The 288,358-nt window shown below is 35.1% G+C and overlaps 1 protein-coding gene, 1 non-coding gene and 3 pseudogenes across 2 annotated transcripts; 4 read left to right on the plus strand and 1 right to left on the minus strand.

Moving 5' to 3' along the window:
- Positions 1-16,021: 16,021 nt before the first annotated feature.
- CBLB (Cbl proto-oncogene B) lies at positions 16,022-221,254 on the minus strand. Its single transcript, XM_049785680.1, has 19 exons — positions 221,216-221,254; positions 219,520-219,701; positions 207,562-207,812; positions 124,879-125,025; positions 103,246-103,402; positions 99,582-99,703; positions 96,652-96,789; positions 93,590-93,677; positions 88,891-89,022; positions 72,437-72,640; positions 54,456-54,641; positions 52,421-52,786; positions 47,858-47,952; positions 37,554-37,700; positions 32,596-32,693; positions 32,359-32,490; positions 29,787-29,927; positions 22,815-22,934; positions 16,022-16,577 (listed from the first exon to the last, which is right to left on the minus strand). The coding sequence occupies exons 2-19, from the start codon at positions 219,685-219,687 to the stop codon at positions 16,318-16,320; spliced, it is 2,952 nt and encodes a 983-aa protein (XP_049641637.1). The 5' UTR covers positions 219,688-219,701; positions 221,216-221,254; the 3' UTR covers positions 16,022-16,317.
- LOC126025975 (nucleophosmin-like) lies at positions 57,717-58,722 on the plus strand (annotated as a pseudogene).
- LOC126026803 (uncharacterized) lies at positions 114,549-114,647 on the plus strand (annotated as a pseudogene).
- LOC126026556 (uncharacterized) lies at positions 165,283-165,366 on the plus strand (annotated as a pseudogene).
- A 66,907-nt stretch (positions 221,255-288,161) lies between the features above and the next one.
- LOC126026707 (U6 spliceosomal RNA) lies at positions 288,162-288,268 on the plus strand. The gene has a single exon (XR_007501929.1). It is a non-coding gene; the product is annotated as a U6 spliceosomal RNA (small nuclear RNA).
- The last annotated feature ends 90 nt before the right edge of the window (positions 288,269-288,358 follow it).

The raw sequence follows: 288,358 nt of genomic DNA on the forward strand, positions 1-288,358 counted from the left end.
AGAGACCATGAGCCATGCTGGGGTTTTGAACCAGGCTGGACATTAACAAGGCAAGTACTTTCCCTCCTGTGCAGTTTCTCTGATCCCTATCATCCAATATTTGAAATAGTTTGATGTTCTGTTACAAAAATTTATAATTTAGTTTCCTATCCAGACTTGAGGCATTTTATGCTAATAGAACTTTAATTTTTTTTGTTTTTTGCTACCTTGTCTTTCTTTTCCTTTTGGGTACTACTCATTATTCTTTGTTTGTTTGTTTGTTTTGTTTTGTTTTTTAATATAATATTTATTTTATCATGGTGGTTTACATATCATTGACGGTAGTATTTTAGGTACATATTAACATAAAAACAGGGGAGTTCCCATCACCGAATTGTCCTCCTCCACCTCTGCTCCCATCCTACCTCCCATATCCTCCTTTCTCACCCCTGGGGTTGCTAGAATAAATGGTCCCCTCTGTGCCTAGCTTACTACATAGAGGTCCTACACCTGTTTGGTCTTGGTACCTCCTTTATTTCCCCCTCTAATTGGGAGGCGGGACTAGATAGTTCAAGTTACGTGGTTTTATTTGAAGAAGAGAAAGGTACTAAACTGGGGGAAAAATTAAATATGCCAAAAATGGGTGGAGTCCTTCTGGAGACTCTTATCCTAGGTTTGAGAAGAAGGGGAAAAGGAGGGTGAAACACCACAACAGTACAAAAAGAAGTCTCAAGTGAAATATCCAGTGAGCACTCGAACAATAAAGATAAGCAACACAAAAAGGCCATGGTTTTGAGATTAAAAAAATGGCAGAGCACATAAAGGAAGAAAAGAAAAGAAAAAAAAATATAAATGGAGATAGCAACTTCAATAACCACACCAAAACAAAGAAATCGACAAAAACTAGATAAATCACTAAAAAAGAAACTTGTTTTGTACTTTTTTGCCTTTTTTTTCTTTTTTCTTCCCTCCTGCAAAAGGCACAATAATGGGGTCATTCGAAAAGGAATTCCCTCAGCCTAAGAGATACAGGGTTTCTCCGTCCTTGAAGTATATTGTCATGGGATTAACTATAGACTCCTTTCAGGTTCATTTACTCTCCCCTTGGTGCTTTTGTGGTGTATGGAAGACTTCTGCCCCATCCTGGGTGATAAAATCAGACCTCTATATCTAGAGATCTCGGTGTCTGCACAGGTCAGGTATTGGAACTTATCATGAAGTCTTTCTTTGTGGTTCTAGAAGTTCTCTTCCCTCCCTGTCATTTTAATCCTTCTGTGGTTGGTGGCCTTGGTCTTTGCTCTGATCCTAGGGTGGGGCCTGGAATAGCGTCCTTTGTTATGTTTCCAGAATACCCATTCCGTTGCAAATTGTCTCAGACAGACCTCTGGAACTAGAGGTCATGGTTGTTGTGCAGGTCATAGCTCAATTCCTAGATTAGGTCTGTTTTATTGGTCCCAGGATACATACAGTCAGGTCATGGTTCTATCAGCCAGTCATCTGTAAATCGCCATCTTGGCATTTGGACAGATCAAAGGGTGACAAGTTTTCTGAGTTTGTCTTGTCGTTAGCTGGTGAGGTAGGATAACCTGCTCTTAGGTCAAGTTGTTCCCAGTTTCCTCGTTGTCAGGATATCATATTAGAGCTGGCACTTGTTGGTGTCCAAGCAGTATTAAGGATGTCCTGAATGGAATTTGTTTCTTGTTGATGTTGTGAAGAACTGTGTCATTTCTATATCTGTGATCCAGAATTCAAGGCTGGACGGTTGGTGTCTAAGCACCTGGGGTCTAAGTTGGGTCCATGTGACATATTTTCAAGGTGGGAGATGCCCCTGTATTGTAAACAAGTATGAGTTTTTATCCGTTGTAGATAAGAGCTCGTTTTTATACTTAAGATTTCCCCCTTTTTTAGTGTGACTTTGCAGGGAGAAATGGTGCTACATTATATTGCCAGTGCATTTTAGGGTGGAAAGAGAAGAAAACAAAACTAGGCCACACACCCCCAAAAAGATAAAAGTAGATATAAAAATATATGTGCTCACGTATACATATAAAAAGAAAAAAGATTTTAAAAAATGAGGTAAGAAAGTAATTAAAGGAGCAAAGTGATGCAAGAGACTACTTTACATTAGGGGAAAAGCAGGTAAAGAGGTAGTGTAATACAGGTCTATCCTTATGATGAAAGTATAGGTTTCCCCATTGTCTTTTTCTTTTTTTTTTTTTTTTTTTTTTTTTGGTTTTTGGGCCACACCCGGTTGACGCTCAGGGGTTACTCCTGGCTATGTGCTCAGAAATCGCCCCTGGCTTGGGGGGGACTATATGGGACGCCGGGGGATCGAACCACGGTCCTTCCTTGGCTAGCGCTTGCAAGGCAGACACCTTACCTCCAGCGCCACCTACCCGGCCCCCCCATTGTCTTTTTCTTGTGGTGTGTGGGTTCCTGGGCGCCTTTTCATCACACAGCCTGACCCTCTTGAGAATGGCAAAAGCTTTGCAGCAGGGAGGTCTTGGAAGGAATTCTTGCATTGGGGATACTTTTAGCTCTAAGTCTGGTTTCAAGTAATAGTCCAAGTTAGGAAGGGTTGGTAAGGAGGACCATGCAGCATGAGTCAGCAAGGGAGTTGGTTGCCTTTTCTTACAGGGGACGAGGTGTGGGTTTGATTGGTTGTCTTTTCACTTGAGTGCTGGGTATTGGTTTGTTGGGGTAGGAGGTCAGTCTTGATGCCTAATGGATTAAGAATTGAGGATGAAGAGTTTTAATGAGGTGGGAAATCTGGGTGGGATTGAGGGGTGAAGGGATAGTCAGATTTCCAAAGGGGGGAAAGGGAAAAGTATATGGAAGGGGCAAGAGAGAAGAAAAGAGAAAATAAATTAAAAAGAAAAGAGAGGAAAAAAAGAAAGTAGTGAAAAGAGAGGAGAAAAGAGCAAGGAAATACTAGTTTGCTTGAATGTGTTTGATGAGTATGGCCTGTAGTATAAATCTGTAGATCACAGTTGCTGCTTCGGTGGTCTGGCTGGTCACATGTTTCAGGTCCTAAAAGAAGGTATAACCTATAGATAAAGAGTATGTTAAAGAGTTTTCTCGGGGCATTCTCATAGTGCAGGCTGGGTATGGTATCTCGTGTGTTTGAGCCCCGAGATGCCATCTTAATTTGGCCACCCTTTGTATCCAAGAATGCCTGTGGACAGAAAAGCTGAGAGGTTATTTTAAATATAGTAAGATTAAGGCATTAAAACACATTGTTATGAAATGCTTCCTTTGAATTCAGTAATTTCCCATGGTATTCTTTACCTGTGGTCCTGTATAAGATCCCTAAGGGATTATTGTGGACCTTTGTAGTAGAAGGCTGATTACATACCTGTTCTCTCTATGCTGCTGTTTCTGCTGTTGCTGGTTTCTTTGTGGTATAATGTATAGTCAAGAGTTTGTTTTGTTCCTCTTCCATGTGTTTTGGGCACTGCTCCCCAGCATATGTTGACTGTTACAGTGTTTGGAGTTTCTACCCTGTTAAACCCTGTTAGTTGATTGTTGAGTATTAGTTGTATATAAGGTGTATGTTCTAGGTGCTTTAGAATAGTGTTATCATTCTATGTTTATCTTTCATCTTCTGACTTACTTCGTTTAACATAATATGTTCTAGGTCCATCCAGGTTGCTGCAAAGTCCATGATTGTATCATTTCTGACTGCCATGTAGTATTCCATTGTGTATAGATACCACATCTTAATGATCCATTCATCTGTTGTTGGACATCGAGGTTGGTTCCAAGACCTGGCTAATTATACTGAGTGCTGAGATAAATAGTGGGGTGCACACATACTTTGGGATGAATGTCCTTCCAACTTGGGGGTAGATAAGTAAGAGAGCAATTGCTGGGTCAAAAGGCAACTCAATTCTGAGTTCTTTGAGCACTCTCCAGACTGTTATCCATAGGTGTTGGACTAGGGGGCATTTCCACTAGCAGTGGATGAGAGTGCCTTTCATACCACATCCCCGCCAACAGAGATTGTTCCCATTATTTTTGATGTGAACCATCCTCACTGGTGTAAGGTGGTACCTCATTGTTGTCTTGATTTGGATTTCCCTAATGATGAGTGAAGCTGAGCATGTTTTCAAGTATTTGTTGGCCATCTTTCATTCTTCATCAGAGAAGTGTCTATTCATTTCATCTCCCAATTTTTCTATGGCTTTATTTGGTTTTGGGAGGTTCAACTTTCTGAGTGCTTTGTATATTATGGATATCAGCTCTTTATCTGACATGTTGAGTGCAAAGGTTTTTTTCCCGTTCAGTTAATTGTCTTCTTGAGTTAAGTAGTGTTTCTTTTGCTGTGCAGAAGTTTTTTTAGTTGGTGTAGTCACATTTGTTTATGTTTGATGCAAATTTTTTGCCATTGGCATTTTATCATCAAAGACTTTTGATATATAGTCTTTAAATGTTCTGCCTATTTTTTCCTCAATAAGCTTTATAGATTCGGGTCTGATTTCAAGGTCTTTAATCTATTTTGAGTTGACTTGTTTATATGGGGTGAGGTATGGGTCAATTATCAATTTCTTACAAATGGTTTTCCAGTTGTACCAACACCATTTGTTGAAAAGACTTTCTTTGTCCCATTTCAAATTCTTGTCTCTTTTGTCAAATATTAGTTGACTGTATATCTGAGGGCTTATGTCTGGAAATTCTGTTCTAACCCACTGGTCTGAGGCTCTGTCCTTGTACCAGTACCATGCTGTTTTGATCACTATGGCTTTATAGTAGAGCTTCTGGTTAGATAAAGAGATGCCCCCAACTTCCTGTTTTTTAGTATGTGTTTGGCTATCCTGGGTCTTTTGTGGTTCCAGATAAATTTTATGATTGATTGTCTAAGTCTTTAAAGAATGATGTCTGAATTTGGATGGGGATTGCATTAAATCTATATAGAAGTTTGGGTAGGATAGTCATTTTGACTATGTTGATTCTACCTACCCATGAGATGGGATGTTCTTCCATTTCCCTAGATCCTCTTCAATTTCTTTCTGAAGTGTTTTAAAGTTTTCCTGGTATAAGTCCTTCACTTCCCTTGTAAGGTTGATTCCTAGGTACTTGATGTTTTTTGATATTATTTTAAATGGAGTTGTATTCCTTTTTTTTGGGGGGGGCACACCCGGCGATGCTCAGGGGTTACTACTGGCTGTCTGCTCAGAAATAGCCCCTGGCAGGCACGGGGACCATATGGGACAACGGGATTCGAACCAACCACCTTTGGTCCTGGATCGGCTGCTTGCAAGGCAAACACCGCTGTGCTATCTCTCCGAGCCCCAGAGTTGTATTCTTAATCTCTCTCCTCTACTTTATTGTTTAAATAGAGAATTGCTACTGTGTTTTGTGTATTGACTTTGTAACCAGACACTTTGCTGTATTGGTTTATTGTTTCTCGGAGTTTTACTGTGGACTCTTTAGGGTTTTCCATGTCTATCATCATGTCATCTGCAAAAAGAGATAGTTTGAATTTCTCTTTCTCTATTAAATTTATTTGATTCCCTTCTCTTGCCTTATTCCTATTGCTAGGACTTCTAAGGCTATGTTGAATAAGAGTGGAGAAAGTGGACATCCTTGCCTTGTTCCTGACTTTACTGGAAATGCTTTCAGTTTTTCACTATTAAGAATAATGTTGGCTGTGGGCTTTTCATAGATAGCTTTTACTATCTTGAAAAAGGTTCCTTCCAGACCTATTTTGCTTAGTGCTTTCAACATGAATGGGTGTTGAATTTTTTTAAAAGCCTTCTCTGCATCGATTGATATGATCATGTGGTTTTTGTCTTTTTTATTATTGATGTGGTGTATGATATTGATTAATTTGCATCTGTTGAACCATCCTTACACCACTGGGATGAAACCCACTTGATCATGGTGCATAATCTTTTTGATGTAGTGCTGGATTCGGTTCGCTAAGATTTTGTTGAGTATTTTTGCGGTGTTCATTAGTGAAATTGGTTTGGAGTTTTCCTTCTTGGTGGTATCTTTGCCCTCTTTGGAAATCAGAGTGATATTAGCTTTATAAAAAAAATTGGGGAGGATTCCTGACTTTTCAATGGTTTGGAAGAGCCTGTGGATCATGGAAGTAACTCTTCTTGGAATGTTTGATAGAATTCACCTGTAAAACCATCTGGGCCTGGCGATTTGTTCTTGGGGAGTTTCTTAATCACTGTTTCAATTTCCTCCATGGTGTTGGCCTGTTTAGGCTTTCTAACTCCTCCTTTTCTAGTCTTGGAAGCTGGTATTTTTCCAAGAATCTGTCACTTTGTTCTGGGTTCTCTAGCCTAACTGAGTATAGTTGTTCATAATATGTCCTCATGATGTGTTGGATTTCTTGGGGTTCTGTTGTAATCTCTCCCCTTTCATTTGTGATCCCGCTTATTTGGGTGTTTCCCCTCTTTTTTTTTTTTTTGTGAGTCTGGTCAGTGATTTGTCTATCTTATTTATTCTTTCAAAAAAAAAAAAACAACTCCTGGTTTCATTGATTTTTCTCTATTGTTTTCTTAGTTTCTATGTTGTTTATTTCTGCTCTGGTTTTTATTATTTCTTGTTTTCTGGTTGTGTTTGGGTTTCTTTGTTGCTGTTGTTCCAGCTCCTTAAGATGGTCCTTTAAGCTGCTAAGTTTGTCGTTTTCCTCTTTCCTGACATAGGATTGTATTGCTATGTGTTTCCCCCTGATTACTGCTTTTGCTGTGTCCCACAAGTTTTGACAAGTTGTTTCTTCATTGTCGTTTATCTCAAGAAATCTTTTTATTTTTTCCTTGAGTACCTCTTTGATCCAGCTGTTTTTGAGCAGCATGTTGTTTAATCTCCAGGTGTTGGATTTTTCTCCATTGTTTCTTTTTACTGTCAATTTTGACCTCTGTTGCATAGTGATCTGACAGGGTGCTTGTAATGATCCTTACTTTCGTGATTTTATGCAGGTTAGATTTGTATCTTAAGGCATGGTCTATTCTGGAGAAGGTTCCATGTGGACTTTAGAAAAATGTGTACTCTGCTTTCTGGGGGTGTAGGGCCCTCCCTATATAGGTCTATTAGCCCTAGTTCTTTTAATTTTTCATTTAGGGTTCTTATTTCTTTGTTATTTTTCTGTCTGGTGGATCTGTCCAGTGGTGATAGTGGACTATTAAGATCTCCTACTACTATCACATTTTCTTTCATGTGTTTCTGTTTTTGCAAGTAGTTGCCATACGTATTTTGTATTTTGCTGGCTCTGCACTAGCTGCATAGATATTAACCAAGTGTTAGCACTTCTTGGTCTACTGTTCCCCTGATCAGTAAGTAGTGACCCTCTTTGTCTCTGATCACTTTCTTGAGGTTGAATGCAATTTGGTCTGATATAAGAATGCCCTCCCCTCTTTTTTTTTGATTTCCATTGACCTGGATAATTGATTTCCATCCTTTTATTCTAAGCCTGTGCCTATCTTGTACTTGTAGGTGTGTTTCTTGTAGGCAGCAAAAATCTGGTTTATGTTTTGTAATCCAGTTCTCTATTATGTGTATTTTGATGGGAGAGTTTAGTTCGTTAACATTTAAGGAGATTATTGACATAGAGGGCTGTTGTGCGATTGTGTTGTTTAGCGTGGTTGTTGTTACAATCGGGGATTTGGATTGTGTAAGTCGTCTCTGAGTAGGTCATTTTTATTTGAAAATGATTTTAGTGTTCCCTCCCATATGAATGAGTTTTGCTGGATAGTGGACTCTAGGTCGAAATTTCTTTCGTTCAGCCATTTAAATATGTCATTCCACTGTCTTCTTGCTTGAAGTATTTTTTATGGGAGATCTGGTTTGATTCTAATGTTCCTTCCTTTGTATGTGAGGATTTTTTTCTCCCTTATTGCTTTAAGTATGTTGCCCTTCTCTTTGTTTCTTGCCTTTTGAATTACTATGTGTCTTGGATTTGGTTTGTTGGGGTCTACTTTGTTGGGGACTCTTTTCACCTCCTGGATTTGCTCAGATGAGTCTTTCCAGAGGGTGGAAAAATTTTCTGCTCTTATCTCCCTGACTAATTGTTCTTCCCCTTTCCCTGTTTCCTCCCCTTCTGGTATACCTACAATTCTTAGATTGTTTCTTTTGTCTTTGTTCATTAAATACTGGACTTTTACTTCCAGTGCTTTTCCTTCTATTTCTTTGTTGGCCTCTTTGTTGTCTTTTGTTTGAAGTTTATCTTTGAGTTGTTCTATGTGATTCTCGAGCTGTGCTCTTCTGCTCTTCTGGCTTTCTACAGTTTTATGTATTTCTTTTAACTCTGTATGGAGTCTTTCATATTTTGTAGCAATTCTTGTTTAATTTGGTTCATTTGCTCATCTATTGATTTCATGTAATCTCTGGCCAGTGTGTCTTTCATTTCTTCAAGCATGGCTTGGAATTCTACTCTCATGGCTGCTTTTAGGTCTTCCTCTCTTGTGTCTGTGCGTTTTTGGTGGACTTGGAAACTTGTTCTGATTTCTTCCCATCTCCTCTGTTGTTAATGTTTTCCTTGGTTTACCCATCATTCTTTGCATTTATTGGCTTGTCTTGGAGTGCAGTGCCTTCAGGTTTCAGCCCGCTTTTGCCTCCTGTGGTGTGGGGCTGAGTCCCTTCTCCGGATGTGGCTCTATGTGAGTATGTTGGGTGATGTGCTGAGTTTTGATCCTTCCCTCATCCTCCAGAAAAGCCTGGTCAATCGCCACCCACTTCCTGCCAGATAGTGCAGGTTCAGTCAGCTCTTTTGAATGGGCGCCTTCCACATGCTCTGTCAGCGACCACCACTCACTCCCTCTGGCCTGTCCCGGGAACTCACAACTCACACTCCCTCTGGCCTGCTCCAGGAACTCACAACTCTCTTGAATGGGCGCCCTGCCCACGCTTTGGCTGGCGACCTCTATAGACTCCCTCTGGTCTGTCCCGGGAACTCAGGTTCCCTTGAATGGGTGCCCTCCACGAGCTCTGGTCCTCGACCTCTACACACTCCCTCTGGCTTGTCCCGGGAACTCAGGTTCCCTTGAATGGGCGCCCTCTGGTGGGTGACTACACACTCCCTCTCACTACTCATTATTCTGTTAGATTTCCTAATGGAGTGATATAGAACTAATTTTCTCTATATTATTTTTTCAAAAAATAAATTTTATCTGATGTCTTCAAGTTCACTGATTTGATCTTCCATTTAGCCTAATATGCTTCCTTAAAATTCATTGCACACTAACATATTAAACTCTATCACTGAAACTGTTACTTTTAGATTTAAGCTTCAACCTCTACTTTATTTCAGAGATCACTATTTTTCTGAATTTTCTTAGGTTATCTTGCCTAATTTATTTTATATCTATTTAATCTGACATTTCTTCTACCTAAAAATAATCAATTCCTCTTAAATGTGAACACAGATTCACAAGGATAAACCCTTCAATATGATTGAGTTTTAGTTGGAGTCAGGAAAGTTGTTCTCTACTTATGACATCATATTCCTTTTGGTTTTCAAGTTGTCATGTTACATTTTTTGGTATGGCAGTTTTGCTACTTCAAATTTTCATTTTATTCTGAGTCCAGAGTTTTACCTTTACTTCCCCAAAAGGTGGTGCAATCTTAGTAGTTTAGGATAAAATGTTTCAATGGTTTACCTTTTTATTAGCAGCTATGAGTACTTAGTATTATTGTTTGCATTTGTTTTGATAGCAAATCGGGGGCAGAACATGGATGAATCCAGCCTCTATGAAAACAACGTGCTGGGTGTGGTATTCGGTGACTTGTTGCACCAATGGTGAAGAACATAACATGCTAGGTGGTGTATATGGTAGATTGTTACACCAGTGCTTTACTTCCTTTGTATAATATCAGATCTGTGATCTCAGCCTATCTGATGACAATGCATCTCACTAAGCCTGCGCTGTAGTTAAGTGTGAATCTCCTTGGGCTTCTCTTGATTTCAAACTGTGTTGGTCTCATGTACAAGGGGTACTTCTCTCATTTTAGCCTAAGGGATTCTTCTATATATTGTCAAAGTTAATTCCTTTAGGTTCTTTAAAGCACAAAGAAATCTTGTCTTGTTTAAGGTGATTCATCTTACAGTCAGGAATTATAGAATAGATGTCATTTTTTTTTAAGAATTAAGCACTCTCCTATACTCTTGACTTACTTATAGGTATAAGCTTACCAAAATAAGCTTTCAAATCTTTTTCTTTTGTGAATCTTTTTTAAAAATGGAATACATTTTGTTCCTAGTGAATGATGGTATTGAGTATATTCACATTAGTAAATAAGCTTACTATGGTTCCTAAGGAAAAAAAAATAGCAAAGAAGAAAGGTCATTCCACAAAGTGGAGGAATCAATACTAGAACTCAGGACCTTTAACTATTGCTACATAAGATGTTACTTTTATTTAAAATACTTTATTATGTACTATGTGTTGCACTTTATCTGGACTTGGGATACAAAATGGAGATGCTTTCTCTACTAAAGAAGTTCAGTTTAGTTGGGGTCACTCTCAAGAATAAAGTAATTGTAAAATAATGTGGCACATATTGCCAGACTATATGAAAAATGAAAGATGACATGCTCAACTCAATACGTAGGATGATAGATTATGCTTCATACTTAAGCTGGGCTTCAAACAGAAGATTTTCCCAATTTTTAATGAAGGAATAGAATATTCATGCGACCATCATGCTCCAAAGAAAAGGGAAACATTTAGGCAAGAGCAAATTCAGCAGAAGAGGTGCTCTAGTGGAATAAATACAAAGAGGAATGGAAGCAATGAAATCAGAGAGATTTAAAGTGAGCAGCAACAGATTTGAATTTTTGAATCTTCATCAAGTCTTGCACCACAAATTCCCAAATGAGGAAATTAAAATTTCTACAGGAGTCATAAATATTTCAGATAAAGAGTGCAGTATCAAGAGATAAGAAAAGAACAAAAGTAGATTTTAAAGAATACTGCTCAAATTTCCCATAATCAGAGGAGCGTAAAGAGGGCTAAAAGAGTAACTTCCTCTTAGCCTATTGCTTGATGATCATTTGATGTGTCAATTTCTTCTAAGAAAGCTCAAATTCTCTGGATATTTTCATGATTTTTATCTCTGAACAACAACAACTGAATTCTAATATAATGAAACCCAGGAACTTAGAATGGCATGATCTTTACTATTATAAAGAAACTACTGGGGCCAGCGAGGTGGCGCTAGAGTTAAGGTATCTGCCTTGCGGGGCCGGAGAGATAGCATGGAGGTAAGGCATTTGCCTTTCGTGCAGGAGGTCATCGGTTCGAATCCCGGCGTCCCATATGGTCCCCCGTGCCTGCCAGGAACAATTTCTGAGCCTGGATCCAGGAATAATCCCTGAGCACTGCCGGGTGTGACCCAAAAACCAAAAAAAAAAAAAAAAAAAAAAAAAAAAAAAAAAAAAAAAAAAAAAAAAGGTATCTGCCTTGCAAGCGCTAGACAAGGAAGAACCGAGGTTCAATCCCCCGGCGTCCCATATGGTCCCCTCAAGCCAGGGGCAATTTCTGAGCGCTTAGCCAGGAGTGACCCCTGAGCATCAAACGGGTGTGGCCCGAAAAAACAAAAAACAAACAAACAAACTACTTCCTTAAGTTTCTACTGTGTTCTTCAGGCTTGTGTCTCATCTTTATCTGCAAAAGCGTTTTTATTATGTGTACTGTTCCTCTAAAGATTTTACATTTTTTGTTTTGTTTTTTTGGTGACCCCAATATGATTTGAATGCTAAAGTCCTTTCTTGTTGAAAAATCATCCAGTTTTGTTAGACTGACAGAAATGTGACTGTTTTATCACATACATTACTAACATATTATATTTTTCTACCATTCTAAAAGACCCATGGTTATTTAAAGTATTAAAATCTTTAACAGTTTCTTGTATATATTCTAAAAATGTTAGTTACTGTAAATATTATACTGAAGTGGGATTATATATTTTGCACTGTTATTATTGCTTTTATATGCATATACCTCCTTTAACTGTATGAGCTTTGAAGTTATAATCATTACTATGTTTGGAATTTTGCCCATACCAATATTAGAACATTAATATGTTTTTAATAAAAACCAGTTTCCTTAATGTTTTTTATCTCCAGTTTTTTCATCATATATATACCTCTCTGTGTATATATAAAAATTAGTGAAAATGATTAAAAAATAAAAACATTAGGGGACAGATATTACTGTTAGCAACCAACAGTATGACATCCAGATATTAAAATTTCTCACAAAATAATTCTTATGTGTAAATTAATATAATTTTGGTATCCAATTCTAAGATATGAAAGTGCCTAAAATGATATGGTTTAAAATTATTTCATTTGAAATATGTACATTGTGCTACTTCATCTAGTTATTACATAAATATATTTTACTTGAACATGAAGAAAAATTACAACATAGATTTGCTCTGAAAGAAATGTTGTGTTGCTTTGGGAAAATAAAATACCAACCCTGCGTTTTGTTAACATTCATTTTATGAAATACCTCGAAAGTACTTAAGTTTACATAATAACCAGAATTGAAAAAGAATGAATATAAATTAATTGAATACATATTTTGCCACATTAGATAACTTTAAAAAAAGGCATTCAAAAATTAAAATATATTGAGAAGAAAACATTGGTAGTTGAATGTTGTCTTTCTAGACACTTTTCCTAGAAACATTAAAATTCCAGGTCAATAGTCAGTACCGGTATTGTTGAAAACACACTGTACTTTGCTCCCAAATCTTTCATCTTACAAATAAATTTTAACTCTATTATTCAGTGCAAATTTAAAGCTTCAAGTTGAACATCTGAGGAAAAAAATTAGTCTGAACTGTAGGAAATGCTTCTGAGGATAGAAAGAATGTCTGAATTGTAGAAAATGTTTCTGGAATTGAAAAAACTAAAATTCACATAATGAAGGTATCTTTGCAAGTGTCTTACTTGTAAAATATATGAACAAGTGGGCCCAGGAAGTTAAAATTAGGGCTTTATTATTAAGTCTTTGCAGTATGGGCTAGGGTTGAACAAGACAGGAAAGTTTAGGGTTATCTTTGTAGATGGAAGTTCAAATTAACCATAAGCTTTGCTCTGATTAAACTGTACAAATTCTGGCCAGAGTGGGAAATGTGAAGATTAAATTTACTGTCTTTAAGAAGTACTTTTGCCCTCAGGAAATGTAGGATGGGGAAATGTACTTGAATGCTAGCCATGATTTCAGTCACATGAATTATAATGTGGATTAGAGTAAAATAATAGTACTATGAACTTTTGCATAATGGGAAGAATGTTACTTTCAGATTAGAGTGAGATCAAGACTTGATCTTTTACATCCATAAATGAAAAATTATTTTTATAATAAAATTTTTGGTTTATTAACTAAAATTTTGACAAATCACAGGTAGTAATGCATTTTTCATGAGTGTTTGATTGAATGTCTTCCTCCGCTCTTATTCCATTCTGTACAAATTGTGAATTCTTTCTTTTTCCTTTTTATTTTTGTGGATCTCCAAGAAATACTAGGAAGGCCTGGGGCCCCAAGGGCAAGTCATGTCCAACTGGGTAAATAGTTCAATACAAGGGTTAGGATGCTTTCAGATCTGTGATGCTGGGAATTCTGGGTTACCTTGGTGGTGTTCATGGGTCTCTAATCCCTGCCCAAAGCCCATAGGGTAGAGAATATAGAACCTGTGTCAGGTGCATCCTAGGCAGACACACTAAACATTGCAGCAACTCTTGGCTCTAAATCCATCTCCTCTTTGTGATGACAAAGATGATGGTTGCTATTGAGCAAAAGGTACAGAAAGATCTTGACAGAGGCAAGTATTAAGTATGCTCTGAAAAATTGGAACAAAATTCTGACTTTTGATTCTCAACATTTCTTTCCTAATACAAAATTTTTATAATAATATTGACTGAGACTAAAACATACTTTCTCATGTTTATAGTTCAAATATTCCCTAATTTATTAAGAACATTAAAACATTGTTATCCAAATAAAGGGATAATTTAGGTTTTACTCTGCACTTATGTAATCATGTCATTAAAAAATTATATAGTCCTATTTCATCATAATCCCCACATTGATATAAACAAGTGAGAAATCATATTATAATATGGAGTTCAAAGAGTGATGGATATTAGCTGATGCAACATTACGAGTACTAAAAAATTGCATTCATATATGCCTACTCACAGGAAGAACATCTAAAGTCAAATTAAAACAAACATAAAGTGAACCTGCTTAGATTTACCTAAAAAAATGAAATCAGAAGTTGAAACTGAGACTTGTGATTTTACTAGTGCTCAAATAAAATGACATATTTTAAATAATGAAAGCCAAGCTGGCAGGAAAGCCAAAAATTCCATTTTGCAGAAGAATGAAAGCTTTATTCTCTTTCCCTGGTCAATGTGGTGACTCATAATTCTTAACAATTATCACTGGATTTGGTATGTCCTGTGGTATGTCCCTTCAATTCCTGAAGAGAGAGAGGCCCAGCGTTATATACAGGTTATACCATCACATTAAATTTGAAGTAAAGAAGTGGCAAGAATTTGTGCAAATCTATTAGCTAGTCCATATTAGGAAAACCTGTGTTTGAACCTTTTATGCAGACCTGTTTTTTTGCCTCATTTCTCCACTGACTTGCTACCAGTAAAGAAAAGGTAAATTTGAAAATTCTGAAGCTCTGGTAGAAATATTTCAGAATTTTTCATTCAGAAAGACTTTTATAATCAAATATGCAAGTAATAAAAATATATTGGAAATAACCTTCATCAATTTGTGCTTTAAAAACTCAGTGCATACAAGCATTGAATACATCGTTGACAATCAGAATATATTTCGCGGTTTAGGGACCGGAGCAACAGTACAGTGGTAGAGCATTTGCCTTGCATGTGGCCGATCCAGAATGATCCTTGGGTCGATCTCTGAAGTCCCATATTGTTCCCCAAGCCAGAAGCAATTTCTGAGCTCATAGCTAATAGTAGTAACCCCTGAGCATCACAAGATGTGGCCCAAAAAGAAAAATAAAACTTCTTGGTTTATTAAAGTAATGTTTCCTAAAAAAAAATAAAAAAGAAAACCAACCTTTTATTAAAAAAAAAAAGATAAAGATATAAATTTCTTTGACCTGATGGGTCGGATTAAGGTGGAACAATTAATGAGTGAACCTGCAAATTAAATATAAACTCCAATTTGATTGCAGAGAAAAAATTTATTAAGAACTTTGCAAAAAAGCATTGCCACAGTAGCATCAGCACTTAACAGTGCATCAAAGATTTGATGTCTCTGTTCTATGAATGGGTTTCTAACCCCCTAAGGTACCAGAGTGTAATTAATCATTCAGTTAAGAAATGAACTGTCTTCCACTTTTGGAAAGGCCTGACCATAAATTTATCTGGAAATTATTAATATATTTCAGGGAAATGGCCCTCTTGTTCAGCATGCCTAAAAGTAATGCAGGCATAAATATCAGGGGGCTCGTTATATAACTTCAATATGGCATTGTCATGTGCAAGTGTATTTCTCCCACGTTTGTAGTAGTTGCTTTCTAATATTTTGGGATTTTTACAGTCTCAACACCCCTGGGATGATAAAATGAGAAGACGGAAAATTAAAGATCACAAAACCTCCGCTAAAGAGGAAGTTATATTCTATGAAAATCCCTATAAAAGGCAGTTCAGTGATCCAAAAAATGCTTTATACATTCGGATTTTCCCAATCTCTCAACAGTGATGATTTCCAAAAAAGAGTCAGTAGTGAAGGCCACGAATTTTTTTTTTTTTGCATTAGTTTGAAACATTGAAAAATCAGAACCTTTAAAGCATCTTAGGAATGAGAGATGAGAGAAATGTAATTGGACCAGGGTAGTGGTGGTGGGGAACCAAGGGAGACAAAGATCCAAATAAAAATGTGACTCAGTTACTGATGTGGATAGTCACAGAGTTGATAAGAAATATTACAGCAGACCTGACAATCTAGAAGGGTCATCAGGAACACAGTACAGGGGTCAAAAACAAATGAACCCAAAACAAAGCCCTCAAAAACAAAAATGGCCTACTAAACAACAACAACAACAAAAACTGCAACGTTGCAACTTGTAAACAAGGAAAAAAGCATTTCACAGATTCAAAGTTCAATGAAGTAAACGTCTTTAAATTATTTTTGTCAGTTCAACCCTGATTCAAAAGTATGGCTAGATAAAAAAGAAAGCCTAGCCGCTGACATCCTGAGCCTTCTTCAGGAAAGCAGCATAGTCAAGACCTTCTTGGCTCCAGACACCACGCAAGGAGGAGAAACTGTCAGTCTTGAATCCCATCTCAGTCTCTCCTTTCTGCACTCCTGGAATATTCCACAATTGCTTGAGTTGCTATAGATTGAGACGTGGGGAGACTGGAGGGGGAAAGGCAAATTCTCGGAGGATGCTCCGGGCCACTTCCACGTTATTCTGGGCGATCTCTAAGGCTCTCTTGACTTCTTCAAAAGCATATCCTTCTCCCATGAGTTTTGCAATTTTGGCATCCACGTTTTCTAATGCCGCCTCAGGCCCATGGGGTTTTCGATGGTGGATTTCGGGTGCAGTCCTTCGGGGCCGTGGTTTAGGAGGTCTGGCTGGTGCTTGAGAAACGTCTGTGTGAGTTTTTAAAAATATGAGATTAAAACAATGGAATGAAAGAGCACAACATTCTTCTAATAGCTCATTATTACATATTTAAACATTATTTTTCATGAACGAGCTTTCTAAATTCTTTTCGCTATGTTTGTTGTTGCATTAATTTGCCTTGTTTCTATTTTAACATTAGAAAAGTTTGGTAAAGATGTTCTTGGAAATTCAACTGAGAAATTAACACAGATTTAGCTCCAATTTCACATGTAGTTATTGAAAAAAATGGGCTTTAGGGAGGCTTATAATATAGCAATACAACTGCTTTCACTTTTATTTTTTGTTAACAGGAGGCTTCCGATATAAGAAACTAGCAAACATGAAGATATTCCTAGAAGGACATTCTTAGGAAAATGAAGATGGGAGGCATCACTTTCCCCAATTTTAAATTGTATTACAAAGCAATAGTCATTAAGATAGCATGGCATTGGAATAAAGACAGATCCTCAGATCAATGGTAAAGACTTGACTATTCAGAGAATGTTCCCCAGACTTAGAATCAATTAATCTTTGATTAAGGGACAAGAAAAATAAAATAGAGCAGAGCTCTTCAACAAGTGGTGTTGAGACAACTGGTCAGCCACATGCAAAAAAGCGAACTTGGACCTCCATCTAACACCACGCACAAAGATCAAATCCAAGTATATTAAAGACCTTGATATCAGATCTGGAACCATAAGGTATATAGAAAAGCACATAGGTAAAACACTCCATGACATTGTGACTAAAGGCATCTTAAGGAGGACTCACCACTGTCAAACAAGTAGAATCAGAGATAAACAAATGGAACTACATTAAACTGAGAAGCTTCTCACTTCAGAGGAAACAGTGACTAGAATATGAAGGCTACCCATTGGAGAAAGTATATACTCAATACCCATCAGATAATGGACTAACATTTAAGATACATAAGGTACTGACAGAACTTAACAAGAGAAAAAATTTAACCCCATCAAAAAATAGGGAGAAAAAATGAACACACTTCATCAATGTAGAAGTATAGATGGCCAAAAGGCACATGAAAAAAAAATGCTCCACATCACTAATTATCAGGGAGATGCAAATCAAAGCAATAACAAGGTACCATCTCATGCCACAGAGACTGGCACACATCACAAAGAACAAGAACAATCAGTGCTGCTTGTATGTGAGGAGAAAGGAATTCTCATTCACTGCTGGTGGGAATGCCCTCTTGCCTAGTCTTTTGGGAAAACAATACGGAGATTCCTCAAAAAACGGGAAACTGAGCTCCCATTTGATCCAGCTATATCACTCCTAGGGATATACCCTAGGAACAAAAAAGCACAATACAACAATGTCTTCTGCATGCCCATGTTTATTGTAGCACTATTTACAATAATCAGAATCTGAAAACAACCCAGATGCCTAACAACAGATTGGTGGTAGAGAAATTGTGGTACATACACACAAGAAAATACTAAGAAGCTGACAGAAAAAAATGAAGTCATGAAATTTTCCAATACATGGATGGACATGGAACTGTTATGCTGAGTGAAATGAGTCAAGGGGATAGAGATAAGCACTGAATAGTTTCACTCATCTGTGGGATATAAGGAAAATAAAAGTATGATAATAATATCCAAAGGCAATAGAGATGAGAGCTGGAAAGACCATTCCATGATATAAAGCTTACTACAAAGTTTTTTGAGTGCAGTTAGAGAATTAACTACACCAAAAACTATCATGAAATCTGTAGTACGTGAGAGAAATAGAATGCCTGTCTCAAATACAGGGAGGGATTGGGGACGATGGAGATGGGGAGCACTGGTGATGGGAAGGTTGCACTGGTGAAGGGGTTGTATTTGTTTATGACTGAAACCCAACTGCAAACATGTTTGTAACCATGGTGCTTAAAGATATTAATAATAAACAAAAAGTAAACAAAAACATTTTTGTTTTCTATAGAGTAATATCTTTTGGAAATACAGCTACACAAATTGCTATAAAATATCTATACCGGGGCCGGGTGGTGGCGCTAAAGGTAAGGTGCCTGCCTTGCCTGCGCTAGCCTTGGATGGACTGCGGTTCGATCCCCAGGTGTCCCATATGGTCCCCCAAGCCAGGAGCAACTTCTGAGCACATAGCCAGGAGTAACCCCTGAGCGTTACCGGGTGTGGCCCAAAAACCAAAAAAAAAAAAAAAATCTATACCTAGCTATTAATTATATTTATTTACAAGAAAATGTTCATTTTAATTTTTGATAAAAGAATCTAATGTTTCTTGCTCTATGATATAATTTAAGGTCGTTATTTTTCGATTATTTCCATTATGTCATATAGACTATAAATTTTATAGTTTGATTTTAATCATTTCCTAACACTATCAATAATTCTAGCCAGCTACCTTTAATCAGTTGCCACTCAGTTTATGTATTGAAAGCCTTTCTCCTCTGATTTTTTTTTTTTTAGGTATGAAAAGTCTTTTAGAGTATTTAATACAAAAATAATAATTTCCTTGTATTCTACTGATAAATTTCTAATATTGTTAATGCTGAGAATTATTAACATAATTTATCATTCACAGTGTCAACTGTCTTTGAAAAGAACAGTTTTGAATGTCGGTAAAGTTAGAGAGCTACTAGGGCAGCTATGGACAATTCTAAACACTACAATGGACATTTAAGTCTTCTCTTTCATTGGGAAGCAAAAGAAATGAGCATTTAAATGCAAAGGCAGACTGCTGAATGAGATTTTCAGTCATATAACAAAGGATTACTATTTAAAATATAAAAACTCAGTAAGTCAACAAAAACAAAAAAATAGAAAAAAATAGAACTCAATTATGAAAGGTAGTAGAGGAGCTAAATTTGCACTTTTGCCAAAGGATTATAATGGTCTCTAGACACATAAAATGTGTTTTTCATCTCTTACAACAAAAAATGCAAATCAAAACCACAATGAAATTTTATTTAATATTTTTTTAGAATAGCTATATTCAGAAAGTCCAGAAACAATACATTTTGTTGAGAATTTGAAGACAAATACATATGCACTGTTGATGGAAATGTAAAATGGTATGGAGGTACTTGAAGAAAATTCTAAATATAGTAGTACTGAACAATTCCCTCTTTGGTATCCAACCAAAGAATCTGAAAATATAGATTGAAAAAGTACTTATATCCCTATTGGAAATTAATAATAAATATAGAAACAACTCAAAACCATAGAGAGCAAGTGGAAAAAAATTGGGAATAGGTCTTAAGGTTTTCAAAGACTTCACTAGTAAACCCATCAGGGCATAGACTTTTGTTTGGGGGGAGTCTTTTGATTATGACTTTGATTTCCTTAATAGTAATTGGCCTGCTCCAGTTCTCTGTATTCTTTTTGTTCAACTATGGAAAGCGATAGGAGAGATTAATCCGCTGCTTCTAGGTTCTCCAGTTTGTGACACAAAGCACAGGACTAGATGGGCTTACAAGTTAATAGTTCCAAATCTTTAAAGATTTGCTCCTAATTCTTCTCAGCTACTTTCAGAAAAATCAAAGAAAGACATTTCTCAGGAGTCAAACATCATCCTGATGTAAAAAGCTTATTGGAATATTATAAAAAAGATATAGACCTAAATCATTGATGAACATAGATCCAAATATCCTAAACAAAATAGTCATCAGCCAAATCCACAGTTATATAAAAAGCTCATTACATACCCTATCAGTATAAGGAAAAGTAAAAATTATATGCTTATATCAAAGGATGTAGAAAAAACATTTGATAAGATCTAACACCTATTCATGGTAAAAAATATTCAATAAAATGAGAGTTGAAGAAAATTTCAATACAGTTGAAGCCAATTACCACAAGCTTAAGCGCACATCATACTTAAAAGTGGAAAACTGAAAGACTTCCCTCTTGAATTCAGTTACAGGAAGGTTGTCCACTTTTACCACTACTATATAACACAGTACTGAAAATCCTTGCTATAACAATTATGCAAGGAAGAAATATCAAGGGCACCCTGCTCAGGAAAAAAAAAGATAAATTCTTACTTTTTGTTGGTGGGAATAATAGGAATACTGGAAAAATGATGGAAGGAAGCATAAAATCATATAAATAGTAGTTCTGTAAACCACAGTGTTTAAAATTTTATTTTAGATTAAAAGCAAGGAACAAAGATAATATAAAGAATTTATAAAACTGAACAAGAAAACAATGATCAGCCCAATCAAGAAAGGGGAAAAAAGAAGTAACAAATACATAAAATACATATGGTAAAAAGGATATGAAACGGGGGAATTACTTAATTTTAATTCTCCAAGAAAGTCAGATATATAGCTTCCTTCCCCGTTTCCTAGATATATAGCTATATATTTATACTACACCTCTTGAAGTAGATGTAGTATTCAATGGCAAACTAAATATTTCACATGAGGTTCTTGCTATTTCCTTGATTTTCTCATCTTTGCAGGAATTAAAAAAAAATATTTCACTGACCATCCAGTGATGCTCAGTGCTTTCTCCCATCTATGTGCTTAGAGATTACTCCTGGTAGGCTCAGGGGACTATAATTGGTGTCAGGGATTAAACTCAGGTTAGTACTTGCTTTGTAAGTTTGCTATCCACAGTGTTTTCATTTTCATCCTGTATTTTGAAAAAACATGTTGAGTAAAAAAAAGTAATTTTTTGTTGTTGTTGTTTGTTTTTATTGGCCATACCCAGCAGATCTCAGGGGTTACTTTTGGCTCTGAGCTAAGAAATCATTCCTAATAGTCTCAGGGCACCTGCGGATTCCATGGCTCGAACCTGGGTTGGCCACATGCAAGGCAAATGCCCTATATGCTGTGGTATCACTCCAGCCCTAGCAAACAGTATGTTTTATGAGAAGAATTATAATTTTACAGTACATTTTTCTTATAAGATAGCTTTATTGATACCAAATACATTATTTTACATTAGTCTAGGTACTTATCTGAAAAGTTTTTTTTAACATTATTTCCTTCAAGAATTTGATTATTTTTACTTAAAGAGATGCTGCAAGAAATGGTCTATTCTTACTTTCTGATTTTTCAAATGGATCTTTTCAACTGAAAATAGTGTTTCAAAGTGTTTCAAAGATTATAAATAAAAATATCTAAATCTTCGAATGACTGGGAGTAAATTGGGAAGAGTAAAAAAAAATCAAAGTAAAGTTCCTTGTGATTGAGCTGTAAAGTGTTATAAGTTAAAGTACTTAAACATTGTTTTACAGATAGGTCTCAAGAAAGCTCACTGTTGATTCAGAAATTATGGAATACAACAAATCTATGAAGTAGAGTTTTAGCTTAACTAAAAACAAGAAAGAGGACAAAAACTTGCAAAGAAAAAAAGTTACCATATTTACAACTCTGAATAACTATGCCTCACATATTACTCAAAAATGTATGTTCAATAAAACATAGGCATGAATTAATCTTTCCTTCTACTCATACAAGAATAAGTGCCAGACACTGCAAGGCCACTGGTTCAGTTTTCAAAAATCGTCTTCAAACAGTTGAGAAACATTCTTCTAGATACCTGGAGATACAACCGCCAGCCAAATACCGTTCCTGTCTTCAAAGTGTTTGTAAAATCTACTATTGTATTAATAGCTAGAAAATAAATGCATTTAAAGCACTGGCAGGAGGCAAAAAAATACAGCGAAAGTGTCAAAAGTAACCAAAAAGGAGCTGTTTTTAGACACTAGTCTGGAAAAAACCTCCCAAAGCAGCAGCAGCTTCATATTAATCCTTATTGAGAATATTACTTGTAATTCACAATTCACACACCCAACACTTAACTGGCTGATTTAGTGAGACATTCAACAGTAGCCCTACAAAAGCTCAGAAATTTAATAGTTAGGTGCTACTAATAATTCTAAAGAGATATCCTCCTTCAATGAATAATCTCCTTTTTCAATAGCCTTTTCAGAGATTTCTCCTTTTTAATCAGGCACACAAAAGGTAGAGAATAAAACAGATCTGGAGGAGAAAATTTGCTTTACCGAGTGATCAAAGATAATACCAAGGTCTGCTTTCTACTCTTTTATGAGGCAATTTTGTATGCACTCTTCAAATACTCACTTTATAAGCAAAATACATAGATGATAAAAATACTTTCTTAGGCTGGCAGTGTTCATGCAATGAAATGGTGAACAAAAAAGTGCTCAGAAAAGCCAAAAAGGACTATTCAAATCTAAGATATTATTATTACTATCATTAGCCAAGTCACCTGTAGATGAAGGAAGTTGATCATAGTCCTGTGACATTCTGTGGGATTTGACATTTTCAGAAGGTAATCTCCTGGCAGGAGGCAAAGGAACTTGGCTATTTGCTGCATCAAAAAAAGGATCTAAAAAATAAAGACGATTTTTAAATTAAAACAATGAACTCTTGTCATTTGTGTCAAGAAAATCATTCTAAAAATTCTTTCAATTCCAGACCTTTTGAAACAGGGAAATAATGGGCAATTTTAAAATTTTAACCATATTTTAATCTTGTATACTTTAATCACTTGCTTAAATATGCTTTCTCTTTTATTTCTAGAAAACACACTACCAACTTTATATTTTGAAGATGACTTATGTGGTTATAAAATTGCTACTGATGATACAGTCTCTGATTTTTATCTTCTATTCCAATCTTTTATAATAAAGATAAATTGACTCTTTATTATGCATGCAAAATTACTAACACACTCATCACCATAATACCTAAAATTTATAATTAGGTAAATTCCTGAATGTAAAATCTCCTCTCCAAGAGGAAACATGTCTGACATAGAGGACAGTGGGAAGGAAAGCAGAGGGGAGGGTAGAGGGAAACTGGGGACATTGGTGGTGGGGGAACGAATGTGCACTGGTGAAGAGATGGGTGTTGGACATTATATAACTGAAACTAAATCATGAACAACTTTGTAACTGTATCCTATGGTACTTCCAATAAGATAATATACCAGGAATTTGAAAACAAATCTCCTCTACATATAGATTATTGCTATTAACATTAAGATTTAAATATACATGAGAATATTTTAACTATTTTTGAAAGGAGTCATAATCTAAAAAAGTAAACATATAAAATGGGAATAAATTAAAATTCATTTTACAACTTCTGATAATATCTATTAAATGGAAATAAAGATCGTAAAATATTTTATCTACAGTACTATATTAAGTTGCCTGGACCATAACCTACGTTATTTAGAATTAGTAGCATGTAGTTTTTAATTTCATTGATATGGTAGCTTTCTGAATAGTTGAACATTACTTCTGCATTTTTTTTACTAACAAATTATTTTTTACTAACAAATCATTTCATTTCAGCTTCAGACTTCTATTCTCCTGGTGCATATTATTTTTATGTCTGTCAGTTTTGCTCTCTCTTTCTCTTGATCAGGGACTTTAGCACTGTTCATATTTTTCATTGTTGTTTAGGGACCAGGGAGATATTCCTGGGGATATCCATTCAGCTGAACCCAGCTTCAGTTCTAGGGCCAGGAGGTGTGAAATGCAGGAGACCATGTGGTACCAGGTTTGAACTTGTGAGGTACATATAACTCCTGTACAATTTCCCTGGCCTTACTCATTATATTTGAATTATATCTTCTAACACAAACACCATAATCAGCACAATTACATTGAATATTCAAATTTTTCATAAAATTTACAATATACAAAATCTGAACTGTTTGCAAAATAAAAGTTCAAACTGGAAATATTAAATAAAACATGATTTTATTGTTTTAACTTCCAATTGAGGACCAGAAATGACATAAAGATAGTGGTGGAGGGTCAGAGTAAGTGATTTATCAGAAATACTTTTTTTTTTTTTGGTTTTTGGTTTTTGGGCCACAGCTATGATGTTCAGGGGCTTATTTTTCGGCTATGCGCTCAGAAATCGCTCCTGGCTTGGGGGACCATATGGGATGCTGGGGATTGAACCCAAGTCCGTCCTGGGTTAACCGCATGTAAGCCAAATGCCCAACTGCTGCTATTGCTTCGGCCTAGAAATCCTTGCTATTTCTAATTAGGTAAAGCTATTTCTGAGCAATACTATTTCTAAGGCTGGAAACGAGATTTTTTGGGGGGAGGGGTCACAACCAGTGGTGCTCACGGGTCACTCCTGGCTCTGTGCTCAGAAATCACTCCTGCCAGGCTCCAGGGTCCTTCCTGTATTGGCTGTGTACAAGGCAAATGACCTACCACTGTGATATGGCTCTATTAAGCAGTCATAGAAGAATACAAAAGGCACAATTGTATGATTTTGCTCCACTAATGTTCACTTAAACTGTGTGTAAATATCGTTATAACAGTAAACAAACTCTGATTTATATTTCAGTTTTGAACCTTCGCACTTTGAATCTAGCACTTCATGCTAGTATACCACTGATCAAATATAGAGAACACTGGGCTTTTGAACAACCTATAAAATGGCAATGGGAAAAAGTTAACACTGGTAAAGGGTGGTGTACATTCAATGGCTGAAACAGACATCTTTAAAACCATGGTTCTTAAGTAATCCATTATTAAGAAAAGAAGTCTTAATGTTTCCATGGGAAAATGCATATAGCAAAACTATAGTAATGAGTATGATACATGTAAATAATTTTTCAAATAAAGTATGTATATATAAAATAAAATATGTAAAAATAAAATAAAATTTTATACTAGTATTTACATTTACATAAGGTAAATATAAAATAAGGTATATACACATATAAAAATAAAGCATAATCTAATCATAAGTATGTTTGTGATTGTATAATTAAAAAAGTACAATTAAAATTGTAAAACTGCATTTGTTCAACTTTAAAAAGGTATGATTAAAATAAACACTACAAATTCTTTAAAAATTGTCTTTATTCTGCTAACACCCTTTGTTTTTTTTTAATGCTTATGGTCTTGACCTAATTCCATTAACCACCCTGGCTTCTAGCCCCTAGAAATATTTTTAGCCTATTATTTAGCAATCTTGAAAAGCACTGGAATAACAGTGTATATGGAAATAAATGGCTGGGTTATGTTCTTAGAAAATCTGATTTCGGAAATGATGGGTTAGCACAAACAATTTTCCTTTTTAACAAGATGCCTGGAGCTGCTGCTGGCCTAAGGATTGTGCATTGAGAACCACTATTCTGAAATGCTCAATCCTTCATCACAGTTCTCTCCATATTAATTAGAAATCTGTAGGTAAAACCTGCAAAAGGTTTGCGTTCCGTTGGCAGTTGTGCCATGCTAATGTTTTGTCAAGGTTGTAATCAACAAAGACTAAAGTCCATGACTACCATGGATGAGCCTTTGGGTTCAGAAAGGTTGAAATGAAAAAACTTCCTCATTCCTTTTCATCAACTGTTACTTATGACCCAGGTTGTCTTTGTAGTTCACTCATGCTACTATATTTCTGGATCCAAATGGAAAAATTCATTTATCTAATTTAAAATGTCCCTTTTGGAGTTCATTGTGAGTTTAAAATTGGATAAGGATTTCCAAAGAGATTCCAAGTTAGACAAATAGCGAAAGGTACGGCGAGGGCTGCCAACTATGCTGTGTATTTGTGCACTGCACAAAGACACGGTCTCATGGGAATGAGGGGATTTAAATACTGCCTTGGCTTGATTCCCTGAGCACTGGCCTTGGCAGAAAGTGGACGAAGGGCTGCCTACTTCAAAAAGCCAGCACGAAAGAAGAGCCTCCTTGTCATTCAGAGCAAAGCATATATATGCGAGCACAGTTAGCCATAGATTTGGAGGCAGAAAGAGTGTAAAATCTGGGATTTAAGATATGTGAGCCTTGCCAGAATAGATGGCTCATGTCTAACAGTGAATATCACTCTTTTTGCCTGAAGAAATCTTATATGAAGGTTTAAAATATAAAACAATGAATAGAGCATCAGAGCTGTGCTCCTGCTTTGCTTCCATTCCCCCTTCATTCTAAGAAATCCCAAGGCTCTTCTGCAGACACAGAACTTTCTCATGTAAAATAGCTGAGACATAGGCCAGAGCAGTCAAAGTTTAGAAAGATAGAGTAGATTCAAATTTGCAGAGTAGCAGAGGTGGGTTTTATTAAGCATTTGATACAACCTCACGAAAAAAATCCAATCTTTTTTGATGACATCAATCTCTTGCTTTGGAGAATTATCATTTTCTCAAAAAAAAAAAAACAATCTCAATAATGTCAAAAAAATTATCATTATACTAGGCTCTAAGTTTATAAACTGAGAGCAGCAGTGAAAACAAAAGCAGTAAAATTCTTAGCTGGCATAAGGTTTAGAAATCACTTTTGCTAACTTTTATGGTTCTAAAAATGTTGAGTTAATCTTTTTTAAGTGAATAAAATAGTTTTTATTAAAAGAAATTTACTTAGACAACTGTGAGAGGAGAGAAAGAAGAGGAATACATTCATGCTCAAAAGAGAAGATGGGACTCTCTAGAATGAAAAAGATTAAGTCCACGTCCAACCTTTTTTTTGAGGGGGGGGGGGCAGACCCATTGGTGCTCAGGGATCACTCCGGGCTCTGCGCTCAGATATTGCTACTGTGGCAGGCTTGGGGGGGGGGGGGAGCATTAGGATGCCAGAGATCAAATGCCTGTCTGCCCTGGATTGGCTACGTGTAAGGCAAATATCACCCTGGCCCCAAGTCCAACTTTTAATTAGCATTTCTGGAGTGTTCTTTAAAGGAGTTCAATTTTAGCAAATAACATTTTACCTCTTTAAAAAAATCAATGTATAAAATATTTTTCAAAAACATCCAAACATATATTTATGCATTGACAGGAACCCTCCTGTTCTATGCTATTTATAGGATGTATAGGACTTAAAAATATTTCTTTGAAAAGAAAAAGCTAAAAAGTTAAAAGAAAGCTAATATATGTGGTTTAATATGGAATAAAATTACTTGTCTCAATGGGCTTCATAGAGGAGCTGGCAGCAGATGAAGTATTTGTCATGTTAATAATGTAAAAGACTAGAAAAAAATTTTTTCTTGAAAGTATTATCAAGGGACAAGAATGGGATTAGAATACTTCCATGTATAAAAGGAGGCAATAGGCTTAAATGTCATTGTGGTAGCCCATGGCAGCCATACCCTACAGTGCTGTTGAGATCCCTGGAAGCTGAGTAAAATCAAAACATGCAAAACTATCAATGAAATAAAGGCCTTTACAACTTTCATTTTATCTAATGTAGGAAGCAGTTTTCATTTGGAAATGTATTTTAAGCAAGTAATATAAAAAGGAATTCCAAAAAAATTGGTGTAAACATTCTGCAAGCATACTGCAAAGATTTCAGAGACTGGAGAGATAGTTTAGAGGTGAAGGCACTTGCCTTGCAGGCAGCCAGTTCCAGTTTGATCCACCACACTTTATATGCACCTCAAAATAATTGCCCATATATGCTACATGGGTGTGATTCTTGAGCCAAGTTAGGAGTAAGCCTTGAGCACAGCTGGGTGTTGCCCAACCTTCCCTCCACCCAAAACAAACAGACAAAATGTATGAAAATGACAACTTAGTATTATAAACTATGACACCTCAATAGAAAATATGAAAATAAAAAGAATAATTTCTATGAAGAGTTTTACATAGCACATGAACATGAAGTATGATAATGGGATACAATTATATTTTCAGCAAATTCTTTTGAGATTAACAGGTAAAGGATTTACTTGTGTAAAATGTTTCATCAGCTCTTCAGAAGTTCGACTTAGTTTTTTCTTTATTTTTTTGTTTATTTATTCTGGTGTTGCTGAGGGGTTATTCCTGGCTCTGCGCTCAAAAATCACTCCGGGCTTGGGGGACTATATGGGATGCTGCGGATTGAACTCAGGTCCATCCTGGGTTCAGCCACATGCAAGGCAAATGCCCTACAGCCACACCACCACTCTGGCCCCTAGTTTATATTTTTTTAAAGGCACTATACTAGTAAATATTCTGCCAAGTAAATTGGGTGTTATTATTGGAAAGGGACACTGGAATGATCCAGTGCATTGTAGTAGCTTTGTGTATAATCGAGGGGTTCTTCTATTTTCTGTTTAAGGAAGGTAGAGTTCCTGGGGCCACCGAATGAGCTGAATGTTTTTCCCAAGATCAACTGAGTAGATACACTGAATAGTTAAAAACAAAGCAACAAAGTGTAGAATATTTTAGAAAAAAAAGTGGCTATTGAAGTTATATAATAAAATCATGACCCTAACACATAGCTACTAAAAATCTTAAACTTCATTTGCAAAATAAGGCACTCAAATCCAGGAGACAGAGTCCCTGTTTTGTTCTGATCTCTACTAGCTTAATCACATAACTCTCTTGGTTTTCAGAGATGTCTTTTTTACCCCCTCCCTTTTTTTTTGAGTCACAGTCAGAGGTGCTCAGGGTTACTCCTGGATCTGTGCTCAAGAATTGCTCCTGGCAGGCACAGGGGACTGTATGAGATGCTGGAGATGATGGAACCTGGGTTCGACCCAGGTATGCTGCATACAAGGCAAACGCCCTCCCGCTATGCTCTCTCTCTGGCCCCTCAAAGGTATCTTTTGCAACATAAGGGTTTTAGGAAACAAATACAGCAGCTTAGATGATATTTTCCCTATCCCAGGAGATATATTTTATTTTTGCTAGCAAATGATGAACACTGAAGCTTAGTTAACAATATGATCTCAAAGTAATTTTGCCTTTTTAAAATTTTTATTTTATTTTATAAAGAAATTCTTAATTGAATCACTATGAGATATGTAATTACAAAACTGATCATGACTGTCCAAAACCCATCTCTTCTCCAGAACATAATTCCCACTATAGATGCCCTCAGTTTCCCTCTTTACCCTCTCTCCTGCCTCCCTCTCTGGCAGTTTTCTTCTCTGCCCCCTCCCCCATTTTTTTTTCTTGTAGTCACTGGTTTGCAATATTATTACTGAAGGGGCATTATGCAAGAACTGAGTGCTGAAGGAAGGTAAAGTGATATGCATGATACCCTTCAGTAATTTTGCTTGTTTGTTTGTTCTTGGTTTTTGGGCCACACCTGGTGACTCTCAGGGGTTACTACTAACTATGTGCTCAGAAATGGATCCTGGCTTGGGGAACGATATGGGAGATCAAACTGCGGTCTGTGCTAGGTCAGCCGCGTGCAAGGCAAATGCCCTACTGCTGCGCCACACTCTGGTCCCAAGTAATTTTGCTTTAAGAGAAAAATTTCCTGTGACATTTCCCTCCTACCTGAAGGAAGAAGGAAAAGGTCCTGTCCTGAGGATGGTCGGCTACTGGAGCCTGGAGGTTTTGAATGTTCCACTAGACTGTGCCTTGCAGGAGGTGGGGGAGGTGGCAGAGATGGAGGGAGGGCATCAAAAGCATCTTCACCTGCATTTAAAAGAAGGTCAATATCAACGACAGAACTTCATTAATCAAAACACACTATCAGTGCAAAGTAATGATTGATTTTCGTTTGCTGCTCATAAGATCCTTGCCTGTAGGGTTTTTATCCAGCAGTTCAGTGAATTTGATAATGTGAGCTAATTATTTTATGAGTATTCCTTAGGGAGAGTCACAACTACACACATGTATGTGGAAATTTTTACTACCATCCCAGCCTTCCCTTTAAAAGCAGTATTGCAAGTTATGAGCCAATTTATTATTTACTTGTAACTTTCATTATACTAAGATCTGAGACATTTAAGCTAAAAATGACAGATCACAACATCAAAGTGGGACTTGTCATGTAACAATGAGGTCTGTTTCTAATCTGGACATAATATTAAAGCCACAGAATAATTTTGATTATCTTACAAAGTGCAATCTACTGAATTTTACTTTATTTAAATAAATGATTTGTCAAAATATACAGAGGGTAACTAGAATATAAAAATATTGTATTCATTTTATTTCTAGCTCTAAAGAGAAAGGAAACTTTAGTGGTTCCCAATCTGGGAACTTACATTTGCTTATTTCCCAGCCTTCTTAACTACAGAGCACTGTAATGTGCTTTTGGGTCTCATTTTTCCCCTCTACAATAGGTTATTATTTTGTTCACCTATTCCTAGTTTTTTTCTTACCTTGACTTTTCAAAAAGTCTAAATCTACATATTTTTGCCATCTATTTCAAATACTATGAATGAAAAGGTTAAATTCAATCAATGCTTACATATTTCAGTACTCAAAATTCACATGCATTTGAAAGTATTGATTTAAACAAAAACGATTTTATCATTCATCCAGATTGCCTTGCAAAAATATTATCTCTAAAAATCTCAAGTACTTGTCTAGCTTATAATATCTGAAACCATAGGAAAGAGGGTTCTGCTATCATTCCAGCCTTAAGCTTTCTACTATATTAGTCAATCAAATATTTTTTTTCCCAGTTCCTAAATGTCAGACATCACTTGAGGCACTTCACGATATGAATTTCAAAATTAGAAGTTCTGACCTAGGGAACCCAGGTTCCACAAGGAGATCTAAGGAAAGTTCAAAAATAAGTATGATTCAAGTATGAGACCTCTGAAAGGTCTCAAGCAGAAACATGCACTGGGAGAAAAATCAGGTAGTTGCATTTAGCAATATATGGCCAAAAACCAGGAAGGTAAAGGAGGTCAGGGAATTAAACACAATCAAACACATTCATCAAGTGCAAAGATGAAATTTTCTAGGCAGAGTCAGTATTACAAATTATTAAATGTACATAAAAAAAGCTCAAGGTTGATATACATAAATATGCTGAAACATTTACTCACTGCCCAATAATGGAATCAACATTCACAGAAAGCTCTGAAATTTAAAACTCAATCTCAGATTATATATGACCACATGTGAATATGTTCTTTTATCTCACCACAGGGAGTTTTATTGAACTATGCTACCTAAGTCATGAAGACTTGGGTAATCAGTCTAAAAGCTAAATGCGGGCTAAAGAAGGGAAAAAAAGACCATAGGTAACAGAAAAGTTAAGGGGTTCCTTTTACTCATAGAGCTAAGAATAAATCCTGAACTCTAAAAGAATTCGAGCAAAAAAAATTGTCATTATGTATCTGGAAACAGCCATCAACAGTATGGGAAAAAGAGAATGGTTTATTTGATATTTTCTGGCAGCCTAATATAAAGGGCAATTATAACATCACATGTTATGATGACTATTGCTACAAAACTTGACGTGTGGAGATTCTAATGGTCTTCCTCTAAAAAACAGGGTGAGAAACTTTCTATTGAGAATTATTTAAATAAGCTTAAGACCATCACCATTTAAACACAGGCTCACTTATGCGTACTTCAAATGAGCTTATATAAACTCATTGAAGAGCTTCATATTAAACCATCAAATTGAAATACTTTGCATGTGCTACAGATGCAATGATTATGATTAAGACAATTTATGCTCAACTACCTATAATAAAATATGTAATTTTTTTTTATAATTCACTAAGTAGAACTGGGTCCTTTTAGATTTAACAAAAGAAATACATGTTCATTATGAATTGTACTTAAAAGAAAGTCTCAGGTGAGCTCTTCAAATCTACTAGAAAGTGAGAGCCTGGGGGAATGGCCTCTGCTTTCACATCTTCTCAAATGCATTTAGTACATGATGAGATAATTGACAAAACCCTAACAAATGGCCAGCTATTCTCATGATTGCCTGAGCAATCTAAATGAAATAATGAGAGCCACCAGCATCTAATTATCCTTTTTAAGTAAGACAAGTTCATAACCCAATGAGTCTGTGTTATACTGAACTCTGAATTCTCATAATCTGGATATGAAGTCAGGGTGGCTGTGTTTTGAATGCTTATTTTAAGATTTCAACCTAATGGAGGGATGAGAAGATCATAATCAGAGGGCGTCCTGTTGACTGAAGCGCCATGCTTGGCATTGTCCCGAGTTGGAGGCCTGGCAGGTGGTAATGGCACTGGATCAGAGGCTGACTCAAAAACATGTCCTAGAGGATAACACAAAATCTTAATGTACAACATTAATATGGAATTTTCCCTTTAAAATCTTGACCAGTAAGATTTCGAACACAAAGACAACGTGTTACACATACCCTTTACATATATGCCCAACTCAGGGATATTTGACTTCTTTATCTCCGAAGATGGACCATGTGTTCCATTTAATATACAGTGGCCATTATCACAAGACCTGAAAGTAGAAACCAAAAGACAAAAATCATGAGAATAATTATGTTTAGATAATGGAGAGGCACAGAAAGATGACAGGAAGTACCAATTCTGCTCGTCTAATTATATATGAAAAAACATTTTATTTTCATTCATTAAAAAAGGACATGTAATAACCATCTACTTTTACATAAATGGCCTTAAACTTCAAAAATAATTCAGAAGCTGATATGTGTAATTAACACTGATGTGCTCTACTATAATGATCTGCTTTCATTTTCAATAATACATACATTTGGAGTATGGCTTCATACATTTATATGTATATAAATATATTCACCATCAAATATCTGATATTATTCCATTATTATACTGATCCCTCTTTTTATTTTTTTGAGTCACATACATAGGTAGTGCTCAGGGCTTAATCCTGGCTCTGAACTCAGGGATCATTCTGAGCAGACTCAGGGGATCATATAGGGTATTGGGAATCAAATCTCAATTGGCCATATGTAAGACATGTGCCCTAGTTACTGTACTATAGCTCTGGCCCTAATCTGATACCTCTTAATGTTATGGCAATTTGTTTTTCCTTATCTTTTAACTATCATATTTTTTAAAGTATTTTTGTTTTGTTTTGTTTGTTTTGGCTCACACCTGGTGGTGACCACAGGGTTATTCCTGGCTTTGAATTCAGTAATATTTCTTGGCATACTCATGGGACCATAAGGAACAAAGGGAATTGAATCCAGGTTGGCCACATGCAAGGCAAACACCTTAACCACTGTAGTTATCTTTTTGGCCCCATTTTTCAAGATATTCTTTAAAAACAAACTAAAATCCCAAACCAGGATATTGCATGAAAGAAAACTAGGCCCTCTTTCTTCAATTGACACCAAGAAATATGAGTCAAAGAATTTTTGGTGTCTCAAACAAATTTATGCAATTAACATCATTTTATTTTATTTATTGTGTGTGTGTGTTTTGTCCACACTTGGTGATGGTCAGTAGTTACTCCTAGTTATGTGTTTAGAAATCATCCCTGGCTTTGGGGGACCACATGGGATGCCGGGGGTCCAACCAAAGTCTATCCTAGATCAGCCATGTGCAAGGCAAATGCCATACCACTGTGGCATAGTTCTTGCCCCTCAATTAACATCACTTTAGAAAAGTTCAGCATTAATGTATCAGGTCCCTCAAGGTAGCATTAAAGGTCTGGGATACACATCTGACTTTCCAAGGTTCTGAGTTTGAGTTTGATCTTGCCCTCATTTTCTGTCAACAACACTCCTGGGATGTTTACCTGTTCCATTGGGTCTAAACATCATTTTATTACTAAACCATCAAAATCCGGCTGCTGAGGTGTGTATTACCAGGAATGGACCCGAGACTCTCTGAATATTTGTTCAGAGGTAACTAAAAAAATACCTTGCCTAATAATTAGGAAAAATGTATTTAAAACAAAAACATAAAGTTATCTCATTGTCTTTAACAAATATTGGGCCTTGACATATCTCTTAAACTTTGTTTTTTCCTAAAAGGCAGAAAACTTAGTTTATTAATTATCCATTTTAATTCCATTAAAATTCTGACAAGCATGTCAAAGATTCAGTGTCTATTGTACAATTCTATCCTTGCCATGAATAAAACTCAGGCACTGTTGAAAATGATAGAAAAATGACTTTAGCAAAGGCTTGGTTTTCTGGCACATTTAAATATGTTGTCTGTAAAACACTTTTGTTGCTAATAATACTACGGAACATCATGAGCACAGTGGATAGAAGTAAGGCATGAAAAGTGCAGCAGGGGTAGAGAGAGAACACATTTTTGTATTTAGCATACAGCTGCATAACAATGAACTATGCTCACCAAGTTAACTCTGCTTACAGAGTCTCAGAAACAGACTTATATTATACTTTTCTCTACTTACTTTAAAAATGGGCACAGTATAAATATGTACATAATGAAGTTGATAGTGGATATCTGAGTAGTTATTTCAAGAGTGCTTTATCTGAAACTCATTTCTGCTTTCTCTGGTGGCCACTTCTCTTAAGGGGCCAAAGATGGTTCATTTAAAAATAGTTATCATGTATTGAATTTTCGTAATGATGGAATTTTGCTAAAACTGAACTGAATTCTTCATCTACTGCTAAGCTTTCCTACATACTGACAAGCTATTTCTCCCAATGTCCCAGATGAAGGAAGAAGAGGGGAGGGAAGTGTTTTATTTTCAAGTGTGCTTTCTAGAACTCATCAGAAGATACTTTACCCCTTAGCTTTTGAGAGAAAATTAGATCAAGAAAAATTACCTTAAATAAGTTTAGGTATTATCAACATTCATCATAGTAGGGATATGTTAATGGTCACTATGATTCAGATTTATTTTCAGAATTTGAGGTGTGCTACAAAAATATCCCCAAATATTGCTATAATCATGTACCTTCTCAGCAATTATAAAAAGCAGACTTCGAGGGAACCAAAAAGGTTCATAGTATTTCAGTTTTTAAAAATCACTAAATACCCAACTACAATCATATTTGTAATTGTGGTGTTTAAATAAAAAAAGGAAAAAAATTACTAAAGGTTTGTAAGATTAAAAAAAAACCAAAGTTATAGCAATTTTATTTTGTGTAAAAGAGTAACCTTTTCCTCTACTATAGTAGTAGGTCATTGGTAATTCTACTATGAAAATTGTCTTTTGATTATTTCTTTTTCTTTTCTTCTCAATGATACTAATCTATTAAGTGACTGGATTCTGGTTTATGGCAAGGAAAACCAATGCCAGCAATTAGAAATAAATGCTCTGTTACTTATTCTTGAAACATCAAATTTAAAATTTCAGAGTTTACTAATCTGGGTAATAACAATTTTGTGGAGTGTTCATATTTATATCCTGAAATTCTTAAGACAGATGTGTAGTTAACATTGGTGTTTTCTTCTCTTTTCTAAGACTTAAGAGTTTTTGTGTTATTTTATTTTCAGGTCACAACTGGTGATGCTCTAAGTTACTCCTGGCTCCTTGCTTAAGAAACTCACCTGAAGGTGTTCAGGGGACTATATTTGGTGCCAGGGATTGAACCCTGGCATGCTGCATGGAAGAGAAGTGCCTTATGTACGTTTATTACTATGATCCCAAGTAGCACATTCTATATTAGGACAATGATCAAAAGGAAGGCAAATTTCAGTCATTTTTATTTTAAAGTTTTCACTGAAAAAGATCCGAACATTCCATTTATGAACTGTCTCTCTATGTGCGACTTGATTTTAAAATAAAACAGCACTGTCAATAAGAGTGATGTAATAAAGTGTCCAAGGACTGTCTGACAATGGTGGTTCTACAGAGGACTAGGATAAAATAAGACCTCAAATCAAGGCTTATTTTGCTGAGTAACTATGATCAATCAGAATTATTTAAAAAATGAGATTATAATTCACCAATTATATAAATGCAGAAATTTCCTAAGAGAAATGAATTCGGGAAATTCCAGCTAAGAATTTAGTAGGTGAGTAATTTAGTAGTAAGTTTAGTAGGTGTTCGACAACTCTCCTGCCACTTAAAATATCAAGGATCTCTCCATTATGGAGAGAATAAATAATTAACGGATAGAAAACATGTCCACATATTCTAATTGGGATCCTAGAAAAAGTAATATAGTATAATTAAGAAAATAAAAGTTAAGGAAAAGACTTTAGGATTTATGTTTGTTAGATGTGCTAGAGGTGGGGACAGAGCGACGGTGACACAATAGGGCATTTGCCTTGCATGCAGCTGACTCAGGATAGACCTGGGTTTGACCCCCGGAATCACATCAGATATGGTTCCCCAAGCCAGAAGCGATTTTTAAGCACATAGCCAAGAGTAAGCCCTGGGCATCATTGGGTGTGGCCCCAAAATAAAAAGATGTGCTGGAGGTAGTCAGTGCCTCAAGACGGCCATGATGTCAACATTGTCCCTTAATATACAGAAACATTTGAACAGATACAAAATATTTGAACAGTCACAAATCTATGTTACTTATAAAATGTTTCACAATTAAGAAAACAAAAAGAGATAGCATGGAGATAGGACGTTTGCCTTGCATGCAGAAGGATGGTGGTTTGTACCCCGACATCCCATATGGTCTCCCATGCCTGCCAGGGGGCGATTTCTGAGCACAGAGCCAGGAGTAACCCCTGACCACTGGTGGGTGTGACCGCCCCCCAAAAAATAGATAAAAGGAAATAAAACAAAAGCTACTAAAATTAATGCTAGTGAATAAGTTGTACTAATCTTAAATCATGATTACAAATTTTAAGTTGGCATAATAAAATTTCTAGTCTAATTTTTTTCATGAGGTATATGTGCTTAGGACTGATAATAAACTTTATGAATTCGTAACTTGGGACCAAGGGACAGCAGAGCAGGTAGGGCTCTTGCCTTGCAAGCAGCTGACCTGGGTTTGATCCCCAGAAATTAATAAGGTTCTCTGAGCTCACAAGGAATGATGGTGAGCACAGAGCCAGGATAACTTCTGAGCACCACCCAGTTGTGGCCAAAATAAAAAAAAAAAAGAAGACAATCAGTAATTGAAAATAAACTTATCATAACACTATTATGTATAGCAAAGCTTTATTAGAGTATGATTTTCTTTGGCTGGAGGAACAAAAGAATATCCCATTAGATCTAGTTCTCAAATAAGATGGTTCTCTTGATTAATGAAAATATCTAACACTACTCTTTTTGAAGTAATGCAGAACCACATAAAAGAATAGAAGACTTTGAGCATGTAAGAATTTAGTAACTCAGAGCTTGAAAACAAATACAGAAAATTATTAACATGCTTATATATTTTATATATATGTATATATACATGATGTGGTAAAAGAACTGCCATATTCTTACCTAAGAGGAGGTTTAACATTATGACAATGAGATGACTGTGAATTTAGGGAAACTGGATGTGATGAAGGAATCTTGTATTCATCGTCCTCTTCCTCTCCGACGTCCCTTGCTTTGTCTGAATGGGAATTTGCTAATGGGCCAGTACACCTACCAGAGTGGGAAAAAAAAGTTCAGTTCTGTTAGAGTAATAATGTGCAACAGGTAAGTCTGATGTGACATATTCAAGTCAAAGAAGCTACTTTGGTACTTGTGATTATTTTTCAATTATAGTAACATTATAAGAGTTATTCTTATATAAACTCAAATCAAAGGTATTTTAAATCTTGTGTTAAAGCTATTGACGACGAGGGGCTGGTGAGGTGGCGCTAGAGGTAAGGTGTCTGCCTTGCAAGCGCTAGCCAAGGATCAGGACAGTGGTTTGATCCCCTGGCGTCCCATATGGTCCCCCCAAGCCAGGGGTAATTTCTGAGTGCTTGGCCAGGAGTAACCCTTGAGCATCAAACAAGTGTGGCCGAAAACAAAACAAAACAAAACAAAAAAGCTATTGACAAAATATTTATGATTTAATTATCATAAAAATTAAATGGCATAACTACAAACAGTAATCTGTCAAATAAAATAAAAATATTTAGAACAATTGTATGAATTATACAAAAGCAAAGATATTTAAATATTAGCACTCTGTTCTGATTTAAATAAATGGTTAAATTAAGTAAGTTCTTATGTAATAGTTTTGTTATTAATGAAGACTGTAGAGAGGTCAAACTTTTGTTTTTGGTGGTTATTACATAGTTTTCTAGAGAAATTAAAAAACAATTTAAATTTTAAAAATTCTAACAGCCAAGGGCTGTAAGTTACTGATGTAACTGGAAGCAGATAATAAAACATTAAATCTTTAAAATGTTTTATGTATTGTTTTGAGTTAAATTTACTGACCAAATAAAAATATAATAACATGATCATCTAATATTTGAGAAAAATTTCATGTGTTATACTCAGAAATGAGAGTAAAGACTCAAAGTCAAAATAGCACACACAAAAACCTAATGTATTTCACAGCTGTTACTAGAACCTTGAGCAATTTCTGATAGCAGTGAAAAATGCCAGTGAAGAAATATACAAACCCACATTATTAAATTTATGATAATCAACAAAAAGTGAAGACAGGAGATTTATATGAATGCAATTTTTTGTTGTTGTTAATCATCCTTATGAAATCTGTGTCCTTGGAAAAATAAATGAAAACATCAGTGACTGCAATTTTGAAGCACCTTCTGTAGAGGGAGCAAGAGATCTTTGGTATCTGAGCCATTAAGCCTGAAGTAACTTTTTTTTTTCTGTTTTCATGCATTGAATCAGGTGGGGTCGGTGGATAGGTGGAACAACAACAATAACAATAACAACAACAACAACAACAGCACTCTCATCGCCCATATTCAAGACAATCTAAAACAAAAAAATAAACCCTAAAGATTTCAAGTTTCAACTACAAAAGTGAAAATTGTACAGATAAAAAAAGAAAATCTTTACTGAAATTTTTCAAATATTTTTCTCCATCCTTAAAGACATTTTCAATACCGACTTTTGAATCCCTATTTGAGTTTTATATGAATTAAAATGATACTATTTGAGATAAACGACTAGTGATATATGACAAATACAAACTAATGGCCTCATAAATAATACTATGTATAAGAGTCATATTTTCTAGTTAAACATGGAAGATATATATCCCAAATAAAAGTAAGTAAACAGAGGGTAAAATGTGATATTATGGGTACATTACATCTCAACAAATTCTTATAAACATGGACATCAAACTAGCTAGAGACCAGAATAAGTTCTATTGGCAAGTGAAATAGAAAGAACAAACATTGTGTGCCCTAATAGTCTTTCTTTCACAGAAAATTTTATTTCTATTTATTCAAGCATATACTTGAATATGTAATATACAAATATGTATATAATACATAACAGAAAAAGAAAAATGCTGCTAATCAAATATTCAACAAGCACAGCAGTATCAGAAATGACCTAATGTATCTGCGATACTTCCAAAGAAGCCGTGCATTATGAACTCAGAAAGGCTGACCTTGAAATACCATCTGCTATGACTTATTCAGTATTTTCTCTTCAGTGATAAAGAATTTAATTTGGGAAATTTCCCCCACCCCCATATAACTGTGCTTTTTTGCAGATCAACAGAAGGAGTTCTTCTGAAGAAAATCAAAGCTAAAGATCATCTATTATTTTAGAAAATGAAAAAGGGTCGCTGCTAAAACTTCTCATAGACTATTAGCTTAAATGGATTGTAGTGAAATAAATCTAGTAATGGAGAATCTTCAAGTGATATTTGTATATAAATCTGAAAAATCTTATGAGTTTAATAAAGCGTAAGATTTTTCTTTGTATAATTCCAAAGAAGACTTTATAAATATAGCATTCTCCTATCAAAATAAACCAGTTCCTAAAGTATTTCATCGCATTTAATTCAATATTATGCAATTTTTTACAAGGATTGCTCTTATTTACTTTTCACATTTTTGGGCCATAACAGGATATCCCCATGGCTTTGTTCTAGGGCAGGGTCTCAAACTCGTGGCCCTCCCTACAAACATTTTGTGGCCCGTGGCCGGCCTTCAAATACCTCAGTATTAGCGATTATTCACTTACCGAATAATCGCCATAAAAATCGCATTAGGAAGAAAAAAATTGCATTAAACATTCGCATACTCCGAGCAGTTCCGTTCGGGGTATGCAAATGTTTAATGCAATTTTTTTTCTTACCAATGCGATTTTTTATTGCGAATATTCGGTAAGCGAAATCCCTTATGCGGCCCTGCCTCACCCTGACTTTGCCTCCTGCGGCCCCCAGGTAAATTGAGTTTGAGACCCCTGTTTTAGGTTATCATTCCTGGCAGTGCTCTGGAGACCATATGTGGTACTGGGAAATTGAAGTGGTGTTGGCCACATGCAAGGTTTACCTATCTCTTTAGCCCTTTTACTCTTTTTTTCAAGAGAAAAGTATAGTACTTCTTCATTAAAACATATAAATTATAGATTGGGAGGATTATGAGGCAGTGTTGTTTCATCAGATCTAACAAATGTTGAACTATAGGAGTTTAGAAAGATAATGGGGAACAGCAGAAGAGTGCAGGAAGTAGGTCTTTATCTCTATATCCCAAGTTTGCTGAGAATTTAAAATGCCATATATATTATGTATGCACATATATGGCATATACTTTAATAAATGTATACACACATATAATGTAAATTTTAGGAGCCTTGCGCCACATCTGGTATTGCTTTAGAGTGGGGTGATGCCTAGCTAAACCCTAGGGACTATGTGGCTTTGAGGGTAGACACAGAAACTACTATGTGCAATGCATGCCTTTAATCTGTTATGTTCTCTCTCTAGTCACTAAAAAATTCTTAATTAGAAAAATGAAGATGCAAATAAAATTTTATGTAAGAACCAAAACAAAACTCTCAATTCATGCAAACTAAACTATTGCAAAGCAACGTGGAACTTTTCTTCCCCTTTCACAAGAACCAAAAAGAAGATCAGTTTTATTTGTGACTAAATTAGTGATAAAATAATAAGTTTAAGATCACTGACTAATAATGGAGTAATGGAGTATGCTTTCTTTTGGTGGTGAAAGAAACAATCTAATAACTTAAGGAGTATGGGACGTTATTAGGATACCAGAGGAAATCAAGTAGAAAATTGGTAAGTCTCCAAGTTAAAACTGACAAGTAAGCCATTTTATTTATACCCATTACTTCTTTTCCTTTACAGAATGTATTATCTAAGATTCACAAATATTCAACAGTTGTCATTCCTGATAAGGCATATCCTGTTGGAGATGCACTGATTACTACTTCTCCCTCAGCCCTGCCTGTTCCTCTTGGTAAATTCATTGTATACTAGTTATTTGAACCTTCTGTGAGAAATCCAGCCATTTTCTGCATGTTATGAATTTTTTGAAACAAACCATGACACAGGTGAAGCTTCAAATCATAGATACAGATGTTTTCTAAATCTGTTCTTAGTTGTGATTTTTACCTTTTAAAGCTGAAGATTATTAATTACTCTACAGGATTATATATTTCTTGTGTGGAAGGCACATATAATCAAAGGTTTAACCTGTATATACCATTAGATTTAATTATAACAATTATTCCTCAAACATCACTCTTATGCTTTCCCTTCCTTCACTTAAGCAGTGTTTTACTGCTTCAAGTAGTCCAGTAATCAAATGAGACAAACACCTTTACTGTTTATGTATATGAACCTCCTATGACATGTTCCACAAAACCATTTTCTCTGAAAACAAATATGTTCTACTCTTACGAATTTAGTAAACATTCATTCACAGACATTTTGCCTCCTATATATTTATCTATGTCTCACTTCTATTTTGTCTTAAACTGCAAAATACTTAAAAGAGAGACCTTGAGTAACATAATCCTTGTCTTCTACTTCTATATGCAGTAACAGAGAAGCTCTTATAAGCTTTGAACATAAATAGTGAATAGATTCTTAGAGACACATATAACCAACCCACTGATGGGAAAAGTACAATTATTTTTAAGACCCTTTCACAATTAAGAAAATTATTTTAAGTATGACACATTAATTTTGTTTTTGTTTTTGGGCCACACTTGGCAGAGCTTAGGGATTATTCCTGGCTCTGCACTCAGAAGTTACTCCTGGCAGGCTTGGGGGACCATATGAGATGGCAGAGATTGAATCCGGGCCAACCAGGAGCAAGGCAAATGCCCTACTCGCTATGTTGTGGCCCAGTATGATTCGTTATTCTGCTATTTTACAATATGGAAAGTTCTTCTTGCAATAATATATATTAAATATACACTTTAAACTAAATTTTAGAGCCCGCATATATATTAGTACACATTTCGTATACAAACCAGGCCTGTATTAATAGAGAAAAAAAAACTTAACCTGAAAAAACATAGCTCAAACAAGGCCAAATGTAGTTATATTTTTAAAAATGATTATATGTGCTTTATGCAAGTCATATCCCAGTGTCTCTTGATTTTTATTTGATATGCTGATATTGAAGTACCTTTCAGGACATCAAGACAGTGTGCTTTATTATGAAACATTAATATAAGCTTCACCATATAAATTTATCTATAAATTTAAAACAACAATGAATTATAATCTTTTAGATGAAATGCATTATGAGTCTGTGCATCTGTCTTGTTGAGGAGCTTTGTTAATCTCTTTTTATATTTTTCCAGTTTTGGTAAACTAGAAGAAGTAGATTTATATTTTAAAAAATCTTTAAGAAATTAAAAAAAAAAAAGTTTTGGGGCCGGCGAGGTGGCGCTAGAGGTAAGGTGTGTGCCTTGCAAACGCTAGCCAAGGAAGGACCTCGGTTCGAATCCCCCAGCCTCCCGTATGGTCTCCGAAGCCAGGGGCAATTTCTGAGCGCTTAGCCAGGAGTAACCACTGAGCATCAAACGGGTGTGGCCCAAAAAACCAAAAAAATTAAAAAAATAAAAAGGTTCTGAAGATGTGTGAAATCACTCCACCCCACATGTCTTATTTACAACCCAGGATGAACGGGTCTGAAGCAGGGTAGCTGTGAAGAATTAATAAACCAAGCTAGTCAGGAGCCATGGAGTCAGTGGCTTCATGCCTTGTGGTCTCTGTGAGCCAAGCCAAACTGAAACCCCTTCATTTCTCAATTAGGAGGGAGAGTGTCCAGTGAGTGACAAAGGTACCTTTATCAACCTACTCCATTCTAGGTGGACATTAACATATTAAAGGGATAGGTGAAAAGGACAAAAGAAGTTGTGAAAATGCTTTGGGTAAATGCAGAGAGTGAACTAACAATTAACTGCATTTAGAGTTCAAAGATATTTTACATTAATAAGTTTTATTGTGGGTGGGTTAGTGTTGGGCCACATCCAGTGATGCTCAGTGATTACTTCTGGCGCTGCTTTCAGGAATTACTCTTGGTAGTGCTTGGAGGACCCTTATGGGGGTGCTGGGAATTGGATCCAGACCATCTGTGTGCAAGGCAAGCACCTATTCACAGTACTTTCTATCTAGCTCAGTAATTCTATCTTAAAGATAACTTATTCAGGTCCAATATTTATTTGTGACACACATCTGTACATGTCCCTCCAAAACGGAGGATTTATATTCATTATAATGAAGCCCAAGTAAGTAATAAAAATACAAATGAGAACAGAAATCTAATTCATAATGGCATGAGCAACTTACCAACTAACAAACCAATAAATGCTAATGTTGACAAAACTTTGGGACTTAATTAAAAATGTTATATCTTTTTAAGTTGCAGAAAAATTAAAAAAATAAAGCTCACATTGATTCTGGAAATTATATGTAAGCTAAAGCACTTTTTAATTTTTCAAGTGGACATAGTAAGTCTCAGAAAAATATCTTGTTTAAAAACAGACAAATAGGGACCTGGAGCAATAGCATAGTGGCAGGGAATTTGCCTTGTATGTGGCCAACCCAGGACGAACCTGAGTTCTATACCTGACATCCTATATGGTCCCCGAGCCTGCCAGGAGCTATTTCTGAGTGCAGAGGCTAAATTAATCCCTGAGCATTGCCGGGAGTCGCCCACAAACAAGCAAATAAAAAAAGACAAATATTTATTGCAGACATACTTAGAAACAAATATCATTGTACTTAAATGTCACTTAAGAATTCCAGGTTGATTTTATAAACAAATGCAATATGTTGTTAAAATGCTAAATATGAAAGGGTAAAGGAGGGCATGACATTACCTTTATGATATACCTTTATGATAATTTATAACATGAAAAACTTAAAAAATTGTTAAAATTCTGGGTATTAACACTAGTTGTGTACCTATGTATACATACATGTTAGTTTTTCCCCCTATTTTATATACTTTGATGATTTTATATAGTGAATGACTATGTAAAAAAGTAAAAATCAAAATAAACTGGAAAGATAAATGTACCACTGAACAAATGTCAACACATATATTGCTAGTGTTGGTTAATCTTCAGCCTAAAAATAAAACTAATTTACTATTAATAAAGCTAAGCTGCAGTTTAGCAGTGGAAAAATATTTCTATGATTATTAAAGTAATAGCATTGCTTCTGAGGAAAATATTGAGAATAAGTAGAAAGTATAGCTATAAACCAAAGTATCAAATACAACTAATAAAATTCATTCAATTATTAATTTGTTATTTTTCAACTTCATTTATAACATTTGAATACTTAAATACAAATGAAGCAGATTGCAACTTCTCTTATCCCTTAGCTCTTATTCTCTTGCAAATATGAATTTAATAAACAGAATGTGAAATTTTAATTTCTAATTAGAAAGATTTCATTTACTTCATTTCTAACATACTCTAAAGTATCAGAGTTAATTGAGCTCAGATGTTCTATTGCATACATCTAGAGAGAAGTTCATTTGGGGCTAAAAATCATATGTTTCTACTGATTTAGAACCTATAATACAGAATATGTGTATTTGCTTCCATCTTCTGTCTGCTGCATATATATCAGTTCCAAGAAAGCTCTTACAGGAAAATTGTCTTATTAGCTAAGGTTTCCACTGAATTTCAAATTGTACATCTAAATTTGCTCATGTAATTTCTTTCTAAGAAGCAGTACATTTCCAGGAGCTGGTGCAATAGTACAGTAGGTAAGGTGTTTGACTAACACATGGCCCACAGGGGATCAGCCCCTGGTACTCCAAATGGTCTCTTGCACAATGCTAGAAGTAATTATTGTGTACAGAACCAGGACTAACACCTGAGAACAGCAGGATGTGGACCCCAAACCAAAAAAACAAACTAAAAACAAACAACAGTACATTTCCAACCTCTCTATGAAACATCTTAACATTTTTTCCACATTATTACTGGGGGGATTGGTTGCTGATCAAAATCAAACAGTACTCAAGAATAAGCCAATATGAAGGAATAAAAAATAATGGGTGGACTATGGAGCCGTTCAGGAAGAATGCATAATACTGGGAATCAAACTGGAATCATTTGCAAGCCAGACAAAAGTTTTATAGAACATTCTTTGTTTTCCCCCTTGGTTTTTTGGATCACACCCGGCAGTGCTCAGGGGTTACTCTTGGCTCTGTGCTCAGAAATTGCTCCTGGCAGGCAAGGGGGACCATATGGGATGGAGGTATTCAAACCACTGTCCATCCTGGATCAGCTGCGTGCAAGGCAAATGCTGTAACACTGTGCTATCTCTCTGGCCCCTTGTAGAATATCTTTGACTTTGATAGTCTCTCCTCCAAATTGACAGAAAACTATAATTTAGAATTGCATTCTTGAATGCATAAAATTTTCTAGTGGATTTATGTATTTTAATTCCATTAAAATTCATAAAATTTCACAGGGACTGAATTACTCTTGAATTCATAAATATAGTGTTAATTTACCCAAGTCAATGACAGTAGACTCAAGAGACCTAAGAGATCCAAACTATAACAAGCTAAATATAAAATGGACCTGTTACACTAGGGGGCTAGGAGTGGAGGTATGGGATGCCTGTGGGGAACTATGGTGAAGGGAGGTCAACACTGATGGTGGGAATGGCCCTAATTCACTGGCACTAAAAGTCTGAGATAAAATTGTAAAAGACTTGGAATTCACAATGGGCTCAATAAAGTAAGTGAAAAAAAAAATATACTGTTACTTCAGTAGAGAAAGGAGCCAAGAAAGTAGATGTTGTTATTAGAAGAATATTCTAGCACTGAAATTAAATTCACTTAACCAGACAGATATTCTCATTACTAAATCAGTAAGGTAGTTCTGGGAGAATCAAAGAAAACGAGAAAAAGCTTTTGCTTTCAAAACTTCTAAATATTTTAGGCTTAGGGAGAATAGAGAGGGAGAGGTATATTATTTTGCATGTACCTGACTGGGTTCAATTCCTGTTGCCACATATGACTCTCAAAGCCTTCCCAAAAGTGATCTTCCCTTGGAACAAACAAAAAAAACACTACTTGTTCTAATGGTAAAATGTACTTTAAATGAGTAAACTGTAAAACAATACATAATTTTTTTGGGGGGGGCACACCTGGCTGCGCTCAAGGGTTACTCCCGCCTCTGCACTCAGACTGGCTCAGGGGATCGTATGGGATGCCGGGAATTGAACTCACATCCATTCTGGGTCAGCAACATGCAAGGCAAATGCTTTACTACTGTGCTACCACTCTAGCCACACATAATTACATGTATAGAATAAATAAGAAAGTATTGCTACTACCATAATGACTAAAGAAGGCACTGTTTTCATAAAAAAAAAAATAAAGCTTAAAACTTGGGACTTAGATTCTGAAATCAAGGAGCTTTCAAGAAAAATTCATGAAAAACTTACCTAGCCACAGTAAAAGAAAAATAAAAGAGAAAAAAGGTAAGACAAGTTTAGAGAGAAAGTATTAGAGATTACTTAAATAATACTTTCAAATGGGTAAGCTCCCTTCTAGCTGAGAACACAATTAATTTAGAAGGAGAGAGCACAATCTGGATTTGGAGTATGAATAAATATGGAGAAAGTAGAATTTAAAACAATTCAATTGAGTTATGTGAATGTCTGATGATTATAAAGCCCTTTTAATTGTCTATATATGAGGACAATGGAAGAGATTAGTGGAATATAAATAATTCCAAAAGAACTTTCAAAGTTGTATAGTGCCAAATAAGTTTGCGAAATGAAGAAACTGGTGATATCAAATATAATGTTAGGGTGTAAGACCAGGAGGTAGGATGAACTTCATAGCCCTAAGAGAGAGAGAAGCAATTGGGAGGGAGAGCTATATTGTACACTATTCTTTTATGCATAAAGGAGATTTGAGTTTTTCAGTTTATTTTGTAGATCAGGGAGTGGGGACACACAGGATTTTTTTCTCTCTCTACAAATTCAGGGATCACTTCTGGAGAGAACTGGTAGGTCATATGGCATACTATGGATTGTATCTGGATAAGCCACATGCCAGTAAACACCCTATACTCTTTATTATCACTTGAGCCGCAGAGGATTGTGCTTTCTTTGCCAGTTATTTTCTGCAGTCTTCAGGTTTAGCTAAATGATATAAATGTCATGTTTTACAGCAGGGAATCAGAAAGAGCCTGATTATTTTTCCCTTCTTTTCTGTTTTCAATTTATAAATATGAATGGATATTGTACACTGATGCATTTCTATTACCTTGAACTTTCTGCACAGAATACCTCAAAACCACTCTTCAACAGATCTTCATACATACAAATGAACTCCAAAGTAAAGAAAACTCACTTGATGTTAGGGAGAAGAGTTGTGGCTGGAGGAGGGGGAGAGAGCCGGGGAGGAACATCATATTCTTCATTTCCTAGATGACCATTGGCAAAGACCTGAAAGAAAAGCGTACTTTAGAAGACAATTTCTGGGAGAACTTACAGCATCAGCCACTCTTAGAAACCTACAATTCTGTTTTTGGTTTGTTTTTAGAGAGTTGCACTAGGTATGGAGTTGAAGGTCTCATAAGAGTAAGACATGTACTCTATCACTGAGTTGAATTCTTAGACCCTAGAAATCTTGTAATTTTTATTTTTTATAAAACTTGTAATTTTGAAGATGGAAATGTTATTTTGATTTAAACAAGTAAAACATTTTACACTTTATATCAACGTTATATTTGATGGTACTCAAAGTAGTAGCAACTTACAAGTGGAAAAATAATTTTGAGTATAAAAAAACTTTGAGTACAAAAAAACCTTGAGTACTACTCAAAGTAGTAGCAATTTATAAATGGAAAAATAGAATATAACTTAATTTTCAAAGATACCAATAAGAAATACTAGAATTTCACTAAATCTGATATATTTAGAGTAGAGTCAAGTTTTTCATATACATTCCATTTTTACTGAAAATTTAGCATACTTTTTTTGGGGGGGCGTGTTTGGGCCACACACCGGTTACACCTGGCTGTCTGCTCAGAAATAGCTCCTGGCAGGCACGAGGGACCATATGGGACACCAGAATTCGAACCAACCACCTTTGGTCCTGGATCGGCTGCTTGCAAGGCAAACACAGCTATGCTACCTCTCTGGGCCCCAAAACTTAGCATATTCTTAAGAATTACATATAGAAAAAAAAACAGCATCAGTTAATTTCCTAATTAAATTACTTCCAGGGCTAGGGTAAGGCACTTGGCTTGCACATAGCCAACTCCACTTCTATTCATGGTACCACATATGATCCATCAAGCAACTCCAGAGCTAAAAGTTATCCCTGCACAAAGGTGTGTAATGCTCAAAAGGAAACAAACAAAAACAATCAGAATAAATACTACATTTTGTTGCTATACTTCCAATTTCTTTCATGTCTCTCCATATAAGAGTCAATGTAATATAATTTATAATATAAGAAAGTACACCTTCAAGTAAAATGATATTTTTCATACAATTCTGACTATGAACAGGACAAGTAAGTTTTGAATTTGGCTAGAGAAAAAAATTTCTAAGCATATATTTATCACTGCAAAGTTCAATGAAATGCTGCAACATAAAAAGAAAAAGTCTTTTAACCAACAAATAAGCATTCCAAACCACAAATGTTCACTGTGATAAGAACGCTTTAAGTCGTCGTTAATGGGAGTCTTGTGTGTGTTGCTGGAATGGATTCAAAAATAAGATTTTTGCAATCAAATTTCCTTGATGCATGAAAAACCACAGTACTGAATGAAAGATGGTATTTGAACATTATGTGTGAAAAATTATTGTAATTCCAATATGCAAAGAGCCCATAAAACTCAGTAACTAAAACACTCTGATTTGTCATCCTTCAAATGGGCAGATAATATGAACAACCATCCAGGGAAGACATACAGATGGTTACTAGATAAAAATCTATACATCATTTAAGGCAATGCATATCAATAGAGCAGTAAGCTACCACCACATACTTGTAAGAATAACTAGGATCAAAAACAAACACCAAAGAAACCACAATTGTTGGGGCTGGTGTGAAAAGAAAGAAATCCTTGTATGCTTTAGGTAAAGATATAAATTGTTCCTGTCTTTATAAAAGTAATAGGAGGATTTCTCAAATAATTGAAAATAAATTCCATATAATCTTTATCTTATCTTTTGGGTATTTACCTTCTCAAACAATAACAAAAATTAATTCAGAAAGATAAACACATATAGTCATTAAGTGTAGCATTGTTTAGAAAGACAAAGAGAGCTGAACATAGCCTAAGTGTCCTCTGAATAAAGAAAGATGACATGGTATATGTATCGCCAGATAGGAATATTAAATTATAAAGAAAACTACAACATTAGTAATGTCATTGATAAACCAAAATATATTTTTATATGGAGGAAAACATATCATTTCACTCACAGGTTTTATATGGTGGAAACAGATGGAATAAATAAAATAAAAATCACTTTTTTAGAGGTTATTAAGACCAATTAGTGATAAGCAAAAGGGCAAGGAGAAGGGTAGTTTAACTGAGTAAAGTAAGTTAAGACTAAGGTAAAAGATGTATTTGGACTTTGAACAGTAAATTTTATACAGTATATATAAATATACCTATTAATTTTTAATAATATTCAATAATAACCTTTAAAATGCTATGATACAATTTACTTTAAATGAAAGGATAGATTCTAAAATGTTGACAGTGGTCATGTCTGAATAATAGGATTATAGGTCTCTTTTTTAATTTAGATTTTCTAACTTCTCTATCACATATACTAGATAGGTAATAAATGGCAATGCATACAAGCATCAAAGAAAATCTTGGGTTTTTTTTTATCACAATCACATTAAAGTTTATTCTGAAAAATGTAAAGTGGATTATAAAGCAATATTTTAGGATTTTTGAGGAAGTATCTAAATACTGTCTTTTCCTTTTCCTTTTTCTTTTTTTCGAAATCGCTCCTGGCAAGCTCAGGGGTCCATATGGGATACTGGGAATTGAATTGGGGTCTGTCTGGGTTGGCCAGATGCAAGGCAAATGCCCTACTGTTGTGCTATCACTCTGACCCATATACTGTCTTTATATACGTGAAATTTCTAATTTTGGGGGGGGAGGGGGATGCTCATCTATCTGTGCTACAGGCTTGCACCTGACTCTGTGCTCAGGGATTAGTCTCAGAGAAATCTATATGGGGAACAATATAGAGTGCTAGAGATCAAACCAGGTGAATTGTGTGTGAAGCAAGCACCCTACATAATATAGTATTGCTCTTGCCCAGAATTTCCAACTTTTAAATAAAAGAAAATTGGAGGAAAAAAAATCAGTGTTTTATATTTTCTTAATATAAATATAGGCAACTAATTATATAATAGAATATTCTAGACATGTGAAAAAGAATATCAATATATTTTAACATTCGCTTATATTTAAACAGTCTACATCCTTCACGTGCAGTGTATGAGTATAAATATGTTTGTAACCACATTCGATAGAGCATTTTTCTTAACATTAAGAGTTAAAATTTCTAGATAGTTGGCTACAATGTTATTTCCAGATATATGCAGGAAAAATATGTTTTCATCATACTTTAAATGCTTTTGCTAAACTTGGGAATATATTAATACAATTAAAGTATACACTAATACATAAGAATTTAGCTAAAAATACACTTAACTATAGTTTTTGGATAGAATCTGAGAACTTCAAGAAAGGAATTGGAATTCTAGGAACGAAATATCTTATAATAAAGAAAAATACACCTGATTACTTTTACCTTACAGATTCATGTTAAAATTAATGTATCACTTTAGCCAATTAAGAGTTTGCTAAATGGTAGGAGGGAGAAAAAAAATGAAGTAAAGAAGTAAATGAAAGTCACAAAAAATTTACATTTTATTTTAACTATTAATAATTAAGAAGATTTTTCTCCCCTTGGAGTTCCTATAATTAGCAAATAGAGTAATTAGAAGATAATGTATTCTCACTTCCCTCACTGTTTATTAGTGAAGATGCAAATAATAAATGTCAAAGAGTTCTAATGGACTTGAAAACAGATAGCAAAGAAAAGATAAATGGAGTAAAGTTTTACTCCACTTTCAGGATGTTAGATTTAAAAAAATCTCCCTATGGTGTTCCAAATATTCATTCAATTTTAATTTAAAATTTTAGCAGTTACCTAAGTTTTCTTACTTTACAATGGAAAATACTATTTATTTTCATTTTTCTTAGTTTCTTAAATGAGAACATTTCATTAGTTGCAATTCTACATCAATGTGAGCAGAAGTTTAAATAAGAGTTGCTCCTATTTGACATACAAAGTATAGTGTGTTTATATTTTGAAAAGATGGATCCATGATATGACAATAAATTATCAGTCTACAAAAGCACTTCCCAAAGTAGAAAAACTGTTTCATTCTGCTGTGAGGAATAGTATGTTATTTTCATTGATGTCTAAAGGATTTGAATGGTAACACTTGCAGATAATTAATAATAATATTAATGATTATATAATCATATATATATGTCACATGTAATATTTTATTATATATTGTATAAAATAACATATAATTCATTATATTACTAAATATGATCATTATATCTTATTAAATTACTTAGTCATTAGATAATTACATTATTAATGATATTAAATTATTGAGTGATTTATTATCATATATAATATATAACATATTATATTTTATTATATATTATATAAAATGACATTCTATCATGATTTTTAATATAATAAAATAATTATTATAACATAATTATAATATAATTAAATTAAAAATAACCCATAGGGAAATGCCACATTAAGAAAAAACAGCAACCAAATTTTGTCCAACTTTTGTACCAGCACTTACAGAAAGGCTTAAGGAGAGTGTTTCTCTTATTACCTTGGCTCCTTCTGAAGGCAAATCATGGCGCCTGTGTTTCCGCAAAAGCACTGGGTCCGACCCCATTCTACTGTGCCTTCCGTTTACATTCGAACTTGCTGTCATTCCAGGCTTTGGGGATCCTTCCCCTAGGAGTCGATTTCCCAGAGACTGATTAGTCCCAAATACATCACGAGGGCACCAGGCTTCAAGAGGCATGGGCTGGTCTCTAGAAGGCACACTTTCCACATGATGGAAGTGACGACTCAGTCTATTGTCAGGTGGGATTGGAGGGGGTCTCTCGGGTGGTGGTGGAGGAGGGTCTCGAAGAGGAGGAGGGGGTGCTGGAAGGGGCTTGTCTTGTTTCCTCACCATGCAAGGAGAAGACTAAAGAGATATAGGAAGGAAAAGAAAAGTTAGGAGTTGTACCTGTGTTGAGGTGACTTCCAGACTAATGTTCCTTTTTCTTAAAATGTCAAGGGAGTTTTATTATATATTTCAATGAAGCTTTTAATGCTTTGTTTTATCACAAATGAAAAGTTAAAATCTATGAAAAACAAAAATATATTTCACTTAAAAGTTTTTGTAAAAATGCTTATGTAAACACAAATATTGGAACTTTACAAACTATACAGAAAAAATAGATCAAAATTATGATTTTGGCTTACCAAAAATTACACATTATAAATTATTTAAAATTATAGCAAAGTCAATATCCTAAAAAAATCAATTCGTGTACAAATTTCTCTGATTTATGGGGGAGGTAAAGTAATCAAAGTTATAACTGTTTTTACTTTTTTAAGTAAAAAAACTTGGGGACTGGAGCAATAGCACAGTGGGTAGGGTGTTTGCCTTGCACATGGCTAGCCCATTTCATTAATGAACAACTTAAAACGGATATTTCCTATGGTTCTTTCCCTTACCATTTATTACCAGGGTAGTAAAACAGATAAGTTATAAATAATACAGTTGCTTTGTTTACAAATAGTTTTAGAATGTTATCAATTTTTAAAAATATAAGACTGATTTATATGTGAGCATGGAAAATGCTCTAAATTAAATATGAATCTGAAAATATATAATAAAATAATCAATATTAATATTTATTTTAAGTATCAGCTGATGAACAGTTTTTGCTTTCACTATTAAAAATCATAAAAAATTTCTTGCACTTTTCATAATTATGACTACATAAATTAAAAAATAATTAAAGTCTATGATCTTAAAGCCAAGTTATTTTTGCTATAACAAAAGTACTAAAATATTTTGCATCCAACTTATTTCAAACAACAGAACACAAATATTCCTTTTAAAAATTATACAGCAGTGAAGTTTGAAGTGCACAGTGACATAGAACTAAAATAAATTATTGGATTAGACTTAAAGTACTACTTTAAGTATTTAACAATATTTTGTGACTATTGAAATTCTTTGTCATTCACTCATTCAGGTATAAAATAATTTCCTCAAGAGAAACCTTGAAATATGGGTGGTAACATCATAACTAAGTTCTTTGAAAAAGCTCTTATCACATTATCTTTGTCACAGCACTATGGGATATGTATAAAATATTTTAAAGAGCATGTGATTTATTTTAGTATATACCACCACCCACTAAGCCAATTTTATGAAAAAACTATACATATATTTTTTAGCATTTGGTATTCACGTGTGCTCTCTGAAGGAGTATATAGCTTTTGTAATAATAGATACAGAATAATAGACTTGAATTGAACAGCTCATCATAACGTTGATTATAAGCAATTAAGAACACTAGAGGAGCGTAATGGGATATATAAACAACTTGACCAATAATTGCCACATTCTTTTTTGGGTGGGTGGTTTTGGGCCACACCCGGTGACACTCAGGGTTCACTCCTCGCCATGCGCTCAGAAATCACTCCTGGCTTCAGGGACCATATGGGATACCAGGGGATCAAACCGAGGTCCATTCTAGGTTAGCTAGTGCAAGGCAAATGCTCTACCACTGTGCCGCCTCTCTGGCCCCAATAATTGCCACATTCTTAATGATCTGTTTCCAATAAAACTGATTAACCTTTGGTGAGCCAGTTGGACTGCCACAGGGAGAGCGAACTATTCCTTTTTGAATGAGATCCAGGCGTGGAGGCACAGGTGGCAGGCTGAGGTGTGGAATCTGGAGTGGGTCAGAATGGGGCTTCCTTCTTTGTGCCAAGGGAGAGGATCCTGGTGATGTAACTGGTGAATTCTGCCGTTCTGTGCACTAGAACAGAAAAAAGAAAAAAGGTGGTGGGAATGTTGCCCTGGTGAATGGGGGGTGTTATTTTCTTGTTTGTTTTTGGTTTGGGGGCATACCCAGTGATGTTCAGGGGTTATTCCTGGCTATGTGCTAAGAAATCACTCCTGGCTAGCTGGACCTTATGGGACGCAGATTATTGAACTGTGGTCCGTCCTGGGTCAGCTGCGTGAAAGGCATACGCCCTACCACTGCGCCATCTCTCTGGCCCCAACCTCGTTTCATTTTTATACGATAGATAAAAGAACATCAACGGGCCATATCTAAAGCACAGTGGGTAGGGAATTTGCCTTGCATACTGCTGACGTGGATTCAATTATCATACCATACTAAAGTCACTCAAGTTTGGGCAGGACCACTATATATGGCCCAAAAAACAAAAAACAAAATAAAAAGAAAAAAAGAAAAGAAAAGAAAGAACATAAAGAAGTTGCTAACATGACAAACATGTACTTTGATTTTTCACACATAATTTTTAGATGATATAATCTGACTGCTCTTAAGTGTTACATATACAGAGTTAAATTTGCATTATAATAAACAATGATTTGTCCTAACTGTTGGTAGTCACTTATCTTTGCCAGTCAAGGGTTAGCTAACTCTTTGGATATATAGGTTTACTTTTTATGGCCTATTATGTTAGTGGGTCATCCTTCAGAAGTGAATTGTTTTGTAATGATAATATAGAGTTTTAAATAGATTAAGTCATTTTTTCTTTAGCAGTGTATTCTTTTTTATAAGTGTAGTCAATATCACCAATAGAGAATTTAAATCAAGCTCAGCAACAGAGATCAAGATTTAACCATTTTGTCATTATCTGTGATGGAATAATAGATCTGTATTATCTACATCCATATTTAATTACATTGTGTAAGGCTTTTCTAATTGCTAACACAAAGGTCTGACTGAGAATTCTATAACAGAACTAGATTGGGAGTATAGATTTTTCGAAGGACCAACAAGGAAGTAAGGAAATATTTTAATGATATATGAGGGGCCAATATTGTGACTATGATATGTCACTGTTGGATTACTGTGTTGTAGTATTTGTTTCCAAGGATTCATCATTACAAAATTATTTTTTTCATCTTTCTATACTGTACTCTTTGCAAAGAAGTCACTATGCTCAGGAGATACAGTATTTGCCAATTGTAAAGGCTGTATTAAAAATATATTAATAAACATGCTGTAATCTGGGTGCTTGAATAAAGATATAATAAGGGAAAAACTCAATAAAAAAGTAATTAAAGGGACCATAGTGATAGCACAGTGGGTAGGAAATTTGCTTTGCAAGTGGTCAACATAGCTTTGATTCCCAGCATCCCAATGGTCTTCAAGCCACCCAGGCATAATACCTGAGCACAGAGCCAGGAGTAATCCCTGAGCACTGTCTGGTGTTAAACAACAACAACAACAACAACAAAATAAAATAAAGTGACCAAATACCAGCTAGTAGATTATAACACAGGTACTCATAAATAGTGCCGTAATATTGTTAAAATGTTGTTTATCACCAACATCAAATGACTCAAAAAGCCAAAAGTTAAAAAATAATTTACTCTATTTTAATAAATACTTTTATTAATTTAATGATTTTTGAATATGCTTTACCTTGTGGTAAGTGAAACATTCAATTATTACAATAAAAGAGAAAAAAGAAAAGACAGCCTACATGCATAAACTGAACTTAATGCAGCCAGAGATTCTTAGGAAATATATATATTTTTTCAAAAGTTAGGAGCATCACATGGTAATAAGAACTAGAGAGGTATAGTGTGTAAGGCTCTTGTCTTGCAAACAGCTGACCCAGGTTTGATCACTGGCACTCAATATGGTCACCTGAGCACACCAGGAGAAATCCTGGAATACAGAGACAAAAATAAATATGACCACAACCACATGTCGTCCCAAACAACAAAAATAATGCCAAAAATGTTTAATTTAAACCTTATGGAGTAAAACCATTAGAAAATCTATCATGGACATAACACAAAGATTTCTGATTCAATGCTAGGTGCACAACAGAACAAGGAGATATTACATAGATTAAGGATATATATTTCTTCACAGTTACTTAGGGTAAATTACATTCCCTGAAAATGTTAAAATCATTACTGGGTAAAAATCTAATTTGATGATTAAATTGTTGTCTTAATTATACTTAAAAGACTCAATCAAGCTATCCACACAGTTCCAATCCTAACCTACGTACAGATATATGTAAAAATAATATGCAGTTATAAACATATATATATATATATATATATTCACTAAGAATAGCATTTCAATTTAATTATGTAAAGAAAAAGTTTTCATTGCTAGGTTCATACATGGCAAAGATCGCTAAACAAGACCTAATTTCTTTCAAATTCTTTCTTTGACAATTGTCTTACTTCCCTCCTTACTGAAAAGAGAGAATTCCAATAGAGTCAAGATTTATATTAGAAATTGACTTTTGTCAAAGAGACAGCATAAAAACGTCAGGTGCTTTCTTTGAATGTGACCGTCATGGTTCAATCCTTGACACCTCCAAGGGTCAATCCTGAGTGCAGAGCCAGAAAATAGTCCTTAAGTATTTCCTCTTCTCCCCACACAAAACAGCACACAACAAAAATCAAAAATTAAAAAAAAAATAAACCTAACAAAACTAGCTACTGCTTTTAGACTGAATTATTTACTAATATTAGAGCATTTATTAATGTAGTATTCCTAAATAACTATAAATTTTTAACAAAGTTGATCATCTAATTATTTAAAAATATATATTGAAGTTCTCAGGACAGACATCCGAGTCAACATATGTAGTACAGAAATGAGCCGAAACTTCTAAATACTTTCAGGCAAGAACAAAACCTTCAGCTAGAGGAATATATTTGGAAGTAGAACTTGCTTACAATTCATTTTTATTCTAAGACTACTGTGTATTCTCCTCTTGTAAGAAGTAACTTTCTCATGCTGTGATTCTGACATATGTGACATATCTTTGCCATAGCAGTTGCCTGTCTGCCTGCCCTTACCCACTTAAGTGCATGCTACCATATCATGTAAGAATTGATGAACATGTACATAAGGCCTTTGAGGCCCAGAATTATCTTTTCAGTTGTGAACTGAAGGCAGACAGAGACTATCATTTTAGAGTGGATACTGATGGAAATGAGCACCAACTAACTATTTTTGAAAAAGGTCAGTTTGAGCACTGGTGCAAAAGATAAGTTGCATATTGTTGTAGCAGAAGCTATGAATTATGAAAGTAATCCAATTAAAGTTACACAGACAACTTTGAAAATGTCTGTACAGCCAAGAGTTTCACTTGGGGTCTTTGAGATCACACCACCAGTGATTCTGCAGTTGAAATACTGGGCCAGGGCATATATATGCAAATATATGCAAATATATTTGGGTACATATATATTTTTGTATATATATATTTTAGTATGTATATATGTATGAATCTATCTATCTATCTATCTATCTATCTATCTATCTATCTATCTATCTATGTAAAGAGTGGCTGTAGAAGGAGATGTAGAGTCATAGATAAAAATGAGGTTGATATAAAACTCTTGAGCCTATCTAGAAAGTCAGCTGCCCCTGAAGTGGCAGTAAGGTTCCTCAGGAAAAGTAAAACTTGATGCTGATGAAGATGAAGATGAAGATGGTGAAGATGAAGATGAAGATTTTGATGACAAGGAAACTGAAGAAAAAGCTCCATATACCCCAGCCAAAACACACACACACACACACACACACACACACACACAAAAACCAAACCAGAATGGAAAAGACTCAAAACTGTCAACATCAAGATCAAAAGGTCAATAATCCTTAAGAAAATGGAAAAAAACCTCTTAAAATGCCAAAACAAACAAACAAACAAAAAACAACAATTTTTTTAGACGACATCAAGGCTAACTACAAGCAAGTATAGAAAATGGTGGTTCTCTTCTCAAAGTGGAAGCCAAATTTATCAATTGCGTAAAAAATTGCTTCTCAGATGACTGACCAGGAGGACATTTAAGATCTCAGGCAGTGGAGGAAGTCACTATAAGAAAACAGTTTAAACAGTTAACAAATAGTTCATATTATTTCATTTCTGTAACAGTTTATATCTGGCTGTCCTTTTTATAATGCAAAGTGAGAAGAACTTGCCCCTGATGTGTCTGATAAATGTTGTCCAAGCTCCACTGCCAAGAATGTGGTGTCCAAAATGCCTGTTTAGTTTTCAAAGATGGAACTCCACCCTTTTACTTGGTTTTAAGTATATATGGATTGTTATGATAGGATATAATAGTAGGGGTGGTCAGACATATGGAAAAGGTGGGGAGACAAAAATAAACATGTGAAGTAAACTCAGTATTTTAATAAAGTTAAAAAAATAATTAAGTCACTTTGAAGTAATATATATGCTGGGTTAGTCAGTATCTTAAGAAAACTATATCAGTATGTAGAAGAATAAAAAAAGGTTTATCTTTGTGATGATGTGAACTAACTCCACCAAAGTTTTAATTTTCCTGAGATCTTAAACACTGTAGTAAGATTACTATTTACTCATTTAATAGACATGTTGCTAACAGTAAATAATTCTATTTACTATACATAAGAACAATTTTCTAAGCAAAACATTAAAATCTTGAATTAACTTTTATTGATAAAATTCAAATGTTAAAATTAAAATTTTGTGGGGCCAGAGCGGTGGCCATAAGCAGTTAAGGCGTCTATTTTTTGCTTTCATATTTATAAACATACAATAAAAAACTAACATACTGTTTATACTTTGGCTCTTTAATTCTTTTGTGTATGGTTTTTTTTGTTTGTTTTTGTTTTGTTTTTAGTTTTTAGTGTTGTTGTTTTATTCTCATCACAACCAGTGGTGCTCAGGTGTTAACTCCTGGCTCTTCATTCTGGAATTACTCCTGGCAGTGCTTGAGGATCTAATGGGATGTCCAGGATTGAAAACCAGTTGGGTGTGTGCAAGGCAAAAGCCTTAAGCACTATCTATATCTCTAATCCAGTGCTTCTCGATTATTTTCTGTTATGTATCCTAGGAAGAAGAAAACATTTTTCGCGCCCCCACCCCACGCGACTGTAAGTTGTATCTTTAATAAAAAAAAACTTTAACCTGCAAAACAAAAATATATAAAATAATTTGAGCTGAGTTTTTAATCAGAGGTGATGCCTGGATTAATGGCTACAATGAGCACATTTTGTAATGCATGGCTTTTCGAAGTGGGGTTTGAAGCAGGACACAGCAACTCTCAGCTCCAGAGACATACAGAGAGATAAACACGGGGTTTAGCTTGTTATGACAAGTGTTTGCTGAGGTCAAATGCGCCCCCCCCCTTTACAGAGTCTTGCACCTCCCAGGGGGCACGCCCCACTATTTGAGAAGCACTGCTCTAATCCCTTAAATACATTCTTAAAAGACATTAAAAGTTTATAACAAAAAAAAACTCATCTGTTCAACTAAAAGCTCAGATCCATTTTTCCTAAAAGCAAAAGAATGCATTTGCTATACATCTCCATTATTTCTCATTTGTCTTTATGTAACATTTTAATTTTAATTCCTTTTAAAAATTAAATTCTTAAATGAGAATTTTCTCTGAACAGTAGATGAAAGATATTTGGGGAATCATCTTAGTCTATTGATGATTCCAGATATTTGCTATAGTCTGTTTCTTCGGTCTTTCATTATTCTCATCATAGGTCACTTAATTTATTTTTCTCTCCTGCTAAGTGATTAAAAAAACTAATGGGGAAAAGAAACCCCAATATGTACCCAAGTTTAAGTCACATTTGACTGATCTAATTCTGAAAATCACTTCCATCTCCATTTTTCAAATGAAGTTATTACTTACAGAATTAATACATATACAGAAAACAACTCAAATAGAATAATAGGAATTATGAATCTGTTCTGGAGAGGTAACATATGTAAGGCCAACCGACCAAGGTTTATGCAGTCTAACATGCAAATAGCAGCCTCGGATCAGTCCCCAGTACCAAATATGATATGCTGAGCACCATCAGTAGTGATCCCTGAGCAGAGACGGGAGTACTCTCTGAGCACCAGTGGGTGTGGCTTCCAAACAAACGAACAAACAAATCGAAATGATCGGAAAGTACTTTCTTGATAGCGATATACCTGACGAATATGTGAACTTCAAATGAGATTGACTATCAATAATAAAACTTTCATGCAAATCCAGTAAGTACAAATAACAAGAATTTTTCATTCAATAAGCATATAATTAAACATACAATGACTTCAAATATTTCTTTTGTATGGATACTTGTGGTTAGCTCTTTAAAATGCTAGTCTTGAACTAATCACTTGCTCTATGCAGATTATGAATTAAAGTTAATCCATTTCATTCTAAACGTTAATAAAATGAAATGAAGTAGAATAAATAGAAGCTGTCACACAATACTTAAATTGACTTTTATTTGGAGGATAGGCATATTGACTATTTTGATACATCAGTGAAAAATGCAATTTACTTTAGCTCTAATTGTTCCAGACAAAGTTAGCTCATATTCACTACCAAAACTAAAACTGTGTTAGAGATATCTTTAAATAAAATGATTCCACTTTTAATTTCCTAATTTTCTCTAGTTATTTCCTTCCATTATTCAGTCTAAATAAAGGAATAACAAAATCAAATACCCAATTATGCTAAAACTCTTAAAGTGGTTTCAAACAGAAATGCCTTTAACGACTGGAGTCTAAGTAAAGTGAATAGAGCATTTTCTTCCATACAGACAATCCAGGTTCTACCCCCAGCATCCTAGATGACCCCTCATGCTACACCAGGAGCGATTTCTGAGCTCAAAGATAGGAACAGTGAACACTGTTGAATGTGGCTGACACAAAGAAAAGCAAACAAAAAAAAACAATAACAACAAAAAGACATGCCTTTCTATTAGTTGCTCTCTGGCAATTATTAGCACAATGTAGGTATAATATAGATATAACACAAACTTAATTTTAATCTTTATCTAGAGAGTAGTTGGATTTAGAAAAAAAAAAAGGAAGACAAGTAGGTCAAAACACAGCAGAAAAATCCCCTATGCTTTGGGTTTTCTCTGGTTGAAGAAAAATAAAATCAAAACCACTTTCAATAGGTCAGGAAAGGAAAGACCTATTTAATAATAAGTATATATAGACAGTCTTGTAGTTAATTATCAAACAAACCAGAGAAATTTTATACTTGCTATAGAACCTAAAAAATATAGCAAAGGAGAGAGAGCTTTTCCACATAATTGTGGATTAAAGTTAGGTACTATACTTTTCTGTAAGACTCAAGGGAAGAAATTTTCAGGTAAAACTGTCTACATAAACTTTCATTGGAGTGATACACAATTTAGGTCATAAGAGAGTAGGGGAAGTAGCAGTGATTATTTCTTTGATTAGGAAAAGGTCAAAGAACTGAAATAGGGCAAGAACTTGCAGCTTCTAGGGCCTTCATTATCTTTAGCTTAAAATACTTAGCAACCATGAACAATGTTAACTTTTCTTCCAGGACTCCTAGAGACTCCTTGCTGAAGTTTAGTACCTGGTACCACATAGTGTCTCAGCACTTCAGAGTGATCTTTCCACCCCTCAATTTGAAAACTAGGTTAAGCCCCCAACACTTGGGTGTGACTGTTCAACACTATAAAAATGTAATAACCATAGAGAAGCATAAAAATATTTTCAAAACATCTACAGAAAGCCATTAGCAAGAGCCTAATCAGTTTTAACCGATTATATATAGGTTTATAAAATAGTTGAGGTCAGCTGCCATAATCATTTTTCATGAATCCAATTTTTAAAATGGTAAATTATACAAATCTGTTGATATTTACATAACTTTTCTTGCTAAGGAGTACTCTGTTATTCTCAATATTTGTTATAAAACAGCAGAAAAATATTTGACCATAACTTAAAAATAGTATTAATAGGCATTTTCCTACTGGTTCTTGAGTCTCAGAGGTCATTCCAAATGATATTCAGCCATATAGGCTCAATCATTCAATGCATGACCTGGTGTGTGGTCCACACAGGGCCACCCAATAAGTTTTCTTGCCAGTAAGACATGTAATACAAGAGGCCACATTGGTACATGAAATATATTCCATCACTCTGATAAATGTCCTTGCTCCACGTTTTAAGTTTTGAGAAGAATCATTAAATGTTCCTGTGTATAAGGTAATAGACTCAACTAAGACAAAATGTATTAGTATTCATAATCTCTTTTGCTCTCCAGATTATAAAATCAATTTCTTCATTCAACAGTCCTGTGTGACAATCACTACTAGATATAGTGTATATATATATTTATATATAACTCAAAAGTATAGAATATTTTAAAATTTCATTATTTGATTCACTTAATGGCATTTCAGTTGTCTAACATGATGTCCAAATTTGCACTACCTTACTAATTAGAATAAAAATTTAAAAAATTTCCCCCAGATGTATGACTTAATAGGGTTAATATTTTTTATGCCCTATGTCCTACTATCCACTATGTTCTCTTACTTTCATTTAATTGATTCAAGTGTGTTCTCTTTAGAAGTATAGCATCTCTATTTATTTTGATTGTTATAAATACTTTTCAAGTTCTATGATATTTTTAATGGTGGGATTTATCTCAACTTCTTTGCTTTTGATCTCCAGATAAACAATTAAAATCTAATTAGCATGCTAAAAAGCACATTAACAAGAGGATTCTTTAAAAAAACACATTTCTTTTGTCACTGCTTAAACTGAATTTCTTTGTAGCTCACTTTTATTTATCCACTCTGTTAAGGTAGAAAAAAAAATGGAAAGCTATGAAAAATTAACTGGAAAAGGATAGGAAGCCAAGCATTGCTCCTTTCAAAAACAAAAGGCTTCTTGATTTCTGTCTTATCATACCATTCAATTTGTTTAATCATTTTTCTTATATTCTTTAATACTGATAGTTCTTTAATATGGGTACATCTTTAGCAAAGTGTGCTCCAGAAATGTAAAGACATTTGCTCAAGACTTTCAGTCCTTTTCATCATAAAGTGAAGTACTACAAATTATTTCCCTGAGAAAATAACAAAGTTCTTTAGCAATTAGAATAGGATGCTAATGCCTACCATAAGGAACAGGGAAAAATGAATCTACATATGCTATTTTAACAGTATCTTGAGAAAAAAGGCCCGAGAAGTGACTGCTTAATTTCTGATAAAAGCCAGTCTCAGCAAGCTATGCAATTATCAATAATAATTGGAGACTTGTTCTCTTTTAGTCACATTCATTTTATCCACATCTTTAAAAGAGTGATTTTATAAAAGCTTAATAAGATCCATTATTATGTAAATGGAAAAAAATGGTAAGAAACTTCAGACCCAGCCAGGTTATTAAGTAAAACCTGGACAAGAGAAAGACTTTCCAATCACTAATTTGATGAGTTCTGACAATCTGGGAGATAATCAAAGTTAATTCTGTAATGTTTCCAACAAGAGCTTTACTTGCTTAATTTTTGTATTGGAATATGATAGATATATTCATTATAAGAATGATATGAAGTACTACTGTGGGTTAAATTATTCTTTTTCTATTTTTTTGGTTAATTTTGGGGGGTCACATCCAGCAGCGCTCAGGAGTTCCAGGCTTTGCGCTCTGAATTGCTCCTGGCAGAATTGGGGGACCATACGGTATACCTGGAGTTAAACTGAGGTCCGTCCAGAGTTGGCTATGTGCAAGGAAAACATCTTACTGCTGTGCTATCTCTCTGGCCCATGGGTTAAGTATTCTAGAATGCATGAAAATTAAAGGACACTGATAAATGTTTATCACATAAAATATAATATGCTAAGTATACTTAGCATAATTATAATATATATGTAATAAGGCTATCTGTGCTTTCCTTGTTACTAATTATTCTCTTTGATCTCCTTTTCTCACATTAATTTTAAATAATCAAAGCCAAAACTATTTGAAATATTAGCCCATATAGAATATCATTCAAAAAGTATCATAAAAACATTCATGTATGCACCTATATATTAACATATAATTTATATCAGTGGTCCTATTGTTTTCTACTTTGAAATAGCATATTGTGATTCTCTTTTTGATAATGAAGCAAAAGTTTTATGATGAATGTGGTGTTAGAGCAAGACAAATATTTTCTGCCTGTACAATGTTATGCTTATACAAGCTACAACCTATAGGAACTTAGAAAGTCATGATAAAAAATAATTTTTTCCAAGACTTGATTCAAAGAAATTTAATTTAAAAAACTCAGCAATTTTTTTGACAAGTTGGTACTAAAATGTATAGAGATAGGAGTCAAATTATCAAGACAGTAAGTAGTAAAAGAGATTGACAAAGTTTGAGCCTTAAGACTACCTGATTTCAAGACTGTATATAGCTGTAGGGAGGGAGGGAGGGAGGGAGGGAGAGAGGGAGGGAGGGAGGGAGGAAAGAGGAATGGAGAGTGGGAGGGAGGGAGGGAGGGAGGGAGGGAGGGAGGGAGGAAGGGGAGGGAGAAAGGGAGAGAAGGAGGAAGTAAGGGTGGGAAGCAAGAAAAGAGGATGGAAGGAAAGAAGAAAGGAAGAGAAGGAAAGAAGGAACAAAGGAAGGAAGAAAAAAGAAAGGAAGAAAAAAGGAAAGGAAGAAAAAATGGAAGGAAGCAAGCAGGGAAGGAAGGAGGTAGGGAGGAAGGAAGGAGAAAGGAAGGAAGGAAGAAGGGAAGGAAGGTGGGAGGGAGAAAGGGCAGAAAGAAAGGAAGGATGGATGGATGAAAAAAGGGATGGATGAAGGAAAAAATAAAAAGGAAGAAGGAAGTGAAGAAAAAGGGAGGAAGGAAGGAAGGAAAGGATGAAGCAGATGGAGAAATGGAGGGAGGGAGAGAGGGTAGGAGGAAGGAAATGAAGGATGAAAGATATAGAGACATAAAATGAGTCTCTTGGACAAAGGAGTAAAAGTAAAACAATAAGCAATGAATGTCTTTTCAATAAACTATTCAGAAATAACTGGATATCCACAGGTAGATAAATCTACTTACATCTTTAAAAATCAACTCAAACTAGATCAAAAGTCTAAATGCAAAATATGAAATTATAAAACTAGATTGTATAGAGGAATCTACATGGACTTGGTGATCACTTATTTGGCTGGGTGGAGGTGGGAAGGAGGTTGTATACTCAGGGGTTATTCATAGTAATTCTTGCTGTCAGGGATGGAACCCAGGCCTACTGAATAGAAATATGCATTCTCTATGGTCCCAAGTGACCTCTATAATAGTTAAAAACAATCCTAAAGTGAGGATCATATGGAGTGCGATTGTGCCATCTTAGCTACATGGAAAGCAAATGCCCTATCACACTATACTATTATCCAGGTTTGGCCTCCTTAAAAATAACAGAATTGAACATATTCTTACTGAAATAAGACAGTAACTTTCCAAGATATTTATGCAAAGGAGTTGGAAACTTAAGTTCTTACAAAATTTACACTGGTGTTTAAAACTTCTTTCCCCCATAACTATCAAAACTTAGATGTAACCAATATATCCTTCAGAGGGTGAGTGAATAAATCAAGTGTGGTAGATCTATAAAATGGAACATAATTCTGCAATAAAAAGAAATGAGTCATGTCAACATATGAAAAGATGCAAGCCATAAAAAAAATCTTAACTGCATATATTAAGTTCAAGAAGCCAATGTGAAAGCTTGCAAAATCTGTGATTCCCACTGCATGATATTCTGAAGATGATACACCAAGGCTTCAGTGCAAAGATCAGTGAGAACAAAGAATGGGGCATGTGGGTACAAAAATGATAATTTTCAATGGAGGTGAGGGCAATAAAAAAAACTCTTTATACTATAATGGATGCATGTCACTTTATAACAGTCCAAAATCAAAAGTCTACAACAGTATAATTTAATGTGTATGTAACGATGACTTTGGCTACTGGTGAACTGTCAATTAAGTATTATCAATTATTAGGATATCACTCTGCTAGGGAGTGTGACTAAGAAAGGAGGTTTTCTGTGTATGTGGAAAGAAGATATAGGGCTACCATGAATTTTCTTTCATTGTTGCTGTGAATCTAAATTTGTTCTAAATCTTTTTTTTTTTTTTTTTTTTTTTTTTTGTTTTTGGGCCACACCTGGCGGTGCTCAGGGGTTACTCCTGGCTGTCTGCTCAGAAATAGCTCCTGGCAGGCACGGGGGACCATATGGGATACCGGGATTCAAATCAACCACCTTTGGTCCTGGATCGGTTGCTTGCAAGGCAAACACCGCTGTGCTATCTCTCAGGGCCCTAAATTTGTTCTAAATCTTAACACATGAATAAAGCAAACAAAATATAAACATTCTATATAAGGATACATGCCAGATTTCTCCCTGTAAAGAGAGATGGTAGGTATCCTACTAAGACTATGTTTGATTTGCATAAAAAGTTCAATGCTTTTAAGCATTTTATTTATATTTAAAAAAAAACTTATAGAACTTTTTAGATAAAACAAATTACTAACAATAAAGAACCAAGGTCTGTCCTTGGTCAGCCACATGCAGGTCACTGCATTATTGCTCTGGCCACTTTATGATGGTTGGGTTTTTTTTTTTTTTTTTTTGGTCTCCTTTTTTAACCACACCTGGCGATGCTCAGGGGCTACTCCTAGCTTTGCTCAGGACATCTTCCTTCATGCTCAAGGGGTTATATGGAATGCTGGTGACCCAACTCAGGTCGAGCTCGTGCAAGGCAAGCGCCTACCTGCTGTTCTATTGCTTCGGCCCCCATTTATGGTTTGTTTTTTTATTTTATTGGCATATGGGTCACACTGGTGGTGTCACACATTTGGGTGCTACTCTTGGTTCTGTTTTTAGGGATCTCTCCTGGTAGTGTTCGAGGGAACCTTGGGCCTCACCTATTCCATGCATGCACTTAGCTTATTGTTCTATATTTCCAATTATTTAATATAATTTGAAATATTATTTAAAATGTTTAAGAACCAAGGTATTAACCTCATTTCATAATTAGGTCATCTGTCACCACTGATATTTTGTATGTATATCTTTATTTTCTTCATAACTTTATATATCTGGAGAATGTTGTGTCAATACAACTGCTAAGGAACATGTTAAGACTCATCATGCTACACCCTCTGGCAAAATGAAACAAAAATCTGACTGGCAACAAGCATCTTTTCTTAGCTTTGATCTGAGTGAAGTCAGAAAGAAAGATATATCTTACCGATCATATCTTGCACTTCCTCTGAGGGTTCACGTCACATACAATCATCCTCAAAATTCTGAGAGCTCAAGAACATGTTCAATAACAATTTCAAGCAAAATCTAAACAACTAGTTAAAACACAAAATAGCTTATATCTCTAGAAAGATGGCTGATCTTTCTATATTCATAGGGTTTGAGTCTGTAAAGATTTTTTTTTTTTTTTTTTTTTGGTTTTTGGGCCACACCCTGTGCCGCTCAGGGGTTACTCCTGGCTATGCGCTCAGAAGTTTCTCCTGGCTTCTTGGGGGACCATATGGGACACCGGGGGATCGAACCGCGGTCCGTCCTAGGCTAGCGAAGGCAAGGCAGGCACCTTACCTCCAGCGCCACCGCCCGGCCCCGAGTCTGTAAAGATTTAACCTTATTATTATACTTGTAAAATATGTTATATGAAAGTAGCACGGTATTCTCTATAAATTACTGGCACAAAATACCACCATGGTAATAAAGAATATTTTAAAAGCTCAGCCCTCTAAGCTATGATGAGTTTAATGTTTAAATTGTTAATTTAAAGTATGTTATAAACTAAGATAGGCAGAACAATTTCAAAAAATAATCATGGACTTGAAATGGCAGATCAAAGAAAATTCAATCATTCTGTCCAACAATGAATAACAGTGACACTTGATGTTGAGAAAATGAGTAAATGAGGGGCCGGAGAGATAGCACAGTGGAAGTGCATTTGCCTTGCATGCAGAACTGTGGTTCAATCCCAGCATTCCATATGGTTTCCCGGGCCTGCCAGGGGTGATTTCTGAGCACATAGCCAGGAGTAACCCCTAAGTGCTGCCGGGTGTGACCCAAAGACCCCCCACAAAAAAAGGAGTAAATGGGGTCAGAGATATACTACAGCACATAAGGCTCCTGCCTTGCATGCAGTGTAGTTGGGTTTGATTCAATCCCCCTTACAATTCCTCAAGTACTATAAGAGGTCAACTGTAAATAGAACTAGAAGTAATTTTATTTCTAAGCACAAATATTACTAATAATTAAAAATAAGGTAAATAAATAAATGTATTTGAACATAAGTGCTAACTTGAACTGAAGGATTTGCCAAACAGAAGAAGACAATTTAGAGAGAACAAATATGTCAAATTATCAGGTGATATTTGTAAATTTAGGACTAGATAAAACTCATAAGAAGTAAGGACAAAATGTTGCAAAGTATTAAGCAACCTATCTTTAAAGTATTTGCTAAATTAAAACAAAAAAAATCACAATTTGTATGACTGGGAAGCAAAACACACAAAGATATTTAAATTGGAATTATAGTTCAAAGACAATTATACTTTACAGACAGATGATTATAAATTATTTTCTCCACAATCTGTAATAGGAAAGTCTAGAAAAAATAACAATGATTAGTAAAAACTTTTATTGAAAGAAACTGTTAAGCACCAAATAAATCACTGAAATGGGACTTTGGGGAAAAAACTGAGAAACACCATTCTTTTTTTTTTATTCCAGGAAACCAAAGACAAGATGGATACAAAAACTCCCCAGCTCCCTTGACAGAAAACTTACTTGTCTGCCAGAGAGAACCAAATATGCGTGGTCTTGAGACAGAGGAAAAAGATTTTTGAAAACCATGGGAGTCACCTTTGAACATCGAGCTGTTCTTTCTAAATTACTAGTGATTCCTCCAAATTGTCAGGGCTATAGCTGAGACAAGCTTCCACTTAATTCAATGGGAAACAAACCATGACACTTTCCCCCAAACCTGGAAAGGGTAAATTCACCCACTCCACTCCCTGCCTATTATCAACACTGCCCAAATTAATAAATACAAAGTTTTAAAAAGAATTATGAAAGCTCAACTCATTTTACATTGACACGGATCACTGAAAGAAGAAACATTATTAAGAAAAGCAAATGAAAATGCATTTTTTCTAACTGGAAAACATTACCAGTTATGTTACTTACATAACTTGAGCTATGTTTATTTCTCTAATACTTTTTTTCTTCATTTCCCTATTATCCCTACATTCAGTTTATTCTATAATTACTTACTGTGTTTTAGACTTGGGATCTACGACCACCTTCTTTAAAGGGTCAAACTGTAAATATTTCAGGGTTTTCCAAAATCAAAGATATTTATAAAATCATGTAAAAATAAAACCCTTAAAATGCAAAGTATTTCTGTTCTCACTGGAGAGTCATAGATTGCTGATTCAGTATCGATTATACTAAAATACACAAGGTAAACTAAAGCCACGGGTTCTTAATTTATTTTTATACATAAATTCTTTAATTTAAACACAGTAACAAAGTTGTTTATGACTGATCAGTCACATAATGTACAACACCCATTACTATTGCACATTTCCAGCCACTAATGTCCTCCTGACTTCCCTCCTGACTTTCTACCATGCCATCTCTGCTGCCTGCTTCTGTGGCAGACATCTTTCGCTCTTCTTTCCTCTCCCTTTTCCTCTCTCTTTCTGTCTCTCTCCATTCTTCACCACCCCTTTAAGATACTGTGGTTTGCAATATTATTACTGAAGGGGTATCATGCATATCACGTTAAGTCCTTTCGACACCCAGTTCTTGTCCAGAGTGAACATTACTAATTAATGGCATAATGGTCCCTTCTCTGCCTTACCTGTACTCCGAAGGTCTATCTTACCATGGAATGGTTTTCCTGGACCTCATTTACATTGTATTTGGATACTATTAACTTATTATAATTTTATATCTCACAAATGAGTATGATCATGTCTATCCCTTTCCTTCTGACTCATTTTTTTTCAGCATAATACTCTCCATATCCATCTATGTCTTGGGTTATAGCTTATTTTTACCTTTGTATAAGTCAACTTCATAACTTCATTTTTCCCAACAGATGCAATGTTTTCCATTGTGTAGATTTACCAGTTTATTTGCTCACTTATTTGTTCCCGGGCACCTGGGTTGTTTCTAGATTGGAACTAATGTGTATTGACCTGCTTCATGAACATAGGATTGCAGAGGGCTTTTCTGCATTCTGTTTTGGGGTCCTAGGTTATATTCCTAGGCATGGTATTGCTGAGTCTTATGGAAGTAGAACCACCAGCTTTTAAATGAAATATCTTTTGTTTTAAGAGCTTCAATTTTTTCAATAAGAATATGCAGAATTGGGGGCACGAGAGATAGCATGTGGGTTAAGATGTATTGCTCTATGTGAAGCTGACTCTGGTTTATTTTCCTGAAAATGCATATAGTCCTAGAAGAAATGCCAAAGTTCATTTCTTAGTATAGAGAAAGGAGCTTTCCGGAATATTTCCTGGTGTGGATTCCAAATCAAAATAAATAAATAAATAAATAAATAAAAATAAAAAAAATAAAAACAAAATCTTCAAGGTCTTTAGGACTGAACTAATAAAAATTTGATCAGTACTGGCAAAAAGGTATGTTTACTGTATCTTTCTATAACAGACATCTGAATACTTATGGTGCAGAGGTGGTAAACCCTTTTTCTGTTAAGGGTAATCTGGATATATTTATATCAGTCAAGCTCCACATTGACTGATGGGCAGCCTGAAAGGTACATAAGTGTCTGTCCCCTCATATTCCAGAGACATTCAATCATTTTGTAGGTCTTATACAGATAGTTATTCCCTATCCTTGCCAAATAAAATGAACATTATATTTTCTAATTTGGTAAATGACAGATAAAAATTGGTAACTAAACCCTTAAAATATGTCCAATATGACTAAAGAATTAAATTTTAACATTTCATTAAATTTTAGGAATTTCTAATTTACATTAAATACTCACATATGACTATTGTATGGACTCTTTGGGAAGGGATTCCCAAATAGTGTCAGGTTTCTTGGGGGTCACTTGAAGTCAATATCTGGTTGGTGTTGCTTGTGTTCAGCAGTGTGGGAGACCAACAGGGCTTAAGTGATTTGGCAATATCAGGAATTGAACTTAAACTCTATGACAGGCATGAACTCCAGACCTTGAAGCCATATTCCTTGGCCACCATATTTTAACATTTCTCTTCCCACATCTGCTATTGCCATTCCTGCATAATGTTTAATTCTATGCAAAAGTTCTTATTACCTCTTAGCTTGCAGTTTATTATCAAGAAGAGTATATTGATCAGAGTCAAGTTCTCTTTCAAACCATTATTTAATCAGGCCGCCATCTTTTTTTTTGCTTTTTCCTTTTATTGATTCCTTAATTTTTCTTTCTTAAACCTAAATCATTCAATTGTACTTCATTTGTGAAGGCGTTATTTCTGTTGTTTGTCTGCACACCACCCTTATTAAACCACATCTTCTCATTTTTACCTTTCGTGTATAAGGAGGCCATTGATTTTTGTGTGTTAATTTTGTAGCCTACCACTTTCCTATATGAACCTATTATTTCTAGAAGCTTTTTGGTAAAATCTTTAGGGCTTTCTAAATATAGTATCATGTCATCTGCAAACAGTGAGATCCTGACTTTTTCCTTTCCTATCTGGATGCTCTGGATATCTTTTTCTTGCCTAATCACTATGGCAAGATCCTTTTACCTTTCGAACGTTTGCCAACCGGGTCATCATCAAGGACTCCTCTCGGTCATCATCATCATCCAAGTCCAGCATTGGCATGCCAAAGGGGTCGATGATACTGCAGCACCTGGATCCTTCATCTCTAGGATCAAATGGATCGACGATTATGGGCTCAGTTCCTTTGATTTCACAGCGACAGAAGGGGCACCCCTGGCCATCTGACTCCTGAATAAATATAAAAAAATGTAATAAATGGTGTTTGTACAAATAAAATTTTACTTTCAGGATCTAATGTTCAACAACTAAAGAAAACCATTATTCAAAAAGAGATTTATGTTAGGGTAGGAGGATATAAAATAGTTTCTGAAAAAAGAAGAATTTATTATCATAATATGTAGTTGGTATCATGGCTATTACTTATTAAACTTTATAATATTTTATTATTATAAAAGCATTATTATTTAAAATATAAAATTTTCAAAAGGAGCATTTTTTAAAAACATGCTACCAGAGAACACACAAATGAACAGCAAGGTAGAGCAAGGTAAGTCTATATCTCATTTATTTCTGAGATCAAAGAAACAATCTAAGAGTAGAATATTTTGCTTTCTTAGGCATTTTGTATATGATCTTAGAGAAACTTGTTTTCAAACTTAAAAAAGAAAGAAATGTGACTTCACATTAAAAACCTTAACTTATGTTATGGATGGTCACTAATATTTTCAATGATATCGAACTTTAGAGTCTTAGAAAAAACTGAAAATTGAATTACATCTCTCAATAAAAATGACCACTAATAATTGTTATTTTATGTAAAGGAAATTTGAAAACCCGAAAGATAGTATCAGCCTGTATGCAGCCAAATCTGGATCAAATCACCAGCATCAATTTTGGTCCCTAAGCCCTGCTCAGGGATATATATCCATTATTCGGCACAGCTCCTTAACAAAAAACTAATCCCCCTAAAAGACATTTGATAAAAAAAATACTAATAAACTATTATCAATTAAAATAATCATTTAAAAATCTATTCTTGGAAAATTCCTTTATACCTGATATTAGCAAAAATAGCAGTGTTTTTTAATTATATTAATTGCCTTACACTTCTAAAATCCTATTTTAAATCTTATTGAGCAACAAAGTGAACATACACATTCAAGAACTACCATCTGTTCTGAGAGGTGGTCACTCTGATTCACATTTCATTGGGACATACTACATGTGACAAATTAAGTTTTATTCTTGCTTTCAAGCATATAGATAGTTAAAATTTTACTCAGTCTCTCAATACATTCCTCAAAATGAACTACATTAAGAATTCAACTCTGAGGGCCAGTGAGGTGGCGCTAGAGGTAAGGTGTCTGCCTTGCAAGCGCTAGTCAAGAAAAGACCGCGGTTCCATCCCCCGGCGTCCCATATGGTCCCCCAAGTGAGGGGCAATTTCTGAGTGCTTACTCAGGAGTAATCTCTGAGCATCAAACAGGTGTGGCCCCCAAAAAACAAAAAAACAAACAAACAAAAAAAAGAATGCAACTCTGGTCAGAAAAAAAGCCAGGGCTCCTTTCTAAGTCTAAAGAGAATAATGCTTCTAGAGACAAACAATACTCAAAATACACTACACCTTTTTTTATAATGGCTTAAATCAAAATCCTTACAGAGCAGAAATAAGATGCATTAGCACCTTTTTTGGAGATGAAACAAAACATTTTAGAGATGTTGCATTTTTGATGAAGCAAAGTCAAACTTTTAAAATAAATCCTTTGCTATTTAACTGAAATTGCTGCCATCTACTTAGAATGATGGAAACTGGGGCTATCTCTGCCCTAAGAGACAATAATTGAGCATCTGCTATGGGGCAGAGCATAGAGTGTTCCTCATGTCACCAAACAGAGTTCTCTCTGCCTCATAATAAAAACACACACACATTTTGAATTGTTTAATAAAAAAGAAACATCCACATTTGCTTTTCATCTTCTATTAGAAAATTTAGAAAGAAACTTGGAATGATAAAATAGGCAAAGTGTGCTATAACAGTCATATATAAAATCATTTTTGTCTACTATTCAAAAACCTAATATGTGGTGAGCCTCGAGGCAACTTAGTTAAATTGCACCACATTTTACAGATAATAAACTGAGTTAGACCTACTTTTTATAACCTCTTCACATAGGTGTTTTTCAATTTTCAAATAAATATGAAGGAAAGGTCATCGTTTTTCTCCTTTTTTAAAGAAAGGACATTAAATATAAGTAATTATTCAATATATATTGCCATCATGGTAAAAGTTCCATCTCTAAGAGTCAAAAGGGATCCATTTTGTATACCTTGAATGGAATCTCTTATAAATCTGTAAAAGTTATTTTCATAAAGAAAATTCTAATATTTAAGAACACTATTAAAGAACTCACATTTTTTTGTTTTTGTGTGCAGAAAAAAAAAAGGAGTGCTCTGGGACCTCAATCAACCCCAGTACACCCCTCACATATTTAAAAATTATTAAAAGGTGCCAGAAAGAAACTCCAGGGGTTAAAGCATTTTTCTTACCTGTTGATGACACTGAGTTGATTGTCAATACCTTGTATAGTTCCCTAGGCACTGCCAAGAATGAGACCAAAGCACAGAGCTAGGACTAAATCCTAATCATTGCTTAGCTTAGCCCCAGATCAACCAACCAACCAATAAATAATTACAGAAAATTTCAAACGCACAAAGAATTATAACTCGAATACATCATTCTCTCAAACTCGACTATTTTAAATTCACGTCAATTTTATTTCATCTAAAGATACTTCACCTGATTTATCCACCCTTAAAATATTTTTTTTGTTGTTTTTTTTTTTGTTTTGTTTTTGGTTTTTGGGTCACACCCGGTGGTGCTCAGGGGTTACTCCTGGCTGTCTCCTCAGAAATAGCTCCTGGCAGGCACGGGGGACCATATGGGACACCGGGATTCGAACCAACCAACTTTGGTCCTGGATCGGCTGCTTGCAAGGCAAACGCCGCTGTGCTATCTCTCTGGGCCCACCCTTAAAATATTTTAATCACAATTTATACATCTCATAAATTCATCTGTAGAAGTTTCTTGCACAGGAATCTAAAAATAGAAAGTATTTGGAGACCTAACTTCTCAGAACTATTAATTTACTCTACCTAAAACAGTAGTCACAAGTTAGTATGGTGTTTAGAACGTATTAAGCCACCCTATTCACTTTACAAGGACTTCCCTTACAGTCTTAAAGATCAATATGCATGTTATATTGCTTTAAAATGGGTTCTTGTTTTTTTGATATACCATATTTTCCGGCGTATAAGACGACTGGGCATATAAGATGACCCTCTAATTTTACAGTTAAAACATAGGTTTAACTTTAGGCCTATATTCACTGTATCAGACAGAACGTTCCTATGCTGCAACTGTATGTACCACAGTGAGCCAATCACAACAAGGTTCAAAGGTTATACTGTACTAGACTTTCTCTCTGACTCTGGCCCATCTGAGCAGGCTTTTTATAGTGTAGATTCGGGTCCAGAACATTGTCTAATTTGCATGCATCAAAAGCCTGCTTGGATTGGCTGAGTTAGAGAGACGGTTAGAGCAGCCTGGCAGTGACTGGTGCAGGATCAAGTTGGAAAAGTCGTTTTGTGGCAATATTCAGACAATTTTCATTTAGCGGCATATTGAAACATTTTTCGGGATATACTCGGCGTATAAGACGACCCTTGATTTTCGGTTGACTTTTTTTGTTTCAAAAGTCGTCTTATATGCCGGAAAATATGGTATTTCTTGAAAAAGTAATGGAAAGATTGAAATTGAAAAGGCAAGAAGATGAAAGGCAGTACTAGCATCTTGTTGCTAAGAAAAAAGTTTGAGACTAGATCACCTAAAGAAAACTTAAATTTTGTCTCTGACCTCCTCGAAATCTTAAAAAGTTATGCAAGTTATAGGTGTGCAAAAGCGTGGCTGTCTTATGAGTACGTATATGCTATAAAGGCTATCTCTGTTCACCTTTATCTCTGCTAAAAGCCGATATTACAGATCAAAAAATACAGCTTTATTGTACACCCATTTTGATTTGAAATTAGATTTCACTGAATGTGTCGTTTTAATAGTGTTTACTAAGGTGATATAACATTTGCCTTTCATTTTCTCTATAAAATGACTACTGCCATTTGCAAATTAAACTTAGCCATCAATTTTTAAGTGCTTCCTTGGTACTTTGCTCGAGCGTCATGTCAATAGCTAGTCAGATTATTGAACTCCCATTATTATGCCTTCACTAAACACATAATCCATCAGAAATATGCCTCAATTACTAAAAATAAGTTTGTCCACACTGATCTAATGCAAGATCAAGTATCATATGCTAAAAATAAGAGTATTAAAGAACTCAGTCCTTACTGCCAATCTGTTCACTTTCTGAGAATGTTAGGTAGAAGTATATGAAACACTATTTTAATCAACTCAGCAGATGTCACATTCTCAAATGAGAAACACTTGCAAGGCATACAAAAATTATCAGTAAATACTATACACTAAAAGTACCCAAAACTTAACTATGCAATACAATAAGATAAACAAATATTCTTACATGTCAACAGTCAATGCTTGAGTTTCTCATACTCAATTACTATGTAAAATCCCAAAGACAATAGTAACTATCTTTCCCATGCATCATTACCATCTAAAAATCATCTTTCAAACTGTTTGTGTACTATATTGGCAAATCATATCTCAAATATGTCCTTTTAATTTTGTAAAGAAAACATCACATGTAGTATAATTAATTTTGCTCGAAAATGACTATTTGAGAGCGTATTTTCAGGTTTATAACTTTATGCCTCTCACCCATATATTCTACATTGACTAACTTAGAAAAGTGTTTTCCCTAAACTGTTCTCCTAGACTGTGGCCCACTTTTGATTTTTTTTTTCCTTCCTAGAACCTTCCCTATTCTACTGTATGGTCTTCTCGTACTGTGCCATGATCTCCTTTTTACAAAAATTTTACGTGGTCTTTTTACAATGTTCAGGGGCCCATGGGAGGATCATCTGATTGCTAATTGAGAAAAGCAGTCTTAGGAAAATTTGTGTACCTCATTCTGGAGCACAATTTATACTGTAAATACATTCCATTTCAGAAACTTCTTATTTAAATACATCATAGATCTAAATATGAAATAATTTTTTTAAAAAAGCTGAGGATTATTTTATACTCAGAACAGACTGTGTTATAGTTAAGTTCTTTTTGGTTTTTGGACCACACTCAGTGACACTCAGAGGTTACTCCTGACTTTTCGTTAAGAAATCGCAACTGGATTGGGGGACCATTTTGGGTACCAAGGGATTGCACTGCTGTCCATCCTAGGCCAGCTGCATGCAAGGCAAAAAGTCCTACTGCTGAGCCACTACTCCGGCCCCTATGACTAAGTATTTTAAGATTTTTGTAAAATAATGGGGCCGGTGAGTTGCGCTAGGTTAAGGTGTCTGCCTTGCAAGCATTAGCCAAGGAAGGACTGCGGTTCTATCCCTCGGCGTCCCATATGGTCCCCCCCCCCCAAGCCAGGGGCAATTTCTGAGCGCTTAGCCAGGAGTAACCCCTGAGCATCAAATGGGTGTGACCCCCCTCAAAAAAACAACAACAACAACAACAAAGAGTTTTGTAAAATCTTTGCAGAAATTTAGTAACACCTCAACAAAATAAAAAATGGATAAAGGACCAGAATTGGCAGAGCACTACCACATTCAAGGCCCTGAGATCTATTTCTAATACATTAGTTAGTTCTCCAGGACTGTTAGGAATAGTCCTGGCAGCCTTTGAGCAAGCACTAAACGTACACAGAAATAACCTTTTATGAAATTAGTACAATATAAACATTGTAGAATTAGCATAGTTAGTGTACTTAGAATTATGGGATTGTCAGTATAGAGATTCTCTCAATTATTTTTGAGAGACTGAGAGATTTTCTCAATGATTATTGAGATTATTATTGGAATAATAAAATACAAAATTGAATGATAAAATATAAAACTGAAAATATTAAGTTACATATCGATTCAATCCTATAGGCAGACAAAATTACATTTAAACATTAAGAAATTGAAAGAATTAACGTACATAAAAATTCACAAAACTTGATAGAAATCAGAAAGATAAAACAGTACTAAGCAGAAAATTATACCCAGAAAGTCTATGTCAGGAATATATTGTTTTTTAATCATTGTTTTATCCTATAAAAGGTGAATGAATTAGGATGTAATTTTTTAATCTAAGATCGATAGTTTAGGTTAAGATAAATTAGGGACATTGGTGGATGGAAGCTGGTAGGATGAGAACATACATGTTGAAAAGTTAACTTTGAATAACACTGTGAACAATGGTGTTTTAATAAATATTTTTAAATAATAAATAAGACAAAAATAAATTCCTGCAGTGGATCACTGAAAAAAATAAAAAAATAACACTATTAAAATCGCAAGGTTAAAACTATAATAATGAATGTCTTGTTCACAGAAATTGAAAACTTTGAAATTTTAATAAGACAAAACTTATCCTTGTAATTAGAGTATTCCTTGGGAGAGTTCTTTCTAGAGAAAGAATGGTCTTTTAAAATATGTATTGCTAGAATTCATTTTAAAATCTACACAAAATGCCAATGAATTTGCATTCTGAAAACATCAGATTTGATAGAGGCAAAATTTAGAACATCTATTAAAGTGGTGTGAAAGCCAAAAATATTTTCAGCTTGCCAATATCTGCTATCATATTGCACAGTGACAGTGAGCTGACATTCATTTCCATCACTGGATGCAGAGCCAAGCATTTGCTCTACCAGATGTTATTTTCTCATTCTGTCTCTCCCTTGTTATTCCTACTGTCATCACTATAGTTCATGACACCTTCTAACAGTTTTGGACAAGCCCATTAACCCCCACATTACTCCAAAAGTGAAAGAGGAAATGGAACTCTATCCTATTTTTACTAGAAGATAAAACTTGGTCTAAGCACGAAATTTCAATTTATAATGTTCTTGAAGCCAAATGCAATTTTTTTACTTGTAGTACTGAGCTTTAAAAATTTAACGGATGCTAGAAATTTCAAAGGTAGTCGCTATTGAAGAAAGATATTATAAAAGATTGACTTATAGCTACCTTCAGAATGATCTCTTGAAATTGCATTATAACTGAGGCAAACACTGGGCATCTATCAACTTTTCTAATCTATCTCATTTGGAAATCAAAATTTATTGGTTATCCCCTCTTTATTTTCTGGGAGTCACCCTTTTGAATACTTAAACTGTATTTTCTTTGATTTTTTTTATATATGTAGGGGAAAATATTTTACTTTGATTTAAAACTCTTGCCACACTTCATATCCAGAGTACATATCTGACATTTGTACTTCCAATTTTGTTTTGAAGAACACTGTATGCCATTCATAAATTAAGAAACATTTTAAAAAATTTTCTGGGAAGAAATTAAAACAAAGCTTTATATGATAGCTACGTATTAGCCCCACAGCATCACCACTGCATAGCATCACCACTCAGAAAAGAAAGACATTAGAGGAGTTCAGGAGAAGAGAAAAATGATCAGTATTTGTGGAACTGCTTTGAAGTAAAAGAAAAAATGCCTAGTTTGATTTGACAGGTAGATTTGAAATGCTTCATTCTGAATGATATTGCTTCCAAGCATGCCTCTAGAAAGGTGATTGTTCGCCTTATTTAGTATTCTCACTTGTCTATTCCATTTCTTAAATAACGCAGATGTTTGAGAAGTAGAAGGAGGTACTGTACATTTCTAAAATGCATGACTAATGGACCATTGTGACAGCAATTAAGGAGCAACCACTCTCCGTCTATAACAACTGGCACTGTTTCTATGCAGAACACTTAGGATTTCTGTTAATTACATAAAATTTATGTCTCCAGTGCATTTCAGTTAAACCAAAGCAAGGTATCAAATGGAAGGAATATTCAGTGAAGAAAACTTGCTAAAAATGCACAGAGGCTGAACACATGATGCTTTATGGTCAGGGATTAATGATCCTATGAACTCTGACAGATTGATCAGTGCGCATTTTGACAGATGTGCAGTCTTAAAAGTTCTTCTCACCTAGCAGCAAGTAAGAAAAGGTGACTGGCATCCATACTTGGGGATAAAGGACAACTATATTCACTTCAAATAATTATTAATGCCGTGACACTTTACAAAACTTTTAGATTAATGTTGTCACTTCCTAAGATTAGCAGAAATGTGTTATAGTGAGGAATTATATTTTGTTCATGGAATCATACAGAACATGGCACTTAGAAGTTGATGTATGATTTATTATCTATTAACAGTAAAATGATCCTGACTGAGTAAGCAATGGAAAGAACTGAAAAGAATAACTTACTGAAAACACAAGTGGCCAGTTGTTTATAAGGACACTAAACAAACACAGAAGGCAGATAGATATAGCCTAGGTGTTTCACAAGATCAAATCTCTTGACCCCATAAATTAACAGGTGACTTTGATCCTATGACACAAAGTAGTGTTTAGAACATAGAAACTGAACTAGACAAATGGAGAAGCTTTAGGTTGGTAACCAAAAGGGCTCTGAAGACATCTTAAATTTCTAGAAGCTACTTTCTAGTTTCTGCCTGGAATTCAAGTCTCAAGGGACACTTTGTATTCCCTCACAGCTTTTTGCAATGGTCTCTCAACTCTGCCCAATTGGATCAGAATCCAAATTTCACCACACCAACACTTCTTTCATTCCCAATGGAACTGTATGCTTCATTCTTGTAATGTGAAATTGCTCCAATAAATCTGAGTTTAATGATGTGACTCGTCTCAATCAAATGAAAACTCCCACCCAAATAGAATTTAACATGTTAAGTGAAATTTAACATGAAATACATTTACAGACATGAGGGTTCAAAAACTAACATATATTCTGATAGAAAAAAATAGCCTATGAAAATAAAATCACTGGCAAAAATGTCTCTAAACCTGTACAATTCTGAATAAGAAAACTTTGAGAGAGGTAGAATAATATGTAATCTGTGGGAATGATATATTTCACCACACAAGTTTAGAGAATAATGTTTAACAATATATTGCAGAATTAAATAAAGTAAAAGAGTGTTCTTTACTTCAGTACAAACAGTAGGTCATGGAGGCTCTAAGAACTTTTTAGATAGTTTTGTTTGTCAAGTGCTTTAACTATTTTTTTCCCTTTCCAGTTTTCTTCTTTCTTTTGTAGTTGAGGTCAAGTCACATGTTAAAATTCTTTTTTCTGGGGCCGGGTAGGTGGCGCTGGAGGTAAGGTGTCTGCCTTGCAAGCGCTAGCCAAGGAAGGACCGCGGTTCGATCCCCCGGTGTCCCATATGGTCCCCCCAAGCCAGGGGCGATTTCTGAGCACATAGCCAGTAGTAACCCCTGAGCGTCAAACGGGTGTGGCCCAAAAACCAAAAAAAAAAAAAAAAAAAAAAAAAAAAATTCTTTTTTCTTCTTTCCATTTTTGAGCCACACCCAGTGACGCTCAGGGGTTACTCCTGGCTCTGTGCTCAGAAATTGTTCCTGGCTTGAGGGACCTTATGGGATGTCGGGGGATCAAACTGTGGTCTGTCCTAGGCAGATGCACTACAACTTGCGCCACCGCTGGGGCCCCACATATTAAAATTCTTAGTGTTGAAGTTAATACATCTACTCCAACACCAAAGTTCATGTTCCATCAAATATAGTCTACTGTTCAAAGTCTACGAAAATTCACACACTGATACTGGGTCACTTCTAGTTTTCATCTTCTTCACCTCATTTTTCTCTATCTACTGCTTTGTAACCTCAGTGTTGTAATCTAAGACAAGGGTTTGTCATCTTTCCAAAACTTCTATTCCCTTGTTTTGTTTCTCAATGTAACACAAACAACTGAGATCATGTGGGATGTGTCATTTTCCTTCTGACTTATTTCACTTAATATGATACATTCCAGTTCCATTCAATTGCAGTGAAACGCATGATTTCATCTTTTCTTACATAAGAGTACAACTGTCTTGTCCATCTATACCACACACTTAGTTCATTCAGCTGTGTTGGACATTTGGGTTATTTCTGGACACTCGCATTGCTTCCATAATCTGGTTATTACGCTTAGTGCTGCAGTGAACATAGATGGTATATATTTATTTTTTTAATTAATAATATTGTGTTTTGGGTAAAGTTCCAAGAAATAGAATCAGTAGAAATGGAAGTCTTATTTTTGCCTTATTTTTTTTGAGAAGTCTTTTTATCTTGTTTTCCATTGGAAGATAAACCAAAAGGCATTCCCACCAAGAGTAAATAAGGGTTTGTCTATTTACTATTTTAGTAACTTTATTTATTGCTTATTTACTTCAGAGTACTTAAGAAGGCTGGAGTGGGGTGGGGCCTTATTTCTCCTGGCTATTCTTCTCCAGCCAGGCTTGAGTCTGAAGATTGGGTGTGAAGTCTTGATTGGGTCTGAAGATGCTGTGAAGATTAGGCCCTCTGGTACTGGGCATCCCCCTGGAGGTGACTAGGTGTCTCTATAATGTTACTCAAGGTGGTGCTCTGGGGTATTTGGGGCTGTTACCAGGTTATGACCTGTCAATCAAGTGGTACTAGGAATCAAATCAGGTCCTAAGAATTCACCTTAATTCCTGTACTGCTTCTGGACCTGAACTCTTTTTCATACACCTCCTGATAATCATTATGTCTTCTTTGGAGATTTATATGTTAATTACCTTTATATATAGTATATATATGTATATATACATATATATATATACTATATATATTATTTTTGGGCCAAACCCAATGATGCCCAGAGGTTACTCCTGGCTATGAGCTCAGAAATCTCTCCTGGCTTGGGGGATCATATGGGACGCCATATGGGACTCTGGTTTGATCCCAGCTTTGTTATATTTTTTGAAGGGATTACTGGCTATTTTGTTGCTGAACTTTGAGACCCTTACATATCTTGTATATCAGCAATTATATTATTAATTTTATTCAAATGTATTCAAATATATTCAATGTATTATATTATATATTGAATATAACAAATATATTACACATTAAATATAATGTATACATTATATCAAATTATATGACTAATTTTATTCAAATATATTCAATATATTCAAATATACAATCAATTTCTTTCAAATACTGTTCATTAGAAAATCATTGAACCAGGGCCGGGTGGTGGCGCTAAAGGTAAGGTGCCTGCCTTGCCTGCGCTAGTCTTGGACGGACCATGGTTCAATCCCCCGGTGTCCCATATGGTCCCCCAAGCCAGGAGCAACTTCTGAGCACATAGCCAGGAGTAACCCCTGAGCGTTATCGGGTGTGGCCCAAAAACCAAAAAAAAAAAAAAAAAAAAAAAAAAAGAAAATCATTGAACCTTACTGAATACATGAATTGACATTTTTAATAGCTGTTTGTACTATATCATAAGGCATAATGCTATAAATTGATACTTAAACACTGAAAGTATTAGTGTTAGATAAGAACTCTTAGTATTAAAGTTGAACTTTTAATACATACAGTATAAAAGTTAACAAAAATTGGACTAGGGAGAGACAATACACACCACTTGCTTTGCATGTGGCTTACTTGATCTCTGTGGCTACATATGGTTTTTAGAAAACTGTTCAGCAGTCCATTAACATTAAAAGGTATGCTCCAAAAATAGAGTTATCAAAACAGATCTATTGTTTGTCAGGAAGCTAAACTGCATGAAATCTATCTGTGAAGTTTCAGTCAGTTACCCAAAAGTGCAAATGTTCAAAAGTTCAAGCTTGCTTTAAGCATTAAGAACCTCCTGAAATACAGACTACAGAACATCAATTTGGAACTTTCAAACTATGATCCATGAACAATTTCATTCAGAGTAAAAAGCGTGATTATCCTGCATGCTTGTTAGAATTTTCAACAATATTTAGAAGTCCAGTCTTACTGCCTCTGGGTCAGCATTAATAATATTAAAAACAATAAAAGTAAATGATATTTCTCCAAATAGTGGACAGATTTAAAATAATTAAAGTTGAAGGGAATCACATGAAAATATCTAAATAGAGGAAATAAATGTATCTGTGATTAAAATTCTACTGACTCCACGCATGAGAAAATATCTTCAAAAAATGAACATAAACAAAATATAAGAATGTTTTCATCATTGGTCTAAAAATTTAATACAATAATTGCATGGATTCTCAGTCCTCTTCTTTTTCCTTTAAATTATTTAGCACACAGACTAAATTTTTACAGAGTGTCTTCAAATCTACAGATAGCATCCTCTGGGAAAGATTTTAAAACAGGTGAGACAATCCACATACTACTATAGAAATTGGTATATATTTAAATATTTGTAATCAGAAAAATTATAGGACTATAAAATATTTGTTAGGAAAGAATAGTTTAAGAATAAGGCTCAAGTAATGCTTTTGCATTTTTAATCAATATTCAAAATTCTATGATCAATTAAATATTACTAGTTTTTTTTGTTTGTTTTGTTCTGGGGGGCCACAATCAGTGAAGCTTAAGGGTTAGTCCTAGCTATGCATTCAGAAATCGCTCCTGGCTTAGGGAACCATATGAGATGCCAGGATTCGAAACGAGGTTTTTTCTGGGTCAGCCGCGTGCAAAAATGCTACTGCTGCCTATCACTCTAGCCCCAACGAATATTACTAGTTTCAATATGTTTTTTCTTATTCTGTCTATATTGAGTAATTTTTGAATGTACATTTTTATTACTTATTACATTATCTCTCTATAGTGTCTCCTAAAATTTTATCCGAAGTGATTTGGAGTCTTGCCAATTATGACACTTCCTCAATTTTTAATGAAAAAACTGAGAATTATAGAGCCAAAGATTAAGGATTGATATCCAGGATATATAAAGTACTCACAAACAACAACAACAACCATAACAACATCAACAGAAAAAAGAAAACCATAAAAAATGGGACATAGAAATGAAAAGTCTCTGAGGAAGACCAATTGATGAGCAAAAGGCAGAGAAAAATGCTCATTATCACTAATTATTAGAGAATTTCAAATCAAGTTAACAATGAAATGCTGCCTCTACCTCACTCCAGTGAAAATTGCACTGAGAACAATCTTTGTTAGTGGATGTGTGATGAAAAAAGGAATTCTCATCCACTGCTAGTGGAAATGCTGTCTGGTCCAATTCTTGTAGAAAACAGCATAATCTCTCAGAAAATTTAGCCACTATATGACTCAATAATTTCACTTCTGGATATCTTCCCCCAGGGCACAAAAACATTCATTCAAAAGGACATATCTACAACATTATTCATTGTAGCACTTGGTACAAGAGCTAAAATAGGGAACTGACCTAGGTGTCCAATGATACATAATTGGGTCATTATAAATTTTATATAATACATATTCAGGTCAATATGCACAATGGAATGTTATGTAACTATAAGGAATGATGGAATCATGCATTTTGGTGAAACGTGTGGATAAAAGATGTTACGAACATAGGATAACCTTAATTATATGTGGCACACAGAATAACTGGACAAGGTAATGCACTGTTTTAAAGGCAGGTTATCAAGATGACCATTGTACTCTAATTATAAAGAGGAGAACAAAGGAGGTAAGAAACTGAGGGGAGAGAAGGACTAGACAGGATACAATAGGGAGCAATGGGATCCAAGAACATCAGGGGTGAAAACGATTGATATAACAAAATACTCATATCAAAGTCAACCATGCTGAAAAGAAGAGATCCAAACTCCAACTATTAAACTTAAAAATGCCTGACAATATGGCAGTCCGGGATTTTAGGAGGAAACATGGAAATCTGGTTTAGAAAAGATTACTTTGGTTGTAGAATTGGTGCTAGAATTTAATATGACTAAAACTGAATTATGAAATCATGGTGCTTTAATAAAAAATAACTCCCAAATTAAAAAAAACTAGCAAATGTCTGCATCTTACAAATGTGGATAAATACTATGGGAGAAACAGTAGATTTGGTATGGTACTGCTCTGCATATAGCTAACATAGATAAATCCCCAGCACTTCATGTGGTCCAGGAAGTATTTCCAGGAGTGAGTTAGTTGAGCTCAGATGTAGATGTATGCCCTGAGCATAGCCAACAGTGTTCCAAAACCAAAAACAATACAGGCATTTGCTTGAACATGTCTTTATATAAGGCCATTAAGCCAATTCGAAAACTCAGGAATAAGGCAGTAAATCCAAAAATTTAGCTATTGTAATGGGAACCATATCATCTGGAGAATGAACAGTTAATATATACAAAAGTTGAGGTAACATCAAGGTCAAAAGATTTATATAAATCCATAAAAACTGGGAAAAACCTGTGACTTTGTCCTATCTGTTGTAAAGATGTTACATGTTTGCTAAATTAAATAAATACTATTGAACCTAAAATTTAAAGAACACAGTTCGATTTAAATAATCCATCTATAAAATATTTGATTAATATTTAACTGTGATCTTCTATATAGCTATTCCAGATAAGAAAAATAGCCATTTTGCATGATGCTTAATTCTAACCAAAGATGTCTGTTAAACTCATGAAAATCTATGACTATTAATATATATAACTCCCAAAATACAGAGTACCAGTTGGGAGGTGACTTAATGCTCAAAGATTCTAAGTCCATGGCTTTGAGAGAAAAGGTTGAAATATATAGGCCATGTGGAAACTAGATTTCTAGTTTCTAGTTTTCTAGAAATTTCTAGTAGCCTAAAGTTTTATTTTCATCAGAAAAAAAAAGAAAAGCACTTAGATACTTTATACCACTAATTATTATTCCACCAAACTTAATTCATCAGTCAACCAATAATGACAAACAAAATGATCTTCTTCATCATTTTTATATTCACCCTAAAATACTGGATGGGTATCAATTAAAACATATCATCCTAAAAAAGTTTCCTCCCAACCATCCTGGCACTGAATCAGTAAATATTTCTAATAATTACTATTGTAGGAAATTAATAAAATATTTATTATATTTCAAATATTAATTATATGAAATATATTTAAACCACATATTTATGGTTATCTTCAAGCATAAATGCCAACATACATATCTACATTTGCAGAACTATTACTATTATTTTTATCGTAAGTGTCTATACATTGAAACAACTTACTTGATGCCATATTGAGCATCCTTCTTCCTCCAAGTTCTCCCTGCACTGTGTAATACTATCAAGGAATAACTAAAGTCTAAGCCAAATGTATACTAAAAAAAAAAAGAGTCAGTTATTGCCATGGAAGCAAGATGTTTGGGAGTTAAAAAAAAAAAGCCTTTAAAATAGTAAACCAACTGTAATTCATTTCCTAGTTCTTCTACTTGAGCCATGTTTAAAAGCTCCCCAAAGGAAGAAGGAGGCCCTTTTCAAAAGACTGTAAATGTGAAAATCATCATATATTATTACCAAGTAATGAGCAACAGGCATCAATGCTTCTCTGATTCTGCATTTCCCCTTCCTGAGCCTTTAAGGCCATTCTTCCTCAGGCAACGCAGAGGCTCTGGGTTGGAAAGAAGATCAAGGACTGAAAGACCCAGGAATAGGGTAAGGGATGTTGATTATATACTCAACAGGAATAGTTTTTAAAGGAATAAAAATTTAATCATTTGCTTTTTTAAAATATCATCAGCAATACTAACTTAAATACTGTGTAAAGTAGTAGTCAAAACATGAATAGCTTGAAATAGTCAATGAATCCTCTAAATACTTGATGGTGGAAGTCTGTTCAAGCATAAATTAAAATTATTTTAATCATATATATATAATATACATATATATGTGTATATATACACACAAATGCATAAATACGTATCATTTGCAAGAAAGACCTTGAGAAACCCAATGACTTTCTATATAGAATTCTAAAAAGTCAAATGAGCTTTTATCTATTGGCTGCTGACAGAGGGGAAGGCCATTTGTTTTAGATTCTGCACCTATAAAATGGAAATTAAATTGGCTGTTTCTGTTTCTGTTTAGGAGACTTTTCCTAATTTTTCTACTTGACTTTACAGAGCCACCATAAATACGTTCTATAAAAGCATCTTCTTTCAGATAAAAGAGAGCTAGTTGAAAATATCAACTTAGGATTTATCGAGTAGGATTGGCTTTTTATTCAGACTCTGACTTCCTACAAATAGAATCTTTTCAATAAATTGCCTAACTGGAGTTAGTTGACAATTATGGATGATACATCCTGGAATCAATTGTGTTAGAAAATCAGAACTATTTACAAATGGAAGATCACATATACATACAATAGAAAGTCAATATAAAATTATATAAATAAGAAAAATTCAATCACATGACATTCATAATCAAGCATTCCAAACCTGAAGCCCTTATCATCATTACTTATCAACCAATAAAACACAACTAAAAAGAAACGATTTATAGGGCAAATTAGGAAGAGGTCCATGTTGCTTATTATACCTGCCATGCTGTAAGACAAGAAGTACACATTAAATGGCCACAAGGCTCAATCTTCACATCTTTGTCGTTCTCGGCACATATCTTACAGAGTTGAAATGTGGAGCCCATTTCGCAATATAATTCATATTGTTCCTATAATTTGGGAACAGAAAAAGCAGCTTTAATATATTTACCAGGTAAACAGTATGGATTTTTCTCCGAAACAATTACTTACAGTCAATATTTCCACCTGATCTTGTCAAGATTTTTTTTAACTTTATTGAGTGACAATAGATTGTTTTTTTTTTGTTTGTTTGTTTCTTTTTTGGACCACACTCAGTGGCGCTCAGGGGTCTCTCCTGGCAGGCGAGGGGACAACATGGGATGCCATACTCCTGCGCTCTCTCTCCAGCCCCAAGATCTTGTCAAGATTACAGTACCATTAAATTGGTAACCAGGGGCCTGGAAGGTGGCGCTAGAGGTAAGGTGTCTGCCTTGCAAGCGCTAGGATAGGGGTTCCATCCCCCGACGTCCCATATGGTCCCCCCAAGCCAGGCGCGATTTCTGAGCCAATAACCAGGAGTAAACCCTGAGCATCAAACAGGTGTGTCCCAAAACCCCCTCCCCCCAAAAAAATTTGGTAACCAAACTTTAGTCTACAAAACCATTTTTCAAACAGATTTGAGTTATCAGCGGTTATATGAACTTAAATAGTTCTTTTAAGTAATTCTATGTTTCAAAATTTCGTTAGGAAGGGACTTATTTCAATAGTCCAAATGATTCAAATGGCAAATCTTAAGAGTTAAAAATAGAAAAGCAAATCATTATTTTCTTTGTAAATGTTACATATTTTTAAAATCTCCATACAGGAGACATCATTTGCCCATTGTACTATGCCAAACTATGGTCCCGGTAACCTCCAAAACAAAATAAATTAGAATGAATTCTCAAGAATAACTTGCTCAATTAGTCTAAATTGCCTTCCTAAAGTTTTATACTATCAATAAATAGCAAAGTCTGAACCTTAATTAAAGACAAAAATGCTTTATTAAATATTTTTTGACATCTACTGAGTAAATTATCTTGGCATAGTGGCACTATGAATTACTGGAAATAGCTATGAAAATTCATTGGTAATTATAAAGCAAATATTTAATAATTTATTTAATGGACATGCAATAAAAGGATGAGAATAAAAAACAAAGATTTACACAAATAAGGCAATAGTTTTGTCTAGTAAATACAATATACCTGACCGGAGTAGGTAAAAGAAATGATATCTGCTACTTAATCTACTGAAAAAAACTACACCAAGGGGCCAGAGTGGTGACACAAGCAGTAAGGCATTGTGTGCACTAGCCTAGGATAGGCCTTGGTTCAATCTCCAGCGCCCCATATTGTCCCCCAAGCCAGGAGCAATTTCTGAGCACATAGCCAGAGCATCACCGGGTATGGCCCAAAAACCAAAAAAAGAAAAAAGAAAAGAAACTACACCAATTTTAAGATATATGCATCCTCTTATACATATAAACAGTTATACATGAATATATTCCAAAATAAACCCTATAATATGTTTGAGTATCTGAATAATAAAATTTAATAAATACATAATAAATTAATAATCATGCTATGTTTAACTATCTAAATAATTTAGCTAATTAAGTATGTATCATTGAAATTTTAAAGTAATTGATAAGAAATTACACTGGTTGAAACATCCAATGGACATATTATAGCTATGACAAAATGACATTAAGTTAGATTTGAAGAGAAGAGAGTATTGGCTTTTATATAATTTTAAAATAGCAATCATGCATTATATAAGAAAACAGCCACAGCTATCTGTCAACAGATTTCATTTACTGATTAGAAAAGTATCTGGGTGATTGTATGTCTGGGGAACATTTTCTGAGTATTCAAGCCTATTCCACTGATCTGAGGGTCTGTCCTTATTCCAATACCATGCTGTTTTGATAACTATTGCTTTGTAGTAAAGTTTAAAGTTGGGGAAAGTAATTCCTCCCATATTCTTTTTCCCAATGATTGCTTTAGCTATTCTAGGGTGTTTATTGTTCCAAACAAATTTCAAAAGTGCCTGATCTACCTCTTTGAAGAATGTCATTTCCCCAGACATACAATCACCTAATTTTTGATAAAGGAGCAGGAAATCCTAAATGGAGCAAGGAAAGCCTCTTCAACAAGTGGTGTTGGCACAACTGGCTAGCCACTTGCAAAAAATTGAACTTAGACCCCCAGCTAACATCATGTACGAAGGTAAAATCCAAATGGATTAAAGACCTCGATATCCGACCCCAAACCATAAGATATATAGAACAACACATAGGCAAAACTCTCCAGGACATTGAGACTTCAGGCATCTTCAAGGAGGAAACTGCACTCTCCAAGCAAGTGAAAACAGAGATTAACAGATGGGAATATATTAAGTTGAGAAGCTTCTGCACCTCAAAGGAAATAGTGCCCAGGATACAAGAGCCACCCACTGAGTGGGAGAATCTATTCACCCAATACCCATCAGACAAAGGGCTAATCTCCAAAATATACAAGGCACTGACAGAAATTTACAAGAAAAAAACATCTAATCCCATCAAAAAATGGGGAGAAGAAATGAACAGACACTTTGACAAAGAAGAAATACAAATGGCCAAAAGACACATGAAGAAATGCTCCACATCACTAATCATCAGAGAGATGCAAATCAAAACAACAATGAGATACCACCTCACACCACAGAGAATGGCACACATCACAAAGAATGAGAACAAACAGTGCTGGTGGGGATGTGGAGAGAAAGGAACCCTTATCCACTGCTGGTGGGAATGCCGTCTAGTTCAACCTTTATGGAAAGCAATATGGAGATTCCTCCAAAAACTGGAAATCGAGCTCCCATACGATCCAGCTATACCACTCCTAGGAATATACCCTAAGAACACAAAAATACAATACAAAAATCCCTTCCTTACACCTATATTCATTGCAGCACTATTTACCATAGCAAGACTCTGGAAACAACCAAGATGCCCTTCAACAGACGAATGGCTAAAGAAACTGTGGTATATATACACAATGGAATATTATGCAGCTGTCAGGAGGGATGAAGTCATGAAATTTTCCTATACATGGATGTACACAGAATCTATTATGCTGAGTGAAATAAGTCAGAGAGAGAGAGAAAAACGCAGAATGGTCTCACTCATCTATGGGTTTTAAGAAAAATGAAAGACATTCTTGCAATAATAAATTTCAGACACAAAAGAGAAAAGAGCTGGAAGTTCCAGCTCACCTCAGGAAGCTCACCACAAAGAGTGATGAGTTTAGGTAGAGAAATAACTACATTTTGAACTGTCCTAATATTGAGAATGTATGAGGGAAATGTAGAGCCTGTTTAGGGTACAGGCGGGGGTTGGTTGGGGAGGAGGGAGATTTGGGGCTTGGGTGATGGGAATGTTGCACTGGTGATGGGTGGTGTTCCTTTTATGACTGAAACCCAAACACAATCATGTATGTAATCAAGGTGTTTAAATAAAAAAAAAATAAATTAAAAAAAAAAAGAAAAGTATCTGGAGTTAGAAAGAAATAAGGTAAAACAAATTTATACAGATTTCTCAAAACCTGTAATATTTTTCCTATGCACATAAAAATAATTTTAAAAGTATTTTAAAATGAGATAATGGGAGACAAAATAAGCAAGGGGTTTGCTTTGAATGTGCCTGACCTGGGTTCAATCCCTGGCATCCCATATGGTCCCCCAAGCACCATCAGGAATGATTTCTGAGTGCTGAACTAGGAGTAACCCCTGAGAATTGCTGTGTGTGGTCCCAAAACACATATATATATAAAAGAAATAATGTGTGACATATAATGTTCAGGCTCCCCCTTCATATACTTGCATTTCACGCAATTCTTCTACCTTTTCCCCTTATCAGTGTAATAGTTACTCTTTAGTATCTTTTGTTTTATTTTAGTCTTGGGGCTACATCTATACTCAGGGCTTATTCCTGATTCTGTACTTAGGGATCAGTCCTAGTGTGGATTTGGGGATCAAATCTGATGCTAGTGACCAAAGTCATGTTAGCTGCATGCAATGCAAGCAAGCATTTTAGCTACTCTGCATTTGCTTTTATTTTTCCATTTACTTCTTGGGCCATACCCAGACATGCTCAGGACTTGTTCCTGGCTCTGTGCTCAGGAGATCATATGGGATGCTGGGGATAGAGCTCATATCAGCTGTGTGTAAGGCAAATGCCCTACCTACATGCTGTTCTATGGCTCAAGCCCCATTTTAAGAATTATTATAGAACATCCTCAACAAAACTTTACCAAATTAGGCTCCCCCTCAACTGTGAGGCCTAGCAATAAATTAGTAGGAATACTGTTTTCAACAGGTTTAATTTACTGATAGATTTTAAAAGCTATTCATATAGTTAACCTTCTTTTGAGTTTTCTGTGCCTTGGTTCTTCTTATTTGCTAAGTTTATAAATTATAAATTTCACTAAAAACATATAAATGTCAATATTATGACCAGCAAAAATATTAATAAAAATTTTAATCTACAACAAAGTAATAATCTTCCTTAAGTACTAAGAATTTTCAAGTATAATCTTATATTAAATAACTGTTAAAATTATAGCTATAATAAAAATCTTAATTTCAAAGGCCTTATAGATACATAATGATCATATTTCCAGAAAATCTTCTTACCTGTGTAACTTTTATATGATCATGGGGTGTGGGTTCACATAACCCTGTTAAATCTGGATTGTAACTCCTCCCATCAGGATAAAGATAGCTGGATTAAAACAGAAATTATAATCTAATTAATTCAATAATCAGTAAGTTGATTAATAATCAAGTGATCAATAATTAATTAAATAGTTAATTTAATATCGTTTAATTAGGATTAGTCTGTATTCAAAGATGTTCTTCAATCCTCTTTTTTTTCTTTTTGGAAAGCAAGGTAGTTTTTATTGAATGAAACTTACACAGATGTAAGAGAATGAAAAAGAGGAATACATATTCAAAGGACAAAGAACATGGGACCCTCCAGAAAAAAAATATGGAATTAAAGAAACACGAAGCAAGCAAGATATATATTTCAGGGAGAACATGAACTTAAAAAGTAGTGGGGCCAAGGCCAAGGGCACTTTTTAGCATGCAACTGACTGTATAATACCCTCACAACATCAAGATGAACTCTGTGTCTAGAGTCTGGAGAAAACCCTGAGCCCAATGAAGTATGGTACAGAAACCCAAACATCCTAACTTCAAAAATCACTTTCTTCAGCACACTTAACTGCTACTGGTGATCTACTTTAGAGAAAATGAATTTTGGTTGATTCTCAAAGTATGCTTTATGATATAAGTCATTCAATATATGAATATTAGGTAAGAACAGTTGATCCAATGAATAGCTTGATTATACAGTCTCTTCTGTTTTACTTTAAGAGCAAACAATATAAAATGATTCAATATAAATCTGTAATCTACTTTTAAAAAGGAGTAAAATATATTTGTGAATTCAAGTACTCAAGTTGAAATTCCACTAGGCTTTAAAAAGTTCGCTTAATTTGTATAGGAGAGCAGAAATCAGATTACTGATTATGATGACAGTGTATTTTTCTATTTGACTTCTGAAGTATAGATGGATTCATTATAGTAACATAAATAAGCTACATCAAAAATTCAATTTAGAGACATACCTCCACATAATTTATTTATAAATTTAAGGCAATTTCTTTAAAACAAAAACCCTAAAAATGGTGACTCAAAAGCAACACATATAAATCTCTGATACACAGAGGTAAGAATAATGGAGGGATTTTATTAAAAATTTCTTAAAGAGAGTATGCGAGCGGGAATACAAAAAACAGAGGTTAATACACTTGCCTTATACACAATCAACCAAGACAGGTTCAAATCCTTAGCACTATAGTCGCCTGAGTACCCTTAGGAATAACTCCTGAGCACAGAGCCAGAAGGAAGATTTGAGCACAACTGAGATTGGCCTAAGCTGTCACACTTCGCCCCCCGCCCCCAAAATGAGTATAAGATCAGAGAGATGCTACAAGGGGTAAGGCACTTGTTTCACATATGCATAATCCCCAGTACTACATAGGATCCTCCAAGAATCACAAGGGCCACTCCTTAACACAGAATGAGGAAGACTGTTATGAGAATCGCCAAATATAACCAATGTACTATGGCTCACCATTTAATTATTATGTAAACTAAAATGTTTGCAGCTTTAAATATTAATTATTATTCTCTGAACAGGGTATAGATCTCATCTTTTTTTGTTTTTATTTTGAGAAAGTTAAATCATGTTCTCTTTGCTCACTATAGTAAACTTTCTTCTCTAAAGTTTCTAGCTTAATCTATCAATCCTACAAAACATCAGAGCTCTCATGTTTAAGTGAATAAAAAACAGTGAGCAATAAAACTGTCAGCTTGATGAAGATACACTGAAAAGCAGTGAAAGGATGACATGACTGTCACATGACTAAAAGGAGAAGAATTAAGCTTAGTATGAAAGATTCTGCTGTTTAAACTTTGTGTAAAAGAAAAAGTCATTATTAAAGCTAAATATATGAGAAGTGATTTTCAATGTTTAAGAAGAGGACAGTTTAAGAGAAACAGAACTGAGATATTAATATAATTCTGGAAAGTGAGAGTACCAGATACCTTTTAGTGTGAACAAAAGAGTAGATAGCAGAATAAAGAAAGGGAATGCTAAGAATAAAAGGTAGAAAAAAATATGGCACCACGGGTCAACAATGGAAATTTGAGGGTTACAAGAGGCTAAAAAAGCCACCTATTTTAGAGTATTAATTAATTATTTAATTAATTAACTTTCTGGCTTGGGGTCCCACCTGGCTTTGTTCAATGCTTTTTACTGGGTCTCAAATCAAGAATCACTCCTGACAGGGATTGAAGTATCAGAGATGGAAACTGGGTCAGCTTCATGACTCACCATTCTATTCTCTCTCTAGTCCCAAGGTTAATTTTTTTAATACATACTCTTCTGTTATTTTAATTATTTAATTATTTTGGATGATACCCAGAAGTAGAATTTAGTCCTGGTTCCATGCTCAGGAATCATCCCTGGTGGGGTCTGGGGACCAGATGGGGGTAGATTCAGATAAAACCCAGATCAAGAAAAGCACTGTGTCCACTGTACTATCACTCGACCTCTCATTCTTCTCCTGTTTTAAACCAATCTTTAAATGCAAACTTACTTTTCTTGCAAACTACTCTGTTGTAATTTGATTTTTAATTTTTTCGCTATGACATATTAAAGTAATAAAATTAGTTTATCTAAAATTGCCTTTTTTGGGGAGAGGGGGCATGCCTGACAGTTCTCAGGAGTTATTCCTGGCTCTGCACTCAGAAATCACTCCTGACAAGCTCAGGGGATGCAGAGGCTCGAACCCAAGTCAATTTAGTGCAAGGAAAATGTCCTACCCGCTATGTTACTGTTCCAGTACCTGGAAATACTATTTTATAAAGTACACCAAAAACAGATTTTAAAAAACTGAGAAAATACCATTTAATTTAAAAATTAAAATAATACACACATAAGTTTATATATTAAACATATCAATATTAAAATATAAAGTATTTTTATATACAAGATATATTTTGACATATATTTTATAATATATGTATTTATTTTCATCCAGAAACATGCTTTTCATATCAAAGAATTCTCTATCTTAAAATTTGTGCGTAACAGGAACCCCAATTCTCATATTTCTTATACTCACAATCCTTCTCTGCTGCCATCAATGAGGGCTTGAAATAAGGGTTTATTGTGTGGTATGGTCTGCAAAATATTGCCATCTCCTGTCACATAGCCAATGGCCCATTGTCCCAATCTAGTGCAGCTTAACCGGAAAATGTAGCTGTAAAACAGGGGAATAATACATTTAAACACATTCAAAATATAAACTTATTACTAAAGCAATGTATTGAGGTAGTCTGTGCGTGTGTGTGTGTGTGTGTGTGTGCGCATGTATACACACTTTTGTGCACACATTCATTGCGCAAAACGGCTCAGTGTCAAAATCCCACAAGTAAAAGCAGACAATGGTTCAGCGCCACAGTTTGCTATTGCATGAAGCACTATGAAAGGCCGAAGAGGAGGGGTCTGTCTAAAAATTCAAGCTCATGAACTGAACTTCAGGTTTTTTTGTTTGTTTTTCTGTTTTTTTTGTTTGTTTGTTTGTTTCTTTTTTGGGTGGTGCTCAGGGGTTACTCCTTCCTCTGCACTCAGAAATCGCTCCTGGCAGGCATAGAGGACCATATGGGATGCCAGGATTTGAACCACCATCTGTCCTGGGTTGGCTGTGTGCAAGGCAAATGCCCTACTACTGTGCTATCTCTCCAGACCCAATTTTTTTTGTTTTTGTTTTTGGATTTTGGGTCACTCCTGGCAGTACTCAGGGGTTCCTCCTGGCTCTGCACTCAGGAATTGCTCCTGGCTTGGGGGACCATATGGGACACTGGGGATTGAACTCAGGACTTTCCTTGTCAGGGGTGTGCAAGACAAACACCTTATTGCTGTACTATGGTTCTGGCCCCTCTTTATGGAAATGTTGACAAAGAAAAGATACACAAGTAAATGTAATTTTTTTTATCACAAAAAAGAAACAAAAATCAACTGGGCATTCAATATAGTACTTTGTAAATCTTTTGTAGGTTGGGGGCATCAGGGACTAAACCTAGGGCCTCACACATATAAAGTAAGAGTATTTATGTCCCTGACCCTATTTTATAATCTTTTAATTATAAAGGTTTAATCTTTAAGCAGTTAATAACTTGCTTAAAAATACTTTCCAACCACTCAAGCCATTTTCATTTTAAAAAGTTAAAAATAACTTGAGTGAGGGGCTGGAGCGGTGGCGCAAGCAGTAAGTCGTCTGCCTTGAGTGCTATAGTCCAGGACAGACAGCAGTTCCATCCCCACCGGCGTCCCATATGGCCTCCCAAGCTAGGAGCAATTTCTGAGGGCAGAACTAGGAGTAATACCTGAGCATCACCTGGTGTGGCCCAAAAAACAAACAAACCAAAAACAAAACAAAAAAAAAAAAACCCAACAACAAAAAAGACCTTAGTGAAACAAAGAGAAAGCAAATTTAGAAGTGTATATCTGCCATTTAATCCTGTTAGGCTCAATGCTTTATAGAGTATAAGTAAAAACTAGCTTTAAAAAAATGGTATCAGGGCTGGAGCGATAGTGCAATGATAGGGCGCTTGCCTTGCACGTGGTTGACCCAGGATGGACCTGATTTTGATCCCCAGCGTCCCATATGGTCCCCCAAGCAAGAAGCGATTTCTGAGTGCATAGCCAGAATAACCCCTGAGCATCATGGATGTGCCCCCAAAACAAACAAACAAAAAAAGAAAAACAAAAACAAGAAATCAAATAAAGAAAATAAAAATATGGCTTAGACAGACATGAATAAAATAAGAAAATACAACCTATCTTAAAATACATGACAAAGGTTTTGTAACATGAATTTATAGCTATGTTAAATTCATAACTCAATTGCAAACTAAATCATTTTTCTCTAAGTATATTTTACCTGCAATATTTCTGTAACATACCTGTCTTTTTTAATTAGAGAAGTTCATATATCTTTTAAGGTCAACTAATTCTGGTGACTATGTAAATAGCCTGGCAGAGTTTTATGTGTGTGTAGCAGAAAAATGTATCTCTTAATAAAAGTACAAGATAATTTAATATAAAATGGCTTTATAGCCATTGGGTTTAATTAACTGGAAATTTTAATATAGCAATTTGATTTTGTCATCTAAGAAAGTTAGCATCTGTAACCAGAATCAAATTAAATAATTCCATACAAAATTACCTATACATTGGACCCCCAAGTTAAGCACAGACTGAGGAAACCAAATGTCCCTGGAATAGGCCCAAAGTATTCAGATATAGACTTAATTTAATTTCAAAAGTAAAAGGATCAATATGTCACTATTCTAATCTAATAAAATATTATTATTATACATAATAATATAATATTCTATTCTAATAAGTCAGAAAAAGACAATGAATTTCTTTATGTGTTATTGATTGGTTGATTGGTCTTTGGGCCACACCCAGCGGTGGTGCTCAGGGGTTACTCCTGGCTCTGCACTCAGAAATCGATCCTGGCAGACCAAGGGAAACATATGGGTTGCCAGGAATCGAACCAGGTCTCTCCCGGATCGGCAGCATGAAATGCAAACCTCTACCACTGCGCAATCTCTCCAGCCCCTGACTTAACAATTTTCTAAATACATCATGTCACATATTACCATATTGTCATTCAACTATGAACACATAAAAATCTAGCTATTTAAAGGATTTAGTTAAAACATTCCCATTTGACATGATAGTTGTCTGTGTAATTATTTGTCTAACTGAACTCACCACTCTTGGTGGTAAGCTTCCTATCATGGGCCAGTCCTTCCAGCCCTCATCTCTATTGTCTCTGGATGTTACTGCAATAATGTCTTTTATTTTCTTAAATCCCACAGAGGAGTGAAACTACTCTGAGTCTATCTCTCTCCCTCTGACTTATTTCACTCAGCCTAATAGTTTCTGAAAATGACTTCATCTCACTCAAGTCCACTATGGACCACAAAGAACCTTTCATCTTTACACATACCAGACAAAAGTCCTATTAAGAAGCCTTACCTTCCAGGTTTAGTGCTGTATTTCTGAAGACGTGCTTTAACTTCATCATAGGTGAGAAATGCCATATAACCTGGATGTGTTACAGCTAAGAAATTCCAATTCCTTAGAATTGAGCCCCAAGGCTAAAAATGATGAATGAAAACATTATTTAGAGAATAGCAACTATAAATTATCTATCAACACATCATTTAATATACTTAATGAAATTGTCTTGAATAATTGAAAAGTTACATTCAAATGTAACTTAAGTGGCTTTAATGAAGCAACCTCTACTCTCTAGGCAAGAATGCAAAAAAGAAGCTTATTCTCATTAGAAAAATATATTAGGTAGAAACTATATTTCTGAGACAAAGAATGTGATGATGGGGTGGGGGTAAAGGGTTTCATCTTTATAAATTCAATTCTCAGTGCAGCAACTGTGCTCGCTCACTTGGGAGGATAAATACATCACACCTCTTTTCAAAATCCTAAGAAAACTCATGCAACTTTAGTGCTTTGCAAAGGTTACACATTAAACACTAACTGCATGAGAGAAAAAAAATACACATATTACAAACCAAAGAGATATAAACAGTACTAATATAATGTAGGAAATACAGTAGTCTTTTGCTTAGCTAATAGTTATTGATAAAATTACTCCTCTAAATTAGACATATCTTAAAAAACTTTCCTATTGGGTTAATGTTCTTTCTATAACCATATTATACTCACATTTGACTTCTCTCACACAGTTATAAAATTAGAAGAGGTTAATAGTTTAGAGGTATGTTGTTTAAAATTCTTTTGCAGAAACACACACAAACATATATATATATACACACACCTACACACACACACACACAGACACACACACACACACATATATAATCCAATTAGTTGTCCCTCCCATTAAATGGAAGAGAAAAAGGCAGTCAGTGATTGATAACTTTGCTGGTGGGGAGTGGGGGTGGCAAATGAAACATCTCTGTCTTATTTTTTAAGTCCAAGCCACATTTTATTCCAAAGAACTGGCGGCATATGCAATTTACTTGCCAGACTATTAACTCAACTCTTCTACATGAAAGCAAAAAAAATGGTATCGTATGTTGCCAAGAGAAAGTTGTTGAAATAGTTCTCTTTGACATGTTTGGTAGAGAACTGCTCTTGTTTGTTTTGAGACGTGTTCCTCATGATTGTTAAGCAAGTTTCAAATTTACAAGGCAGAATTCTTCAAGGATTATTATCCCTTGAGATGAGGATAACATGAGAAAGAATGTTTCAGTAATGATGACTTCTTTTTAAGAAACATCTTTAGGGTTATTTTCTCATAACACTAAAATACATAATTAAACAGAAAGTAGTTCCAGAAAAATTATTAGGAGAGTATCTATCTATGTACTTAAAAAATATATGTTTTCAATTTTTTTTCCTTAGGGAATGACTAGAAGTTGCATAAGGAATACTTGGAAAGATATTGAAATATGGTTTAAAAAAATAAACTATTATAGGCACCAGTTTTTCACTTTCCCATTTAAGGACGTGGATAAAAAGAACCTAAACTGCTTGAGTCAAAAAGTTTACACAAATTAATGGAAAAATTTTTCAAAATAATGAAGACAAAAAATTGGCATTATGAGCCAATTGCTGCAAAATTTAGCAATTCCTTAATATATTTCTTTGTGTGTGTGTGTGTGTGTGTGTGTGGTTTTGGGGTCACACCAGCAGTGCTCAGGGTTTATTCCTGGCTCCAGGCTCAGAAATTGCTCCTGGCAGGCACAGGGGACCATATGGGACGCCGGGATTCGAACCGATGACCTCCTGCATGAAAGGCAAACGCCCTACCTCCATGCTATCTCTCCGGCCCATATTTCTTAATACATAACCAAAGTACGAGCTTCTAACTGCAGAAAAAATTATGTAATGCAAAGATTGTAGGCACTGCTGTCCTTGTGAATTATTATAATAGCCCAAAACACAAAGTACTTATGTTTTTTGTTTTTGTAATGTATTTTTCTGACAAATAAATTTTTAAAAAAAGCTTTGGACAATAAAAATTATTTTTTTTTGCAAAAATCCCTTTTTACATACAGCAACCCCAAATTACGTGGAGTTTAAATTTTAAATAAAATATTTAGAGTTTTCAAATCTCTGTAAAAGTTAATGAAGGGAATTAAGAAAATTTAGTTCTCCCTGAATACCAATATTCTATATAAGACTAAACCACTTACTAACTTATAATTCAGGCTGTAACAAGGGTGCTGATGGATACTTTTAGTCCTTGCTATACTTGATAATTTTCATCCTCTTTTAGTATCTTAGTCCACTGATCCTTTATAGCCTCATAGCTTCACTAATAGTTTATTATCCTGATACCCTAACATGTATTGCTCCCAATTTTCAACTACGCAACTGGAAAAAAAAGAAGAAAAAGTGGAACAGCAGCCCCAGGGAAAGGTACAAAAACCCTGAATTCTGATTTTAGCACTAGTTCTAACTGGCTATTGTCAACAGTCATAACTTAGAGAACTGTCATTTTTATAACAGTGGAAACATGAAAAACTATGTCACAAAAACCTAGTTTATATCTACTTGCTTCATTTACTACCAAATATATATTACTAGAATCACAAATATTTTATGGGGAATTATTTCATTTGGGGCAAGTAAAATTTTTAAATACATAATTTGGTGCAGAGTCAAACATTCAACATAAATTTCAAGTCTTTATTGAAATATTGAAGATATTGAAATATTGAATATTGAAATAAAAGAATAAAGTAATTGTACCCATTTTCATTAAATGATCATACTGGTTCTAAATAACTATGTAAAGATAATTATAAAGGACTAAAATACAAAGCAAATTAAATTAAGTCAACTTATCATTTATATGAGAAAAATAAACCAAAAAATAAATTCCTAAAATATAATATAATTAATACTATTTTGATGAAATGTTATAAATTGAAAACCTGAATGTGATAAAAATATTGAATGACATAGCAAGTGTTTGTTTGTTTGTTTGTTTGTTTTGGTTTCAGCCGTTAGATGCTCAGGGGTTACTCCTGGCTACGTGCTCAGAAATTGCCCCTGGCTTGGGGGGACCATATGGGACGCCGGGGGATCGAACCGTGGTCCTTTCCTTGGCTAGCGCTTGCAAGGCAGACACCTTACCTCTAGCGCCACCTAGCCGGCCCCATTTTTGTTTGTTTGTTTGTTTGTTTTTGTTTTTTTGGGGACATAGCAAGTGTTTGTAATGCAACTGAATAAGAAAAACAAGTTTTAAATAGTAAGCAATATAGTTTATTTCTAAATATACAGGATAAGTTTGCTATCTCCCATGTTATGAATGTAGAATAATGAAGGTAAAAGTTTGAATATAATCCAATGAGATACCCACCTGCAAGTGTTGTGTTTTGTTATAGGAGTAAAATGGTCAACAAAGTAAAGAAACTAAAAACACTGGATATTCCAAATTCAGTCAAATAATTTGCTCTAAATTTAAAGCAGTAAATGACCAGTTTATGCCCATGTATTGCTTCCAAATTATAGAGTACCAAAATTGAGACTAATTTCCATGCATATATGTATGCACCCAAACATATACATGTATCCACACACATACAATAGAAAGTGGAGGGGTCAAAGGAATAAGACAAAAGAATAAAGCTCAACATAAGCTTACCTGAAATAGCCTAGTAAAAATATCGAATTCAAAAACTGAAATGTAATCATTACAAGTTAAATCAATTGTTGATTTTAGAGCCATAGCTTCCAGCCCTGAGCTAATTTGATGGACTTCATGAAGGCACTGTCTGAATACTTTCCATGGTACAATAGTTCTGTGCAGGAAAAAGAGAATAAAAGAGGTAGAATTGTGTTATTAATATATACATTCTATTGCAACATTACCATACAATTAAAACAGTAAAATAATTCTAGTTGTAGTAAAATAGTTGATTAAATAATGACAAGAGGTTTCATAATAAAAAACATGTCAAGAAATTTTCTACATATTGTGACAAAATATAAATAACATTTTAACTCCAACAATGCTTGCTTTTCAAGACAGTTGTAATTAAATATCTGGAAAAAAGGTACTAGGTCAAAGTTCTTTATTTCTATCTTCTGTATTTGTGTATATAAATAACTTTGAATCAAGTTAAATTTTTCCTCTCTATTAGAATTGTGATGAGAAAATACATTCATAGAAGACTAGAAATTCTTTGTTCATTGAAAAAGAGTAATGTGTGTCTTCTGGTCTGAGAAAGTATGGTAGTAACGTTATCAAGATATTGGTAATTTGATATCAATATCTATCATATCAATGTCAATCATATCTTCAGAGAACACCCTAATGTTCTTAATATTAAAGGTTAGATAATATGCATTCATATCTTCATGTTATCTAACCTTTAATATTAAGTAATGCTAAAGGAAAATTTCAATATTTTTACCAAAAGCCTGGTTATTATATAAAACTTTACTTAGCCAAAACTTAAAGAGGTGATACAGTAACATGGTTCAAAACTTAAAAAAAAGAGAGGAAGGATTCTCTCCTTAAATTATTTCCTACCTGAACAATTTCTGACATATACAGCTTTCTTCTTCTCATAAGTAGCATTCATTAGTATTGTTTTTAGTTAACATTCCTCACTTTGCAACAGTCAACAACTATTTCTAAGTAAAGTAAAATAAATTGGTCTCATTTTAAAAATATATAGCTGAAAATTTCACAACAGTACATCCTAACAGCTACACTTACAACCTTAATATGTGTAAATATTAAAATATTAAGTTTTCTTTACTCAAATCTCTCCAGGGGAATAAACTGGAATAAATTAACTCTACTTGACCCTGCATTCTTCTAAGCCTCCCAGAGTTTAGTATCAGGGCAAATATACAAAATTCATATTGATTTAAAAAACTCCAAAATGACAGTGAAATCTGGATATGCATCAGAATCAGTGTTCACACAAAAATGACTGAATCCAAACCATATATTCTGTTGAGTCTGTGTGACGGGGGCTTAATTTCTAAGTTCCCTAATGAAGTTGGGGTCTGCAGACAATACTTTGACAATTACTGATCTATTTTATCTATTAATCGCTAAGGCAAGGCACCGGGGAGAAATATAATAATGAAAAAGAAGACACTATATCTCTGTTCTTGAAGGTACAGAACACACTCATTGAGGACAGAAATAAGATTTGTAATGCTAATAAGAGAGGGCGGTATGATACAAAGTAAGAGCTGGAAGCATTCCAGAGAAGGAGTGTCCGTTGTGACCAGATTAATAAAGGAATATTAATACAAGCTTTCAAGTTCATGTAGTATTTATAATAAAGTATAGATATTATATCCTATTACAGGGAAAAAAATGAAGCTGAATACATCAGACATCTTTTTTCTATATATGAAAAAACAGGAAACCACAAAGAACCAAAGAGAAATACCACATCAGACAACATTTAGAAGAAACATACGTCAGGCTCTAATTAAGGTTAACAAGATGCTGCTGTTTTTAAAAGAGCCAGGAAAACTTTTGAAAAATATCAGAACGCTATTAATTTACAGCAAACATAAATATGTAAATTTCCAGTTTTAATGAAGGTGGTGCCTAAGATGCACAATTTCCTTGCCTTGATTAAAATCTCAAACACAAGCATGAACAACAATATTCAAAACTATTAAAAGAATAAGCCAAGAACTACTGATTTAAGAGGAACGCGTTTTACATTTTGTACAGAAAATGTAAAGATACATCTTTTGACTACCTAGTGTTTTCCCAGAGTAAGTCATAAAAATTGTACAAGCTTCAAGAATTATAGTTGAACGTAAAGCTTAATAACAATATGTTAAAAAAAAAACCCTGTATTTCCAAAGTACTTATGTAAATGACCTTTTCTCACAGTTCACATTTGGTAAACTCAAGTATTCATCAAAACAAATATTCATTGAACCCTTCATAAAGGTACCAGTAAGATGAAGAGTATTATTTCATTTGCTCATAAACAAAGCTCATTACAAAATTTACCCTTTTTGACAACTTTTGCCCAATTATCTACCAATAACTAAAAGTGAGGGAAGTAGGTGTTTCATGAGAAATAGAGTACAATGGTCCCTTGAATGTGAAATAAGGAAGATTATTCTAAAAAATAACTGCACTAAAGATATAAACTCTCCAAAGAGAATAGCAAATCGTTACCACATTCTTTCCTGACATATAGGGATGAGAGGGTGCAGTCAGAGAATGACTTTTCACACCTTTAATAAAACTGCAGAAACAGGACACAATAGTGGTTTCTACTACGTCTTTACCTAGACATAGGTAAAAGAAAATAATTGTGGCACACTGTTTTACGCATATGCAAAAAACTTCAACTTAAATCAGTAAGAGAACTGAAAAGGTCAAAAGAAAGAGAAAGTAAAGCAATAAAAGCATAAAGCATCCAACATGGTCCAAACACTCACCAAGCCAGAAGTTAATCTTCCTTGTGTCAGCAGGAAGAAATAACTTCAAAGACAAGCTGAATTGACATTAAAATCCATTGAAAAGCACAAATAGCCACCAATACACAAAGACAGGAACATAAGGTCAAAGGATAGCCAGGCACTTGGGACATAGGGATTTATGGTTTTACATATGATTTTATATTTTTAAATATTTAAATTTAAATTTTAAGTATTTTAAATGAGAGATGCCATCTATTGAAATAAGAGCTTTTTATTGATGGATTATTATCTGTCACCTTCAAGTGAAAGATGTTGTTATAAGGGGCCCGGAGAGATAGCACAGCGGCGTTTGCCTTGCAAGCAGCTGATCCAGGACCAAAGGTGGTTGGTTCGAATCCCGGTGTCCCATATGGTCTCCTGTGCCTGCCAGGAGCTATTTCTGAGCAGACAGCCAGGAGTAACCCCTGAGCATCGCCAGGTGTGGCCCAAAAACAAAAAACAAAACAAAACAAAAAAAAGATGTTTTGTCACAGAAACAAAACTCAAGATAGGAAAACTGAGTTTACAGATTTCACCATGAAATACTATATATGTAGTTGGCATTGTAATGTACTTGGAACAGAAATGTAAAGTAACAATGTACAGTAGTAGGAAAAAGGCTTTAAAAGTCTGTTCATGGGGCTGGCAAGGTGGCGCTAGAGGTAAGGTGTCTGCCTTGCAAGGGAAGGCCAAGGAAGGACTGCAGTTTGATCCCCTGGCATCCCACATGGTCCCCCCAAGCCAGGGGCAATTTCTGAGTGCTTGGCTAGGAGTAATCCCTGAGCATCAAACAGGTGTGGCCCGAAAAACCAAAAAAAAAAAAAAAGTCTGTTCATGTGTCGTATCATAAAAAAATAATGCACATGATGTGGGAGACCTGTAAGGATAGTAATCCTTGAGAACAGGAAACTTACCCACATTAGCCCAAACAATGAGGTATGCAATCAAAATCTGCTTCACTGAAATGTACCATATTTTTCAGCCTATAAGATACACCTGACCATAAGACACACATAGTTTTACGATGAGGAAAACAAGAAAAAGTATTCTAAAGCAAATGGTGCACTAAAATATTTAATAAATTATAGCAGAATATTTCAACCATGTTAAGTGAGCAGCAGTCAACATGACATTAAGAATCATTGTGACTGTCATTATTAGAGTTTAAGTTTCAAGTACCCTTCTAGTCTTTTGGGAACGCCAAGAACTCCTCAGCTCCAGGTGGCCTTTACTCCGTAAGATGTACATACATTTTCCCCCATCTTTTGGGGGGAGGAAGTGTGTCTTATGGTACGAAAAATACGGTATTTAGAGAATACAAAGGAATATTTCACTAAAAATTTGTGCGACTGCTCATGAACTCTACAGGCAACTTTTGATGGTATTTAAAAAAAATAGGCTGTTTATATAATGTCACGGGATATAAAAACTTGATATATGTAAGGTCATAAAATGAGTATTTGATAATGAGCCTTGATCTGTCTATCTCCCTCAAATAAAAGAATATTTTTCATTGTTAATGTTGTGCTAGGGATCAAACCCATAGCCTCACACATGCAAGGCATGTGGTATACCACTAAACCACATCCTGGTCTAAGGACATTGGGTGTTTGTTGTTGTTTGTTTTGGGGTCACACCCAGCAGTACTCGCAATTTACTCTGGCTGGCTGTGCTCAGGAATCACTCCTGGTGGAAGTCTGGGACCTATATGGGGTGCCAGGGATCAAATATGCATTAACCATGTGCAAAGCAAGTGTAAACTTGTACAGTAACTTGTACAGTAAACTGTACTGTCATGTGACCATGAATTATACTATATTTTCAGTAATTTAAAAGGTAATTACTTTTGAATCAATACATTGCTGAATCAAACTTAGTTGTAGAGCATTTACTCTGTGTGTGATGTATTTGGTTCAATTCCCAAACATTGTACATAAATAAATACATATTAAACAAATGAAGAAAACAGTGTTCTATAAGATAAAACTAGATCAGGGGCTGGAAAGATAGAACAGTAAGCAGGGTGTTGTCTTGCATGTGGCCTACTTGGGTTTAATCCCAGGCAAACCATATGGCTCCCCTCCACCCCCTACCATCACCACAGAAGTAATCTGAGTGTAGAGCCAAGAATAAACACTGAGCAATGTTATAGTGTGGCACAAGCATTCCTGCCAAAAAAAAAAAAAAAAAGAGAGAGAAAAAACAAGATTATGCTGATAAAATTAGCATAATTTTGGGAAATTATGGGAAAAATTAAGAATACTTTTCAGCAACTGAAAAATCATAGGTTTTTTCTTCTTCTGTAAAAGTAGAGAACTATATAAAATGTTTAAACTAAAAATTCTATAGTTTTAAAATAAAACAAAAAGTAACGTGAGACAAAAGTGTTAGATGATGACCCTGTATATAAAACAACAAAAATATTCTGATCTAAAACAGTGAACATTTGAGCTTCTCTTGCTAATATACATATTTCTGAAGTCTCTGATATTTGGTAGGTATATAATACAAGGACATGTAATAATTTATGGATCATAGCAAGTTATTTTTGATTTGCTGCACAAAGTTATGAGTTTATATACTATAAAATTAGAAAATCTAGCCAAAAAGGGTCTTTAAAATGATCTTCCTTAATAAAGCATTAATATAACAAGCTGTCTTACTGAAAAAGCCAACGGTAAAACAAAATTCTTCCACTCTGAGGACGTCAGGGGAAACTTCTACGCCTGTCTGCCTTTGCTTCTGAATCCCTGAAGGTTTCCTCAGAGGCCTAGGGAGCGCACCCCCAAAAAACTGCACTTTGAAGCTGCTGAGTAAGTATATTCTGCTGCGGGGGTCGCTGTCCAATAAGCTGAGATCTCTGGCCTGGGGAGGCTCTGCCCTGCTGTGCCTTTCTTCACTCTGAGGACTGTCAACTAGAGGCAGCAGAAGAGCAGGACCGCTTCGATTCATGGCCGCGCACTCTTTCTAACCAATGAACCCCACCACAACACGCAGGAAAAACCACACTACAAGCGTGACAATGGGGAAACCTCGCAGGCAAACACCATCCACAGAGAATGAAGATGAAAGCTCAGATGACCTAATGAATTCCAACCTCCTGATTAAACTTTCAGATAAGGAGTTTAGAATAGAAATATGGAATATGTTTGTAGAACTCAAAAAAAAAAAGCATAGATTGATCTGAAGAGAACACAAAGACAGAAATCAGAAAACTCCAAACTGAAATAACAGATCTGAAAAACACGGTTGCTCAATCGAAAACCTCAATGGATAACCTCACCAACAGGTTATAAGCAGCTGAGGAGAGAATCGGACTACTGGAAGATGTGATGCATAAAAACTCAACACAACAGAAGAAATTGGAAAAGAACTTTAAGACAAAGGAACAGGCAATGGAAAAAGTACTCAAGGCATGCGAACAGATGAAAATAGAAGTCTTTGATAAACTCAACAGGAACAACATAAGAATCATTGGAGTCCCAGAAACCCAGGAAGGAGATCTCCAGGAAGAATCAACTGTCAAAGACATCATCAAAGAGATACTCGAGAGTTAAAGAGTACATGTAATCAAATCCTATATGCCCGAAGAGTACCAGCTAAAAGAGACCCAAAGAAAAACACCCCAAGACACATCCTCGTTACAATGACAAATCCCACAGATAGAGATAGAATACTGAAAGCAGCAAGATAAAAAAGGGAAAATACATTCAAAGGAGCATCCCTAAGACTTACAGCAGACATGTCACAAGAAACTCTCAAGGCCAGAAGACAGTGGTGGGATATTGCAACAAGACTGAAATGAATGCTTCACTGAGAATACTGCACCCAGCCCAACTCACGTTCAGGATTGAAGGAAGAATACACAGCTTCATGGATAAACAACAGCTCAGAAACTACACAGATGATAAACCAGCCTTAAAGGAAAAACTGACAGGTCTACACTAAAACAAGAGAGACCAACAAAAACAGCAAATTTATCTACAAAGATGATATTAAATCCTATTACAATCATCTCCCTCAACGTCAATGGACTAAATTCACCAATTAAAAGACACAGAGTGGCAAAATGGGTCAAAAAGATGAATCCAACCTTCTTCTGCCTACAAGAAACACATCTGAATAGTCAGAACAAACATAAACTCAAAATCAAAGGCTGGAGGAAAATCATCCAAGCAAACAACACCTTCAAAAAAGCTGGGGTGGCCATATTAATATCTGATGACACCAACTTTATACTCAGAAAAGTGGTAAGGGACAAAGATGGAAACTATGTACTAATCAAAGGATATGTGCAACGGGAAGAAATCAGACTATTAAACATATATGCACCCAATGAGAGACCAGCAAATTATCTAATACAATTACTGACAAATCTGAAAGAATAAATCAATAATAACACAATCATTGTGGGAGACCTCAACACGGCCCTATCAACACTTGATAGGTCAACCAGACTGAAACCCAACAAAAACATACTAACCCTGAAAAGAGTTATGGAAGAAAGAGGACAAGTAGATATATACAGGATACTCCATCCCAAAAAAACCTGGATACACATTCTTTTCCAATGTACATGGGTCATTCTCCACAATAGACTACATGCTGACACATAAAACATACCTCCATAAAATCAAGAGGATAGAAATCTTGGCTACCTTTGCAGACTACAAGGCTCTAAAATTAGATGTGAACTACAAAGCCACACAGAAGAAAAACTTTAAAAATTGGAAATTAAACACCCTGCTACTGAACAACCAGTGGGTCCAAGATGAAATCAAAAAGGAAATCAAAACTTTCCTGGAAACAAATGATAATGAAGACACAAACTGCCAGAATCTATGGGACACAGAAAAAGCGGTCCTGAGAGGAAAATTTATAGCTCTACAAACAAACATCAGGAAGAAAGAAGGAGCATACCTGAATAACTTAATGGCACAGCTCAAAAAACTAGAAAATGACCAACAAAAGGAACCAAAAATAGGGAGACAGAAGAAAATAACAAAGCTGAAAGCAGAACTCAATGAAGTGGAAAACCAAAAAGCAATCCGAAAAATCAACGAAAGCAGAAGCTGGTTCTTTGAAAAAATAAACAAGATTGATAGACCATTGGCAAAACTCACAAAGAAAGAGAGAGAGAGAGAAATCTGATAACCTGTATAGAAATGAAAAGGGGGAGATCACAACAGAAATTGCAGAGATCCAAAGGGTCATCAGAGACTACTTTGAGAAACTTTATGCTACTAAACATGAGAACCTAGAAGAAACGGAAAAATTCTTGGACACTTATAACCTTCCACCTTTAAGTAAGGAGGATGTAGCATATCTAAACACCCCCATCACTACTGAGGAAATTGAAACTATAATCAAACATCTGCCCAAAAAGAAAAGCCAAGGCCCAGATGGTTTTCCTAATGAATTTTTTCAAATCTTTCAAGAGGAGCTAGTACCAATCCTACCCAAGTTCTTCCATGAAATTGAAAAAATAGGAACACTCCCAAACAGCTTTTATGAAGCCAACATCACCTTGATACCAAAACCAGACAGAGACGCTGCCAAAAAAGAAAATTACAGACCAATATCCCTGATGAATGCTGCTGCAAAGATCTTCAACAAAATCCTGGCAAATAGGATCCAATGCATCATCAAGAAGATCATACACTACGACCAAGTAGGTTTCATCCCAGGAATGCAAGGATGGTTTAACATCTGTAAATCTATCAACATAATACACAACATCAACAAGAAAAATAAAAATCACATGATCATATCAATAGATGCAGAGAAAGCATCTGATAAGGTCCAATGCCCTTTCTTGATCAAAACTCTCAGCAAGATAGGAATGGAAGGAACCATTCTCAATCTAGTTGAAGCCATCTACCACAAGCCAATGGCAAATATTATCCTCAATGGAGAAAAACTAAAAGCCTTTCCTCTAAATTCTGGTACAAGGCAAGGCTGCATAATTGATGGGGGCAGTATGGCTGTGTGTGGATATGACACAAAGTTTCAAATTTATGATTGATTGTTTCTTTCCTTAGACCCTCTCATCTATTATTTGTCAAGGTTTGTTGATTTTACCTGTAAGGAACTCCTTGATTTCATCCTTCATTTCATTATCATTACTTCTGTATTAACATATTCATTTCCTATTTGTCCAAGATATTATAATATTCCCAATATCTGAGAGCCATACTTTATGTACTCTTTCGCTCCTTCCTTCCTCCCTCCCTCCCTCCCTCCCTCCCTCCCTTCCTTCCTCCCTCCCTCCCCTCTCCCCTCCCCTCCCCTCCCCTCCCCTCGCCTCCCCTCCCCTCCCCTCCCCTCTCCTCTCCTCTCCTCTCCTCTCTCTCTCTCTCTCTCTCTCTCTCTCTCTCTCTCTCTCTCTCTCTCTCTCTCTCTCTCTCTCCTCTCTCCTCTCTCCTCTCTCTTTCTTTTTTGGTTTTTGGGTCACAACTGGCATCACTCAAGGGTTACTCCTGGCTCCATACTCAGAAATGGCTCCTGGCAGGCTTGGGGGACCATATGGGACGCCAGGATTAGAACCGATGACCTTCTGCATGAAAGGCAAACACTTTACCTCCATGCTATCTCTCCAGGCCCCATATGCACCATTTCTTATAATTTGTTATTTTATTCTCAAATCAACAATTTAAATGTTTTTATCTTCCTCTTTGAAAACTACCAACTGTTAAAACAATAACTATTAAGACAATGCTACATCTTATGTGAATTCTGCCACTTTTTAACAACAAAAAAAAGGATGATGCCTAGAGTTTTTCCCTTCTAAAGATATGGCAATGTGTAGTTATTTCTTTTTGTTTTTAAGACCTATTAAAGTACTAAATGTACTTACTTTTTAAAGTCATGTAATCATACTACTTATAAACAATAATTTTAAAAAATCAAAAAAAATTCTTCACAAGATCTCTACATAGGTTCTTTCTGCACCAGGCAATGCAAAACACCTGCTACATATGGAAATTAACTTGTTACAACAGAAAAACATATTTTCTGCACCATTTCTAATTCCCACAGGAAGAGAAAACTACTAGTGATTATACAATAATAAAGCCCAGGGGCCGGGCGGTGGCGCTGGAGGTAAGGTGCCTGCCTTGCCTGCGCTAGCCTAGGACGGACCGCGGTTCGATCTCCCGGCGTCCCATATGGTCCCCCAAGAAGCCAGGAGCAACTTCTGAGCACATAGCCAGGAGTAACCCCTGAGCGTCACAGGGTGTGGCCCAAAAAAACCAAAAAAAAAAAAAAAAAAAAAAAGAATAATAAAGCCAAGACAAAGATATAGAAGAGTTATTTGTTACTGATAATCAACAAAGCAAGAAAAAGGAGGAATACAAATCATTAATAATCTGTTAATGAAAAATAAAGAAAAACATCTTGAATTTAAGATTTATTTATTCTTGTTTTTAAGACACAAGCAATTTCTCATCTAGAACATTTTTCCAAAGAACTATAGAGTAAGTCTAAAATCATAGGCTGACATTTTAGCCTATTGCTGTTTCATGGATGTTATCCAAAGACATAAATTTCTGGGTCAGATCTAACAGTCAGTTTCAACATGTTCCTGAAAGCACCTGTTCTTTGACCTGATTCCTATATCATGGCACAAAGGGACATCTGTACACAATGTATTTATTGAGTAGAAGACCCATCCGGGGATCCTGGATTATGGTGTGCAACCAACTGCCTTGGAACACGTATGGCCTTCAGGATTAAGCTCAGTGCTGCTTTCTATACCAAGCATCTATCTTCCAGGCCCTATACCTCTGAGAAATCCTAATAGCAAGACAGTGATATTGTCGCAGTGCTTACAGGCAGCACTTACAGGCAGCACTGGGATTCAAATACACGTCCTTGTGGTCACTTGGTTGTTTTCTGGCTCCTTAATGGAAAACACGAACAGTGGGAACTGTCCAGATAACCTGAGTAAATGCATGAGCACATGCAGTGGCACCAGCGTTTGAACACAGTACCTTAATGTAACAGGTAAACACTTCAAGCCACTGGGACCCATCTTCTGGGAACCCCAGACACTTTATGACTGACAGTAAGCATGACAATCTTATGGCCTGGGTAAAATTACTACTTTTGTCTTACAGAGCAAAGATGCTCTTTTCTGCCCAAACAACTATTTCTTCTTACCTACTAAGGCAGACTATTTACCTGAGAAGGGAAAACATATTCTGACCATTAAAGCAAATACTTTATAACATACCATCTTTATATGAATATTTGCACGTTTAGTTCCCTTTCGAATACAATACAAGTTTATTTTAAAGTATTTGGTATAAACCAACATTTAGAATGGTATAATTACTCATTATATTTAGACATTTTCCCAACTTCCAAGCTTCATATATATCCGTATGTAAAGTAACATATAAGAACTTCTGAGAAAGACTATGCTGTCGCCTGTGCTGCACTTTGTGTTTTTATTTTAAAATCCAATGTCTTCATTAAATAAATCCTACTTTCGTACTTGCTTCGGCAGCACATATACTAAAATTGAAACAATACAGAGAAGATTAGCATGGCCCCTGTGCAAGGATGACACGCAAATAAATCCTACTTTCTCTCAACAAGAAAAGAACTTTTAAGAATTATCATCAAGTAAATTAATCTATAATTATATATTTTTTGTTTACCAAACAGATTTAATGAACTATTATATATATTATATATATATATATATTTTTTTTTGGTGGTAGGACTATCCTACATAACATCAATGTACCATCCATTAATGGAATGTATGTTGGCATCAAAATTCTGTTTTAATGAATAAAAACTGAGAAGCAGACTAGACAAAACAGAGGATATGAATTTAAATAAATTAGAGCATTACACAGTATAGTTTTATGGACAATTGAAAAACATTCTTTGTGAAAGTTTCTCTAAGGTCAATACTTAAAATTATTCAGGAAACATTTATGATCTTAGAAAAATGACATGAATGATGGCTATATCTTCTTCATTTAGCAGATGAATAACATCAAAGCTAAAGTCAAAACAAGAAACCCAAATTACTTCAAGATGAGGAAGCAACAGAAGTAGCCAAACTCTGAATAGGAAAAAGATTAAACTTTAGGAGACAAGGTAATGATTTTAGTATTTTTAAACTCAAAAATATCAAGATAGTTTTGACCTCTATCTCCTACGGTGGCAGCCTGTAAGTTATTATCAGCCCTGGCAACAGATAAATTGATCTACCTGCTCACAGCACAGCCAAACTCAATACAAGTTTTAGTACATACCGAATTATCAATGAATCTACTCATGGCAAACCAGAAAATCAGAACTTTAACTTTCTAAAACAGATTCATTGGGTATAAAGAAAATTTAAAGATAGTTTTTGGAGTTGAGGGGTTTGTTTTTGAGCCAAACCCAGCAGTGCTCAGGAGTTATTCATGGCTTTGTACTCTGGAATCACTCCTGGTAGGACAGAGATAGAGGACCATATGGGATGCTTGGGATCAAACCCAGGTCGACCATGTGCAAGGGAAACACACCCTACCTACTCTACTACCACTCTGCCCCTGAAAGAATTTTTAAGACAAAATATATTAAATCATAACTATATTTCTACTATATAATGAGCACTTAATAAGCTCATTCTACTTATTTATTTATAATAAGCTCATTTATAAGCTTATTATTGATATAGTTATCTATAATGTAATTTTTGTAGTTTTACATAGTTTATTTTCTCGACCTTTTTTGTTGGTCTAATTCAAGTATCATTTGTTCACAGCACTGTTATGTTTTAGGAATACTATGTCATACCTATTCAAAATATGTTACCACAGGATACACTCATCACAAGAGAAACAATAATCCTCTAGCATCCACTGAGACCCTGCCCCCTTTTCATCGCCTGCTATAAACTCCAGTTCTGTGGTCAGAGCCCAAGGGCTTATTTTCCTGTGGTTTTATCTATTTTCTTGCTTCCATTCTGTGTATATTCCAGAAAAGTGAAATCCTTCAGAGTTTGCCTTTCTTTTTTGTGCCAACTTAGCAATATCCCCTTCAGTTCCACCCATGGAAAAGTAAAAATTTAACTTTTCTTATAGCTGAGCTCTATTTTATAATGTATCTATACCAAACCTTTTTAATCCACATTTGTCAAATGATACTTTACTTCCATCTGTATTTTGATAGCTACAAACAATGCTGTAATGAAAGCAGATGTGTGTGTGTCTTTCAAATGAGTGCTTTGGAATTTTGAAGGTACCTGAAACTGAAGTGCTGGGTTATGTTGATGAAATTGTTTTTTTACTGTACTTTGGGAAATATATATATTTTTTTGTTTTTAGGGGGCCACACTCATTGGCACTCAGCAGTTATTCCTGGCTCTGTGCAGAAATTGCTCATGGCAGGCTCAGGGCACCACATGGGATGCCAGGGATCAAACCAGGGTCAGCTGTGTCAAGGTAAACACCCTACCCACTATACTAACATTCTGGCTCCAGGAATCTTTTTTACGAGTATCTTGGATATTAGCTTTTTCACAAATGTACAGTGTGGTTATTTTTCCTTCTTTTAATTTTTGTTATAATATTAGTTTGTTTGCGTGGAAATTTTGAACATTCAACTAGTTGGGCTGAAGAAATAGTACAGTATTTTGCATCTATGAGCTGACCACAGTTTGATCCTCAGTATCATATCCCCAAGCAGAACAAGCATAACTCCTAAGCATAGCATATGTGGTTAGACCTGGCTCCCAAAATTAAATCTGCACTTTTATATCCACTCTGAAAGTTATACTATAATCGTATCATATATATGAGAACACAAATTTTGCACAGGGTAGTACATATGGATTACATATGTTTGTTTGTACATATATGTGAGTGCATATATAAATGTAGATAAATAAACAAAAGTTATTAGTAATGAAAATTAGAATAAAATAGTTTTGGATAATAAATCAAATGGTTATAAATTCATTAGCCATTCTTCAGCCAAAGTGTTCCACCTAAAACAAAAATGTGAGAAATCCCCCTACTAAAAGTCCATCAGTACATCCCCATTATCCATCAGATTCCTAGCAATAAACTTCCAAAGTCCAGATTTGCATACAGAAAAAAGTTCAAAACGTGCATTAATTTCAAGGACTTTGGACCTGAGTCATGAAGTATTCTAGTGGATCATAAATTACCACTTGTCATTTATAGAGATTCAGTTTTCACCAATTAATATGTCAAGTAAGGCATAGCTTTATCAGGCCAGAGTGATAATACCAAAGTAAGGCAGATGCCTTGCATATAGTTGACCTGGTTTAGATCCGGCACCTCCAATGGTCCCTTGACCCTGCCAAGAGTTACTCCCAGCAGAGCCTGAAGTAACCCCGGAGCACTACTGGGTTTGGACCAAAACCTCCAAAACACATCTTCATCACATAGCATTAATCACTACAAATTAATAAAACTATTCTTTTGGTTTAAAAATTTTCTAAAATTAGTTAAATTTTACTCATTTTAGAAAATATAATCCTGGTTTTTAAAACCACTGCAGAAGGTTTCAAGGATGAGAATTAAGAAATCACAGTGATATTACTGAAATAAATGTCACAGAGAAGATGAGAAGGATAAAAATATCCAATAAAAATTTTATAAAATGAATACTAGTTAAAGATATTTTGCACCTTTCTTTGGACTCTATAGTAATTCAATGCTATAGTATTATTTTTCAGCTGAAATGACTTCTGGGCTTCTAATTAACATAAATATAACCCATATACACCACCAGCTCCTCTGTGAAGTCTGAGGACTCCTCTCCTATGCTGGAGCAAATAATTTACATATCATGGGAAATTTTACTAATGGGGAAAAGTGGATTTTAAGTATTTATCATATTTATATGTATTGCCTTCCCCCAAATCAAATGCATACTGCTTCAAGGTAGAAAATTAAAACCGTTTTTTCTCTGATGTAATATCATGTTACCATGAGTCAAACCATATAGAAGTGTAATTTTGTTTGTTTGACTAAAAGAATATTTAATTTTTAGAGGTAGATCCCAGTAGAAATGGTTTGATAATAAAAATACTAAGTAGCAGTGCCTGAGTTTTATTTTAATTTTCTTTTTCTCCTGAATTTTTGCAATTTCCTTTTAAACTCTAAATTTCTAATACCCGCTTCTTCCTTTAATCAAATGTTCAAATTTCTTTATCTCTTACTAAAAAAAAAACCTGATCTTATATTAGAAAAACATGTATTTAATTAACCAGATAGGTAAAGAAACCATTGTGCCTTATTTCTTATTAAAAGTAAAAGCTGAATGCAGGAAGCCAAAGAAAGTCTATTCTATTGCCCCAGGAAATCAATGGTAAAGACAATGGGCTGATCTAGAAATAGGTCATTTTTTTCCCTGCTGAACACTCATGATAGATTTTTCATACTGTATCTTTACTTTAATATAGGCTTATACATAATTTCAAATTTTTCCACTTGTTTTGGTTTGGGCCTTTCTATTTGTAGGTCTTCTGAAACTTCCAGCATACAAAGTTGGATTGTATTAAGTATAGAATTAAAAACAAATACTCATAAAGTTTTAACACGATAAATTATCTAAAATGGCAAATTAATACATGACTAGTGCTTACTATATGCCAAACACAGATAGAATTAAAATTTCTTAATTATCAAAACAATCCTTGGAGAATATCATTGAATACATCTTATTGACATCATGTGGCTTGCTTCCCAAAGTCACAAAATGAACAAATGCTTGTCAGATCTACAGACAATCTAGCTGAATGTCTAAACATGTTTGTCTCCTTATCAAGCAGGCACTCAGGCTCTGCCTAACACAAGCACATGTTCATGCATATCACCTTATTTCTCAAAAAAATATTTTTAGCGCTTGAGTTATTTCCAGTGGTGCTCAAAATTTTTTCTGGTTCTACATTCAAGGGATCACTCCTAGTGGTGTTCAGGGGACCATATACAATGCAAGGATTGAACCCAAATTGACCACTTGCAGGGCAAGTGCTCTACCAACTATGCTATCTCTCCAGCACTTCAACTTACGTTAATTCAATATATAATTTGCAAAAGTCTCAATAAAAAGCTTTGTGTTGAGTTATTTTAGGAAATATAAAGATGACTATGTCTGATTCAAGGAACTTACAGTGTAATAGGAAGTCAGAAAACTAAACATTAATTTTAATCTAAAATGAAAAAGGAGTTTAAGAAGTAACAGATAGTAATAATGAGGAACACAGATAAATTTTGAGGGATGAGAAAGAACTTTTATGTCAAAATTTAAATTCAAGAAATTCTTAAAGAATTACAAAAATATCAGAGTGAACAAAACCATAAAAATCCTATCGTTGCTGACATATGAGAAAAGAGGCAAACCAACCAGACTGAAGAATGTGACATGAATAAAGAAAAAAGCAATTTAAATGCTTAAAATAAAACCACATCATGAGGGGCTGGAGAGATAGCATGGAGGTAAGGCGTTTGCCTTTCATGGAGAAGGTCATTGGTTCGAATCCCGGCATCCCATATGGTCCCCCAAGCCTGCCAGGAGCGATTTCTGAGCATGGAGCCAGGAGTAACCCCTGAGAGCTGCCGGGTGTGACCCAAAAACTAAAAACCAAAAAAAAACAAAACAAAACAAAAAAAAAAAAACAAAACACACACACATCATGAACTCATTCAATAATTACCAAGTATCTGTTACATATATGGTATACCTAAAGAACTCATTAAAATATAATGTTTAAAGATTATAAAGAAAATGAAGTCAGTCTATGTGAAAGCATAAAACAAGTTTGACATTTAATGATAAATACATATTTTCACCAATTTAGGAGTAAAATATGAATAAGGTATTTCTTTAGCATGCATGAAACAACTTCAAAGTAAATATACATTCATAAATATAAATATATCTGAAGCACAAAGCATGGAATACTTAACTTAGAGATGTAGTGTATCAGTAAAAAAAAAAAGAGCCTTCTAAATTTGATTAGAAAAAGGTATCAAAATTCTTGTAAGGTAGAAAAGAATCAAAGACAAGAGAGACAACTAAAATAACATAAGTGAAGAAACTGATCATTTAAGGAAGCCAATCTGGGACTGGAGAGATGGCTCAATAGGCTGAACACATCAGAAATGTTGGCTTCAGTCCTCAAGAGTGCCTGTTCCAAAAGTTCTACTGGGAGATCCCCAAGCATAAATCCAAGCACCACTGGGTGGTCCAGAAGCAAAACAAACAAACAAAAAGTCAGTTTTTATACAATTAAGTCATTGAAAATCTTTAAGGGAGAAGTAGACTTCATCCATTCAATTCAACTGTCATTTCTTGGTACCTACATTTTCTTTTTTTTATTTATGTGTAATATCTTTATTTAAGCATCTTGATTACAAATATGATTGTGATTAGGTTTCAGTCATGTAAAGAACACCCCCCTTCACCAGTGCAACATTCCCACCACCTACCTACATTTTCTAAGAAATGTGCCAGGCCATAAAAAAGACAAAAATCAGTAAAGCACAGTTCCTTCTTTCAAGGGATCTTTTTAAAATCTGTTGGTAAATGCAGACTGTTGTAATCAATCAGTATGGTGTGATAGTTGTGAAAACAAGAACATGGAAGTACAATGTAAGTAATTCCACTTTAGACAAGAAAAGCTTCCAAGTGACAACATAGCTTGGAGACTGGTTTTCCCAGTAATGGGTGCAACAGAGGCAAACAAAGATAATGCAATAAAGCGTTGGGGGGTAGGGAGATGATTAGGAAAGAATGCTGACTGAGGAGCTTGTTTGTTGTTTATTTGTTTTGAGTGTAAGAGCTGTGTAATGTGATGAAGGTTCAAAACATACAAACAAAAAAATTGAAAATCGTTTCTAAAGCATGTTATGAAATTTTAGACTTTCACCTAGAATCTGTAACTAATCATAAAATTACCTCTGGCAAAACAGAAAATTAGAATGATATAATGCATATCTTAAGAGCTCTCAGAGGCTGTTCCTAAAGGCAGGGAGTCTTAACTGTTAAAGTCTTTTAGAAATTTAAGGATAATTTTACCTTCTACCTGAAGAATAGAACTAGAACTAAAATGGCTCATTGTTTTTTTTTTAATTGTTTACTGTTGTGGTTTTACCACTTTGGAAAGTCATATACACATAACTCAATCTTTTATTTTCACCTCACCTTTCACTAAGTAGGTTTTTCAAATAAAAATACCTTCCTAGACACACACATGCATACAAAAAAAACACATATATGCATGTCATGAACTAGAAATAAAGTAAGGATGGAGTGGAGAAGACATTTTGAAATTCAAGTCTCTGAGGGATCAGAGAGACAGTAGAGGAGTAAGGCACTTGCCTTGAATGTGGCTTAACCTGACTCCATCCCCGACATCACATATGATATATTAAGCACAGCAAGGAGTGATCCCTACTCAACACTGTCATGTTACCCACCACTGAAAAAATAATATTCAGGATGATGAAAGGATGATCCTGGTTGAATTATAGTTTGATTGGAAATTCTTATCAAATCTCTCGATCTGAAGAACTGATTTAATTCAAGAAGCTGCCGCTCAAGAGTCCAATCACATTAATGGTTACTTCAAAAATGGTTTAACTGGGCAATAGTATACATTTTGTATCCCCATACTTGAAACCTAGATTATAAAATACACATCCAGACAGTGATGATAAAGTTTGTTACTAGTCTAATTTGGGAAAATTTACTATCAATACATTACTTCTCCTTTCCCATAAAGTTCTACCATATAATTGTCATAAGACAAAGGAAAAAAAGGCAATGATTAATACAGCCAATTGGCATAGAAGTCTAATAAACCCAGAACTTTCACACAGTTGACTGTAACACTTTGTACTGCTACTGATACCCTTGGGGCTTTGAGCAGGCAGAGCTTCTTGGCAGATGGACATGGAAGGACAAGGGAATTGAAATCACTTAAAATAGGCTGAGACACACAAGAAGGAGGCATTAGATATAAACTATGTACAGATGCCGCCTATGTTTATGAGTTCTGATCCCCAAAATTGCCCTTACAAGTTCCATAATATCCTTTGAACACAGTTTTACTTCTGCTTTAATTTGATCATTGTATTTTGTTCTTACCAGCAGTTCTTTACAGAAAAAAAAAGTCACCATACTCCTTAATTAAAGTTGCTTTATAAAAATCAAGATGTGATTGGCTTTTTTTTTTTAGTAATGAACTTTCCCCACACTTCTGTTTTTGGAAGCCATAATGTTTAAAGACAATGGCTGTTTAAAAGGAAAGCATTTTCACATGGTCTCAATGTGTAGGGAGAAAAATGGCAGGAAAGTTTCCATATGAGAATTGTTAAAAATAGAAACTAGTAATATTATAGCATAAGGAAGAACAAAGAATTCAATCTTTGAAAGACAATGACATTTGTTTACCCATTCAATGAAATATCATAGAACGACAGAATGAAAAGTCTGAAACTATAAACATGATTTCTTCACTGTCTAATAAAAAAATCACTAATTTTTGATGACTATACATTTGGGTTGTAGAAGAAAATTTGAAATTGGCTCGCCTCAAATTATGTATGTAAAGGAAAATTCAAGTTTTCTCTAGGGAAAGCAGCCATCAAAGAAACAGATGTATTTCCTTTGGAAGTAGTTAAGAGTATTTTACTGCTATTTCAAGATTCTCCATTAAATTTTGTAATTTCATTCATATAGTACTTAAACGAAATTTCAACCTTTTGATGTCTACAGTTAGAAAAAAGGAAAAATGAAGATCTTTCAAATGTACAATTCTCTGTGGCTTGTGAAGCTAATAAAATAAACAAATCTCTTCAAAATGAATGAGTACTCTTCATTTTTACTGGATTCTGATGACTATAGATATAACTCGCCAGAATGTTTGGTTTTCAAAATGAAACACCACAATTTATCCTATACTCTTCTGTAATTTGTTAATTTGTAATTTGTTAATAAGTTTATTGTGAGTTAGGCTTGCACTTCAAAATATCCTCTCAGTTCATAGTCCTAGAACTTCTCAATCCTTGTGGTCTCTCATATTCACAAATATTTAATTAGTATACTATAGGCTACATATTCTAATTCAGATTAGAATGAACTTATTTTTAATTAAATTACTTATTTATGGGGCCAGAGAAATAGCACAGCTGTAGGGTGTTTGCCTTGCATGTGGCTAACCCGGGAGGAACCCGTTCGATTCCTGGCATCCATATGGTCCCCCCTAGCCTGCCAGGTATGATTTCTGAGTGCAGAGCCAGGAGTAACCCTAGAGCACTGCAGAATGTGGCCCCAAACCAATCAATCATTAAATAAGTTTAAAAAGTAAATAAATTACTAATTTATGAATGAATATATAAGCATCTTATATTACAACTACATAAAGCCTGTTTTAAAGGAAATCATGGCATTTCCCTATTTAATACCTAAAATTATTTCCAAATATGCTTTATTTAAATTGAGAAAAGGCTTCAATATTTTCCTTTCTTTTTTTTTAAAGGGTACATGATTGAACCATACCAGCAGACATCAGGTGTCAAGAAATGAACTGAGATCAGCTGCATATCAAGGCAGGCTCCTTACCTGCTGTACTATCTTCCCAGCCCAAAGTATCAATAGTTTCAATGTCAAATACATATGAATCTGGACTACCCAAGGATGGGAGGGTGAGGGGTGGTGGCGGGGAAGGTTTGGTGGGGTGGTGGTGGTGGTGGTGGTGGTAAAATGTCTGGGGTAGAATCTATACAAATTTGTTAAATTATTTGTTCCTTTTTTTTGGGGGGGGGCACACCCGGCAGTGCTCAGGGGTTACTCCTGGCTATCTGCTCAGAAATAGCTCCTGGCAGGCACTGGGGACCATATGGGATGCCAGGATTCGAACTAACCACCTAAGCTGGATCGGCTGCTTGCAAGGCAAATGCCACTGTGCTATCTCTAATAAAATGGGCTAATGTTAGTGGCTAAAAATAAATATCACTTTGTTTAAAAAACAAAAACTAGGGAACGTTATTTTACATTTAATTCAAAGCATTAAAGAATGAACACTGTTGGGCCGGAGTGGTAGCACAGAGGTAGGGCATTTGCCTTGCATATGGCTGACTCAAGACAGATATGGGTTTGATCCCAGGCATCCCATATAGTCCCCCAAGCCAGGAACAATTTCTGAGCATAGAACCAGGAGTAACCCCTAAGCACCACTGAGTGCGACCCAGAAAACAAAACAACAACAACAAAAAAAATTAAGAATGAACACTGTTGATAGTGATAAAACATTTAAATAACTTATTTCATCCATTAATATGTAAATACAGACATAACTTTAAGATGAAAATAATATTAGTACACCCATTCACTTAATATATTTAATACTCAGCTGGGAGTTGACTGTGGGGAGGGGAGAAGGGGATATAGAAGAAATTGTCAACACACAGCAGTGCTCAGGGATAATTCCTATCTCTGAGTTCAAGGATCACTACGGAAGGCAGGGGAACCATATGGAGTGCCAAGGATCAAACTCCTTGCCTGCATGCAAGCAAGCATTCTACTGTGCTATAACTCCGGCCTGATATAAATTAATGTTGTATAGATGATACCTACTGTGTAATAATCAAATGATTCAGTTCGTTATTGAGATATACTTTCGGAGGTAAAAAAGAATAACTTGAATGGAGAGACTTATAAAAAGCAGTCAAATTCATTCTCCAAATACTATACCACAAATGAAATCAATATCTTCTTTATTTGAAGCAAGATCAGAACATTCAATGATGGATAAAAACTATAAAATGACCTCTTTACTTACTTGTCCCCAAAAAACTTTCTCCAGAATTCAGCAGCATCAGCTTTTGTGATCCGGAAGTTATCTCCCTGGAACTGACCATTGGGAAAGATGGCTTTTATTTCTGCCAGCATATGACTGAAGATAAGAGACAGTTTTGTGAGGTTTCGCCTATAGAAAAAAAAAAGATACATGTGTACATGTTAATGTACTGAGATATATAATATGAACTAAATATATATATATGAATATATAGTAATCATGCATACTACCCGCCTGTCTTGATTATTGCTAGAAAATCTAACATTGATATACTTAAAATTCATGTTCACAAAACCTGTGCTTTCTATTACTATTTTCACTTTTATATTCATTTATCATCATTTACATAAACATGAATAAGAACATTTGCTGGGGCTTAGTGAGAATGGACATCTAGAAGAAACTAAACATTTATATTTAATACAAAATATCATTGTAACTATTTCCTGTTCTTATAAAGTGCTCGGGAATGTCACAGAATAAAGATTGCATCCAAGGTGGGTGGAAGGGCAAGGAATTTATTCAGCAGGACCAAGAGTTCAGGTAACCCTGGCAACTTTTAGCCCCAAGCAAAGGATGTACACCGTTTTTACACATTCTAATAATCAAGCAAGCAAGCACACAATAAGTTACAGTCAAAGCTGGTATGGTCTGGAAGAACAAGGCATTCTTGCACAAACTAAGTTGCAGCTGAGGCTGGCGGTTGAAACCCTTCTGGGCTGGCCTTGAGGAACAAATGTTCTGCACTAATCTAACTCAGCTGCCAAGATCAGGTGACTTGGTACATATGCCCAAGAATCCTTGTCAGCTGTTTTTCACTCCCCAATTTTTCCTCAGTTTCCCTCAGAATAGCAGTTAAGGAATTTTTTTAATAAGCAAGCTCTGTGGTTCAGTGGTATGAGACCCTTGGCTTAATCCACAGGCCCACAAAACAAGAAAAAAAAATGAACATCTAGGAAGATTACAAAGTTGTTTGATATATAATGAAAGATCTAGAATAGAGATAATGGTAGAGAGGAAAGGAAAGAAGATTGTGTCAAGTAGATACACATTACAAAATCTAGAGGTACAGGGTAGAAATATTGCTGTAAATCTAGGTTTAATATGGTTAAGAAGTAAAGAAATGACTGGAAAAATTATTAAAAAAAGAAAAAGTTTAGTTGGGAAATGAAAGATATATGGAAAAAAGAGTCAAGTTTTGGACAAAAAAAAATCCACTACTTCTATCTAAAAATCAGTTCCGATAACATGTTCTCAGTATGTTATAACAATTCTGTAAGAAAACTGAATGAACCACTTCCACTAAAAGCTACTTTTATTAGAAATTTGCTATCAAGAATTGATTAAAAGGAAAAAGACTAAAAGCATGATAAAATATCTGTGAGAAAAGAAAGTGTTTAGGGGCTGGAAAAAAGGAGGAAGGAAAAAATATACAATTTGATCCTCAGATTAACATATTTTTAAGCACATCAGTAATGATTCCTGGGCAAAGGGCTAGAAATAGTCCAGAATACTGATAGGTAGGACCCAACCATCCTGTCCAAAACAAAAAGGAAGTGTTGGGGCTAAGTAGATGGTACTGAGTTGGGGAACAGAATCTTTCATGCTAAAGGTTCTAAGTTCAGTCCCTGCTTTATATGACTCCCCAAGCATTACTGAATATGGTCCTGGATAGACCTCAAGCACCCAGGTCTGAAGAGCGTCAAAATGCATAAGCACAGAACCATTAGTCCAAAAAAAAGACCAGACATGCATATTGGCCCCAGTATGACTGTTAAAGGGACCTGACGCCTTCATGCACCAGGCGGAGCCCACTCTGCCTCCAGCATGAAAGAAAGTACTGTAAGGAAACAATGAAAAAATGGAGGAGAGTGATGCAAAGTTTCCTATCTATTCGAATGTCCATATGAAGATTCCAAATTCTGATATTATTTAAAACATGCTTGATATTACTCCTACTGATTATTTCCTAGGATGTTATAATCTATTGTCACATGTCACAAAGAAGAAAAATTGTCAGTGTGGATATAGGGAAAACCCGTATTCACTGCTAGAGGGAATGTGAACTAGACTAGCCTTTTTAGAAAACAATATGAACACTCCTTAAAAAAAATTGGAATTGGTCTTCTTTATGATCCAGCAACTCTGCCTTTCTGTATATAGCCCAGGTTCAAAAGCACAACACAGAAAAAGAAATTTGCTCTCTATTCACTGCAGCACAATGCACAACAGACAAAAAACTAAAAACAATTCAAGTGCCCATAAACACAAAACTATAGAATGAAACCATGGTTTATAATGGTATACAATGGCATAGTACTTGGTCTTAAGAAAAGATGAAATCATACCATTTGCTGTAATGTGGATAGATCTGGAGAGTATCATGCTATGTAATATTAGTCAGCAGGAGAGAAACATCAATAGAATGATCTTTCATATAAGGGATATAAAAAGACATCATAGAGAAATAAATGCTCAAATATAACAGAAAATAAGAACTGGTCTTTAGTAGGCAACAAAACAATTGGGAGAAAGAAAAGGAAGTGATAGAAACAGGAATACTATAACAATGGTGGTAGTAAGGGGTGACTCTAGAGGAAGAGGGGATACTCTAAAATGGTAAAATAGTATGTATGAAACCATAACAGTAACAGTTTTGTAGATACTGTGCCTTAAAGACAAACTAAAAGTTGCCTCAATAAAGGAAGGCTGGAAGGGGGAGAAAAACAAAGTAGACACTGGTAAAGGGAGTAGTGTTGAATCACTGTATATCTGAAACTCAAAAATAAGTAACTTTGTAAATCAGACCCTAAATAAAAAAAAATGCTTAGTTTATTTATAAAAATCTACTAGTGCTAGATATTAAAGGATTAAAAGAGCAATCAAAATAGAAAATATTAGAGTATCTCAGTTTTGAAGTGATTTTGCTTCTTTATAAGCTTGTTTACTCAGAATTGTGTGAAATCATTAAGTCAATAAATATGTATATTAAAGAGAAATATACATATATATACATATCCATACTATAATCCATTTTGAACTTTCAGTTCATTTTATATATCATGTTCCCTATAAAGTTAAAAACATTGAAATAAAAGACATGTGATTCTTACAAAATTTTTATATATGAAAAATAATATAATAAACATCTATCATTAAACTCAATGAAAGTCAATTTTATAAGCTTTTCTATGAGATTTATTTAAAAAGAGGACTCATAACACGGGTTTTATGTCTGTGTCCAACTGGCTGCAATAATAAAATTGCTAGATCTTTATAGTTACACAAAATGTTCCATCATTTTCTTAGCTATACTTGCACGCAACCCAGCCTAATTCAAATGTAAGAGTTCTTTAATTAGTTGAATCTTTCATCTTCTCATTTATGTCAACACATACTCATTTAGATGATGGCAGATATAAGAAACCCAGTCTTAGGAAATGAAAGTGAACTGTTGAACTATATTTCAAAGGAAAGAATTGTGGCCAACGCAAACTCTTTCTGACTTTTGAAATTTGAGTGTAAGGAAAAGCATAAAGTTGCTTTAGGAAATCTGCAACAAATTTATTTCTATAATAGGACTAAAGAGTTAATTTTCCACTAACCTTCCAATTGATACATACAGGAGAAGGAAAAAAATCAAGTTGGCTATAATTAGGGTAAACCAACTGTTCCTTATTTTCTGAATTGGTTGCTCTCCATCCCCTCATTTCTTTGTTCTTTAATCATATCCAAATGTACTTGTTAGATCTAAAATCTAAAGCACAATGCCAGTGATTACCCATCTTGGATGTCTGAACCACTGGATTTTTACACACTAAATTTTTAACAAAAATACTAATATTTCATCTCAAGCATTTATAACCTAGAAGTTCTAGCATGTAAGTAATGACTATCTCTAAAATATTTTATAAGCAATTTCTTGTGCCTGCATGTGGATGACTGCACTGGTTCTCAGCTTTTTACAAAATCTGACAAGAACATACAGTATAGTTTTTAAAACAGCTCAAATTCAACTTGTAAAAATAAGTGAATTCAGTAGTTCATATTTGATTATTTTCACATATACCAGACTACTTGTATTCTAAATATATCTACACATCGATTTTAAGACATGCATGCCACACATATGTAAACTATCATTTAGAAGATTTATTTATGAAGTTGGAGAAACAGTGCAGCATATAAGATGCCGCTTTTGCACATGGTCAACCCCAGTTTGATCCCCTGTCACATTTAATGGTCCCCTGAGAACTATCAGAGTGATCCCTCTGAGTTAAGCCATGAGTAGGTCTTGAGCACCTTAACAAGACAACAATTAACGTAAAGAAACTAGAGGAAAACATAATTTGCTAGAAAATGATATAAACCTATCCTTAACACATTTATTACAAATTATAGGAGTTTAAAATCTAACACAAAATGATTCTTACACCATAATTGAACTAGATACAATGCACCAACGACCGACATTTTGGTTTGATGAATAAAATATGATTAGTGAATTAAGAATATAAAGCTTTGATTTGCAGCTTTCACTCGATGAAAATAGTAAAAACAGTGTATTCTAATTAGATTGCACACAATTCTTGCAATTTCTTCACAAAAGAAGCATCTATGTCTTAAAACAGGAGGGAATAGAAGGCTATAATGCTGAAGTTGTGAAAAATTTAAGTGACACTTCATGTAAATAAGGTCCAAAGTTTGCAAAAAAAAAATGTGCTACTTGTGTGAAAAGAAATTAGAGCTCATTTTTTTATCCACAACTATTAATAATTCAATTCTCACATTTAAAACCCAGAACATGTCTATCGTAATCTTTACACGGTGAAACAAATTTGACATAAAAAGTAAGGCACCACATAAAAGAATATAAACAGTGGCACTTAAAAAGAGACTCACATCCAATAAAAGAACAATTGCTATTCTCTGGATTTCTGATACCAGGCCCTCCATGATGGGTTGAAAGGTACTTTTTGACCTTCAGAATATTTTGATTCTTAAGAAAGTAAGAACAGACTGATGGAAGCTTTGTGTTTCATTTCTCTGCTTAGACATACCAAAGGAGACTTAAAACTGGATTTTACCCATTCACCCTGCTAAAATCCTGAACACTGTCAGTATTTCCAAAGGGAATATTAAGCAGATCTAAGAATTCAAAATGCCAGGCTGAAGACTCAGTCTATTCTATGTTATAAGTGTATAGAAACTAAGTAAATTTAAAATCTAAACAGTGGGGCCAGAGACATAGCACAGCAGTAGGACATTTGCATGCTGGGAGGAACCCAGTTTGATTCCCACCATCCCATATGGTCCCCCAGCCTTCCAGGCTCGATTTCCTTTTTTTTTTTTTTTTTTTTTGGTTTTTGGGGCCACACCTGTTTGATGCTCAGGAGTTGCTCCTGGCTAAGAACTCAGAAATTGCCCCTGGCTTGGGGGGACCATATGGGACGCCGGGAATCAAACCACGGTCCTTCCTTGGCTAGTGCTTGCAAGGCAGACACCTTACCTCTAAGCGCCACCTCACCGGCCCCTCCAGGCTCGATTTCTAAGTGAAGAACTAGGAGGGACTGCTGAGCAACATTGGGTGTGGCCTCAAAACAACTCAATCAGGGGCCGGTGCGGTGGCGCTAGAGGTAAGGTGTCTGCCTTGCAAGCTTTAGCCAAGGAACAGACCGTGGTTCGATCCCCTGGCGTCCCATATGGTTCCCCCCCACCCAAGCCAGGTGCAATTTTTGAGCGCATAGCCAGAAGTAACCCCTGAGCATCAATCAAACGGGTGTGGCCCAAACCCCCCCCAATAAAACTCAACCAATCAAGTTTAAGAAAATAAAATCCAAGCAGTGAGACAATTTGAGCTATTTATAGACATAAGGATAGCTTGTTATTTATTAGAAAAATTAATTGATTGCTTTAAAAATTTAAATAGGTTATAGCACTTCAAAATCTGTACTATACAAGGTCTTTTTCCTTTTATAAAGAGTATCACCTACCAGTAATATGGCTAGAGGAACAAGCGTCAGTGTGTGAGGAGGAAGAAATAGCCTGGGCAAATTAATTTATTTACATTAAAACTAACCCAAATCATTTTAGCCTACCCCCCACTTTTCAGAAAAGAAATCATTGTCCACAGGAAGTAAAGTAAACAAATCGGAAGTGCCTACTAACATGCAAGGTTACTACCCCCTTCTCATTTTAGGACACACCTCCTATCCCACTCACACCACCATTTGTATTGGGAAAACAACTTGTGAGTTGCCTACAACAGTCCATTAAGATCAAGAGGTTCTCCCTCAAATTAAGAATACTGCTCTTGGGCCAGAGCAATAGCACAGCAGTACAGCATTTGCCTTGCATGCAGTCGATCCAAGACAGACCTGGGTTCGCTCACTAGTATCCCATATGGTCCCCCAAGCCAGGAGCAATTTCTGAGAGCAGAGCCAGGAGTAACCCTAGTGTCACCAGTATGGACCAAAAAGCTAAAAAAGAAAAGAAAAGAATGCTGCTATCGAGGTACCTATTGGCTTTCTAAAAACAAAATTATTTTGGTTTGGGAGTCACATCCAATGATTCTGAGAATTTACTCCTGTCTCTGTATTCAGATACCACTCCTGATAGTGTTCTGGCAAACAAATAAAATTAATAATAAATAAGACAAAGAAATAAAAATTTTAAAAAATTAAATGATGCCAGATATCAAAGCCAGTTCAACCAAATGAAAGGGTAGCACCTCACACACTGTTCTATGACCCTCTAAAATATTTTGAATGGACAATTTACAAATGCCATGAGATTAACTCACACATTAAATATATCAAATATAATGTAATCTTATACAAGTGCAAGAGCTTTTGACAACGTCCCAGAAGCTATTAAAAAACCTTAGCTGGGGCCCGGAAAGATAGCACAGCGGCATTTGCCTTGCAAGCAGCCGATCCAGGACCAAAGGTGGTTGGTTCAAATCCCGGTGTCCCATATGGTTCCCCGTGCCTGCCAGAAGCTATTTCTGAGCAGACAGCCAGGAGTAACCCCTGAGCACTGCCGGGTGTGGTCCAAAAACAAAAACAAAAAAAAAAAACCTTAGCTGTATTAAGATGAGTGAGATAATATAGGGAACTTGTCTTGTACCTTGCAGACCAAGATTCAAGGTTCAAGGTTCAATATCTAGCACTGCATACAGTTTACCATCTCCCTAGCACCACCAGGAGTGATCCCTGAGAAGAAAGTCAAGAGTAAGCTCTGAGCATAGTTTACTTTACATAGTTTACAGAAAAAAAATTAAAAGCAAACAAAAAGACTATTCATCTATTAAAGACTCTTAACCAAAGTTAAGAGAGTACTGTGTTGCTAATTGTATCTAGTACTATGTTATATTCTTGAATTTCTCTTGCTCTATTTTCATTTCTTCAAGTTTTTAATAAAAATAAAAAGTCTCACTGAGCTCTGTAAAGGTAAATAAAGTAGGTGGGTACCTCTTATTTTAGACAAAATTCTTCCTGGCTTTCTTGATTAAAGCATAAATATTTAACATACGTGTCTCTCTTCTTTTCCTCATTTAATACTATTCATTAAATTTGAGTGTATTTATTAATAAGATACATGATCAATATCATTTTTGTTCTGTTTTGTTTTTGGGGTTTGGGACCACACCCAGCGGCACTCAAGGGTTACACTCCTGGCTCTCTGCTCAGAAATCACTCCTGGCAGGCATGGGGGACCATATGGGATATTGGGATTTGAACCACTGTTGGTCCTGGGTTGGCTGCTTGCAAGGCAAATGCCCTACCTCTGTGCTAGCTCTCCGGCCCCTCTAATCTATATCATTTTTTATCAATGGTTATATTTGTAACTCCTCAACAAATATTGACTGTTTATTATAGTCATTGTCTAGGCACTGATGATTCAAACATGAAGGTGGAAAATATCACCTTATACAAATAATCATTTCTAACAGTTTCTTATGATAGATAGTATATATTTATTTCAAGAGCCATAAATATACTTGGTGGCCTAAAAATACAAAAGAATTCCTCAACTCACAGCAGTGGTAATGAACAGAAGCACACTAGATTTTGTTTGCTGGGTTTTTACTTTGGAGGCCTGCACTGGCATTACTCGGGGTTCACTATTGGCTCTATGCTCAGGGATCATTCCTGATGGGTTCTAGGCACTATCCGTGGTTTTGGGGATCAAACCAGAGTTATCATCAGCAAGTGCCCTATACATTGTATTCTTTTCCCAAGCCCCAGAAGTATAATTGTTAATGTTTTCCTAAATATCACATTAAAAGACAGCAAATTGACAAACCTTGATACAAAGAACTTTTGTCAAAAGCTGTTTTAGTAGTTAATAAAACTCCAGATTTTGACTTTACATTAAAAAAAAAATAATTCTTTGTCCTGTGACTTCTCCAGGAAAGTTTTCTTCCTTGTAATTTAAAAGTTTTTTCCTTGTGAATGACAAATTATAATGTGAATAAACAGAAGGAAATTAATAATATGTCCTTTACTTACTTTCCGAAATTTAAGTAAATTGAGTGCATTTGTCATACTTTCTGAGGAAGCATCACATAACTTCCCATCACAATACTTGTTCTTCAGCAGTTAACTTCCTTTTTTTTTGTTCTACTTCAACCCTGCTACTAGACTGAGCAATTGATAGACAAACCACAGAAAGAGGAAAGAGATAACTCATCCCTTTGATGTTCCTGAGTACTGCGAGTGGAAACAAGCTCAAATTTCAGTTTTATTCCATCTCTTTTTCTAGGGTTAAAATAAACCCCATTAAAGTGACTGGCTGGGGCAAATATAAAAATAAAACTAACCCATAGGCAGAGGGTAAAAGGGTGGGGGAAAATGGAGAACAGGGGCCATTCTGAGAGTTGACAATAACACTGAAACTTGGTAGGTAGGGTGAAATTTGTGCACATGATGAAATGTAAAGGCTCATTTTTAAAATGTTACAGTATTCTAATACAGAAGTAAATAGTTTTGTTTTGTTTTTTTTTTTCAAAAATCAGGAGGAGAAACATTTTGATAAACTTGCCAGAAAGCAATTTTTTCCTATGATTTTAACAATATATGCAAGTATGTGTGTGTATCATGGAAGCTTGAAATAAAGAAAGCAGGATATACATATAGTGTACTCTGTTCTACTAAAAGTTACAAATCATGGCCAGAGAGTATGGTGTGACATACAGCCAACTAAGTTTTGATGCCTGGTACCACAGATTGTCCCCCAAGCATAGCCATGATTGACCCCTGAACACAGAACCAGTAGTAAGCCAGGTGGCCTAAAAATATAAACAAAAGGGAAAAACTAAGTATTAAGTAAATAAGTATGCAAACAAAGTCGCAATAGTTTCTATAATCAGATTAGGTTGTCTTTCTTAACAGTTACATTTTCTTTACATTTTCCTACTTTTTGACAATAATTAAAAATGCCATCGAAAAGCATTTTATTGATTTTCAGGGCAAGACTGCAATATGCCCAGGAGAGATTGAGGACATTTTTAGACCTTCAGGTATGTATGTGTCTATCCTCTAACAAGCCCCAGGGGTTTTCAACTCTAGAAGGCATCTTTGGGGTTCAGAGAAATAGCTTGTTGAGGTTAAATAACTTGACTTCCTGTAAGACTGGTTCTACATGCTCCACTAACTCGCCACTTAGAGCCAGCCTCTTTCTAGCACAGGGTCTGGAGTAGCCCTCAATCAGTGTGAGGTAGGGAAAGTCACATTCACAAGACATCTTTGATAAAGTCACCCTAAACTATCCACCTAAACTGATTCCCAATTTTTATTTCTATAAACTCTTTGCTAAAGGAAAGACAGAGCTATAATTTCTCATTCTCAGCATAAGATTTTGATTTCATTCAGTATAAAATTCATTATCCTAATATCTCGTTGTGACTTAAACTCCCACCTTTCTAATATTCTCTGGAAAGATAGTCAGATTGAATTATTGGGTATATCATATTAATTTTCTCATATAGCAAAGAATAAATGTACATTTATATAAAACCAGAGCCTAAATTATTCATAATTTGTTTATTACTCACAATTTGCCATCTAGATGACATGTAAATATGATAATGGATCAAAGGAAAACAGTGACCTTAAAGGTTGGGCATCATCAAGGAATTTGCCTTGCAGGCAGCTGACTTGGCTTTGATCCCTGGTATCCTATATGGTCCTCTGAGCTTGCCAGGAGCAATATCTGAGCACTGAGTCAGGAGTAACTTTTGAATGCCATCAGGTATGGCCCAAAAATGAAGAACAATAACAACAAATTGGGTATCATCAAGATAAGACATATGTTTTTGTTTGTTTTCTTTTAAAGCAATATGACTACAGAAAATATTTTTACCTGAGTATAGTGCCAGAATTAAGTCCTGAGCACTGCTGTTGGGTGTGGCACAAAAATAAAAAAACAAACAAATAAAACAAATGTATAAGAAAGTGGCCAGGTAATCCTTAAAAAAAAAAAACTATATTGGTGGAATGAATTTTACCTTGGTGGGATTGACCCTGATTCATTTTATGTCTAAAACCCAACTATAAAGGACTTTGTAAATCACAATGGTTTCAATTAAAAAAAAAAAGTCTATAATGATTTACTGCTGCTAACATACAATTACCTTGAATCAAATAAGCTTCTTAAACTTTTTGATTATGCCAATAAAAGTGATTTTTAGGATCTAAGACGGCATTTAAGATAGTCAAACTAAGCTAAATAAAACAATCTGTTGGTGAGTGAAATGATATAATAAACTTCTAGATAAAAATTTCAGTTCCCCAAAGGCTTCATAAAAAAGACATAATGGCATAGGTAGCTTAAGGGCATTCACTCAACTGTCTCATCACTCCATGATATGAACATGATCTAACAGTTTATCCTATCCGAAATATTTTTTTTATATATTTTGGGAGGTGATTTAGAGACAAAAGTTCTGAGATATCACACAGTTCCAGAGACAATCATGAACTTATTCCTGCCAGTAGAAGGAATATATGGTCCAACACAAAAAAAAGTCTTTCATGTTTTCAGACAAAAACAAAATCAATTCAGAACCTGAAACTTGTGTAAAAAAACAACATGCTTATATCATTTTATAGATGTTTGCCAACATGTACATTAGCTATTGCATAAATCATAAAAACAGGAAACAAAAATCTAGCAAAGAAAATTAATTATAGAAATTTTAAATTTTTATAACATTTTGATTTATTTTGTTCTTTACCATACCAGGCATTTCAACTCTTTCCAACATAACATAAGAAAACCCTTGACTAATATTAGCTTTCAAAACATATATAAAAAACAAAGCAGCAGAAATAACACAACAAAATAATAGAAGCCATTTTAAAAACTCTGTTGCATTATAATCAACAGAAAACCTGAAGCTATTAAAACCATATGGAATGTAATTACTAAACTGTATGCCCACCGAGGAAATTTCTAGTTTATACAGTTGATTTTATTTATTTGTTCGTGGTAAGGAAATATGCTGTATATATAGGGTAATATCAGATATACAGACTTTCACTTTCATCTCAATCAAGAGTTTAGAAATACCCCAATTCAGAGAGAGTTGTTTACCACACGATGACCACATGATCAATGATATGAATCAAGTCCCTTTCTATTTCATCGGATTGCAAACAGCAATTTCCACATTAATAATAGCACTCTCAGATACAGACTATGGAGAAGACTAGCTAAACGCCTACACTCTGAGGGAATATATTACAATAGTTCAAAGTTCCAACTCTAGGAAGTCTAAGAGATACTATAGCAGGGAAGGGTCTTACAATGCATGCATTCAACTGGAGTTCAATCTCTCAAACCCCACCAGAAGTGATTCCTGAGAGGAGAGACAGGATTAAGCCCAGTAAACCAAGAGTACATTGGGTGTGTACCAATAACTTAAGAAAAAAAAGTTCCAACTCCAACTAAATTAGAACTCTACTTAGCAAATGAATCAACTTATTACTAAAATAACCCCTTTAAAATCTTAGTTTTCTTGTCTGTGATATGACATACCAAAACAGTTATCTATGTCGATTTCTAAAAGGAGTTTTGCCACCTATGAGTCTATTTCCCTTCAGTCTCTCCAGTGTGTCTTACTTTGTGATCAATAGAATGCAGTAGAAATGTAAATTCTGAGGGTAGGCTTTAAACACTGGGCAGCTTCTGCCTCTGCATAGTAAGCCAAAAAGGCACTAGTTAACCTCCAGTCATGAGGCAGCAGCAAGAAATAGGTATGTGAGTGAATTCATGGCACCTTTCAAATAGATCAATACATTAAATGGAACTCCACAGACAAATTCATTACAAATTATTATTAAAATTGTTGCATTGAGCCATTCAATTTTGGGTAAATATAAAGCCATAGGCTTAAAAAAACTGACACATAGATGCCATTGCTACATGGTATTATTGATTCTAGTATTATTACAGCTATGAACTTATTACCATTATATCCCTTAACATACTAGCTGAAAGCAAAGGGTCCTGTGCTTCTTTGTCAATATGGGTAAGAACACAGCATGCTAAGGACTGAACAATTATTTAAAAGTAATATTCCCAACAATATTTTTTTTTTTTTGGTTTTTGGTTTTTGGGCCACACCTGGTAACGCTCAGGGGTTACTCCTGGCTATGTGCTCAGAAGTCGTTCCTGACTTGGGGGACCATATGGGACTTCGGGGAATCGAACCAAGGTCCGTCCTAGGCTAGCGCTGGCAAGGCAAACAACTTACCTCTAGCGCCACCACACCGCCCCCCCCCACAATATATTTTTAACAGTGAAACTTACAACTGTCATAATCTCTATATTTTCTTTCATAATAAGTTAACCAAGAGATTTTCAGAAAAAAAATTGGACCACACTAATAAGAAACTATCCCAGGGAGACTTGAACCAGAAGGAATTTACTAAGGTTAATTCCTAAAACACTTTCAGATAGCCATATAATGAACTGGACTGTGAAATTACCATTAACTTAATCTACTGATTTATACTGGCAACAATTTCTCCAAGAAAATTGCTTTAAAATTTTATGCATGTAAAATTGAACAAATAACCAGAATATTTACAGACTGGAGAACCCATTAATTGAGAGCCACTTAAATCACGTTTCTGGAATGACTAGCATAACTAGATTTGACATGTCTAGATAAGAAATCACCCTGGTTATTGCTTGTCTAGTTCTATTCACAGGCGTTGTTATTTAAAATTCAAGCACTATTTATTAACAATCCCTTATACATGCTGAAGTGTGCACAGATTTTTTAGTGTATTTTTGCTCCCTTTCATACCAACATCATCTCTATAATAATCTTAAGAAGACATTTAAAAAATACTGAAATAGATCATTGTATCTGTCGACTATGTGAAGGCTTTTAGTGAAATGGTTTTCAATAGATGTATTGCATTCTCAAAGACTTATTGTATTTAATTCATTTACTAAGAGCTAGGTGAATCATTATTCTTCTGCTGGAAGTAGTTATTTAAAACTTAACAAATAAGAAAATTCAAATATATTAAAGTATTTCATTTTCAAAATTTCACCTAATTTTATGAGTAATGGGGCAAGGGCTGAATGTTAACCCACAATACTTGTATTTCTTGTTAATCAAGCATTTTAGAAGAAATTATAATTGAGAGAAATAAATGCTATCATCACATGGAGAAATCAACCTGAAAAAGCAGCATCAGTAAAATCTTTTTTATGTTCTGGATTCTTATTTCAGCATACAGCTCACTGGTTTTTCAGTCTGTGTGCTTGCAAAAATATCTAAATATCTCACTGTTTTGCAGAGTGATTTCACATGCAGAGAAATCATGATCAAAAGATTGCAATCTGAATGCTTTAAGTAAAGTTTATTCTATTTAATAATTGTTTTTCCCCAGAGGCTTTGCCATGCTCTATCTATGCTAGGTAATGGAAACATGATGAAAATGTAGGCTTTCAGGAATTTAGTCTAAGTGGGTAATCAGATATAAAAATCCACAGGTATAATATCAAGTGATTGTATAATTGAAGTACATCACGGTGCTTCAGGAACTTGGAAGTGTTTCAAGAATACAGGAACTAAAGGGAGAAAAGTGCTAAATGCTGTAGATTTCTATAAAAGAATTAAGAGGGGATAGCAGATCTGGTAGAAAAAGATATGTGGTTACAAATCAGCCTCGCAATATGACACAGTTCAGAGTCAGAAGTGATTTGTATTCGGAGAAGAAGCTAATATGGTAGCAAGACCTCATCTTGAATATTGTGCTGCCTCCATACCCTCAGCTCTGGCGGACTATCTCTTTTCCAGGTTCATTATCTTGAGCTGAAGCTGAAATTTCTACGTAACCACCAGGGAGACTGATTTTAGAAGGAGTATAAATTAGAAAGCTACTTTTGATAAAAAAATAAATCACAAAATCTAATTTAAGAACTGGGAAGTTTTCCATCTTTCCCTGTATTTTCAAAGTTTCGTTAAAAACTTGTTTATTGTAATATAGTAACTGAATCTTGAAGGTCTCACACCCCCCCATGTTTTTATGGAATATTATTTCGATGTCACAAACACATAAAACAAGTGGAGAGAAATACAACAGATAAGATGTATTGCTTTGGCAGACTCAATTCCAGTAGATAACTATTTGAAACAGACCACCATATAACACAGCGGAGGCATATCTGAGAAGATGAGTTTCCATTTCCAAATTCCATCATTTCTAGAAATAACTCAACAATAAACACTCAGTGTTTAAAGAAAGGCATCCAGATACAAGATCTAAAACAGTATTCTAAGCCAAATTCAACCAAAGACAACATTATCTATCAATAACTAATTAAATACCCTATCACCAAGTGATCATTGTGGTCAAGTGACCATTCCTGGGCTGGGAGAAATTGCTGAAACTCTCCAAAATATTGCTTATGATTTTGATGAATGCATAGCAATTTGTTCTATAAAAACGGGCTGTAGTCAATCAATACATTTTGTCATTAAGTCTTACAGAGCCTGGTTTATTTTTTAATCAAAATATTGCTACAAAAATCTGTTTATCTGATATTTGTTTGGTATAACAAAAATGAAAATATAGTATGGCCTGGACATAAATAAGACATGACTGGTTTTGTAGTTTTCAACAAAAATAATATATTTCCAGCTTGCTGGTTGATAGATTTTTATCTGAATCCTATTAATACTGTCATTTGATGATTTCCATAATGCCTCATATATTATATAAAGTATAACTATAAAATGTATATATTTACATGCCTATACATTACATTTGTTAGATATAAGGTCTTATATTGAATAGCATTTTCAAGTATAAATGAAGAGCTAAATAAGAAAAAGAATGATTGATAATTTTTGAATTGGCCTTAGGGTTCAGTTTAGTTATTAAATATGTAGAGCAAGAATGAAACCAAATATCTAAGCATTTTATTCAAACTTCAGTCCTCAGGGGCCACAGAGATAAACACTCTCTCTGGGGTAAAAAGGGAATAAGGAGCTTGCCTGGTTTCAAGTTGACCGGTTTGACCCCTGTCATCACAGATGGTGTTTTGAGCAGTCAGGAGTAAGGCCTGAGTGTAGCAAAGTGTGCAAAACCTCTGTTTCTCCAAAAGCAGAAACAGATATTACTCTTTTATAATAAGACACACAGGTAATTCATATGTTCATGATCATGTTAACACCAGAAAGAAAAGCACTAGTTTAGCAGAAACCTAAAGATCATTTCTTTTTATTATTCTAAGGATGGATAAAACTGCACAATAATGTCAGGCACCTTTTTAAAAATCTGCAAAAGATTCCATTCTATTGTCCCAAACCAAGTATCTTTTAGTTCCTCATGGCCCAAGAGTTAGCAGTCAACAACCATGACAGGCTGCAACCTCATTGTGTGTGATTTAGCTTCTCCTTCAGCAAAGACCTCAAGGCAACTATGAACTGGGCTTTCATTTGTCATTCCTCTTGCTCAATAATCCCAAAGAGAACTCACCCTGAGTCCTTGAAGGCCCAGTCCAGGGACATACTGTACTTTTCACACTTGGAATGATCAACAGTCTGTGAATAACCTCATCACCACACCCGGTTCACCTCCTACATCTTTATCCTGAAGGAATAAATTTGCCTGATTGGCAGCATATAGCTAAAGGTCAGAGATGGAGATTGCTTCCTTCTGCTAAAGGAAATAGAGGATAACCACACACATCAATGGTTCATGGGAGGGTAGCCCACTTATCTCTAATCTGAGCAAGGAACAGAGTAATTCTCCCTACAAAAGTTTTCTTCAATTACCATTAACTTTTTTATTAGTAACTTTTATTTTGATTAAAGTGAATTACAAATCAGAGATTTTAAAACACAATCTGGGGCCAGAGTGATAGCACATTGGTAGGGTATTTGCCTTGCACATGGCCATCCCAGGACAGACCCAGGTTCAATCCCCGGCATCCCATATGGTCCCTTGAGCTTGCAAGGAGCAATTTCTGAGCACCACCAGGTGTGGCCCAAAAACCAATCAATCAACCAATCAATACATAAGTACATACATACATGCAAGCAATTTATATGCCATCTTAGGATCTAGCCTAAAGAAGAAAAGGGAGAGAGCATAGATCATGTAGGGCCTGCCACTGAGAAATAAAACATCTTCAAATTCCACTGAGAGGCTTTCTCTACCAAGATGGGCTGTTCTTTTTTTTTAACCCACTGTTATAAATCTTCCTGTAACTTAGTTATTAAAAAGTAAACAGGACCTCCCTACCTGCACACCAGCATATGCATATATATATATGCATATATATATATATATATATATATATATATATATATATATATATATATATATATGAAAAAAGTCAATCAGCCCAACAAACTGATTTTATCATGAGAACCTCTAATCAAAGAGTAATTAAGATCTTGGCACAGCCTGGAGTGAGGTGAAGAACTTAACGCCCCCCCAACTGGAGCAAGGCCAGGAATTGAACTTGGAAAATTGAAAGAAGCAGCTGTAAATCCTGCGGATACTGTGGCTCCATTCTGGCACCTGAGAGAAGAAAAGTGAAAGGCTGACAGGACCAGAACACATAAGCCTGGGTAGCACTCTGAGGAGGCCAGTTTCGGGTAATAAATTATAGGAAAGTTAACTAAGGCACTCTGCAAAACTGGATGTCTTTTCCATATAAAAGAATTGACAGAGAAAAAGTATTTTACAAACCACGGGCATTCAGGTTCTTTCATTTAAAAGACCTTAAACTGCTTAACAACAAAAATAGGGGAAAACATGGGTTTCTATTGATTCACTGAGAAAGCATTAACAACACATATCTAGGTCATTAAATAGCATTTCACATCACAGGACAAAGGAGAGCATTTCAGAAAAAAATATATACTCCTTCAATTCAATTACTTATAGCTTCATCAAAGACTCAAACACTCACTGAAATGCCTCTATGTACTATTCCTTCCAGTTCCAAGCCACAGAGCAGTGTGTTAAAAAGGCCTATCAGGAGCAGTTCACAAATTTAATCCTGTGGTCATTCACATGCCTTTGATCTCATCTGGAGGACTAATCAAGGCACGTCTAATCTATCTGTTTAAAAAAAAAAAATGAAACCAAAAGTCACAAAGAAGTTTCTCAGAGAAATGAATTGTTTGTCAATAGCTAGCTATCATTTACCTTTGGGATGATAGGCTGTATCTCTCAACTGCAGTAGTAACTGGGAAGTACAGATTTTTAAGTGGAAAAGATTATGAAAATAAAACAGGCTCTGAAAATGTCACCAAGCAGTTCTAAAATAAAACCAAAGACAATGGTCCTCAACTCTACTAAAAGTCGAACACAAAATGCATCGATTTTACTGAACATAGAATTCTAATTTATGAAAAGTTTTGAATAGTGTGATACTCTAAGCTATTTTTTAAACCTATTGCCAATTGTTGCTTTGCAAATTTAACAAAATTTAACAAAAATGGAATATTTTATAGCTATGGATCTGAAGTGAAATACTTTGATATTAGAAGCCATGCATGTTTCCTGAGAAGTCCCAATATTTTTCTGTTAATGCCAACACTGTTTATTATGGTGATGAGGAGTATCCGTACTCAAATCTTTACAGTAGTTCTATATAATAACAATAGTCACAAAATCAGATGATAAATGGTAATAAAAATAAACCATAGAAAATAACACAATAAGAATCAATGAAATAATGATATCATAAGAAGAAACCAACCTCAAAAATGTATTACCAGGCAGACACTGATTATCATCAGAGGGATGGCTCTTGGGGTTCCCCAGCACTACAGGAAGAAAGCAGTACTATAACCATGGGGCTGAGTACTAAAGAATCTCAATCAGATCTGGTTAGCACAATACTGCACCAGTGATAAACACTGCTTGGGAGGCACATATACATCCAAAATAAAGTGTATATTACATGGCATTATTTTAATATTTACATATTGGACATATATATACATATATATATATGTCCTGTCTGAACATACATATCCTAAGTGAGTAGACAAGTATGTGTTGAGTGGGATTTGGGATATGCAAAAAATAAGAACTTTTAACTACAGTCCCTCAATTTTTCAGGTGGAGAAAGAGATACATCTCTAAGTTATTCCTTAAAATACAGACTCAGGACCTCAGAAGACTGTCCTCCGTGTTCCCTAATTTTCAGCCCAACCTTACTCTCACAAACAAAATAAAAAATAGTAAATTCCATGACTTGATTATTCCATATGGAATAAATCTGTCTTGCTGAAGAGATTGTACTGTGGTTAAGGTATTTGCCTTACCTACACACATGGCCAATCCGGCTTTGATCTTTATAACTACATAGAGTCCCCCATACACAGTACCAAGAGCAAACCCTGAGCACAGAGCCAGGAATATATACTAAGAACTGCTTGGTGTACCAACACACACACACACACACACACACACACACACACACACACACACACATACACACACACACACACTTTCACTCACTCACACACACAGGAGAAAACAACTCTCATTTTTTTAACCTGTCATTTTAGATATCACAACTATTTGCCTTTTGCTTTCCATTCATCTTCCTTTCACTGAAAAATCCAACCATCTACTTCACATAACCCAAGAATTTCATTAAAAATTCAACTTCCCTTTGGGGAACAGAGCCATAGTACAATGGGTAGAACATTTGTTTTGCACACAATGACCTGGACACAGTCACTCACATCCCATCTCAAATGGTGCTCTGAGTATTAGCAGGAATAACTGCTGAGATCTTAGCCACGAATAACCCCTGAGTACTTCCAGGTATGGCTCACAAAGCAAACAAACAAAAAAAATCCCTTCAGGTTCCCCATAAGATACTTTCAAATTCTGGTATAAATATGCAAAATCATGCAGTTAAAACCAGACTTGAATTACGATCATAACGTGTAATTTCATAATGAGGACAAACCCCACAGCTGCACATTAAAGCAGAAAGAGGAATGGAAAGAGGAAGCTTTATTTTTTTTTCATTCACCACCTATTCAAAGGGAAACAGAACAATTCTCCCAGGTTAGAGCCAGCCATTCCCTGGTAGAAACACAGGGATTAATTAATGAGCTGAATTCAGAGGACACCTGAAGAGCAGATCCAGACCATCTCACTTTTGCAATTCAGAATTTAAAGTGACACCATTATTATATGCAGGCACAAATTTAATTTTTTTTTAAGAATCACAGCAACAAATTACAGAAAGTATTGTTCTCAAAAAACCCTGAAACATGCTGTACTTAAAAGAGATCAAGTAATAGCCATTATTGATGTTTTAATTGCTTTTTTTTTAATCTATGAATATCCTCTTTGAATTCTGACTATTTTAATTATTGAAAAGTAACTAAATGAAATATCAAATGTCTTTAGTAGATGCATTTAACAAACGTGGTAGACATGTGTAACATTATAGTGTTTTAAATCTCTGGATGAATCTGAATTTAAATAATGTGTTTATTAATTCCATTCGTAGACCTGATAAATAACGAGAACAATTTCTTTTTTTTTTTGGTTTTTGGGTCATACCAGGCAGTGCTCAGGGACTACACCTTGCAGGCTCAGGGGACTATATGCGGTGTTGGGGATCAAACCCGGGTCAGCAAATCACAAGACAAAAATCCTATTCGCTGTGCTATCAATCCAGACCCATAGAACAAATATTTTGCAATATTCTTTTATTGGTGGGGCACACATGATGATGCTCAAAGTTTACTCCTGGCTTTGCCCTCAGGAATCACTTCTGATAGTGCCCAGAAGACCATATTGGATGCAAGGAATCAAACCCAAGACAGCCGCCAGCAAGGCAAACTTCTTATTCTACTATCTCTCAGGCTCTGAGGATCTTATTTATTCCAGGTCATTCAATGCATCAGAAAATCCAAGAATTTTTAGAAGCACTGATGAGTGAACTTTCCCTTTAGAGATTGAGTCAGTAATTCTAGGTCAGACACTGGAAAATTTGAATTTCCAAGTATTTGGTGCTGCCACTGATTCAGTGGACTACAAATCACTTGTAAAAAATACTTCCCTGACCTGAGACTTAATCTTTAAAATCCACTTCTTTCATTCCACAAGTATTTCTTAAACACACCCTAAGCTCAGGAAGATACTAGGATAAAGACTGCAGAAAGATGACAAGTACGATAAATAAAACGAAATACACAAACTATGGGTCTCTGTGGGGTGCTTTGAGAAAGGTTTGTTGTTTTTTTTTACCTATGTATCAGGGATAGTAAAGAATGGTCATACACCCCAAAACCTGTGACTGTGGGGACTTGAGGAAATTACAAGCTTTTGCTCAAGTAAAATAATTACTACCTTACAGCCATACTGCTTGATATGTACTAAAGATATGTTTCCAAAATATATCTAGTTATTCTACAGTATTTTGTGAAATTTTATCTACAAATAACTTCTCTAATTTCTCCATTCCTATCTATGTTATTGCTAAAGTGCACTTTGTAATATATAAGAGTTGTGCCTCCAACTATGTCCACAAGCATCTCTCAAAATATGGGCCATTAAATAAAAACACAAGCCCTTATAATTCCTGCTATGAAAATAGCCTGTGCAAACAAAGCCAGTTCATTTTGGTTGTATTATCTCATGCCTAATTTGCTTCCAGAATGAAAGCAAATTCTAAAACACATGAAATTTTCATTCTTTGCTCCTGTCCTAACTAATTAAATGGTTGAATCTTGGCTATGAACGTCTAAATTTCTATGATATCATCTCTAGTGATGATAGTTATCATTTTCTGAATAAATCAACCAAAGAACCTAATTTTATTGGTACTTGTGACATGCTAAAATGTGTTATTCTAAGTAAAAAAAACTCTTGACTTATAAGCTCATGGAATTTTTTTTTATTGGGGGGAAGGGGTTTGGGCCACACCTGGTGATCCTCAGGGTGGTGGACCATATGGGTCACTAGGGATTGAACCCAGGTAGTCTTTGGTTTGGTTTTGGGGTCATACCTGGCAGCGCTCGGGTTACTCCTGGCTCTGTGCTCAGAAATTGCTCCTAGCAGGTTTGGAGGACCATATGGGATGCTGGGATTCAAACCACCATCTGTCCTGGATCAGTTGCTTGCAAGGCAAAAGCCCTATCGCTGTGCTATCTCTCGCCCCTTAAGTTGTCTTTTTTGTTATTAATTTTATTTTATTTTTGGTTTAGGGGCCCCACCTGGTGACACAGGTTTCTGAGGCTATGCACACAGAAATCGCTCCTGATTTTGGGGACCATAAGGGACACCAGGGGTCAAACTGTGGTCCATCCTGGATAAGCTGAGTACAAGGCAAATACACTACCACCGTTCTATTGCTATAGCCCATATCTTCAGGTTTCTTCTATCATGCAATAGTTCCAGGTTACATATGGGAATCAGAGGCACTTGAGTAGTCTAGCTTTGCCAAGTCTGCCTTATTTTAGGTCACTCAGAGCGGAAGTGATCAAAGCCCTGGTGTTGTTTTCAAACATCTCTAAATCAGGGTTTCTCAGAGATAAACAGATGGGAGTATATTAAACTGAGAAGCTTCTATACCGTGAAGGAAATAATGCCTAAGATACAAACCCCAGTCACAAAATGGGATAAACTATTCACCCAATACCCATCAGATAAGGGGCTAATATCAAAGATATACAAGGTACTGACAGAACTTAACAAGAAAAAAGCATATAACCCCATCATAAAATGGAGAGAAATGAACAATTTCTCAAAGAAGAAATGAAAAAATGCTCCATATCACTAATCATCAGGGAAATACAAATCAAAACAACTATGAGGTACTATTTCAAGCCCCAGAGACTGGCACATATCACAAAGAACAATCAGTGCTGGCAGGGATGTAGTAGGAGGAAAGGAACTCTCATCCACTGCTGGTGGGAATGCCATCTAGTTCAGCCTTTATGGAAAGCAATATGGAGATTCCTCCAAAAATTGGAAATTGAGCTCCCATATGATCTAGCTATACCACTCCTAGGGATATACCCTAGGAACACAAAAATACAATTTAAAAATCCCTTCCTCACACCAATATTCATTGTAGTGCTACTTACAATAGCCAGATTCTGAAAACAACCAAGATGCCCTTCAACAGATGAATGGTTAAAGAAACTGTTAATGGAAAGAAATATAATGGACTATTATGAAGTCGTCAGGAGAGATGGTCATGAAATTTTCCTACACATGAACGTATATGGAATCTATTATGCTTAGTGAAGTAAGTCAGAGAGAGACACACACAAGAAGTCTCACTCATCTAAGGGTTTATAAAAAAAAAGACATTTTTGAAATAATTCCCAGAGATGAGGGCCGGAAGGACTGGTTCAAAATATGAAGCTCACCAAAAAGAGTGGTGAGTACAGTTAGAGAAATCACTATACTGAGAACATTCATAACAATGTCAATGAGTGAGGGAAGTAGAAAGAGTGTCTAGAAAACAGGTGGGGGTGGAAGAGGGAGGAGATGGGGGCATTGGTGATGGGAATGTTGCACTGGTGAAGGGGGATGTTCTTTTTATGACTGAAACCCAACTACTATCATGTTTGTAATCATGGTGTCTAAATAAAGATATTATTAAAAAGAAACAGGGATTCTTTTTTTTTTTTTTTAAATGTGATCTTTTTTTTTTTTTTTTTTTGTGGTTTTTGGGTCACACCCGGCAGTGCTCAGGGGTTACTCCTGGCTCCATGCTCAGAAATTGTTCCTAGCAGGCACGGGGGACCATATGGGACGCTGGGATTCGAACCGATGACCTCTTGCATGAAAGGCAAACGCCTTACCTCCATGCTATCTCTCCAGCCCCGAAACAGGGATTCTTAAACATTTTTTTCATCTCACAGCTCCCTTTTGCCTAAGAAATGCAATATGAAAAACACCTATAAGAAAGTAGAAGCAGAAACACTTGTATGTATTCATTATGCAGTTAATTCTTAAGTAATTTTTGGCTGTTCAGAAAACTTAACCGATTTATTTTTAGTGTCAAACTTTTCATGACTCCTACATTCATGCATGTGTGCCACAGTTTAAGAAGCCAGGCTATTGATCACTCTTTCAAACTCCAGTCCACAGGCATGAAAAGGTTGAAAATCGCTCTATTATCTAGGTTATAATTACTAAACTGTGGACCAGAATGCAGGGATGAGCCAATCTGCAAAGTATAATGGTTTAAGAATGCTGCTCATGGGGCTGGAGAGATAGCACAGTGGTAAGGCAAATGCAGAAGGATGGTGGTTCGAATACCAGCATCCCATATGTTCCCCCCGAGTCTGCCAGAAGCAGTTTCTGAGCATAAAGCCAGGAGTAACCCCTGAGCACTGCTGGGCGTGACCCCCCCCCCAAAAAAAAAAGAATAAAAGAACGCTGCTCTAAATTCTATTGACAGGAATTTCTGTTAAAAGTTACACTTTAACAATTGGAAGACAACTCAACAGGTTGAGCATATAACTTGATGAAGAAGTCTGTTTTAGATCCTTGGTATAAGCAGGTGCTATACCCCACTACATCCCACCTCGCCCCTCCCACCAACCACCAAGCATAGAGTCAGTAGCGGCCAAGAACCAAGGGCATGACCCCCCCAAAACAATAAAAAACTAAAAGACATATTTAATTTATTAGTGAATAACTTTAATATTTTTTCAGTGCAAGTACTTATCTGGTTATAAAAGGCTTATCAACAAAAATGTGGAATAGAATACAAATGTCAAAAAATATAAAATATATATAATATAAATGTAAATATAATATAAATATAAAACCACTAATCCCAATCCAAAATTCTGAGCCATGCAATATCCCAAAGAACCTACTGATAAATTTAGAATCTTTGACATGATCAAATTCAGCAAATTACTGTATGCACCAAATTTTATAAATCACCATAAAATTGATTTTGGTTCAACCAATAACTCAAGGAGAAAAAAAATCACTACTACAGCAAACTGAAAAAAAAGTATCTAATACGAGCCAGAATATCATATTTGAAGTGTATTCCAAGCACCACAAGATCTCCTGAACCTTGTCAATATAGTTCTGGGGGCCTCAGCAGTTCTAGAGGTTCCTAGTAACCCTGTATCCTGGAATCCTTTTATACCACCAGGGACCACCTTGTAGTCCTCTTCAACAGCCCTGCCACAGTGACTTGGGAAATATCCCAAACCAAAAGGTCCAAACACACACACACACCACACACACACACACACACACACACACACACACACACACACACACACACACACACACACATCTCAAAACCAAAACAACTAGTTTGGTAAAATTCATTACTTAAAGGTTTAATATGTTTAATGAAAAATACATTTTAATCACTCATGATATGAGCAGATGAACGACAAACTTTAGAAAGAATATCCCCCTTTCTCCATCCCTAGAATATTCCCTTATTAAATGAAAAATAATATTTAAAGCACAGAGGAAAAGTAACATTAAAAAGAAGCAACAGTCATTATTAGCACATAAATGGTCTATAAGTTTAATAGCTTGCAAAGCCCACTTACAGGAGACTAAAATGTTACTTAATCGCTGTGTCAAACAGCATACGTATGAAATTGAGGACAGGTGGTGCATTTTAATGAGAAAGCATAGCATATTTACAATATTTTAATGTATTGTAGACTACTTAAATTATGTTTAGCTACTTAAAGGATAATGAATTCAAAGTTTAAAGTGAGTAATCCGCTAACAAATGGCTAGTCAAATGAACCACTAAGCCTTTAAGAGCACATTAAGCATTAAGACAGGTCTGAACAATTTTTATTTTATAAAGGGGTTCGTGGTACTTAACCCCATTACTGCATTCATTTCCACAAAATGTCTCCCCAGCCCTCTTCATCCTTTGTAGCAGTGTAAACAGCTAAGGCACTTAGTTTTAACAAGCCAAGCCTTGCCTACCACCCATGCTGAAGTTCTCTTTGCACTGGGCTGTTGCTATTTCTGCTTACTGCTGTTGTTTGTTTAGGGACAAGATACAGCTCTAAGCTAACTTACTACAAAGAATAACAGAACATTTCTTATAACTCCTGAAGTTGAGGATTAAAAAAATAATTTTCAAGGTATGGGAGAGAGCTCAGTAGGTAAAGCACCAGTTTTAGGATGTGAAGCCAGGAATGGAATCCGTGTGTTCCCTACATCATCCAGTGCCAAGCTATGCACTTAACAAGATCCTATTCTGCAAATTGTGTTCCTGAGACTGGAAAGAATAATTTCTGCACTGCATTACAACCAGGTATGTCCGAGATATGATCAAGCTAAAGAGTGGAGGCCCAGGCACTCACATAAAAAAATGTGTAAACACTGACCAAGAGTCAACATCCAGGGGCCAGAGCAGTAACACATTGGTAAGGCATTTGCGTTGCACATGGCCAATACAGAATGGATCCCAATTCAAATTCCGTCATCCTATGTGGTCCCCCGAGCCTGCCAGGAGGGACTTCTGAGCAAGAGCCAGGAGTAACCCCTGAGTGCCGCCAGGTATGACCCCAAAACCAAAATAAATAAATAAATAAATAAATAAATAAATAAATAAATAAATAAATAATAAAGTAAAAAAAAGTCAAATTCCAGAAAGTGTGTATGAGTAAACCAGAATATGCATGAATACCACAATTAAATGAGTGTGATATTGGGAAACATGCCGGCCAAGTGTGTGAGTACCAAAACATGCAAACAATGTAAGCAAAAGTGTGTGTAAACTCCTACCGTCACAACATTCACGAAAGAAGAGGAAAGGGGTACATTTCTTTAAAAACATGTTTCAGGGGCCAGAAAAAAATAGTACACAGGAATGAAGTGCTTTAAAGCCTCCAGATCAAATGCAATCCCCCAAGCATCACCAAGATGGATCTTCTGAGCACAGAGAAGGGAGTAAGCATTGAGCACTGCCAGGTCTGGGCCCAAAACATCAGAAAACAAACAGAACAAACATGCTTATAGAATGGAGGTAGGAATCAGAGCAATAGCACAGTGGTAGGGCATTTGTCTTGCATACAGAGGACCCAAGATCAACCCAGATTCAATCCCCAGCATCCCAAACAGTACCTCTGCCTGCCAGGAGCGATTTCTGAGCACACAGTTAGGAGGAAGCCCTGAGTGCCACACGGTCTAATCCAAAACCAAAAAAAATGGAGGAAGAAGAAGAAGAAGAAATGAAGGAAGGAGAAGGGGGAAGGAGGAGAAGGGGGAAGGGGGAGGGGGAGAAGAAAGAAGAAAGAAGGGAGAAGGGGGAAGAAGGGGAAGGAGGAGGAGGGGAGGAGGAGGAAGAGGAAGGAGGAAGGAGGAAGAAGGAGGAAGAAGGAACAATAGGAAGGAGGAAGAAGAGGAGGAGGAAGAGGAAGGAGGAAGGAAGAAGGAAGAAGGAGGAAGAAGGAACAATAGGAAGGAGGAAGAAGAGGAGGAGGAGGAGGAGGAGGAGGAGGAAAAGGAGAAGAAGAAAAAAACCAACCCTGAGACTATAACCTGGGGAGAAAATATCCAGAAAGATCCTGAGGGTGTTGGGGAAGAATCGAATAAGTAATTTTTAGGGAGTCAAATTTTAGAAACAATCTAAAATTTGAGAAAAATCTAAAGCAGTGTTCTTCAGCTAGCAGTTCCTTACCAATCAACAGGCAAATCCACACACCATACTATACTGGGTGTTTCATTCCTTTAGTTTCTGTCTTTAGACTTTTTTTTTCTTTTTGGGGGGTGGAGTGGGTCACATCCGGCAGCATTCAGGGCTCTATGCTCAGAAATCGCTCCTGGCAGGCTCAGGGGACCATATGGGATGCCAGGATTAGAACAATAGACCTTCTGCATGCAAGGCTAACGCCTTATCTCCATGCTATCTCTCCAGCCCAAATCTCTATACTTCTTTTTGCAAGAAACACATACAATTGTAGGTTTGGAAATACACCATACAGTTCCAGACTTCAATATAGAGTTTTAGTTCCCCCTCTTTTTTGGGAGGAAGGCACATCCAGCAGTGCCCTGGCTCAGAAATCACTCCTGCAGGCTCCAGGGACCATATAGGGATTCAGGGGATTGAATCAGTCCCTGGCATGCAAGGTAAACACCCCTACCCGCTGTGCTATCTCTGGGGCCTCCTTCCCCCCCTTTTTTTTTTAAACATCCAGTCCTCTGCTTCCTAGTTTCAGTAACTGCTCTTAGATTAATACAAGTTTTTTCCATTTCTCATACATACCTTACTGAGCAAAGGAATATAAGTTAAATATAATCTTAAAGGTGTCAGCTTAGTCAAAACAAAGCTTGGAATTAGAATAGATAGGCCAATAAAAAATGAGAACAATGTCTACAAGTGTGCTCGCTAAATATCAAATTCCCAGATGCTAGTGATCAATTTCAATTCAGGTACCATACAGGTTTTGAGAGACTCAGAGACACAATAAATGGTGGAGAAAATGCCCATATGGTTAGAAGAGTTTTCTAAAATTCATTCACTGTCCTATGTTTTGGGATAAAGGTCAGGTGTAGTCAAATATATATATGTATGTATGTATGTTACAAATAGCTGATTCTTCAGAATACATCAACTGTCAAAGCATTTTATAGCAGACATGTATCTCTGAACTCTTTTAATTAACTGCTTCCTAAAACATTTACAAGACAATAAAATTTTTATGTAACAAGGGGAAATTTTAACTAATTAAGCAAGGAGATAAGCATGAATAAAGGTATGCATAGTCTTAGACTTTTATATTTTAACAGAATGTTCTATTGTATTAGTTGGCTTACGAGCTTTTTTTTTCAGTAGCACAATTCTTTGGCTTAGATACGTAAGTAGGTAACACTAAAAACTGCAGTGCTGTTAAAATTAATTTAGAGAAATCTGCAAAAGTCTTTAGCAGACAGTGCTAACAAGCACTCCATTATAGTTTTTCATGCAAAACTTGTCTACAAATTTTGGTTACTAGAAGCTATTCACTGAGCAAGCAATTCCAAGTAATTTGCTAGTTGTGATTATTATAATGTGTATTTTTAGATGCGATAATTACTCAAGAGATTTAGAATACACATTTGTAGAATAATTATGGAACCTCTATTTATATCTTTAGGCTCAGTATCTAAAGAGAGAGACTGAATTCATGAGAGCTGAGATTTATTTCTCAAGCTCTTACTGACTTACATTTGCATGGTAGTATATATGACCCAATTCCCCATCATCACAGCTATATGCAATTAAATGCAGCTCCTTTTATAGTATCAAAAGCAACAGAAAAGATATTCAGTGTTTACACTCATAAAGTGAACTACCTTCTTAGAATTCCTCAGGCTCAGTATAAAGAGTGCACCTTAAAAGCTCTGTATTCTCTCTTTTTTTTTAATAATGTCTTTATTTTAGCACCATGATTATAAACATGTTTGTAGTTCAGTTTCAGTCATAAAAGAATACCCCCCCCTTACCAGTGCAACCTACCCACCACCAATGCCCCATCTCCCTCCTCCTCTACCCCCCACCTATATTCGAGACAGGCATTCTATTTCTTTATCATTTTCATGATAGTTGTCAGTGTAGTAATTTCTCTAACTGCATTCACCACTCTTTGTGGTGAGCTTCATATTGTCAGCCGGTCCTTCCAACCTTTACCTCTATTATCATTGGGTATTATTACAATAATGTATTTTAGTTTTCTTAAATCCCATAGATGAGTGAGACTATTCTATCTCTCTCTGCTTTCTTATACACAAATAATTATAGAGAAGAAACAAACATCATAAAAACAAGCCCATTCACATGAGTAACACACAAACTCAAATACCTTGGAGTCAACTTAACTAAAGAGGTGAATAGCCTATACAAAGAAAACGACAAAATCTGCTTCAAGAAATAAAAGAGGACACAATGAAATGGAGACACACACTCTGCTCATGAATTTCAGAAGATTAACATCATTAAAATGGCAATGTTACCCAAAGCATTGTACAGATTTAATGTAATTCCTCTATGGATGCCCATGACATTCTTCAAAAAAAAAAAAAATGGGTCAAAAACTCCAGAATTTCATTTGGAACAATAAACACCTACAAATAGCTAGAGCAACACTTAGGAAAAAGAATATGGGAGGCATCACTTTCCCCACTTTAAAAGCTCTCTATTCTTGTGTTACATCTTCCCTCTGCTGAATTAAATTTTGTAGCTGAATGCACCTTCTCAATTTTGTCCTGAAAATTATTTCAAGTGTCTACTTTAGTTTTCCTGGTAGAGGGAAATGTTAGAAGTTCATTCTTAGTGAAAAATTAAAATAATCCAGAATTTACCTTATATTACATCAATTTGCTTGAAATAGATTCTTTAAAATAATGGCTACTCAATCTTCACTATATTCTTATAATTATATAATATATATTTATAAAATTCACTGTTCTTCGAAGCACAACTAAACAAGTTCCATAAACTAATAAGTTATATAAAGCCAAAACTAAAGAAACTAAGATAAAAAGTTATCTTCTTGAATAGAAAAAAATATTCAGATATAACACATCAGGCAAAAAATATTTATTCAAGATATATGACAAATGCAACACCAAAAATTAAATACCTTATGAATTAAAAAATGATATGAGCTAAATAGACACTCTGCTAAGGCAATATACAAAACATATGGCCAATAGATACATGAAAAATATCATTGCCAATTACTAATGAAATGCAAATCAAAATAGCAACCAAGTAATACTTATATTTTAAAAGACCAATACAAGGGGAAGAGTTGGTGAGGGCCTGAAGAGAAAAAGAACCTTCAATAATAGTAATATTGTAAACTGGTTAAGTCTCCTTGGAAAATAATTTTTATTTTTATTTTTAAATAATATCTTTATTTAAGCACCATGATTACAAACATGATTGTAATTGTGTTTCAGTCATAAAAAGAACACCCACCCTTCACCAGTGCAACACTCCCACCACTAATGTTACCAGTCACGTATACAATAAGTCAAAACTGTGCATTATTTACATAAGACCTAGATTTAATAGCACTAAAAGAAAAAAAATCTAAAGTATAGCCTAGCAATTTCATGTGGATATATTGTTTTTAAAAGTAATTCAAAATACGGTCATATTAAATTTACTGCACTGCTATTAAAATAGCCAGTCTGGAAATGATTCAAATGCTGAAAGCCAGACAAAAGAATACAGAATATGTATTATATATCATACAAAATATTGCTATTATTAAGAAGATAAAATCTTGATTTTTGCATAGAGTAAATGGAATTAGAATGGCTGTTATGCTAGGGGCGGGAGTGGTGGTTCAGTGCGTAAGGCATCTGCGCATGCAAGCCTAGGACAGACTGCTGTTCAAATCCCCATCGTTCCATATGGTCCCCCAAGCCAAGAGCGATTTCTGCATGCATAGAGCATCACTGGGTGTGGCCCAATAAACAGAGAGAGAGAGAGAGAGAAATACAAATACCAGATGATCTCATTCCACATGTGATATGAAGAAAAACTTCTCAAAAACCCTTACACTTGACTGCAAAATTGAGGTGATGTAGAAGGGCTGAATGAACCCAAAGGAGAATGGTGGAGGGACACTGAGACTTTGGTGGTAGAAATACTGCAATGCTAAAACCTAAAAGCATTCAGGAGAACAGTAATATGTTGGTAGGAAGCTTGCCTCGAATGCACCAAGTTCCTTATCTGATATCCTAAATAGTGTCTCAAGCCTGCCAGGAATCATTCCTCTGCCCACAGTCAGGAGAAACCACTGAAAACCTCTAAGCATGGCCCCAAAATACAACCAATCAAGAATTCATAAAAGCATTTACACTCCATAGTCAATTAATTTTGCAATAAAAGATTTTACAAAATAAAAATGTGTGCTGGTGCTGAAACACTGTCTAAAACTTAACTATGAATAACTTTGTAAACCACGTACTTTAAATTAAAAAGTATTTAATTTTTAACAATTTAATATATATACCAAACCAATCAAGGTTCATTGTTCCACTGAAATAAATATATGTGCTAGATCAAAATATCTGAAACCGAGAACAGTTATTACAACTCCTAAGCTTTCGATTATAGGAATGCTTTGTAAAATTTTTGTAGGGCCCCTTAAGCAATCATTGTTCAGGGGACTCAGGGGTAGGGGAAAGATACTATGCTATTTGGGGCCAAATCAGCCAGTTGAGGGTAATGCTGGCTGGTCTAAAACCACACCAGGTAGTGTTAGAAGACTGGGGGGGGGGGGGGAGGCGGGGGGGGGGTGGTTGGTTGAGAGATAGGGCTCTCTAAGGGCTACAGGTTACTCAAAGGGTCATGTAGTGATTAGAACTTAGGTCAGACAAAGCATGTGTCGCACATTGTGTTTCCATTGGACTGTACTGACCTTAGAGCTCATCCATTTCTGCCATTTGTCATATCTATCTGTTTCGATTTTTCTTTAGTTTTTTTTCTCTATAAGTCCATATATCCCTTAGACATTTTTCCCCTTTGATAATAGCTATTCCTCTATGGATACTCCAAAATGAGAAAGAAAAACACCCCAAATACCTTTTATTACTATCTCAAAAAACAAAGAAGAAAATTAGCTTATTCCTCACACACAGCAATTTTATATCCACTACCATAACCCATAACAACTGTTCATAGATCAGACTTTCGCTATATCTTGTCTATAAAAATAACCAGCATCCTATTAGACAGATCCCTCATTCTAACCCCTCAAATATATTTTTATTTCACACAGTCATTTTCTATAACACAGTTTGCTTCATTCTTGTGAAATAAATGTCAACAGTCCTTGAACTTGTATAAAATCAACATTTCTGAAGAAGGCAATCATTCTAGTCATTCCAGTCACATTTTTATTACATTTCTATGTTAAATCTATACAATGCTTTTTTCCCCTTAGTCTCTCAAACCGAGGATGAGCGCCTCTAGAAGGACTCTGCCCACTGTCGGTATAGTTGATTTTTACTTCATTTTATTACTTATCTCTTCCTCAAATAAAACCACACCACTTGAACTATCCAGTCCCACCTCCCAATTAGAGGAGAAAGTAATGGAGGTACCAAGACGAAACAGTTATAAGATCACTAAGTAATAAACTAGACACAGAGGGGACCACTCATTCTAGCAGCCCTTGGGGTGAGGTTGTAGGATATGGGAGGCAGGATGGGAACGGAGGTGGAGGGAGGACAATTCGGTGATGGGAATTCCCCTGATTCAATGTTAATATGTACCTGAAATATTACTGTGAACGATATGTAAGCCACTATGATTAAAATAAAAATTATATTTAAAAAATACATAACTCAGGGCTGGAGAAATAGTACAGGAGTTAGGATATGGCTTGCATGCCATACCTATCCTGCTTCGATACCCTGAATTACATGGAAACCCAAGCACAGAGACGGAGAAAGCCCCACATTGTCAGATATGATCCAAACCCCACAAAAAACCTATACACCCAATTTATATACACTTACATTACTACTAGATAGAATACCTTAAAATGCCAGCTATATTCCAAATTTTTCATCTTTAACATTCTTCTGCTTCGGGCCCGGAGAGATAGCACAGCGGTGTTTGCCTTGCAAACAGCCGACCCAGGACCAAAGGTGGTTGGTTCGAATCCTGGTGTCCCATATGGTCCCCCGTGCCTGCCAGGAGCTATTTCTGAGCAGACAGCCAGGAGTCACCCCTGAGCAACGCCAGGTGTGACCCAAAAAACAACAAAAACAACAACAACAAAAAAAAAACATTCTTCTGCTTCAGACCATCATACTGCTTTTCCTCAAATGTGTGTGTATTCAAACCTTACCTATCTCTTCATGAAGTTATCTTGACCCTAATGCTGCAATCTAATCCACAACCTATACCACCAACCTATACCACCCACAGTAGAGCATTTATATATGTTCTCTCCTTCAACCATACAACCATATTCACATATCTGAGTCCTTTTATTTTTTGTTATTTTTGTTTTTTATTATCTTTTCTTTTTTGGTTTTTGGGCCACATCCGGTGGTGTTCAGGGGTTACTCCTGGCTCTACTCTCAGAAGTCGCTCCTGGCAGGCTCAGAGGACCATATGGAATGCAGGTCTGTCCCATACTGGCAGCATGCAAGCAAATACCTTACTGCTGTGCTATCACTCTGGCCCCATATGGCTTTATTTTTTTTAAAGAGAAAATGAAAGAGAGGAATGGAATGGAAAAATAATTAAATAAGGGGAAAGAGGACCTTTTTCTTTCTTTCCTTTTTTTTTTTTTTTTTGGCTTTTGAAGTTTACCCTGTATTACTTTTGCCAGTACTGGAGAAACCTACTTGTATGCCAGAGATAGAACTGGCATCCAACACATAAAAAACAAAGGCCTTATCCCAGTACTATGTAGAAACATAGATACAAGTTGCTCTGCTTATAGAAATTCTTAATGAGTTCAAAAAGTTTTGTAAATTTTTAATATGGTATTATAATAGCATATGTTGAGGTAATATTTAAAGGAATTAACTTTTATATATGCTCAGGTCTTGTGTTTGGAAAAATACTTTAATGTAGAAAGGAAATCTCAGAAAAGCTTTCTAGGGAAGCTACCTATATTCTCAAATATTTCACCAATATCTATTCAAAGCAAAAGTAGAACTTATTATTTCATTTGAGGCTCATTAAATCAGCTCAAAAAAAAAAGATAAAAAGTATGAGATCCTACCTTATCTATTATCAGCAAACGGATATTCTTTTTAAAGGTCACAGAGATATGATGACTCTTATCCCCTAAGTTTTGACAAGTAACTAGCTGAAGAGAAACTTAGAAAAAAATAGATACACCACAGGAAGCAGAATGTGTTATAACAATTTATTTTTACTTCTAAGTAAAGCATTAATAGAAAGAAGCTTCGACAAATATTCAAAATCAGAAAAACTAATATACAAAACAATATAAATGTTAGAAACTAAACCTTTATCAGAATTTTAAAAACTAAATGAAATTAATTTCAGCTGCAAGTTGTGAAAAACTTTTATAACGATTGCAAACCCAGGTGTTTTTTAAGCAACTCAGTTTCATTACAAACCTAAAATTGAACCATACTAAGCACTACTAATAAGTTACCGAGTAGTTCAGAGACAGAGCCAAGATTCATGTAGCTCAATCAATAAGGAGTAAGTTAGTGGTGATTGTCATTAATTCTGAATTAAATATTTAAGAAACAAGAAATGAGAATTATTTATCTAACCTAATATCATTATGAAATTTGTATTGATAAAACAAAATTCACAAAAAATAACTGTGAAGATAAAATTTTGTAATAAAAATGTATTGGTTTCCAAAAATTATCAACTTTGCATGAAAAAATCTTGCAAACTTACAGTTTGCAAACTTACAGTATCACGCTCAGCATTTCAATAATTGTACTAAATTAACTATATAATCTTTTAAAAAATTTGAAAAATGCATATGTAATTTTAGTAAGCATGTTAGTAGCCCAATATATAACTTATTTGTTAAATAACGTGTTCACAGAAACACAATTAAGAGAAAACAATTTCACTACAAATTAGAAACAACAAAACATAAGAAAAATTTAAAGATAAAACTTAAAAACTAAACAAAAATTTTCTTAAAGAAATAAAAACAAATCTATTCAAGATCATGCTGTACTGTAAAAAATATTCACAAAATATTATTGCTTTTAAATAATATCTAGCAGTATGAATTTGATTTCATTTGAATAATTTAAATATAGAACTGGAAATTCTGCATTTTCAATATTGTGGTTTATTGTGGTGTAACTCAATGAATGTACTTAAATAAATAGGAAAACGCAGAAAACTTGCATATTATAGTATAGATCTAAGACTAAAATCTGAATAGTGACACTTTAATCAGTCCTAGTAGATTTCAGATCCTAAGATCCAGTAGTAATGCTGTGACTGCTGCTTTTACACACACACACACACACACACACACACACACACACGCACACACGCACACACGCACAAGGTCACCACCTAAGGATATTCATTCATTCAATCATTTATTCGTCAGGAATTTGCTGAGTTCAGCAAGCATCCATGCATACTTCTGATCAACAGTGATACAAGCAGTTATTATACAGAAAGAAACTTGTATAAACAAATGAATGGACAAAAAATTTAAAGAAAAACCAAATGAATGGAAAGTCCTACCAAAACAAATATATACATTAATTTTGAATAACGATTCAATTATACTCTACATTATGAGAATAAAATTAGAGGTATTAAAAGTAAGTATAGTAAAAGAAAGTATAGAAATTTCCATCTACAAAAGAGCTTTGGAAGCAAAAATAATCATGCACTGTATTTCATCATACAAGATTATTAATGTAGTGCAACTGACTGACAGTTGAAAGTCATACAACCTAACAACTGACAAAGCATTAGCAGGAGACTATACAACCACTTCAACGTGATACTCACAGTTTCTAATAGTACCTTCACACTACATTTTTCTTTTTAAGCAAATGTAAAATATGCCAACAATAACAATGAAAATAACAGAGCAAACTATCGAGTGAGGAAAAATATTAGTGATTGTTAAAGATTGGTAATTGGAGAGGAGGGTGAATGGGCACTACAAAAGATATGATAGCATAGTAATGAGTATAAATCATTTATTTGTCTCAACCTATAGGTTGTATAAAAAGTAAATATTGATATGAACTGGAGGTCCCTACATGGTTATGTGCCAACATAGTTCAGAAACTACAACAAATATTCTGATTGAGGATACTGGAAATAGACTGCATGCATTAGGGTTAAGTATGAGATCTCTGATATATATACCTTCTCTCCAATTTTTCTGTGAACGTAAACAAATAGATAATATGATAATAATATCTAAAGATATTAGAGATGAGATTCAGGAGGATCAGTCCAAAGCTTGGCACAAATACTGAGGGAGTGTAGTTAGAGCAGAGAAGAGAACACTATGACAAAGATAGTTGGGAATAATTACTCTGAACAACAACTGGACGCTGAAATGAGATAAAGTGATAAACATATAACCCTTCAGTAAAAACCACAGTATCTAAAAGTAAAAAAGGAAGAAAGATAGTATGGAGAGAAAGGGGAAAAACGGAGACAGGGAGAGAGGAGAGAGAGAGGGGGAGGAAGAGAAGAAAAGAGGGGGAAGGGAGAGAGAGAGAGAGAGAGAGAGAGAGAGAGAGAGAGAGAGAGAGAGAGAGAGAGAGAGAGAGAGAGAGAGAGAGAGAGAGAGAGAGAGAGATGTCTGCTACAAAGCAGGCAGGGGATAGGGCAAAGAAGGGGGCGAGAGAAAACTTGGGATGCTGGTGGTGGGAAATTGTGTAGTGGTAAAAGAATTGATGTTGGTGCTATTTGACTGAAATCATCTAACTCAATCATGAACAACTTTGTACTTGTATTTTTCACAGATATTCAATTAAAGAATCAGTTATTTAAAAAAATAAGAAACTCACCACAATCCTGTGTATTTTTTCAATTCTAATGACTCTACTGAAAAGTCAACTTTATGGTCACACTTATTTATAGATATTTGTGTCATAAAGTTAGGGGGTTGGAGATAGGAATGTGTACAGAACCCAGGCAAGCCCAGCAAATAGAGAAACTATTCTTATTGTTTTCCTTTGCAAATTCTGGTGGTTCACAGTTTTTCTCAAAGATGAAGAACAAGATGGGGTGAAGGTCATATACACTGCTTAATAGCAAGTGGCAAAACTAAAGCAATGTTAAACTATACATGTGGTTTTAATGTCCTCTTATCGTGCTTCTGAAATGCGGATTTGGTGAAAAAGGAAGATGTGACATTTAGAAACAGAAAATCAGCACTCCCTAATAATTAAATACAAGCTACCACAGCAAAAATAGAAAGCATTCCTAAAGAAACATATGTTTGTACTACAAAAAAAAAAAAAAGACACTTTAGAAATCTCCACTGACCTTACAAAGATAAAATATACGTTTTTAAAACCCATCAAGTTCTAAAACAAAGACCCAGAACTGTGCTTCAAGTCTTGCCAGGATTCTACAAATTAAGTGAAACTGGTTTTCACTCTGGGCCCACTTAAAATCAATGACCTTCTGAAAAAAGAGTCATCAGACAATTTCTATTGGGAAATGTTATTCAATTATTTTGTTCAATGAAATAAATAACAGTTTATATTTCTAATGATCTTCATTATAGATTCATCTTATTTTTTTAACTAATAAAATTTCATGGCTCCAAACACTAACCAAAAAAATCTCATAAAAATTTTAAAACACTCAATTAAATGTCTGGAAATTACTTTTGTGAATGAGATGTTTTTAAAGCAGCTTGTTTTATTTGTTTTTATAATTTATTGGGGAAGGGAATGTGGCTGAGTAAAGGGAGAGGCAATATCTAGGGGAGGAACCCAAGGGCCATATCATACAGAGCAGTTGGCATTCTTCTACCAAGATATATCCATCCCTGACACTTCTACTTAAAATTTTTAAGACAGGGCCAGAGAGATAGCACAGTGGTAGGGCATTTGCCTTGCACGGAGATGATTGGAACAGACTGTTGTTCGAATCCTGGCATCCCATATGGTCCTGGTGCCTGCCAGGAACGACTTCCGAGTGAGTGTAGAGTCAGGAGTAACCCCTGAGCAACACTGGGTGTGACCCCCCAAAAAACAAAGAAAAAATTCTTTTATTTTATTTTATTTTATGTATTTGCTTTTTGGGCCACACCTGGTGACGCTCAGGGGTTACTCCTGGCTATGCTCTCAGAAATGGCTCCTCACTTGGGGGACCATATGGGACACCAGGGGATCGAACCGCAGTCTTTCCTAGGCAAGTGTAGGCAAGGCAGATGCCTTTCCACTTGTGCCACTGCTCAGGCCCTGACAAACAAAAAATTCTTAAGAAAACACGCTAAATTCTCAGTATACTAATTAGTCCATTTTAGCAAAATTTAAAAGATTATATATATAAATTTTCGAACAGAGATAAGTTGAACTTAGGGTAGAACTAAATCAATATTAGTAAAACATGATTCTAAAAATCATTATCTCATTATTGTCTTGCCTTAGATTTCCCTAAGGATAAGAAATGCTGAGCACTTTTTCATGTGACTTCTGACCCTCCACTTGTCATCCTGTGAAAAGTGTCTATTCATTTCCACTCTCTATATTTTGATATAGGGTTTTAGAATGTGTTTTTACTTATCTTTGTTAGTACTACATATTTCCTAGTTATTAAGACCTTCTCTGAAGTGTTGAATACAAATATTTTTTCTCATTCAGTAAGGAGGTGGAGGTGATTGGTTGAGGGGTAGGGGATGAAGAGGCTTGGAAGCAATTAGTGATGGGAATTGACACTGGTGGTGAGATTGGTGTAGAAATATTACACACATAAAAGTCAACTATCAATAACTTTGTAAATCACAGTTCTATAAATGAAAAAATTTAAGTTAAAAATCATAGCACCCAGGCCAGAGAGATATAACAGCGGTAGGGTGTTTGCCTTGCATGTGGCCAACTCAGGAGGAACCAGGTTCGATTCCCAGAATTTCTTATGATTCCCCAGCCTGCCAGGGACGATTTCTGAGTGCAGAGCCCTGATCTCCAATGGGTGTGGCCCCAAAAACAATCAATCAATCAATAAAGTTTAAAGAACAACAACAAAAAAAAAAGTAAGTTAATCATGTTAAATACTAGGAAACTTAATTATCCAAATAAAAGTCAGAGAAAATAATTTACAGTATAAACTAGTTTTCCTAAAACAATAAGATATAAAAAGAATAAAACAACTACAACACAGAATAAAAAACAAATTTTTATTAGATCCCAACAAGTCAAAGTAATATATGTTAACTTCTTAAGATTGCTCATTAGGAATAAGAACCTGAAACTTCCTGGAAATACTAAGATTGCCCACTGATCTTTTAAATTTTAAGTACTTCATAGATATAAATTTTAAATATTCTAGAGAATATAGAATGGAGAAACTACATTTAAAATCCATTAAGTCTTGATTTTTATTACTTATCATTACTATTAAAGTAATTAACAGAATAAAAGCATTAGCAGATATATGTGTAATTAAAACCAGTCTTTTTTTATTCTACTCAAGCTAAAGAGTAGTTTCAGGAAACCTTAATTAGGCCTTTCTTTGAATATTACAAGATTCTTGCTGGGCAAAAACAAAAGTGGAGCATTAATTCCATTTATAGCACAAATCCGGGTTGCTAAAACTTCATTTTTTTTTGAGTATGTATGAATACAGTTTTTATAACTTTTAATATAGAAAGACCAGTCAAGTTCAGGATTAAAAATACCTGTAAAATTTTACAGTAAAACTAAAACCACGTGGAATTTAGAATTAATTTTCCCTTCTCATGATTTGGTGATCTTATGAAAGTAACTCAAGCAAGTTTTATTCTTTGTCTCTACTTTTTCCTCTTAAAAATGACTGGTAACGAGGCCAGAGCTATATCACAGAGGGTAGGGTTTCTGTGTTGCATGCAGATGACCTGGGCTTGATCCCCGGCATTCCATATGTCCCCCCAAACCTGTCAGGAGTAATTTCTGAATGCAGAACTAGGAGTAACCGCTAAGCACTGCCAGATATGTCACCCAGATAAACAAACAAACAAACAAAAAACTGGCAATGAATTAAAGCGACCATACAGCAGTTAGGGTGCTTGCCCTGCATACTGCTGACCCTGACTTGATCCCTGATAGTACATATGGTCCCATGAGCTCACCAGGAGTGATCCCTGAGTGTTGATCCAGCATTAAGCCCTGAGCACAGCTAGGTCTGGCCCAATGACAACAAAATGACAGGCTACATGTACATACACAAAATCCTATAAAAATAGTTTTTTCTAGCTTTGCCCAGTGGCAGTATCGTAGCCAATGAGGTTTATCCAAGGCGTGATTATTGCTAATTTTTAAAAAGAAAAAAAAAACGTTTTCTTTCTATCTGGTTTCCCTCCCGCCCATTCCTTCTTAAACTGGTTTACTATTCTGTTGTTCTGATAGTACAATTACATCTTGTGTTTATGCTTGTGGTTTTAACTGGTCCCTGTAACTTAAATCTACTGTTAATAACCGCATGGTTTCTGGAATACCGAGAAAAGAACACAGGAAAGTGAAAAAAAGAAAACAGAAAATAAAATAAATATCTTACCTAATGTGGTTTCTCAAACTCATCCAACACTCTTTCAACAAATACTTACTGAGCACCCATTGTGTCTCAGTGTGCAATTTGTCACAGCAGAGAGCAACAGGGAATAAAAACAATCCTAAACATATTACTGTCATTACACAATTTAGAGGACAGTGAGAAAAAGGCAGAAAGCAAACTATCATGCAGAGGAAAGTAGCCCCACAAAGATGTCAAGGTGTTTGCTTGTATGTTTGTTTGTTTCTTACAGCTTAAGGCCTAGAACAGCTTCATTCATTCAAATGTCAGATGGACCCTTCTGAGTGTCCAGGATATTCTAAGGGGCTGCAGTTGAAAATTTCATAAATGGTGAGCAGAGTATTTAGGAAGCCAATATTTAGGATGAGGGGAGGTGGGTAGAGTTGGTTGGAAAATAAGCTGCGATGTGCCAGCCTGAAGAAATAAATCGAAATTACTGATTGTGAAAGGAAGAAATAAAAGTACAAGACAGGAATAAGCATGAGTCAAACCACTGGCAAAAGAGAACAGGAGAATTTGTAGGAGCTGAGTATGGTTTTGAGTGGGTCTTTACAACAAAGACTTAAATCTGGTCTGAGATGAAGTGAAAGGTAGTAAGGGAAAGACTCGGGAGGACTTAAAGTCTATGTCTAGATTTAGGATATTAAAAAAAAAAGATTTAGGATCTATCAAGGTTTTGAGGTCCTAATTATTTTGAAATTTAAAAATATTATAAAAACGTGAAATAATTGCTAAGCTTCTCTTTGACTTAGCTTAAAAAAAAATCAGTAAGAGCAGAGTCCTGACGTCTTACTTCACTTTAGTTAGCTTGGTCAATCTAATCATTTCTCTCATCTATAAGATGAAAATAATCTCATCACACATATTTATATATCTCAGAGCTTCTGAGATAGCAAATCCCATTTTAAAAAAATGAAACAATATATATGTATTCCAAAATGCTATTACAAATATGATTAAAAGTAACCTCTCAAATGGATAAAATCCAGTTAATTCAACAAACAAAAGAAGGAACTCAATGTCGGATGAGTTTCTCTAAAAGGAAGAAAACTGAAAAAACAATCAAGACAAAATTCTAAGCTGGGAAGAATGTACAACTCAAGTGGTAAAGCACACACACAAGTCTTGCCTGTGTGAGGTTCTCAGTTCAATCATCAGTACAAGACAAAGCTCATACCAAAAGGCTTCACACCCTATGTTGCCCATGTGACTGATCCCCAAGCTCTGCTGAGTGTGGCTCCTATAAAAAACATCCTAGCAAGTATCGCACTGAATATATTATTTCTATGTGAGACCACAAACAGAAACCACATAAAAATTTAAATTACATCAAGAAAAAAATTTTTTTTGGTATTTGGGCCATACCCGGCAGTGCTCAAGGATTACTCCTGGCTCTAAATTCAGAAATCAATCCTTGAGGGACCATATGGATGTCTGGAATCAAACCCGGGTCCATCATATTGTTAGCTGTGTGCAAGGTAAACTCCCTAATGCTACACTAACTCTCCAGTCTCTACATCAAGCAAAATTTCTAACAGGTATATTGGAATCTACTGGTTGACCTATCTCTGGAATAAATATAAATTTAATGAAAGATAATGGCAAATGTGGAAATAAAGAAAACAGACATAGTAAACATTAGTGGATTATTCTATTATTACTAAATACAAAGTGGGTATTCAATAAGGTCATTATTCTATTTAAAATGTAACTTTCAAGCAGAAGTCTTTTGAGCAAAGAAAATTATATAAATAATCATTATTTTACCTTCAAAAATAAAGCACTTTTTTACTATGGAAGTGTGAGTGCAAATTACAATTACAAATTTGTCTTTCAAGATTGTAAGATTGACTCCACAAGCCAAAAACGGAATTATACTCATAATTTCCTCACAACAAAATATTAGAAATTTTAGCATTTTAAGGTAAAAAACATATTTCTGAAGAATAAACAAGAGGTCTACAGAGCAAACCAGCAATAGCTTATTGGTAGGCCTATCTAGACCAACACAATTTGTAACAAGAACTCCAAGTCACATTTTACTTAACTTTCTTTCAGATAATGTTAACTGTTCTTCCCTACTCCTGTGAAATCTGCTTGCATCCTTCTCACCATCAGTGTCAGCATTTTATTTTGTTAAACTTAACACCTAGCTATGAATCTACCATGAAGAAAGACTCTAAGACAAGAAAGACTGACTGACGATATTGAAAGAAAATTTAGTTTAGAAGGAAGATCAATTAGAGCAATCTGAATATTTTTCCTCCAATTTAAATAAACAAAAATGCTCTTGTTTTAAAATTATTTTTTAATTGACTTTAACAATCTTTATTGTTTTGTTGGGGAGGGAGGCAGCTGTACTTCTCAGGACTTACTCAGGGCTCATTCCTGGCAGAATTAAGGAAGTCAAGACTTGGGACAAAATTAAATTCTGCCAAATGACGCTTTCACAGGTCTTATGTTTTTATATAGATGAAGAGACAATAAGAAAAATATCATTAAAACCTAAGTTTGATATGAGGATTTAATATCTGTTTAAAACAAACATCACTGATGCTAAATAATTGCTTTCATTTTGTCTTATACAATAATTATAGTTAAACCACTTAAATTCAGAAAGAAGCCAAAATTATCATAACCATAATGAAAAGAATAATGTAAGTGAACAATATTTTCTGAAACAAAGAATTACTATATTCATAGTAGCTTGAAGGCTCAGGACATGACATCTTTTGCTACCTATTCTCAAATCACTTTTGTTCATTCCCACTTTTCCGTATTATTACCTCTATAAAAAAATTTTAGACATCTGGGTCCTGGCCTTGCATGCAGTTAACCAGGACTTGCTCATCAGCATCCCACATAGTTCCATGAATCCCACCTGGGTGATCCCTGAGCACAGAGCCAGGAGTAAGCTCTGAGCACTGCTGGGTGTGATCCAAAACAAACCAAAAAGTTAGGCTTCATTTACTTACATGCATACTATAATAGTCTCATTAAAAGTGGTCTGGCTATCAATTTAAAACTGCAAGTAATCTTACATAGTATGATCAAAGCATAAATTATACTTATCTTACTGTTCTTTAATATTCTTACGTCTAGGGCACATATTATTCTATAACTCAATAGTCAGGAACCCCAAGATACAAGTACTACCAAGATCTGATAATCACTCGCTTCCAGCATCAAAGTTTCTAGCCCTCTCCTGCACTGTCACAGCTTCTAATACCTTCCTCCATTCCTTGCATATTACTGTCCTATTTCCTGATCTCCAACCACTTACAGCCTATCATAAGCAATCTCTTGTTTTTCACTTCATTTTTCTATATACATCAGTCAAAATACTTCCTACCACGTTTTGTATTCAAAAGCAAACTGTTTCCTGTACAGCCACATTGTTCCTCTAATTTGAGAGCTCAAGTCAGAGTGGGCTTTAAACAAGGAAGAATATTACAGAAGTCAAGATGGCTTTATTAAATGATTAATAAAATACCATATGGGGCAGAGTGACAATATAAAGGAGTATATTCCATGCCTGAGCCCTGATACAGCTGGATCCACTCTTGAGCACTGCCAGGTACATCCCTTATAGGTATTCAAATATTGCCACAGTGACTCCCAACACCACTGGGTCTGAGCAGCACCATATCATTGGGCCCCAATACAAATATCAGGTCCACATCAGCAAGCAAAGTATCACTGAGAATGGCCGCAGGACACCAAAGGGTAGCTGAGGAACCTCCTCAAATGTATGTTTACATATTTTTGCTTGTTCCTTTTGAATGTAGTAATGAAAAGTAGCTTCAATAACCATCTTCAGAGAATGATAAGAAAAAAATACCACAGAAAGGGTATTAGTCTTTTATAAAATAGGAAAAATCAATTTACTTTTTATGAGTACAAAGACTGTATATTGTCATATGACTTAACCTTGGTTTTCATTTTGTTCCTCAATAAAATTAACCAGAGCAAACTGAGTACTCAAACATATTAAAAAAAATACAATTAATTCTATTTAATCCATTCAGACTATTACGAAAGCTGACTTTCCCAACCTTACTTAACACTTTTAAGTTTCTCTTTTTCCAAAAGGTTGGCATTGCACCAAGATTACAAGAGAAAGAACTCTATAGATGTCATTTTATCCATTAGTGCATATGTCCCAAAGTGTTTTTTCTTTATTGTAAAAATTAAGGAAAGTAGTAACCAAACTAAAAAAATAAATAAAAACAAAACCTACTTTGTTTTAAAATGACTTTTAAAAGAACAGAAGAAAATCGTGTATAAACTGAATTACTTTATTTGTTCCTATATAAGAAACTCTGTGTATGAGGTGAATTATCACCATTTTAGTCAATTCAACAAATCATAAAGTTTAATGAGCGCAAAAAAAGTGGACAAAATATCTGCAGTGGATAACAAATCAATAATCTTTACCAAAGAAATATAAATTTTAATTGACAGATCAACCCACAACTACAAAAAACCTAAATCAAAATGTATTTTGTTATACAATCCAGTATCTGATCAAAGACAAGTTCAAAGAAAAGGAGAATTCAAAGAACAGCATGATAGGAACCAAGTGGATAGGATGAACACGATGGTGGGAGGAGAAATCATGACCAAAAACACTGAAATACAAATTAGCATGATGAATCTCTAGGAATATGATTAAAAAAAAAAAAAAAGAAAAGGACACTTGAAAAGTAGTAAGAAATTCTTAAAGAAAACTGGATTAAAATGCTATGAACAATTTTCCTTGCTACAATGGAGTAGATACAGGACAGTTAGACATTAAAAGTAATTAACTATGGATGAAAGATATAACTTTAAGAATAGGAAAAAGCGGGGCCAGCGAGGTGGCGCTAGAGGTAAGGTGTGTGCCTTGCAAGCGCTAGCCAAGGAAGGACCTCGGTTGGATCCCCAGCATCCTATATGGTCCCCCCAAGCCAGGGGCAATTTCTGAGCACTTAGCCAAGAGTAACCCCTGAGCATCAAACGGGTGTGTCCCAAAAACAAACAAAAAAATGTATAAAGAATAGGAAAGAGCAGCAGCAGGAAAGATAACTTTTTATTGAGGACATTGGTGATGGGAATGTTGCACTGGTAAAGGGGGTGTTCTTTTTATGACTGAAACACAACTACAATTATGTTTGTAATCAAGGTGCTTGAAAAAAGATATTTATTTAATAAAAATATTAAAAAAGATCGTTTTTAAGGAAGAGTAGATTCAGTAGAACACAAAATTAAAAGGAAACTAGGTGAAGAGAGTAAGTAGTTTTATAAGTCTGATACCTAGATTACAAAAACAAAGGCATGGATGTAGAGTTCAAGTCCATAAATCTAAGGTGATACTCATCAAATATATACATTATAGGTAATACTTGAATCCAGCTACAACAATAAAATCTAAGAGTCAAAAGATCAATATAGACAACATGGATATTTGAGAATTAAACAAAGTCAGTAAAAGAACAGAATTGCATTAAATTATACTGGGCCTTGGGGAAAAAAACAGAAGGAAAAAAAAACGGAAAAAAAATACACAGAGTTAAAGGGCAAAGGAATTGAGAAAGACAATCTCACTGAAATGGAGAAAGTGAGTATGTCAAAGGGCAAAGGAGGTACAGCAGAGGCTAACGTGACTGAGTTGAATAACAAAGTGAAAAGAATTATCAAGAGTAAGTTCTGAATATACCAAAGCCCAATAATAAATAACAGACACTGAATTAGGAAAACTCAAGGTCTATACACCAACAACTGATCTGGCAATGAAGACAGGCATGAAAGTGATCAATTCAAATTTGCAGTTGAATGTGAAAAAGAAGCTTATGCGTAATACATATTTGGGCTGTTTTAAGCAGCATACATATGAAGCAAGCTAAAAAAATAAGCAAGCTTCATTACCATAGCCAATAAAATATAATTTAGGTTATTAAGTTCCCATTCTAACAATGTAAATCATTGTGCAAAAAACCTGTTTCCAGGAATAAAAATACACTTCTGAAAATAAACAACTATTTCAAAACCTTAATTATATTATCTGTTGCTTAAATATTCGGGATTGCTAGACATCCATGTGTTTTCATTTAAATATGTCATAATACTACCAAAATGAAGGTTTTTTTTTCAGTACCACATATTTCATCAGATGTAATGAAAACTTGTTCTGAAGAAACTTCAGACAATAATTATTCCAAAGAATAAATAGTAATAAGTTAGAAGTGAAAAAAATGTATTTATGAAGACAATTTCATAGAATCAAACACTAGATATGAAAACAGACTTTCAGTCCATAATAATGAAGTAAATAATTGTTATTGACAATTTTTCATTATCATAAATCAGCACTCTTTGAGATTATATTCATGCAGTAATATAAATTTAACACATAAACTTCAGGTAATTACAATAAAGAAATAGAAAGAGTAAAGAAACCACAAAGTTAATATAATTGATTCTTGTTGAGAGCATCCCCTGTTAAAAGGGAATAATTTAAAAATAAAATACAAATGGGGCTTGAGCAATAGCACAGCAGGTAGTGTGTTTGCTTTGCACACTGCTAACCTGGGTTGGATCCCAGGTATCCCATATGGTCCACCAGAGCACCTACAGGAATGACTCCTGAGCACAGAACCAGGAGTAAACCCCTGAATATTGCATGATGTGTCTCAAAAACAAACAAACAAAGAAGCACAGATTGAATGCCTGAAATATTATAAACATTGTTGTAAATCATGATGTTTAAATTAAAAATAAAGTACAGTATTACTAAGTTTTCTCACAGTAATAAAATTCTGAGAAACAACATTGCCACTTTTTAAACTAAAGCAACTAATTCAAACTCAATCTTAACTTCAAGGGTAAAACTAATATATGATTTATATCACATTAGATAGTAAAAAAAAACAATTATGCATTCCAAGTGAGCTTAACATAAATGCCATAAATATTTCTAAATATAACAGAAACCATTAAAAACTGTTCAAAGACAGAGAGATAGTCAAATGAGTAAGGCATCTATCTCTACCTTGCACAAGCCCAAGTGAATTATTTCCCTGGCACAGCACATGATCCCCCCAAGCTATGCCAGGAGTGATGCCTGAGCAGAACCAGGAATATCCTGAGTACTACCAGAGGTAGCCCCCCCACAAGAAACATAAAAATTTAAAAAAAAATGTGTTCAATAATAGATTAAAATATTTCGACAATAAATTAAAATACTTAAAAAATGAATCATGATGGTTACTTTTAATAAATTATAGCATGTGCAGAATATTGCTATTTTAAACCTATCTATCCCTTGATGGTATTCAGTAGTGTATAGAGCAAAACCTACAAATTTAGATTTATAAATGGGATAATTTGTCCCACCATGAAAGGAGAAATGTTGGTGCCCTAAAAAAAAAAAAGTGAAATAAAAGTCTGTTTTAACTCAAGTCTGACAAATGCATTCATCAATACACAAAACAGAAATTTATATATATATATACACATTTATATGCACATAGACTATAGACAATAACTACATTATACTTCCAACATACTTGGCAAGATATCAGAAACACTTGGACTATGTCTAGACTTGCATATCAGGTACACATAGTGAATCATTTGATTAGAAAAGTACAAATATAAATATTTTAGTTGGAGTATGAGGTTTCTCTGAAAGTCAAATTAACAGATTCATCAAAATTTATGAGGTGAAACTAATTTCTGTAACTTAGTTTCTATATTAAGTAGAAACTACAATTATATAAGTCAACCTCTGATCAATAGTATTATTCTGTGTGTTATGTTTTATATCTAATTATATGTTCCCTTTGCCCTGATACTTTTCAACTCTCATCTCTATAAATAGAACACTATATTTATATATACTATATATACATATATAACAATATATATTATAGTACTATAATACTAAATATCTATATTATAAATATAGTATAGAGTACTATACATTTGTTTTATTTTTTGAGCTACTCTGGCAGTGCTCAGGGCTTACTCCTGACTCTGCCCTCCAGAATCATTCCTCCAGATCAAATCATTTCTAGGGATCAAACTCAGGGTGGCTGAATAAGACCCTACTGTATATAGCTCCAACTGGGATATTATAATTACCAACACTTAATTAGTTTGTTTGTTTGTTTTTGGGCCACACACATTGACACTCAGGGGTTACTCCTGGCTATGTGCTCAGAAATCGCTCCTGGCTTGGGGGGACCATGTGGGAAGCCAGGGGATCGAACTGCAGTCTGTCCTAGGCTAGCACTTGCGAGGCAGACTAGCTTTCCTTAAGCATGGAGCCAAGATTTGCCCTTAGCATTCATGTGGCCCAAATACACACATACACACACACTACTTGTTACACGTACTAGTATAAGCAGTCATCATTTAAACTTCGTTTACTTAATCTGGTAGCAACACCTGGATTACTCTCTGCTCTGTGCTCAAGGGGCATAGGAAAGAGTAAGTGGTTTTGAGGATCAAACTTGGGTCAGCAAGGTAAGCGCCTGATCCACTGTACTATTTTTCCAACCTCAGCTATCATATTTAAAAACAAAACTATCCTATTACTGAGTTTCATGTGCCACAATAAATTATAATTGTGACTTTATAATGTATACTCATATGCATTTAAGTATACATGAGTTGTACATACATACATACATACATACACACACAGAATAACAGTATTGAATCAATTTAACAAAAATACTTTTAAATGGATGTGTAAAATCTCTGAACAAGCTGGCAAATGTGAAAGAAATAAACATGCCTTACATTTCTCGGGCTTCCTAATACTCTAACACTTCCAAGAACTCAAATCTTATTTAGTGTGAGCATTTTGACAGGAAAAATTTGTCTTATCCAGTTGGTCAGCTCTGGAACTATCTGGTACTCTCTATTTTAAGTACTTTTAATGAGATGCTCTCTCTTTTGAGGGTGAACAAAAATAATGTTCCTGATTAAAGACATGTTAAAGGGTTAATAACATGAAAATGAGGTCAAAATAAACTAAATCTAAGAGTGTCAAGGGAAATAACAGTAGGACTCCTTAGATATGGACAGGAAAATAAGACTATTTGCTCTCCTTAGTACCAGGCTAGCCATTCATTTTGCTTTTCCACATTGTAGTTTGTTATTTTTTTTTTAAGAAATCATGTGTCTAATAATTGAGTAAATATACTTACGGTACATCTTACCCTGTAAACTGCCTACAGAAAGGATAAAAAGTGGCTAGGAATATCAGCATTTTTTGATTTATAAGTTTATTTATATCAATAACAAGAGTCAATTCTCTAGACTGGAACAGAGCAAGTACCCAAGCCTCACCCAGTCTCTTCAGATCCCATCTTGTTAACATGCTATTTTTGAGCATCTTGTCTTATTGTTTATGGCTCAGAAAAGTACTCGTTTATAAAGCCCATTCAATGCCCATTCATCCCAGAAGTAATGTGTGTTGAAATTAAAAGGCTGTGCTTGAAACTGATAAGTGAAAGGACAGAGTTCTAGACAGCTTTATATCAAGCTATTATTTTAAAAAGCCCCAAAATTCAAACATCACCTTTGACATTCTTCCTCCTGCTACCAAAAATAGATCGCAAGTTTGAACTTCACTGAAACAGCTGTTTCTGCCTAGGATCAATGTCACTGACAAACAAAACCACACAGAACTTGCCTGTCCTCATCTCTGCTTCTTTTGGCCAACTTCCATTCACACCACAAAGGGGAAAGGGCCAGAGGAACAGCTGCCCCTCCAGACTGAACTGGGGATTTGGATTTCTATTGCCACACCAGCTCCCCTTTGAGGAGAGAGAGAGAGTTCAGCACAGGCATTTCAAATAGCACAAACTATATTTATGATAGCAAAAATCCATAAATTCAAAGTAATCTGTTAGAAAACATATAGGGAGTTTTGTGTTACTTGGTTAATCTATAGTCTACTTCCAAATTAGTCAGTTCAAAATTCACCATTTCTGTCCCCTACACACACCCTGTGATATAAATGGCGACTGCCCTTTCTACCAGATTACTTTACATAACATTCAACATGGGCTGGGCCTTAGTGATCTTGACCTATAAAAAGGCTGCTGCTTTTCTATCCTGATTATAATCATTTTCCCCCCTTGGTTTTGCTCTAGTTTTAGGACCACACTGGCAAACATTACTCCTGACTTTATACTCAAGGATATTCATGGTGGTGGCTCCAAGGACTGCAAAGATCAGCAGCAGTGCAAAGCCCCAACCACTTTACTATCACTATAGCCTCACAATTAGTATCTTTTTTTTAATGTTGCAACTAAGTTCCTCCTGTGCTTACACTTAAACTTGCCAAGATCCCCTAAATTTACCTACAACCTCTCCCCTACTACCAGGGCACCAAGCACAACATAGGGATGCTTCATGTCTCTATCATGTCTCCATTTTTTTCCTCTATTATATTTAAACTTCTTGTTCCTTCCTGCCCAATTAATTATAAAAAGCTAAATCCCACCCTGTTTTATTTTATGTTAAATAATAATAAATAATAAATAATAATTCCTACATTACCTTCTGAACTCTATGTTCTCTTTTTTTGTGGTTGTTTTTTTTTGGGGGGGGCCACACCTGATGACGCTCAGGGGTTACTCCTGGCTATGCGCTCAGAAATCGCTCCTGGCTTGGGGGACTATATGGGGGGACTGTCCTAGGCTAGCGCCGGCAAAGCAAATGCCTCTCTGCTCCGCACCACCGCTCTGGCCCCATTCTATATTCTCTTAAAGACTGCTTCTTCCGTAACTTCTCTCCATCGTCAATTCCTGATAAAGTAGAGTTAACTAAAACATCTTCAATTTAAACCTACATGCATGGGCTGGGGTGACAGTCCAACAGGTAAGATGTTTCCCTTGCATACAGCGGACACAGGTTCCATTTTTGGAAATTGATGTTTCCTGAGCCAGCTAGAAGAAATTCCTAAGTGAAGAGCCAGGAGTACTCTCTGAGCATCACCAGGTGTGCCCCACAAATATATATATACATATATATATATGTATATGTATATATTTATTTAAATCAACAGGGGATTTCTCCCCTATTATCTCAGAAATCCAAAAATTGTGTCAGAAGTTTACAGATTTATAAATATTTTAATCGACCAGAATGAATTCCTTCTGCAGTCCTGCTGAGTCTTCAAGAATGGATGTGGAGTAGCTGCAGTTATCTTTATTCCAAGGATAATTTTATGCATAAGTTTTCTTGTAAAGAATACTATTTGTAGAAACTGTTATTAAGGACCTTAAATTCAAATGTCAAACACTTCCCTTGCATATGCATGTCAAACAGGAAAAAAAAAAATAAAGAGAATAGGCAGCTTTTCTGCTGTCCAAGCAAAGCTACTTAAGTTAACAAATATGTACCTACAACCCAAACCAAATGACACATATTTCCTGTCACCTTAAGCAGGCTGGTTCTCAAAAACAAAACAACATTAGCTCAGGGAAACAAGTATAGGCTCCACTGACTTAAGTAAATTCCACCTTCCCCTCAGGACTCCTACACTGCTTATTTCCCTGATGCCCATCATGAAGTCCAATCCTATGCAAAATGTAGTAACAATGGAAAGAAAAGATTTTTGACACCAAAATAATTTTGTGGAACTATAGGGGTAAAAATGCAGGAAAAATATAAACAGAGTACCTGGGTACCTGGGATGAAATAGCAAGGACAGCAAAGGCTGACTAGTTCTAGTTCATACCAGTCTCTGGGAGGCCAATTTCACTCTTCTACCAGACCCAACTCAGACCCTCTGGAAGAAAAACAACCTCTACTCTTTACACAAATGTTAGAAAATGACAGCCATGCATATTTTCAGTGTAACCAGAAAGAGTATTTTGACACCACTTGTCAAGTGTCATTTTTTTCACATTCATTTTTTTTCATCTTCTTACCCCAACTTCTTTATAGATTTTATCGCTAACGAATGTCCAATAATTTGTATTTGTCAATTTGAAGATCTGTCTCTCCCACCAGAAATGTGATGAAGCCCCATTCATTTTTGTCAGTTATAAGCACTGGCCTTCTGGTGCCCAGAACATACCTGGAACAGTGAGATTTGCATAAATAGGGGATGAACCTAGCCATGGTCCTCTCTTCCTTTTAGTTTCACAACTAATGTGTTATTTATAGATTGTGTAAAGACAAAAAACCAACGCAAGGACAATTTCTTTGAATTGAGTCTTTAAGTTCATATGCAAATTTCTCTCTCTGTATCTCATGATTTAGGGGTGAAAGAAAAGCAGGGATTAAAAAAAATGAGAAGCAGAAGACAAAAAAAGAAGAAACAAGACATGTAAATGTTTTGTTTTGTTTGTTTTTGGATCACACCGGGCAGTGCTCAAGGGTTACTCCTTGCTCTATGCTCAGAAATGGCTCCTGGCAGGCTCAGGGGACCATATGGGATGCTGGGATTCGAAACACCATCCTTCTGCATTCGAGGCAAAAGCTCTACCTCCATGCTATCTCTCTGGCCCCAAAAGTCATGTAAATGTATACAATATTTTGTTTTCTTGATAGTTTCTATGGACTCTCTAAGTATCAAACTCAATTACTAATAATTTTCCCTATGACCAATATAATACCAAGTATGGAGAAGATGATCAAAAATAATACTGCATAGGCAAGTTATTTTAAAACTTGAGCACCAAGTAACAACAGTAGATTTTCTGCTATGTATCTCTTGTTTCATTTTCAGATTAAAAACTCCTTATCAAGTTGTCTGAAATGTACCAAGTGTTTTGTTATTAGTTGAAATTACTAACTGCAGGCAAGGAAGATGACATGTGTTTTGTATATGGGAAATCTGGATTTGATTACCAGTATTATACATGCTGTCACCCAAACATCACATTTGGCCCATTGCACAAAACAAAGGACATGCCTCTTTTATTTTAACTAACAGATCCTGATGAAAAGGTGTGAAGACTATAATTTAAGATCTAAGATGTTGGCTGACATTAATGCAAAGCATCAAATAAACCCCAATCTTTTCACTTAAATTTCCCTTAAAAATGAGTGTATTTTAAAGTATTTTGATGATATAAATTAATAACCTAGGCAAATCAATTTTAAATTTAAAAATTTAATTTAAAATTTAAACTACAAAGATGTAACATCTAAATAACAATTCCAAACACTTCTGAAATTTTCTTTTTTGATTTTTGGATTTGGGGGCCACACCTGGTGATGCTCACAGACGACTCCTGGCTATGCGTTCAGAAATGGCTCCTGGCTTTGAGGACCATATGGGACGCCAGGAGATCGAATCACCGTCTGTCCTAGGTTAGTGCGTGCAAAGCAGACGTCCTATGGCTTGTGCCACCCAGCCCCGACACAGTTCTAAAATTTCAAATCAAGAATTATAGGCTTCTGGGGTCGGAAAGATAGCACAGTGGTAAGTAAGGTGTTTGCCTTGCATGCAGAAGGATGGTGGTTCGAATCCTAGCATCCCATATGGTACCCTGAGCCTGCTGGGGTGATTTCTGAGAGTAGAGCCAGGAGTAACTCCTTAGCACTGCTGGGTGTGACCGAAAAAAAAAATGTTTTTTTTAAAAGAATTATAGGCTTTTATAGATCTCCAGAAAAAAGTATTATTAATTAGAAACTCAAGATAGTTCAACTCAATAAGGGCAAAATAGTATGTATTCCAAACAAAATTTATTCTATCTTTTACCGGAGACATGAACTCACTTTTAGTAAATGCAAAAGAACTTCTCTATTAGGACCAGAGAAACAGTACAAAGGTCACCACACTAATCCCTGGTCCTGGTGTTCCTATATAATCCAACAGATTTCTTACCCTTTGCTGAAGTACTGACAGCCATAACAAACATTATTTAAATAACACTGCATATTAATTATAAAAGTACTACTTCATTTTGCAGAAACTACAACAGTTTCCAACTGCTTATATATTTATTTATTCCTTCCTTTGGGTTTTTATCGTGTTTCTATCATATCCCTAGGTATTCAGTAGCTACTCCTGTGACAGTTTTCAGGAAGTCACTTCCAACAGTACTAAGGTGGGGGCATCCAGGTATGTGGTCCAAGAAATCAAATCTGTGCCTCACATAGGTCAAACATAAACTCCAGCCCTTTAGGTTATCTCCCTCAATCCCCCCTTCCAAACACTTTTATAAACTCAAACCTATAATTTTTAATCTTCCATTCTTTTTCCCTCAACTGCATTTGCCTTTTCACCTTGTAGCATTGTCTAAGATAATAGTAAAGATGAAAGCAGCTCTTCTTAATCCAAAACCACTAATTGCCAGGAACTGTGTTAATGAATTACCTAAGTTATAGTGTTAGTAACAAAGAGAGCTAGAGTTTGAACTCAAAAGTGGTTGGCTAATGTTTAATAGGATCCAAATTGGAGAAATGAATGTCTGAAATCTGAAGACAACGAAGAGGTCAAAAGAATAAGAATGAAAAACTGTCCATGAGATTTAAGAGAAAAGTTCATGAACAAAAGGAAAAAGACAGTTGTAAAAGATGAGGGAAGAAAAGCATGAGACTTAGATGCTGAATTAAAATGCTGAGCACATAAAATCCAGATAATATTAAAGTGTAATATTACTTCCACACACTTTATCTTGGGGAAATAGTACAGAGATTAAGGCAATAGTCTTGCATAGGGCTTTCAAGGACTAAGTTTGCCTCTCTGTATGACCTTCTGAGCATGACCAGAAGTGATCCCTGAGCAAATAATCAGGGGTAAGCCTTAAGGCACTAATAAATCTGCCCTCCTATCCTCCATGCCCTCCCCCCCTCAACAAAACCTATAACTGGGAAGAGATCAGAAGTTACAGATTCATGCCTTACATATACAAGGATCTAAGTCTGGTCCCATCACTGCACTGGTCCCTTAAACAGTGTTTGGTATGATTCCTGGGTTCAAACCTTGAACCACTGAATCAATGGCCCACAGGATAAAGAAGCTCAAAGACATGCGCAGTTCAAGATACTTGGAATACTATTCTGGGATGCAACTGGGCCTCTGGGACAGAACAGAGAAAACATAAGCTAATTATGCAAACTAAATAAGGAAGTGACAAACAACTACCAGATGCTTTCATTCATACATAGACTGTAAAAAAGTCAAACTGGGTGAAAAAAATAAAACAAAACCCTAGACTTGTTCTAATCAGACAGAAAAAAAAGAGGAGTAGGAGGAAAAGATAAAAGGGGTCTTTTGGCAGTGAAACCTAACAATGAATTTTGGTGGGGGTGTGGTTTGTCTTGTACATGAGTGGTTTTTCAACTTTTTTACACTCCTGCAGACTAATACTGACCATTAAAACAGCTGAAATCCGGGGCCGGGTAGGTGGCGCCGGAGGTAAGGTGTCTGCCTTGCAAGCGCTAGCCAAGGAAGGACCGCGGTTCGATCCCCCGGCGTCCCATATGGTCCCCCCAAGCCAGGGGCGATTTCTGAGCACATAGCCAGGAGTAACCCCTGAGCGTCAAACGGGTGTGGCCCAAAAACCAAAAAAAAAAAAAAACAGCTGAAATCCACTCACTAATAAATAAATATAGACATGTAGCATCATACACTGAATTTTTATATTATTGTAATCACTGATAAGTCAGCAAAAGGGCATATACCATTAAAATAAAGCAGTCTAGATGGAAAACATAGTGTAGTAAAAAAAAAATAATCTAAAAAGAACTATGATGTGAAGAGGGATACACATTGATGAATGAATTCTTTTAAGAGCTCCTGTCAATAAAGTCATTGAGGGGGAAAGATAGCTGCTGAGAATGAAGGTAAAGTCTAGACTAAGAAAAGGCCAGAGACCAAGTTGAAAAGATAATATGGTGGGTAGGGCATTTGTCTTACATTCAATATACTGAGTCTGATCTCAGGCATCCCTTATATCTCCAAGTCCACCAGAGACAATCACTCAGCACAGAGCACTTAGTACTGCCAAGTAAGAGAAAGAGAAGGATGAGAAGGAAAAGGAAATGGAGGAGGAATAAGAGGAGGAAAGGGAACAAGAAAAATCTGGAAGCAAAAGGAGTATGTTAGGAAGACTAAAACAGATGCCTACAAAGCTGATTCCTTCTCCAGGACACAAGAATGGAGAATTATTTTATAGTAAATAGAAGAGCAATAGTACACAAATGACACAAATGAAACCAGATTTCCAACACTAAACCCAGGATTAGAGAGCTTCGCTATACTGATATGGAAGAAAATGTACCATCCATCCATTCATTCACATATAAATTGATTTTACAATTGAAAGAACCACAAGAAAGATATGTAGTGATTTCTTAATTGTATTCAAAATTCAAGAATATCTTGAATTCTATCTACACATGGAACACGTGAAGGAATCTGAAATTGCCACAAAATTAAAACCTAGAAATGTTAGCACAGTGGCACTTCTTCCGAAAGTTCCCATCTAAAGTTTCACATAAAAATTTTTATATGAAAAAATTAATTTCAGGGCCCGGAGAGATAGCACAGCGGTGTTTGCCTTGCAAGCAGCCGATCTAGGTGGTTGGTTCGAATCCTGGTGTCCCATATGGTCCCCCATGCCTGCCAGGAGCTATTTCTGAGCAGACAGCCAGGAGTAACCCCTGAGCAATGCCAGGTGTGGCCCAAAAAACAAAAAAAAAATTAATTTCAAAGTAAAATTTTGAAAAATTTAGCCAGACCCGGGTATTTTAATGTAATTAGACATAGCCTAATCATTGGGAACCAAAGTATTATTCCAGATAGCTACATCTCATCACCAGTGTGATGATGTTGATGGCTTTTGGACTGAAAAACCAAACAATGATTTATAAAATATCTCACTCATCATTATGAAACTTATTTTTTTTTAATACTCAGCTCCCACACAAAAGTTGGTTTCCATAATTATCACAATTTCTGGTAAGTGGTATTACTACTCTAAAAGGTTACAAAGCACAGGGAATTTTTCATTATAACATGATCCCATAATTTTCTCAACCAAATAACTAAGTTTCACCAGTGGGTGTGTATTCAGGAATGATGCCAGTCACCTGGTCTTTATTAGGGGCTAAGAGCTCTACTGAACAGGCCAGGAAAGTAGAGCCAAATGTAAAAGTGGCAGAAAGAAACTTGGGGAATAAAGGTAAAATATAGCATAGCAGGTCAGTAACAAAGATTAAAATCATGTGCTATCTGAACTATCAATATGCAATGTCCTTTTGAACTATCCAGTGGTTATAAAACTCAAGAGAGTCAGGAAAAGTTACAAACAGTTTCAAATAAAGTAACTGCTTTAAATGAATTATAACAAAACTAAAGAGATTCATTAGACTACATTCAACATAAAACATAGTTAATAAAGCTTTTTAGTTCACACAGCCATATCTTCACTTTTTTTTTTTTTTTTTTTTTTTTTTTTTGGTTTTTGGGCCACACCCTGTGACGCTCAGGGGTTACTCCTGGCTATGCGCTCAGAAGTTGCTCCTGGCTTCTTGGGGGACCATATGGGACGCCGGGGGATCGAACCGCGGTCCGTCCTAGGCTAGCGAAGGCAAGGCAGGCACCTTACCTCCAGCGCCACCGCCCGGCCCCAACTTATAACTAACATATAAATCATAAACTTAAATCCCAAAAAAGTGCATGAAAAATGAACAATTTCAGCACAGTGCAGGTTCTAACATAAATTTTTAGCTGGCTATGACAGAGACTATGAATAGAGGCTTATGCTATTATTTCCCTCCCACCTAAAAAAAAAAAAAAAAAGCACAACACACTAGTCTATGTAGTGGTCAGTGAGCAAGGACCAGTGTCATCACCACCAGTTCAAGATGACTCATAACCATTTTCACATTCTAACCAGCAGGAAGCAGGAAAGTATGGGAATGAGTGGCCTTTAATGGCCTGTTCTAGAAATTACAACACTGCATTTTTATTCATACCAATCAGCTAGAATTTACTCACAGATCCACATCAGCTCTAGAGAAGCCAGGAAGTACCAGCACTTCTAGTACTAAGGTCAGGGCAGATAAACATGGAGGAATATATTTTTTACTTTTTTTATTTTGGTTTGTGGTTTTTGATTTGGATTTTGGGATAAACCTAATGGTTCTCAGGGGTAACTCCTGGCTCTGAATATAGGGATCCTCTTGGTGGACTTGGGGACCTCCTGGGGTCCAAGGATAGAAAAACCCTAAGCCAGCTACATGCAAGGCAAGTGCCATACCTGCTATACTATATCTCTGGCACCAGTGAATATATTTTCATAAGAAAAGTAAACAATGAATTCTGGGAGTGATTAGCAACTTTTAATACAAATGATCATAAAAGCAACACATTCCCCCCACAATGAATTAAATGTAGTCTCATTGAGAGAATTGAACCATAAATAAGGAGGATTTTTCACTTTCTTTTTTTCTTAAAGAAAAAATTTTTTCTATACATAGAAACAGGATAATCTGAAACAAACATTTTAAAGCACTCTCACCAAAATGGATGTTTCCAATATTAGTTTCAAACTCTTTTTAGCAGAAAATAGAAAAATTGGAAATATATATCAATAGGTTTAAATATTATTTCTCTTGACAAAAATACTATTTCTCTAAGACAAAAAATACTATTTTGTCTCTAAGACAAAAATATATCTCTAAGGCAAAAATACTCGCACCTTTCTTGATTTAAATATGCAGCATGTAAATTACTCACATATTAATGCATGCTGACAACGTTTTTCATGAATACAACCTACTTAATTTTACAAATAATCATCAGGTCAAAGGTATCTAAGCCTTGAGTCCTGGATATGTCAAAAAAATTGTACATAACTTCTCCAAGAACATTTCAGAATATTGTGTATCTAAGCAAAAATATTCAAAGGTGAGACTATATCAATAACAATGGAACAAATTTCCACAATGCTAAGTCACATTAATAAATTGGAAAATGCAACATGCATAACCTACTGCGATTAATTTTAAATTATAATCTTCCTCAAAAATAAAACCCAATTTATGAATGGTCTCTGATTTCTGCCCGGTGTGATCCAAAACAGAAAATAAAATTGTCTCTTTATAAATTTTTAAATTACACAATTTTAACTGCTATGAGAACTTCTGATACCCACTAATATATTAAAATATCATTTTTATAAATCTCATGAAAAATATTTTATTAATAAACTATAGGCTACTTTTGCAATCTGATTTTATAAAATACATACTTTATTTTGAAATATAAAATATAAAATAATATAATGAATACTCCTGTTTTCTCACAGGAAAGATAGAATTACTTCTACAAGCAAAATTGCAGCTACCTTTATGGAAGAGCTTTTATATCAAATTCTGTCTTTTCTATTCTGCTTTTTATGGGAAAAAGACATAGTATCAATGAATAGTGACTAGGTCAGTTCAACATTTACCAAATTTTCCTTCAGGAAAAACAAAATTCTATAAAAGAATATTAATCAGCAGTTTCTTTAAAATGACATATTACTTATTATAGAATATCACACAGAGATAATTTACAATAAAATACTTAACTTAGGACAATTTTTATTTACATTTCTGACAATATTTCTGTAGGGAAAAATGGCTGCTTCGAACAAAAGAATGTGCTAAAAGAAGTTTGTGCTGTACAAAACAATTGTTACTATTGAATCTTAATACAATCATAATAACAAGTATTCAAAGTGTAATCTTAAATGTCAATTATTTTTAACTTTAAGGGATATCTCATTTTAAATGAAAGAAGTAAATCAATGAACCCAAAAACCTAAACTACAGATACATCTTACCTCTTTTTTCATTGGAACACTTACTTAGTAGATTTAGAAATTAGGAAAACAAAAGCGATATTGTACAGTATAATCTATATTTCTCAACTCCTCTATTCATATGACTGTTGGCGAATAAGTTCTTTACAAATTATTGAATCATGACAGGAAAAAACTTCAAGCAGGAATATTGAATAGGCACCTGAAATTGCCATATAAGGCTGTCCTTTGTTTGTATGATGGACATTTAGAACATTGGATTTTATTTCCTAGAGGAAGTAACATTTCCTATCAAAGTTTTTTCCTTTGTAAATAAAACTTTCCCCTGAGTCAGCAATCCAAGGATCTGTTTTTCTCTGGTAAGGGAAGTTTGGTAACCTTGATACAGAATCTTATAAAGCATGGCATGATGAGATGATCAATCAGATTTTGTTGAGAGACAGGAGAAAATAAAAAAAACCTCAAGAGTTTCCATCCTCCACCACCCCTTTTAATGAATATCTTTAAAACTTTACGCTTGGACTAGAATAAAGTACAGGGGCTAGCACATTTGCCTGGAATGCAGCCAGCATTTGAGTCCAGGTTTAATTGCAGCACCCCATATGGTTCCCTAAACTCAGCATAAGTACAGAGCAAGGTGTAAGCCCTTAGTTTAGCTAGGTGTTCCAGGGCCTGCACACACCACACATGCTAAAAAAATAGAACAAGTTTGGGGTTTTATGATTGGTTTTCTACTGTCTTGTTTTTAAAAAACCTACAGGGGTGGGAAGACAGCTTTAGCTTTGCACACAGGAGTACCAGGTTCAATCCCCAGCACTATATGCTCTGCCAAGTACTGCAGGGTGTGGTCTATCCAAAAAATAATAAATAAAAAATATAATAAGCCTTCCATCTAATATTCAATTATAAAATTGAAACTAGAAGATTGGGTTTGGAGTAGTGGCGCAAGCAGTAAGGAATTTGCCTTGCTAACCTAGGACGGACCATGGTTCAAGCCGCCACCATTCAATCCCCCAGCGTTCCATATGGTCCCCAAAGCAAGGATCAAGTTCTGAGCACATGGCCAGGAGTAACTCCTGAGCATCACCAGGTGTGGCCAAAAAAAAAAAAGAAGAAACTAGAAGATAAAAAGATATATTATTATATTTCAAAGACAGAGCTAGTTTAGTGTAGCAGAATAAGGCAAACACATGCCTATCGTCAGATGCACATCTCATAAAAATAGCTTTGAGATATGTGTATTCATTCACCTAAGTAAAGCTGAGTATATACTGCAATAAGGAACAAGGAAGAAAAATAGCCAAATTTAAAAGTCAAACACATTTCAAAAGGCACATTTCAGGTGCTGAGTATACACTGTGTACGTAGATTTATTTAGTACAAAGCTAAAAGTAAGTGAAGCAGGAAAGTAGAAATTAGTAGCGCCAATTTTCTGAATGAACAGTATCCAAAAAGCAATACTTAGTCATTTCAATATGAAACTGTGTGATGCTGTCTGACTTTTTCTTTTTTCTTTTGTATTATTTCCACGCCTGTTTCCTTTTTCCTTGCCATCAGGTACATAACTTTGTTCATGGTTGTAAAGTCTTAAGAGTAGATGAAAAACTGGTTAGAATGAAACCAAAATCTAAATCCCAGGATTCCTACAACTGCTTAGATAACCAAACCAACAGAATTCCAATACAGTATAATTTCACATGCTACTGAATTGTGTGTGTAGCTTCCATCATGAAGATACCTTCCATGGCAATCTAACTCTAGCACTATCTAATTAGTACTTGCACTTAGAATATAAAATTGGAAATCCTCTAATCTCCTGGTTAAATTTGATTCTATGAACTCAGCAAACACTGCATGCCACCTGAAACAGTAATAAAACACTTCCCACACACACAAATACACACTCTCAAGCTCTAGCAGTGAATTCAAAATGACTCATGAATAAGAAATTTTATTATTATCGTGAGTTGAAACTTATGTTTGAAAGGGAAATATAACTAGAAAACTAGGCCAACCTACTTTAGTAAGAGTTGTCAAAAGAAATTCAGACCTGAAGCTTTGTCCTTAAAATGTTAAGTGTAGGGAAGTTTTATAGGAAATGAAGCAATCTGAAGGGGCATCTAGATAGGAAAGATAGAGGCACAACGCAGAAATTAAAATTAAACAGATGATGTTGAAGTCAATAAGAGTAATTAAATTAGAAACATGTTATTTGTTCTTAATTATTTCAAATGCAGGAAGCAAATAAAGTTATAAAGAAAGACTAGGGAAATATGGGATAATGAATAATAAAGGGGAAGATAGAGTCCAGAAAAGGTATAGTTTAAAAAAAGAATAGTCAAAATGCTTATATACATCTTACCTAATAAAAGTATATATTAAGATAATACATAATTTTATCAGATAAAATTAGATATAAAGAATCAGTATAATTATTATCAAATAACCTGATATGCTAAAAGTAAATCAAACTATCAACTTACAATAAAGTTTAAGCTAACCTTAATACCATTAACCTTTTCATAACAAGAGATGTATATCAAAGTTTACCATATATTAATATTATCTTCATTAAGAATTCAATTTCACTATGTACCTAAAATACTACTGTGAATGATTTGTAATCCACTTTGGTCAAAATAAAAGTTACTATTAAAAAAAAGATTTGCAACCAGTAAGTATTGCCCAGTAACTCCTTTACTATTATAGGGTTTTGAGATTTTTAATTTAATTTGCACTAAGAGCATGGATGTCCCTGTTAATATCAAGCTTCTCAGTAAAATGTCTAAATATAATCATTGTAAAAAGCAAAACAAAACAAAACATGAAATGGAAAATGGATCACTAATAATTCTGCAGTTGCTTGCCACTGAGTTCCATAACAAAATGGATTCTTGACAGGTTCTACTCAGGGGTTAACAGCAAACAAGTCTTCTTCATCCTTTCTAAAAATTTCATGAAAATATAATCTTCAGCTAATTAAAAGAAGTACGTTCTCTGGAATCACATTTAGTCTCTGAAATATACAAGATTCATAAATCCAACTTAATTACATTCCTATGACTTAACATCTGCTAAGTTGCTCTTCCCATCCCCAAAACTCAATGAAAGCAAACAGTTTCTATCACTTTAATAATGTTAATGTTTGAGTATAGTTCCAAAATGCACCAAGCTAAAATAGCAGACAGCTTGAGATTAGTGTACATTCATCCCTCTTTCCTTTAATACCTAAGTATTTCCTAAGTACCACCCTCTGTGGGGTAATGGAGCAGGCACAGCTAGCTGAGAGTGAAGAAGAAAAGAAAGATCTTTACGTAAATTATGTTAGGCCTGGAGAGAAGAGAAAGGAGTAAAATGAGAGCAAATAACCTACAGAATAATTCAGAGTGATTATTCATGGAAGCCCTCTCAGGAACTGACTTTTAAGTTATGAGAATTTAATGATGAGCAAAAGTTAGATACTGCAAAATACTCAGCAAATACTCAGCTGCAGATGTGAAGGTCCTGAAGGCCTAAAAATTTGAAAAGTGTTGAGTGGCTGGGACAAAATACACCTGAAATTGACTGTCCTAAGTTGGTACTAGAAAGAAAGATAACGGAAAAATATAAATGATGATATACCTGCATGAGTAATAGTATTTCTATTTATGTTAATTTTCAAGGTTTTAGCCTTCAGAGTTCCCATTAGTTCAACCATATGGTCCTTTTATAATGAGAAAAGATTTTGAAGGAAGCACATAAAAACTATAATTCATTGGACATGACGGTTTTGACAAGCATTCCAGTTTTATTTTACTCATAACCATGAAAACAGATCAAAAAGCTTTCTCCTGGACAAATAAGGTTATTAATTTTCATGACCGATTAAAACTAAAGATAGGAGTACAAACTATAAGAAAAATAAGTCATTTTTTCAGTTTTAACAACTTACTGATTTTCCATAGTATAGGATATTTTCTTTCTGCTTATAATCAATTTTTGAGTAAGAAATACTGTTAACATTTATTTAGACTATCCAGGAATAAGCACAAATATCTTACTTTAATTCTGATTAAAAAATAAAAATAAGCTTTAATGTTATTAATAAAGATTTTAAAAATCAATCATGCTTCTGTTTTAAATCTACAGATAGCAACAATTATTTATAAACTATATCTTAAAAATATATTGCCAAAACATAAATTCTAAGAATTAATTTTAACAGATTTTTCTGATACTTAAGCAATTATTCATTAAAGACCAGAATCCCAAAAGAATTAGACTTGATATTAATGATTTTATAACATTAACTACTTGTATGGATCATAAGAATAAAGTGTTCCTCTGTATTTACTAAAAACCTATCTTATTCATATTAATGTTTTTTTTATTTATTAAAAAAGAGTTCATTATCTTACATGCTTAAAAATGGTATCAATCTAAACTTTCTCATTATACCTGAAAAAGAGTTCAAGAATTTAAGAACAATATTTCAAATAGCGGGTGAAACTCTGGTAGTAAGTGGAAAGAGAACAGGAAAAATAGAACCTAAATATGAATGTTAGAACTCCGTACCTCATCGACTACTGAATTCATTCAGCAAAAATAGTTCTGAAAATTGTAACGTCCAACAGCTGACTTCCTGGTGGCAATTTTCTAGGACTGTGACTCAGAATACAAAAAAAATCTATTTCAAGCATAGTTGGACATGGTGGGTGAAAATATCCCAATAAAACCATGCTAGATGCTACTTATACAAACTAAAAGCTTAAAAATACACAATTATACCCAGTAATTGTGGAGAAAGTTTATTACAATCCTCAAATAACAAGGCAACATAAAGAACTCATTTACAATGAAAATAAAAACAAAACACATCGCAAATACAAGTCTTTTTGAAAAGCTTTCATGTTCCTTCTCTAAATTTATACAAATTAAAGATTGTCACGTCTCAATTTTCATTTTCCTACTGCTATCATATTTTAAAAGACTTTTTTTAGAAATGCAATCTTGAGCTCAAGATTATCCACTGAATCTTTTGATTATCTTTCCTTATTTCCATATTATTTCCATAATCTTTTCTTATTCAACAACTAAACTATATATATGTATACTATATATGCATGTGTGTTTATATATAATTTGTTTGTTTTGGGGGGGGGGGGCAAACTTGGTAGTGCTTAGGGCTACTATTGGCTCTGCACTGAGTGATCACTCCTAGTGAGGCTCAGGAGACATATGGAAAGCCAGGGATCACACCTGAAACAGCCACATGCAAGACTAGCATGCTACCCAGTGTACTATATTGCTCTGATCCCAAGTTATAAACATTTAGCATTATTAACCCAAGAGCCAATAAGTTACACAAACCATATATTTTGTCATTAAAGAGAGTTTGCCTTTTGCATATCAGACTTAACCTCTATGACCTAGCAAAAGCCATTTTTTAAGGCTCTTCGTTTTTCATTCCTGTGGTTACATGCAAATGTCTTTTCTAAGATCTTTATATTAATTTGTGAAAATAAAAATACATACATTAGCGAACTGAGAGATAGCATGGAGGTAGGGTGTTTGCGTTGCACGCAGAAGGCAGGTGGTTTGAACCCCTGCATCCCATATAGTCCCCTGAGCCTGACATGAGTGATTTCTGAGCATAGAGCCAGGAATTTTGCCCGGTGTGACACAAAAAAACAAACAAACAAATAAATAAATAATTCTATGAATAGTTTGAGGTTTCATTTGTGAATTTTTTTTTATGTATAGCATGGATAACTTTAAAAAACAAATCCAGGGGCCAGAGCGGTAGCACAAGGGGTAAGGTGTCTACCTTGCGGGCACTAGCCTAAGAGAGAGCAGTTCAATCCTCTGGGGCCCCATATGGTGGTCCAAGCCAGGAGCGATTTCTGAGCACCTTGCCAGGACTAGTAACCTCTGAGCGTCACTGGGTGTGGCCCAAAAAAATCCCAAAAATAAAAAAATATTCATCTGAAAAATTCAGATCTCACAAAATTATTTATGAAAATTGAGAAATTTTTAAATATAGCAATTTCTATCTCATATTAAGAGATAATTTCCAGTACTACTATAGAAAATTAAAAATAAATCAGCATAAAGATAAAAGAAAACAGCTAACATAACAAAAGTGTCTAAACCAAATTGTATGTGATATCCAACTAAAATTGTGAAATATTATTTAAAATTAAGTTAAAAAAATTTCTCTGAGCTATGTGGAACCCAAATATATAAACTACAATGATACAATGATATTGTAAAGAAATAAAACATATATACATATAAATATATATAAATTTATATACATATAAATATATAAACTACAATGATATTGTAAATTAAAAAATATATATATACATATAAATCCATCTACTTACTTATGAACTCTAAATAACATGCAGTAGATTGTTAATGTATTAACACACTTGGTGTACATTCTGCTTCTATTCAAGCTCTAATGACCTGCATCGAATTGCAAACTTCCTAAAATAACATCAAATTAAAATTCTTTACAGTCGTTTGAGATTGTAATACAGCAAATAAAGTCCTGTTTTTACCTTGTTTACTTGACATTTATCTTTCCTTAAATGTCAAGTACAGAACACGTAAAGAAGAATTCTACTAATTTCGATCCCAGATAAATTGTAGTTTACAATAAATATACACAAAGAATTTAACTTGCTGCTAGAATGATGCTTCTGATATAAAAGAGGAAACACACAAAGAAGGATGTGAGTGATCTATGAGCTGGTTATGATGACTATATAAAATCATCATTCTGCCTTTTGTGCACCATCTACAAACCTTTACTTCCCAACCTTAAAATCTTGGGGGAAATGTATCAAGTCCACCATTTTTATATAACTCCATGGAGTACCATTTCTCTTAGGAAGTCAAGAAGTCAAATGGATTTGGCTAGGCAAGGTCACCTTATACTTTGTAAAGTTCTCTGAAATCAGAAAATTTATGCAATCATATCAACAGTCATAGATGTATTCACCCATGAACAAAACAACTGGTGGTTATTATGTCTAAAACCACTCCTCCCAGGAAGTAATACAAAGGAATATCCCAAATATCATCGTAATAAGCAAAATTAAATTTAGTCGTTTGAAGATTTCTCACAAGAAGACAAACCAAGAAGGTATCAGCTATCTAGGAAAAAATTCCATGCGCATATCACAGAGGCAAGATGAAACCAAAAAATGAGACTGACACTGTATCTTTTGCCTAACTTCCAGAATTACAGCAAATAGTTTAAGGCAAATGTTAGTACTAATATGTAGCCTGAAAAAATGGATGGGCCACAGCCAGTAAAAATGGTACAGTTGAGATACTAACATCCTACACTAGTTAACTTACAAAAACACACAAAACCACCCCCTCCCTGGCACAGTGAGTCAAAACAAACTGCTGACAAATCCTACTGGCTATGTGAGGGGGCGCAACAATAATACACAGCGAGAACACACATGCCTCTGTTTTCTTCTAAAGTCTGTTTCTAAATCTACAAGCTTGATGTAAGGGAACAATAATTCCTTTCTTTAAAGCCTGGTCTACATATTCAAAACATCTCAGATGTCCTTCAGAGTGGTTTGTCCATGACAAACAGAAATAAAAAAGGAAAACTAGAAAGAAAAAATTAACAGTACAGGACCAGAACAGCAATCCAACTGCCCAATGCTGCTTTTAAGTTAAGTAGAAAGGCCCGAGCCCCCAAACCATCTTAACTTTATCCTAGCTCAAATCTAAAAGATCATTTTTAAGTTTGAAAATCTTTATCTGTACTATCAGTAAGATCATGACAGAAATAAGACCTTTTTCCTTGTGCACATGGATTGATTTCCTCCATAAAGAGTCATGAGACGTCATAAAGACCATCTGCTTTAGAGCACACCATAAAGAAGATGAAGCTTCTCTGTCACTAATACACACCAAATGAAACTGGACTATTCATGTTGAAAGCAGCTTTTGAGAGGATTTCCCTGTTGCTGAAAATTCAGAAATAAAATAATCATAGAAATAAAAACAATCTTTGAAGAAATGGTAAAATTAGAAGAGGAAGTGAAAACACTCATTGAGCTAAAATATACTATGGCTAGACACTGTTTTCCTCTTTAAAATCAATGGCGTTGGGGATGTTGATTAACTCAAGCCAGGTTCATTTCTGGCATCACCCAAAGCATTAGGTGCAACCCTGGAAGCTCTGCACAGCACTGTTCTTGTGGCTCTGGAGGTACAGCACCTCTGGAGGATGGGGAAAGGTCCCCCAAAATAATCCCTTGCACCCAATACTTGAGCAGCATGCCTGCTGGGTTTACAAAAAGGTACTGATGGGGCCTCTATGAAGTCTCCTGAGCACTGCTGTGGAGGCCAAAACATATAAAAATTTCATGGCATTTGTTGCCGGGTCTGAAAATATTAATGTCGTGGAAGAAACTTGTGAAAAGTGAATATTATATGTAAAGAATTTAAATTAACTTAAAGGACCAGTTTCATCACTATTTTTAAGACAGCAATGTTTGACAATACATAGCAAAATGGTGCATGGAAAATCATGATAAATGCTCCAATAAGAACAATAATGACATTTTGGTGACAAAGATCATAAATGCTGAAACAGTATGGGACTGAGGGAGGAGTGCTAAATGCAGCTATATCAATAACAAGAAAGGATTTGCATCAACAGGGGAACTAGATAGAGGAAGGGAGAAGGGTGGGAGAAAAGGCTAGCATACAAAGGCAAATTCTGAAGAGCAGTTAGTTCTTAAGCCAATCTGGTTTCAAGACAACTTCCATCTTTCTGTGCTAATACGATCTTTGCAAAGATTTAGAGAACTTATCTTTTGAGAGCTCATTAAAAATGTTTTACAACTGAGAATGAAACAAGTTGAGGATAAAGGAAGCTCAGTTAAAAAAAAATAAAGAGTTCTGTGACATACCAATTAATGTTTCCTGATAGTATATACATACAAAGAGAGATTTTCTGGGGATTTAAAGAACAGGGAGGGTGGCACACAAGGCAAGTGTAGTTTTTAAAAATGGGATGCACAGAGCTCAACTGCTAAAGTTAAAGAAATGTACTTCATTATTCTAGAGGAGTGCTTTTCAACTCCCTGTCCATGGACCAGTGCTTTTGTGTTGTTTAAAAAAAAAAAAGGTTAAAAATCAGTATATCAAAATTAAAATGCATCAACTAGTGCATGGACTAATTAAGTAAGAAAATCATCAATGTAGATAACTACCAAATATAATAGAGACATACTTTGTGAATCCTCACTCAAAACAATAACATCAAACAAACAACAACAACAACAAAAAAAAACAATAAAACCCCATGCAATCAAGTTTCAATATAATGAACTTTACATTTAGAAGTACTTTGATGCAAGAAGGGAAATCAGGTCTAATAGGGAACTAGCATCTCAATCAATGACTACCTGTTATTAATATTTTATTGAGATTATAAGGTCACAAGGGTCACTAATTCACAAAGACTCACTGGCAAAGTAGGGAAGACAAAATGGAAATGAAAAAATCGTCAAGAATGCAAAATTTCGGGCCCTGAGAGATAGCACAGCAGCGTTTGCCTTGCAAGCAGCCGATCCAAGACCAAAGATGGTTGGTTCAAATCCAGGTGTCCCATATGGTCTCCCGTGCCCAAAAACCAAAAAAAAAAAAAAAAAAAAAAAGCAAAATTTCTAAAACTCTCAAAGAATAAGTATATCAAGAATGCTTTTGCCTTCATGGCGATAGAATGCTTATGTGTCAATTATAGTTTTCTTACAGAAGCAAACACAGACTGGATTTGGCCCAGAGCCTCTAGTTAACAGAACATACTTACAATGGAGAAAGGCATTCCCATAAATTACCAACTTCAAAGCTTCAGTTGCTGTATACAATTTAATATACCCAATCATGGGAATAAAAAAATTGAAATTAGGAAAAAATATCACCAGAAATTGTAAAGCATTCTATTGTTTTTGAGGACTTGAATCCATAAAAATACATTGAATAAAATAATCAATAAATGAATAACCAGAAATAATCAATTGAAAGTTTTCTAAGATTTCTGGAATAGACTGAATTTGACAATTCCATGTATTGTTACATTTGCAGAAAATACATTGCATAAAAAAACTCTTTTAGAAGAAAAAATACTGTGTAGCACCTACAAAAATGACGTTCCATTTTCCTACCATGTATTTGTTATATGGGACTGGCATGGTGGAGCAAGAGGTAAGGCGATCTGCCTTGCAAGCACTAGTCTAGGGCAGACTGCGGTTCGATCCCCCAGCACCCCATATAGTTCCCCAAGCCAGTAGCAATTTCTGAGCGCATAGCCAGGAGTAACCCCTGAGCATGAACGGGTGTCCTCCGTAAAAAAAAAAAAAAATATATATATATATATATATATTTGTTATATTATATTATTGTACCATGATGGATATACAGTTTACTACATATAGATAAAAGCAGAACTTGAGATTTCAGTAAAATAGTGAGGTAGTAGCCTTTCATATTTTCTTAATAAAAATGCTGCTCATTTATACAAATTAATGCTTAATCAAAAAGAACCTCTACCTCCTTCTACCTCTGTCTTTGTCTTTGTCTCTGACTCTCTCACTTTCCCACACACAGAGTAAAGCATACTTGAACATAAAGCTTTAAATAAAAGTTCTGAGTGTGATAAAAAAAAGGTGTCTTATTAAAGAAGTTTCAATGACCATTTGACACGCAATATTAATATTAGCTTAATGAAGATGAGAATACACCTCATTTTCACATGAATATAATGTGCTAATTGTTCAAATGAATTCTCTTGAAACCAAGTTGAAAGGGGTTTACAATGCTGATGCCCTTCGATGCCAACAATTGCAGGTTCACACCTGCCAAATAGTAATGAGACATCATTTAGATACACATCACATGTTAATATATGCAATTCCTGTCAAACTGTGTCATTTCCAATCAATTTGGCTTCTCTGCACAGCAAAGTAAATTGGAACACTTACTCTACACAACTCTGAGATGTAACAAAAAAATAATATAATTGACATGTAACAAAAAATAATATAATTGATTTTTGTGCACTATAATTTCAATCCTCCTTACCTACTAAAATCATCTTTATGGTTTTGATTATATGATGTGAACATAATTCAATAAAAACATTCTTTTTCTTTTAAAGACAAATGGATAGGAGATGAAATCATCTTGATGTTTGTTGCTCTTTTACATCTTTTGCTTCAAAGCTAACAAGAAAAAGAAACACTTAAAAGTTTTCACTATTATTCGAGATGTCATATTATTTTATGCCTCAGTTTTTCAAATGACTAAGTGAATGATAAGTATGAGATTTAAAATATGTATCAGATATTACTTGTGTATGTAATTTATTGCATGACAGTAGAATTTTAAATTTATAACAATCTGAAAAACTTCTGTGATACCTTATTCTTAAAATATGATTAAAAATTCTTAACTTAGGACACATGTATATGCACACATATTTTGCAGAAAATTCCTTACTGTTTCTTACATGTCTGCATGTCATTGTGATCTGAGAAACTGATTGCCCTTGCATAAACAAACCTTCTAGGGAGCCACAGTGATAGAAAACACAGTAGTATATAGGGTTCTTTCCTTGCCCTTATTGTAACCAACTCAAGTGTCAATTCCTGGCATCCCATATCTCTCTGGAGCATCACAAGGTACAATTCCTGAGTGTAGAGCCAGGAGCAATCCCTGGGCATCACTGGGTATGACTACCCCCCAAAAAAAATTGGCAAAATAAACAAACAAAAAATCCAGGAGTGTCTGTATATACAGCAAAGATTTAGAAAGACAGCCTCTTCAAGAATACTTCTCTGGAACAAAGATGTCACTATGTAGTATCACTTTCCTGAGCAAAAATTAAGCAGTTTATTGTCCGTTTTGAAAGAATTCATCTCTGGAAAATCAGAGTTCTGAGCTGGAGAGATATTACAGGAATCAAGACGGTTGTTTTGCACAATAATGACTCTAGCTTGAATCACTGGCATCACAATATGGTCCCCAAATACTATCATGGGTCACTCCTGAGCAAAGTCCAGAAATGGCCCCTGAACACCACTCTGTATGCTCCTCAAATTAAAATCAAGATCATCTACAGCATGAATATATGTCACTTGTCTTTGTATGTTTCCCCCTGCAATGAAAAATGAAAATTTTTGGCATAATGTTTGCTGTTACTGCTGACTGATAAATAGTCTTTTTAACAAACAAAAGAACTTTTGTTTTCAGCCAGTATCTATAAAAATGTAGCAGATTAACTTCAACTCTTCACAGTTCCTGACAATGTATTTTAAATGAAATAAGCCCCAAAGTCAAGTTACACTATAAAAATGTTTTAAGGCATTATGTCTTAGGGATGTACGATATTTGACAAATAAAATGGCCAAACACTTTTGCTCAATTGCCTCCTTCTTTCCTGACTTCCTCTACTAGGGAAGTTAAAATCTAACATTTTCAAAATAACAGTCACATATATCAAAGTTAACTAAAAATATCCAAGAAAAATTTGGAAGGAGCGAATTAGGGGAAAAAACTGGAGGGTAAGCTTCTGAACTGTGAAAGTGTTTTCCTCTATCTTGTAGCCTACGCTGGTTTAGAACTATATGTATATGTCTAAAACATGCAACCAACAAAAATGTAAATAGCAAATTCAAACTACTATAAATAAACTTAAAAGGGACCTGCCATGGAGACAAAGTGATGGGTGGAAAGGAATCTAAGAACAATGGTGGCTAGAAATTCACTCTTGTGGTAGGAATGGTAATGGGATACTACATTCATAAAACTATTATGAACAACTTTGTAAATCATGGTGCTTTAATTTAAATATATATTCATTTTAATGTAATCATCAGGTTGATGACAAATAGACTGTTAAATCAAATACTTAGGAAGGAGCTTACAAAGCTAGAAAGTTGTCTAAAAACATTGTTGTAAACATACACTCTTACATAAATCAGAAGCATAATGCTACAGAATATTACTGGTTTCAGCCAAACACATTCCTAATTGATGCAACTAATATAATAAGCCCAAGGTGATTAGGAGTTTATCTTTACTTTCATACTCACTGAATAGATTAATATTTTAAACTGAGGTACCAGGCTATGGTCTACAGGTCAATCTGTATATCACATAGTTTGGAAAATAAAGTTTTATTGAAACACAAACAGAATTCTTCATATATAGTCTGCTTTCCGGGGAAAAAAATAGAGCAGCTGCCAGAGGCAACTGGCAAAGTCTAAAATATTTACTATTTACCTCTGTATAGTTTGCCAACCCTTAGTTTATTCAAGTTTAAAAACAATTACATACTATTTAGTTAAACTATTGAGTCAATGCCCTAAAATCTTAATTTAAAATTACACTAAAAGTACAGATATTAAAAAAACAACATGAATTTGAAGAACAGCCATCTTTGTGCTATCAACACGGAAAACACCTCCCACTTCTTTTTGATGTGCAATACAGAAAATTTGGTAAACAGATTTAATGATGATGATGATGCAAGTCATAATTAACTATTTTAATTAATCCTCCAGAGTTTAAAACAAAATAATGAAACCGGAATCTTAATCAAGGGATAATTGAGACTCTTAATATAACATAATTAAATATGTAGTTAAAGCTATGGATATACATACATTTAATTCAATAAAAATATTTTAACAATAAATTATGAATATACATTCTTATCAGGACGCATGCAAGTCACCTTGTGCAAGCTAAATTCACCATATTGCTGAAAATTTGCATGAAGTTAATCACTTATTTCATCAAGCTTTTTGCTATAAGCCTGAATAAAGCTACTAGAATTACTTGAGCAATAAAGCTTTCAAAAATTAAATTTATGGGTCAGAGAAACTGATCAAATGGGCAGGGTGCATAATTTATATGTGAAAGACATAAGGTTGAGCTTCACTACCATGATAGTCCCCTGAGCAACATATGAGTGAAACCCAAACACTGGAAAGTGAGTAACCCCTGTGTACCATCAAGTATAACACCAAAATCAAAATGATAAGTAGTTTATTTTTATAGTGTGCCAAACAAAGCTTTTTAATACTTTCATAACATATACATCTCAAATGATAAATTGAAACTTTATCTTCAACTCTATGTCTGTGACCTAATCTGGAGCCTCCTAAGAGTAATAAAAGTAAAATGTAATGATTGGTTAGGAAAAACCCTAATCTACTATGAATTGTGTTCTTATTTTAAAAAAAGGGGGGGGAGTATCTGGATATGTGCACACAAACAGATCAAAGTTGTAACAGCCAAAAAATACCTGGAGCATCCCAAAGAAGAAAGCTTTATATGCAGCTTTTCCTTCTAAAGGATTGAAAGCAAGCAAACCTGTTCAAATAAAGGCTCTAGAGAGCTATAAATCAACGTAACCAACACAAACTTCTGTAAACTACTCAGAATGTGGTACTCTGTTAAGGCAGCACTAGAAGGCCAATCACCACAATTCTGTGATTATGTCAAGGTAAGCTGTTCAAGGAAGATATTTCAAGAACAAACTTGAATTGTCTTTCAATTTGATCTATTCCTGTAGTGTACAGTCTACCTAGAGGCAGTGCCAATCCTGTTATTTGAAATGGTCATATATGTACATGACAGGTTCTTAATAAAGGTATCTGACTCAAGATTGTTCAGTATGAAATGAAAAAAGAGGCAAGAAAGTACCAGCTGGTAAAACCAAATGACATAATTTGAGGTCTGATTTCATTATACATTAGAACTTAGAATAGCACTTCAATTAGCACATTCAAAGCAACTGATGTATAAAAGAAAATTCAAATAAGAGCATACACTGTGAGTATAATGAGCTGAGACAAAAGATAATATTAAACACAGATTTAGAAAAATAAATATTTGGAGGCATTTTATTCACCGTCAGATACTATCATATATAATATTCAATTAGTGCTGGGCGCTAAGCTAATTTGTCTGGATTCCCTAAAACTGCACTTCCTTGTTAAATCACTGATTAAAAAAAAAAAAAAAAAAAAACACCTTCTTGGGCTAGATTTTCATTCCTCAGGCTGTAAGATTATCATTGCAGCTTGTCTGTTTTATAAACAGACTTCAATTTAGTTTTGTAAGGAACTGCCAAAGGAGCATTCTTTAAATAACAAATCTGCCACTTGAAAGACATCATTCACCAACTTTTGTGGGAGTATTGTTATTCTGAAACTAAAAACAGGCATTCATATTTGAGTGCCTCTGGATTTTAATTATCAAAATTTGAATGTCACCAGATATTTACTGAAAGGAAAACATCTTAATAAGCTGCCTTCAGATTAAAAGCATAAAAGTTATTCAACCATAAAGCCAAGTTCACTTGAATCTTGTTTACTGTCTTATACTATTTACCACGGATAAATATTTAATAAACTCAACTTCGGTTAAAAATTTCATCATTAAAACACAGTATATATGGCATACCATTTGATTAAGAAATTTAAATGAGTTGTAATAAAAGTGTTAACAGTTCATAAACCAGGAATTGGAAACTGAATGGAATTTAACAACAAGCTAGAAAATAGTAAGTTGCAAATAAATGGAGTGAATCTAAATATTTTATTTAAAATCATACAATTTAATTTTAAATTATATCTCAATGATGTTTTGTATTATATTTTCATAATGTTCCCTAAAGAGTCTGATAAGAATATTCCTTTCACTTTTTATTTCTATGAAAATTAACAAGATTGCTTATAACTAGCAAATCAATATTCTTTATCACAAAGTTCTTAAAAGTTCTGCAACCCTTAACCTGCCCACTCTAATAGATTCCCTTTATTTAACTTTAAAAATATTTGTCTAAATAATTTGCTTACTTACACAGTGTTAAAAAACAAAGACCCTTCATTTCCAAATTTCGAAAAAGTCAATTCATAGCTCTTAGATGTTAGAAATATCAAGGAAAGGATTTTTATCAGGACCATATAAACAATTTATTAATTTATAATAAGTAACCCAAGAAAGATAATCAAGGTTTCTAAAGAAAGTTCCATTTCATACTTGGCAAACACACACTTCTAAGTAAAAGGAATGATTATTTTTTCTGTCTTCTGAAATTAAGTTAAATATTACTATTATTTTAATACAAAAGAAAATAATTTAGTTCCCCAGTCTTCTCTTGAAAAGTAAAAAAAAGCCTAGAATGCAGGCAAAATACTAAAAAGCAAGTGAGTATATTTTACTTTAAATACCCATGTTCCTGCAAAATTTGTTCTTTCTACAAATTATGTTTATCTACTTTCAATGTGTTCCTTTCCTCAATTCATACAAAATAATTGCAAAATTACCCAATAATAAATTAAAAGGAAGATAACATTAATACTTTACAAATAAAATTACTTTTTAAGCAAAAACCATTCCTTCTCATGCATCATTAAATATATATGTATGTATATATGTTACTGAACAAACATAACACATTTAACAAGTATATATCATTAGTAAAATATGTCCATAATTTTAATGATTTTACTAGTAACTATAATAACACATATAAGAATAATTTTTACTAGAAAGCTCTGGATTTTAAAAATCAATAAGTTAATTAATTCAGCATTTAATGCAAATAAACCATAACTTTTTTTTTAGTCAAAAAATACAATGACTTTCCAGAAAATAGCATCAAGAGCTATTGGGAGTCAGGAAAACAACCAAAGTTATAAAGAAAACTGTGAGAAGAAATGGTATCAAATCGTAAGATTCCTGTACTCAGTTCAATGCTATTATTCCTTAATTTCCTTCTTACTATGTAGACAGAGCTGCCAATGAGAAAACATGCCAATTAATGAGGCATGATGTGTGATACAGTAATAAGTACAACTATTTCAGGAAGCTAAATTGTACAGAGTTCAATCTGAATATGCTTAAACTGAACATTCAGGTAAAATTTCAAGACTTCCCTGACTATAATCAATACCCATTTGTTTACAGAAATATAAACATATAAGGTAATTAGTTTCTAACCAGAGGGATAATCTCATAAGACCACATAAAAAAACAAGTATGTTTTATTTGTAACTTTTTGTTCTGCTTCTTCCCTCTGTAGTGGTAGTGATGGGGCTGTATTATAGTTGCAGTTGATGCTGTTTTTTGATTCAAATTCTAATTGAACGATTAATCTTTTACTCAGCACAAAAGTATTCTAGGTAAATTACCCTAAAAATCCCAACACTAATATATGTAGCAAGTATACAAATATGTAGTCCTATAGAGGAAAAGTAATACATTTTCCATTGCTCAGTCAAATAAATGATCAATAGATTTTGTCAGATACTCCTGATGGGTTTTAAAGTGCCAGAATCTAAACTTTTGATTTATAAATCGATGTTAAAAAATATTCAATTTGGGGGTGAATATACATTTCAGCAATTAAAGTGCTTGTCTTGCTTGTGGACTGTAGGGCTCAAACTCTGGTTTGCCAAGACCTGTCCAATGTTTTCTCTGAACACAAAGGCAGGAGTAAGCCCTGAGCATCACTGGGTATGCCCCTCCCCCCAAAAAAAAACTAAGCCATAAGTTGAAATTAATTTAACTATGTGCAAAATATATATTAGATGTTTATTTTTACATGCATAGAAGATATCATTCAGAGGCTTTGAAATGAAACCAATAATATCTATGTACTATTCTGGCTAGAATATTTAAAAGTTTTTGTTTTCTTTCCAGGGAGACTTATCAGGGTGTTATTTTTCTACCTCTGCGAACTTTTGGTTTTGTTTCAGTGGTTGTAAACCAGAGTGTGAGAAAGTATAAAGGTCAGTGTCACTCTGGTCCAGTGAAGCAGTTGTAAAATATGGAAAATCTGAATACACTTAGGGCATCACCTTTGGATAGTGTAAAAACAAAAGTACCCAACATAACATATAACCTTTAATACAAAAGATCAAATTTTGCTATCAAAATGGTCAACTGGTGATAATATCGATCATCTCCTACCCATTTTACATTTGACAGCTGTCACAAATTTCCTGTATATATTTTTTATCACTAAAATCTTAAGCAATACCATAAAATTTTCTCTTCTGGCCTGTGCTTACAATTTAAACTTCTCCCCTCTCAACATAACTTCCAACCCCACTCCAAACTCTTCCCCCACCTCCCATAAAATCCTAACCCACAAATACACACAGAAAGGCTTTCCAAGTGCCAGAAACCCTGTATTACTCTTCCCAGAATACCAGCCCAGGATGGTTTAGAAATTCATTTGGAGAAGCACCAACTCAGCATGAAGTTCAATTGTGTGTGGGATGGAAGACCAACAGGAAAATTAGTACCAGAGAAGAAAGATATTTACTGTATAAGTCAAGAGAGGCATACAATGTACACCTAACAAAAATGACTATTATATCCACTCTCAAGGCTCGTATGTATAGCCTAAATACTAATAGCAAATTAATTGATCTAATTGATTTGTACTCTTACCTTCTGTTCAGGAATTGCACAGAATGTCATTTGCTATAATTATTTTTCTTTGGTATTGCAGTTATCTCATATATGTAAAGCTGCTATACAATAATGGCTATTCATATTTTAGTAGTTAATAAATCAAGAAAGATTTCAAATGGACAGCTGAATTTTTGTCACATACCCTCCCAATGGAAGAAACCCCACAAATAAATGTTTATTTTGACATAATAGGAACACTGAAATTTTAATTTATTAACTCATCTAGTAAATTTAATCACTAAAATAATTAATCATTCACAGTGATGAGGGTTTGGTCAATGAACTCCAAATTTAAAAGTCCTGTCCTTTATTTTTAGCTTAATACTACTCATGTTTACAGTGACATAATTGGATACTCAAAGATTGCCCAGTAACTAATAATATTCACAATAATTAATGTGCCATACCTGTTAAACAAGAATCTTACCTACAAAATATAATACTCTACTGTTTAGCATGAGAAGGGGCATGACAAGAGCATTTTAAGTAGTTTCTTTTATTTTTTTAAACAAAATATCCTCTAACTTCATAAATAATGGTATACTAACTAATTTGCATCTAGTTTTCTCCAAGATCCAAAAGTGAATGTATAAAAACACATTACTACCAAATAAATTACATCAGAAATGTGTCCTATAGTATACCAAAAATGGATTACTATTATGGATTATAATTTTCTACCATAAAATTTATCTTTGTCATAAACACTGCTAGCCACCGAACACTTTTAAAAACAGGGTATGAATGACAGCAAAATTCAATTAGGTATGTGGTAAATATGAGGACAGAAAGTGTGTTGTAGGAATAAATTTAGAAATGAGGCAAAAATTACTTTGAGTCTTTAGAGCATTTGTAGAGTTGCCTCAGTGTCAGTGTCACTTGATCTATCATCATCTATGGAAATGTACACTTAATCAAATGTAATAGTGGTTCCTCCACAATATACTCCCACACGTAAAAGATCTATATTATCAAATAATCAAAATTATAAAAATACATAAAATGAAATGATAATAATCAAGATAGCTTGAATGAGTTATTAAACCTAATTGTTACACATCCTCTCATGGTTTGATACCCTCATAAGTAAAGTTCAGTAGATTTAAGTTGCTGGACTAGAAAAAAGTCCAGTGCTATTAATTGAAATAAGAAGTAATGTGTGTTTAAAAAGGCTTAATTTGATTATAACCATGGCAGGTAGAACTATAAAGTTAAAAAAAATACTTTAAATATAAACATCTGTCTTTCCATAACTTTGGCCATTATCCAAAGGTCTATTAAAAAAATAGACCAGGATAGTCTATCTACTTTGAAAATGATAATTCAAGGTAGGCGGTAGTATGGAGAGAGTCTTAGAGAATCTTAAAGTAAAAGTAAACTACATCATAATCCTCAAGATATGTAGACTGTGGTTTAATAAATGAGGAGCTATGTTAGATAACTTGTAAGACTGCTGTAAGTATGTGAGGTTTCATCACTATGTTTGAGAGAAAATTACAAATAAACATTGATACCGTTTCACTCTGTCTGAATTTTTCTATGGCTAAATTAATGCACTTACCATTAGTATTTGACAGTATTTAAACCCTACTTCAGACTACAGACTGAAGGACTACAGACTACTACTAAATTTTCTATAATATAATCTTTCTTTTTTTTTTTTTTAAATAAAATGAGGCTACCTTTGCCAACCTAAAATAAAATCAAGAGTTTTTTAGAGGTTTTTCTGTCTTGTAAGGAAAGTAAAATCAAGATAGGGTCAGGGTCTGACCATAAATTCAACTTAACTGGTTTCAGACATTTATTTTAGGGGCTGAAGACATAGTATCAAAGGCACAGAATCCGCTTTGCATATGGCAAACAGTTAAATTTCAGAAACCACATAAATTCCTCTCACGGATGGTTCCTGAGCACAAGATCAGAAAAGGCTCCTAAACACTGCTGAATGTAGCCAAAAAACATGTCTTTTAATTAATATTTGTTTTCTAATTGAAAATGTAGATTCTATCTATGAATTATACACATTTTTGACCATCAAGCCAATGTTATTTGATTTATTTTTAATAGATAAAATCTTTAATCAAGCATCATAATTACAAGCAGGATTGCAGTTGGATTTCAGTCATAAACAGAACATTCCCCTTCACCAGTCCAACATTTCCACCACCAATGCCACTTAAAATATCTCATAAAATAATAGTTTATTTGGTTTAAGATCATTTTAGATCTTAGCTCAAAGAACTAGTACATATGCTTTGAAGATTTCAATCTCTTACCTCATAAATGATGCTCTAGAAATAGACCCTGAGCATTGTCAGGTGTGGCCAGAAAAGAGAAACTAAATCATAAAACTTAATAAAATAGTCAAACAACAGATTCATATCAGTAATACCTAAGACAAGCATTCTAGCTCCAAAACAAGGACTCAGTTAATCCATTTTAGTCTGTCACCCTGTCGAAGTTTTTCACTTAATAATTCAAATATAGAAACAAAATCTAAATTCCTATCCATATCTATCATATATAACATCATTATTTTATACATCTATGTATATATACAGCTATATAAGTATATATGTTCACACAGATTTGCAGACACAAAATTTTAGGGCCACACCAGCAATATTCAGGGTTTACTCCTGTTCTGTGCTCAGGGATCACGCCAACCACGGATCAAGGTTTATAGGTGGTACCAAGGATTGAGCCAAGGTCAACTGTGTGCAAGGTAAGCACCATCCCCACTGAACTCTTGCTATTCCAGATACTTGTAAATGCAGATCAAACACAAATTTCATTCATTGAATAAGGAACTCAAAACAATACAGCAACTTGGAAAGATAGTTTGGGAGTTCTTTTCAAAGCTATAGTATTTCCAAAAGATTAAACATCAAGTTTCTAGGTAATTCCTCTAATAAGACAAAGGTTCATGTCCACACAAAAGCTGCATATGAATATTTATACCAGCTTTATATATATAAGGACAGTTAACTGGCAGCAACCAAGAATTCTTCATTAGATGAATGGATGAACAAACTGTGGTACATCCACAAAATGAAAAGAAAGGAACTATCACAGTCTAAGAAGACACAAAGTATTAAATGCAAATTGTTAAGTAAAACGAAGTCAATCTAAAATTTTTATATAGTTTATCATTTCCACTAGTTGACATTTTGAAAACAAACTATAGAGACAAAAAATTGAGTGATCTTGACATTTCAAGATATTTGTGATAGAGATATGGAAGTAGAGAGGCAATGAATGAGTGGAGCAATGGGCATTTGTAGAACTATTCAGATATTGTAATGGAAGATATGCTGTGATACTGTACATTTTTCCAATCTCCTAAATATTCTAGAAACTGCAAATAAATAGGGAATCTAGAGGCAATAGGGCAGGTATAGAGAAACTCTTTTCTGAGCAAGTTTTTGTAAGCCTAAAAGTGCTCTAAAACGAACTATATAAAAGAATGAAAATGTAAAAAAAAATGTCTACAATCTAATAAGCTCTAATTATAAATTTATGACAACCTATAAGGTTTAAGTAGAGCCAAAAGCAAACACAACAGCAGATACAAAGCCAAATATCTGGTGACTTATAAGCTATGATGCATAAAGTCACAGAGAATGATCTTGTCCCTGAGAAAAATTAAAACTGTACGTCTTCTTACCTGTCCTGCGACTGCTCTTCATACATCCTCTCCTTGCCTTCTTTAAAGAGTCTTATTGCACGTTTGGATTTTTTCATAAGACTATCAATGTAGATTTTAAAATATTCATTCTCACTGAGTTGGGCAAGTTTCTGGTTATCATCATATTTACTCAATATAAGTCGCAGATGCTGATATGTATCAGGTAATATATCAAGTATATATGGTGGGCTATTTTTCAACTGAAGTTTTGGATTTTGGCACAGTCTGACCTAAAAATAAAAACAAAAAAATTAGGATATTATCATCTGAAACACTACAACTTATTTTATAGAAAAATGTAAAAATCATTTCAATAATATAAATCATCAAATTATATATAATGTCTTCAAACAGATTCACCCATTTAATTATCTCCAGCCTCTCTCTCACTCTCTCTATATGTATATACATATATATATATATATATATATATATATATATATATATATATATATATATATATATATATATATATTTACTATACTGAACTCCCATTAAAAGTCTTTCATAGCAGTTTGATAATTAGTATTTTGGTATATTGTTTCTGAACCCTGAGGAGAATAAAACAAAGAATTACACCATTAATAACTGAGTTATTAAGTAGTAAATGGCTGTCAGGTCAGAACGAGTCTTTCCCACCTCTCCATATTATCTCTCACACCCATAAACATGTGTTACCTAACGGTTTAGTCATCCTATCAGGTGCCACCCAAGCACTGTACAAGTGAAAGTGCCTACTTAACTTGCCAACAACAAAAGAATGTCAACTGAATTGCTGTATCCACTCCAACAAGTTCATCAGATTTAGTCAAAATGTACTACGCAGTTTTATTCTTACTACTTAAAGGAAGAAGGATCTAGCCAATGATCCCTTTTAATAAAATTACTGCAGGTTGCTCAAAGATATGAAAAGGGTGAGAGTATGGCATGCTTACAAAGACAAATGTACACATGACAATAGATTTATTGAACAGGTAGTAAAGAATAAGATTGGAAGACTTTCAGATACTTGAATCTCTGCCGAGGCTCTCTCATCTCTGCATGTATATACACATATCCATACAGAACAAAATTTTCAAACTTTATAACATTTCATCTCATTTAGTTATGACATTTGTCTTTTCCAGAATGACTTCATTCGATCTCACTTATTCTCCTCCTGGCTGGTATTATGGCCACGAGCATTTGGAAACTGGTTAATGTAAATCTGAGTTGGAGATACATTTAGTTTGGCATTAGTGAAAAGGTTCATGTGATATATGAAGTCACTTTTGTAGCTATTTAAATTTTTATCTTCAGTCATGATGAAAAAACGGATAAGGAATAACTCAAATGCCTCTGGAGCTAACTGGCCCAGCATGGAAACAGGAAGATCCAGTTCAAATTTGGAAATCCAAATATATCCACTGGCACCCAGATCTCATTATACATGGGAACAATGGAAAAGAACAAAAGAATCAAATTTACCACCTCAGATAATTTCTCAGTTGTTTGATGGTTTATCAGGTTTCCTTTTTGAGTTTATTAATCATTGCAATTTTTTTCATCTTAAAAAAACTGATGCATTTTATATTACGAGTTGTGTATTTTTTTAAATGACCTCTCATGGATCATCCTCAGGAAAATTGGAGAAAAATACATAAAAATTGTTGAACCTAATTATTTTTGTTATATAAGGAAATAAAGCAAGGGAACAGATAATACCAACAAAAAGAAACCCTTCAACATTGACCAATAGAATTAAAGTTACCCAGGGGAGGAGATGTGGTTTGGAAAATGACTGCAGTACGGGGATATTGGCATTTTGAGTGTAGGGATGGAATGGCAATGGCATAAGCCTAAAGAATGTAAGAAAAAAAAAAAAACCCAGCATCCAATGTATTTAGATTGCCAACCGTTAAAAAAGTATAGCAGAAAATACTGATGAAGATTTTCCATTCCTTTTCTTGTTATAATATACTTTGAAATCAACAGAAGCTTTAGTTCACCTAGCATGGTAAATAAATCAACAACAACAATTTTGGCTGTTATAGTCAACAATTTATTGAACAATTTATCAAAGCTTAAAACTAAAAGTTACTATCTCAAGTAGATATACAAATTTCAAGAACATAAAGCAGGGGCCCGAGTGGGTAGGGAATGTTTGTTTGTTTGTTTGTTTTGGGGTCACATCCCACAGTGCTCAGAGGCTACTCCTGGCTCTAAGCTCAGAAATCGCCCCTGGCAGGCTTGGGGAAACTATATGGGATGCCGGGATTCGATCCACTGCCCTTCTGCATGCAAGGCAAACGTCCTACCGCTGTGCTATCTATCTCTCCAGCCCCCTGAGCATAGATTCTGAGCATGGAACCAGGAATAAGTATTAATTGTTGCTGCATTGTAGCCAAGAGAATACAAACCAACCAACCTACAGTAGGACAGTTTAATTTCAGTAAGATAGAACTTGGTATGTGTTCCCAGAGAGATCAATTAATAAGCTAGGGTTATGAGTGGCTTCAAATTAATTACCTCAGACCAGAGAGGATACGCTTGCCTTACACATAGCCAACTTGAGTTTAGTCCCCAGCATCCTATATGATACCCAATCACTGTCAGGGTAATTCCTGAGCAGAGAGCTAAGAGTAACCCTTAGCATCACCAACCAAATAAACAAAATCTGTCATCGCTCGTGGTGAAATTTTTGACTGAACCCCATTGGTGATTTTTCTTTTCAGACATTCTAATTAACTGTTCTGTAGTAGGTTTGGTGGATTTTTCTTCATTCTCTTTTTTTTCTTTCTTTTATTTTTAGTTTCTGGTTTGGGGGCCACACCCAGCAGTGTTCATGGTTTATTCTTGGCCATATGCTCAGGGATTAACATTGGTAGACTCAGGGATGCTAGAAAGCAAACCCAGCCAAGTTGGTTTACGTGTAAGGCAAATGCTCTTATTAGCTGTAGGATTTTTCCAGTCTCATTAATTTTCTTTTCATTTTTTTCATTTGCAATGCCACAGACAAAACCCAGAAACTCACACATGCAAAGCAAGATCTCTACCACTAAGCTACCTCCTTTGCCATTAATTTACTATTTTTTGCAAGACCTTCCTTCACTTGCTTTACTTAAACTATAATTCTTTCTAAGAATTTATGGCTTAATTTTTTTAAGATTTCTGAACAAGTACTGAGCTAGTGCCAGGAAATTATATATGGCTAGAACATACTTCCTGCCTCAAGAGTCTGGCAGAAGAGACCAATTTCTCTATAATTAACTTAGGAGCAATGTAATTCTTGCTTCAAGGGATCTTCGTAAAGATCCCATCCAGTCCATTTATTTTCAGATAAAGAAACTAAGAACTACAAAAATTAAGGGACTATTAAAACATCATAAATCCAACACAAATACCTGGGCCTTCTGGATCTTCGTTGCTCTTTCTACCTATATTACAATTTAACTAGAATTAGGGATATAATTAATGATCCCCGGCTGAACTAATTTAAATTTTTATTTTATTCCACTTGCAAATTTATGTGAGTTTCAGGATGCATTCATACTTCTCTACAAGTCTGTGTCTCAGACTCAAGGGAATATAGAGAGGCATAAATCATGAACCTGTTCTAAAATTTTTCATGTTAAAACACTCATGGCTTTCGAAACTAATCATCGAGGAATTTAAGTGCTATGATGGAGATTACAAAATGCTAGAGGAAAAAAGAAATACCTCACTCACATCTACATATTTGTCAAGAAAGGCATGAGCAAATTTTCAAAAAGATTGTATATTTCTAAGCACAAAGGCACGCAATGGCTGGGGAGGGAACAGTGTGGAGAAATGTGAAAAGAGAAACACACAGTCCTCTCATAACAGGTAACTTAAGATATTGTGGGATGCATATGAAAGAATATTTGAATAGATAATAGGCAGTTCATAGAGGTCCTTCTAGGTTCACACAATATTTTTCATAGAAATAACATACTATACTGAACTACCTTCTACCACCGAAGATGCAATTCATCAGTTGTATGAGTATTAAATTCTGATATTTACAATAATTTTTGCCAATAATGAATAACCTTTTACCATGACTTTGAAGTAGATTAAATCATTCCACTCAATAAGTATTTATTGAGTTCCTATTATGCAGAAGGACCAGCCAAAGACAGCCAGCGGAGAAAAAACTATTTGTCTAAAATCCATTTGTTAAAAGAAGAAAAACAATTGTTCTCCACCTGTTTCAAGTTAAAACTAAAATTACTTAAGACTTCTTTCCAAATCATTCCTCAGAATAAAAGTTGTTCCTAGCAGAGAAAGAACAAACCTCTAGTCACATTATACAGTGAGGGACCACCGTTCAGGGCACCAATTGATAAGTTAAAGGGCTACATCATTAGTAAGTTTACTCTTCACTTTTTTACTTAAAAGGGAAATATTTGTATTGAAAACTGACTTACGACATACTTCGTGTCATCTGTAAAGAAAATATTGTGGCTAAAGAGGAACAGGAGATAATCACTGAGACTGACTCCTTTTGTCATAAGAATAAAAGCAAATTATAAGCAATCCAAGAAGTCATGAGGGAATGAGACTCTCATCTTTCTGTCTCTCTTTCCATCCTCTTCCACCTCTTTCCCTCCTTTTCTCCCTAGAATGTTTTTTTTAAATAAATAAGTTTAAGATATTTAGTGTGGTGGTGCCCCTCCAGCAGTGCTCAAAGGCCACTCCTAGCAATACTAGGCCTGTTGCAAGCTTGAGTCTAGTTTCTCAGGAGATATTCAAGCCCAGCAGGGTTGGATTCACCAGAGCCACTGAGGCAGTTCTCAGATGCAAGAAAAGCTACACCCAATGGTATTGAAGAAGCCATGTACTCCCTCAGGATGAAAGTTATAGCCTCCAGCAACAAATGTGCTTTATCTTTTGAACTTTCTCCCCAAAGCAACTTAAAGTTTCTAGAAGACCTGAATGCACTTGCAATTTTTCATATTCAAAAAAACATATGACTAATAAATACATTCCATATATGTATGTCAACAAACAGATGCTAAGTACATACATTAAATATATACTTGATTATATGAAAACAAGGCACAAAGAAAAACAGTATTTACCAGAACTACAAAAATGTTCAAAGTCATTTATTATTCTTAGAACACCTTTGCAGTTAAAGAGCTTTCTGAATATGCCCTAATTAAAATTTCCAACCAAAACGTAACAAAGGGTAGTTAGAAGTGCAAGGTTTTTTCATGTGCCTTTTTGGCCTTTTGCTTATCAATATCTCTCAAACCTCAGAACCAGATCTACATTTACCAGCTTTACAATCCTGAACTGTTTCTTCTTCAAACTATAATGTTCAGAATAGAAAAGTTAAGGGTGTCTTATGTAGAACCTACTGCCAAGTTTACACTGCTTTTTTTTTTCAGTATTTCTTCTCCTTCCATGTTATATTATAGCAGAACATTATAAAATTCTAGCAGATCATGCAAATATATAACAAGCCACATCATTGACCATTCTACTGAAATCACCATTAATTACGTTTGACCATAATGGTCTTCATATTACTCAAAACCCATAAAGTTTGGAATGTGTTGTTCAATAAAGCTAAAACCAAGTCAGTTCTCCTCATGAAGCATCCAAATATCTATATCTCAATACTCAGTAACATTTAGTTTTTTCCTGTGAATCAACAAGTGTGGGCTACAAAACTAACCCCAATAAAGTAAAATATAGGTAGAGGAGACAGCTCAACTGTGGTTAACAAATCTAACACGCGTGAGATCTTAAGTATCACCAGCCTGAGCACCCTCATACCAGGCCCCAAAATCAAAACACCATGCCCAAATCACCAAGAACAACCCTCTTTAAAAATGTTTTTAATAAAAAGAATATGATCCATTCCATATGAATTTAAAACCTAACTTAAGGATTAGAGATGTAATGCCATAAATCTCTTTCGGAGAATCCAAATAAAGTTTACAAATTGCCTCAGAATGCTCTGTATATCCAATCTCCACATTGTCATTGTAGGTGGAAATTACAGTTATTTACAGTTTGTCTTTTCTACTTGTTATTTCTTAGTCACATCTATCTATACTAAGATTCCAATCTATTGTTTCTTCTTCCTCCCCATCTTCAATAATCTATCCCTTCTATTTAATTCATGTTCCTCTCCTCTTCACTCACACACACAAGTAAAATTGTTACTACACACACATACACACACACACACACAATTTTCTTCATTGCCAAAAACTATCATACATAGTTCAACAATTTTTTAATAGTTGACAACTTTTTTAATACAGCACACTTCAGGTGAAACTACCCTGAAAGGTCCACCTCTCCTCATAAAATTCAGTGACAAAAATAATGTTCCTCTCTGGGTTGAGACTGCAGTTTTCTTAATACATCATCTCTTTTGTGACGATAGCTCTACCTAAGTAGTCTATATTCTCTAATTTTTCCTACAGTCACTAATTCTTCACAGTGTGCTATCTAAATATAAAAACTCCCCACAGGGCTGGAGAGAGAATACAGTGTGTGGGACCCTTGTGTTTCTTAGTCGCCAAACTTGGTTCCATTCCCAGCAGTGCATGTATCCAGCCCCCCGAGCACCACCAATCATGATCCCAAGCACAGTGCCAAAAGTTATCCCTGAGCATCAGTGCATTTGGCTTAAAAAACAAATTCAGGGGCCGTAGAGATAGTACAAGGTTTGAGAGGCTTTTTGCTTACATGTGGCCTGCTTGGTTCAATCCCAGACTCACACCTAGAACTCTGAGCACTGCCAGGCATGATTCCTGAGAGCTGAGCCTAGAGAAGGCAGGGTGTAGCCCCAAATCCAAACAAAAACAAACAAAATGTCTGACTCTCACTTTCCACTCTACCTTGCAAATATTTCTCTTCTATAGCTTGAAATGTTGCCACTTTGGTCCTATTTTTCCAACACTTCTCAAGTTCAAAGTCTCTTTGGTCCTGTAAAACTAGTTTTCTAAATTCAAAATTGATCCCATTCTGGCATGTCAAATTTAAGTGGTTAAAAACAAACTTATGCACCAATTCACAAGCTTCCTCATTTTTTCTTAGGTTCCTTATCTCATTAAGGGCATCACTGCCTTCAGAATCAACTAGGCTGAAAACCTCAAGAGTTACTTTCATTTCACCTTCTCTTCATTCTCTATCTCTGAAGGGTCACCAAAGCCAGCATATTTTGTCTCCAAATAATACACCCGCCATGACTATATTTAACTTATACTTGCTATGACTGTCAATTCACAAACTCAATTCTTTATTATTTCTGGCTCAATCTGTGTTAATTCCTCTTGTCCAGTTTTCATTCTTGGGATTTTTTTTTAAAGCATGATTTTTAGAATCAAGAAATAGCTCCACAGCATAGTCTTAACATTCACTTCCCAGTACATTTAAAAAAGACATTAAAATGGTTCTGTAGCTAATAAATAAGGTAAAAATTCCATGATGCTACAGTCAAAACTTCTTCCATTTTTTTCTAATTTGCTCTCTCCCAGTCAACTTTATCTTACATTCCATGAGTCTGATGTGTTCTTCATTGCTCTAGAGTTCAAATCTCTGAAGATCAGTAGAATACTAATTTCATCATGTTACATTCTACACCTATTGTTCACCCTGGAAGAGAATGTCTCCTCTGTCCTACATTCTGTCATATCACTCAATTTGCATCATATCATAGCACTTACTATATCCTTCCATATGGCATTATTTATGAATATCTATCTTTTCATCTTTGGGATTTGACAAATGAATGCAATCAACAGTACATAACATAGTGCCATTTTGAAAAGGGGGAAACTGCTTTTTCAAAATCTTAATAGTTTAAAACTTCATGAGTAAAAAGAATACTGATCAAAACTTGGATTAAAGCTAGGCCCTTCATCCAAAGAATTAAGTTAAATCTTGATGGGATGCTTTAAAGCTCTTATTTTATCCAAAGTTTTCTCCAAGAAGTGAGAAGTAACAAATGTTGAGATCACTTCATGTATGTAGCAAGAATTTAAAAATATAACTCAGTATAACATAAAACTGTCTATACAATTACTATAGTTTCATTGACTATCCAAGTTTACTGAGGGCCATTATTCTTTCAACAAAAACAATCTCAATGAGAAAAGATGTGAAGAATTAAAAAAATAAATAACCACTATCCAAAAAAGTTAAAGGAAGGTAATAATCTCGAAAATCAACAAAATAGATCAAAACACTTAGTTTTACTCATATGCAATATTTTTAAGAGATATGAAAAACTTAGAAAATATGTTGTTTTTGTTGTTTTTGTTTTGCTATTTCGTTTAACTTAAGTAATCTAAACATCTTTGACTACCAAACTTAAAAAAGAAAGTATGGCTATGGAGATGAGAAAAATTATATTCCTAGTTTGACAAATACAAGTAAGTGTACAGAAGGTAAAAAGCAGGAAATAGCTACATGGCATCACTTTTTAAATGCTTTTAAAACACTTGTGGTAATCTACTTTTAAATGACAAGGAAAGTAAGACACAAAAAATATAGGCAGGTATTCAATTTGCTTTGCTCTTTAGCAACAACTTATTTTTAATTTCCTGAACATCCATAGATGCTCAGTTCATGTAATATCTATTAGGTAGAAGAAGTGTTTCTTCTATTTGTCATCACCTAAGTAAGATACTTATGAAAAATCATGCTCAGGAACCTCACATTAATAAAAGAGCATTCCTATAATACTGATTAGCAATCATTTCCTTATCCTCACCTCAGCATTTCCAACAACAGCACAATAATATTGTTCCTAAAGGCAATGACCAGCAGAATTCAGAAAGACAACTGTCTAACACAGTAGCCAGAAAAAAAGTGGATGTCATCTATTTTGCTCCCTAATTGTATAGGTCTGCTTAACAACCCGTTCCATACTACATGGCAATTATCTATTTGTATGGTTGGCTTTGATGCTAGCCTCTGAGCCTCTGGACAGATATAGAGAACCATACTCTGTGTTTTTCATTCACAGTAGTAGAATGGCACATAGTAGGACCTTAATAAATGGTACTTGTTAATGAAATCCCACTTTTATAATCGTTTTTGAACAGACCACACCCCAAAGATATATTTGTACTTAGATTTATATTCGTGAATAACGGCTCTGACACTTATAAACAGGCATACTCTCAGAGATTTGGGTTAGCTACTGACTTTTTATACTGAGACACAGAACTTAATTCAGAAAGTATGTCTGATTGGAATGCTTTAGATAAGCTACTTTACTTTTTCTTAATAAGCAGAGTATGCTAACTCTGTGCCACAGATGTTTTGTGACAAAACACTTTAAATCTTACCAAGGAACAAAACTGGGCAATTAATCTCTCCAACTTTCAGTGGTGTAAGTAGAAAGCCTACCCTCTGGAAACATAACAATGTTATGTTGTTATGGAACTGGAATCATTTGACAGTTTTAATATTGAGAGACCACAGAATGGTTCAACAATTCACTTATTAGTTATTTTGCCTACAGTTTAAGACTGCTTCTTTTCCCTGTAAAATAATCTACTTTATGAGAAGCTGAGACAAACTAAATTTGAAACTTATTTTTATAGTTCTACAAGGTCTTCCCTTGTTAAAGAGACTTCATAAAGAAAAATGCCAACTTTAAATAAACACTTAACCATGCTCTTTCCATAACGATCAGTTAGACCTGAAGTTACTATTTTTTGTCATGCACAAACCAAACTCTGGCAATTGTAATTATTTTATAAAACAGTTAAGTAACATGTCAGGGGATTAACTTCTGGAGTGATAATAAAAGTCCTGATGTAATCACCAAGACATTGTTGATATTATGAGCCACTTCCTTCACCACTGAAGATAAACAGATGTGGGGGATAACTCTACATTATACATTGAAACAAAACACATTAACAATTAATAAGTATCGCAGTCTTTTTACTGCTTTGACAGTAAGGAGAAACAGACTAAATTTAAGATTTTTGTAATTTAGCTACATAAAGCCCACAGATGCATTCACAAATGAATCTATTAACAGCCTTGACAAATCATGAAGATAAACAGCAAAAGTCATACAATGCACCTTTGCCAAAATCTGCACCTGAATTCCACTTACAGATTGTAGATAATACATTTCCTTGTGAGCAAAGTTTCTCAACTGGAGTGGCCAAACACACCAAAACCCACAAAAGGGTTAATAAAATCAACAGTGGTAAAAAGCTTAACTAGCAAATGACCTTCTAGTTCACTATAAACCATGGTAAAAAACAATTAAAAGTAGATATGATATGTTAAATATCAGTTACAGACCAAAATCACATCCATTATTTTTAATGTTTCAAAAATAATAGTTTTATGTAAACTATGGCTCACCACTTCCTCACATCAATCTTTTTCATTTGATCTTGTAACAGTCACTCACAAAAGTACAAATCTTGACCACACAAAGAAATGGATGGGAAGGAAGGCTCAGCCTCATGGTAAAATATGATCCATTTGCTACCCACTCATATAAGAAAAACTCCTTGAATTCCTTCTTTTATTCCCAACTAATGATTTAAAGCAATGAGTCTAACCTTCAATTACATACTCTAAAGAAGCAAAAACATTTTCTACTGTGCCTGCCAAATATATGCAATTTTTCCAATTGGCTACTCCTCATTCTAAAGTATCCAATACTAAAGTCAAAACCTGACCTCAAGGAGCAAGTTATAATGTTCTGATATTATGACATCATTCTGTCTGAGGCACTTTAATATAACAATTTGAATAAATTGGCAACAGCTTAAATGGGTCACACTGAAGAGCAAAACTAAGGATATTTTTCTGGCAAAGACAATCTGGTTCAGGGACCACATAATTTGAATAACAGGTCTTCCCCCAACACCAGTGGTCACAAAATAGTAAAAGTTCATTCATCCGTCTGAATTTTTAAAAGAATCAATGAAAATATAGTAAATCATTCTCCAGCCTATATAGCTAATAGGCAAACTAGTTGCATAGACTTGCAAACAAAACTAAAGGTGACAATACCAAAGTATTTTCATATGAGTTTTAACTCATCCGACAGGCATAATTTTTAAACCTCATTTCTGCAGTGACATAAGTCTACAACAATTACATTTAAAACTAGCTCAAACTCAGAAATCAAGGCATAAAGTATCCCAAAGTGACCATTACACCAGGGAAATTTTCCCTGATTAAAAATTTTTAATATTTTTTCATAATCCTATTTAATAATAAACTAGAATGCCAACTCTAACCATTTCCTCAGTTGACCCCTGTGAAAACTGCTTAGATTGCTCTGGGTACTGACATCAAGCCTGATTTCTTCTCATGAAATTGTAGCTCATCTGAAAGCTCCGGGCAGAAACCACAGGGGGTTTCTGATACTTTCAGCTCCACCACCTCCTTCATAAATTTTCCTTTCACAATAAACAATGCCGCAATCAAAAAAGGTTTCCTGTTTCAAAATGGAATAGTAGCTGAAACTGTAACGAGATCATTAACAACAAAAAAAAGTTCCTTAATGAAGATGAATTCTCAAAGATGAAAATGGAAACTCTTAAAGACAGCTTCCTTCTTAAGGACTCATTGGGTTCTTTCCCCAGTGAAGTTTCTCAGCATCATGCATGTACTGTGGTTGTCATGAGTAGTCCATCACATTTCCAAATTATTCACTCCATGGCATGTACCCAAAAAAAGTGTAGCCAACAGTAAAACTTTGCACATCTGAGATGATAGAGGAACTCTAAACCTTAAAGAATCAGACAAAAGATTTTGTTTTATTTTTGCAAAAGGTGTCTGCTCTGAATCCAACCTTTCAAAAGAGAGTGACTGTAAGAAAAAGCCAATGTTTAAAACCCATTGCATAACTTGTATGATTAACAGTCTAACACTGGGGAAATCCATTCCCAAGATTAGAATAAGATACAGACAGCTGTGACTTACCACTTTGTCCATAAGTTTCCAAGTTTTCTCCACTGTTCTTCGATCAGCTGCTGCTTGTTTAGGAGGTCCAACTGCATCTTGAATAGCATCAATGATGCCTAAAATTCGCCCTTTTCTGGGGTTTCCTCCTCGACCACCAGGATTCCTGCCATTCATAGAATTTGCCATCTGGGACCTTGTTTCTTTGAGAAAGCGGATTAAAAAAAAAAAAAGTAAAAGTTAGTCATGCAAATATTGACCCAATAGGACTGAATGGGTTAACTTATACCACCACGTGTCACTGCATCACTCAAGTCAAAAAGATGGCTCATACTTTACTAAGCATTGTGAATTTGTTCCCTCAATCTTTACACACAGCAGATTTAGAAGAAATGACCACGCATTTGCTTTGGAACAAGAAGTTTTAAAGAACAGCATCGTCTTCACGTTCCAAATAGCCAAACCTCTAAAAACCAAACCACAACCACAACCACAACCACCACAACAACAAACAACAACAAAGCCAACTCACATTGTTTTCCTGGACCAGAAACCAGGTGACAGATACAATGTTCTTTCCTCCCAGCCTTAAGTTCTAATTTAAAATCCGAGCCATGAAGTCCCTTCAAAACCACTAACTCCAAAAAAATCTTGCTTCCACGCTTAGTTTTCTCCAAGTTATCTAAACATACAAATTATTCAACAGGAGCAGAAGGGACATGCATGGCTGTTGTCCACCAAATCTTAGGACGTGCATTTTGCCTTTTAAAAATCACCCAAGGAAGGACACATGAACAGGGACAGGCGACCAACAGTTCTTTAGACAAATGCAAGGAGTAAGATCTCAAGTGAAAAGCCAAAGAAAGAGAGAGAGAGAGAGAGAGAGAGAGAGAGAGAGAGAGAGAGAGAGAGAGAGAGAGAGAGAGAGAGAGAGAGAGAGAGAGAGAGAGAGAGAGAGAGAGAGACTGACGTGAGCAGACACAGCCAGAAAGGAGGAGAGAGTTCACTTCGGTCTCTCCCAGCTTCTCCTAGCATGCACCCGAGGCTGTCCAAAGCTTTGTGTCGGGACGCCTGAGCCCCTTTCCTGCTCAGGCCCCACCCCTGCCAGTGTAGAACTTCAAGCTGGGTTTGCAAGAGAGGTGGACAGACAGACAGACTGAAGACAAAGTATATCCCCCAAGCGCCTCCTGCCCCTTTGCCTTGGACCTAGGTTCCCTCAAAACTATTGGCCCGTTTTTGCAATCTTACACCCATCTCTTTCTGACACCCTCTTTATCGTCCCCGTGCCCACCCGGCCCCTGTTCCGGTGGCTTTAAATAAACAAATACCCCTCTCTTCCAACTGTGTGGCCTGGGTAAGCGACGGCAGCTGGAACCAGGGGCTGTCCCTTCTTCCTCCGTGGCTGCCCCAGGGGGGCCCCCTTAGCGGAAAAAGCTGCAACGAGCTTTTCAGGCGCCCCTTTTTCCCTCCCCCCCCGTAAACTGTCCCAGAGACGCGCGTGTGTGCATGTGCATGTCCAAACGCAGGAGAGCTGGAGCAGGGGTGGTGTGTGTGTGTGTGTGTGTGTGTGTGTGTGTGTGTGTGTGTGTGTGTGTGTGTGTGTGTGTGTGTGTGTGTGTGTGGTGTGTGCAAGCGCTGGAAAAGCACGCTCACTCCCGAAGAAAGAGCCAGCAAAGAATGCAAGAAGCCACCGAGACAGGGAAACGCAACTATTTACCGTCCAGATTCTCCACCCAAGCTCTCCCCGGCCTGCCCGCCCGCCTCTCCGGGGAGGCCGCGGGTCGCTGCAGCAGCAGTGCTGGCTGGACTGGAGGAGACTCACTCGCTGGATACCCCACCCCGGTTGAAATAGACAGAAACAGACAAGACAGGGGTGAGGGGCGGGGCGATGGGCGGAGCCTCCCGCGGATAGACCAATCCTGAGCGCCCGCGCGCTAACTGACAGCGCTGGCTGGACTGGAGGAGACTCACTCGCTGGATACCCCACCCCGATTGAAATAGACACAGACAGGAGCGAGGGGCGTGGCTATGGGCGGAGCCTCGAGCATATTGACCAATCCCGAGCGCCCGCGCGCTACCTTGACAGCGCTACCAGCCGCGCTGGCAGGACTGGAGGAGAATCACTCGGTGGATACCCCACCCCAGTTAAAATAGACAGAAACAGAGACCGACAGGGAAAGGGGCGTGGCTAGAGGCGGAGCCTCGCGCAACTCCACCAATACCGTGCGCCTTCACGCTACCTGACAGCGAGCGTGGCCAACGAGGAACAAGCGGCCCGGAGAGGGACGGGGGCTGACAGGCGGGACTTCCGGCTTCGCTCACCTTCCTTGTCTTTTTGTCTCTTAGCAACTGAGTAGTGTGGCCAAGAAAGAGGGTGTTGCTGCTTCACTCTGGGTGTATCCAAGGCTAAAGAATTCCATCTCCCCAGGGCTGCCAAAGGCTGCTGCTGACTTCTGCCAAGGGCAGCAGCCAAACAGATCTAATGCATTGCTTCTTGATGGCTATCAAGGAGAAAAGTAGGCACCAGGCTTCTAAGATGAAATAGATATCTCACTAGGGTTAGCACCTGATGACTTAATCAAAGCTTTCTAAATTTCCAAGTGTTTCTCCCTTTTACACCTAGCTAGACTGGGCTTGCAGATCAAACAATAAAGCTGAAGAAGCAGGTAGATTATAACCCTGAACAAATTACCAACTAAAGGCAGGACAGGACAGATTTAAGAATAATAAACAGACCATGAGTCTTGTACCCTTTTATTTAGTATAACTTTCTGCCTAATGACTGAAGAGTGCAAAGCTTTTGTGTTTTATCTGGCACACTTTTGCATAGACTTTATTCCATCATCTTGCAAACTTATTGTAGACTCTATCCTTAGGCCATTATCAAGGCATACAAGTCGCTAGCATTTTTTTTATGTCTTGGGCTCAGGCCCTATGCTTAGGAATTAGTCCTTGAGGAACTCAGGGGGGCCTTAGGGGGGCCAGGGATCGAACTCCAGTCAACCTGTGATTGGTAAATGTCACGGCATCATAAACCTTTAGGGGAATTCAGCGCACCAGAAGTATCCTTAGATTTTCCTGGTGGGGAGAACTGAAATATCCCCCACGGGGTTCCTCAAAAGGCCCGCGGTGGACACCTTGTTCCTCTGCGTGGATGGTTGAGGAATTTCCTAAGAGATGCTTGGCATTATCTCAGGCCAAATTATGGCCTCTATCAAATAATTTGGCTCAGAAGTTCCAGCACCAAAGATTACTAAAAAATTATGGATATGTATAACCCTAAAAGTTCAGACGATGTTTCAATTATGTCCTTGCAGCTGAAGTTTCTGGTAAACAAGGGTGAAATTGACTACTCAAAATAGGAAAACACATTTTAGGAGATTTGGTTTCTTTCTGTTCTTGACCCCAAAAACAATGGAACCCAGCTCAGGAAGATCAAGTTTCTAGATACTCCTTACTTTCTCCTAACCTATGTTTTGCATTTGAGGTTGTTTGTTAAAAACTGCCCTGAGTATTACCTTTTCTTTTGCAATTAACCTTGCTATATTGCACCTGGGACTGGCTTACCCCTATAGAAACCCCTGTTTGGAAATTAAACTTGTCGCACTCCTGCCAGAAACGTGTTGACCCCGCGTACTCTGTGTGGTTTCATTTATTTCATATTTCATATTTCTCTGTACGCCAGTCTGGGTAACTCACTCTCCCTGAAGTGAATTCATCGAAATCCCACTGGCGCTGCAAGACAAAGCCGCTTGCAGTAGGTAAATGCTCTAACAGTTTTTCCATTGCCCCCGCCCTCGTTAGAGTTTTTTAAGTTTAATTCACATTCAACTTTATACAAAAGTATGCAAAATAATGATTGGACATTTTCATACATTGCAAATGTATCATATTGATTCTTTTATCATATTATAATAATGTACAATATGCAGTAAATAAATATGCAATATAATAAATATACAATATACAATAGATTATACAATTTCTTCACATTTTATAACTTATAAAAGTTTGTACTTTGGTCTCCAACCATTTCACTTAACCCTACAGCCTTTCGCTTGTCTGGTAATCATCAATTAGTTTTCTGTCTACATGATTTTATTTTGTTTTATATTTCATTTATTAGTTATAAAATCACGTGCAATGTGTCTCTCACTGTCCTATTCCCCTTAGCATAATATCCTCAAGAACTGTCATGTTTTCACAAATGGCAATATTTCATTTTTATTCCACAACTTAACAGTATTCTTGCATATGTGTGTTTATCCCTATTTTTCTTTATAACTAATTACCCACTAATTGTCCACTAATGGACAGATGGTTCACATATCTTGGCTATTCTAAATAATTCTGCAATAGACATCAGGATATTTGTTTCTATGTGTTTAAATTAGTCTTGTTAGTTATTTTACTTTTTATTGCAAGAAACAAATAGTTAAATCATGTGTTATTCTTATTTGCAATTTTTGAGAAATCTTCCAAATGTTTTCCAGAGTAGTTGCACCAATTTTGATGCAGAGGGCACCAGGCTTGTTCTCTTTTCCACATTTCAAGCACCCTTTGTTATTTTGATAATAGCTATTCTGACAGTCATGAAGTGATAGCTTTGTGATTTTAATTAGCATTCCTGCTATTAGTAATGTTAAGCATCTATCCTGTGCTCTTTAGCCATCTGTCTGCTTTCTTTGAAAAAATGTTTAATTGGTGTGTGTGTGTGTGTGTGTGTGTGTGTGTGTGTATGTGAAGCAAAATGTTTAATTGGGTGTGTGTGTATGTGTGTGTGTGTGTGTGTGTGTGTGTGTGTGTGTGTGTGTGTGTGTGTGTGTGTGAAGCAGGCAAAGCTCAAGCAAGACAGAATGGCTTTGCATTCTGTATTTGGGATCACTCCTAGTGGGTTGGGTTCCGGTTCTAGAGATCAAGCCCCCATCAGCATATGCAAGACAAGTGACATAAATATACTATTTCTCTAGCCCCCTTCACTATTTTTAATGATTTTTTTTTAAGTTGGACAAATTCTTTCTATTTTGTAGGTGATTTTCTTCACTGTACAGCAATGTTTTAGTTTAATTTAGTACCATTAGTTTATTTTTGCTTTTGTTATATTTTTCTTTAGGGCTAAACTCAGAAAAAAACCAAATCTATTATATATGTGAAAGAACCTGGCACCTATGCTTTTCTAGATATGTTATTGTTTGAGAACTTAAATTCCTGTTATTGCTACATTTGAGCTAAGTGTTGTGTGTTATACAACATCAAGAACTCTTATCATTATTTTGTGCATGGATGACCAGTTGCCCATATCAGTTATTGAAGAAATGGACATTCCTCTCATTGTATTCTATTGCCTCTTGTAAATCAAATTTAATAATTTATTCATTTCTATTTTGTTTGTTCGTTTTTGTTTGGGGGCCACACCTGCTGACACTCAGGGTTTACTCCTAGTTATGCACTCAGAAATTGCTCCTGGCTCTGGGGGATCATATGGGATGTCAGGGATCAAATCACAGTCCATCCTGGGCCAGCTGCATGAAAGCCAAATGCCCTACTGCTGCGCCACCACTCCAGCCCCTAATTTATTCATTTCTTCTAGAATCTCCAATATGGTAGACTATAAGTTTTCATAGTATTTTCTTTTTTTCTCTTTTAATTATTTTTCTTTCTATAATCATACTTCGGTACACAGTGGTCATTGTACACCTTCTTAGTGCTCAATGGTCATTCTAGGTGAAATATGGGAGACTTTGGTTGCCAGGGAAAGGAACATGGGCTCCAGCATACAAAGCAATTTCCCAGTTCAAAAGGAGCTTCTCACTATTTTCTAAATAACCATGTTACACCTGTGATTATTTTTGTCTAAGAGACTGAATTGTTATAAACTCATTTGATATTATATAAAGGTCTAGGTATTCCTTGTTTTTCCAGGCCCACACAGTTTTTATGAGCCTTTCCATTTCTATGTATCAGATGTAATTTCTCTCCTATTTCTGATTGTACTTGTGTTCTCTTTTTTCCTTGATGAATCTGTTAAAGGTTTTTCTTTCTTTTTTTTTTTCTCTATTCATAGAACTAGTTCCTAGTTTTGAAATGCTATCCAAAGAATTGGTGCATTTTATATGGGGAAGCTCACACCTCAAGAAGTTCTTATTTATAAGATTTATCCCAATTGTGGGTCATTTCCCAGGGGACAGAGTTCCTTAGCAGACTACGTCTCTGTCATTTCTACCTGTAATTTAGTTTGACTCTTTTCCTTGTTGTAGAATTACCCAACTTGTTCTCAGACTCTTTAAAGGGAAAATTGTACCATAAAGGACTCTAAATTCCAGTGCAGGTCAGAGATTTTTTGTTGTTGTTGCCATGTGGAGAAGACCAGTGTAACTGTCTAATCTTGAACGCAAAAAGCAACTGTGCTGGACCCTTCTTTCAACAAAATCATAGACTAAACAAACGTCTTTTCTTTCCTTCAATTTAACTACAGTCCTATCACAGGTGCTGCTAACAATTGCTCTGGATTGTCATGCTTTGCAATTTTCTTTCCACCAAAGTGTGTGGTATTATATTCACTTTGCACATTGCTTCTCAGAGGTTGTGACTTCTGTATGTTTATACAGACCACACATACACGTACACAACTATTTGAACATCTTTTCTATTTCTAAGAAATTTTTTATTAATATTGTTGTTCTCACCATTTTTAAGTAACTATTTTAGTTCTCTGATGTAACTGTCAAGGAGACTGGTTTGTTATAAAGTTACTGAATTCTGTAAAGTCCTAGTCCTCCTTGTTTTCACTTTGTGTTTATCTACAAAAGTGCTGGCCTCTCCATATCTCCTCCACACATGCATAACTGTTTATTCAGTGAAACAGTAACCTCATTTATTAAGGGGAGACTGGAACAGGGAAAAACTATTGTGTCACCTTTTAAATAAACCCCAAAAGATCAAAACTATATACAAAAGGTTATCTTTCATATGTACATACCATGTACTAGATTAGTAGAAAAACAGTGGATTTGTAAAAGTTATGGATATATAAAATTCTTTTCTTCATATGGCATATGCATATAGCTAATACATATATAGTATGGGGCATTCCTTTCATGTTGATTTTTAATCAAAATAAATCAATGAGAAAATGGCATAGCTTATGGTATAAATATACCAGATTAACACAAATAGCATTTTATGGTAATGCATACACATATATACACAATGTATATATAGTAAACACATATTTATAATGTCATAATATAAAGGTCTATTCCCAACTATGTTATAAAATTATCTACAGTCCAAGTTAAAAGTTCTGGTGTATAGAAGACATTATTGTAATAATGCCCAGAGACAATAGAGATGAAGGCTGGAAGGACCAGCTCATGATATGAAGCTTACCACAAAGAGTGTTGAGTGCAGTTAGAGAAATAACTACACTGACAACGATGGTGACAATGTCAATGAGTAAGAGATGTAGAATGCCTGTCTCAAATATAGGCGGGGAGAGGGGAGGAGGAAGAGTGGGGACATTGGTAATGGGAATGTTGCACTAGTGAAGGGTGGTGTTCATTTTATGACTGAAATCCAACTAAAATCATGTTTGTAATCAAGGTGCTTTAAATAAAGATAATAAAAAAGAAAGTTCTGGTGTAACAGGATCACATTAAAAAACAAACAAGGATTTGAGATTTAGTTTATATGATAAATTCACCAGAAAGTATCCCTCCTTGTAAATAATTAGTAGAAGATGCCAAGAATAATGTTTATATATATTATATTTATAATATATAACAGATTGAAAAGAATAAGGGCGCTTTGTCAAACACTATAAATAAGAACATGAATAATGTTTTCATTGGATACTATTATGCACAGAATTGTCAGAAAAATACTTTTCTTATTTCTACATAGAACAAGAAACCTTCAGCTTAGTGAAGTTTAACATTAATGCAGTATCCTTTGGCAGCATGATGATTTGTAATCCAGAGAGAATTAGTATACCGTATTTTTATAGGAAAGGAATGTCCTTCTGAAAGATCTTGACATGAGACACAATGGTGAAACTCCTATCTAGGGATCTAGGAGCACATTAGCTGTCAGACAGAGAATAATATCAACTGATCATAAACATGTGTGAGGTCCATTTTCCTAAACTCAGAAGAGACTAAGAACTGTGGCAGGATTATTGGAACTTTTTGTAGTGGCAATCATGAACCATTGTAAGTTTCTCAAATTACAAAATATATGACATTAAATTTGGAGTCCAAAGGCCATCTGGGAAAATTAAGTAAATAGCTTTTTTTTAAGCATAGGCTAAAGTTTTTTTGTTTTGTTTTGTTTTTAGGGAAAAAATACCGGGTGGGCGGAGCAGTGGTGCTAGAAGTAAGGCATCTGCCTTGCAAACACTAGCCTAGGATGGACTGCAGTTCAATTCCCAGGCAGCCCAAGCCAGGAGCGATTTTTGAGCGTATAGCCAGGAGTAACCCCTAAGCGTCAAATGGGTGTGGCCCCAAAACAAAACAAAAAGAGAAAAGAAATCCAGGAGCCAGAGCAGTGGCGCAAGCCATAAGGCATCTGCCTTGCACATGCTAACCTAGGACTGACCATCTGGCATCCCATATAGTCTTCCAAGCCAGGAATCATTTCTGAGCGCATACCCAAGAGTAACCCCTGAGTGTCACTGGATGTGGCCCAAAAAACAAAAGAAAGAAAGAAAGAAAGAAAGAAAGAAAGAAAGAAAGAAAGAAAGAAAGAAAGAAAGAAAGAAAGAAAGAAAGAAAGAAAGAAAGAAAGAAAGAAAGAAAGAAAGAAAGAAAGAAAGAAAGAAAGAAAGAGAAGAAAGGAAAAGAAAAGAAAAGAGAAGAAAAGAAAAGAAAACCACTCATGGTAAATAATTAGACTTTTTTTTATTCAGTTCTAACTTCTTAAATTCAATTCAGCTCAGATACACCTTTTACTTCTTTTCCCTGCTTTCTTCTAATTTACATGTAACCTATGTAATATTGAAATGAGTTGACAAAGCCTTCCAATAATTTAATTTGACTTACCAGAGGTTTATAAATGTATTTGGCCTAATATTCCCTAGAAAAGTGGAAGGAAGGAAGGAGGGAGGGAGGGAAGGAAGGAGGGAGGGAGGGAAGGAAGGAAGGAGGGAAGGAAGGAAGGAAGGAAGGAAGGAAGGAAGGAAGGAAGGAAGGAAGGAAGGAAGGAAGGAAGGAAGGAAGGAAGGAAGGAAGGAAGGAAGGAGAGAAAGAAGAAAAGAGAAAGAAAGAAGAAGAAAGAAGAAAGAAAGAAAGAAAGAAAGAAGAAAGAAAGAAAGAAAGAAAGAAAGAAAGAAAGAAAGAAAGAAAGAAAGAAAGAAAGAAAGAAAGAAAGAAAGAAAGAAAGAAAGAAAGAAAGAAAGAAAGAAAGAGAAAGAAAAGAAGGAAGGAAGAAAAAAGAAAGAAGGAAAGAAATAAATCACTCATTGTCCCCCTAGCAGTTTGAACATACCTCATAATGTACTTGATGCTACCACCCCCACTCAGGTGCTGCCATAGAGGGTGATTCAATTACACAGCATAGATAACAGTGTTTAGTCATCATATTTCAATGCATAATCATTGTTGCTATCTAATCATTGCACCCTTTCTGTAAGCAGTACCAGAGTAATTTTTTGTTGTTGTTTAGGAGTCTTGCAGGTTCCAGTCAGGGTTCTCAGGTATCATTCCTGGTTCTGCACTCAGGAACCACTCCTTAGAGTGCTCGGGGGGGGGGGGTGCATATGGGATGCCTGGGATTGAACCCAGGTCACCATCATGCAAAGAAAGTGCCCTACCCACTCTGTTACCTGGGTCCCACTAGCAAAATTTTTTGAAACTTTGCACTATGCTTGACATACAGACACTAAGGTGCTTGCCTTGCAAACATCTGACCTCAGTTCCAATCCTCAAGTACAAACAAAAGTGAGTTCTGAAAACAGAACTAAGCCTGAGCACCACCAGATGTGGTTCAAAATATAAAAAGAAAAAGAAAAACTTCATTATGATGATTGCACCTTCTTTCTTTTGCAAAATAAATGTCTTAAAGTTTTCTACACTTATGCAGTAAAAAGCATATTCAAAAATATTTCTTGAGTTTATGAATTAACAGGTTGAAGAATAATGCATACAAAGTATAGCTTGGTCTGTTTATCCATATAATGGAAAATCCACATACTCATGGTTCTAAGATGTCAGTTTTGGGGCCTGGAGTAATAAGCACAGCGGTAAAGCATTTGCCTTGCACGCAGCTGGCACAAGACAGACCTAGGTTTGATCCCCGGTGTCCCTTTTAGTTCCCCGAGCCAGGAGCTATTTCTGAGTACCGAGCCACGAGTAACCCCTAAGTGTCACCGGATGAGGCCCGAACACCAAAATAAATAAATAAATAGATAAATGAATAAATAAATAAATAAATGCAGTCACCATTTTTACAAGGTGAATTTACTATGCTTTATCCAAACACAAAACAAGAGAATGATACAATATATGAATCTCCCAGAAACAATGGCCATAAATTCACAGTATAGAGAAACATGAGTGTTTTGCCTAGTAATATTGGATTGTTTCTTGTTTGTTTGTTTTGAGTTTGGGGCCACACCTGGTGGCACTCAGGTGTTACTCTAGGTTCTGCATTCAAAAATCTCTCCTGGCGGACTAGGGGGACCATATGGGATTCCAGGAATCGAACCCAAGTCCATCCTGGTTCAGCTGCTTGTAAGACAAACACCATTCCTACCACTGTGCTATCTCTCCAGCCATTTATTTAGTTGGTTTTGGTTTTGGATTTCTTTTTTGTTCTGGGCCAAATCTGACCGTTCTCAACGGTTACTCCTGGCTCTGTGCTCAGAAATTGCTCCTAGCAGGCTTAGGGGACTGTATAGAATGCTGGAGATCAAACCCAGGACTGTTCTGGGTCAGCAACCAGCAAGGCAAATGCCCTATCACTGTGATATCACTCCAGCCATATTGAGGCTTTTCTTAACATACCTTGTTCAGTACAAGAAATTTCTATCCTAAGCAATGTAAGCTGGCAATCTATAAATTAGTATCTTTATGTGGAGCATTTCTTCATGTGTCTTTTGGACATTTGTATTTCTTCTTTGTCAAAGTGTCTGTCCATTTCTTCTCCCCGTTTTTTTGATGGGATTAGATTTTTTTTTCTTGTAAAGTTCTGTCAGTGCCTTGTACATTTTGGAGATTAGCCCCATATCTGATGGGTATTGGGTGAATAGTTTCTCCCACTCAGTGGTGTGCTCTTGTATCCTGGGCGCTATTTCCTTTGAGAAGCAGAAGCTTCTCAGCTTAATATATTCCCATCTGTTAATCTCTGCTTTCACTTGCTTGGAGAGTACAGTTTCTTCCTTGAAAATGCCTGTAGTCTCAATGTCCTGGAGTGTTTTGCCTACGTGTTGTTCTATATATCTTATGGTTTCAGGTCTGATATCAAGGTCTTTCATCAATTTGGATTTTACCTTCATACATGATGTTAGCTGGGGGTTTAAGTTCAATTTTTTGCAAGTGGCTAGCCAGTTGTGCCAACACAACTTGTTGAAGAGGCTTTCTTTGCTCTATTTAGGATTTCTTGCTCCTTTATCAAAAATTAGGTGATTGTATGTCTGGGGAACATTCTCTGAGTATTCAAGCCTATTCCACTGATCTGAGAGCCTGTCTTTACTCCAATACCATGCGGTTTTTGATAACTATTGCTTTGTAGTAAAGTTTAAAGTTGGGGAAAGTAATTCCTCCGATATTCTTTTTCCCAATGATTGCTCTAGCTATTCTAGGGTGTTTATTGTTCCAAATGAATTTCAAAAGTGCCTGATCACTTCTTTGAAGAATGTCATGGGTATCTTTAGAGGGATCACAGTAAATCTGTATAATGCCCTGGGCAATATTGCCATTTTGATGATGTTAATCCTGCCAATCCATGAGCAGTGTATGTATTTCCATTTCCGCATGTCCTCTCTTATTTCTTGGAGCAAAGTTTTATAGTTTTCTTTGTATAAGTCCTTCATGTTTTTAGTCAAGTTGATTCCAAGATAGTTGAGTTTGTGTGGCACTATTGTGAATGGGGTTATTTTTTTAATTTTCATATATTCCTTATTACTATTGGTGTATAGAAAGGCCATTGATTTTTGTGTGCCACATTGCTATAAGAGTCTATTGTTTCTAGAAGCTTTTTGGTAGAGTCTTTAGGATTTTCTAAGTAGAGTATCATGTCATCTGCAAATAGCGAGAGCTTGACTTCTTCCTTACCTATCTGGATTACCTTGATATCTTTTTCTTGCCTAATCATTATAGCGAGTACTTCCAGTGCTATGGTGAATAGGAGTGGTGAGAGAGGACAGCCTTGTTTTGCCAGATTTTAGAGGGAAGGCTTTTAGTTTTTCTCCATTGAGGATAATATTTGCCACTGGCTTGTGGTAGATGGCCTTAACTATATTGAGAAAGGTTACTTTTATTCCCATCTTGCTGAGAGTTTTGATCAAGAATGGGTGTTGGACCTTACCAAATGCTTTCTCTGCATCTGTTGATATGATCATGTGATTTTTATTTTTCTTGTTGTTGATGTTGTGTATTATGTTGATAGATTTACGAATGCTAAACCATCCTTGTATTCCTGGGATGAGACCTACTTGATCATAGTGGATGATCTTCTTAATGAGGCATTGAATACTATTTGCCAGTATTTTGTTGAGGATCTTTGCATCTGTATTCATCAGCGATATTGGTCTGTAATTTTCTTTTTTTGTAGCATCTCTGTCTGGTTTAGGTATCAAGGTGATGTTGGCTTCATAAAAGCTATTTGGAAGTGTTTCCATTTTTTCGATTTCATGAAAGAGTCTTGCCAGGATTGGTAGTAGTTCCTCTTGGAAAGTTTGAAAGAATTCATTAGTGAATCCATTTGGGTCTGGGCTTTTGTTTTTGGGCAGACATTTGATTACAATTTTAATTTCATCAGTAGTGATGGGGGTGTTTAGATATGCTACATCCTCTTCATTCAGCCATGAAAGATTATAAGAGTCCAAGAATTTATACATTTCTTCCAGGTTCTCATTTTTAGTGGCATAGAATTTCTCAAAGTAGTTTCTGATTACCCTTTGAATCTCTGCCATATCAGTAGTGATCTCTCCTTTTTCATTCCTAATATGAGTTATCAAGTTTCTCTCTCTTTCTCTGTTAGTTTTGCCAGTAGTCTATCAGGGAGATGCAAATCAAAACAACTATGAGGTACCACCTCACACCACAGAGATTGGCACACATCACAAAGAATGAGAACAAACAGTGTTGGCGGGGATGTGGAGAGAAAGGAACTCTTATCCACTGCTGGTGGGAATGCTGCCTAGTTCAACCTTTATAGAAAGCGATATGGAGATTCCTCCAAAAACTGGAAATCGAGCTCCCATACTATCCAGCTATACCACTCCTAGGAATATACCCTAGGAACACAAAACTACAATACAAAAATTCCTTCCTTATTCATCGCAATACTATTTACCATAGCAAGACTCTGGAAACAACCAAGATGCCCTTCAACAGATGAATGGCTAAAGAAACTGTGGTACATATACACAATGGAATATTATGCAGCTGGGTGTGGCCCAAAACAAACAAAAAAAAAACAAAAAATAAAAAAATAAAATTGCTTATTAAGATCATCTGAAAAGTGTTTTTTTTTTTCACTTGCAAAGATTTTATACTATTCTAGATCAATCAAAGCACCATTTTAGGAAGTGGATTCTGAAATATTGCTATTGTAATAAATGGAAAAGACGATCTCATATACTTCACTTGACTCGTCTTCATACCACTGGCCCATTTTAGTTCTTACCATAATTTATTACTCTTGTCCTAATTGTCTTAATTGTTTTATCTCAAAATCATTAGTAGTTTATGGGGTGCCAGGGTGTGCAAGGCAAGTGCACTACCTGTTGTAATATCTCTCTAGGCAGATACATAAAATATCTTAACTTATAACGTATCTCTTGCCATTTATTGTGTTTTATTTTTCTCTTATTTATCTAGTATATACTGCATATATAATTATTTTCTTCTCTTCATGAAGTTTCCTCTAATTATAATAAACCTTTCAAGGTTAGCTAGATTTTAACCATATGTAGTTTTACACATCTGAACTTAAGAAATAGGTTTTTTAAACTCACTTATGTAGCTTCCCTGCGTGTTTTTATAATGATCTTTGCCTACCCAAAGTGCTGCTTTTTACCACTTGAATATATATATTGACATCTTTATGTGCTAATTTTTCTTTGGAAAAAAGTACTGGTGCTTAATCTTCTTTGTATTTCCTAGCTTGAGCATAAAGTAGGCTCAAGAAAAATTAGTTGTAAAAATGTCTGAGTTACTTTATAGACTTTTTGTTCATAGAAATAAATGGCAGTGTTTTATTATAGAGGAATAAAAAAAATCTCATTTTTCTGTCTATAAAATACAAATAAGGACCAGAGTGGTAAAACAGTGGTAGAAAGCTTGCCTGGCACAAGGCCAACCAGGTTCAATCCTTGACAACCATATGACCCCCCCAAGTTCCCAGGAGTAAGTAATTCCTGAGCACCTGCGGGCATGGCACCAAAAAAAAAAAAAAGCCAAAGGCTAAATAAACTATTACCTGTGAAACTTTCACCTACTGTCTACAGAACCTGGATGCAAGGGAACCATGTCCAGATGGGACATGGTGTGGATGGCGGGACCACATGATCTTTTATGGGTGTTTCATTGGTGAGACTGTGATCTGAAAGATTCAAGATATTAAAAGTAGAAAGGGCAAAACTTTACACTGAGAATATGAAAGTTAGGACTCGATATGAATTTTTTGTAGGTTGAGGATATTTTTCTCTTTATTGACATATTCAAATTATTCTGATAGGTCTTTTATTTTACACATTTATTTGGAACTTTTAAATTTTTATTCAACATGTTGAATACAAACCTTCAACATTTTGTTTGAATGGGCATATATAGTATGCATAGATAAATGTAATGAGTATAGATAGTATGTATATTGAGAAACTATAATGTAGGTAGACAAATCTTGTATTTATTGCATTAATTTTTGAGTGACATAAAATTTTTCGATAGTTCCCTGAATCAAAGCAAATTAGAGGAACATAAAAATATATTATTCAATGAAAAGAATGAAATGACAGTGCAAAGAAATTCACAATTGGACAAATATTCCAATTCTATTTCAAGCTTTGAAGTTTCTATAAATTCTCTTTATTACCAAGAAAACATGCCAAATGAACAATTATCTTAGAAATTGTTCAGGGATTCAAATAATGAATCAGAGGAGAAAGTGATCAAAGAGCCAATTTTATTCAAAATAGTGCCCCAAACTACTAATAGTCTAGGAATCAACTTAACAGAAGAGTTCAGATATTCATATTATGAAAACGTTAATTTTCTTAAGAAAGAGCTAGGAGATTTTAGGAAAAGAAAAATATTATATCCTTATTAATTGGAAAAACAAATATTGTCAGAATAATTATCCTACCTAGGGACTTTTATCCCATACAGTCCTTCAAGCACTGCCAAAATGATCCCTAAATGCAGAGCAAAAAGAAACCCCTGAGCATCATCATATATGATAAACCTGCAAAGGCAAGCAAAATATTATATCTCTAATTCATCCTTTTATAACATTTTTTTCAAAATTAATTTTAAAATAATTTTTTTTTGGTTTTTGGTTTTTGGGCCACACCTGGCGGTGCTCAGGGGTTACTCCTGGCTGTCTGCTCAGAAATAGCTCCTGGCAGGCACGGGGGACCCTATGGGACACCGAGATTCGAACCAACCACCTTTGGTCCTGGATCAGCTGCTTGCAGGGCAAACACCGCTATCTCTCTGGGCCCTAAAATAATTAATAAAAATTAATTAATTTCCAACTACTTTTGTTACTTTATTCCTAGACTCTTGGTAATTTTTGGACACTATTTTAAATGGGATTGGCTCTTTGGTCACTTTCTTCTTTGATTCATTATTTAAATTCCTGAACAATTTTTAACAGCATTTTATATAAATTGTTATATAGATTCAATGCAATCACCATTCAAATTCAGGTAACAGTCTTCAAGGATATAGAACAGTCAGTAAAGTTAGTATGAAATTTTAAAATACCACGTGTAACCAAAGCCATACTGAAAAATAAGAAATTTATATATGTCACTATTTAACTTGAAACTAATTCTATAAAGCTATAGTAATCAAAATAGCATGGTACTGGAATAAAATTAGACTCTTCAACCAACATATAAGAATCAATTGCTCAATTAGATTGAATAAATCCTAATATCTACGATGAAGTAATTTTTTGTTTTGTTTTGTTTTGTTTTGGGACCTACCCTGTGAAGCTCTGGGGTTACTCCTGGATATGCACTCAAAAATCACTTTTGGCTTGGGGGACTGTATGGGAAGCCAGGGCATCAAACCATGGTTCATCCTAGGTTAGCACATGCAAGGCAGATGCCCTACTGCTTGCACCACTGATCTGGCCCTGATGAACAAAGTTTAATGAAGCAGTTGAGAACAAAAAAATGGAACAGAGATTGTCTATTCAACATACAATGCTAAAAAAAACCTGGATAACAAGTGCAAAAATATTTAAACCTGGTTACTCTTGGCTCACTGCTCAGAAGTCGCTCCTGGCAGGCTGGGATTCGAACCACCATTGGTCCTGGGTTGGCCGCTTGCAAGGCAAACGCCATACCACTATGCTATCTCTCCAGCCCCCTAATAAGCAATTTTTTGAGTCCAGGAAATATATTAGTTAAGTTAGCCATACTGATGATTATTATTAAATTGAAATAAGCAGAAGTCAATAATGATGAATTACTCAAATGATTTAGTAAGAGATAGATCTTGCATGTCAAAACTAACATGCAGGATACCAAAGGACATCCTATTTAGGGAAAAGAAAAAACTTAATTTTGAAAAATGTTTAATAAAAAAGGATGAACTGGAGATATAGTATTGTGCTTGCCTTGCAGGTCCAGCTTCACTACTCAGTGTCAAATGTAGTCTCCTGAGTAGCCCCAGGAGTAATATCTGAGTGCAGAGCCAGGAGTAACCCCTTAGCATGGCTGAGTATGGCCCTAAAACAAAACAAAACAAAAAAGAAAACCATAAGAATATTTAATTAGATGGTTGAATATACAAGATCATAAGTTTGCTAACATAGATAAATGAGCAAAACTTAAGTTAAATTTAATGAATTATAAAGGAAGATTTTATTTTAAAAGCTCAACAACTGGATACACCATGAATGAGAAATTAGAGATTGTTTATGAAAAAGAAAGGCTATGCTTTTAACAACATTTTAATATGCTTGAGCCTACTAGGAAAGCCATGCCATTCATAATAATTCATCCTCTCAAATAATTTTTCTTGCTATAAATGTAAACTAAGCATGTATAAATAAATTTATATAGTTATTTTATAACATTTTATATCATTATCATTAGATATATTTAAACACTGTTTCCTTTGTAGCAAATTTTCTTCCTAGGAGCCAAAATTACAATAGGAAATAGACTTTATCATATTAAAACATTGAGTAAAATATTTGGGACTGGAGCATTGGTGCAACAATGGGACATTTGCCTTGCGGGCAGCTGACCTAGGAAGGACTGTGTTTCGATTCCCGGGCATCCCCACCCCCAAGCCAGGAACAATTTCTGAGTGCATAGCCTGGAGTAACTCCTGAGCGTCACCGGATATGGTCCATTGCCCCAAAAAATGTTCATGAGATTTTTATAAGATATGAAATCATTAAACAAAATTATTACATTCAATTTATTGGTTGTAAATACATAAATTGTCCTAGATAGTAAAAGAAGAAACGAGAGAGACAAACCCACAGGTTTATTCACTATGTTTTCATTTGTCTATTCTAAGTTTTATCTTTGTATGTGCTCCTTAAACCTAAGTAAAACAATAATTCTCTTGAAGAAAAAGTGACCTTTTTAAGATGACATAAACTACACAAAATATTAAATATTACTTTAATAGATATACCTGACTACAGGTTATATTAATTTCTAAATTTATGAAGAATATATATGTTTATATATGGGACTCATTCATATTCACTATACTCTTGTAAAACCCCATTTCTATAAAAAATTTCAAGAATATTAAGTCCATCACCAAAATTTTTATTTATAACTTGTCCATTTGTTAGTGAGATGTTTCCATGCTATTCTCTTTAGAAACTAAATTTTCAGTGTTTTCAATTGAGCTGCATCTAGAATCATTTGATCATGTTCAGTGTTTTCCTGTTAGCACTATTTTCCTGAGTTTTAGTGGTTTCAGTTCCACATTCATCTTTCTTTGTTCTCCCTGTCTCTGATTCTATTTTCCTCTCTCTCTCTCTCTCTCTCTCTCTCTCTCTCTCTCTCTCTCTCTCTCTCTCTCTCTCTCTCTCTCTCTCTCTCACACACACACACACACACACACACACACACACACACACACTGCATGATCTAGTCTGATCCACTTAACCTCTCTCAAGTTTCTAGGAATCTATGTGGTCATGTATTTTAACACGAGTTGATTCATATTGTTTTAAACTTTTTCAACTAAACCCAGTATCTTTCTCCCTTCCTCTCTTCTCCTCCCTTCACCTTCCTTTCTAGCTCTGCCTTTCCTTTTCCCCTTCTATTCTCTATTCTTCTACTTCCCCCCCCCCCCCGTGTTATTTTATCACATTTATAGGTGAATGAGTTCAATGAGTGGAAACTCTTTCAAATACTTTTTATTTCAGGGTAATAGCAGGCATATATAGGCTTGTGTCTTATATAGTATCAGTCTTAGGGAGGGTCAATGATTTGGCTTATATGTACATGATCAACACCATTACCACACTAGACATGTCCCCAACAGGAAGTCACTTAGCTCATTTACAGACTTACTTTTGTTTTCACTTGTCTTACCTTAGAGTGTTTTGAATTAACTTGTCAACTAGAAGGAAGTTTCAATTTCAAATATTAAAAATGAAATATAGAAAAGGTCCCAGATAGACCTTTAATCTTTGGTATTAGTGAAAAAGAAAGACATCTGAAATATAATGCCATGATTGGAAGGTAAGGAAGAAAGAATTAGAGCACTAAGTCAGCAGTTATGCTCTTTGAACATTTTTATAGAATTTATAACAATTGTTATAGAATTTAAAAGGAATATGTGCTTGAACTCTGAAATACAGGTCAAAGGCTTTCAACTGGCTATAGTTACATTTCAATATGAAGAAAAATGAATTTGAAAATAAAGTGTGGCATTTTGGAAATAATCCTCCTGGAAGGGACGAAGTGTTGAATACAATTGGTTTTCTACCTACTTTCCTCTATGCCTGCTTTCTGAATAATCTGTTTTCAATATTCCATCATATTCTTACAGGATAAAAGGATATTCCTGAGAAGCAGTCAAAATTGTGAGCATTAATTTTTTTAAATGTGTATAAATGAGGGGATTATTTGGGTTTTATGCCAACAGCAGAGAAAAGGAGAGAGACAGAGAAAGGGAGTGAGAGAGAGAGAGTACTAATTACCATCTGATACAATTTTTTTAAGGAAATCTTGGACAGAGGCAATCATGGACAAAAATTTAAAGGGAAAATAATCTCTTTCATTTTTCCCAGTTGTCAAATTTCTTACAGACTTGTATCCCAAAGTCCCAAGTTATAATTCTGATTACGCAAGAAGAAAGCGAGGAACAAAAGCAAGCAAGGAGCAGTTCATGATGAAAGATGAATAGCTTTTTTGTTAATCGACTGAGTCTCTTTTTGTCATGCCCTTCCTTATTTGTTTTTTTAAACATTAAATTCTATGTCAACATGGGGCTGGAGCAGTGGCTCAAGCGGTAAGGCATCTGCCTTGCCCACGCTAGCTTAGGACAGATGGTGGTTCGATCCCCTGGCTACCCAGATGGTCCCCCAAGCCAGGAACGATTTCTGAGCACATAGACAGGAGTAACCCCTGAGTGTCACCTGGTGTGGCCCAAACTCCCCCCCCCAAATTCTGTGTCAACATATATACATAATATAGTCTTTGCTATGAGTCAAATACAAGGCAATTATTAAATGAAATTAGCTATTTTGAGATGAGCTAAAAAAATAATTACATAATAATAATACAGTTTGAGTCGAAGCGATCTTAGTGGTAAGGTGTTTGTCTTGCATACGACCAACCTGAGTTGAATTCCCAACAACCCAGATGATTCTCCGAGCCTCTGAGGCAATTTCTGAGCACCCTTGGATGTGGCCCAACCCCGCAAATAATAATAATAACAAAAACAACAATTAACAATTTGAAATTTTAACACAGCTCATCCAGTTTTCAAGTGTGTTTATTTAAATTCCTATGTGAATGACTTATTTTTGGCTATTGTGCATAGGTAAAATTTTTCCCCAACTCTTTTTAACCTGAGGATATTGACAGAGCTGTCACATAACTTTGGGTTTTTGTTTGTTTTGCTTTTGTTTGGTTTTATTTAGCATCTAACAGTCTTATTAGAAATAAATGATTTTTACAGAATGGAATTACATTTTCGAATTCAGCCTTTTATAGGTAGAAAACAAAAAAAATACATTAACTACATTCCATAAAATAAAATTAAATACAAAAATAAATAAGTACATTCCATAGCACTGTAAATTAGGTAACTGTGGTATTAATACAAATTAAATATACTATTAGAGAACCATAAAGTTAGAAAGAAATGATTGTTTAACTTGGGCAAGAGAGGTAAGGAATGGCCCAGGGAGAAAAGCTAGATTGTTAAGTATCTTGAAGGAAGAACATATGTTTGAAGATAAGGGTTAAAGTTTAGGCAAAGGAGTTTATAACACAAAGCATAACAAATGATTAATTCCATATGTTCAAGGGTAAAAGAGGTACAAGCTCCTCTGCTAGAAAGTTCACTTGAAAAATGATCATGTTTAACAGATAATGAAAACTAAATTATGGGGAGATTTATGTGATATAATGGATAGTTTATGGTGATTCTATAGTCAAAAAGCAATTTTAAAGGTTGCTGAATTGAGGAAAAGTAAATTAAAATCTATATTTTTGGAACATTGTTATTAGTATGGAGAAACATCTATACATGAGAAAATGAGAACAGTGTCTAACAGCAAGAATTGAACAGGAAACTTGAGTGGGTTTGGATCTGAGCAGTTTAGGGTTCAGAGTGATGTGATTATTCGAGCTGTAGAAAGAAATTAAAATGAGGAAACTTAGACACATCTATCTTAAGAAGGATAATGAATTTTACTTGAAAATGGCTTTATTTTAAGTAAAGAGTAATTGTACATTTATGCTTGATGAAATGAAGTTGTCAAGTGGGGAAACAAACGGGGCTTTAGTAGGAATATATTTTGATACAAGTGAACTTAAAGTTGCATCATGTCATAAAGAAGACTTCTGTTATGAAAGCTCATTGTTTTCTTGTTTTTACTTTGTCATTTTTATTTTACTGTTTGGAACACTTTTCAGTAGTGTTCATGGGTTATTGCTGACTACACATTCAGGCATAAGTCCTGATGGAACCAATTGTGTGATACTGGGAATGGAACTAAGGTCAACTGTGTGTGAGGTAATGTGCCTTAAACCCTATCCTATCTCTTCAGCCCTATTGTAATTTCTCTTAAAATGTACATATGAAGGGGCTGGAGCCATAGGGCATTTGCCTTGCACGCGGCTGACCCGGAATGGAGACCTGGGTTTGATCTTGGCCTCCCATAGGGTTCCCAAAGCCAGGAGCTATTTCTGAGCACATAGCCAGGAGTAACCCCTGAGAGTCACTGGGTGTGCCCCCCCCAAATGTATAAATGAAGTGAACTAGTTACTTTAGTTGATAAAGATGAATCCTGGCAATTTCATAAGTTATAATAAATATATTACTCTGGTGGTGAGTGTTGACAAGGAGGGAGTTTACACATGTGTTGTGATTAGGGTTAGTATATAACAATCTCTGTACTTCCTTCTTTTACTATGAGACCAAGTCTGCTGAAATGTTAAACTATTAATTAAGTTTTCACCTTCGACACTAAATTTCTTCTTTCCTTCCCTACATTCCCTTTCTTTGTCCTTGATATCTATCAGCATACTTTCTTCCTCCCTTGTTTGTCGTCGATCTTTTTTATTTGCATCTTCCTTCCTGTTTCCTTTTCTTCCTTCTCTAGCCTTCTCCCTTCTTTTCTCTATCTCTCGCCTCACCTCTCTTCACAAATGAAAATATTAAATAAATTCTGCTTAAATATGAATATTTTATAGAAGTGGTTTCATCATTTGTTACATCATTTGTCACTGAGTAGACTAAATTGATTAGGAAATTCTTCAATAGCACTAATTGTTGTCACGGCATCATAAACCTTTAGGGGAATTCAGCCCACCAGAAGTATCCTTAGATTTTCCTGGTGGGGAGAACTGAAATATCCCCCACTGGGTTCCTCAAAAGGCCCGCTGTGGACGCCTTGTTCCTCTGCGTGGATGGTTGAGGAATTTCCGAAGAGATGCTTGGCATTATCTCAGGCCATATTATGGCCTCTATTAAATAATTTGGCTCAGAAGTTCCAGCACCAAAGATTACTAAGAAAACCCCTTTTATAGATATGTATAACCCTAAAAGTTCAGATGATGTTTCAAATATGTCCTTGCAGCTGAAGTTTCTGGTAAATAAGGGCGAAATTGACTCTGCTCAAAATAGGAAAACACATTTTAGGAGATTTGGTTTCTTGCTGTGCTTGACCCCAAAAACAATGGAACCCAACTCAGGAAAATCAAGTTTCTAGATATTTCTTACTTCCTCCTAACCTATGAGTTTTGTTACTTTTTCTTTTATTGTAAATATCCTTCTCTGGACCTGTGACTGCCTTACCCCATAGACACCCCTGTTTGGAAAATAAACTGGTCGCACTCTTGCCAGAAGACATGTTGTCCCCACATACTGTGTGTGGTTTCATTTATTTCATATTTCATATTTTTCCATACGCAGGTCCGGGCAACCCACTCTCCCTGAAGTAAATTCCTCTGACGCTGCAAGGCAGAAGCCGCTTGCAGCAAATTGTAGTCAATTTGTTCATTTATTTAAGCACAGATTTATTCAACCAAATGCTCCTTAGCTATGTTCATCCTATTGCATAATTAATTAACTGTAATTTCCCATCATGCATCAGTTAAAATAGACACATTGCTATATATATGTGTATATATATATATACACACACATATATATATATATATAAAACACTCCATTGATAGATTATATATACCACTTTCCACACCATAGTCCCAAATCCAGTAAACGTTCTCAAGTATGTCTTAAAGAGTCCTTCACTACTATGAAAGGAAAAGACTTCAAACCCACTTCTGATAATTTCTCTTACTGATTAATTCCAACAGTTATAAAACACAAGACATTGATGACATTTAGCTCATGACTGAAATGAGAAAGTCTATTAGGAATGTCTCAATATTTTTCTTGAGGTGTCATGAAAGGTTAAATTTAAATAAGAAATAGAAATTCAAGAGAAGAAAAACTTTCAAAGTAAGTTCATATCCGACACTTAATTAACAAGATTCATGAACTCGGGACTAGTGCTGAATATTTAATTTCTATAAACAGGGGTTCTCAAACTTTTTAAACAGGGGGCCAGTTCACTGTCCTGCAGACTGTTGGAGGGCCAGATTATAGTAAAAACAAAAATTATGTACAAATTTCTATGCACACTGCATATATCTTATTTAGAAGTGAAGAAACAAAATGGGAATAAATACAATATGTGGCCCGCGGGCCGTAGTTTGAAGACTCATGCATAGATTTGTATTTAAAGTAAGCTGAACACTGAATTTAAACACTTTCTCGAAGTCAAAAATAGAATGGATAGAATTTATTCCAAAGGACACTTTTATAATTATTTTTGTGTAATACAATATACATTTAATATTGAAAAGATTACAAACATAGTCATAAAGAAATTCTATGGAAGTTGGTACCTAATACTTGCAAGCTTGATCAAAATTAGAACAAAATATAGGAGCAGTGTTGATAGAGGAAAAAATGCACTTCTATCAGTTCAAATTTAGTTAATAATCTGGTATAAAAAAACAAAGTTGGATCAGTTTAAGCCAGAAAAGATGTGTAAATAGAACTTGAGTTAAAGTTTAATTGGGCGGGGGGGGAGAATGGAAAGCAGAAGAAGATAACAGTTATATAGTGACTAAAATTACTCTAGAGGTTGTAGTTCATAGTCTTAAAGGAATACCATCATGATTATAGACAGAAACAGATTCATTTACAGTTTTAGATGTAAACACATTAAAAGTATAAACAATAGGGCCCGAGCGATAGCACAGTGGTAGGGCGTTTGCCTTGGAAGCAGCTGACCCAGGACAGAAGGTAGTTCAAATCCTGGTATCCCATTTTGTCCCCTGAGCCTTCCAGAAGCAAATTATAAGTGTGGAATCAGGAGTACAACTCTGAGTACCATCGGGTGTTACCCCCTCCCCCAAAAAGTATAAACTATAATAAACAAATCAGATTATTATAGATATCAGAGGTAGACATAACTAAAGATCCTGTAGGGTGCTAAAGTTTAATCACCACTGTCCTTGCAATATATAAATACATAAAGTGGATTACTCTTTCATAGCTATATATTTAAAAATATAAAATTTCAGGAATAAAATGATGCTGAGAACTCAGAGGATTGCTCCGAGTTTATAAAGCCTGACCTGCACACACTACAGGTTTCTTATTCTCTAATGTTTCCACATACACCAAACATGATTCTAGAATTCTGCTGTTTGAGCTGGTAGCTCTGTAGTTTCCAATCCCTGACACTGAAAGTAACTTCTAAATGCACAACAACCAGATGTGTGTAGGTTTCACAACTAAAGAGTTCCAATCCCGTTAGCACCATTAAATGGTTCACAACAAAACATATGAGCCTCTAAGGTGCACTACAGAAAGAATGTGTATGAGATTCACAATTTAAGCTCTGGAGAATACGTGTGCACAGTTAAAAATTCATGACACCATATGACACACCAGGGACTAAACCTGGCTCAACATATGCAATTCGTTACCTGGCATACTGTCTTTCCAGCCTTTCAGAACTAAATATTTTGAATAATAATAGGAAGAAAAGCTAAAATTTTAGTATGTGCCTGTTGAAATAGCTACCTTGTTTAATTTCAAATCAATATGTCATCAGACATCCAATTCTTATTTAATGCATATTTATATATTCTTCATCCATAAATGCAGGTATGTTGGTATATAAAGCAAAGAAAAAGTATTGTATTAGGTACTTGGTCATATTTTCTGTTAAGTGGGAAAATCCCAACACAAACAAATTTAAGTGGAATGATGTAAGATGGTGTATGGGAGAGAGATGCAGACTCCAATTTGATTTCTAAGGATTCAAATATCCACTGTTTTTTCCATAATTTGTCCACTTTGAAGCAAACTCTCCCCAGGAGGTAGCAAGTTAATCACTGGCATTCTAAATTTTCTTCATTCTCACAACTAATTAAACCTGTAAATAGAACCTTTCCTTCTTAGTAATTTGAGGAAGTTGTCAGAGAAATTACTGATTAGCTTGACTTGCATAATTTAACTTTCCCAACATAGTTATTCAAGTTAGAATACTGGAAGACTGATTAGGGGGCCACCTGGCAGGGAGGATAGAGTAGAGAGATCTAGTGTCAAATTGAGTTAAAAACAAGGTGACCGCTTCACCACTCTATTTGTTTTGGTTTTGATTTATAATTTTTGGGTCACATAGAACATTACTCAGGGCCTACATGGTTCTGTGCTCAGGGGTCACACTCCTCACAGTGTTTGGAGAACCACCAGACTCCATGAAGTGCATACAAGATAAGCACCTTAGTTGCTATACTATCTTTCTGGTGCAGCTGATCTCATATAAAAGATCTTTTTTAATTTACTTCACTTTCAAGCACTAGGGCCTATCCCATAAGGGTCAGGCCTCCAATTACAACCTATAAATAGATCTCTAATCTCTGTCTATAAGTGGGCATGATTGGGTGGACTCCTCTATTTTTGCCTAATCTGTATTGTAAACATTCATGCCTACATTGTATATAGCCCCTGTTATATATTATCCCTCCCCCCCAATTCAAAACTCCTTCTATCCCCTCACTCCCTCAATCCTGATCCATTATCTCTCCCTATTCAGCCCTCTTTACCCTAAGTTCTTAACTCCTTAGGAACCAAGACTGTCCCTCTGTCCCAATTAGCTGTCACCTGGCTCCCAAATCGAAAGGACACCCTCTCAGCCTCACATCTCTCGCCCTAGCAAGAAACTTCAGCCACCACTGCTGACGCATTCTATGTGGCTTGTTTTCTCCCACCCGCTACTCCCCACCCCACCCCCCCGCCATTGTGGATTATTGCTTGTTACTGAATTCAGCTCCAGAGGGACACCCAGCTTGAGGATACTACCTGATCCCTTACTGCCTTACTGCTGCACACCATTTCTCAGACTTAATAAAACCACGGTGTGAGACAAAAATGTGCCCTGGATCTTATCCACTCCCCAAGACTATCTCGAAAGACTATCTCAAAAGACTTACATTTTCTTTTTATGTTTATTTTCTTCTTAGCTACCTAATCATATTAAATTTCAACTTTTTATAAAGTGGGAACAGTCAATATCACAATATGATGGATTTTTTAAATTTATTGATAATAATTGTAACAGTAACTTTCCTAACTTCATTTCAACCTTACCATCTACTTCTTTTCTTTGATGGTGCACACTCAGCAGTGCTCAGGGGCCATGCCTGACTTTTACTTGTGTATTCTGGCTAAACCAGGGATAGACAGAAGTTGGCCATTTTCAAGGGCCTTAGTCCTTGTACTATTGCTCTGGACCTTTGTATTATTGCCTTGGATTCTTCTTATTTTCTATACATTCTTCATTAGTAGTTATATTTTATGTGGAGTAGAGAGACATTATCTTATTCTACCTTCTCTTTCTATAATATTTCTTTAAATAACCTTATCCACCATCATGACCTTAACTGCCCACTGTATATTAATTTGACTTACTCAGTATCAGCTTTCTCAGGTAACAACTCAAATCTAAATATTTACTTGTGATTTCTATATAAATGCTTAAATTATTTATCATATAAATAACTTCCAAAAGTCATGTTTTCAAACTCCCGTCCTCACATGTGACCTACTTACTAACAAATATAATCTATATCATGCAAATTCCTAAGTCAAAAGCCTAGGAATTATTTTTACATTTTCTTCCTTCATCCTTCAAGTTTATGTTATTAAAAAGTGATGTAAAACCTTCTTCCAAATGTATCCAAAATTCTTCCTTTAAATCTCTATTGTTATTGGATTAACTATGAATCTCTTCAATGATCTTTGCTTCCTAGATCCTATTATATTCTAAAAACAAATAGAGTTTTCATGTAAACCATATCACAGAACTCTCATATCTCACTTAGTTCCCCATTTTATTTCAAGTATAAGTCTTCATCTTCAAACCCTTCCTTCTTCGGCCCTACTTGTCTTTCAACTCTCAGTTGCGACTCATCACACACTCACACACATGACACACTCATTCTTGTTTTTGATATTTAATTATAGCCTCTTTTTTCACATATTTTCCCTTTCATCTTCTCAAGACATCTATTATATTTAGATATAAGTAAAAATATCTTCAGCAGATTGTTTTCTTGGGAATACTCCGATCTCTATACTACTTATTCATTGCTTCTATATTCCAGGTATACAAATTCCTGTTTCCCTGAATCCAAAAATTCTGCAGCTCTGATGAACTTTAACTTTAAATCATATAATTCAACTTTGTGTGATAGTGTGTACCTGAGATTAGAAATAGATGACAGTTTAGAGCCTCAGTGCATACCATATCCAGACAACAGTTACCAGACCTGGGTAAATATGCTTCTGAGCCAGTGTTAGGTCATCACCTGCTTAAGTTTTATTAATTAGTTAAAGCAGCTCCTAGAACTCAAGGAGTTTATTATTAGCATATTATTCTATTATATATCATGTCATAGTATGTCATACTATATTATATATTATACTATGTTTTATATCATATATTATACCACATTTATATTATATCTTACATTTTATTTTATATATCATCACATTATTTCATATTATATTATGTCATGTTATGTTACATTATTAGCTTATTAGCCATTTATTACTTCAAAGTATATTAAAGTATGACTGAACAATCAACACATGTGATACATATGGCAGTGTCTTGAAGCATTTCAGAAACCAGTTTATGTCCCCAAGGAATTGTTTACCAACCCTAAGCTCTCAACATCAGTCCTTTTTAGGACTTTTATGATAAATTCCATAGGGATTTTGAGTAAAATAACAGTCCTGTTAAGACCGTCTCAAACCCTACCCCTCCTCTTACTTGTGAGTAGTTGTGGGACTGAATTTCCAACTTTTTAGTTTCCTTTGCAACCAAACACTATTCTTAGGGACTTTCCAGAATTCACCTTTTTTTTTTTTAACATAAACATAGTGTGGCTGAAAGAGGCTAGTCATGAATAAGAAATCCACCCAATATCTTTATTATTAGAAATGTAACTTTTTGTGTGTGTATGAAGAAATAGCACATATTTTAGGTTCTGCTATGCCATATGTTCTCTGTTATAACTAAATAGTATTACAGCAGAAAAGCTTTACACACAGTGCATAAGTAAACTAAAGTGGCTGTATTCCAATAATATTTTATTTTCAACAATAGGTCAATAAGGTATCACAACCGGTTCAATGATAGCGAACGGTTTTGATCTCTGCTTAACTGTATCTAACTTGTGCACCATCATTATTTTTTAAAATGTCATTCAAACTTAAAGTCAAGAGAACAACAGCAAACTTGCATAACTCACTCCTGGATTTTTCTGAAACATTGAATTATAGATGGAAATTTTTAAATACTTATTAAATGAGTGAATTGAGAGATAACTAAAATTATGAATTAATATATTAAATTAGTATGTAAAATTTAAAACACAGCAGAAAAAAAACAAAACACCATTTTAATGTGCTTACTTTACTATTTGTATTGGGTAAGAAACTAGGTGTTTTTTTAAAGAATAAGTTTTTCATTCTCCTTTTATTTATTTGAACATACCAGCAGGGCTCAGGGCTTAATACTGGCTCTATTCTCAGGAATCAATCCTAGTAGTGTTACGATGACAATATGAAGTGCCAGGTATTGAACCAGGGTTCTCTAGCTATATGCAAGGTAAGTACCCTAATTCATTATGTTATCTCTCCAGCCCTGTTTTTTCTTTTTTGATACAATTATTCCCTAGGCAAAGATATTAAGTCATATTTCCACAGTTGGTATTTTGCATGGTTCTATTTATTTTTACTTGTCTTAACTTAGAACACACTGATTCAGAGTGATTCCTTTTACTTAGGGGACATTTTATAATGAATGTTATTGATTATCACAAATTTGGGGGAGGAATCTCTTCTGTTAATTTTTTAAATTTAAACATCATGGTTAAAAGGTTGTTCATAATACAATTGTTTTTTTTTCACAGATACAAAGTTATTCGTGATTGAATGTGAAGGTTGTTTTTGTGTGTGTGCTTTTATTTGGATATCTTTTGTTTGTTACTCTTTTTTTTAATATAATTTTTATTTTGATCATAGTGGCTTACATATTGTTGACAATAATATTTTAGGTACATATTTACATAAAATCAGGGGGGCTTCCTATCCCCAAATTGTCCTCCCTACCCCTCCGTTTTTGTCCTACCTCCCATTTCCTCTTCCCTCACCCTCAGGGCGGCTAGAATATGTGGTCCCCTCTGTATCTAACCTACTACTTAGTAGTCTTGCATCAGTTTGGTCTTGATGCCTCCCTTATTTCCCCCTGTAAGTGGGGGCAGGGCTAGCTAGTTCAAGTTGCGTGGTTTTGCCTGAAAAAGAGAAAGTAAATAAACTGGGGTAAGGGTCTAATACCCCGAAAATGGGCAGAATCCTTCTAGAGGTTCTCATCATCGATTTGGGAAGTGAATGAGAACAAGAAGGTGAAACACTCCACCAGTACCAAAAGAAGTGTCAAATATCCAGTGAGGACTCCGGTTATATCGATAGGCACCACAAAAAACAGATTAAAAAAATAATAAAAAAAATAAAAAACAAACAAACAAAAAAAACACGCCGTGGTCTTGAAATAAGAAACATGGCGTAGCACAAAACGAAAGAAGAGAAAGGAAGAGAGAAAAAAAAATAAGAATAATTGGGGACAACAATTTCAATAATCACATCCAAACAGAGAAATCGACCAAAATAGCTAGGTAAATAAAAATATTAATAACGTTAATAAATGAAGGTAAGATATATATATATATATATATATATATATATATATATATATATATATATATATATATATATATATATATAAATGTCCACGGTTTTGTGTTTTTTGTATTTTTGTTTTTTTCCCTCCTGCCCTGGCACAGTAAATATTGGGGTCATTCAAAAAGGAATTCACTTGCCCTATGCGATATGGGGTTTCTCCGTCCTTGGAGTATAGTGTCATGGGATCAGCTCTTTGCTCAGGATCATTACTCTCCCGGTGGTGGTTTTTTTTTTTTTTTTTTTTTTTTTTTGGTGTGTGGAAGTCTTCTGCTCTGTCCAGGGTGATACAATCAGAGCTCTGTGTTTAGAGGTCTCAGTATCTGTACAGATCCTGAGGTGGGACTTATGGTGAAGTCAGTCTTTGTGAATCTAGAGGTTCTGTTACCTCAGTGCCATTTTAATCCATCTTCTGTGGTTGGTGGTCTTGGTCTTTGCCCTGAACCTAGGATGGCATCTAGGATAGCGTCTTTCTTTGTGCTTCCAGAAGCCCCTTTCCATTACAATTGTCTCTGCCGGACCTTTGGAACTGGGGATCATGCTTATTGTGCAGGTCTTAGCTCAAGCCCTAGACTAGGGCTTTTTTATTGGTCCCAAGATGTATACAGTCTGGTCGTGGTTCTAGCAGCCAGTCATCTGTAAATCACGATCTTGGCTTTTTGGACCTACCAAAGGGTGCCACGTCTTCTGGTTATGTCTTGTCGTTAGCTGGTAAGGTAGGCTAAACTGCTCTAAGGTCAAGTTTTTCACATTTTCCTCATTGTCGGGATATCATGTTAGAGCTGGCCTTTGTTGTTGATCCTGCAGTATTAAGGCTGTCCCAGATGGAGTTTGTTTCTTGCAGCTGTTGTGAAGAGCTGTGCCGTTTCTATGTCTGGGATCCAGGGTTCAAGGCTGGATGAATGGTATCTACTCACCTGAGGTCTAAGTTGATTCCACATGACATATTTTCAAGGTAGGAGATATCCCTGTATTATAAACAACTATGAGTTCCTATCTCTAGTAGATAAGAGCTCTTTTTTTGTATGTAAGATTTCCCCTTTATTTAGTGTGCCTTTACATCTTTGTGCAAGCATTCTTTAATTCTGGGAACTTCTTTGTGATAATGTCTTTCACTGTTACTTCCTTCTAGGCTTTCTTCCCTGGCTCTTTGGATCCCCAATATTTTTATATTGGTCCTGTTGAATTTATCCCAGAGTTAGTTACATCATATGTTCATCTACTTTGAGAAATTTTACCCATCTTCTATTCATTTTAAGGCTTTTTAGAATTTCTTCTGTTGAACAGAGAAGTTCTACAGCTCATTTTCCAGCTCACTGATTCTGTCCTCACAGCTGTTATTCTGCTAGTGAGACATTCCAGTGAGTTTTTCATTTAACCTATCAAGTTTTTCAAACTTGCTCTCTTTTTTCTTTTTGAAGTTTTCTCATTTCTCCTCCCATATCTTCTTGACTCATCTCTGTCTGTTCCATGGTTTATTTGTGTTTTTGAAAATCCTTAACATTTCTCCCTAAAGTCTTCATCAGAGAGGCATTGTAGTTGGCTGATGTTAATTGGGTTTTCAGAGCTACCATCTTCACTAAATGTTGTGAGTTCTGCTTTTCTCATTATGACCTTTGTAGTGTGTGTGTGTGTGTGTGTGTGTATGTGTGTGTTCATGTGTTTTGGTTTCTGCTGCTTAAGAAGATCACCAGTCCTTTCTTTCTACTGGCCTTGCTCTTGTATCAAAGGAGATGAATAACCGTAAGGCAGAAATGCTGCTAATATATTTGACAATCCCCCAAAATATTAAAAATTGCTTACTCTAAGAATCCTATAGACTTATTTTTTGTGAAAATAGCTCTTTCATTTAAAAATAATTTTTTCCCTAAGCTTTAGGTCTTTTAAGAGAAACTGTTATAAAATTTCAAAATGCTATCTAAATATGTATATTTTTATGAAAGATTATAGTTTGGAGATGGTATTCAAATAAAACCCCTAGATTTTTGTATGAGATGTGAAGCAATTTTAAAGATACATTACATCATTCTTCACTGTCACTTTTTTCTAAGAACATTCTGCCTATCTAACAAACCCTTTAGAGGATTTAGACTTGAGACTGCCTGTTTATGAATTCACACAAGGTTAAGTGCCTAACACATTTCATGTTTTTCATTGGCCAAATGACAACAATGACAGTAAATTTGAGCTTACATCCATGGCAGCAACAAAACAGGAAAGGCAGGAAAGAGCTTTCCATGACAATAACAATGCAGCATGTATCCTTTTATAGTGTCCTTGTAAGCCCATGACTGTGTTGTTATATGCTTATCAATCCATTGTTGAGTTAAACTGGCCCTTTGCCACAAAATTCCTTAGATGAGTGATAGATATGACTTCCTTATGTACTACATTAATTTTGGGGGACTTGTGGACTATATCCAATTGTGTACAGATGTCATTTTTGTAATTTTTTTCTCATGGATTACACCTGATTGTGCTCTGATACCATATGCTACTGGAGATCTAATGCTGCTTCAAATCATGTAAGTAGCCCTTGACATTATCTCTCTATATCTATTTACACTTTTACTTTCAAATGCTTATATTTTTGTAGAATATAGCTAAACTTTTGGTCCAAAAAATGAATAATATTAAGAATATTTTTTCTAACCATTTATACTGTCCTATACTATAAAATTTACTTAAAATGATATTAAGAGTAACTTTCCTAACCATTTAAGTTCCTAACCATTTAGAACAATAAAGGATGGAAGAGTTTTTGTGCATGGACTGTGTTTTCATGTGTGTGTGTGTGTGTGTGTGTGTGTGTGTGTGTGTGTGTGTGTGTGTGTGTGTATGTGCGTTGGAATGGTGGGAAATAATCACTGGAAAGCAAAAAAAAACAATGATCACATATCTTCATCTAGCCACATTAATGATTATTTATGAACTTATGGACATATATGGGAATTATATAAGAAAAATGTGGTCTCCTGAGCCTGCCAGGAGCGATTTCTGAGTGCAGAGCCAGGAGTAACCCCTGAATGTCGCCGCTGGGTGTGGCTCAAAATCAAAAACAAACAAACCAAAACAACAACAAAAATATAAAAAGAAATTCCCGGAGCTATAGCTCAGCATTAGAGCATTTGCCTTTCACAACGCAAATCCAGGACAGACGTAGGTTAGATCCCAGGTGTTGGTCCCCCAAGCCAGGAGCTATTTCTGAGTGCATAGCCAGGACCAGGAGTAACCCCTGATATTCACTGGGTGTGACCCAAAAACAAAACAAAACCAAAAAAAAAAAAAAAAGAAATTCAAAGCAGTATTACTGATACCATTACTGATACTGCAGCTTTTGTGGGGCTTGTTTTCAGCTGTCAGGTCTTCCGGAAATATGAGAAAATGGGGATTGGAGGGAAGTTGCTTGCATTTACTCAAAAGAAGTCCTGGAAATATCAGCTGGCATATATGTAGTTTAATCAGATTTGTGACTTTGCAGAATTCTAGAGCAGTGGTGAAATAGATACATATTAAGAAACTATTACAGATGATGGGTGAAGCAGGCCTTGGTTCGCAGGGCATGGAGTAGGCCAGGGGTCTCAAACTCAAATTACCTGGAGGCCGCAGGAGGCAAAGTCAGGGTGAGGCAGGGCTGCATAAGGGATTTCACAAAAAAAGTCCTCAAACATCATTATTAACAGTTTTAATTATTTCTTCTGAACATGAATAGAACATTGAGTGAAGATCATGAACAGTTATGAACATGGCATCTTTTGCCTATTCCTTGCTGCCAGAGACTTGACAGCGCTTCTTCTCACAAATCTGAACCACATTTGGCTTTAGAGAGAAAGCAGTTGAGACTCTCAGTATGGCTTGAAGATGATCATCATTAAGTCTAGACCTGTACTTTGACTTATTGAAGTTCAATGTGGAGAATAACTTTTCACACAAATATGTGCTTTCAAAAAGGCACAAGGTAGGGGGCAATTCTCTCAAAAATTGCCCATGCATGTCTGCTTTTCCACTAATCTCTCTGAACTTGGCTTTGAGATCAGAGTTGCATTGCAGGCCAATGAACTCCATTTGAAGCACAGGAGGGGCATCTTGCACATCAAAGGAAAAGGGGTCCACAAAAATTTGGAAAGTGGCTCTGTGCTTTTTGAAGTCTGCAAATCTGTGATAAAATTCCTTCTCTAGCTTAAAAATAGCATCAACATATTTCTCACCACTGAATGGTATGCCTGCATCCACAAGTTCCTTGCATGCTGTGAAATGGCAACGGTTTGTCTGAGAGAGCTGGGATTTCCATAACACAAGTTTTGTGGAGAATGCTCTCACATTGTCATAGGCAGCACTAATAAGCTGCCCTGGCCTTGTAACATCTTGTTTAGTACATTCAGCTTATGTGTGATGTCAACAAGAAAAGCTAAGTCCATGAGCCATTTGTGATTACTCAACTCAGAAACAGCATTCCCATCCTTCTCCATGAAGGCTTTCACTTCTTCTCTCAAATCAAAAAATCTTTTCAAGACATTTCCCCTGCTGAGCCACTGTACCTCGGTGAAATAGAGCACATCTTCATATTCTGACTCCATTTTCTCTAAAAAAGCACGGAACCACCTGTGCTTTAAGCTCCTGGATCTGATTTGGTTGATGCACATTGTCACCGGCAGGCATTTACTGCAAATGGCCTGCTGATGGATAATGCAGTGAAGAGCAATGGCCTTCTCTACACCCGCCTCAGTTTTTTTTTTTTTGAACAAGTGTCACCAGTCCATTTTTCCTCCCTGTCATTGATGGTGCTCCATCGGTTATTATTCCAACAAACCTCTTCCATGGCAAACCTGCATTCTCAATGGAATCACACAGATGCTGAAATATCTCATTAGCAGTGGTCTGGCCATGCATTGGAATTATTGTGAGCAGCTCCTCTGTCAATTCAAATTTGCAATCAACACCACGGACGTACACTGTGAGCTGCGCAGTGTCTGTTATATCTGTGCCCTCATCAAGAGCAACCGAGTATGCATCAAAACATTTGGCTTTCTCACACAGTTGATGATAAATGTCACTTGACATGTCAGAAATGCGCTCTGCCACAGTGTTGGCAGAAAGGCTGATTTTGCTAAACTGACCTTTCTTTTCCCGACAGGTAATATTTGCAGCCTGTAACATGCATTTATTAATAAACTTTCCTTCTGTGAATGGTTTCCCTGCCTTAGCAATCATCTCACTAACCATGTAACTAGCTTTGACTGCTGCAACATTTTCTTTGGTTGCTTTCTTGAAGTAATCTGTTGCCTCATTAGACATGCTTTAAGACTGGCAACCCACTTGGCTCTCTCATTTCCTTGATATTTCGCACATTCCTCAGCATGCTTAGTTGAATAATGGTGTTTCAAGTTGTATTCCTATGCACTCCAACTTTCTCTGAGCAAATAAGACATGGGGATGCTCCTGTGCTCAACGAAGAAATACTGCATCTCCCACTTTTCCTGAAATTGTCTGTGCTTGTCATCAATCTTTCTCTTCACTGCAGGCTTTGATGAAGTCATGATGAAGGTATGACAAAATCTAATTTTGTAATAAATTTCTCTCCCTTAGGCCTCCGATAATGCAAGGAACAGCGGGGGCAGGAGCAGCGGAAATGACGTCTGTGGTAGGCACAAAGAATTAGCGATTATTCGCTTACTGAATATTTGCAATAAAAAATCGCATTAGTAAGAAAAAATCGCAAAAAATCGCATTAAATATTTGCATACACTGAACAGAACTGTTCGGGGTATGCGAATGTTTAATGCAATTTTTTTCTTACTAATGCGATTTTTATTGGGATTATTCGGTAAGCGAATAATCGCGAATACTGCAATATTTGAAGGACAGCTGTAGGCCACAAAATGTTGTAGGGAGGGCTGCAAATGGCCTGCGGGCCCGAGTTTGAGACCCATGGAGTAGGCCCACTCTTCTTATGAGATGGTCAGCTTGTACCTATGTTAATCTATATTTTCTAATCCATTAAACTTCTTTTATTTTTTTCCTTAGAATTATTTCTTAATATATTCACATCTCCCTGTCTCTCCCAATAATACTAATATATGGTTCTATCTATGGTTCTTTGGCTTATGGTGTTTTTCTAATTTCACCTATTGAGTAGATAAAGTTTCTCATAGAATGAAAAAGGAAATAGTTCTGTTCTGTTCTGTTCTTTATTTACCTCTTCTCTCTCTTTTTCTTTCTTCTCTCCTCTCCTCTCTTCTCCCCTCCACTCTCTTTCTCTCCCCAACTTCCAATCTCCAATGTATTAGGACATTTTACTGTAAGGAAAGACAATAATAATAGATTATTAGTGGTTTTCTCTCTTCTCACTCTCCCTCCTTCTAATCCTAGAATCGTTCCTCATTCATAATATGAGACTAACAACTCACCTGTGACAAAAAGGAGAGCCCAAAATACTGTCTTTTTTAAATTTTTTTCTCTTTATTTGAATATCTTGATTACATAAATGATTGTGATAAGGTTTCAGTCATATAAAGAACACCCCTCTTCACCAGTGCAACATTCCCGCCACCAATGTCCCAAATTTCCTTCCATCCCACCCCTCCCCCACCTGTACTCCAGACAGGCTTTCCAGTTCCCTCATTCATTCACTTGATTATGGTAGTTCTCAATGTAGTTATTTCTATAACTGTGCTCACCACTCTTTGTGGTGAGCTTCATGGAGTGAGCTGGTGTTAAAGCCCTCCTCTCATTGTCTCTGAGGATTGTTACAAAAATGACTTTTATTTTTCTTAAAATCCATAGATGAGTGACTGTCTTTTGTTCTCTAGCTCATTTGATCACTTTGCTCTGGATACTGGATACTGGATACTGGAGATCAAACCCAGGTCAGCAACAAGTAAGGCAAACTCCCTACTCACTGAGACATGGCCCCTCTCCTCTATAAGCTTTAACAGCCCTTTTCTGTCTTCTCATAGCCACTACTTAGCCTTCAGAAATATTTCATATTAAGAGTCATTTTAGTCATAAAAGCACTTCTACCTAAGATTAAAAGTAGACTTTATTGTAGTCTCAAGTGTTAATAGGTGTATTTATAGTTATCATGATTTATTTATAGTTATCATGATTATCATTCTTTTTTGTTTGCATTTATTTATATTTCCAATTAGCTTAACTATTTTTCCATAGAGGAATATCTATTCATTTTTACTCAATATTTTATCCTTAGCATTTAACTCAGTTTCTGGGAAATGGAGAATATATGAAATTATTTATTAAAATGAATAATAAAATTAATATCAGTTTAACACATAGGTTTACCTCAAAAAATGATTACTTTATTGGTGGTCTGATTCTGCTGAGTAGGCTAATCAATATCTCCTGACTACAGACACATATTTTTAGACATTCTTGGCTTCTCCTGTTTTATATAGTCTAATTATCAGGCATTATGCATTCTGCCTCCAGGGCACATATCTTATGCATCTCTCAATTCAATATCTTTCCTGGTGCAAATCTTCTCCAATCTGTTGCTGAACTATTGAAAAAGTTCCCATTTGGACAACTACTCCAGTCACAACTACTTTTTTTCTCGCACCAAATTATTGTTCATGTCTTCTAGAAATATTGCTGAAGTTGCTTCTATGACCAGAACAGTTTTAGGATTTCTGATAGTTTATTTGATAAGACCTTGGCATATAGGCTTTCTATAAGCTTGACTCAATGAATATATTCTAACTTATCTTTAAACATTTTTTCTTTCTGCACTATTTTTGGCAGTCTTTTTGCTCAAGCAAATGGAAATAGCATGTGTATTCAGTACCTGCCTTGCCTCCTCTCAAACTTTATCTGTAATATTTGCTCCTACAGTTTTATCATGCTGCTAGCACAAAATCTGCTTTGCTTAAGTTTTCTCTTTATTCTTCCAACAAGATATATCACACTCCCATGAAATCTATAATATATTTTGCTTTTTATTGTAGTTATTTGAATTCTTATCTTTTTTTCTTTTTCTAGACTACCTCTTGCAGTTAGATATTCCTCCTCATTTATCATTATAGAGACTACAATATTGGACTTAACATATGTTCAATAAGTAATTACATTTAAGATATTGGGTCATTCCTTTTTTTTTTTTGCTTACATAGCTTTTGTCAACATAACTTTTATTAGAAGTTTTATTTTATGAATACATTTCTTTCACAATTTCTCATATTTCTTTTTGAGAAAACAATCACAAAAATAGATTTTGGGAAGACTATGCCTTCCTTTATCTTTTAAGAATATATCAGAAGGACCGGAGATATAGCACAACAGGTACAAGGTTCTTGCTTTATATGTGGGGGACCCAGGTTCAATTCTTGGCACCCAAAAATCAATCATAGAGCATCACCAGGAGTGATCTCTGAGTGTAGAACCAGAAATAAGCCTTGATAACAACCATTGTGACTCACAAAGTCCCTCCCAAGCTTGAGGAGCTTGCCTTTCTAGTGGCTAAAACTGTTTTGAGTCACAGCATCACATATGTTTCCCAGAAATGATCTCTGAGCACAGATTCAAAAAGAAGCCCTGAGCTTTTCTGGGTGTGACATTGCTCCCACCCAAAAACAAAACAAAACAAAACAAAACAAAACAAAACAAAACAAGACTCTTTTTTCACCTTCCGGCCAGAGAATTAGGACAGGGGTTAAGGTGTTTGCTTCCTATGCTTCCACCCCTGGTTAAATCTCTTGCACTGCATATGATCTATGAGCACCACCAGGAATGATATCTGAGTTCATGGCCATGAGTTAGATCTGCCAGATGTGGCCCCCAAACTAAATAATAAATAATCCTTGACTTTTTCAGACAAAAATCACTGATATTTTTTTTTATCATATTGACAAAATGATAAGTAGGATCTTCAAATTGTGATTTAGAAACACAATTGTTAAAATTTACTTTTTCTAGACTTGGGAATACTTAGAATTCATAAACTGGCCACTTATTTTAGGAAAATCTAATTTAACAAAATTAATATGTAATCTCTATGTATTTAAATTGTAGCACTAGAAAATGCTGAATTGGCTTTTTATTGCAACAGTGTTGTCATCTCAAGAAAAATCTCAACTTTTCCTGGAGAATATTAAGTGTGGATGGGCTTGAAATTTTAAGCTATTAAATCTTAACATTGTAATACTGATTGTATTTTTCCTTCTTAGAATATTGTAGTCATGTAATACCATAATATTGCTATAAAGGCATAGATATTTTTTATTTAATGCAAAATTACCAACTGAATTTATTTAGTAATATTTAAATCCATATTTTATTACATATACTTTACCAAATGGTTTATACTATTTCCTTGAAAAAGGCAGGAGGCTGTGCAATTTTCAGCCACATTCAGGATTTATTTATTCCACGCTCTATGTTCAGGGCCAACTTCTAGTGGCACTTAGGTACCATAGCAATTCAGGGTAATGAACTGGGATCAGCCACATGCAAGGTAAGAGTCTTACATCCTGGACTATCACTCTGTCCTGATTTATAACTGTTTCTATATTTTGCTTTTGTTTTTTCTTGGGGGGGTCACACCCAGTAGTGCTCAGCGGTTACTCCTGGCTCTATGCTCAGAAACTGCTCCTGGCTGGCTCAGGGGACCATATGGGGTGATGGGATTTTAACCACTGTTGGTCCTGGGTTGACTGCATGCAAGGCAAACATCCTACCACTGTGCTATCTCTCAGACCCACCATTATGTAGTTTTAATACTATAGCTTATGGACTTTTGAAAGATATTTTTGTTGCACACAAGTTTGCAATGGGCAAGAGATTACTAATATTTTAAATCTCTATTAGTTTGCAATTATTGACCAATCAATAGGTATCATGCACTACAAAGTGTTATAGTTATTTTTTATTTATTATTTTATTTGTTGATGGAAGAGTCACACTGGGAGAGACTTTGCACAACTCCTAAAAGTGCTCTGGAGACCATTTGATGCAGAAACTTGGGCTTGCTCCATGTATTCCTGTCCCCTATACTTGCATTTTCTCAAAAATTTCTTGACTACTACAATATTTCCTGAAGACAAATTCCAAGAGCTGACACTTAACATTTAGTACATCCTTCAATTTACCTTTATAGTCAGTAGAACTTGAATTTGAACCCAGGCCTTTCTGATTATGGTGTCTTCCCTTTAAACCCTATTATCATATTGCTTCCCAATATTTTCTTGATGTAGGAATATTATAAAATTAATCCTAATAAAAATTACAAGAAGCAGAAGATGCTACTCATATAAGAAATGGAAACTGGGGTCCAGAGTAGTAGCACAGTGATAAGGCAAATTTGCCTTGCATGCGGCTGAACCCAGAATTTGGGTTTGATCCCTGGTATCAAATATAGTCATTTCTGAGTACAGAGCCAGGAGTAACCCCTGTGCTCAGCCGAGTGTGGCCCAAACAAACAAATGAAAACAAAACAAAAAATGGAAATGGTTCACCATATAAATCAGGATTCCTCAAAACTTTTTAAACAGGGGACCAGTTCACTGTCCCTCAGACCTTTGGAGGGTCTGACTATAGTAAAAACAAAACTTATGAATGAATTCTTATGCACACTGCATATATCTTATTTTGCAATAAAGAAACAAAACAGATACAAATACAATATGTGGCCCGCGGGCCATAGTTTGAGGACCACTGATACTTGTAAATAAGGATTATAGCTAAAGATACACATTGGTTTGAATTTCAAGCCCATGCTGTTTTGACTATAGTAGTCCAGTTAAACTCTTAAGTATCTCTCTCTTTTTTTTTTTTTTTTTTTTTGGTTTTTGGGCCACACCTGGCAGTGATCAGGGGTTACTCCTGGCTATCTGCTCAGAAATAGCTCCTGGCAGGCACGGGGGACCATATGGGACACCGGAATTCGAACCAACCACCTTTGGTCCTGGATTGGCTGCTTGTAAGGCAAACGCCGCTGTGCTATCTCTCCGGAACTCTTAAGTATCTTTAATGATGATGCCTCTTGGCTACCAATTAGACATTTACTTGTCACATGTGATTACGAAACACATACAAATGGAGGCAGTTTTTATTTTTGGGTTTTACTTAATTTTAATGAATGTTCAAGTATAAAACTCATGTTCCTAATGGCTACTGCATTGTACAGAACAATGATGATTGAATTCTACTCTCTCAGCCTCTTAATAAATATATAGTAAATGTTAAAGGAACTTAATTATAAATGAACTTAATTTTGTATAAATTCAATTATTCATCGTAGGTCATTTAACTCAATTGAACTGAAAATTTCAAATAAACCATTCAGCCATATCTACACTCAGGAGTACAGATTTTTTCTTCTCAATTATTTCCCTAAATTGAATTTCTCCCATGTGCTTTATTTGTATTTACAGAAACTGCTTTTCATATGGCCTAAAAGTTTTTAAAAATCAAATGTTTTTGGATTGGGGGGAGATGGAATAAAATGTTTGAGGGTTATATTGGATAAGTGTTTTACTGTATGTCCTTACTTTTCCCACTTTATCGTTCTACATGTAGGAATGTGAACTCTGCCTTCAGTCTTTGTGCCTTAAATCTCTTTAGTATTTTACTGTTCAGATTGTGAGTCTCACAGAGCAGTAAATCCCAATTTAAAGGAACAGGAGTCAGAGATGAGACAGTCAAGTCAAAGGGTGATTGAGTTTCATGTCACCATTACAAGCCTGGGCAAACAACTCAAGGCAAAAACGTTCTGTTTTTCCCTTTGCAGTAACTAACCTAGAGCCTTGCAAAATTAAATGCCTCCCACTCTGAGGTCTGAGAAGAGACTTTATTGACAGACTGCTTCATGCCAATGTAAGCTACCTACCTTAGAGTATTCTAACATAGCCTCGTGTCCCTTTTTTCCTCTCTAAAACATTGTAGATAATATCAAGATGTTATTTCTATTTTAGAACTAATAAAGTACTGAGCTTGATCCCTAGCATTTGTCTGTATGTGCTTAACCTCATACACTCTCACACTCACTCTTAAAAATTCACTCAATAAATGACAGTGCATTTCTATCAGTCTGTACTACTAGATGTAAGAAAATCAGTGACAATTAATTACACGTGTCTGTCTCCTTATATGTAGAACAATGCACAGAAATAATCATTCAGTTAGAGCTCAGGAGAATTTCAGTTGACTAAAATGATGAAGTTTGAAATTTTCTCATGGATTTTCATGAAAATTAGTAAAAAACCCGTGTCTCAGTTATAATCACTAATCTTTGGTAACATCTTGAATCAATCTGAAAACCAATTGCAAATCACCCAAACCATAGTTTTCCTATTATTTATGAATAATAAAACATAAATGTAAAATAATGACATTGTTTTTCTTGAGTTTTTTCCTAAAGTTAGCTATAACTAACTTGTTTTTTTTTTTTGGGGGGGGGGACGGGCCACACTCGATGATGCTCAGGGATTACTCCTAGCTATAGGCCCAGAAATCGCTCCTGGCTTGGGGGACCATATGGGACACCAGGGGATAGAACCGCGGTCCATCTTAATGCTCCTTGCCACTTCTCCGGCCCCTAACTTGTTTATTTTAAGAGAGAATTGTATTTTAATATATGAACTAGACACAAAGTCATAACACTTCTTTTTGTTTAAATAAATTCTCCTTTCTAGATATTAAAGTATTTCAAGTTGTTCAAAGAAGTCTTTTTTAAATTTTATTGAAACCATTGTGATTTACTGAAGTCCTTCAAAGTTGGTTTTAGACATACACTGACTCAGGACCAATCCCATCACCATTGTTTACCTCCCTCCATCAATGTTCTCCAAGTATATCCCATACCACCCTCCCTATACCCACCCTGCCTGTATAACAGACTCATTTTAAGTTTAGATTATTAAAGTTTCAGTCTCTTGATTCCACTGTTGTTGCCTTTGGTTTTTATATTAGTTCTGTCCTGTTTTAACAGTAATAATGCATCTGAGACCTCTTGGCCCTTGGCCCCCATCCATTCATATTTGTGTTTCTCCTCACTCACTCAAGTTTAGGAAGTCTTTTTAAATACTAAATCAAGAGTCCAGAGTTCAGATGAGGTGAAAAACTGGTACCTTGATCATGTAAGAAGTAATTTGGGTCTGTGTGTAGTTTGATCTCAAGCAACCACGATAACAAGACCTTTTTATTTATTTTTTATTTTGATGTACTTCAACAGATGAATGGCTAAAGAAACTGTGGTACATATATACAATGGAATATTATGCAGCCATCAGCAGAGATGAAGTCATGAAATTTTCCTATACATGGATGTACATGAAATCTTTTATGCTGAGTGAAATAAGTCAGAGGGAGAGAGACAGACACAAAATAGTCTCAATTATCTATGGGTTTTAAGAAAAATTAAGGACATTATTGTAATAATACCCAGAGACAATATAGATGAGGGCTGGAAGGACCAGGTCATATTATGAAGTTCACCACAAAGAGTGGTGAGTGCAGTTAGGAAAATAACTACACTAACAACTATCATGACAATCTTAATGAGTGAGAGAAGTAGAATGCCTATCTTGAATACAGGCAGTGGTTGGGAAGGAGGGAGGGGGACATTGGTGGTGGGAATATTGCACTGGTGAAGGGGAGTGTTCTGTTTATGACTGAAACCCAACTACAATCATGCTTGTAATCATGGTGTTTAAATAAATATTTTATAAAAAAAAGTTAAAATGTAAAAAAGGTCTTTTTAAACAAATTTGCACAACTCAGTTTTTATCTAAAACTAGATCTTTAAAGTTTTAGCATTGATCCCGCAAATCTTCAGCCTATTATTTTGCAGATTTTCACAGGGTAAGCTTCTATGTGGCATAATCATGATAATTCAATAAGATATTAGTATCTTGTTCTTATAACCTAATGCATGAAAAACAGGTTAAAGTGTCAATAAAATATAGAGATAATAGTATGTATTCTATTTTCATAAAAATCTATGCTGTGAACCCAAGTAAATAGTGAATACTAGCAATCAGAACTTGGCAAGTTATTCAAAGCAGTAGCCTAAGATATGTAGTATGACAAAAAAATTGATAAAAATTGAAAATAGTGGCTAGGGAAACAGCATATTAGACTCAAAGCTTGTTTGATCCCTGACTCTATATGTCCCCATTCCCAATCCCAAGCACTGCCAGGCCTGACACCACCTCATCTTTAAGTTCTGATATTCAAGCATCTTGCCAGATTGACCAAGTATCCTTGAAAATAGCTATCAGGTTTATTATAATGACATTCATTGTAGGCCCCTCTTTCCAAGTTTATTGTAGTAAACCCACATTAAGATTACTATAACAATCTAATAAATAAAATTCAAGTTTTTTAAATTTTAAGTATTAAGTTCAATGAACTTTTTTTTATAAAAGTTTAAAATGCAACTAAAATTATTTTGGAAAATTATCTAACATTACTTCTGAGAACCAGATAGGTTAAAAGTCAACCTTGTACTATATTTGCAAATATCTGAAAGATCTCCAGAAAATAAATGTTTTCTCTCTCAATACTTTGAAAACATACTCCAGTCTTCATTTTAGTATATCATTTGATTACAAATATTCAAATATTAAATATAAGTTCTTAATGAAAAATATACCATGCCTTAATTTACTCTTTCACTCTTGTAAACCTGAATTTCCAGAGCTGCAATGCCCAGCAAAAATACAAAATGGAAAAAAAAAAGTTAGAGAAAACGGAATGTATTTAAAGTAATTATGTGTGCTACTCAAACCACATTACCTTCTAACCACTAATGGTGATGTGCTCATTTTCGAGCAGTGAAATATAGGCATAGACCTAGAAAAGGTATTTTTCATAAATTAAAGGGCAAAACCTTGCTAAGATAGTGCATTTTTGATATCGGAATTTCCATTGTTTTCTTCTTGGTACATAGAATGATTGAAGGTAAAAGCTCATGTTTGCTACATTGGAAATAAAAGTGCATATTTTTGGCCCAGGGAAATGAAAAACTCTTGATTTAACTCTTAAAACAGAATTGCCCCAGACTATTTTTTAAATTAATATCTTTATTTAGGCACCATGATTACAAACATGTTTGTAGTTGGGTTTCAGTTATAAAAAAGAACACCCCCGTGCAACCTTCCACCATTAACCCACCTCCTCTACTCCCGGCCTGTATTCAAGGCAGGCATTCTATTTCTCTCACTCACTTCCCTTGTCATGATAGTTGTCAGTGTAGTTATTTCTCTAATTACACTCACCACTCTTTGGGGTAAGCTTCATATCGTTAGCCATTCCTTCCAGCCCTCATCTCTATTGTCTCTGGGTATTATTACAATAATATCTTTTATCTTAAATTCCATAGATGAGTGAGTCTATTAATGGACATAACCCTGGAAGCACCTTAAGAATCCCCAGTGTTTCTTAGGTAATCCCTAACACTGAGTACCATAGCAGCACTATAGCCTCAGATTCAAGTTCTGAACTTACATAGTTGACCTAGGATAGCTAGAGTGTGACCTCATATCCCTGAGCATCACTTGAGAGTCTTCTGATAATATAACATAAATAAATAAAATTAAAATACATTAAAAATAAATATATAAAAAATAAAAATCAGAGTAGGTATTTAAGATACTGAAAGTGGAAAACAGGAACTTGACCCATTGATGACATTTGGGAGCAGATTCATTATTCATATATCTGTTTCTCTCAGAGATATTATGTGAGAAAGATGAAGAAGTTAGCTAATTACAGCCCTGTAACCTGAGTTGTCTAGAAAATGCAGCCAAATTAGAATCAAATTATTCCATCCACAATAATTATGAATATTATAAACTATGTTTAATTCATAAAAAGCAATTTTAGTATAAAAGAGCAGTCATAGTATGAAATGAAAAAGATAATAATTTCATGCTTGTGATAATGATAAGTAGGTTATCTTAACATGTCCTTTAATACCTCTTCTATAACATGTAACTTCATTATTTTGTAAATTTTTAGTCATGACAAAGTACTTTAATAGTTTAGAGACAGTTTATTTGTTCAACCAAACCTTACACACACACACATACACACACACACATACACACACACACACACACACACACACACACGGTTTTAAACAAAAAACTCTGAACTCAAATATGATGTTAGTGGTATGTTTGCTTGTAAAGATAAAGAATGAATCAATGTGTATTCATATGTAGAAAAGAATATATGAAGCCTCTTACTGAAAATGTTGGACTGGAATGGTTAGTGCATAAAACAGTGTACAAAAATCAGTAGACCTCTGGCACGTAGCTGACCCAGGATCAAGCCCTAGCACCTCATATGAATCCCAAGCATGCCTGTAATAATCTCTGAATGCAGAGACAGGATTTCACCCTAAGTACAACCAGGTGTTATCCCACTAAAATTATCCAAAGAAACCATAAAAATCCAAACCAAACAAATAAAAATCTTTGGGTGTTCCATCTCTTTTGAGACACATTATACTGGAGTGCAAAAATATAACTTCTGTTTCATTTAACAAGGATCTAGAGGGCCCGGAGAGATAGCACAGCGGTGTTTGCCTTGCAAGCAGCCGATCCAGGACCAAAGGTGGTTGGTTCAAATCCTGGTGTCCCATATGGTCCCCCGTGCCTGCCAAGAGCTATTTCTGAGCAGATAGCCAGGAGTAACCCCTGAGCACCGCCGGGTGTGGCCCAAAAACCAAAAAAAAAAAAAAAAAAAAAAAAAAAAACCAAGGATCTAGAAACATGAACCATTTTTTATATAACTATTAGTGCTTATAGATTGGGGACATGCTTAATTTTGACATTAGTAATGCATAGAATCCTGTTGTGTTGAAAGAATCAGTGGTTATGTTATGTTTACTCAAGGACAGAGATTTGCAACCAGCCAGTTGCTATGGGAACTGCATTCTTTTGTTCATTAAATTAGGCTACACAAGTAAACAGAACTTTGTGAATAATTGAGGAAATATACTGTCACTAAATAAATTTTAGAAAATATTCAACAATATTAAAAATGTCATGTAATAAAAAAGCATTCTCTTAATTTCTTAGATATTTAACTGTACATATTTTTGTAGCATGGGTATTTTGATAATTCACCACTTTTAAATCATCGCTCTCTATTTTCTATGTTATCATAACCTCCTTTTTAAAGTTATATTATAGAAATAAGCATACATACATATGACACACAGAATTGGTTATATATTTTTAAATACAGTTTTGCCATCTTGTATGTTAATATCTCTAAAACAATCTGTGATAAAGTGCATTTATATTCCTTCTCCAACTGTTCTTTATAACACATTTGCCTTCAAAAATCACTTTATTCTCTGGGTGCAGAACCCATCTTACTCCATCAGCACTTATCATTTTGCCATATATGGGAACATTTATGCAAGGTTTATTCATGGTTATGTGTCAGACTAACTCCTAATGCAAAAAAAAAAAAACTTTGGGAAAAAACAACCATATGCCACATCTTTTTTTTTTCTGGTTATTCACATATTGCCTTCTATGACTGTCTTTATTCTTTTAGTTACATCTCTCATTTATTCACTAGGAGAATATTTATGATATACTTTAATATGCAAGCATTAAATTCAGTGACAGGTTCACACTAAATTCTTTTTCTCCAGCTGAAATCCTCCAAAATAGAATCCAGTGCTATTAAGTTTTAGTAATTATGTCAATAAAATGCTGTTGAATGATTAACTTTCAGAGGATAGAGAGTAATTTTAGTAGGCAAGGACTGTCAGAGAAACATTGAAGTTTCACAATACTCACAATCTTATTAAAATAGAGGGGTGGGATGGGTTCATACTCTAAACTGTCCTGCAGGAAGTTCAATCTTTGGAAAACAGATTATGGGGTTTCTGAGAGGTCTTTGAGGGAGGAGAAAGACTACACTCTATTTACAAGGTTTGTGAACTCTGTTAGAAGGTGCTGACTTTGTGTACTTATGGGTTACCAGCTTAGGGACTAACTAAACCTTTGAGAGCAATTATCTCCCTAGATTCCATTATGGTAAATTATTTCTGCTGATGGTCTTCAAAGCAAAATTTGAGAGTGACATAAGAAATTCCCACAGACTATTTATCTTAGGAATTTACTTCCTGACTCAAGAATCCCAGTCTATTAAGCAACAGGCAGAAGCCTGCTGATGGTATCTATGACTTGCCTGGATAGGCAGATGCACAAACTTCCTCTGACCAAGAATTTTCCCTGACCTTGAAATCTTCTTAAAGTTCCTCATTTTATTAAGTTTATAAACACTAATTATATGCCTGATATATCCAGTATAGAACATTTTGAGGTAAGATTAAGAGTAAAGAGGCAGAAAATATTTATCTGTCATTGCACTGTTTTATTTTTCCATTTTAAGTTCAAAATATAGTGTTTGAAAAAACCTCTTCAATATACAATATTCCCTAACCAAAGCAGAGTATTTGAAACCTCTGTCTTTTTGTGAAAAGTAGTGTCAGTGGTGTCAGAACCCTTCCTTTATCTATAAAATTATCCAGAGAATAGAAATTAAATGAAGACTCTCTGAACAACAAATAGATTCTTATTTTAGACTATTTAAAAGCTAGTATCATTCCTAACAAATCTATGGAGTTTTTAGGAAAAAGCTGCTTTTGAAAATATTCATTGATATAAAGGAACACCATGCTTGCACTATGAAAAAGAAAATAGTATTTCTTTCTTTACTAATATGAAATATCTTATATTTATTAAGCAAAAACAAAGTTATAAAATAGTGCTATATATGGTCATATTATGTAAAGAAGATAGATGCTTAGCTTGATAGTATACTATATATAATGACTGTATTTAGAGACTATTTTAATATAATTCATAAAAAATGGTAACCAATGAAAGTGCTTCTTTATAGGTCGACTAGGAAAGAAAAATATTCAAAGAATAGACAATATGGGTACTGAGTTACTGAAATAGAGGGTGACAGATTTAATTATTACTGAGTCAATTTATTTTCTATAGATATTTTGATACCTATAATAATAATCTAAATTATTAGATTAGCCCTAAATTAGCAAATAGTAGTTGTGAGAAATCCCCAAACTATCTAGCCTTGTATTTATATATTAGAGCTCTAATTTTCGACCACTTTCCTTGTGTCAGTAGGCTACATATTTATAGATTGGTTCCTTGTTTTGTTTGTTTATTTTTGATTTGGGTTTTTTTTTTTGGGGGGGGGGCGGTCACGCCAGGCAGCGCTCAGGGATTTACTCTTGGCTCTACACTCTGAAATCTCTCCTGGCAGGCTCAGGGATCATATGGGAATTCAAACCACCAAACGCCCTTCTGCTGTGCTATCTCTCCGGACCCTATAAATTGGTTCTTAATACAGTTATAGGCCACAGTATAATTGGTTGTATATATAAATTCTTTCAGAACAAACATTCACATAATCTTAAAATTATTATTTAGAAAGATAATGTTGTAATTTATCTAGAGGCAATAGGGAGGAAGGCCAGGATGACTAGTCCATGGTAGGAAGTTTGCACAAAGAGAGGAGCAGGGCTTTTAAGGCAGAGAAGGGACCACTATGGAAACTGATCTTTCTGGACAGTAACTGGGTGTTAGATGGAGATAATATACAGTACATAGTAATAATAGTACAAACCACAGTGTCTAATATGAAAAAATAAAGGAAGAGAGAATGTGTGTGTGAGGGAGAGGGAAAGAAGAAAAGGGAGAGAGAGGTACAGGAAGAAGAGGAAAAGGAGAGGGAGGAGTTAAATGCTTGGCAAAGAGACAGGCAGGAGGATGGGAAGGGAAAACAGGAACATGGTGGTGGGAAATGTTTATGGGTGAAGGGTGGTGTACATCGTAAGACTGAAACTCAATCATGAAAACTTTGTAATCAGTATTTAAATAAAAAAATATTTTTAGGACAAGAGTAGTACAGAAAATAATGCCTTACCATGTGTAGACTCAAACTGGATTCAAATCCCTGCCACCACAAACACCACCAAGAATAACCATGATCACAGAGCAAGGAATAGGCTCTGAGCATAGCCATTAAAATATTTAAACAACTTAATTATTGTTTAGAAATTATGAAATTTTCTAAAATTCCAAGTTAAGTTGCCATTCTCTGTGTTTTTCCATTTCCTCAACTATTGGCATTGAAAATAATTGTAATTCATCCCACAGATTTGCCAAAATAGACCTTCTGGGAAAGCCCCTCATTTCCCAATCTAAAAACTACACTGAGATACAATTGTGTTCATTTTAGAAATGCAATATTTACTGGATATGAATAGCTTTCACGTAGCAATTGATGACCTTGACAGTATGACTCAAGAAAGATATTGGGTTTGACTCAGTGGTAGAATACATGCTTTAAATGTATGAGGGAGCCCTGGTTTAAACAAAGAGTGGGAGAGAAAGACTGAAAATTAAGAGAAAGCATGCTTTTATTACTTTCAATCCTTTTAAAAATGTAGCATTTTAAGATTCTGTCGTTATGTAGGTAATTATAGAGGATAATTCATGGTGATATTATACAAAACTATTCATACAATCTTAAGAGAGTGTACATTTACTGATTTTGCTTATTTAAGGTTACATTTTTACTATTGAAAGTATTCCTTCTTTAGAGGCTGCATAAAGAATATGAATCTCAAATAAGAAAATTTTATCTCACGGTGGAAGATATGTTGAAATGTCAAGAGACAATGTTTCACTGGAAACATTACCTGAGATTTGACAGAATAAAAATGTTCTGGCACTGAGTAAGCAAATGAGAAGGAAGTGGAGGATATTTGTCTGAAATAGTCTATCTTTTGCTAAGAATATTTTCCCCTTTATTTTCTGACTCTAGATGCTTCAAATCTTATTTTTTGATTGCCTAAGCATTCCCATTATTTGTGGGTCTTCAATCTATGCCAAATTGCTTCAACTTGGGCTAAAAAGCAAGTGACAATATAGTACAGTTATGGAAAGTACATACATAGCTCATTTTATAATCACACTCCTTGTGGGGAATCGTATTTGCATACCAAATACACTTTTCATAGTAGTTTCACTTCTAAGGCATTTTGTCAGTTTTTAAAAAATTGGATTCACTTCTACAAGAACATTTACTAGCTGTGAAAATATTTTTTAAAAAGACTATGGTCTGCTCCATAGACATCTCCTGCTAAAATGTCTCCTGCTAAAAGTGTTCAAAGTTTATTTCTGTATTTACCTCACTTACTGTCCCTTAATTCCCTTTCCTGTTAATGTTTCTAATCTCAGCAAAGTGTTCTTCTGTACCTTTAATTACTCTATCTCCTCTGCATCATTCTGTCAAACTAACTTCCTAACCACCTCTTAGAACCACCCCCTTAGTTCTCCCATTAACCCTATTTTAGAAAAAGTTGAAGCATACTTTATTCCATGAATAATGCACTAAGTAGTTTCCTAGTCTCCCTGTCTTCAGTGTTTCTTTCCACTTGAATCCACCCCCACATTTTAAAAAATAATTTTTATGGCAACTATCATTTATTCAGTGCCACATTATCATGATAAAAATTTTTATTTAAAGAAAATGCATCACATAGTTGACATACTGATCATAATCCATTTGTTTCAAGATAAGGGAAAGCAAAGTTATTAAAAAAATAGGAAGGAGATAGAAAGAAAAACTAAAAAATAAAATGGGAGAGTAGAAAAAAAGAATAAAACATTTAGTAGCAAGTATATTTGTAAAAATTATTGGATCTCCAGTAAAGTCACTAATACAATAACAAAAGGTTTAGTAAACTTTTTTAAAGATAAGAGATAAACCCCCCCCAAAAAAAACAAAAAAAAATACAATAAAAGTGGTGCATGTGTATGTGGCAGTTTTTATTGTTGTTTGCATAGGTGCAGCAAAATATGGGGAAAATAGAAAGGAAAAACCTTTGTCCTAAAAAATAGGGAGACCTTACCCATGAAGTATCCTAACAGAAGACCAACTACAGGCTTCAGGCATACTAAATTGTCTAACCCCTAAGTCTTTCTCTGTGGTCCCAGTAAAATTTCTTCACAATCACTGTTGTTGCTTTTAGGTTTCTGTAGTTAGAGATCCTGGTTTCTGCACAGATCCGATGTAGAAGTCAGGAGCATCTTCTGGTTTCATCTCACCATTAAGTGGCAATGCTGAGAACCCTGCCCTAAAGCAAGTTGTTATTGTTACCAAGAAGTCAGTGTGTCACAAGAACCTGCTCTGGAGTAAGTTGATGCCAGGGCAGCAGTAGGGCCTTTTCCTGATAGAAGTCGCATTCTTGGTGCTGGTTTAGAAAAACGAGCTGTTTCCATAGATGGGATACAAGGTTCAGGGGTGAATGGTCAATATCTGATCTTCTGAAGCCTAATCCCCACCCTCACATTTTAAAATACTAATATAATGACTATGCTTCTTTCAATTAAGTTCTGTATAAAAAGAATTTAAGGATACTATATAGTGGATACTTTCCTAGTTCCCCAAGAATCAGTTTTTGTATTGCTTTTTTTTAAAAAACAGTTTTGAATTATTGAGCCCAGTACAAACATGGCCACTGCTTTCCTGAATGAGGTAAAATTCTCTAATGATTTTATAAAACTTAAAATGTAATTGGCAAAGAGAACTCTAAAAAATAATTCTTTACGGGGCCGGGCGGTGGCGCTGGAGGTAAGGTGCCTGCCTCGCCTGCGCTAGCCTAGGACGGACCACGGTTCGATCCCCCGGCGTCCCATATGGTCCCCCAAGAAGCCAGGAGCAACTTCTGAGCGCATAGCCAGGAGTAACCCCTGAGCGTCACAGGGTGTGGCCCAAAAACAAAAAAAAAAAAAAAAAAAAAAAATTCTTTACTTGTCCAAAGAAATGGGCACAGCAGTCGTTTTTTTAATTAAAATTTTTGTTTGTTTTTGGGCCACATACAACTGTGCTCAGGACATAACTCCTGTCTCTGTGCTCAGGGATCATTCCTGGTTGGGCTGGGCTTAGAGTACTGTATTGTGATCAAATCCAATTAATATGCCTTGCATGTAAGGTAAAAGCCCTAACTGCTATATTATCTCTCTGACCCTAATAGCAAATTTTTAGAAGCACATATGGGAATAATTGAGCTTGTCCTAAACTAAACAAAACATAAAGGCATGACTATAAACAAATTATTTTTCCTCAAGATAGATATAAGGAAAGACTGCCAAGGAATAAAATTACAACCTTGCTAGAGTGTATCTGTGTGTTTATGTAAAAAAAAAATGGGGTGATGTCAGTAAATATAACAATGCTCTTTATTAACTTGACCTTGAGGGGGAAAGGTGAGTGAAAGAATAATTTGATATTTTAGGTGAGAGTAGCAGAAGGGTAGCTGAAGGAGATAAAAAAACATCTATCCTATGTATTTATTACCTTCATTACCAACATTCTTCTGAACTAGTGTAGCTTTTCAAGATCTTTGGGGGACATTCTAGAACTAGTTCACTTTTCTTTGCCTGCCAGTTGAAATATAAATGCATCTACCAAGTTTTAATTAGGTAGAACAACTCTAAATCTTGCTAAGTGCTCTCCTCTGTGATAACACTTTCCCCTCTTCATTCTGACCCTGTTTATTTACTTGTTACTTCCACAAATATATCATTTTTTTCTTCAGGGACATTATTGTATCCTAGTGTTGGTAACTGTGAACATTAAGTTTCTTAAGTAAATACTATAAGTTGTGAAAAATAAGCCATGCCACTAGTAAAAATGATTAAGAAGGACTTATGTTTTGAAGCACTTCATTTGAAAAAAGTGAACATTTAATTTATAATTAAATTTTGGTTTAATCTTCTAGAAATTATGAATCACCTTGATATTCTATAAAAACCATCTACTCTGTTGTATATTTTATACATAAAGATTGCTTTCTCAAATACATACAGAGAAAACAAATCTTTATTTTACTTTTTTAATTTCTTTGAGAGAGGTGTGATTTATTTGATGCTTGTGATTGTCAGAGTCTGACTACATTGGTCTATTTTTTAAATGTTCATTTAATGTTAATTATCAAATTGTTCTAGATTTACAAACATGTGTGATATTTCTTACTGAGTTGTATATAGCTTCATGGGAGAAAGCCAACTATTTTTACTTTACATACCCAACTATGTCCAAATATAAATCTAATGTCTCACATATGAGGTTATGTATTTCGATTAATAGAGGCTTCCTAATCTAACTTTATTTGATATAAATGAGTATCTCTGTCTCTTTTTATTCTCAGTTGGTTCAGACTGGGTCAGTGTTGAATGCAAATGCCATTTTCAAAATCAAGTAACAGTAAAACTTTATACATGTACATAATTATAAATGGTAGAATAGGTTTGATTTTTTTGATACTCTTCACTAAATGAGTAAACAGACTGTGATAAAGATTATATTATAAATTGATGGGAAACAGTATATGGAAACTGTGGTTTCTACTCCAAAAAAAGTATTTAAGGAAATAGAAATTAGTGTTAGAGATATCTAGTCATAGCTTTCCTCCCACCACCAGACCACTGGAAATTGTTAGGTATTCCAATGAGGCTACTGTCTGTGATTGTGCAATCTTGACTTGGCTTTTGCTTGTCCAGTGGTTCAGTATTTTTATTTTTGAAAAGAGGTAAGTCACATTACATTTATCTTAAGAAATTTACAATTAATTATATGACATTATTACTATAGTTTATTTAGCCTAATTAAATCTTTTTTAGTATAGTTTAGGTAATAAGATTACAGTACTGTTCAAGTTTCTGGTATTGATGACAAAACCACTGAAGTGCAATGAAGAACTTTTCATCCTTAAAATCACCCCTGGACCATCTGTTGACACATGAAAATTAAAACTGATTTTGATTGAATCTACTTTTGTGTACACTTTATTCCTCTATGATCCAGAAACCTTCAAATGAACAAAACAGTGGAGATGGGAGGGAGGAGAAGGATACTATTTCTGAATCTGAACATAGTTTTAATTTCCCTGTGTTTTTGATAACAGCAAAATTAAGGGTTTGAAATTAGAACTGGTGTAATTTAATTTTCTTTATTTTACAGCATCATTCATTCCAGCAGTGACTCCTGTTTCAACTTCTCGTTACATGGTAAAAATACTGCAAGAATCCACACCTTATAAGTAAGATATGACATAATGATTTATGAAGGATCAAGGAGTAGAGTCAAGGGGTGGAAAGATAGTATAGGGGTTAGATATGTACATGTTATTCTGGCAGCTAACACAGTTCCATCCCTGCTATTACATAACTTTATTGAATTTAGATCATCTGGTGTGACCCTAGAAGCCCCCAAAACAACTTGGGGAGCCTGGGTTAACACCTAAATGAAAAGGCTTCACAATATAACATCCTTGAGCCCTCACATTAAATTTCCACCAAAGAATCACTCCTGGCCGACTACTCCCACAGCTTTCTGCCAGCTACCTCTATTTCTTTTTCTCTTTCTAAATATATCCGTATATAATATATTCATATACATTATATAACATATGAATATATCATATAATATATGTATAAGTAACATGTAACATGTTATATAACACATGTGTGTTATAAATACATATGATGTGTATGTTAAAGTTCTGAGGAATAGGTAAAGAATAGTCAAGAAAAGTTTGTGAAAAGGGAACAGGAGAGATAGCTTTTAATTCTATGACAAGATATAATGAGGGAATAGGGGTGGGGAATAAGAAGTACAGAGGGGGGGTAATAGTGGACTTCATTGTCAAGAACTCATCATTTGCGATTTCCCTTTGGAAACTGAGTGTATATTATGCATCATAAATATTTAGATTTCCTCTTTTGTTTAGTTGTCAACCTTCAATAAAGAAAATCACACCCAGCTGCCTACAGTGTGTGATGTCCTTCAAATAGCAAAACGGGGTGAAATGGGAAGCAGGTGGGTGACTTTGCTACTGTGATGAGAAAGCAGGCTTTGTGCAGTGAGCATCATCTCAGGATGAAAGTGACTGTGTTTCCCTGAAGAATATCAAGTGATGATGCTCATTTCATGGATATAAAGCCAAATGCAAGTCAGAAATTCTAATGATACATTGAAACAAATAAGCCTATAGTTGATTTTCAGGTGAAATATTGAATTGAATGCACAGAGTACATAAAAGCACTTTACAATTAGGAAATAAAAAAACAACTGGTATTCAGAATTTTTTGAATAAAATCTTTATTAAGCACCATGATTACAAACATGTTTGTAGTTGGGTTACAGTCATAAAAAAATACACCCCCTTCACCAGTGCATCATTTCTACCACCAATGCCCCCCCCCATCTTCTCCTCCTCCACCCCCCGACTGTATGGTAGACAAGCATTCTATTTATTAATATTGTCATGATAGTTGTTAGTGTAGTTATTTCTCTACCTGCACTCTCCACTCTTTGTGTTGAGTCTCATATTATGAGCCAGTCCTTCTAGCTCTCATCTCTATTGTCTCTGGGCATTATTTTAAGCTGGAAAATACCTTAGAATTTATTCAGTTCTCACTACTGGTTATGAAGCCTGAAGGCTTTCATCTAGAGCTTGCATTCCTTAAAAACCATTCTATGCCTATTCTAAAATTACTCCTATTAAGTGTGATGAAAATTAATCCATGCCTCAAGTCATTAGAGAGCAAGAATGATCAATAGTCAACCATCCTAGATAAACTCTATAATTTGAATTTCTCCTGCAATGTCTCAATTTTCCCTGCCCAGTTATTTTTATGACCTAGTTAATAAGACATAAAATTATATACTAAATTAAAAAGACTATAACTTGTAGAGCTATATTATGAAGATAATGTCATTGGTAAAGTGGCATAAGTAGATTATTGCTTTTTAACTTTTACAGATATCTATAAGTTCTGCTTGGGGGAGTTGGATTAAATTAGATACAAAGAAATTAGTCAGTTAGTAATTCATTTCCTTGGCAAGACCATTTTATTATTTTTTAGAATGACTCTTGCTTTAGAAATGAGATTTTTTTTTCAAAGACATGTACAAACTGAGTGGTCCCTGAAATAACCTTGTGAAATATCTGACCTTCCAAAACCATTTTTTAGTATGTTCTATAAATAACTCTTTCCCATGGGGCATATACATATTTCTATTACTTTTTATGTGAATAAATGTGTTACCAATTCCCACACCCTTCATTTACAAAAAAAAAAAATAAAGAAAAACCACAGCACTGTAAAATATAATGGTATTTTTTCCAGATAGTAAATAAAACCATGAAAATTGAAACGTCTTCAGCTAAGGAAATCCCTTTTCTAGAGATAGTAATGTTTAAGGATAGAGCATTCCACCACAAAATTTCTGAAGCCTTTCTTCCCACTCTCTAGAGTGTGCTGAGGAATAATGATGTACTTCCATTCATTTTAAAGAGATAATTTTTTATATGGAATTATCTATAAAGTAACAGCAAAATAACTTTGGATCTAATATAACACATGTTATAATCTACTGAGGTCAGTTTATTGCATCTTGCTTTAATTATGAATCATTATCAATATAACTTGTGCTTTTACTCAAAAATTTTAATCCTTTAATATTGCTATATCTTAATTATCTAATTTTATTAAAGGTGGCTGTTTTTAGTAGCTTAGGTTGTAAAACTTCAAGAATTACCTTTAAATTTAAAATATTCACAGTACACTTTTAGAATAAATGACAAATTTTACTCAAAAGTAAACTGTTACTGATTTACATTCGTTTAGAAATGCACCATAAAACACTATGCAATACTTTGTCAGGATCATACATTTAGATCCCTCGCAGTTACTGCCTGTTTAGATATTTTGTAATAAAAGTAGAACTCTTCACCAACAACTCAATTATGGAACAGAAAAAGTACTTGGTTATGATATTGAAATTTAGTTGGAAGAACAAATACAGAAAAGAAATTAGAATTTGTTGAGTAGAAGTTTTTATGTCTCATATATTTAAATGTTATAAAACAGAGGCAAACTGCTGTAAATTCAGTCGTGGAAGCATGTGTTAAGTTCTTACCCTATGACATCATGAAGCCTTTGGAAATATTAATACTTAAAAGTCACCACTCCACTTCTTTCTGAGAAGTACTGTAAATGCCACTGAAAGTTCAAGATTTTAAAATACCCTTAATTCACTTCTGGAATAAGGATATCAGATTGACAAAATAAAAATCTTACATCTTGGAACATTTTTTATGTTATTGTTTTAGTTTGTTTGTCTCTTTAGTTTTTGCCATCAAGGCCTTACATATGCTCTAACTTTGAGTTCTGTCCATACTCTAAAATTGGATATATAAATACTTGTTTTTTGTTTTTTGTTTTTTTGTTTTTTGTTGTTTCTGGGCCACACCTAGCGATGCTCAGGGGTTACTCCTGGCTGTCTGCTCAGAAATAGCTCCTGGCAGGCACGGGGGACATATGGGACACCGGGATTCGAACCAACCACCTTTGGTCCTGGATCGGCTGCTTGCAAGGCAAACGCCACTGTGCTATCTCTCCGGGCCCTGGATATATAAATACTTGATCATTGTAAGATTTGTCATTATGCAATGTTATAGAAACTGATAATAACAGTTGTATTTAATTATTGGAACCTTCATAATTTTGTTATTGTATTATATAACAAATTATATATCATAGTTATTGATAGTATCATAGTATCATAGTTATTGATTTTTGTCTATTTACTTTATTTACTTATCACAATGTTGTTGGGCACACAACACAGTACATCTGGACTTGTGCTCAGGAATTATTTCTGATGACGCTTAGGGGAAAGTGTGGCCATGGATCAACATACATCAAACCTGGGTTGGAACTAAAATGTCTGATCTATTTCTTCAGTCTATTTTATTTAGTCAGCCCATCTTTTCCTTCCTTCCTTCCTTCCTTCCTTCCTTCCTTCCTTCCTTCCTTCCTTCCTTCCTTCCTTCCTTCCTTCCTTCCTTCCTTCCTTCCTTCCTTCCTTCCTTCCTTCCTTCCTTTTTTCTTCTTCTACGTTTAATGCTGCTCAGGGACTATTCCCAGCCCAGAACATGGGACAATATATTACTGCCAATAAAACCCAGAACTGCATGAAAACCTTACTTTCATCCCTTTAATCTGTATCTCTGGCCTCAATTCTTCTTTCAATGAAATAAAGTTGTCTCCAAAATTAAAATAGCTCAAAATTAGCTCATTTACCTCTTGAGAATTACTTCTTTGGGATCTTTTATATAAGGCCAAATTTCCATATTCTGTCTTACCCTTACCTATTCAATAAATATCTGCTCACATTATTACCAAAATATTTCTCAAGTATACTCAGTTCTTTATTTCTATCATCACTGTCTAAATTTAGAGCATACATTACTTTAAATGAATTATGTTACTAACGTCCCTACTGACTTCAAGTTAGCAGAATCAAATAGTTTTCCCCTATGGATATGCCTGCTGATAATCATTCTTTTCTGTTACTTGTAAGAAAAGGAGCAATATCTCAAACATGACATACAAAGTCCTCACAATCTGGTTTGTTTCCTCCCCTACAGTCATCTAGTGCTGTTTTTTTCATCTCCTATTTTATGCTTTAGCAATATTACTTGACACCATCTGTTTTAAGTCTCTCTATCTTTGCTGACTCTAATCTTATCCTCAAATGCCAACCTACTTTTACCTGACTAAATCCTATTCATCAATTTAAAAATCTTCTCTATTAAGATTCCCTTTCTCTGATTCCATTCATCCTGAATCCATGTAGGTTTATTCACAAGTATTCAATCAATCACTGGACTTTGCTGTGTCTTTATCTCCAATACACAATTTCAGAGCAGGAGTCATTGCTGTCCATTGTCTAGAAAGATATATAATAGATTAAATTAATTTCTTCAAAAATGGAGAATGAAAGGGTAAAAATATGTTCAAAAGATATTGGTATAAAAATATTGTTTAAAAAGTCTGAAATGAATCTTTCTCAAAACCCAACTGCCTTCACATTATTTTGAAGGTGACATGTTTGTCTTTTTAACACTAATTATCATTAAGATTAAACTTATTGAATTTAATCTTGAACAATTTTGTTTTCTTCTAGAAAAGCTTCTATTTATAGCAATAGATGTAACATATATATGTATATATATCCAGTGAAATTTTAAGTTAAATGAATATACAATTTGTTTTTATTTTGGTGACCAAAATTTTGAAAATAATGTATATTTATTTTTGCAGTATTTTTACGAAGTATACTAACACACAAAATCTCTAAGAAGTATAATTACTAAATTTTCTCAATAATTTCTTTGTATGTGTGTACTTGCTTAGAAAATATTATTTTAAATACTTTATATTTTTTATAGATTTTAATTTCCTTTTGAATATATTCAGTCATGTGTGTTTTTCAGGGGCAGAAACTAAGGCCTTAAACATTTAAGACGTGTTTTACTGCTGAACAATCAATAACAAAGACATTACTACTAGAATTCAGCAGCTGATGCAAAATTATTCAAACTTAACTTTCCACCTTTTCATATCTTAAAACTAAGGTATCTTAAAACCAGCACACAAAAAAACACTGTTCAGTAACCATGAATTAGTTTTTATTTAGGAAATTAAAATATGTTGTTTTAATGAAACAGAAATTACCTTTTGTAGAGGCCAGAGTGGTAGCACAGTTGCCTTGCATGCAGCTGACCCAGGACAGACCCGGGTTTGATCTCTGGCATCCCATATAGTCCCCAGAGCCTGCCTGGAGGGACTTCAGAATGTAGAGCCAGAAGTAACCCCAGAGCTCTGCTGGATGTGTGCCCCCCCCCAATAAAAGAAATTACCTTTTGCATTGTTATAGCTCAAAAATTAGTAGAATCCTTTTCAAGTTTTTGCATTATAATATAAAAATAGAAGAAATTATAATGCTTGCCTTACATGCCGCTAATACTACTTGGATACCCAACAATTCATATGGTTCACAAATCACTAGAAGTAATCTCTAAGCATAAAGTTGGGGGGAACCCCTTAGCATAGCCAAGTGGGATTCAAGTTTATAAAAAAAAGGAAGGAAGGAGGAAAGAAGGATGGAAGGAAGGAAGGGAAGATGGAAAGAAGGATGGAAATGGAGGAAGAGAAGATTAGGAAAGAAAGTAAAAAAAGAAAAAGAAAGAAAATGAAAGAATTAAAGGAAGAAATAAGAAAGGAAGGATGAAAGAAAGAAAAAGAAGAAAAGGATGGAGGAAAGAAAAGAAAGTAAGAAAGAAAAGATTGAAAAAATAAATAAGAACAGAGAAAGAAAGAAAAAAGAAAGGAAGAAAAGAAAGAAAGAAAGAGAGAGAGAAAGAAAGAGAGAGAGAAAGAAAGAAGGAAAGAAAGAAAGAAAGAAAGAAAGAAAGAAAGAAAGAAAGAAAGAAAGAAAGAAAGAAAGAAAGAAAGAAAGAAAGAAAGAAAGAAAGAAAGAAAGAAAGAAAGAAAGAAAGAAAGAAAGAAAAAGAAGGGTAAAGGGTGAAATGGGTGGAAGTAAGAAAAGGAAAAAACAACAGAAAATCTTAAAACAAAGCAATGTAGGTGGCTAGAGACTCAAAGAAGTGTTATAACTGTCTACATCAATGAGATTGTTTTTAATACATATGGTCCCTAAAATTGTAAGTGTGGGCTGAGAGCCCCCCAGCAAAAGGTCACGAAATAGGCAATTTGATACACCTCTTTTAAAAAGAGACAGCTTGGAACTGGTTTTAAGAGTTAAGAAAATTTAAACTGGAGTGTAAAGTGTCCACAAAGTCAAAGAAACAGAAAGTTTTGTGTGTTGTTATTTGTTTCTAGAAAGCAAAGCAAAACACAAAAGTCCTAAATAGTGAGGAGTAATTTGTCCCTATTGATACTACATTGAAATCTTTCGTATTTTAGTGAGAAATTGTTTAGGATTGTGATGAGAAAGAATCTAATTATTGTGCACTAGTGATAATGATCTGAAAGAAAAAATTGAAATAGAAAATATCTTTTAAGACACATGGGATAGACTATAAAAGATTACATGGCTCTTTGTAGGAAATATTGCATTCACGGGAAGTCTGTCTGTTTACTATGGGGAAGACAGGCATCTTTATGGGCTCAGAGATAAAACCAAAGAGAATGGGTGATCCTGAAAATAAAGAGCAAAGAGGAAATCTAATCCTTAACTGACAGCAAGATTCCAGGGACATCAGGAAAGCACAGGCTTATTGGTTTAAAATAGCTGGCAAGTTATTGAATTCTTAAAAAATATGGGAAAGAAAGTAAGCCTTGATGTTGTCTATACAGAGATTATAAGATTTTGAACCTGGAAGTGGAAATAGCTCACACTGAAGATTTTAATATCATTAGTACATTTGGAGACAGAGTTTGTTGGGGAAGAAGGTTGGTGGGACTTGATTAGAAAATGCAAGACATTAATCATTGATGGAAATGAAAGCAGGAATTGACCAAAGACAAATAAACACATTAACAATTGGTGTAGAAGAGCCAGCTGAGATGTACAATCATTGAAGATCATCACACTTGAATTCCACACAGGTTGTCAGTGACCAGTTTTTAAATACAACAATTTATTTTAGATTTCAATCAGGCTTAAAAAAGAAAATAATGCCTGCCATAGAGCCAAACTGGGGAGTCGAGACTGGAGTGAAATTGGGGACACTGCTGGGGGAAATCAGTCACTGGTGAAAGGACTGGTGTTGAAACATTGTACATCTGAAACTCAGCCATAAATAACTGTTATTCGCAGTGGTTCAATAAATAAAATAATAAATTAGCTTTATTTTTTTTGTTGTTTGTTGTATTGACTGAAACCATCGAAGGAAAAATGCAAGGAAATTGAAGTGATGATCTATAAGCTATTTTGATAATCTTACATAGGTAAAAAAGTCTCAGATTGCAAGAATTCCTGACAGTTTAGAAAAAAAAACCAGAATGGAATAAAAAGTTAACTAAGGGATTGAAGAGATAGCTCAGCAGTAGGGTGTTTGCCTTGCACGCAGCAGATCCAGGACTGAAGGTGGTTTGAATCCCAGCATCACATATGGTCCCCTGAGCCTGCCAGGAGCGATTTCTTCTGAGTGCAGAGCCAGGAGAAACCCCGAGGACCTCTGGGTGTGACCCCAAAACCAAAAATAAATAAATATAAAAACTAAAAATTAACTAAAACAATCACAAATATTAAGGGTAGACCAAATAACTAGGAGATGGTCCCAAACAGCTAGAAGTTGGTAGCCAAAGACTAGAACCAAATTAAGACTATTGAACAGAATATGACTTTCCATGATATAATTCAACCAAATCTGTGATCTACTCAGCACTCTTAGGATGTTTCTGTGACTCTCTGTTCTCATTTGCAACTCTCAACTTATGTTTTTATAATTTAAAAAATGTTATTACTTCACAAACAATAAGGCTGAGATAGCACATGTTTAGAGGCCTACTAATAGCAATAGGGGAAGTAGTGAAAAAGAAAGTTGAATATTGGGAAATTAAGTTAAAAGCGCTACCCCGAAAATTTGTTCAGGCTTTTGCATTTTCTTCTTTATTTAGGTGATAAAAGTTGTTTCACAGATTATTGCTAGGAACTTTAAGCATAACTAAGGAAATGTAATAGGTTAGCCCGAGATGACTTTGTTCTCTTTGATGAGGAATTAGTAGAAATACCTGTACTTTCTAGAATGAAGAAGGAGAGGGTGAAGAAGTAAAAGGGGACAAGAAGCTGAAAGAAGAAAATAATAAATTGTAAATTAAATTTTTAGTGAAGACTATAAAAATATTACCATGTAAAGAGTTGAGGTGTCTTGTAGCATTTCTTTCATATAACCAGCTAAATCACCCCAGAAGTCTTTGTTCTTCTCTTCCTAACATTTTATATATGTATTCCCCAACTTAGGAAAAGTATTCATTCAAAAACATATTAATATAAATACTTTATTTTCATTCTAGTTTCCTATATTTTTTCTTCTGTTTAGGCAACTCTGTTTACCCCTCACAATATTCATATGACTGAGCTTTAGAGGAGGGAGACATTTGAAAGGCTGCCATTCTAATGATAAATTGATATCTGTATTTTCCAATAGGCTAAACTGTTACTCATATATGACAAGAAACAGTGCTATGAAATTCAACTGCTGTTATGTTTGCATATTTATCTAGGCAGTAAAAGAGCTGATAAGGAGAACTGCTGCTAGGCTTCTTAAAAGGACTATATATTTTTTGCATACCTGTGATAACACTACGTGACATTAGTAGAGAATGTTTGGACTCTGGCAAAGGTCTGCTTGTGTTTACATTGTGACTCTTACACTGTCAAGTTATTCAGAATCTCATAGCTGCATCTTATTGTTTTAAAACATATTAAGTTAATGATAATAGTATCAAGTTCCCAGAGTTATTATGTGAATCAAAGGAAATAATATTGTTTCTCTGCAGTAACTCTTCAATAATTGCTAATCTTTATTACTTTGATGACTAATTATAATATGAATAAAAATGGAAAGGTCAGAGAAAAGACAATTTATAATATGCATCAGTTTACTTCTGATTACAGTCTAAAATAATTATTAGAATGATTCTTAATAATTGATTCAATTATTCCTCATAATCACTGAAGAACTCAGAGTTCACAGATCAACTAACCTTCAAGAATTTTGGATGACATTTTTCTTAGTAAGGAAGAGAGCTCTTTAATGATGGAAAAATATTTAATTACATAACTGAATTCAGGGTAAGGGAAATAGAAAGACAATGGTACTAAGTGATATAATAATTAAAATCATATGTAGAAAATAGAAAATAATTCAGAAAAAAATAGATGACTAGGAGTTTTGCTACCAGTTGCATTAAAATCTTGAATAAAGAATAACATGCAGAGGCTTACTTATTTAGATAAAGTTTCAAAAGGATTTTATTTGTTGGTTTTTGTGTCAACACAGTGATCCTGGCTATACTCAGGTCTTACCTGAGTAATACCTGGGTCTGTATTCAGGATTACTCCTGGCCATAATTGGGTACAATATGGGATACTAGGGATCAAACCCCAGTAAGTTGTGTGCATGTCAAGTGTCTGGCCTGCTGTTTTATCTCTTCTCCCCTAGATAGGATAATTTAAGAAATGTGATAGTGTCCCTCTTCTTTCTCTCCACCACTGCTTATTTGGTCCCTACAACCTCCGTTTTACTGTTCTCATTTGCTTCCAACAAAGCCAGAAGTCAAGTTTTCAGGAATCCTGAGTCTTAGAACTCATTCAAGACCCTTTCTCCTCCACTGCAGCAGATAGGAAAGGTACATTATGTGAGTAGCTGGTGCTTACTACTTTATGACTCGCTTCCCTGGACTTTGCTTGCACAGAGCCATCTGGAATTTTTCATAAATCTCAATGGCCAGGACTAGCCCAGCCCTCAATGACACAATCAGAGATGATGGCACAGTGGAAGGACTAGGCCCAGGCCTCAGTCAAGTGCTGGGTGCTGCCTTACCTTTTAACTAGCCTCAACTTTTGCTGTGCTGACACAAATCCAGAATTTTGCACCCAGCCAAACTCTCACTATGAAGCTTGCCTTTGAAATCTGATGTTCACGTGCACTCTGTGCTGAATGCATGTCTCTTGAATGCATGTCAGCAATAGTTTGTGACTGTCTCCCATCTGCCTTCTGACCCCTGACTGTGCTCACCTAGAAAGAAACCAAGTCAAATATAAAGAAAAAGCAAATTATAGTGGAAACTATCTGGTCCCGTGGTGACTATTCTGTCCAGCATATCAGAGCTTTATATTCTTGTATTAAGAGAGAAGCCTTCCTACTGTCAACTGTTGTTGTTTAAAGTGTTGTGTATTTTTATGTTGTGAATAAAACTCTTAAAATTGGGATTTGCCACTAAATTTATGACGCATCACTAATTGTATTTATATAACCAAAATTATAATTGTAGAATAAGTAGTAGGGATGCTTATTTCCTTGCATTAATCCACTGATAGTTCAGACCATTTGTCTTTCATCTTTAATTAGTCAATGGCTTGTTAGTAGAATTCTCAACTTATGCATAAGCATTCTGAAGACAGTGTAATATGACCTTGTATGTGTAACAAGCCACACTACACCTCGGGAGGGTCTGACTCATAAAACAACTAAATAAAACTTTTACCAACACCGTGTGTGTGTGTGTGTGTGTGTGTGTGTGTGTATCTCTACACTTTCCGAGAGTAGGGACTTCATTTCCATGGATATAGCCTTTAGGTAAAGCTGAGTGCATACGCAAAATAAATGAGGCTCTAGAAATAAATTATAAGCATTGAAAAGGTCATGATTGAAACTGAGTAGCCTCAGGCAGAGTCACAAAGGGGTTAAAATAGGTCATTGATGTTTTCAGTTTTGATTTCTCATATTTTCCTTTATGTCAGAGACTTCTGTTTCCTCCCCTGAAAGTAAAGTTTGCAGAGACACAGAGAAGATGGCTTGAATGTTTAAGTTAAAGTTTTCTCAGTCACCAGGTTTTCACATACACAGAGGGGGGATCAGAAAGATTCGAGACAGAGTTCAGAGTCTAAGAAACCTCCATTTTTTATTGAGATGCCATAATTTGCAATAATGTTAGTGATAGTTTTATGCATACAACCTTCCAACACCACGAGAGGTGAAGAATCTTCTGGATGAGCCAGGCAAATGCTGAAGAGAAATTTAGTGTCTTTTCTGTTTTCAGATAGATTTTATTGAGGAGAGATGGCTCTGTGCTTTGATTTCCAGAGTAGGTGATAAAGAGGTAGTTTTATTAAACATATAGAATAACACAGAGTTCTAGGTTGTTCAGAATATGCCAGTACTGTTGCTCAACTCAGAGAAGTAGCTAATATACTTTACATTTTGGAAAATCATAGGTATTTGGAAGCCCCCTAAATGAAAAATGTCAAATTAGGAAAAAGCCCCTAGCTTTTACTAATCCATGATTCATGCGACAATAGTCAATAGAACTTAAAATTTAAATAATGTGTGAATTTTAAATTGCTTTCTATTCTTGCTACAAGTATGAAGTTAGGCAAGTCCTATCTTGATAAGCTTGTTTCAATCAACATAATTCTGGGATACTATTAACCTATATGGTATTTGGTTATAAGGATCAAGTGAGGTGAAGGATCAAGTGAGGTGAGCTTAATACAGAAAAGAAATTAATAATTATTTTTATAGGAGGCTCAGGTTGCATATCCCTAGTAGTATCATCTTCCCTTGAGGAATGTATCTCCTGTCTTCTAAAACCATGAAACTTAATAACCACAGGCTACAATTCAGAGCGAGGGTGAAAGCATAAACTGGGCTAGACCAATCACAGTATCCTAATTTTTTTTGCTGTGCTAATTCAACTGGAATGACCATATTCTGACACCCAGCCCACCCATGCCCAAATCTTCCAATTAGTGTTTTCAAGAAAGGAGTCTTGTAAGGAAGGGCAATGCAAGCAGAGTTAGTGGTATAGTGGTGAGCATAGCTGCCTTCCAGAGCACAGGGAGTTTTAAGAGAGTATCATAGAATGATGGAAACTGAATTGATTTTATCCCAGTTTTGCTTTCCTTGCCCTCCCCTAATGTCTTTCTTTTTTGCATGAACTCAATTATATTAAATTCATGGTATCCCAAAGTATCATGATTGATACAGCTTTTTCTATTTTCTCTCATGATAGAAGCCCTACTTCATTTACAGAGGAATATGTTTGTTGCATAAGAAAACATAAAGGCACACACTTTTGTACTGATTGAAACCTTCCATCTTTACTGTAATTGTATAGGCCAAGATTAGAACATAGAAAGATGTAAAGAAAAACTTTAAAGAAAAACTGTAAAGAAAAACTTCTTGTCTATCTGTGAAAGAGCTTGGACAAAGTGTCCTGAGACTTAATATTTATCAATCTTCAAAGACATTTCCTAAGAACAACTATTCAGTGACGTCCAAACCACCAGTTCCCAGAAAAAGGGTCAAATGGGTTAAAACTTAAGAAAATAAAATAGCCTTGCTTGTTTCTCAGTGCATAAATAGATGGAGTCAGAAAGTATATAACAAGAAGTTTCTATGTTGTAGATTACATAAGATATTTGTTTTACCCTCCCCACTGCCACACACACACACACACACACACACACACACGCACACACGCACACACACTATAGAAAATCTCTACACCATGCAACAGATTTGTTCTATCAGAGCAATCTATAAACTACTACTAAACTTGAGTACTCATTTTGACTTTTTAAAAAAGTCACCTAAAATCAGTGCTCGTTTCGGCAGCACATATACTAAAATTAGAATGATACAGAGAAGATTAGCATGGCCCCTGTGCTAGGATGACATGCAAATACGTGAAGCGTTCCATATTTAAAAAAAAAAATTCACCTAAAATCTAAGTTTGCTTCTGGCTGGCTGCCCTGAATATAGGAAGCCTGCACACCAACCTGCAGAACCTAGGACA

The sequence above is a fragment of the Suncus etruscus genome, chromosome 13, assembly GCF_024139225.1.
Source record: "Suncus etruscus isolate mSunEtr1 chromosome 13, mSunEtr1.pri.cur, whole genome shotgun sequence".
In the NCBI taxonomy this organism is placed as follows: Eukaryota; Metazoa; Chordata; class Mammalia; order Eulipotyphla; family Soricidae; genus Suncus; species Suncus etruscus.

Bases quoted from the DNA above. Each gene is read 5' to 3' on its own strand.
- CBLB (XM_049785680.1), bottom strand. From the start codon at position 219,687: ATGGCAAATTCTATGAATGGCAGGAATCCTGGTGGTCGAGGAGGAAAC. The intron at 99,704-103,245 runs GTAAGCTTATGT...CATCATTTTTAG, and splicing joins TTTTTACTAGGCTATTTCAG to CCTTGGGGCTCAATTCTAAG. The intron at 32,491-32,595 runs GTATGTGTAACA...GTTATCCTCTAG, and splicing joins GTTGGGCATATATGTAAAGG to GACATGTTTTTGAGTCAGCC.